Source organism: Pseudophryne corroboree, chromosome 3 (assembly GCF_028390025.1).
Source record: "Pseudophryne corroboree isolate aPseCor3 chromosome 3, aPseCor3.hap2, whole genome shotgun sequence".
In the NCBI taxonomy this organism is placed as follows: Eukaryota; Metazoa; Chordata; class Amphibia; order Anura; family Myobatrachidae; genus Pseudophryne; species Pseudophryne corroboree.
In genome coordinates this window covers 13,755,597-14,018,617 of record NC_086446.1, presented here as the reverse complement: position 1 = coordinate 14,018,617, position 263,021 = coordinate 13,755,597, and the positions used below count along the sequence as shown (strand labels likewise).

Here is a 263,021-nt window from a genome sequence, read left to right as displayed (position 1 = left end):
TCTAGACGATACAGGTGTTGTTCTGCTTTGGCTGTGTCAAAGTCAAAAATATTACATAAAGAGAACATACAAACTACACACATTTAAGTCGCTATACTTGCAAATATGCGCAGCGAGCACAGCAATATATGGTAACTCACGCATTTACACGGACATGCCACAGAGATGGATTCGACACTTATTTCATACAGTACATAATTATAATAATATCAAGCACCAGACATCATGGTGATTTAAAATTACCTAATGAATTAATGTCATGAATGTGTATTATTTGAACGGAACCAAGGCCCTCATTCCGAGTTGTTCGCTCGGTATTTTTCATCGCATCGCAGTGAAAATCCGCTTAGTACGCATGCGCAATGTTCGCACTGCGACTGCGCCAAGTAACTTTACTATGAAGAAAGTAATTTTACTCACGGCTTTTTCTTCGCTCCGGCGATCGTAATGTGATTGACAGGAAATGGGTGTTACTGGGCGGAAACACGGCGTTTCAGGGGCGTGTGGCTGAAAACGCTACCGTTTCCGGGAAAAACGCAGGAGTGGCCGGGGAAACGGTGGGAGTGCCTGGGCGAACGCTGGGTGTGTTTGTGACGTCAACCAGGAACGACAAGCACTGAACTGATCGCACAGGCAGAGTAAGTCTGGAGCTACTCTGAAACTGCTAAGTAGTTAGTAATCGCAATATTGCGAATACATCGGTCGCAATTTTAAGAAGCTAAGATTCACTCCCAGTAGGCGGCGGCTTAGCGTGTGTAACTCTGCTAAATTCGCCTTGCGACCGATCAACTCGGAATGAGGGCCCAGATACACATGTCATGTTTACTATTAAAACAAGCAGATTGGTGTGTAGATTAATTTGATACTTGTTGTGAAGTTGTGGGACATTGCAGCAGATAGTTATGATTATATGTATAAAAGCTAAAATCACTTTGTTAGAACAATGAATGATACAGTGAACAGGGAACTCAAGCCAACCCTTTTGGCAGTTTACATAGACAACCTGATCAGCATATACAAAGAAAATAGTGACTCAATCATAGAAGGAGAGAGAGACCCCTCCACCAGGAACTAGTCACACAGGAAAGTAGTTCCTGGCTGGGGGGGGGGGTCAGAGTCAGTTGCTTGTAGTCTCAGAGGGAGATGGAGGTCTTGCATGATTTTACAGAGGAAAGAGAGAAAGACAGAGTCATATGGAGGGACAAACTAATAATGAGAAAGATCTGGTAATTGTATCGCTGGCATTTAACTGTAACTATATGTAACTGTGTTTTAACTATGTTCTAACTGTTTTCTGTGTGAGTGTAACCATGTAACTATAGGTATACTGTACTTTGTAATATATACTGTATCCATATCCTTTTAACAAGAAATATATACTTAATTGAGCTTTGGAACTCAGATAATGTGTGGGTGTATCGTTTTCTCTTATGGGATGCTGTGGTATGCTTATGAGATGTTGTGCGATGTAGGCGCACATTTATGCGATTTGGTAATAAGATGTGCAGGCATTTACAATATATATATATTAGGGCGGGCATCTTAAATATTTGTGAGAAATCTAAAAATGGCATTCATAGCTGTGGCTACTGTTTCTGTTCCATTTTGGATGATGCACACTTTATCTTTGAATTTAATGATGAGTCCTTTATCTGTCAATCACTTTGCAGATATTAATCCCCCTTCCAATCTGGGAACATATAATACGTCTTTAAATGGTATTGTTCTGTCACTTCCATTAGCACTGGAGCATATGAGCATGCCATGCCCTCTACCTTCCGCAGTGATATTGGCACCATCTGCCAGATAGATTGCTTCTCTATGATGTGTCAATTTCGGTGAAGAAATCTCTGTCGCTTGTCATGTGACTTGTCGCTCCTGAATCTATGTACCAACTAAAGTCCTATGTGTTACTGGCGCTTGTCATGTGACTTGTCGCTCCTGAATCTATGTACCAACTAAAGTCCTATGTGTTACTGGCGCTTGTCATGTGACTTGTCGCTCCTGAATCTATGTACCAACTAAAGTTCGTATGTGTTACTGGCGCTTTTAAAGTTCCACTCCACTTATTTGTGCATATGTCTGTAAGTGCAGTCTTGTCTTTCTGCTTGGACCCTTATTAAAGTAGTTTCTGCTATTCTCCTTTCCATATAGAGCAGTCCTTTTTTAAATGTCCTATCTCCTCGCATCTACAGCATGCTCTTGTTTCTTTGTTATGCACCCTAGCATCTGTAACTTTGAGAGATTATTCTGTGTCACTGTCCATGTAATCCTGGTGATTTCTTTCCTGCGCTGATATTCATCTATAAGCCTGTTTTTCACAAAGTCTAGTGTGAGTTCTGTTTCAGGTCTTGTTTCCAAAGCATTTATCAGTGCACTGTATGTGTCTGGTAGACTGCTCAGGAGTATGGCTACTGTGTGGCTGCACTTTAGCTCTTCTCCTATAGATCTGAGCTGTGCTACTATCTCCAGCAAGTTACTTATATGCTCTTTCATAGTCTGTCCTTTGCTAAGTCTCATTTGGTACAGTTTTCTTAACAGGAATAATTTGCTGTTTAAACTGGTTCTTTCATGTAGCCATTGCAGTGTATCCCACATGCCCTTTGCAGTGTATCCCACATGCCCTTTGCAGTGTATCCCACATGCCCTTTGCAGTGTATCCCACATGCCCTTTGCAGTGTATCCCACATGCCCATTACAGTGTATCCCACATGCCCTTTGCAGTGTATGCCACATGCCCTTTGCAGTGTATCCCACATGCCCTTTGCAGTGTATCCCACATGCCCTTTGCAGTGTATCCCACATGCCCTTTGCAGTGTATCCCACATGCCCTTTGCAGTGTGCCCTTTGCAGTGTATCCCACATGCCCTTTGCAGTGTATCCCACATGCCCTTTGCAGTGTATGCCACATGCCCTTTGCAGTGTATCCCACATGCCCTTTGCAGTGTATCCCACATGCCCTTTGCAGTGTATCCCACATGCCCTTTGCAGTGTATCCCACATGCCCTTTGCAGTGTATCCCACATGCCCTTTGCAGTGTGCCCTTTGCAGTGTATCCCACATGCCCTTTGCAGTGTATCCCACATGCCCTTTGCAGTGTATCCCACATGCCCTTTGCAGTGTATCCCACATGCCCTTTGCAGTGTATCCCACATGCCCTTTGCAGTGTATCCCACATGCCCTTTGCAGTGTATCCCACATGCCCTTTGCAGTGTATCCCACATGCCCATTGCAGTGTATCCCACATGCCCTTTGCAGTGTATCCCACATGCCCATTGCAGTGTATCCCACATGCCCATTGCAGTGTATCCCACATGCCCTTTGCAGTGTATCCCACATGCCCATTGCAGTGTATCCCACATGCCCTTTGCAGTGTATCCCACATGCCCTTTGCAGTGTATCCCACATGCCCTTTGCAGTGTATGCCACATGTATCCCACATGCCCTTTGCAGTGTATCCCACATGCCCTTTGCAGTGTATCCCACATGCCCTTTGCAGTGTATCCCACATGCCCTTTGCAGTGTATCCCACATGCCCTTTGCAGTGTATCCCACATGCCCTTTGCAGTGTATCCCACATGCCCTTTGCAGTGTATCCCACATGCCCTTTGCAGTGTATCCCACATGCCCATTGCAGTGTATCCCACATGCCCTTTGCAGTGTATCCCACATGCCCATTGCAGTGTATCCCACATGCCCATTGCAGTGTATCCCACATGCCCTTTGCAGTGTATCCCACATGCCCATTGCAGTGTATCCCACATGCCCTTTGCAGTGTATCCCACATGCCCTTTGCAGTGTGCCCTTTGCAGTGTATCCCACATGCCCTTTGCAGTGTATCCCACATGCCCTTTGCAGTGTATCCCACATGCCCTTTGCAGTGTATGCCACATGCCCTTTGCAGTGTATCCCACATGCCCTTTGCAGTGTATCCCACATGCCCTTTGCAGTGTATCCCACATGCCCTTTGCAGTGTATCCCACATGCCCTTTGCAGTGTATCCCACATGCCCTTTGCAGTGTATCCCACATGCCCTTTGCAGTGTACCCCACATGCCCTTTGCAGTGTATCCCACATGCCCTTTGCAGTGTTTTCTTGATTTATATGGAGTAACTGATCATCTTCATCTAATAAGCCTATAGTTGCACGTGCCTGTCTGTTCTTCTTGTCCCATTCCGGGTTATTGTCATTTGGTCTGTAGTTATAACTTCCCACAAATCATCTTTAGTCAGCAGCATTTCAACTTTACATTTCCACAGTTGGTATTTATCATTAGACATATTGGTTATTGCCAGTCTAAGATCTGTGCTGCTTGCCATCCCTTTCTGTTTGTCTGCTATTCCCCTTTTATTATAATACTGGGATTACTCACAGTTGCTGTGCAGATCTCTTAGAGATGTTTCTTGTGTCTTGTAATCTTGACTCCTGGTAACTGGGATCCTCTTGTCTGTGTATGGGCCAATAACATGTTGGCATTTGAGTGCTTTACCCATGCACTCAGGATCACCTCATGAGTTATGTTTCTATCAGTAGGCACACACCGGAAAGCTCTTTGTGGTATAACTTGTTTATATAATAAAGTTGGAACCAATCATAATACAAACTGATAATCAGAACAGGATAACTGTGTATGAGCAGCAATCACTGCATGCTCCATCTCTCTCCTTTATGTCACCTTTAGAACACAGGAAAAAACAAGTGTAAGACATACATCACAGACTGTAACACACATAACACATATATGACATCTCCACCTGCTGTCCCTCCTGTGCAATTACACATCAAAGTCTCACTCTATTGCAGTTTCTCAACACTCAGGACCCAATTTACAGTTCTTTCGAACTGCAAAGTTTCGGGTCAAAGCCAGACGCTCTTCTACTGTCGCCAGAGGTGCCAGAAGTGCTGGTTCACAGTAACAGAGCTCAGGCTCTGCCTCCTCAAAGCCAGGAGACAGGCAGCTGGGAGCCCAGCTAAAATTCTACAGTCACACCTGGACAAGATCTTGCCAGGATCCCTGGGTCATAGACCTTATATCCTAGGGCTACAGGCTGGAGTTCCAGGATCTCCCACCTCACAGATTCTTCAAATCAGGTTTACCAGTTTCACAAGAGGCAAGAATAACCTTACAAGACACCATTCAAACACTGTACAGACCCAGGTCATTGTTCCAGTTCCTCCTCATCTACAATACAAGGATTACTATTCCAGCTTGTTTGTAGTAACGAAAATGGATGGTTCGGGAAGACCGATTTTGAACCTTAAGTCACTGAACTCATATTTACGAGTGTTCAAGTTCAAGATGGAGTCTCTGAGAGCGGTGATCTCAGGTCTGGAAGAGGGGGAATGCCTAGTGTCTCTGGATATCAAGAATGCGTACCTTCACATTCCGATCAGGCCGCCTCATCAGGCTCATCTATGGTTTGCACTGCAGGACTGTCACTAGCAGTTCCAGGCCCTGCCATTTGGTCTCTGCATGGCACCAGAGGGGTTCACCAAAGTGATGGCAGAGAGGATGCTACCACTCCACAAACAAGGAATGGATGTAATTCCTTACCTGGACGATCTTCTGATAAAGGCTGCATCCAGGGAGCAGTTGTTGGAGAACATTGGCCTCTCAACCAGATTACTCCTGGATCATGGGTGGATTCTGAACCTACCAAAATCTCACCTAGAACCAACGCAGAATCTTCATTTCCTGGGAATGATACTGGACACAGAGTCTCAGAGTGTGTTCCTTCCCTTGGAAAAGGCAATGGTAATTCAGTCGATGGTTCGGGCCATCTTGAAGCCAACCTTAATCTCAGTACATCTGTGCATCCACCTTCTGGGGGAAATGGTTGCTTCTTACAAAGCAAATCAGCACGGAAGGTTTCATGCATGGACCTTCCAGCTGGATCTATTGGACAAATGGTCCGGATCACATTTTTACATGCGTCAAAGGATTCGTCTGTCACCAAAAGCCAGAATCTCCCTCCTGTGGTGGCTACAACCTTCTCAACTAGTGATGGGTCAAAGGTTTGGGATTCAGAATTTGATCCTTCTAATCACAGATGCAAGCCTCAGAGGTTGGGGTGAACTCACCCAGGGGGTGCAGTTTCAAGGAAGATGGTCAAGTCAGGAAGTCGTCCTTCCAATAAACATCCTGGAACTCATAGCTATCTACAATGTCCTTCTGCAGGCCTCATCTCTTCTTCAGAATTGGGTCATTCAAGTTCAGTCGGACAATGCGACCGCAGTCACGTACATAAACTGACAGGGAGGAATGAAAAGCAGCGCCGCAATGTCATGAATTCTCCTCTGGGCGGAAAACACGCCGTGGCATTGTTGGCAATCTTCATTCCGGGAGTAGACAACTGGGAAGCAGATTTCCTCAGCAGACATGACCTGCACCCGGGGGAATGATGCCTCCACCCGGAGGTGTTCCAGTGGCTAACACATTGGTGGGGTTATCCACAAATTGACGTGATGGCCTCTCAACTCAACAAGAAGCTCAAGCAGTATAGTTACAGGTCGAGGGACTCACAAGTTGCAGCAGTCGACACCCTGACAACTCTGTGAGTCTACCAGCTGGTGTACTTGTTTCATCTCATTTCTCTGATCCCAAGAATTCTCAAAAGAATAAAAAGGGAACGAGTTCAAGCAATTATCATTGCTCCAGACTGGCCGCGAAGGGCCTGGTATGCGGATCTTCTTGAGATCAAAGATCAATGACCTATGCCTCTGCAAGAGGATCTTCTGCAACAGCTGATTCTAGCCAGGAGAGGGATTCCTGACAAGGTAATCCCGACTATGATCCATGCCAGGAAGGGGGTAACGTCTAAACATAACCATCGTATCTGGAAGAAATATGTCTCGGTGTGAGAGCAGACAATATTCTTTGGTGGAATTTCATCTGGGACATTTCCTGCTTTTTCTGCAGTCGGGAGTTGATGTGGGCCTATGCCTAGGCTCCATAAAAGTTTAGATTCCGGCCTTGTTTATTTTCTTTCAGAAACAATTGGCTTCTCTCCCTGAGGTCCACACATTCTTGAAAGGTGTTCTTCATAACCAACCTCCCTTTGTGCCTCTCACGGCGCCTTGGGATCTCAATTTGGTTCTGCAATTCCTCCAATCAGACTGGTTTTAACTGTTACCGGAGGTAGACATAAAGTATTTTATGTGAAAGACCATCACGCTGTTGGCCTTGGCTTCGGCAAGGCGCATGTCGGAACTGGGGGCGTTGTCTCACAAGAGCCCTTACTTGATTTTCCATGAGAACAGAGCTGAACTCAGGACTTGTCAGCAATTCCTTCCTAAGTTGGTGTCGGGGTTTCACATCAACCAGTCAATTGTGGTTTTGGTTGTTACTGACACTTCTGCTACTTCAAAGTCTTTGTACGTTGTGCGGGCTTTGAAGGTATATGTAAAGCGAACTGCTCATCACAGAAAATTGGACTCGCTGTTCATTCTTTATGATGTCAATAAGATTGGGTGTCCTGCTTCAGTGCAGTCAATTGCACGCTGGTTCAGGCTCACTATCCAGCATGCTTATTCCACGGCAGGTTTGCCGATTCTGAAATCTGTACAGGCCCAATCTACTAGGTCAGTGGGTTCCTCTTGGGCGGCTGCCCGGGGTGTCTCGGCATTACAGCTCTGCCAAGCAGCTACTTGGTCGGTTTCGCACATGTTTGCAAAGTTTTACAAGTTTGATACCTTGGCCTCTGTATACCTTTGGTTTTGTCAATCAGTTCTGCAGGAACCTCAGCACTCTCCCACCTGGTTTGGGAGCTTTGGTACTTCCCCGTGGTACTAAATGTATTCCCAGTATACCCTAGGACATAAGAGAAAATAAGGTTTTAATTACCTACCGGTAAATTCTTTTCTCATAGTCCATAGGGAATACTGGGCGCCCGCCCGGTGCTTCGTTTTTCCTGCACGGTTACTTGTTTATGTACTGTTGTTTGGTTCAGCTGTTGCTGTCCCTGTTTTCAAGTTTGGTTAGCATGGCTTTCCTCTAGTTCTGGTTGTGCTGGTTTGAAATCTCACCAATATCCTTATCTATTTCCTTCTCTCAAAGTATGTCTATCTCATTGGGCACAGTTTCCTACACTGAGTCTGGTAGTGCCCATGGCTCCAAGTGGACCCATCTATACCCCATGGTACTAAATGGATTCCCAGTGTCCCCTAGGATGTAAAATAAAATAAAAGTACACTGGCACTGTATGCTATATAAATTCTGTGGTGCAGTTGTTAAAATTAAGGCACACTGGTCCTGTATGTTGTAAAATATAGGGGTGTTGCTGTTCAAATAACATTACACTGGCCCTGTATGCTGTAGGAATACAGGGGTGCAGTGAAGATAAAGGGGCACTGTTCTGTGTGCTGTAAGAATACAGGGGCCCTGTGAAAGTTAAGGGGTGCTGTTCTGTATGCTGTAATAATAAAGGGGTGCTGCCCTGTGCAATGGAGAACAATTTGGAGAAAAAATAGTGGAAGATCAGGAACCACTTCCAGTTCCCAGGGCTAGTGCTGAAGCTGCTGCTGCCACCAGTCATGACATTGACAATGCAATTTCATCAATGTTGTCTGCTAAATCCGATGCCCAATGTCATAGAGGGCATGTAGAATCCAAGAAGCAAAAATAAATAATCAGAAAAAAAAAGAAATGATCTGATGAGAAACGTAAAATTGGCAATATGCCATTCACGACATGAAGTGGCAAGGAAAGGCTAAGGCCTTGGCCTATGTTCATGACTGGTGGCTCAGCTTCTCATGAGGATGGAAGCCCTCCTCCCTCTTGAAAAATATAAAAAAAATTAAGCTTGTTAAAGCACAGGAAAAAACAACTGTGCATTCAGAGATATCACAAATCCCCAAGGAGAGTCCAAGTCTATCCGCGGTTGTGATGTCTAGGCCTGACCTTCCCAAGACTGTATGAAAAGAGGAGGCTCCTAACACCATTTGCCCACCCCCTGCAAGTGCTGGGAGGAGCACCGCCAGTCCAGTTGCTGATATTGAGATTGAGGATATCACTGTAGACGTACACCGGGATGAGCAGGATATTGGTGTTGCTTTGAGGAGGAAGTTGGTGATAAGGATTGTGATGGAGATGTGGTTGGTTTGAATAAGGCACCAGTGGAGACAATTGTTGTCCATGGGATGAGAAAGCCCATTAACATGCCTGGGCTAAATACCAAAAAAGCCACGTCTTCGGTGTGGAATTATTTCTCCACAAATCCGGACAACAGGTGTCAAGCCATGTGTTGCCTTTGTCAATCTGTAATAAGTAGGGGTAAGGACGTAAACCACCTAGGAACATCCTCCCTTATGTCACCTGCAGTGCATTCATCAGAAGTCATGATCAAGTTCAGAAACTGTGGGTAAGAGCGTAAGCAGTCCACTGACACCTAAATCACTTCTTCCTGTTGAACCCAAGCTCCTGCAAGCCACACCACCAACTCCCCCAGCGTCAATTTCCTCCTCAGTCAGGAACATAAGTAGTCCTGCAGGCCTTGTCACTGGCATAACTGATGAGTCCTCTCCTAACTGGGATTCCTCCAGAGGATTCTTGAGTGGTACACCTACTGCTGCTGCCACTGCTGTTGGGAGTCGATCGTCATACCAGAGGGGAAGTCAGAAGACCACTTGTACTACTTCAACTAAGCAATTGACTGTCCAACAGTCCTTTGCGAGGAAGATGAAATATGACAGCAGTCATCCTGTTTCAAAGCGGATAACTGAGGCCATAAGAACTATGCTGGTGTTAGATGTGCATCCGGTATCCGCCATTAGTGCAGTGGGATTTAGACAGTTTATGGACGTACTGTGTCCCCAGTACCAAATCCCATCTAGATTCCACTTCACTAGGCAAGTGATTCCCAGACGGTACAGGGACATTAAGAAAAGTGTCCTCAGTGCCCTGAAAAATGCAGTTGTATCCAGTGTCCACTTAACCATGGACATGTGAACAAGTGGAGCAGGGCAGACTAAGGACTATATGGGTGTGATAACCCATTGGGTAGATGTGTTGCCTCCCGCATCAACAACAGCAGAGGCACCAGTAGCAGCATCTCACAAACACCAACTTGTTCCTAAGCAGGGGTGGTCTTCAGTTTGCCGAATTTTGGGATCCCGGCGAACAGTATACCGGCGCCGGAATCCTGACAGCCGGCATACCAACATTTTTTCTCCCTCTTGGGGTATGTTGTGTATCACCGGTTTCCATAAAAGGCACACAGCTGACAACCTCTTACAGAACCTGAGGGACATCCTTGTACAATGGCTTACCCCACTTAGACTTTCCTGTGGATTTGTGATATATGACGCCACCAATATTGTGCATGCATTAATCTTGGCAAATTCCAGCACGTCCCATGTTTTGCACATGCAATTAATTTGGTGGTGCAGAATGTTTTGAAAAATGACAGGGGCATTGCAGGAGATGCTGTCGTTGGCCTGAAAAATTGCAGACCACTTTCGACATTCAGCGACTGTGTGCCGAAGACTGTAGCACCAGCAAACACTCCTGAACCTGCACTGCCATCCCCTCGAGCAAGAAGTGGTGATGAGGTGGAATTCAACACTCTATATGCTTCATAGGATGGAGGACCAGCAAAAGGCCATTCAAGCCTACACATCCACCTACGATATAGGCAAAGGAGTGGAAATGCACCTAACTCAAGCGCAATGGAGAATGATTTCAGTATTTTGCAAGGTTCTCAAACCCTACGAACTTGCCACACGTGAAGTCAGTTCAGACACTGCCAGCTGGAGTGAGGTCATTCCCCTCATCAGGCTTTTGCAGAAGCAGCTGGAGAAATTGAAGGAGGCGCTTGTGGTTGGAGCCCTTTATTCACTTTGCCAGGATTCAAGGGTGGTCAATCTGTTGAAATCAGAGCACTACATTTTGGCCACCGTGCTCGATCCTAGGTTTAAAGCATACGTTGTATCTTTCTTTCTGGCAGACACAAGTCTGCAGATGTTAAATGACCTGCTGTTCAGAAAATTGTCAACTCAAGCAGAATGTGACCAGTCAACAGCTCCTCCTTCATTTTTCCCCGCAACTGGGGCTGCAAGGGAAAGGATAAAATGTCTAAGCCCACTCACTGCGGTGATGCAAGGCAGTCAGGAGCAAGTGCTGACATTTGGTCCGTACTGAAGGAGCTGCCAACAATTACTGACATGTCTACTGTCACTGCATATGATGCTGTGATCGTTGAAAGAATGGTGGAGGATTATATCGGTGACAGCATCACTGTAGCCATGTCAGACAGTCTGTATACTGGCAGGAAAAAGAGGCAATTTGGAGGCCCTTTCACAAACTGGCTTTATTTTACCTACGTTGCTCCCCCCCTCCAGTGTGTACTCCGATAAAGTGTTTACTGCAGCCGGTAACCTTGTCAGCGATTGGCGTAGGAGGTTAATTCCACAAAATGTGGAGAAGATGATGTTCATCATAATGAATTATAAATTCCTCCAGGAAGACCTTTGTCTTCAGAAAGTACACAGGGACATGTGATGGTGGATTCAAGTGAGGATGAATTAATACTGTGAGGATGAGAATGTACACACTAAAAGGGTTGAGGAATCGGAGGATGAGGACGACATCTTGCCTCTGTAGAGCCAGTTTGTGCAAGTAGAGATTAATTGCTTCTTTTTTGTGGGGGCCTAAACAAACCAATCATTTCAGTCACAGTCGTGTGGCAGACCCTGTTGCTGAAATGATTGGTTTGTTAAAGTGTGCATGTCCTGTTTATACAACATAAGGATGGGTGGGAGGGCCCAAGGACAATTCCATCTTGCACCTCTTTTTTTGTCTTTGCATTACATGCTCTTTGGGGCCTAGTTTTTAAAACTGCCATCCTGTCTGTCACTGCAACGCCACTCCTAGATGGGCCAGGTGTTTGTGCCGCACACTTGTGTGGCTTAACCTTAGTCATAAAGCGACCTTGGTGCCACCTTTTGGCCTAAAAATAGTATTGTGAGGTGTGAGGTGTTCAGAATAGACTGGAAATTAGTGGAAATGAATGTTATTGAGGTTAATAATATTATAGGATCAAAATTACCCCAAAATTCTGTGATTTAAGCTAGTTTTATATTTTTAAAAAATAATCATCGAGATCCAAAACCCGAAAGGGTGGTTTTGGCAAAACCAATCCAGATCCAAAACACGAGTGGGGATCCAGATCCAAAACCAAAACACAAAACCTGAAAAGTGTCCACCGCACATCTCTACTAATGACGAGTAACAAGTCGCTTTATAACCCACTAGGAATTGTCCAAACATATATGAATAGCCACTAATAGTAACAGGAATACACAACAGATTGCTTAGTGTTTACCGACATTCCTACCATCTAGAGATCACACTAAAGGCCCATCCACACTAAACGAGCCCCCACCGACGCCGATATTAGCAGATAACATGCCGGCTGTCAGGATCCTGGCATTCAAGATACCGTCGCCAAAATCCCACCAGCCGACAATGCCGCCAGCCGGAATCCCGGAGCACCAGGGCTGTTCCCACTTGTGATTGTCCACCCATAGAGTGGGAATAGATCCTGTGGTGAGCGCCCTTACCCACCGAGCCTACAGCGACTCTGCAAGGGGACTCTTAGTGCTCGCCCCACTGCCGGCATTCTGGTGGGTGGGATGCCGCTGTCAGGATAATGTATGTAACCCGCTATAAAAGCTCACGTAACGATCAGCCATAGTAGCATCATTGGTGACCCCATATTGTATTCATCAACGCCCACATCTATAATGTCAGTGGCATGCCTGAGGAGTCCCAGTAATATACATAACACTCTGCACAGAAACAATATAACCCACCCAAATCTAACTCTCTCTGCACGTGTTACATCTGCCCCACCTGCAGTACATGTTACATCTGCCCCACCTGCAGTGCACATGTTACATCTGCCCCACTTGCAGTGGACATGTTACATCTGCCCCACCTGCAGTGGACATGTTACATCTGTCTCCCCTTTGCATTGCACATGTTACATCTATCCCACCTGCACTGCACATGTAACATCTGCCCCACTTGCAGTGCACATGTAACATCTGCCCCACCTGCAGTGCACAAGTTACATCTGCCCCACCTGCAGTGCACGATTCATCTGCCCCACCTGCAGTGCACATGTTACATCTGCTCAACAGCACTGCACGTTACATCTGTCCCACCTGCATTGGACATGTTACATCTGACCCACCTGCATTGGACATGTTACATCTGACCCACCTGCATTGCACATGTTACATCTGCCCCACCTGCACTGCACGTTATATCTGTCCCACCTGCATTGCACGTTACATCTGCCTCCCCTTTGCATTACACATGCTACATCTACCCCACCTGCACATGTAACATCTGCCCCACCTGCATTGCACATGTAATATGTACCCCACCTGCATTGCACATGTAACATCTGCCCCACCTGCATTGCACATGTAATATGTACTCCACCTGCATTGCACATGTAACATCTGCCCCACCTGCATTGCGCATGTAACATCTGCCCCACCTGCATTGCACATGTAACATCTGCCCCACCTGCATTGCACATGTAATATGTACCCCACCTGCATTGCACATGTAACATCTGCCCCACCTGCATTGCACATGTAACATCTGCCCCACCTGCATTGCACATGTAATATGTGCCCCACCTGCATTGCACATGTAACATCTGCCCCACCTGCATTGCACATGTAACATCTGCCCCACCTGCATTGCGCATGTAACATCTGCCCCACCTGCAGTGCACATGTTACATCTGCCCCACCTGCATTGCACATGGTTTTGCCCAATTGCTAGCTTTTTTGGTTTGCTACCAACTCTGAATTACCCCCATAGGCAGATATTCTATACAACCTTTCTTTCCCTCTTCGTGTAGAAGGAATAAAGCTGTACACACACGTTGCGATGATTATATAGTCACAATGGTAAGAAAAGTTATCACATATCGCACTGTGTGTACACAGCTTGTGATACTGATGCGCGGTCCAGTGGGGTCAGAATCTCAAGAAAAATAGACTGTGCAGGAATGGCAATGTTCACTATAATGTGTACTATCTAGTGCATATCGCACGTGTTTCCAGTAGTGACCGATGTACACGTGTGATACCGATCTACGTCATCACAGCCGCTCCCCACCACCCATATTGTTTATTCTCTGAGGCTGAGAAACAGCACGCATGGGCAGTGTGCAGGAGGGGGCAGTACACAAAGCGGTGAGTACACTGCCACTGTACACCACCAACGGGAGGCACATGGGAGCAAACACTGGGTATTGTGATAACGTTTAATGGGCATAATGCTGCGTAATCATGTGTAATGGGCATTACGGTATGTAATAATGTGTAATGGGCATTATGTGTGTAATTATTTGTAATGGTCATAATGGTGTGTAATAATGTGTAATGGGCATTATGGATGTGTAATAATGAATAATGGGCATTACGGTGTGTAATAATGTGTAATGGGCATAACGGTGTGTAATAATGTGTAATGGCATTACGGTGTGTAATAATGTGTAATGGGCATTACGGTGTGTAATAATGTGTAATGGTCATAATGGTGTGTAATAATGTGTAATGGGCATAACGGTGTGTAATGGTCATAATGGTGTGTAATAATGTGTAATGGGCATTATGGATGTGTAATAATGAATAATGGGCATTACGGTGTGTAATAATGTGTAATGGTCATAACGGTGTGCAGCATAATGTGTAATGGGCATAACGGTGTGTAATAATGTGTAATGGGCATAACGGTGTGTAATAATGTGTAATGGGCATAACGGTGTGTAATAATGTGTAATGGCATTACGGTGTGTAATAATGTGTAATGGGCATTATGTGTGTAATAATGTGTAATGGTCATAATGTTGTGCAATGTGTAATGCACATTACAATGTGTAATGGGCATAACGGTGTGTAATAATGTATAATGTGCATTATGGATGTGTAATAATGTGTAATGGGCATTATGGATGTGTAATAATGTGTAATGGGCATTATGGATGTGTAATAATGTGTAATTTGCATTATGGATGTGTAATAATGTGTAATGGGCTTTATGGTGTGTAATAATGTGAAATGGTCATAATGGTATGCAGTATAACGTGTACAGGCATTATGGTGTGTAATAATGTATAATGGGCATTATGGTGTGTAGTAATGTGTAATTGGTATATCGGTGTGTAATGGGCATTACGGATGTGTAATGGGCATTATGTATGTAATAATGTGTAAGGGGCATTACAGTGTGTGGAATAAAGTGTAATGGGCATTATGATGTGTAATAATGTGTAATGGTCATAATGGTATGCAGCATGTGTGATGGGCATTATGGTGTGTGGAATAAAGTGTAATGGGCATTATGATGTGTAATAATGTGTAATGGTCATAACGGTATGCAGCATGTGTGATGGGCATTATGGTGTGCAGTATTATGTGTAATGGGCATTACGGATGTGTAATGGGCATTATGTATGTAATAATGTGTAAGGGGCATTACAGTGTGTGGAATAAAGTGTAATGGGCATTATGATGGGTAATAATGTGTAATGGTCATAACGGTATGCAGCATGTGTGATGGGCATTATGGTGTGCAGTATTATGTGTAATGGGCATTACGGATCTGTAATAATGTGTAATGGGCATTACGGATCTGTAATAATGTGTAATGGGCATTACGGTGTGTAGTAATGTGTAATGGGCATAACGGATGTGTAATAATTAGAGATGAGCGGGTTCGATTCCCCCCCCTCAAACTTCACTGCCCGAATCCGAGTCTGGCTCGGGTTTTCCCGCCTAACTCTGAAACCAGAACGAGGCAAAACATCATCAACCCGCTGTCGGGTTCTCACGGGGTTTGGATTCCATATAAGGAGCCGTGCGTCGTTGCCATTTTCACTCCGGCATTGAAGAATGTAGCAAGAGGATGAGTCTCCATCCTCAGTGTCTGTGCAGGAGGGAAATTGGGGTGGCCATTCCAGTGCTGTCTTGTGTTCATCGTGCCAGTGTAGTGTCTTATACTTCATCAGTCCAGTCATACTGGTGGTGTCCTCTGCTGCCATATGTCCAGTGTAGCTGTATAAGTCCAGTGCAGTGGTGCTGTGTTGTCCTGCATCTGTACAGTGGTAGTGTCTTGTGCTGCATCGGTTCAGTCACAGTGGTGATGTCCTCTGCTGCCATATGTCCAGTGCTGCTGTACAAGTCCAGTCCATTGCAGTGGTACTGTGTTGTCCTGCATCAGTCCAGTGGTTGTGTCTCTGTGCTGCCGTATATGTCCAGTGGTACTACCGTATATATGTCCAGTGATAATGCTGTATATGTCCAGCGGTACTGCCATATAAATCCAGTGATACTGCTATATATGTCCAGTGGTACTGCCATATAAATCCAGCCCAGTGATACTGCCGTATATGTCAAGTGGTACTGCCATATATGTCCAGTGATACTGCCGTATATGTCCAGTGGTACTGCCATATAATTCCAGTGATACTGCCGTATAAGTCCAGTGGTACTGTCGTATAAATCCAGTACAGTGGTGCTGCCTTATAATTCCAGTGACACTGCCTTATAATTCCAGTGGTACTGGCATATATGTACAGTGGTACTGCCGTATAAAACCAGTGATACTGCCGTATATGTCCAGTGGTACTGCCACATAATTCCAGTGATACTACCGTATATGTCCAGTGGTACTTGCAAATACATCCAGTCCAGTGATACTGCCATATATGTCCAGTGGTACTGCCGTATAAATACAGTCCAGTGATACTGCCGTATAAGTCCAGTGGTACTGCCATACATTTCCAGTGATACTGCCGTAAATGTCCAGTGATACTGCTGTATATGTCCAGTGGTACTGCCATATAATTCCAGTGATACTGCCGTATATGTCTGCCACTGCAGTGCAACTCCTAGATGGGCCAGGTGTTTGTGCCGCACACGTGTGTCGCTTAGCTTAGTCATACAGCCACCTCGGTGCAACCTTTTGGCCTAAAACAATATTGTGAGGTGTTCAGAATAGACTGGAAATAAATGGAAATTAATGTTAATGAGTTTAATTATACAGTAGGATCAAAATTACCCCCAAATTCTGTGATTTTTGCTATTTTTATGTTTTTAAAAAAATCATCCAGATCCAAAAACAAAACCCGAAAGGGTGGTTTTGGCAAAACCAATCCAGAACCAAAACATGAGCATGGAACCAGAACCAAAACACGAAAAGTGCCCATCGCACATCATAATGTGTAATGGGCATTATGTGTGTAATAATGTGTAATGGGCATAATGTGTGTAATAATGTGTAATGGGCATTAAGATGTGTAATAATGTGTAATGGGCATTACGGTTGTGTAATAGTGTGTAAGGGGCATTATGGTGTGTAATAATGTGTAATGGTCATTATGTGTGTAATAATGTGTAATGGGTATAACGCTGTGTAATAATGTGTAATGGGCATTACGGTGTGTAATAATGTGTAATGGACATAACGGTGTGTAATAATGTGTAATGGGCATTATGGTGTGTAATAATGTGTAATGGGCATAACGGTGTGTAATAATGTGTAACGGGTATAATGGTGGGTTTCAATTTTCAGCTGGGTGCTCATAAATGAAGTTGCTGTTTGTGCTATACTATACAGGTTGTATGACATAGGTATCTACATTACACTTATACTTTGTAGTTAAATTGTGTTTAATATTTTTCCCACAGATGTGTCAGCAGTGGCAAATCGCAAATTTTGGTCTGGATTAATTGAATTGTATCCTTAAAACGAGTGCCTGTGGCACGTAAAAATCGCGGACTATGCCAACAGAAGAAAGAGGAATCGGGCATAAGAACAGATCATCAGATACAGTAGAGCCAGGAACAGCGCTGCAGACCTAAATTGGGTAAAGAAGAAGATCGCTAATTTCCGAACAGTGTTTTTGTAGGAGCACAAGAAGTACATGGAATCGCAAAGTTCAGGAGCCGGGACGGATGAGGTTTACAAGCCAACACTGTGGTATTATGACCTCATGAAATTCACTTTGGAGCAAGAGCCAAGGATAAGGTCATGGTGTAATCTGGTTTTGTATTCTCCCACTCTTGTGGAAGAGGAGGCATCGGAGAGTCTGGATCTGGTAAGTACACACACATTTGTATTGTATTGTACCCACACATTAATACATGGAGTTCATTTTTGTTTCATATTGCAGGATATTACACCCAATCTGGAATTGGAGCCTTCCATGAGTGAGGCAACTGAAGTGGATGACCCAGTTCCACAGCCATGACCCACAAAACAGCGGAGGTGATCCAGAAACCCACTTCTGCCCCACCCTGTACACAACAGTTTTTTTACTCATGCCGTGGAGGTTCTTTATAGGCCCCTGGACTTGGAGTAAACATTTGGCAATTACATTGTGGTAGAAATGAAACTGATAAAGGAGGATCAAAAGATCTACAAGCGTCTGGTTCTTGATGCTACCTCATGCACAAACGACGAATCTCTTGTTGAGGCGTGTGAGATACCACCACCTGCCTGGTGCTGTCTCCCAAATGTGCCCCCACCCACTTACCCACATCCCCAACCAATGCATCATGTGCCGGGAAACCCTCCTCAACAGATGAACTGTTTTCCACCAGTACCATACAGCCCACCCCCCACCTCCAATTCCAGCGCGTCCTCCAGTGGTGCGTACTTAGACATGCTTAGTACATAGTCCTCTGTACTGGCCGATCCTAATTTTTAAAATTTACAAATAGATTTTTGTCAAACCGTTTTTGTTGTTGTTAAAAATAGGATTTTAATACCTACCGGTAAATCCTTTTCTCTTAGTCCGTAGAGGATGCTGGGGACACCAAAAGAACCATGGGGTATAGACTGGATCTGCAGGAGACATGGGCACTTTAAGACTTTCAAAGGGGCGTGACCTGGCTCCTCCCTCTATATCCCTCCCGAGACTAAGTTTGGAACTGTGCCCGGAGAGACGGACATTTCGAGGAAAGGAATTAACAATCAAGGTGAGCATTATACCAGCTCATGCCATAAGCATGCCGTATAACATGGCATTCAACTGAACACATGTCAACGGACATGAACAAAATTCAGCAACAAGCTGAAGAAACTGTAACACAACCTGTGTGTAACCTCAACTAAACTGCAGAAACAGTACGCACTGGGACAGGCGCCCAACATCCTCTACGGACTAAGAGAAAAAGATTTACCGGTAGGTATTAAAATCCTATTTTCTCATACATCCTAGAGGATGCTGGGGACACCAAAAGAACCATGGGGTTTATACCAAAGCTCTATAGCGGGCGGGAGAGTGCGAATGACTCTGCAGCACCGATTGACCAAACTTAAGGTCATCATCGTCCAAGGTATCAAACTTGTAAAACTTAGCAAACGTGTTTGACCCCGACCAAGTAGCAGCTCGCAAAGTTGCAATGCCGAGACACCCCGGGCAGCCGCCCAGGACAAGCCCACCTTCCTAGTGGAATGGGCCTTCACCGATTTCGGTAACGGCAAACCTGCCGTTGAATGAGCCTGCGGAATCGTTTGACATATCCAGCGGGCGAAGGTCTGCTTGGAAGCAGGACAACCAATCTTATTGGGAGCATAGAGGACAAACAGAGACTCTGTTTTCCTAATCTGAGCCGTTCTGGCGACATACATTATCAAAGCTCTGACCACATCCAGAGACTTTGACTCAGCCAAAGAGCCAGTAGCCACTGGCACCACAATAGGTTGGTTGATATGAAAAGAGGAAAACACCTTTGGCAGAAATTGTTGCCGAGTCCTCCACTCTGCCCTATCTTCATGGAAGACCAAATAAGGGCTCTTGTGAGACAAGGCCGCCAACTCGGACACCCGCCTTATGGATGCCAATGCCAACAAAATGACAACCTTCCAAGTGAGGAATTTCAACTCCACCTTACGTAAAGGTTCAAACCAATGTGATTGAAGGAACGTTAACACCACATTAAGGTCCCAAGATGCCACAGGGGGCACAAATGGAGGTTGGATGTGCAACACCCCTTTTACAAACGTCTGCACCTCAGGAAGTGAGGCCAATTGTTTCTGAAAGAAAATGGACAAAGCAGAAATCAGCACATTTATGGAGCCTAATTTAAGGCCCACATCCACTCCATTTTGTAGAAAATGGAGAAAACATCCAAGGTCCAATTTCTCCACCGGAGCCTTCTTGGACTCGCACCAGGAAATATATTTCCTCCAAATACGGTGATAGTGCTTCAACGTCACACCCTTACTAGCAAGAATAAGGGTAGGGATAACTTCACTGGGAGTACCCTTTCGGGCTAAAATCTGGCGTTCAACCACCATGCCGTCAAATGTAGCCGCTATAAGTTGTGATAGACGAATGGCCCCTGCCGTAGCAGGTCCTCGTGAAGAGGAAGAGGCCAGGGATCTTCGACTAGTAATGCCCGAAGATCCGGGTACCAAATTCTCTTTGGCCAGTCTGGCACCACAAGGAGTGCTGGAATCTTTGTTCTTCTCAAAATCCTCAGAACCTTTGGAATGAGGGGAAGCGGCGGGAATATGTACACCGACTGAAACACTCATGGCGTCGCCAGTGCATCCACTGCTGCAGCCTGAGGGTCCCTGGACCTGGAACAAAGGAGTTTCTTGTTGAGGCGAGATGCCATCATGTCTATATGGGGAACCCCCCCAAAGACTTGTCACCAGTGTGAAGACCTCTTGATGGAGGCCCCACTCTCCTGGATGGAGATCGTGTCTGCTGAGGAGGTCTGCTTCCCAGTTGTCCACTCCTGGAATGAATATTGCCGACAGAGCGCTTGCATGTTTCTCTACCCAGCGGAGAATCATCGTGGCTTCAGCCATTGCTGCCCTGCTTTTTGTACCGCCTTGGCGGTTTATGTACGCTACTGCTGTGACATTGTCTGATTGGATCAGGACTGGCAGATTTCTAAGAAGATGTTCCGCTTGTAGAAGGCTGTTGTAAATGTCCCTCAACTCCAGAACGTTTATGTGAAGATGAGTTTATTGACTTGACCATCTTCCTTGGAAGTTTACTCCCTGTGTGACTGCCCCCCAACCTCGGAGACTTGCAGCCATGGTCACTAGGATCCAGTCCTGGATCCCGAACCTGCGTCCTTCTAAGAGGTGAGAGCTGTGGAGCCACCACAGGAGTGAGATTCTGGTGTTTGGAGATAGAACTATTCTCTGGTGCATTTGGAGGTGGGATCCGGACCACTTGTCCAACAGGTCCCACTGAAACACTCTAGCATGGAACCTCCCAAACTGGAGGGCCTAGTATGCCGCTACCATTTTCCCCAGCAACCGAATGCATTGATGGATAGAGACTGTTGTTGGTTTCAGTATGAGTTTTACCAAACTCTGAATTTCTAGAGCCTTCTCCATGGGAAGGAACACTCGCTGCTGGTCTGTGTCCAGTATCATACGCAAAAACGCCAAACGCGTTGTCGGGACTAACTGCGATTTTGGCAAGTTTAGGAGCCAACCATGCTGTTGAAGAATCGACAGGGACAGTGCAATGTCCTGTACCAACCGGTCCCTGGATCTCGCTTTTATCAGGAGATCGTCCAAGTACGGGATAATTGTGACTCCTTGCTTGCGGAGGAGAACCATCATTTCCAACAAAACCATGGTGACAATCCTCGGAGCCGTGGACAGGCCAAACGACAACGTCTGAAATTGGTAATGAGAATTCTGGATTGCAAACCTCAGGTAACTTTGATGAGGGGGATAGATGGGGATATGTAGGTATGCATCCTTTATGTCCAAGGATACCATACATTCTCCCTCCGCCAGACTGGAGATCACCGCTCTGAGAGACTCCATCTTGAATTTGAATTTCTTCAGGCAGAAATTGAGAGATTTTAGGTTTAGGATTGGTCTGACCGAGCCATCCGGCTTCGGTACCACAAACAGGCTTGAATAAAAGCCCTCTCCCTGCTGTGCCAGGGGCACCGGGACCACATTCTGATTTTGACACAATTTTTGTATCGCTCCGCAGACTAGAACCCTGTCTGGAAGCGAAGCTGGTAAGGTTGATTTGAAAAAACGGTGAGGGGGAACGTCTTGAAACTCCAGTTTGTACCCTTGGGACACAATTTGCAACAACCAAGGGTCTAGGCCTGAGCGATCCCAGACCTGACTGAAAAGCTTGAGAGGTGCCCCCACTGGTGCGGTCTCCTGTAGGGGAGTCCCAGCGTCATGCGGTGGATTTGGCAGAAGCCGGGGAGGACTCTGCTACTGGGAACCCGAGGAGGCGGGTGCTCTCTTGCCTCTTCCCCTACCTCTGGTAGCAAGGAAGGAATTACCTCGGCCTCTCCTATATTTATTGGGCCGAAAGGACTGCATTTGATAGTTGTGTGGCTTCTTTTGTTGCGCAGGAACATAAGGTAAAAAGGACGACATACCCGCGGTAGCCGTAGACACCAAATCAGTTAGGCCGTCACCAAATAGCACACCACCTTTATATGGAAGAGACTTCATATTTCTCTTGGAATCAGCATCAGCATTCCACTGGTGAGTCCAAAGTGCTCGCCTAGCTGCAACTGACATAGCATTGGCTTTAGCACACAGGCCAGAATCTCTTGCAGCCTCTTTCAAGTACGCAGCCGCATCTCTGATATAACCGAGCGTCACTAGGATGCTATCCCTATTGAGTTTCCAATTCAGAAGACAAACTGTCTGCCCACTTCTCAATGGCGCTACTTACCCACGCTGACGCAATGATAGGCCTGAGCTGCGTACCCGTGGTAGTATAAATAGCTTTTAAGGTAGCCTCCTGCTTACGATCAGCCGGATCCTTAAGGGCTGTCGACTGAGCTGCCGGGAGAGCTACCTGTTTAGATAAGCACGAGAGGGCTTTGTCTACCGTGGGGGCTATCAGCAGAGGAAAAGGGGTACGCCACCGTGATCCATTTAGGAATCTGAAATTTCTCATCAGGGCTGTCCCAGATTTTATCAAAGAAAGCGTTCAGTTCAAAGGAAGGAGGAAACGTAACCGAGCGCTTCTTTTCCTTATATATAAGGACCCTTGTTTCAGGAGTAATAGGCTCCTCTCTGATATGTAAGATGTCCTTAACTGCTACAATCATATACTGAATAGTCTTTGCTAATATTGGATCTAATCTGGAATCGGCATAGTTGACATCGGCATTAGAGTCCGTGTGGGTATCTGTGTCAACTAACTGGTCAATACTACGTTTGTGTGACCCTGAGGGGTCCTGGACCTGCAATAAAGCATCCTCCATTGACCTCTTCCACACCTGGGTTTGAGATTCAGACTGATCAAACTTCTGACTTAGAAGAGTGACATTTGCATTCAAAGTAGTCAACCAATCAGCAGTCGGCGGTGCCGACAGGGCCTCCCCCAAAATACCTGGTGTCCCCAATACATTATCCCCCTGAGAGGAATAATCGGCCTCAGACATGTCGAGCCTACAGGGGACAGCACCCAAATAAAGCCTGTCAGGGAACACAGAGGGAAATAGCCAGCTCACATGCCAGCGCCAAAACACAGGTCTAAAAACACCCTGAAGTGCCCCAGAGCTGCAGCGCTTATGTATATTTATCAATAAATGCCCCCCCTGGTACTTGCTGTGTTGAGAAAGGACAAACGTGTCTGTGGCTTGATGAGGAAGGAAATTGCGCCGACTTATAGTGAGCAGTGAGGACGAAGCCCCGCCCCCGTAATGGCACGCTTTGGTCCCGCTTTTTTAAAATTAATTATTTATACTGGCGGGGGTTAGGACGGCGCCTAGGCACCTATGTCCCCTCTGGCCAGTGATTTATGAGGTAAATGCTGTCCTGCGGATCCCATCTATACCCCATGGTTCTTTTGGTGTCCCCAGCATCCTCTAGGATGAAATAGAAACAGTCCATCCTGAAGAACCGCAAATAATTTATAGAAAAGCCGGAATTGAAACAAGAATTAACAAGCAGCTATATTCCAGTGGAAAATAATAAAAAAAAAAGACGATACAAAAGGTTTTTTTAAATGTCCAGACTGCAACTGCTGTAAAACAACCAAAGGAAGATCAACACAAGCAGTGACATCTTTTCAGTCAAATCAAACAAATAAAAAATACTTCATAAAACAGAGACTGACTTGTAACTCAGAAGGGGTAATATACCTCCTTGAGTGTCCGTGCGGACTTCAGTATGTGGGGCAGACAAAAAGAAAATGAAGGACCCGCATTGCCGAACATTTATACAATATTAGAAGAGGATTGCAGACCCATAGTGTTCCCGAACATTTTAAAGAAAAACACTCCATGAACCCAACAGATTTAAAATTCACAGCCATTCAACAAGTCAAAGCACATTGGAGAGGAGGAGATTAATACCCCTTTTCCACTAGCTGTTTTTACCCGTGTTTTTGCACGGGGGCGCGCATCAACACGGATTTTTAGTAGGTGGAAACGGGTCAACACGGGTTGAGTGACCCGGGAATCCAACCCGGCTATTTACCTGGGTAGAACACGGTAATGACACGGATAGCTGTGCAGTGGAAACGGTCATTACACGTGTTTTCAGACCCGAGTAACGCTCTGAGACGCTGATTGGTGCTTCTGGGGCACTGGAAGATGATGTCATCCCTGGGAGACACGCTGGGCACATGCAGGCATTGAGGCAGCAAACAAAACACTCTGAAGTCGCGCTGGGTACATACAGATCTTTTTATTGCAGCAGCTTCCAAACAAACAGACAATATACAGCAGCAGAAGCTCCAGCACAGCAACATGGCTAGCCATATCTGGTCAGACACAGAGATCAAGGAGCTGCTTAATATTCGGGGAGAGGAAGAAATAAGAAGGCAGGTGACTGGAACAGTTAAGGATGCTATCGTCTACAAGAACATATCCCTTATGCTGGTAGAAAGGGGCATCCAAAAAACCCAGCAACAAGTCGTTAACAAATTGAAGGCACTACGCAGACAATTCACCAAAGTACACGACCATAACCGCAAGAAAAGTGGTGCTGGGCGTATGGAATGGCCATATTATGACCTATGCTATAGTGTCTTCGGCAAAACTGCGATAACAAATCCCATAGCACTATCGTCATCCAGCTCTGCCAGTCGCCAGATGTCAGTCGACGAGGACTGTGACGAAACACAGCACAGCCTTCCCAGCTCACAATGCAGCCCATCATCCCCGCTGCTTATATCGGACAGCAGTTTTGAAGACTCGACCGTCAATGATGATTCCATCAGTGCCACTATTGAGGACGTACCACAGTCTCAGGCGGAGACGTCGCAACCCCCCAAGACCACGACTTTGCGCTCAAATAGTAAGTATTACCATTACAAATACAGTTGCAGCAGTCCCTATATGTAAAGGCATGGTAATGTTGCAGAGTATAGCTAGTGTGCAGGTGGGAGAAGGCCACAAACACGTATATGCTACCACTGCTATTTTTTAATAGAATCATGGTAATGTTGCAGAGTATAGCTAGTGTGCAGGTGGGAGAAGGCCACAAACACGTATATGCTACCACTGCTATTTTTAAATTGTTGCTTACATTCTGTTTCATCTCCTTCACAGTCTACAACGTTCCACAGCGGAAAAAGAAACTGAACAAAACAGAACAAACGGTCAAAGCAATGAAGTCCATTATCTTGGATCACCTGCGTGAGGCAGATAGTGAGCTCAATGCCCAGGAAGATGCACGGCTTGAGAGATTCCTTGCGTCAGAAAAAGAAATGCATCAAACTTTTATGAGTCAGTTAATGACCATGCATGATAGGCAGATGACATTTTTTGAACGCACGTTTGCACGTACCATAGGGAATACCACACAAACACAACAGCAAGACACAGCCTACCCACAGCACCCATATGGTCCATACAACTATGAGCCTCCCTCAAATCCCCCAACACAAATCCCGCAGTCCTCAGAATTTCGGGTATATAGACAACTGCCCTAGAGCAGCGGGTTATAAAACAATGTTTGTGTTTTAAGGTTATGTTTGCACTGTATCCTCAACCCTGATACCTACAAATGCAAACATTATTTTGATTTTACAGAGTGCCCTGTTGGCACTTTAAAGTTTTATAGTGTTACCTCAGAAAATGGGCAGTGGGATCCAGATATTTGGGCTACCTTTTTATATTGTTACCTCAGAAAATGTGCGGCAGTGCGATCCAAATATTGGGGGTGACCCGATATCTGCCAAACCAAACATTAGGGTTTTTTTTATACAGAGTGCCCTGTTTGCACTTTACTCTTTTACCTCAGGGCAGGTGTCTTCACCATGTGGCCCTCTAGCTGTTGTGGAAACACATAGCAACACATGCTGGTACATGTTGTTCCACAACAGCTGGAGGGACACATGTTGAAGACCCCTTGCGTTATGTGGAATTTTACATGTTTGCACTTAAATATTTTATAATGTTACCTCAGAAAATGTGCGGCAGTGCGATCCAAATATTGGGGGTGACCCGATATCTGCCAAACCAAACATTAGGGTTTTTTTTATACAGAGTGCCCTGTTTGCACTTTACTCTTTTACCTCAGGGCAGGTGTCTTCACCATGTGGCCCTCTAGCTGTTGTGGAAACACATAGCAACACATGCTGGTACATGTTGTTCCACAACAGCTGGAGGGACACATGTTGAAGACCCCTTGCGTTATGTGGAATTTTACAGTGACATGTTTGCACTTAAATATTTTATATTGTTACCTCAGAAAATGTGTGCCAACTGTTTAAAAGGAAAAATATAATAACTTTTGAACCAAATTTTTATAACTGAAAAAACGAAATAAACAAAAATTGTTTGCACACAAAAACTTGTCTGTTTTCTCTACTGCAACATTGTTTGAAGATTAGCTGCAATGGTGGCCCTTATGCACTCGCTGGCAGCGTCATGCCCCCCCACCAAGCCTGGTGCATCATGTACAGTGACCCCCGCCCCATGATCATGTACATTCCACTCGGGGAGAAAGTTTTCCTTTTGTATCTCACATATGTTATGGAGAATGCAGCAGGCTGCTACTATATCTGGCATTATTTTCAAGTCCACATCATTCCTCTTCATGAGGCAGCGCCAGCGTCCTTTTAAACGCCCAAACGCATTCTCCACTGCCATACGGGCCGAACTTAGGGCATGGGTATATGATGTCTGTTCGGGGGATAAGTGAACATGCTGGGTGTAGCCCTTCATTAGCCAGCGCTGTAATGGGTATGCTGCATCACCAATGAGATGGACCGGGATGTCCACACCATGTACGATCACCGATTTCTGTTAATAAAACATTAATATTATTACAGGGGTAAAACTTGACTATTGGTTTATGGGCGAACATTAGTTTAAGTAGTAAATAATCTTACCTCTCGAGGGAAAAGCCATCCACCAAGCTTGTCCTCAGCAATACTGTAAAGATCGGAGTTGGCGAGAACCCTTGCATCATGTGACCGTCCGGGCCACCCTATGAAGACATCTGTGAAACTAAAAATAAAGGTTTATGCATTATCATAAAACAGGCCAAGCCTATTTCAAACACATTAGTGAAACAGTGCTTACCAGTATTTGTGGTCCACTACAGCTTGCAGAACAATGGAATGCCAACCCTTACGATTGTAATAGTCTGCTGGGTTGTCATGGGGGGCGATGATGGGGATGTGGGTCCCATCTATGGCACCAGCACACTGTGGGTAGCCACGCTTCTTAAACCCTTTTATAGTCTCATCTAGCCGCTGTCCTTGTGGCAAGGAAATAAAGCGATGGTACATGGTATCCAGCAATGCCCGCGTGACCTGGTAGACAATCTTGCAGACCGTGCCAATCCCTACTCCAAATAAACTGGAAACTGTGCGATACTCTCCAGGGGTAGCATACCACCAGAGAGCAATCGCTAATCTCCTGGCTGGCTCAATGGGCTTACGGAACCTGGTGGTCTGCATGGTTATTGCGGGGGACAGTAGTTCCAAAACATACTCGAATGTAGCGCGAGACATCCTGAAGTTTGACATCCACTGCTCCTCCTGATATGCTAGAATAGTCTGCATGAATGCTTCCCCATGTCTGCGATCTCTCATCCACATTCTTCGGCTTGGTGTACAGTTCATTGTTATTAAAGAAATAACAACAGTGGATGATATACGCGCTCTCCTCCTTTTCAAATATTTGCGTCGATAGGTAGCCCTCTCTGCAAAGAATTGAGCTCTCCTTCTCCAGCTCTGCAGTAGGTAGCACAAGGTGAAAAGCTGCATCAAGCTGTCTGTAGCAGAAAGCAGCAGTAAACTGCAAACAGTCTGCGACTCCATGCTAGACACAGCTACTGCACCGGCGTCCATTGCTGCAATGCTGTGAGCAGGCCCCACCCCTCCCTTTTGGTCCTTTTGATGACATCATCTTGATGAGACAGTAAAAAGTCCATTTGTAATGACAGCAATAGGCTTTTACAGAGCTTACCCGGGTTAAGTGGAAACAGATCAGACACGGGAATAACCCGTGTCGAAGTGTAGTGGAAACGGGGGAGCCGACACGGGTTGTAGCCGTGTTAAACATCCCGGATCGGACACGGTACGTAGGTGGAAAAGGGGTAATAGTAACGGAACTTAAAAAAACAGAGACAAAATGGATATATGAGCTTCAAGCAATGATGCCACAGGGGCTCAATACAGACATAGAACGAAAGTTTTTTTTATAAACAAACATTTTTAGATTCGGAATGTCAAACAAAGAAAAAGCAAGAACTCAGGTAACATTCTTTATAAAGAATTGTTTTTAATGAAATTAATTTTTAAATGATTTCAATTCATATAGATACACTGCAAAGTCATAAACATGTGCTACCCGCTCTTTTTGTGAAGTCACTTCTTTAAGGACTTGCATTTTTAACAATTTTTACTAATAAAGTTATTGAAGATTTCAGTCTATAAAGACTCAATCCAACAACATCAGCCTTCTTCCTTGACAAAGTGCAACGTTACGAAACGCGTTGGATGCTGGGAACCGGATACACGTCACACTAGAAGTCACGGAACGAGCACTTCCGGTATCGTGCAGCATGCCAGGAAAGGAGAGACTGTGAGGACGAGTGACCAGCGCCACGGGAGAGGAAGGTAGGATAGGGACAGACAGCTAGGGAACCCACCTACTGCCCACAAGGATATGGAACTCGGACACTTACACATCTCCATACCGGCAACCCGGTTTCCAATACATATACTCTAAAAAGAGTGTAAACATTCTGCAGTGCAGTAGTCAAATAAATTGTTCATTATTTTTAACACACATTTTAGCTGATATTAGCGCTCCTATCCCCCCCTTTTTTTTACATAATTCCAACCCGTTCGCACGCTGCACTTTTTCACAGCTGTGCGAACGGGTTGGCTCTGTGCATGCGCGTCGTTGTCCAGCGACAGCAGTCGCTGGGCAACGACCGAAACAGCAAAGAAAGGGATTGCAGCAGCGATCGCTAGAAGATTGCAGAAGGAAAACGTTCCGGGGCGACAACTGAACATTTTCTGGGAGTGGAGAACGAAGGCGTGTACAGGCATTTGCAGGGCAGGTGTCTGACATCAATTCCGGGACCTGACAGGCTGAAGACATCGCAGCGGGTAAGTCTGAAGCTACTTAGAAACTGCAAAAAATGTTTTTGCATAGCACGGTTGCACAAGCGTTCGCAGCCTTGCTATGCAAAAAAACCCTCCCACATAAGCGGTGTCTAGTTGATCGCACAGGCAGCAAAAAGTTGCACCGTGCGATCAACTCTGAATGACCCTCATGGTTTGATGACTTTGTTGTAGAAGAAGTTGACTGGCCAACACAGAGTCTTAGAAAATATACAGAGGAAATTACTAAAAGTTCCACCGGAGTGATCTAGTCATCTTATATTAATGACACACATTCCAATATGTGGAAGGATAACATAAAGTGTTAAAATACTGTGTGACAGGAGTGTTGCTTCAAACCTGTTTTGTATCAACTCATAGTAATGCTTCTCCTGTGTGAAATCTGATGCGTAACAAGATGTGATTTACCTGTAAAACATTTCCCACACTCAGAGCATCGAAATGGCTTCTTACCTGTGTGACTTCTCTGATGTCTAACAAGATCTGATTTCTGTGTAAAATATTTCCCACACTCAGAACATGGAAATGGCCTCTCACCTGTGTGACTTTTCTGATGTTTAATAAGATCTGATTTCTGTGTAAAATATTTCCCACACTCAGAGCATCGAAATGGCTTCTCACCTGTGTGACTTCTCTGATGTCTAACAAGATCTGATTTCTGTGTAAAATAATTCCCACACTCAGAACATGAAAACAGCTTCTCACCTGTGTGACTTCTCTGATGTATAACAAGATGTGATTTGCGTTTAAAACATTTCCCACACTCAGAACATGGAAATGGCCTCTCACCTGTGTGACTTCTGTGATGTGTAACAAGACTTGATTTCTCTGTAAAACATTTCCCACACCCAGAACATGGAAATGGCCTCACACCTGTGTGACTTCTCTGATGCTTAACAAGATGTGGTTTGTGTTTAAAACATTTCCCACACTCAGAACATGGAAATGGCCTCTCACCTGTGTGACTTCTCTGATGTGTAACAAGATGTGATTTGTGTTTAAAACATTTCCCACACTCAGAGCATGGAAATGGCCTCTCACCTGTGTGACTTTTCAGATGTTTAATAAGATCTGATTTCTGTGCAAAATATTTCCCACAGTCAGAGCAAGAAAATGGCTTCTCACCTGTGTGACTTCTCTGATGTTTAACAAGACTTGATTTTTGTGTGAAACATTTCCCACACTCAGAGCATGAAAATGGCTTCTCACCTGTGTGACTTCTCTGATGTTTAATAAGACTTGATTTTTGTATGAAACATTTCCCACAATCAGAGCATGGAAATGGCCTCTCACCTGTGTGACTTCTCTGATGTTTAACAAGACTTGATTTTTGTGTAAAACATTTCCCACACTTAGAACATGAAAATGGCTTCTCACCTGTGTGACTTCTCTGATGTGTAACAAGATGTGATTTCCGTATAAAACATTTCCCACACCCAGAACATGGAAATGGCCTCTCACTTGTGTGACTTCTCTGATGTATAACAAGTTGTGATTTACAGGTAAAACATTTCCCACACTCAGAACATGGAAATGGCCTCTCACCTGTGTGATTTCTCTGATGTATAACAAGATGTGATTTCTGTGTAAAACATTTCCCACACTTAGAGCATGGAAATGGCTTCTCACCTGTGTGAATTCTCTGATGTGTAACAAGATGTGATTTCCGTGTAAAACATTTCCCACACTCAGAACAGGGAAATATATTATCAGGTGTATGAGCTGCACTATGTGTAACAGAATCTGAGGTATCAGGAGAACAGTCCTCGCAGTTAGGGGGATCAGATGATATATCTGTGCTGTGCGGTACTGGATGTATATTTAGCATAACAGCGCTGTCTCCTGGAGAATCCTGTGTGATGTTATCTTCTGTTTTAGTATCTGCAGACAAGATGAGATCTCCCTCCAAGGCATTCCGGTTTGTGCCGCCATCTACTGGAGATAAAATAGCTGTATTATTATTATTATTTACAGATCTTTATATAGCACCTACATATTACATTGTACAGAGAATATTTAGACATTCACATCAGTCCCACCAGGGGAGCTTACACTCTATATTCCCTACCACATGTACACACTAGGGTCAATTTGTTATCAGAAGCCAATTAACCTACCAGTATGATTTTTGGAGTGATTGAGGAAACACAAACAAACTCCACACAGAATGCACATTGTTCGGGAATTGAACTCATGACTTCTGTGCTGTGAGACAGCAATACTAACCACTACACCACCATCTTACTATTACTAACAAAGAGGTCTAGATGATTCATTTCAACTTGCAAACTTTGGGGGGCATTCAATTAATCGTGGTACTTTACAGCATAAATAATCCCCCGGGGAATTACGTAGCCAGATACACAGTGCTTATCAGGGATTATGCTTCGGATAATCACCGATATAGCCCACAGAGCCGCGACAACACATAGGATCGGGGAATTATCCCTGAATCCATGGGTGATCGCCCGGTACCGCAACATTTTTCTCCTTAAAAAAAGGGCTCTAATTGAAGAGCACGATAATGACCATCAGTTATTAATTAGTTATTAATCGCGCTATCATCCCATTTTTCTTTGACAGAAAAAATAGCGCAGCCATTCTAAAAAACCCTTTGACCACATTACAAATGCACAAACAACAAATAAATACACTCATGGAACAGATACAACACTGGCTTATAATGCCACAACCACATTATCAGCACGTCATAGCCCCGGCCACAGGGACATGCAGATAGCACATCACCAATGGATATCCCCCCATAATGCAGACTTTGCTGGGTAACATTCCCTAGCCAGCATTACAGAGCAGGAAGCCTCATCAGCCAGTGACGTTGCTGAACCACAATATCCATCCAGACCGCCTCACACATAAACATGGGACACTTGTGGCCTAATTACCAACAACTGCATCCACACTACACAAAGTGCTCCAAGTGGTTATATAAGGAGATTTATGGTAGACTTACAATAGTTAAATCTCTTTCTGCGAGGTACAAGGCGCTACACAGGGAATACATCAGGGTGGATCTTGATCCGAGCCACAAACAAGCTAATGCTTTGACTGTTCCCACGATGCACTGCACCGCCTCCTCTAAAACCCCACCTCCAGGCACTGGAGCTCAGTTTCATTAACCAGTCCAATGCAGTAGCAGGTAAAAGAGACGGTAGATGTTACCTACAACCCCAAAGAAGCTAAGTGCGTCAGGGTGGGTGCCCTGTGGAACCCAGTGTACCTCGCTGAAAGAGATTTAACCATGGTAAGTCTACCATAAATCTTCTTTTCTGCAGCAGGGTACACCGTGTTCCACAGGGAATACATTTGGGATGTCCTAAAGCAGTTCCTCAGTGGAGGGGACGCACTGTAGCGGGCACAAGAACCCTGCGTCCAGAGGAAGCATCCTGGGAGTTGGAAGTATCAAAGGCATAAAACCTAATGAACGTGTTCACTGAGGACCACGTAGCCGCCTTGCACAATTGTTCTGCGGACACACCATGGAGGGCCAACCAAGAAGGTCCAACAGACGAGTAGAATGGGCGTTTTTGTAGCAGCAGTAGTTGGGAGTCCAGTCTGCGCATAGGCTTGTGCAATCACCATTCTAATCCATCTGGCCAAGGTTTGCTTATTTGCAGACCAGAAAAAAACAATTTGTGTTCCCTAATGCACACTGAGTGAAAAATAATACTACATAATAATCAGATAATACGGAGATCTTAGTTACGTATATATCTGCAGATATAGGGTTAAGCCCCCAGGCCGTTCGGCAAGGTGTCTCCGTCACTGGGGGTCACTAATACTAGGTATGGGTCCGTGGTGCAGGACCCCATCACGTCGGCACAGGTCGGCTACCCCAGGTCAGCACACAGGTGAAAGTTAATAAGGGTTAATAAGAAGCACATAAGTGCTATATAAGTGAAGTGTAATTAAAATAATACAAAAATATATACAAAGTGATAGGGAAAATCATTAGTGTTAATAAGGTGTTAGGATGTGCCGACCTGTAGCCACCCAGCCACGCCGACACAGGGGCCACCGCACCCCACACCCACCCCATAAATAATTACATATATGTCTGGGTCTGAATGCCCAGTGTAAGGCCACATGATAATGGCTTCTTATTAGCCCTTATTAACTTTCACCTGTGTGCTGACCTGGGGTAGCCGACCTGTGCCGACGTGATGGGGTCCTGCACCCCGGACCCACACCTAGTTTTAGGGACCCCGTATTATCTGATTCTAATGTAGTATTATTTCTCACTCCGTGTGCATTAGGAAACACAAATAGTTTTTTTTTACACAGAATTACCCCTCCCTTTTAGCACCTGAGTGGCATCACAATCTAATTGAGCAGCTTGCCATTTTGTGCATTATTTGCAGGCCAGCCACGTTTGTGAAAACCAAAAAGTACAAACAAGGTATCTGACCTCCTGATAGAGGCAGACCTATCCACGTAGATACGGAGAGCCCGTACCACATCTAAAGACCTTTCTTTGGAGGACAATCCAGAAAAGTTGAAGGCCGGAACCACAATCTCTTGGTTAAGGTGAAAAGATGTCACCACCTTAGGCAAATAACCTGGGCGAGTTCTAAGAACTGCCCGGTCACAATGAAATATCAGTAAGGGTGGACGACAGGACAACGCTCCTAAGTCCGATACCCTTCTAGCAGAGGCAATAGCCAGTAAAAACAGTACCTTGGCGGTGAGCCATTTAAGGTCCACTGTCTCAAGAGGTTGAAATGGAGACTCTTGTAGGGACTTCAGGACAACAGATAGATCCCGTGGAGCCACAGGCGGAACATAGGGAAGCTGAATCCGTAACATACCCTGAGTGAATGTATGAACGTCAGGTATAGACATTTTTCTCTGAAACCACACCGACAAGGCAGATATGTGAACCTTGAGGGACGCCAGATGAAGTCCGAAATCCAGGACTTGTTGCAAAAATGCCAGAAGTTTGGAAGTACTAAACTTGTAAGCATCGTAATTCTTAGCAGCACACCCGGTGAAGTAAGAATTCCAGACTCTATAATAAATCCATGCAGAAGCCAGTGTGCGAGCCTTTAGCATAGTTTGGATAACCGCCTCAGAGAATCCTTTGCCCCTCAGGAGTGAAGCTTCAAGAGCTACGCCATCAAAGCCAGTCTGGCAAGGTCTGGGTAGACACAAGGGCCATGAACGAGGAGGTATGGGTGTTGAGGAAGTAGAAGACACTCTATCGAGAGACCCTGTAGGTCTGAGAGCCAATGCCATCTCGGCCACTCCGGAGCGACTAGAAGTAGTATTCCACTTTCTTGCTTGAACTTCCGAAGTACCCTGGGCAGGAGTGACACTGGCGGGAACATGTAGGGCAGCCGAAAGTTCCATGGAATTGCCAGTGCATCCACGAACTCTGCTTGAGGATCCCTTGTCCTTGATCCGAAGACCGGAACTTTGTGATTGTGTCGAGCCGCCATCAGGTATACATCTGTTAGGCCCCACTTGTCCACTAGGAGTTGAAAGGCTTCCGGATGAAGACTCCACTCTCCGGCGTGAATGTCCTGATGACTGAGGAAATCTGCTTCCCAGTTGAGAACTCCGGGAATGAACACTACCGATATTGCTGGCAGATGGCGTTCCGCCCAATGGAGGATTTCTGATACTTCCAGCATTGCCATGCAGCTCGAGTGCCGACTTGATGATTTATGTATGCCACCGTGGTGGCGTTGTCTGATTGTACTTGAACAGGCCTGCTCCGTACTAGAGGCAGGGCAAGTGTCAAAGCATTGAGCACTGCCCGCAATTCCAGAATGTTTATTGGGCAATGAGATTCCTCCCTGGTCCACCAACCCTGGAGAGAGTGTTGCTCCAACTCAGACTGGCGTTCGTTGTCAGAAGGACCCAGTTGGAGATCCAGAAAGAACAGCCCCTGCTCAACTGTTGGTCCTGTAGCCACCAGTTCAGTGACAGAAGGACCTCCAGAGTCAAGGAAATCATTTGAGACCTGATCCGCTGAGACCGGCTGTCCCACTTGGAGAGGATTAACGTCTGCAGAGGGCGGGAATGAAATTGAGCGTACTCCACCATGTAGAAAGCCGACACCATGAGGCCTAGTACTTGCATCTCTGAGTGTATTGACACTCCTGGGCGAGAGAGGAAGTATCTGATCCTGTCCTGAAGATTCAGGACTTTCTCTGGAGACAGAAAATAAGATTTTACTTACCGATAAATCTATTTCTCGTAGTCCGTAGTGGATGCTGGGGACTCCGTCAGGACCATGGGGACTAGCGGCTCCGCAGGAGACAGGGCACAAAAATAAAGCTTTAGGATCAGGTGGTGTGCACTGGCTCCTCCCCCCATGACCCTCCTCCAAGCCTCAGTTAGGATACCGTGCCCGGACGAGCGTACACAATAAGGAAGGATTTTGAATCCCGGGTAAGACTCATACCAGCCACACCAATCACACCGTACAACTTGTGATCTGAACCCAGTTAACAGTATGACAACGTAGGAGCCTCTGAACAGACGGCTCACAACAAGAACAACCCGATTTTTTTGTAACAATAACTATGTACAAGTATTGCAGACAATCCGCACTTGGGATGGGCGCCCAGCATCCACTACGGACTACGAGAAATAGATTTATCGGTAAGTAAAATCTTATTTTCTCGAACGTCCTAGTGGATGCTGGGGACTCCGTCAGGACCATGGGGATTATACCAAAGCTCCCAAACGGGCGGGAGAGTGCGGATGACTCTGCAGCACCGAATGAGAGAACTCCAGGTCCTCTTTAGCCAGGGTATCAAATTTGTAGAATTTTACAAACGTGTTCTCCCCCGACCACGTAGCTGCTCGGCAGAGTTGTAATGCCGAGACCCCTTGGGCAGCCGCCCAGGATGAGCCCACCTTACTTGTGGAATGGGCCTTGACAGATTTAGGCTGTGGCAGGCCTGCCACAGAATGTGCAAGTTGAATTGTGCTACAAATCCAACGAGCAATCGTCTGCTTAGAAGCAGGAGCACCCAGCTTGTTGGGTGCATACAGTATAAACAGCGAGTCAGATTTTCTGACTCCAGCCGTCCTTGAAATATATATATTTTCAATGCCCTGACAACGTCCAGCAACTTGGAATCCTCCAAATCGCTAGTAGCCGCAGGCACCACAATAGGCTGGTTCAGGTGAAACGCTGACACCACCTTAGGCAGAAAATGAGGACGCGTCCGCAGTTCTGCCCTGTCCGAATGGAAAATCAGATATGGGCTTTTATACGATAAAGCCGCCAATTCTGACACTCTCCTGGCTGAAGCCAGGGCCAGTAGCATGGTTACTTTCCATGTAAGATATTTCAAATCCGCCGATTTGAGTGGCTCAAACCAATGGGATTTGAGAAAATCCAAAACTACATTAAGGTCCCACGGAGCCACTGGGGGCACAACCGGGGGCTGTATATGTAGTACTCCTTTTACAAAAGTCTGGACTTCAGAAACTGAAGCCAATTCTTTCTGGAAGAAAATCGACAGGCCCGAAATTTGAACCTTAATGGACCCCAACTTGAGGCCCATAGACAATCCTGTTTGCAGGAAATGTAGGAATCGACCCAATTGAAATTCCTCCGTGGGGGCCTTCCTGGCCTCACACCACGCAACATATTTTCTCCAAATGCGGTGATAATGTTGTGCAGTCACCTCCTTCCTGGCTTTAACCAGTGTAGGAATGACCTCTTCTGGAATGCCTTTTTCCCTTAGAATTCGGCGTTCAACCGCCACGCCGTCAAACGCAGCCGCGGTAAGTCTTGGAATAGACACGGTCCCTGCTGAATTAGGTCCCGTCTTAGAGGTAGAGGCCACGGATTTTCCGTGAGCATCTCCTGAAGTTCCGGGTACCAAGTTCTTCTAGGCCAATCCGGAGCCACGAGTATCGTTCTTACTCCCCTTTGCCGTATAATTCTCAGTACTTTGGGTATGAGAGGCAGAGGAGGAAACACATACACTGACTGGAACACCCACGGTGTTACCAGAGCGTCCACAACTATTGCCTGAGGGTCTCTTGACCTGGCGCAATACCTGTCCAGTTTTTTGTTGAGGCGAGACGCCATCATATCCACCTTTGGTTTTTCCCAACGGTTCACAATCATGTGGAAGACTTCTGGATGAAGTCCCCACTCTCCCGGGTGTAGATCGTGTCTGCTGAGGAAGTCTGCTTCCCAGTTGTCCACTCCCGGAATGAACACTGCTGACAGTGCTATCACATGATCTTCCGCCCAGCGAAGAATCCTTGCAGCTTCTGCCATTGCTCTCCTGCTTCTTGTGCCGCCCTGTCTGTTTACGTGGGCGACTGCCGTGATGTTGTCCGACTGGATCAACACCGGCTGACCCTGAAGCAGGGGTTTTGCCAGGCTTAGAGCATTGTAAATCGCTCTTAGCTCCAGTATATTTATGTGAAGAAACATCTCCAGGCTTGACCATACTCCCTGGAAGTTTCTTCCCTGTGTGACCGCTCCCCAGCCTCTCAGACTGGCATCCGTGGTCACCAGGACCCAGTCCTGTATGCCGAATCTGCGGCCTTCTAACAGATGAGCACTCTGCAACCACCACAGAAGAGACACCCTTGTCCGTGGCGATAAGGTTATCCGCTGATGCATCTGCAGATGCGATCCGGACCATTTGTCCAGCAGATCCCACTGAAAAGTTCGTGCGTGGAATCTGCCGAATGGGATTGCTTCGTAAGAAGCCACCATCTTTCCCAGGACTCTTGTGCATTGATGCACAGACACTTTTCCTGGTTTTAGGAGGTTCCTGACAAGTTCGGATAACTCCTTGGCTTTCTCCTCCGGAAGAAACACCTTTTTCTGAACCGTGTCCAGAATCATTCCCAGGAACAGCAGACGTGTTGTCGGGGTCAACTGAGATTTTGGAAAATTCAGAATCCACCCGTGTTGTTGCAGCACTACTTGGGTTAGTGCTACTCCGTCCTCCAGCTGTTCTCTGGACCTTGCCCTTATCAGGAGATCGTCCAAGTAAGGGATAATTAATACGCCTCTTCTTCGCAGAAGAATCATCATTTCGGCCATTACCTTGGTAAAGACCCGAGGTGCCGTGGACAATCCAAACGGCAGCGTCTGAAACTGATAATGACAGTTTTGCACCACGAACCTGAGGTACCCTTGATGTGAAGGGCAAATTGGGACATGCAGATAAGCATCTTTTATGTCCAGGGACACCATAAAGTCCCCTTCTTCCAGATTCGCTATCACTGCTCTGAGTGATTCCATCTTGAACTTGAATTTTTGTATGTACAGGTTCAAAGATTTCAGATTTAGAATAGGTCTTACCGAGCCGTCCGGCTTCGGTACCACAAATAGCGTGGAGTAATACCCCTTTTCCTGTTGTAGGAGGGGTACCTTGACTATCACCTGCTGAGAAAACAGCTTGTGAATGGCTTCCAATACCGTCGCCCTGTCTGAGGGAGACGTTGGCAAAGCAGACTTTAGGAACCGGCGAGGGGGAGACTTCTCGAATTCCAACCTGTAACCCTGAGATACTACCTGCAGGATCCAGGGGTCCACCTGTGAGCAAGCCCACTGCGCGCTGAAATTCTTGAGTCGACCCCCCACCGTTCCTGAGTCCGCTTGTAAAGCCCCAGCGTCATGCTGAGGGCTTTGCAGAACCCGTGGAGGGCTTCTGTTCCTGGGAAGGAGCTGCTTGCTGCCCTCTCTTACCCTTTCCTCTGCCTCTGGGCAGATATGACTGTCCTTTTGCCCGCTTCTTATAGGACCGAAAGGACTGCGGCTGAAAAGACGGTGTCTTTTTCTGTTGGGAGGGGGTCTGAGGTAAAAAGGTGGATTTCCCGGCAGTTGCCGTGGCCACCAAATCCGATAGACCGACGCCAAATAATTCCTCCCCTTTATACGGCAATACTTCCATATGCCGTTTGGAATCCGCATCACCTGACCACTGTCGTGTCCATAAACTTCTTCTGGCAGATATGGACATCGCACTTACTCTCGATGCCAGAGTGCAAATATCCCTCTGAGCATCTCGCATATAAAGAAAAGCATCCTTTAATTGCTCTAAAGTCTGTAAAATACTGTCCCTATCCAGGGTATCAATATTTTCAGTCAGGGAATCCGACCAGACCACCCCAGCACTGCACATCCAGGCTGAGGCGATGGCTGGTCGCAGTATAACACCAGTATGTGTGTATATACTTTTTAGGGTAGTTTCCAGCCTCCTATCAGCTGGATCCTTGAGGGCGGCCGTATCAGGAGACGGTAACGCCACTTGTTTTGATAAGCGTGTGAGCGCCTTATCCACCTTAGGGGGTGTTTCCCAGCGCGCCCTAACCTCTGGCGGGAAAGGGTATAATGCCAATAACTTTTTTGAAATTAGCACTTTTCTATCTGGGTTAACCCACGCTTCATCACATACATCATTCAATTCCTCTGATTCAGGAAAAACTACAGGTAGTTTTTTCACCCCCCACATAATACCCTTTTTTGTGGTACTTGTAGTATCAGAGATATGCAAAGCCTCCTTCATTGCCGTGATCATATAACGTGTGGCCCTACTGGAAAATACGTTTGTTTCTTCACCGTCGACACTAGATTCAGTGTCCGTGTCTGGGTCTGTGTCGACCGACTGAGGTAAAGGGCGTTTTACAGCCCCTGACGGTGTCTGAGACGCCTGGGCAGGTACTAACTGGTTTTCCGGCCGTCTCATGTCGTCAACTGATTTTTGTAATGTGCTGACATTATCACGTAATTCCATAAACAAAGCCATCCATTCCGGTGTCGACTCCCTGGGGGTGACATCAACATTACCGGCAATTGCTCTGCCTCCACACCAACATCGTCCTCATACATGTCGACACACACGTACCGACACACAGCAGACACACAGGGAATGCTCTATTGAAGACAGGACCCCACTAGCCCTTTGGGGAGACAGAGGGAGAGTTTGCCAGCACACACCCAAGCGCTATAATATATATGGGAACAACCCTATATAAGTGTTGTATCCTTATAGCAGCTTAAATATAGTAATATCGCCAAAAAAAGTGCCCCCCCTCTCTGTTTTACCCTGTTTCTGTAGTGCAGTGCAGGGGAGAGTCCTGGGAGCCTTCCTCACAGCGGAGCTGAGCAGGAAAATGGCGCTGTGTGCTGAGGAGAATAAGCCCCGCCCCCTATTTCGGCGGGCTCTTCTCCGGAGTTTGTGAGATCTGGCAGGGGTTAAATACATCCATATAGCCTCAAGGGCTATATGTGATGTATTTTTTAGCCATAAAAAGGTATTATACATTGCTGCCCAGGGCGCCCCCCCAGCGCCCTGCACCCTCCGTGACCGCTGTGTGAAGTGTGCTGACAACAATGGCGCACAGCTGCAGTGCTGTGCGCTACCTCAGGAAGACTGAAAAGTCTTCTGCCGCCTGCTTCTGGACCTCTTCCATCTTCGGCATCTGCAAGGGGGGTCGGCGGCGCGGCTCCGGGACCGGACTCCATGGCTGGGCCTGTGTTCGATCCCTCTGGAGCTAATGGTGTCCAGTAGCCTAAGAAGCCAATCCATCCTGCACGCAGGTGAGTTGACTTCTCTCCCCTAAGTCCCTCGATGCAGTGAGCCTGTTGCCAGCAGGACTCACTGAAAATAAAAAACCTAAAAACTTTTTCTAAGCAGCTCTTTAGGAGAGCCACCTAGATTGCACCCTGCTCGGACGGGCACAAAAACCTAACTGAGGCTTGGAGGAGGGTTATGGGGGGAGGAGCCAGTGCACACCACCTGATCCTAAAGCTTCATTTTTGTGCCCTGTCTCCTGCGGAGCCGCTAGTCTCCATGGTCCTGACGGAGTCCCCAGCATCCACTAGGACGTTAGAGAAACAATCTTTGACTGTGTGTGTCCAGCAGTGCCCCCAGGTGCACCATGCTCCGAGCAGGGACCAGTGAGGACTTTCTCCAGTTGATGAGCCACGTGTGGACTTGTAGGAATTGTACCATCAGTACCAGATGACTGAGGAGAACATCTTGGGAGTTAGCCAGGATCTGCAAGTCGTCCAGATACGGCAGGATCCTGATTCCCTGACGATGGAAGTGGGCCGTCATCACGGCCATTACCTTGGTGAGGATCCGAGGAGCCATGGCCAGTCCAAATGGCAGAGCCTGGAATTAGTAATGTAGGTTGCCAATAGCAAACCGTAGATATTGCTGAAGCGAAATGGCAATAGGTATGTGCAGATAAGCAGCCTGAATGTACAGGGATACCATATAGTCTTTGGGTTCCATAGCCAGTACAATAGAGCACAGTTTCCATATGGAATTTGGCCACTCTCACAATGTTGTTCAATGATTTGAGGTTGAGAATAGGCTGGAAGGACCCATTTGGCTTCGGAACTAGAAACAGGGTTGAATAGTATCCCCTGCCTCCCTGGGACAGAGGTACCGGCACTACCACTCCTGTGTCCAGGAGGGATTGCACAACCAAGTGTAGAGCTTGCACTTTTAACGGATCTAAAGGCGAGGGGGACGTCTCTGGAAAGAGATTGTGTACCCGTGAGAGACAACTTCCTGCACCCAAGCGTCCAAAGTGGTCTTTAACCAGGCCTGGGCGAACTGCAGAAGTCGGCCTCCCACCCTGGGGTAACCCCTAGGGGGAGACCCGCCCAGTCATGCAGCAGGCTTATCTTGCTTGGAAGCAGGCTGACGGGCGGCCCAGGATTGTTTAGGTTTAGGCTTAGTGGTTTTGGAAGCACGAGCCTGCCTCAGGTATGCCTGACCTTTCGCTTTTCGTGTAAGTCAAAAGGAACGAAAAGTGGTACTCTTAGCCTTCGGAGCAGAAGGATTAGTACTTGGAAGAAACTCAGTCTTGGCAGACGCCAAGTCGGTGACAATCTTGTTCCGATCCTCCCCAAACAGGATGTCTCCCTTAAAAGGGAGTACTACCAAGGTCTTTTTGGAGTCCAGGTCCACCTTCCAAGACCTCAACCACAAAATGCGGCGAATGAGTATAGAAGTAGTAGAGGCTTTGGCGGCCATTACGCCTGCCTCAGAGGCCGCCTCCTGAATATAGTAGGAGGCTGTGGTAATGTAAGACAGGTATTGTCTGGTGGTGTCTGAAAAATCCTGAGGTAGGTAGCTCATCCTCAATTGCCTCAACCCATGCTTCAATTCCTTTCACAGCCCAGGAGGCTGCTATAGTGGGTCTATCTATAGCACCGGCAAAAGTGTAAATAGACTTCAGGCATTCCTCCACATGCTTATTCGTTGCTTCAGTGAGGTGACAGTGGTGACCGGCGGAGTAGATGACACCACAAGACGGGCGACATAGGAGTCCACCGGCGGTGGAGTTTCCCACTTGTTACTCAGCTCCGCAGGGATAGGATAACGAGCTAGCATCTTCTCAGACAGGGAGAATTTCATACCTGGAGATGACCAGGATTCCTGACGTATGTCAACTAAATGGTCAGAATGTGGTAAAACTACTTTAGTAACCTTCTGACATTTGAACTTATCAGGTTTCTTAGACGCAGTAGTGGGCTCGATCTCATCATCTATTTGGAGAATCAGATTAATAGCCTCCACTAGGTCAGAAACATCAAGCTGGGTTGTAGATTACTCATCAGAAGCGACTGTATCAGTGTCTGATAGATCAGTATAGTCCCCATCATTATCGGAAGAATAATCCGAAATTTTAGTGGATTGTGAGGAAGAAATGGCCCACTTAGATGACCCCTTGACCCCCACAGAGCATGGGTTAGACTTCTGTCTAACCAAAGATTGATTTAATTGCTGTAACTGGGTAGGCAGGTTGTCCGCCCAAGGCGGATTACCTACAGGGACATTATGTGGCTGCAATGGCACAGGAGGTTCCACAGATGGCGTAAGACGTGTCACAAGCGTATTCAGCATTCTTAAGAAAGCTGCCCAAGGTGGGTCCTGATTGGCCACAGTTGCTGCGGGTTGACTGGAGGGTGTATGGCACTCAGCGCCTGAACCATCAGCTACACCTTCCCCCTCAGGTAAATGCTTGGTGCAAGCACTGCATGATGCAGGAGCGTCCGCGGATTTCCCGTCCTGTGCGGCAGACATTATAGGGAATGTAGCCTTAGATCGTAACAGTACAATATAGCCAGACAAACACAATACCTGAAAATAACCCCCTGAATTATGTCAGAGGAATTAAGTGGTATGAGGTGACTGAAATACACAGTGAAAAATACTAAATAGTATATGCTGTGTAGCACTATATGTTATATGAAAACCCTGACGCACTTAGCCCCCTAGGGTATAGAATATAGTGATAGCAATAGGTGTGATACACGAGAATGAAATCCACATGGCAGCTACAGGCACACTCAGTCAAAGGTACAATGCAGAAGTTATTACAGATAAACAATAAACTGCACTGGACTAGTAATACTACATATATAGATATATGACTATAGATATAACAATGCACAGTAGATACTGGATGTATATCACAGAATACTTGTACTAAATACTCAGATTGCAGTACACTTGTTCTTAACTAACACTGTCTAAAATGACATGTATAATACTTAAGTGTCTGTAAATGCACAGCGCTGATGAGAATGGCGGCTTTACAGAGGAGACAGTGCCCTGCAGTTCCAAAGATCAGCGCAGCTAGTGAAAATGGCATCCAAACGCTGGCAGGGAGTGAGGGAGAGAGATGCAGCTCCAGGGCGGGAACACCAGCAGTAGATGGCGCCCGGAGCTGGGGGAGGGGCTACAGGTCAGCGCCTTATTCCCTATGCTGGTCCTCACCATCGGGTACTATGGAGCATATAGCTAATGGATTTGAGTAAATCCGACCTGTGCTCCTTGCCCTGGTGGATATAGTGGGGGTCCCTGCATGGCCACAGTGTCCACGCAAGCATCGTGGTCCATCTCCTAAGACCGCGACCGGTTCGCAATTTACCAGCGGGACCCTCTTACCTCCTCCCTGATGTGCAGCCAGGTGATCCAGAAGAGCGTTCAGCAGTGTGTGCGCCTGAAGACCGGAGCGCCTCTGCTGCAAGTACCCGGGAACCAGGCCACGGGAGTATGCAGCGCTGTGTGGGGAGGTGATGGAGCCACAGCACAGAATGTCAGAATGACTTTACAGTGCTGTGACCCTTGAAGTCTTCATCAAAAAGCTCTTGTCAGGGCTGCGTTACCTGCACTGCAGGTACCAACTTAAAAACAGCTCCAGTGCCTGGAGGCGGGGTTATAGAGGAGACGGTGCAGTGCATCCTGGGAACAGTCAAAGCTTCAAGATCAAACTCTACACCCCATCTATTCCCTGTGGAATCCTAGTGTACCCCGCAGTAGAAATACAGTATATGCGTGCAGGGCACAGAGCGGCGGAGGCAGCAGGACAGGGTAGGGGAATGGTGCAGGGCACAGATTGTGGGGGAGGCAGCAGGACAGGGTAGGGGAATGGTGCAGGGCACAGAGCGGGGAGGCAGCAGGACAGGGTAGGGGAATGGTGCAGGACACAGACAAGCAACATGAGAAATAGGAAGACATCAGAAGGTTAGAGCAGGATACAGAGACAGATGAGCAGATAAAGAGCATTAGTACGGAGCCTCCAAGAACAGAGCCTGGAGGCAGCCATTGTATAATGACGGGAGTGTGGTTATAGCTCTGTGTGAGTGAGAAAAATAGGATTTTAATTACCTACTGGTAAATCCTTTTCTCGTAATCTGTAGAGGATACTGGGAACCCTTTAGTACCATGAGTATAGATGGGTCTACTAGGTGTCAAAGTCAGAAAAATATCACGATGCACACTGCCATATTTGCACCTCATACAGGTCCCTGCTGCGCATGCGTGTGCTCTCCCGTGCGTGCGCATACTCGCTGTTGCGGGCACCCGCAGGCGCACGGTATGCGCATTTACGGTAGAGATTGTATGCGTCTAGCGGGCGACTCTTTCGTTACATATTTTCACTATATAATGAATTTTGTAGATTATGGTCCCTTTGATAGAATCTGAAAGTTTAGTTAATGTAGCATGTTCATGGACAGAGAAATCCCTCTTTGTTTGATACGAAGGGTCAGACAGGAGTAATACAGTGGTGTTTAGTATCCATCGGAAGAATATTTAATTAGCAATATTCCGGTGTTGGTTTGAAGCGAATTAATCGCTCGTGCGAATAGTTATGGACATAAGAAGTTTATGTCCATTTACTATTATTTGCACTTACTTATCCATGCGGCGGGAAACCTAGTTTCCCACCCACCTGAGCAGTTGGAAATCGTCACAGCCCACCTGTATGAATCAACCTATGACCTTTTGTTATAATGCGAGGAGGAATTCCTGTGTCCAATGAACAATGAGATTGTAGGGACCATTGAATTGTATTGTGTGTGGGGCATAAATAGACAAGCCGATCACATCCAGCTCACTCTTCAACGGTTCTCATTGCTGAAAATCGGGAGCTGGATGTCCAGAGGCGCATGCGATCGTTCCCCTTGTGCGTAAGTTTTCTCCGCAATCATATTGTCTTTCTTGTTATTATGGGCCATATCTCTCTCTCTCTTCTCCTCTTTCTCTCGTATTCTCTTAAAACGTAATAGTATTGTATTGTATTTCCTGTGTAGTTACCTGGTTAGTTAGTCTATGTTATATTGTAGTGTATGACTTGTATTGTATTATTCTTTTTGCAAGTATAATATTCATATAAGGCGTTAGACCCTAAGCCCGGTAGTTGTGTATTTATTATAGTGTTAAGTATTCACAGAGCGTCGGTGACGCTCAAACAGCTTTTAAGTTAATAAGGTTACACTGTGTTGCATCTACACCCTATCTCTACACTAAGGTTTTACAGCATATTACATTGTTTATGGTTTAGATTTAAAGGTTTAACATTGTGAGCGTCTGCGCCGCTCGTGATCTCCTCGTGGTCTCGAGCGTCCGCTACGCTGATAGCGTAGCATTACGGTAGTCGCTCACCTATAAGTGTGCCCGATACCAACAGCGTATTCTCGCGAGCGTTTGTGTCGCTCGAGCGGCCCGCTCCCGATACAGCGTCCGCTACGCTATAGCGAACCATTATGTTAGTCGGCAGCCAATAGCGTGCCTGCCTGTGATCTCTTGGCGGTGAGCGAACGTGACGCTCGAGCGTCTCGACCTCGGCTAAGCGATTGCTACGCAACGTGCGTACCCTTACGGTACTCCATACGTCAATAGCGTACAGTGTTCTTAGGCCTCTTAAAGGGTTTTAAATAAGATAAATATTTAGCTTTATCAATTGGCGGCTCGTCCTGTCCTTCACATATCTCTGCTAGGTAATTTCAGCAGACATTATCCATCAGCAAAGGGCGGGAGATCATATTCTTCGCAGTGCTGACGGGATAAGCGTCTGCTTCGCTTAGTAAAGGGTGCTGAAGGAATCCGGAACCGGAGGTAAGAACAAAACGCTAGTGTCTTTTAAAACTGTTTTATTTCTGTCGTGCGTACGCACGCACATATCTGCATTTCTTTTTCATTCGTGCATTCATATATCACTCTCCTGTTTGCCATTTTATAATTGATAAACGTGCTAAGAGAGATTTGTCGCTATTTCATAGTTAAAGTGTAAAAATAATGCGTTAAGGGATAAAGTGAAAAGCACACACGCAGCTCTACCTAAAGGTACAAGGAGAGATTGGTGTGGGGTTCAGTAGAGGATCGAGGATCATCTACATTGATAAACGTGTACATTGTGTTACGGTGGACATTGGTTTTGTGTACACGTGTCTCTAACAAAGGGCTGAGACTCGCGTACGCAAAGGCCGACGCACGTAGCGTAAATTACGCAACGGAGCGTCTGGGTACGCCCACGTAACTCAAGTCACACGATAGTGTTGATTTTCAACAGGCGATAAATAGCGCAACAGGCGATAAATAGCGCAACAGGCGATAAATAGCGCAAATCTATTTTAATATCCGAAATTTAAATTAATAGATCCTTCTCCAAATTTACAACACATCTGGTCTAAAGAAAAATTTCTGCGCAGAAATAGAAACAAAAGTGTACATGTGGTGAGTGAGTGTTTGCAATTATATAAGTTTTTACAATTTTGGGGATTGAACCACAGAAATCATCGAGTTCTCGTGAAGTACATACGTGTAAGTGACATACATGGTGGCTAGGGAGGCATCCCTGGTTAAACATAAAATTTGAGCATTAGAGTGTAGCAGACCAGGAGGTCATACTGTAACAGACCAGGAGGTCAGACCAGGAGGTCGCATAACAGACCAGGAGGTCCAGGTACAGCAGACAAGGAAGTCCGCTATAGAGTCAAGTAGCCCAACACCAAGAAGGGTTGGAGCGTAACCCATATAGGCCATAAAGCTCAGGCTGAAGGAATTCGCAGCTGCTGAATGTCGATTCCACTGGTCGCTCCGTACATAAGATTAGTTGCTTATGTACTGAACGATTGTACCGCACGTAATTGTGTGCATTAGTTAGTCTGACCAGTACCATTTGTGTACAAACCCGGTCATAAACACTATTTGTACATTCTGACGTGATTTGTGTAATTTTTTATTTTTAAAAGGGAAGTTCGCTGGTCACTCAGGAATGGTCCAACAACCCCACAGTTACTGGAAAGGGTTAATGCTCTGCGGATCACACCCACATGTTCCAGTAAACGAAGGTTCATAGGGGCCCTGGGTCGAGTACGCCAGCACTATATCAGTGTGTGGTCGTATTGGTCGGCGTGGGCGAGTGAGTGGGGTACTCGGTAAACCACCACCGTCAGCCTATCGTGAACATTTTGGTTTTTTGTAAGGGTTCGCTGAAGACCCTGATATAAAGGTCAGAGGTAGAGCAAGCAACACCTGCAAATTATGGGGGCCAGTTGTTCAGGAAGGGGGCGATCAACCTCGGTTCGGGTTGATTTAGTGAACCGACCAATTGGGTCGGCAAGGTACATAATGTGTGAAAAATACGGCTCACACACAGAAGTTTTATGTGATGAATGGGAAAGAATGACAATGCATGACGGGGAGAAATTCCCAAGAGTAGGTAGCTTCAGCCCAGAAGTGTTAATGAATTTAAGGAGGAGGATATGTCTCATTAAATCAACAAAGAGACGAATCCAACATTATGATTATTTGCAGTTATGGCAACAGGAGGGTGAAATACAGAGAGGATTGGCTCAGGCGGCGGGATCGAATCCTATCAGGAAACTGGTAGCCACGGCCCCGCCGCCACCATACATATCAGGAGAGAAATTGGTTGCGGAGAATGACGCATTAGGGGGTAACAAACAGGCACTTAGCAACTGTATAAATGTTAAGGATAATGTTAATAAGTTAACCAATGCAAGTATTAACCCGTGCAAGTTGTACCCTGTTTTGAACTTTCCCCAGGAGTGTGATCAAGAGGACGAATCGGCAACAATATCGGCTCTCTCTCTAGCAGCCACCATATCAGAAACAACAGTAGGCACGGCCCAACCCATAAGATTAGTAACAAAGCCCCCTAGCGGAGGGACAGGTGAGGTCGTATCAACGGGTAAGTACGGCACCATACACTATGCTGATACCATTTCACCACAGACTGTAGAATCTACACAGAATGATGTTGTTAAACTTGCTCCCGTGAGGGTAATAGCTGTTCCAAATGGGAAAACGGACACTACAGGAGTCACTCCTATCAGGAACATTGCCATGTACAGCCCGTTTTCCCGAATGGAATTAAGAACCATAGTGTCTGAATTCCCTGATCCTAGAAAAGACTTAGTTGCTAGCCAGAAATACATCAGAGACCTTGGGAACACTTTAGAGCCCAATAACAAAGACTGGCAGATATTGCTGAGGGCATGTTTACCCTCCAATGTCGACGCAGCTCAATTTTTAGCTGACTGTGGATTGGATCAGGATGTACCTCTTACAGATGTGTACAACAAAAACAATGTAAAAAGAATAAATTTACAGTTAAAGGAGTATTTCCCAGCTGTAGCCAAATGGAATAGAATTTTTTCCATTAAACAAAAAGAGTCAGAAACAGCTGCTGATTATTTCCACCGGGCATTATTAGAAATGGCAAAATACACTGGCATAGAGGACATTAGGACCAATGCAAATCATCAAGAAGTAGCAGTATCTGTGCTAATGGATGGTTTAAAAGAAGCATTAAAGACAAGGGTACAGACCACGCAACCATGTTGGCGAGGTCTGTCGGTGGCTACTTTGAGAGAGGCTGCTATTGATCACGACCGGAATATCACCAGACACAGGGAGTCACAAGGTGATAAGTTAATGGCCGTAAGTATACAGGCCCTGACCACAAAGCAGCCTTTGTATAGATCACCAAACCCTGTGGGTAAGTCAAATGTGGTAACATGTTATTTTTGTCATAAACAGGGACACATAGCACGAGACTGTAGAGCGAAAAATTCACAAAGATCATACCAACCCCCTAGACAACGACATGACACACGAGATTGGGATCAGGGTCCACAGAGACGGAGTTATGAGCCACATACAGGGGAAACAAAAAGATATCCCCCAAAAGGAGACTGGCAAACTCCTGGCAGTTTCCATTTAACCCCCTTCACAAGTAGTTGCTGCCAGCGGGATTCAGGGAGGTCACCATACCCAATAGGGGTGTGGCCATACCTGTAATCTGCAGCCAGTAAAATTGATTGCAAATCTTGGAAGTGAACCCGAGATTGCAATAAATGTAGCTGGTAAAACATTAAACTTTCTTGTAGATACGGGGGCGGCCAAATCAGTGATAAATTCGACAGTGGGCATGAGAACCACTGGTAAGACAATTCCAGCCATAGGGGTAACGGGAGTAGTCCAGCACTACCCTGTTAGCAAACCAGCCGAGATTACAGTAGGGCCTTTACATACCAAGCATTCCTTTTTGCTGGCTGCATCGGCACCGACTAATCTCCTGGGAAGAGACTTATTGTGTAAAATGGGGTGCATCATTTATTGTACTCCTGAAGGTGTATTCTTGGACATACCTGAGAATCACGCTCAGGAAGTGCGAGACATGTTAGACTCCCCATCAAAATTAATGTCACATACCATTATGACAAATAGGACTCCATCCCAAGTAGAAGAAATGACATCCCAGATACCAGAGTCACTTTGGACTAAAGACGGACAAGACACTGGATTGATGGCAAACGTAGCTCCGGTAGTTGTACAAGTAAAAGATGGTAGGATAGCTCCAAAAATCCCACAATACCCTCTGAAGCCAGAGGTGGAGTTAGGAGTGTATCCCGTAATAGAGCGCTTGCTACAACAGGGCATTCTGGTAAGAACGTCCAGCACTGCCAATAGTCCCATCTTCCCTGTAAAAAAGAGTGGGGGGAGGGGTTACCGGCTAGTGCAGGATCTAAGGGGGATTAACAAAATAGTTGAGAGTCAGTTCCCCGTAGTGCCAAATCCAGCTGTCATCCTTATGCAAATCCCTCCCACTGCGAAATTTTTCACTGTTATTGACCTCTGCTCCGCTTTCTTTTCGGTACCTCTACACCCTGACAGCCAATATTTGTTTGCATTCACATACAGAGGAGTCCAATACACATGGACTCGATTACCACAAGGTTTCATAGACAGTCCAAGTATATTTTCCCAGGCTTTGCATGATTGTTTACAGTCTTTCCAACCAGAGAGTGGATCAGTATTAATACAGTACGTGGATGATCTACTACTGTGTTCTGATTCAGTGGAAGCATCCCTGAAGGATACGAAACAGCTCCTGTTTCATCTTTCAGACACAGGACACAAGGTTTCCAAAGACAAGTTGCAATTATGCCAAACTAAGGTAAAATATTTGGGACACTGTCTAACACAAGGACTGAGACACCTGACCGCTGATAGAATTCAAGCAATTAGAGACATGACTCTGCCACAAACCCAGCAACAGATCAGAACATTTTTAGGAATGTGTGGGTATTGCCGTAACTGGATCCCAGGATTTTCCATTCTAGCATTACCTTTGCAGGAGATGGTCTCCTCAAACAAACCTGATCGGATTTCGCATACAGACGAGTCCGAGATGGCGTTTGAGAGACTTAAACAGTGCCTAACGCAGGCACCAGCATTAGGTATGCCAGACTATGGGAAACCCTTTGAGCTGTACGGAACAGAAAGTGCTGGTTGCGCGGCAGGCGTCTTAACCCAAAAGCACGGTGATGCCAGCAGGCCAGTAGCATACTATAGCGCTCAGCTAGATACGGTAGCGCGATCCCTCCCCACATGCTTGCGAAGCGTTGCTGCGATAGCATTGCTAGTAACGAAAAGCGAAGATGTAGTGCTAGGTCACAACCTCACAATTCATACACCACATGCAGTGTCAGCCTTGCTAAATTCTGCCCAAACCAGGCACGTCTCATCAGCACGGTTTACAAGATGGGAATTGGCACTAATGGCCCCCGTAAACATCACCATAAGGAGATGCAGTGCATTAAATCCTGCAACATATCTCCCAGGTGTGCCTGGACAGGCACAAAGGGTGGAGGATGAGAGTGGTGGGGAAGGAGGATTTAATACAAAGGAGGACACACATGATTGTATGGAATATTTGACCCAAAATTTTACCGCAAGGCCTGACATCAGTGACAACCCACTGGAAGATGTAGATCTAACTTTCTACACGGACGGTAGTTGTCACAGACAGTCAGACTCGGGAGACTTGTGTACTGGATACGCAGTCGTAGATGACCAAGGCACCATAGAAGCGGAACCGCTAGGCCCACCTCACTCAGCCCAGGTTGCTGAACTGGTCGCCCTAACCAGAGCATGTGAATTGGCTAAGGGCAAATCAGCCAATATCTACACCGACTCTAGATACGCATTCGGGGTAGTCCATGATTTCGGAGCCCTATGGCGCCTCAGAAATTTCATGACGGCAGCTGGTACACCGGTAGCGCATGCAGCTCACATCAAAAGGCTTCTAACAGCGATACAGGAACCCGACAGAGTGGCTGTTATCAAGTGTAAAGCACACACATATAGCCAAGACCCAGTATCACTTGGTAACAGCCGAGCAGACGAAGCAGCTAAGTTAGCAGCTGGTACCCCCAGACAGACAGACACCACACAACTGATGGTATTTAATACCATCAACACACAGAAGTTGTGTGAAATGCAAAATTTGTGTTCCTCACAGGAAAAGGCAGTCTGGAAGGCGAAGGGATATGGCCAGGAGTCCTCAGGACTCTGGACGGATGGACAAGGTAAACCAGTGGCCCCCAGAGCATATCTCCCATGTTTAGCTGAGGCAGCTCACGGGCTGACTCATCTGGGCAAGGAAGGAATGTGCAAGTTGGTAAGAGCATATTGGTGCGCCCCAGGATTTTCATCTCATGCAAGTAAGAGAGCAATGTCATGCCTTACATGCTTGAGAAAGAATATCGGAAAGGCAATACCAACAGAACCATCTCATATCCCACCTACAGGCGGTCCTTTTCAGGTAATACAGATTGACTTTATTCAATTACCCCCTTGTCGAAATTTGAAATATGTACTTGTTTGTATAGATGTATTCTCAAATTGGGTCGAAGCATTTCCTGCGGCCACAAATACCGCTAATTTGTATGTAGATATGGTATCCCTAGAATAATTGAAAGTGATAGGGGTACCCATTTTACAGGTGATGTCTTTCAAGGAATGTGTAAGTTGATGGGAATTGATAGCAAGCTGCACACTCCATACCGTCCACAGGCGAGTGCGAAGGTGGAAAGAGTGAACAGCACTATTAAAAATAAACTGAGCAAAGTTATGGCAGAGACAGGATTGACATGGCCAGAAGCTTTACCCATTGTACTGTACAGCATCAGAACCACTCCCAGGTCCCCTCTTAATCTGTCTCCCTTTGAAATCTTGTTTGGTCGACAACCGCATGTTATGATTAACCCTCAGGATGATTTGAAGTGTAACAATGAAGTGACTGTAAAATACTTGATTAACATGAGTAAACAGCTAAGGAATCAAAATGATAATTTGAAGTTGGTGATTCCTGATTTACCAGATAGTAATTGTCATGACATTGAACCTGGGGATTATGTAATGATACGGAATTTTCTACGCTCAGGTTGCCTTATTGACAGATGGGAAGGACCATACCAAGTCTTATTGACTAGCACTACAGCATTGAAAGTTGCCGAGAGAGAGACTTGGGTTCATTCGTCCCATTGTAAGAAGGTTGCTGATCCAGAGAGGTCCCGTGATAAGGAACAGACGGTAGAGGAAGTTGTATCACTGGAGTGTCTGTTCCAGGAGGACTGAGGCGGCACCTGAGCATTGAGAATCACAAGATCAAAAGCAGTTGTCGATTCCCTGTTCCCTTTTATTGTTTTTCTCCACTTCCCATCCCCTCTCCCTCAAATTATTTTTCCCCCTTCTCATTCTTCTTCGTTTCCTCCTAAGATGGACTTGCCTCAAGAGACTGTGATCCGGATTTTCCTGTTGACCATGATGTTGACCAGAGCAGTCTGTTCCGGCGAGAGTACCATGGAGGTCGAGAGAGGTTCTGGAATGGGTTCTGATGACAGAGATGGAGGCGTAGTTTCCCAAGAACAACATAACCAACAAGCAAAGGCGAGTATCAGAAAACGATCCGATAGCATTGACCATAGAAGGAATTGTGAAGGATTGTTAGCTGAAGAAAACTGTATCTGTAGGCTCTGTGACAATGTAGTTGAGGATGGGTGCATCAAGAAATGCCAATCCAGTTTTAATATCCACATGGACCGGCATCCCTTGAGTGACTATCACTCCTTAGTGGGTAGTGTGTTAAATCAAACAGATTGTTGGGTATGCTCTCAAGTACCTCAAGGTCATAGCAAATCAGGACTAGTACCATTTCCTTTAACGATAGGTGAGGTACTTGAGCTAAGTGGTGGGAGGCCGGTGGACAGGAGGTTTAATATCTCCAGTCCTCCTAGTTTGAAGCTCCACCAATATCATGTGGATAGATCCCTAATATGTTTTAACATTTCCAATCCCCGAAAGCCGGGAAATTGGGAAGTGTCATGGAGCAACCAAACCATGACCTTTTCATATAGAGCAGATAGAATGCCGACAGATACAGAACTTATACGCCACATAGCTGGTAGTGGAAAATATTTCCGATATAGGTATACCCTAGGAAGTAGGATTACGAGAGTTGGAGAGGTATTACCAGGATACTGTGCACATATCGTACAAGCTGATACGTGTACTAGACAGATGGGAAAATTAGGGTTAGGAGATTTCACATGGAAGATGTGTAATATGGTTATGTCCTACTCCGTCGCATATGTTCTCCCCGATGATGCATATTTCATATGCGGGAGGAAGGCGTATAAGTGGCTTGCCCCAAACTCTGAAGGATTGTGTTATATTGGAAAAGTACTGCCTGAAGTAATGACTGTATCACATGCCAAAATGAAAGATATACACCGTGTTGCCCAAGCTCCTTATACTCATACCCATTACGAGCACGTAGTTAAACGGCACCTGATAGAAAGAACAGAGCATCCGGCCTCTGACATGATCCATGAATCCACCGGGATTCAGTTTCTAATCGCGTTAGACATCACTCGCACCGCCAGAGGAGTGCTGAATTATAAATACATATCTGCGCTCGCAAATTTGTTAGACAATATCACAGAAATGTATGATGACACGTTTAGGTATACTGGAAGAGAACTTCAAGCTTATAAAACAGAACTAGTTCAGCATAGAATGATTCTCAATTATCTCACGGCAGTGACAGGTGGATATTGTGTCACACTGGCAACGCAGTACGGCGTGAAATGTTGCACATATATTACAAATAGTACCGAGGACCCGGTCGAGGTCATAGACCAAAAGATGGACGATATTCTCCAATTGAAGTGGGAATTTCGCAGGAGACACAATCTCACTCTTGCTGCTGTAGGTAATGAGCTGACTGGTTGGGTGTCATGGTTGAACCCGCGAAATTGGTTCTCTGGTTTAGGAGAATGGGCTCAAGGAGTCATAATGGATGTTGGGAAGTTTCTTCTATGTATCTTAGGTGTTATCATAACGATTGGCTTGATATTTAGATGCGGTCAGGCTTTAATGAAGTGCAAACGTAGTACCAGGGTAATGAGTTTAAGGAGTGAGGAAATTGTAATTCCAATGGATTTGATTTATGACCCAAATGTAGAAACAATGATGTGATGAAAAAGCGATTTCTACGGTCCGTTTCTTTCACCTGTTTTTCCGTTTTCTCCAAGGTAAAAAGACCCACTTGGACGAGGAATTTGATGATCCTGTATACAGACAACTGATGGATTAAAGAAGAAGTTTTGACAACCTTATACACAGATATTTGATGAACTTTGCCATAGACCCCCAGTTTCCCTAGAAATTTTAAAATTACGCTAACCCAACACTTTTGTAAGTCTATGGACATTGACAAAGCTTTTTGCCCACACGCCTTTTGGCAAAAGCACAAAGAAGACTGCATTCAACAGACACCGAACAAGACTTCAACCGACAAATGTTCATTTACCTGACATAGAATACCACTGCATTTACCGTAATTATGTCTTTTCTTCATCTCTACAACCTTCAGGTAATTACACACATAGTCGATAGGGAATACAGGCACAGATATCAGCAATCACATATTCCCCCATTCATGTATCATCAACTAAAATGTGCTCCCCATTTTGTTACAACCACAGCCGAAAAGAGCTCGGTAAAGTTTGACAGCCCATCCACAGACCCGTACCACGGGATAAGAAGGAATTCAAATGTATACTTCGCAATGCCTCGAAGCTTGATTTAAAACACGTACGGCACGATGATACATGACCCCCCAAAACACGGATTCATACACACATGCTTCTGCTATCTCACTAGGTCATACCCTTTTCCTACCTTCTCCTCTCCTCCCCTACCCAACCATGTAAATGTATTAACCCCTGACATATATTTTTCTCGTTTTGAAATGTTTTAGGAAGTGGCAGTTATTGTTGACTGCCAAAGGGTGGACTGTCAAAGTCAGAAAAATATCACGATGCACACTGCCATATTTGCACCTCATACAGGTCCCTGCTGCGCATGCGTGCGCTCTCCCGTGCGTGCGCATACTCGCTGTTGCGGGCACCCGCAGGCGCACGGTATGCGCATTTACGGTAGAGATTGTATGCGTCTAGCGGGCGACTCTTTCGTTACATATTTTCACTATATAATGTATTTTGTAGATTATGGTCCCTTTGATAGAATCTGAAAGTTTAGTTAATGTAGCATGTTCATGGACAGAGAAATCCCTCTTTGTTTGATACGAAGGGTCAGACAGGAGTAATACAGTGGTGTTTAGTATCCATCGGAAGAATATTTAATTAGCAATATTCCGGTGTTGGTTTGAAGCGAATTAATCGCTCGTGCGAATAGTTATGGACATAAGAAGTTTATGTCCATTTACTATTATTTGCACTTACTTATCCATGCGGCGGGAAACCTAGTTTCCCACCCACCTGAGCAGTTGGAAATCGTCACAGCCCACCTGTATGAATCAACCTATGACCTTTTGTTATAATGCGAGGAGGAATTCCTGTGTCCAATGAACAATGAGATTGTAGGGACCATTGAATTGTATTGTGTGTGGGGCATAAATAGACAAGCCGATCACATCCAGCTCACACTTCAACGGTTCTCATTGCTGAAAATCGGGAGCTGGATGTCCAGAGGCGCATGCGATCGTTCCCCTTGTGCGTAAGTTTTCTCCGCAATCATATTGTCTTTCTTGTTATTATGGGCCATATCTCTCTCTCTCTCTCTTCTCCTCTTTCTCTCGTATTCTCTTAAAACGTAATAGTATTGTATTGTATTTCCTGTGTAGTTACCTGGTTAGTTAGTCTATGTTATATTGTAGTGTATGACTTGTATTGTATTATTCTTTTTGCAAGTATAATATTCATATAAGGCGTTAGACCCTAAGCCCGGTAGTTGTGTATTTATTATAGTGTTAAGTATTCACAGAGCGTCGGTGACGCTCAAACAGCTTTTAAGTTAATAAGGTTACACTGTGTTGCATCTACACCCTATCTCTACACTAAGGTTTTACAGCATATTACATTGTTTATGGTTTAGATTTAAAGGTTTAACATTGTGAGCGTCTGCGCCGCTCGTGATCTCCTCATGGTCTCGAGCGTCCGCTACGCTGATAGCGTAGCATTACGGTAGTCGCTCACCTATAAGTGTGCCCGATACCAACAGCGTATTCTCGTGAGCGTTTGTGTCGCTCGAGCGGCCCGCTCCCGATACAGCGTCCGCTACGCTATAGCGAACCATTATGTTAGTCGGCAGCCAATAGCATGCCTGCCTGTGATCTCTTGGCCGTGAGCGAACGTGACGCTCGAGCGTCTCGACCTCGGCTAAGCGATTGCTACGCAACGTGCGTACCCTTACGGTACTCCATACGTCAATAGCGTACAGTGTTCTTAGGCCTCTTAAAGGGTTTTAAATAAGATAAATATTTAGCTTTATCATAGGAGCCATGGGCAGTTTAAGAATTTGATAGTGTGGGCTAGCTCCTCACTCTATGCCCCTCCTACCAGACTCAGTCTAGGAAACTGTGCCCGAGGAGACAGACATACTTTGAGAGGATACAAAAAGGACAGTGGTGAGATTCCGAACCAGCACACACGAACAAGAGGAAAGCCATGCAAACCAAACTTTAAAAGAGGAACAGCAATGGCTGAACAAATCAACAATACTTAATGAAATAACAGTGCAGGAAGTACGAAGCACTGGGCAGGTGCCCAGTATACTCTACGGACCACGAGAAAAGGATTTACCAGTAGGTAATTAAAATCCTATTTTCTCTTACGTCCTAAAGGATACTGGGAACCATTTTACCATGGGGAAGGACCAAAGCTCCCAAATCGGGTGGGAGAGTGCTGAGGTTCCTGCAGAACTGAATGACCAAACTTAAGGTCCTTAAGAGTCCAAAGTATCGAACTAGTAGAACTTAGCAAACGTGTTCGAACCTCACCAAGTAGCTGCTTGGCAGAGCTGTAAAGCCGAGACACCCCAGGCAGCCGCCCAAGAAGAACCCACTGACCTAGTCGAGTGGGCCTTTACAGATCTTGGAACCGGTAATCCTGCCGTGGAATAAGCATGCTAGATAGTGAACCTGATCCAGCATGCAATGGACTACTTTGAAGCAGGACACCCAATTTTAATGGGATCATAAAGAACAAACAGCAAGTCCGAAATTCTGTGATGAGCCGTTCGCATTACATACACCTTCAAAGCCCTCACAACATCCAAAGACTTTGAAGTAGCAGAGGTTTCGGTAACAACCGCAATCACAATAGTTTGGTTGATGTGAAAAGAAGACACCACTTTTGGAAGAAATTGCTGGTGAGTTTTGAGTTTAGCTCTATCTTGTTGGAAAATTAAATAGGGGCTCTTGTGAGACAACGCCCCCAGCTCCGACACACGTCTTGCTGAAGCCAAGGCCAACAGTGTGACGGTCTTCCACGTAAGATATTTTACGTCAACCTTCAGTAACGGTTCAAACCAGTCCGAATGGAGGAACTACAGCACTAAATTGAGATTCCAAGGTGCCGTGGGAGGCACGAAGGGAGGTTGGATGTGCAGAACACCTTTCAAGAATGTCTGGACCTCAGGGAGAGAAGCCAATTGTTTCTAAAAGAAAATGGATAAGGCTAAAATCTGGACTTTTATGGAGCCTAGACATAGGCCCACATCCACACCTGACTATAGAAAAAGCAGTAAATGTCCCAGATGAAATTCCACCGCAGAAAATTTCCTGTTCTCACACCAAGAGATGTATTTCTTCCAAATACGGTGGTAATGATTAGACGTTACCCCCTTTCTGGCTTGGATCATAGTCGGGATGATCTTGTACGGCATCCCCTTCCGGGCTAGAATTAGCTATTCAACTTCCATGCCGTCAAACGTAGCTGCGGTAAGTCTTGGAAGACAAACGGGCCCTGTTGCAGGAGATCCTCGCAAAACGGTAGAGGCCACAGATCTTTTAGTAGCATCTCCAGAAGGTCCGCGTACCAGGCCCTTCTTGGCCAGTCCAGAGCAATGAGGATTGTCTGAACCTTTTCCCTTTTTATTATTTTGAGAATTCTTGGGATCAGAGGAAGTGGAGGAAACACATACACCATCTGATAGATCCATGGAGTCACCAGAGCGTCCACCACCACTGCCTGTGGGTCTCTCGACCTGGAACAATACCGCTTGAGCTTCTTGAGACGAGAGGCTATCATGTCGATTTGTGGATATCCCCACCGACGTATGAAGTACCTGAACACCTCCGGGTGTAGGCCCCACTCACCCGAGTGCAGGTTGTGTCTGCTGAGGAAGTCTGCTTCCCAGTTGTCTACTCCCGGAATGAAGACCACTGACAACGCCACAGCGTGTTTTTCTGTCCAGAGGAGAATGCCGGTCACCTCTGACATTGCAGCTCTGCTTTTTGTTCCGCCTTGTCGGTATATGTACGTTACCACTGTCACATTGTCTGACCGGACCCGAATGGCCTGATCTTGAAAAAGATATGAGCCTTGCAGAAAAGCGTTGTATATAGCCCTGAGTTCCAGAATGTTGATTGGAAGGACAACTTCCTGACTTGACCATCTTCGCTGAAATTGAACCCTCTAGGTGACTGCTCCTCAACCTCTAAGATTTGCGTCTGTGGCTAGCAGAATCCAATTCTGAATCCAGAACCGACGACCCTCGATTAGGTGAGAAGTCGGAAGCCACTATACAGTAGAAGAGAAATCCTGGCTCTTTGCGACAGACTAATCCTCTGGTGCATGTGCAGATGCGATCCAGACCACTTGTCCAACAGATCAAGCTGGAAAGGTCTTGCGTGAAACCTTCTGTACTGAAGTATTTTTCCCAGTTTTCCCAGAAGACGAATGCATAGATGCACCGATATCCGGGTTGGCTTCAGGACATCCCGAACCATCGACTGGATTACCAATGCCTTTTCCAACAGAAGGAACACCTTCTGCGACTGTGTCCAGTGTCATCCCCAGGAATGGAAGCCTCCGTGTTGGCTCTAGGTGAGATTTCGGAAGGTTCAGAATCCACCCATGATCCCGGAGTAATGTGGTTGAGAGGGCAATGCTGTCCAACAACCTCTCTCTGGACGACACCTTTATCAGAAGATCATCCAGGTACGGAATAATGCTCACTCCCTGTTTTTGGAGGAGAAAACAGGATTTTAATACCTACCGGTAAATCCTTTTCTATAAGTCCGTAGAGGATGTTGGGGACATCAAAAGAACCAAGGGATATAGACGGATCCGCAGGAGACATGGGCACTTTAAGACTTTAAAAGGGGCGTGATCTGGCTCCTCCCTCTATATCCCTCCCCAGACTCAGTTTGGAACTGTGCCCGGAGAGACGGACATTTCGAGGAAAGGAATTAATAACAAGGTGAGCCTATTACCAGCTCACGCCATAAACATGCCGAATAACATGGTATTCAACTGAACACATGTCAACGGACATGAACAAAATTCAGCAACAAGCTGAAGAAACCATAACACAACCTGTGTGTAACCAGAACTAAACTGCAGATACAGTACGCACTGGGACGGGCGCCCAACATCCTCCACGGACTTATAGAAAAGTATTTACCGGTAGGTATTAAAATCCTGTTTTCTATTACGTCCTTGAGGATGTTGGGGACACCAAAAGAACCAAGGGATCATACCAAAGCTCTATAACGGGCGGGAGAGTGCGGATGACTCTGCAGCACCGATTGACCAAACTTCAGGTCTTCATCGGCCAAGGTATCAAACTTGTAAAACTTAGCAAACCTGTTTGACCCTGACGAGACACCCCGGGCAGCCGCCCAGGACGAGCCCACCTTCCTAGTGGAATGGGCCTTAACCAATTTCGGTAACGGCAGGCCTGCCGTGGAATGAGCCTGCTGAATCGTTTGACATATCCAGCGGGCGATGGTCTGCTTGGAAGCAGGACACCCAATCTTAGTGGGAGCATAGAGGACAAACAGAGACTCTGTTTTCCTAACTGCAGCCGTTCTGGCGACATAAATTTTCAAAGCTCTGACCACATCCAGAGCCTTTTCCTCAGCCAAAGCACCAGTAGCCACTGGTACCACAATAGGCTGATTTATATGAAACCACCTTTGGAAGAAACTGTTGTCTAGTCCTCAATTCTGCTCTATCTTCATGAAAAATCAAATAAGGGCTCTTGTGAGACAAGGCCGCCAACTCAGACATCCGCCTTGCGGATGCTAAAGCTAACAATATGACAACCTTCCACGTGAGGAATTTCAACTCCGCTTTACGTAAAGGTTCAAACCAATGTGATTTAAGGAATGCTAAAACCACATTAAGGTCCCAAGGTGCCACAGGGGGCACAAAGGGAGGTTGGATGTGCAGGACCCCTTTCACAAAGGTCTGCACCTCAGGAAGTGAGGACAATTGTTCCTGAAAGAAAATTGACAACGCAGAAATCTGCACCTTTATGGAGCCTAATTTAAGGACCACATCCACTCCATTCTGTAGAAAATGGAGAAAACGTCCAAGGTCAAATTTGTCCACTGGAGCTTTCTTGGACTCGCACCAGGAAATATATTTCCTCCAGATACGGTGATAGTGTTATGACGTCACACCCTTCCTTGCAAGGATAAGGGTAGGGATGACTTTATTGGGAATACCCTTTTGGGCTAAAATCTGGCGTTCAACCGCCATGCCATCAAACGTAGCCGCTTTAAGTCTTGATAAACGAACGGCCCCTGTCGAAGAGGAAGAGGCCAGGGATCTTCTATCAGTAATGTCTGAAGATCTGGGTACCAAATTCTCCTTGGCAAGTCTGGAACTACAAGGAGCGCTGGAACCTTTGTTCTTCTCAAAATTCTCAGAACCCTTGGAATAGAGGAAGCGGAGGGAATATGTATACCGACGGAAACACCCAAGGTGTCGTCAGTGCGTCCACTGCCGCCGCCTGAGGGTCCCTGGGTCTATATGGGGAACCCCCCAGAGACTTGTCACCAGTGTGAAGACCTCCTGGTGGAGACTCTACTCTCTTGGATTTAGGTCGTGTCTGCTGAGGAAGTCTGCTTCCCAGTTGTCCACTCCTGGAATGAACATTGCTTACATGCTTCTCCGCCCAGCAAAGAATCTTTGTGGCTTCCGCCATTGCTGCTCTGCTTTTTGTACCGCCTTGGCGGTTTATGTATGCTACTGCCGTGACATTCTCCGACTTGATCAGGACTGGCAGGTTTTGAAGAAGATGATCTGCTCGTCGAAGGCCGTTGTAAATGGCTCTCAGTTCCAGAACGTTTATGTTAAGATGATTTTCTGGACCTGACCATCTTCCTTGGAAGGTCACCCCCTTAGTGACTGCCCCCCAACCTCGGAGACTTGCATCCGTGGTCACTAGGATCCAGTCCTGGATCCCGAACCTGCATCCCGCTAAGAGGTGAGAGCTGTGGAGCCACCACAGGAGTGAGATTCTGGTGTTGGGAGATAGAACTATTCTCCTGTGCATATGAAGGTGGGACCCCGACCACTTGTCCAACAGGTCCCACTGAAACACCCTGGCATGGAACCTTCCGAACTGGAGGGCCTCGTATGCTGCAACCATTTTCACCAGCAACCGAATGCATTGATGAATGGAGACTGTTTTTGGTTTCAGTATGAGTTTTACCAAACTCTGAAGTTCCAGAGTCTTCTCCAAAGGGAGAAACACTCTCTGCTGGACCGTGTCCAGAATCATGCCCAAAAACACCAACCCTGTTGTCGGGATTAACTGTGACTTCGGCAAGTTTAAAAGCCAGCCGTGTCACTGCAGAATGGACAGGGACAGTGCAATGTCCTGTATCAATTTGTCCTTGGACCTCGCCTTTATCAGGAGATCGTCCAAGTACTGGATAACTGTAACTCCTTGCTTGCGGAGGAGAACCATCATTTCCACCATTACCTTGGCCGGGGAGGACTTCTGCTCCTGGGAACATGAGGAGGCGGGTGCCCTTTTCCCCCTTCCTCTGCCTCTGTGGGCAAGAAAGGAATTTCCTCGGCCTTTTTTATATTTGTTGGGCCGAAAGGACTGCATGTTATAATGGTGGTTTCTTTTGTTGTGCAGGAACATAAGGTAAATATGTCGACTTACCCGCGGTAGCTGCCGACACTAAATCAGTAAGACCGTCACCAAAGAGTTTGCCACCTTTAAAGGGGAGAGACTCCATATTTTTCTTGGAATCTGCATCAGCATTCCACTGGTGAGTCCAGAGCACTCGCCTAGCTGCAATTGACATAGCATTTGCCTTAGCACCCAGCAGGGTAGCGTCTCTAGCAGCCTCTTTCAAGTACGCGGCTGCATCTCTGATATAACCCAGCGTCATATGGATGGTATCCTTATCAAGAGTATCCAAACCCGAAGACAACCCGTCTGCCCACTTTTCAATAACGCTACTCACCCACGCAGACAGAGGTCTGAGCTGCGTCCCCATGGTAGCAAAAATTGCTTTTAAAGTAGCCTCCTGCTTACGGTCAGCCGGCTGACTGAGCCACATGGAGGGCCACCTGTTTAGACAAGCGCGCCAGGGCTTTGTCAACCGTGGGTGGTGTCTCTCATTTTTCCCTATCAGCAGCGGGAAAAGGGTACGCCACAGGAATTCTTTTAGGGATCAAGAATTTCTTATCAGGGGTATTCCATATGCCCTCACATAGATTATTCAGTTCAAAACAGGGGGGAAATGTTACCGAGCGTTTCTTCTCCCCGTAAATGAGGACCCTGGTTTCAGGTGTAAAAGGGTCCTCAATGTGCAAAACATCTTTAACTGCCACAATCATATACTGAACACTCTTTGCCAATTTAGGATCTAACCTAGAATCTGCATAGCCGACATCGGTTTCAGAGTCCGTGTCAGTGTCAGCTAACTGGTCAAAATTATGTTTGAGAGAACCCATAGGGTACTGGTGCAATATAGCATCCTCCATAGATCTCTGCCATACCTGGATCTTGGATTCAGACTGAGCAAATTGTTGACTTAAAAGCGTGACATTTGCATTCAAAGCATTAAACGTAGAAAACCAGTCAGCAGTCGGCTGTGCCGACAAAGGGACCCCCAACACGGGAGGTGTCCCCAATAAGTTATCCCCTGGTCAGGAGAACTCTGCCTCAGACATGTCGTCCTCTAGAAAAACAGCCCACAAACACAAAGCCTGTCAGGAACACAAAGGGAGATAGCCAGCTCACACCCCAGCGCCAAATTGTGCAGGTCTGAAAATACCCTGAAGTGTCACAGAGCTGCAGCGCTATATTATATTATAATAATAATAACTGTGCCCCCCCCCCCCCGTTTTGCAATAAATCCCCTGGTACTTGCTGATTTGAGGAAGGACCAGCGGTGCTGTTTGGAGGAGGAAATGGCGCCAAGTGAGCTGTGGTGACGAAGCGCCGCCCCCTGTAATGGCGCGCTTCGGTCCCGCTATTTCATTAATTATTTATCCTGGCGGGGGTTTGTCAAAGTCGAAAAATATTGAACCATACACACCAAGTACAAACCACACACCAATGGCCCCTACGTGCGCACTCGTTCTGCCGTGCGTGCACATATCCGCAATTTGCGTAAAGTAGCTCCCCACGGCCATGCGCCTTAGTGCGTGGTATGCGCATTTACGGTAGAGTTTGTGTGCGCATGGAGGGCTATCCACACATTACAGATTTAATCCAAATAGCGCATATTGTACACATAGTCTCCTTACAATACATCAGAAAGTTAGAACTGTTTAAATGATTCCAGAACGAAGGTATTCGTCTTTACATGATAGGAAGGGACAGACTAAGGTTATAAGGTGATGTCTGGTATCCAGCTGTAGGGTATTTTAAGGGTAACATTCCGGTGTTGGTTAGAGAAAGATCGCATGTTCCTGCGTATAGTTATGTGCAGAAGTAGAATATAGATATAAACTGTATTTACTGTATATTATGTATGCGGCGGGAATCCAGAGGATACCACCCCCAAGAGCAGTTGAAAAAGACATCGCCCACCTTTTTAAATCAACCTATGACCTCTCCTGTAATGTAAAGATGCATCTCTGTGTCCAATGGACAATGCGATTACAGTAACCATTGTATTGTGTATGGAAGTTGTGTATAAAAAGCCTATTGCTGCCTGGCCGGTCAGAAGACTCTGAACGCTTTCTACCTGATAAGCGGAGGACTGGTCCAGGTTGCGCAAGCGAACATTCTCACGTATGTACATTGACTGTAGCCATTATTCTGTTGTAGATTTATCTCGTTAGCCTGTAGTGTATGATTTGTACTGTTAATCCTCTTTCAAATAATCCACTGTGGCCTTAGAATCCAGCGGTTGACTACATGTCTGTGTTGTATCCTCATTTCCCTGCTAGGGTTTAAAGCATATTACATTACCAAACTGTATAAGGTTTTAAAGTGTATTGATAAAGTGTACGCACTGCGGGTACTTTATACCGTCAGCGCTACGTAAGGTTTAAGTTATAACATCATTGCAGTGCTTTGCTGCATAAAGGTTTAAGGTGTAATCATATCATTGCATTATATTACTAATACGGTTTAAAGTATATAAATTTGTGTGCGTACGCGCAGCGTGTACTTTGTACCCACAGCGCGGCGTGTGTACGCTAAGTGCATAAATGATACAGGACTCTGTGCGCAAATAGCGTACACAGTACGTAGCGTGTGTATTAAGTCTAGCGGCCGCAGCGGCTCCATGGTAAAACTGTGTTTAAAGGTATAGCTTAATGGTTTAAGATAATATTGACATTATCAGGTTATATACAGTGCCTGGGCACTGTATCTATACATGCCAGCCTTATTTGAGGTCCAAATTGCTCCCCAGGGCGCCCCCCCCCCCAGCGCCCTGCACCCAGCGGTGTGTACTGTCCGGGAGCCTGGCGCGTACTGAGCGAATCAATGTCTTTTCCTCACATACTCACCTGTCTTCTGACTTCTGGCTTGAAGAGGGGGGACGGCAGGCTGTGGGAGGGAGCATCCAGGAGCGCCCGGCGTTCTTCTCCCCTCAGCAGCTGTCAGCAGCAGGAGAGCCCTGAAACTCATTAGAAGTGGGTCTAGACTGCTCTCCCCTCTTGCCCATGAAGCAGGGAGTCTGTAGCCAGCAGATCTCTCCAAAATAAAAAACCTAACATTAAGTCTTTTCAGAGAAACTCTAAGAGCTCCCCCGTGTGCCTGTGTACTCTCCGGGCACATTTCTAAAACTGAGTCTGGGGAGGGATATAGAGGGAGGAGCCAGGTCACGCCCCTTTGAAAGTCTTAAAGTGTCCATTTCTCCTGCGGATCCGTCTATATCCCTTGGTTCTTTTGGTGTCCCCAACATCCTCAAGGACGTAATAGAAACATCTCTGCCATCACCTTGGTGAACACCCTCGGTGCCGTGGAGAGACCAAATGGCAGGGCCTGGAACTGGAAGTGACAGTCCTGCAGTGCAAACCATAGATAAGCCTGATGAGGCGGCCAGATTGGAATGTGAAGGTACGTATCCTTGATATCCAGAGACACTAGGAATTCCCCCTCCTCCAGACCTGAGATCACCGCTCTCAGAGACTCCATCTAGAATTGATCACCCGTAAGTACTGGTTCAATGACTTGAGGTTCAAAAATGGCCTTACTGAACCGTCCGGTTTCTGTACTACAGACAGGTTGGAATAATATCCCTTGTTTTGCAGATGAGGTGGAACTGGAACAATGACCTGAGTCTGTACCAATTTCTGAATGGCGTCCTGTAAGGTTATACTTGCTTCCTGAGAAACTGGTAAGCCTGATTTGAAGAATCTGTAAGGTGGGAGCTCCTGAAACTCCAGTCTGTAGCCCTGGGAGATAAATCCTATGTCACAGGGATCCTGGCATGATGACGTCCAGATGTGACTGAAAAATGTATGTCTGGCTCCCACCTGCTGGTCTTCCAGGCATCGCAGTCCACCGTCATGCTAAAGGCTTTGAGGAAGCAGAACGCGAGATCTGTTCCTGTGAACCTGCAGTTGCTGGTTTTCGTGGTTTACCTTTAGCACCTCTGGTGGCTATAGAAGAACCTCTGGTTTTTCCCTTAAACTTGGCTGTCCGAAAGGACTGCAAATTGGAAGCTGAGTAGGCCTTCCTGAGTGGGGAGCTGTGGAAGGAAGATATGCGGGCTTACCCGCAGTAGCTTTGGAGATCCATTTATCCAGTTCATCTCCAAATAAGGCCTCACCTGTAAATGGTAGGCCTTCCATGCCTTTCCTGGAATCCGCATCAGCAGTCCACTGGCGTAGCGGACACTGCCATAGCAGTGGTGCATGCATTAAGCAAACCTATTTCTTTTATGGCTTCCACCATAAAGTTTGCAGAGTCCTGTATATGTTGCAAGAGTAAAACAACCTCCCCCCTAGATAAGGAATCTGACCCCTCAATTAGGTTACCTGACCATTAAGCAATGGCTTTTGTGATCCAAGCACATGCTATAATGCAGGGGTGGCCAACCAGTAAGAGACAAAAAGCCAAAAAATCTAGTTAGGTACATAAAAGAGCCGACCTCACGCCGAAGGCGCACGTGCAAAAATGGGGTGTGGCCTTGTGCCTGCTAGACCACGCCCTTGGTATAAAATACATTAAAAAAGCCACTTCCACATAAAATAATTGAAAAGGTCAGATTCACACAATACACTTCAGCTCCCCCCTGTATCACTCCAGCCAGCTCCCCCATGTTACTCCTGCTATCATCCTCCTATGTCACTCCAGCCAGCTCCCCCATGTTACTCCTACAAGCACCCTCTTGTGTCATTCCAGCCAGCTCTCCCATGTGTAACTACTGCCAGCACCCCACAATGTCACTCCAGCCAGCTCCCCATGAGTCACTCCTACAAGCACCCTCCTGTGTTACGCCAGCCAGCTCTCACGTGTCACTACTGCCAGCACCCCACAATGTCACTCCAGCCAGCTCCCCATGAGTCACTCCTACAAGCACCCTCCTGTGTTACGCCAGCCAGCTCTCCCATGTGTCACTACTGCCAGCACCCTCCTGTGTCACTCCAGCCAGATCCCCCATGTGTCACACCTGTTACCACCCTCTTATGTCACTCCAGCCAGCTCCCCATGAGTCACTCCTGCCAACAGCCTCCTGTGCCATTCCAGCCAGCTCTTCCATGTGTCACTACTGCCAGGACCCTTCTGTGTCACTCCAGCCAGCTCCCCCTTGTGTCACTCCAGCCCACCCTCATGTGTCACTACAGCCCCCACAACTCATGCCATTGCTGCAGCCCCTTATGTGTCCTCTGTTTGCCGGTGGGTGTCTTACCTCATGTATCTGGCTCCCTCAGTTCTCAGTGCCCGTAGTGCTGCTGCGTGTCTGGCTGGAGTGCAGCAGTTTCCGGATCTGTTGTGATCATGTGATTTTGAGTGTTGGGAGCCACATTTGAATAAAGAAAGAGCCGCATGTGGCTCAAGAGCCACTGGTTGGCCACCGCTGCTATAGTGGGTCTCTGGGTGTGTCTAGTCAGCGTCCAATGCAGAGGAAAAATGGCGCTGGTGAGCTGCTGGATCCGCTCATAGTGAAGCCCCGCCCCCGCAATGGCGAGCGGTCTTCCCGCTTTTTTTATATACTGGCTGAGGTAATTTAGTGCTTAAAATGGAGTCAGAGCCGTTTTAAGTCTGTGTTTGCCAGTGTAGGTACTGTGTACAGTTTACTGAGTCTCAGTTCGCTCCCTCATAAGTCTGCGCCGGTTAGAAACCATGCATCTTCAAACCCTCATGCCGCCATAATGGCCGTCGACCCGCTAACCAAGACGCTGGATTAGTACTCCCCACTGTTCACTCTTCTGGCTCTGTTAGGGGTGGCGGCGTGCTGCGGGAATGTACACTCGCCGTAGTGGGACTTGCAAATATTTCCCTCAGAAGCCAGTGTCCTAACAGCGGGGAACGGGACCATTAATCCTTCAAGAGGTTGGGCCATTATCCCCCCTAAGTCCCATGAAGCAGACAGCCTGGTGCCACCTAGTCCTGCCTGAAAATAACATAAAATAAATGCAGAAAACTCTTCAGGAGCTTCCATAAGCGTGACCGGCTCCTCTGTGCACATTTTCTAAACTGAGTCTGTTAGGCGGGGCCTAGAGGGAGGAGCCAGCGCACACTATCAAATAAAGTGCCCATGGCTCCTAGTGGACCGGTCTATACCCCACGGTACTAAATGGTTCCCAGTATCCTCTAGGACATAAGAGAAATACAGTTTATGTGAAGTGTGTATTGTGATGTGTATATTACTCACCTATGCTGATATCTGTAGGGATTTCCTCCTCCTTACACTGCTGATCACCCATCATATACGTCTCTTCTTCTCCCTCTATATCTTCTGCCTTCATATCAGTCACATACGTCTCTTCTTCTCCCTCTGCATCTTCTGCCTTCATATCAGTCACATACATCTCTTTTTCTCCTTCTGTATCTTCTGCCTTCATATCAGTCACATATGTCTCTTCTTCTCCCTCTATATCTTCTGCCTTCATATCAGTCACATACGTCTCTTCTTCTCCCTCTATATCTTCTGCCTTCATATCAGTCACATACGTCTCTTCTTCTCCCTCTATATCTTCTGCCTTCATAACAGTCACATACGTCTCTTCTTCTCTGTCTATATCTTCTGCCTTCATATCAGTCACATACGTCTCTTCTTCTCTGTCTATATCTTCTGCCTTCATATCAGTCACATACGTCTCTTCTTCTCCCTCTGCATCTTCTGCCTTCATATCAGTCACATACATCTCTTTTTCTCCTTCTGTATCTTCTGCCTTCATATCAGTCACATATGTCTCTTCTTCTCCCTCTATATCTTCTGCCTTCATATCAGTCACATACGTCTCTTCTTCTCCCTCTATATCTTCTGCCTTCATATCAGTCACATACGTCTCTTCTTCTCTGTCTATATCTTCTGCCTTCATATCAGTCACATACGTCTCTTCTTCTCTGTCTATATCTTCTGCCTTCATATCAGTCACATACGTCTCTTCTTCTCTGTCTATATCATTTATCTTCATATCAGTCAGCTGTTCCCCCTAAATAGATCAGAGAATATAAAGTGTAATGCCTGATGTTATTACTTGAGAGGAAACAGTATATCAGTGTATGAGACACACACAGCTGCTCTGCACATTATATAACTTTGCATCTGGACAAACCTTGTGATTGCATGCAGGGTAAATACTGGCTGCTTTTACATGAAGCCCAACAAGAACTGGGTAGTTTTATTCTTACAGAGTAATTCAGATTTGACATTGGACACGCTCCTCCCAGATCTGCCCCCTGCACTGCAGCACGGTGTCACCTACTTGCTCTTATTTGCTTCACTCCCACCTCAGTATCAGCCCAGTGACAGTCACTTTGGTATATTGGCGAGACCCTAAATCCCACCTACCTGATCCTACTGTGGGATCCTGTGATTCTCCTCAGAGATCTATGGATACATTCCTGATGTTTTTAATATGCTCCATGATGCGTATGCTTAATTGCCTGCTTTACAGTTGATATAAGCATGTATCTTTCTTTGTTTTCCATAACGGTCTTTAATCTTCTTTGTCCGTTGAATATACTGGCAGGTGTTGTATACTCCACAAGGAAAGCACCTCGTGATGTTTTTGTCTTTATGATGTTTTCCATCTCGCAGGAAATGGCCGTGTACTAAAGTATCTTTTATGTTTGGTGACTTTCTCCAACTTGTGTGCACCTTTTCTCCCAAGGTTACTTTTATATCTGCATCCATGATTACCACATGGCAATGTTTCTGTAAGATGTCTCGTATCTCTGTGTTCATTACAGAATGTTCCCATGAATCTAATTTCCTGTTGTTGTTCTCCTGTAGCTATTGCTTTTTTGGGGAGAATGAGAGATTTTCTATCTGTATTTGCAGCTATTTTGGAGCTGGTTTTGATGCTTTTATTACTGTATCCCCCTCAGTTTAAGCCTTTCCTTCAGTTCTTTTGCCCTCTTTTCACGTTTTTCTTTACTTGAGCAGTTACGACGTATCCTTATAAATTCTCCCTTAGGGACTCCTCGTATTGTTGCTGGAAGACGGGAACTGTTTGTGGCAGTTGCTTTTCTGTACAAATCAGTAGTAATTGCCCCATCTTCTTCAATTTAATAGCTAAATCCAAGAAAAGAAAATAATAGATGTTTGACTCATTTCTGAAGTTAACTTTAAATTTAACTCATTTTGATTCAAGATGTTGATGAATTCTATTAGGAGCTCCTTCTCTCCTTCCCACAGTATCAGGATGTCATCTATATATCAAAACCACCCCGTTATGTGGTTCGTATAGATGTCATTATTATCCAAAATGACGAATTCACGCTCCCACCACCCGAGGTACAGATTGGCGTACGTAGGCGCACATGTACTACCCATCGCTGTACCCTGGGTCTGGAGATAAAATCTCTCATTGAAAACAAAATAATTTTTTGTTAGAATGAATTCCAAAAGTTTAATTGTAAATTCGTCAAGTTTGCTTATATTCCTCATACTGAGAAAATGTTTAACAGCTCAAAGTCCTCTCTCATGATTAATACTTGTATATAGCGACTCAACGTCGCATGTACAGAGCCATGTGTCTGATGTTACTGTCAGATTTTCTATTTTGGCCAATATGTCCAAGGTGTCCCTTGTATAAGATGGTAATTCAGTAACAAACTTTCTGACTTGTTTAGCCACAAACACACTTACCTTTTCAGCAAGGCCTCCCATACCCGACACCATAAGTCTTCCGGGTTGTTTGTCAGGATTTTTATGTATTTTGAGCAGGATATAGAAGGTTGGTACCTTGGGGTTCTCCACCCATAAAAATTATTTTTCCCTCTTAGTAATAATTCCTTCGGCATAACTCTTTTCGATCAGCTGTAAATAACACTTCAAGAAGTTTGCTGTGGGATTGAAAATTAATTTTTGATAGCATGATGTACCATTCAATTGCCTCATTTTTTACTCAAGGTAGTAATCTTTCCTCCAAATTACAACATCACCACCCTTATCAGATGATTTGATTTCTACATCGTCCCATTTTTCAATATCCTGCAGAGCTTTCCGTTCATATTTCGTTAGGTTGGGATACAGTATTTTCTTCCCTTCACTATAAAGATTGTCCAAATCCTTGGATACTAAATCCATGTAAATTTTAACTTGTGGACAAATATTAATGTTCAGGAAGAAAGTTGATTTCTTTCTTAGACTCATATCACGATAGTTCTCGGAACATGTTCCTTGATATTCATCATTTTCCTGTAGCAGATCTCCCAATGCTCTAATGGCATCTACTTCCATCTCTCCTATATCAGTAGTTGTGGCATCATTTTCCCTATTGTGGTAAAATTTCCTCAACATAATCTTCCTTGCAAAGAGGTTCAGGTCCTTTTCCACTATAAATCTATCCATATTTTTAGTGGGGGGAAATGACAGTCCTTTGGAAAGCACACTTTTATGATGCTCATTTAAAATTCTGTCACTGATATTGATGATTTTCATAGTGTCCTCTGGAGTTATCTCCTGAAGGCGTTGTACTTCCGCTGTGGGTTTCCTCCCCAGTCTCCTCTCTCTCTCTCTCTGATTTTTTATTATTGAGTCCCCTTCTTGTTCTCTTTGGGGTCCTGTATCTGGTTATCCACTCGGACCTGCCCCTAAAAAATGTTGTGAACATCTCTGATTACTTACTGTTGACTGATCTGACATTTCACTTTCAGATGTCTCTACCTCTGATGTAGAGAAACCTTTTCCCTCATTGTATTCCTGTATGTCTTATTTATGCTCCATCTGAAGATGGTACCGTTGAGATAGTCATTCTTGTCTCTTAAGAATTTCTGTTGTTTTCGTTCAATTATATTTTTTTCTGCTACCTCAACCTCATGTTTATATTTCAGATATGTATTTTGGAATTGCTCCAAACCATCATGTTGTTTCAATTTCTCTCCATTAGTGGAGATTTCCTCCGTATACTGTTTTATTTTACTATCATGATGTTTAATCAGTATCTTAATAAGGATCTCAGAACATTCCAGTAAAACAGTTTCCCATCCTTTCTTCACGGTCAAAGGTTGGAAAAACATTAGGTCTTAGCCCTCTAGGAGTCAGTTTATTACTCTGATATCTATCAAACATGGTTCTATTCCAAAATACTTTGCTTAGTTTCATCAGTACATTTTTCAGCAGTAGTAAATCAATGGACCATTCCAGGAGACTACCTCATGAAGCTGATTGAGAGAATGCCAAGAGTGTGCAAAGCTGTCATCAAAGCAAAAAGGGGGCTTCTTTGAGGAATCTAAAATATAAAACATAATTGGATTTGTTTAACACTTTTTTGTTTACAACATAATTTCATATGTGTTCTCTCATAGTTTTGATGTCTTCAGAATTATTCTACAATGTAGAAAATAATTTAAATACACAAAAGCCATTGAATGAGAAGGTGTGTCCAAACTTTTGACTGGTACTGTAGAACCTGCCCACTGCACAGTTGGTGGAGTCAGTAAAAGATGGTTACTGACAGTAAGCTGGAATCCCCTTATAGGCCAGGTCCCGTGTGACCCATACCTGTTCTGTGACTGCGGAAGCGAGTCGGTGAGGGCGTCGGAAGCATCCAGTCACAGAGGCTATCGGCTCCCTGGTTACAGCTGTAACTACAGATATGTCATGTCCCTCTATTATTACAATTGATATGACACTCCCAGATACCCTCACCTACCCAGTTATGTCCCTGTATTATTACTATAGCTATAAGCGACATCACTGTGACACTCCCAGATCCCCTCACCTCCCCAGTCATGTCCCTGTATTATTACTATAGATATTAGAGATATCACTGTGACGCTCCCTGATCCCCCCAGCCATGTCACTGTATTATTATTACTATAGATATAAGCAATGTCACTGTGATACTCCCAGATCCCCTCACCTCCCCAGTCATGTCCCTGTATTATTACTATATATTAGAGATGAGCGGTTTCGGGTGTAAAGCCAGAATTAACGCCAGTTCGGTTGTATACGTAGATTTCTTATTGGCTATCCAAAATACGTGACGTCCGTGAGCCAATAAGATGCCGTTTTGAGAACCGAGTAAAACCGAACCCACTCATCTCTACTATATATATGTATATGTCACTGTGACGCTCCCAGATCCCATCACCTCCCCCAGTCATGTCCCTGTATTATTACTATAGATATATGATGTCACTGTGACACTCGCAGAAATCTTCACCTCCCCAGTCATGTTCCTGTATTATTACTGTAGATAAGTGATGTCACTGTGACGCACCCAGACCCCCTCACCCATGTCCCTGTATTATTACTATAGATATGTGATGTCACTGTAACGCTCCCAGATCCCCACACCTCCCCAGTCATGTCTCTGTATTATTACTATATACATATATTTTTTATATGTGTGATGTCAGTGTTGCTCCCAGATCCCCTCACATCCCCCAGTCATGTCCCTGTATTATTACTATAGATATATGATGTCACTGTGATGCAACCAGATCCCCTCTCCTCCCCCAGTGATGTCGCTGTATTATTACTATAGATATAAGTGACGTCACTGTGACCCTCCCAGATCCCCTCACCTCCCCAGTCAGTAGGTAGATGATCTCCAGGGTGATATTAATTATCTTCTCAGTCTTGTGACTCTTGTCCGTGTCCATCCTGAGTGAATCTCAGAGCCCTGGCCGGCATCTCTCAGAGGTTCCTGTGACCCAGCTCCATATGGCTGTACTGTATAATGTTACACCAATGCTACTCTCCTTGCCGGGGTCTTATTCCTCCCAGATACACTTCTGGTGCAAGTTGCTCCACATGAATCATTTACAAAACACGAGAATTAGGGATGTTGGACTATTCTATTAAATTTATTCCAGAAAATCATAGTAGACTTGTGATTATGGGATGTAGTCATGTGACCGCCGGTCACAATACCTCCTCCTGCATCCTGAAAATCCCAACAGTCGGCATGCCGACTAAAAAGGAACTATTCCCACAAGTAATACAGTAAAAAAAAAGTTGACACTGGACATGTCGACACATGATTGGGAATACTTACCTGGCAAGCAAAGCGAGCCACGCAATGGGACGCAATCCACTAATTGGGGTTCCTGGTCATGTTACGGCAAAAACGTCACCAAAAACATAAAAAAAATGTAATGTCAACTTATTCATCTGTCGACCTGTCATGCGTTGGACTTTTCACTGTCGACTTTCTTACCATGTTGACCACGTCCACAACAACCAATAATCATCAGCCTATTGGCTGGTGACCTTATCCAGGGCGACCAGGATAACCAGGGGAGAGTACACAGGAGAGTACGGAGTGTAGATGTGGGGAGAGAGGAACTAAAGTAGGAAATCTGGGTGTACAGCGGAGGGTGACCACTCATTACTGTTATTATTACTCTGCTGCTATAGTAACCAGACACCACAGGCCGCGCCCCTTGTATAATACTACTAACAGGACACCACAGGCTGCTCACCCTGTATAATAATAATAATAATAGGATTTTAATACCTACCGGTAAATCCTTTTCTCTTAGTCCGTAGAGGATGCTGGGGTTCACTTTAGTACCATGGGGTATAGACGGTGCCGCAGGAGCCATGGGCACTTTAAGGCTTTTCAAGGGTGTGAACTGGCTCCTTCCTCTATGCCCCTCCTCCAGACCTCAGTATAGGAACTGTGCCCAGGGAGACGGACATTTCGAGGAAAGGATTTACATTTAATTTAAGGTGAGAGACATACCAGCTCACACCTCAACCATGCCGCACAACATGGCATTCAACATAACACATGCCAACAGGCATGAACAATTGCAGCAACAAGCTGAAAAGAAACGTAACACAACATGTGTGTAACCACAAACTAATAACTGCAGATACAGTATGCACTGGGTCGGGCGCCCAGCATCCTCTACAGACTAAGAGAAAAGGATTTACCGGTAGGTATTAAAATCATATTTTCTCATACGTCCTAGAGGATGCTGGGGTCCACTTCTGTACCATGGGGTTATACCAAAGCTCCAGTACGGGCAGGAGAGTGCGGATGACTCTGCAGCACCGATTGACCAAACTTGAGGTTTTTATCGGCCAAGGTATCAAACTTGTAAACTTAGCAAAAGTGTTTGACCCTGACCAAGTAGCTGCTAGGCAAAGTTGTAACGCCGAGACCCCCCGGGCAGCCGCCCAGAACGAGCCCACCTTTCTAGTAGAATGGGCATTCACCGATTCCGCTATCGGTAGTCCAGCCGTGGAATGAGCATGCTGAATCGTACCACAGATCCAGAGTGCAATGGTCTGCTTAGAAGCAGGACACCCAAACTTATTGGGCGCATATAGGACAAACAGAGCCACTGTTTTCCTAATCCGAGCCGATCTGGTGACATAAACCTTCAAAGCTCTGACCACATCCAGAGACATTGACTCAGCTAAGGTGTCAGTAGCCACTGGCATCACAATAGATTGGTTCATGTGGAAGGAGGAAACCACCTTCGGCAGAAATTTGCTGATGAGTCCTCAACTCTGCTCTATCTTCATGGAAGAGCAAATAAAATCTCTTGTGAGACCAGGCCGCTAACTCAGACACCCGCCCTGCGGATGCCAAGGCCAACAGAATGGCCACTTTACAAGTGAGGAATTTCAACTCCACCTTCTGTGAAGGTTCAAACCAATGTGATTGAAGGAACCACAACACCACGTTAAGGTCCCTTGGTGCCACTGGAGGCACAAATGGAGGTTGGATGTGCAAAACTCCTTTCACGAAGGACTGAACTTCTGGAAAGGAAGCCAATTGTTTCTGAAAGAAAACTGATAAGGCTGAAATCTGTACCTTAATTGAGCCAAATTTTAGGCCCGCATCCACACCTGCCTGTAGAAAATTTCCTAGCTGAAACTCTTCCATTGGAGCCGTCTTGGATTCACACCAAAAAACATATTTTCTCCAAATACGGTGGTAATGTTTTGACGTTACTCCTTTCCTGGCCTGAATAAGTGTGGGAAGGACTTCTCTGGGAATACCCTTTCGGGCTAGGATCCGGCGTTCAACAGCCATGCCATCAAACGTAGCAGCGGCAAGTCTTCATACACGCACGGCCCCTGCGCAAAGGAAGAGGCCAGGGATCTCCTATGAGTAATTCCTGAAGATCTGGATACCAAGCCCTCCTTGGCCAGTCTGGGATAATGAGGATTGCTCGAATCTTTGTTCTTCTTATGATCTTTAGAACTGTTGGAATGAGAGAAAGTGGAGGGAATACATACACCGACTGAAACACCCACGGTGTCACCAGTGCATCCACTGCTATTGCTTGAGGGTCCCTCGACCTGGAACAATATCTCTGAAGCTTCTTGTTGAGACGAGATGCCATCACGTCTACTTGAGGAAACTCCCCAACGACTTGTCACCTCTGCGAAGACTTCTTGGTGGAGGCCCCACTCTCCTGGATGGAGATCTGGTCTGCTGAGGAAGTCTGCTTCCCAGTTGCCTGACTGTTTACGTACGCTACTGCTGTTACATTGTCCAACTGGATCCGTATAGGTAGATCTTGAAGAAGATGTTCCGCTTGTAGAAGGCCGTTGTAAATGGCTCTTAACTCCAGAACGTCTATGTGAAGACAAGTGTCAAAGTCAGAAAAATATCATGCTACACGTTGCCATATATTCACCCCATGCGCTTGCCCGCTGCACATTCTCTCCCGTGCGTGCGCATATTCGCAGTTGCGTGCCGGCGCCTCCACGGCCGTGCGCTCGGGCGCGTGGTATGTGCATTTACGGTAGAGTTTGTGTGCGTCTAGCGGGCGACTCAATCGTTACATAACAAATCCAAATAGTATGTTTTATAGGTAATGTTCCCCTTAATAATAACTGTAAGTTTGTTTAATATGACTGGTTCATGGACTTGGGAATCCCTCTTTTCATGATACAAAGGGTCTGACAAAGGTTGAACAGTGGTGTCTGGTACCTAACCGAAGAGTATTTTATTAGTAACAATCCGGTGTTGGTTAGGTAAAGATTAATCGCTCCTGCGTATAGTTATGTCTATTAGTAGTTTCTGGACATTTACTATATTTGCGTTTCATTATCCATGCGGCGGGAATCCTGAGATTCCCTTCCACCTGAGCAGTTTGTAATAGTCACAGCCCACCTGTTCAAATCCACCTATGACCTTTTGTTACAGTGCAGAGAGACATTCCTGTGTCCAATGAACAATAAGATTGTAGGGCCCTTTGTAGTGTACTGTATGTTGTGTATATAAAGGCCACTATCCCCAGACCGGCCAGTACTCTCTCTCATCAACATTTATCTCTGATAATTGGAGGACTGGATCCGGTTGCGCTGGCGAGTGTTCCCCGTATGGTATGTTTCTCTGTGGCCACTTTGTTACCCGTTCAATGTTAGCCATTCATTCTTAGTCTATGTATTTGTGTTTGCGATTGTGCCGCTATTGTATATTCATGTGTAGTTATTCTGTTAGATATTAATGTTAGCCTGTAGTGTATGAAATGTTAACTGTGTTTCCCCTTTTGATATAACTAATCTCGTTAGTAAAGGTTTTGGAGCCTTAGCAAGGTATTGTGTGTTTATTACATTGCTGAGGGTATTCGGAGCGTCTCAATCGCTCAAGCAGCTTTTGAAATAACAAGGTTAAGCAGCGTTATATCTTTACAGTATCTCAACACTAAGAATTATAGTATAATCATACTCTGTGTAAGGTTTAAAAGGTTATCATCTGTGTGTACGCTCGCTGTGTGTATTCCGTACACCCAGCGCAGCGTGTGTACGTAACTTGCGTACCACGTGCGAGGTCTTCATACGCAAATAGCGTACGGAGTGCGTAGCACGTGCACGAGGTTCAGCGGCCATTACGGCTTCACGATATACAGTAAATAGCTTGTGTTATAAGGTATAGAATCAGCTTTATCACAAGACTCCTGACTTGACCACCTTCCTTGGAAGCTTACTCCCTGTGTGATTGCTCCCCAGCCTCGGAGTCTTGCATCCGTGGTCACTAGGACCCAGTCCTGAATCCCGAACCTGCGTCCCTCTAGTAGGTGAGAGCTGTGCAGCCACCACAGAAGTGAAATTCTGGCTTTGGATGACAGGATTATCCTCTGGTGCATGTGTAAGTGGGATCCGGACCATTTGTCCAACAGGTCCCACTGGAATACTCTGGCATCGAATCTGCCAAACTATATGGCCTCGTAGGCCGCTACCATCTTTCCCAACAACCGAATGCATTGATGAATCGACACTCTTGCTGGTTTCAAAATTTGTTTGACCAGTCTCTGGGTCTCCAGAGCTTTTTCCACTGGAAGAAAAACTCTGTAGTTCTGTGTCCAGTATCATTCCCAGAAATGACAATCTTGCTGTCGGTATCAACTGTGACTTTGGAAAGTTTATGATCCAACCGTGTTGTTGAAGTACTGTCAGGTAGAGTGCAATGTTCTGCACCAATCTGTCCTTGGATCTTGACTATATTAGGAGATCGTCCAGGTAAGGAATTATATTGACTCCCTTCTGTCGAAGGAGGACCATCATCTCCGCCATCACCTTGGTGAAAAACTCTTGGTGCCGTGGAGAGACCAAACGGCAACGTCTGAAATGGTAATGACAATCCTGTATCGCGAATCTCAGATAAGCCTGATGCGGAGGATAAATGGGAACATGTAAGTAGGCATCTTTTATGTCCACTGACACCATGAAATCTCCTTTCCCCAGGCTGGAGATCACTGCCCTGAGAGATTCCAACTTGAATTTGAATCCCTTCAGGTAGAAATTTAGGGATTTCAGGTTTAGGATCGGCCTAACTGAGCCGACCGGCTTTGGAACAACAAAGAGGCTTGAATAAGACCTCTCTCCCTGTTGTGACAGAGGAACTAGGATAATGACCTGATCCTGACATAATTTTTGAGTTGCTGTGCTGACTACATCCCTGTCTGGGAGAGAAACTCGTAAGGCCAATTTGAAAAATCGGCATGGGGGAATGTCTAGAAACTCCAGTTTGTACCCGTGGGACACGATTTGTAAAAACCACGGGTCCAGGGCAGAATGAACCCAGTACTGACTGAAAAGTTTCAGACGTGCCCCCACCGGGGCGGACTCCCGTAAGGGAGCTCCAGCGTCATGCAGTAGATTTGGCAGAAGCAGGTGATGATTTCTGCTCCTGTGATCCTGAAGAAGCTGCGGATCCGTTTCCTCTTCCCCTTCCTCTACTCGCCAAGAAAGGGGAACCTTTACCTCTTTTGTACCTATTGGGCCGAAAGGAGTGCATCTGAGAGTGATGCGTCTTTTTGGATTGTGCAGGAGCATAGGGCAAGAAATTCGACTTACCTGCTGTAGCCGCAGAAACCAAAGCATCTAGGCCGTCACCAAATAAGGCTCTCTTTTATAGGGGAGAGACTCCATATTCTTTTTTGAATCTGCATCAGCATTCCATTGGTGAATCCACAGTGACCTCCTAGCCGAGACCGCCATGGTAGCGGCCCTTGATCCCAAGAGCCCAATATCTCTCATGGCGTCACGCATGTATGCTGCAGCTTCTTTTATATGACCCAACGTTAGGAGAATCTCATCCTTATCTAGGGTGTCTATCGGATGACAAGTTATCCGACCACTTTTCAATAGCACTACTTACCCATGCTCAGGCAATGGTAGGTCTGAGCAGTGTACCATTGGTCACATAAATAGATTTTCAATGTGTTTTCCATTTTGTGATCCGCCTGCTCCTTAAGGGCCGCTGTCCCAGGTGCGGGGAGAGCCACCTTTTTAGTTAATCGTGACAGGGCTCTGTCCAGAACGGGGGGCGACTCCCACCTTCTCCTGTCCTCTGCCGGGAAGGGATAAGCAACCTGAATTCTTTTGGGAATTTGACATTTCTTTTCAGGGTTTTTCCAGACCCTCTCAAAGACGGTGTTTAGTTCATGAGAAGGAGGAAAATCTACCTCAACCTTCCTTTCTTTATAAAGGTACACCTTCTTTTCAGGTAAAGAAGGGGTCTCCTCAACGTTTAAGGCATCCTTTATAGCTACAATCATGTACTGAATGCTCTTAGCTAATTTTGGATCTATTCTGGAAACACTAGGGTCGACACAGGAATTAGAGTCCGTGTCGGTATGAGTGTGAATTATCTGGGCAAATGATCTTTTATGCGACCCCGAGGGGTCTCCTGTGGAGCAAAAAGCAGAGCTTTGTAACATTACATCCTCCACAGATTTACTCCAGGTCTGTTTCCCGATATGATTCACACTATCACGCAAATCTTTCACCCATTCAGGTTCAGGTGGTGCCGACAGGGTCACCACATTACAATACTGTGTCCCTAGTACAGCTTCCTCCGGGGAAGAGCACTCTGCCTCAGACATGTCACACACGTGTACCAAACACACCACAGACACCCAGGCTTATAGGGGACAGACCCACAGTAAAATCTGTCAGAGGGACACAGAGAGGATTTGCCAGCTCACAACCCAGCACCAGTAACACAGAGCCTGTGAAAACAATAGTGCCCACAGACCTGCAGCGCTTTTACCATATAATAATAATAATAAATACAAAGCAACAATTTGCACTGTGCCCCCCCTCCCCCCGTTTTGCACCCTGATACTTTCAGTAGTGAAGGAAGGACCAGCGTTCTCTGAGAGAAAAACGGCGCTGAGTAATGTGCTGGCTGACTGAGGAAGAAGCCCCGCCCCGGGAATGGCGCTCTTCTCTCCAGTCCGTTTTACAGAATATTTATACTGGCGGGGGTAGGACTGTGCCACCGCACTATATGTCCCCTAGCTGCCAGTTATTTAAGAGGATTTCATGCTGCTCAGAGTGCCCCCCCCCCTGCGCCCTGCCGTGCCTGTGTGTAGTGGGAGCATGGCGCGCAGCGTTCCCGCTTGCTGCGCGGTACCTCTATCAGCCGTCACACTGGAAAAGAGTCTTCTTTTCTTCTAACACTCACCTGTCTTCTGGCTCTGTAAGGGGGGGTGATGGCAGGCTGTGGGAGTGAGCATCTAGGCGCACCCAGCGTTCAGTACCCTTCAGGAGCTAATGTTGTCCTGTCAGCCAGAAGCAGAGCCATTAAACTCTCAAGAAGTTGGTTCCTACTTCTCCCTCCTAAGTCCCACGAAGCAGTGAGACTGTTGCCAGCAGGTCTCCCTGAAAATAAAAATAAGATTTTACTTGCCGATAAATCTATTTCTCATAGTCCGTAGTGGATGCTGGGGACTCCGTCAGGACCATGGGGAATAGCGGCTCCGCAGGAGACAGGGCACAAAAGCAAGCTTTTAGGATCACATGGTGTGTACTGGCTCCTCCCCCCATGACCCTCCTCCAAGCCTCAGTTAGGTACTGCGCCCGGACGAGCGTACACAATAAGGAAGGATCTTGAATCCCGGGTAAGACTCATACCAGCCACACCAATCACACCGTACAACTTGTGATTTGAACCCAGTTAACAGTATGATAACAATGAAGTAGCCTCTAAAAAAGATGGCTCACAACAATAATAACCCGATTTTTTTTTTTTTTTTTTGGTAACAATAACTATGTACAAGTAATGCAGACAATCCGCACTTGGGATGGGCGCCCAGCATCCACTACGGACTATGAGAAATAGATTTATCGGCAAGTAAAATCTTATTTTCTCTAACGTCCTAGTGGATGCTGGGGACTCCGTCAGGACCATGGGGATTATACCAAAGCTCCCAAACGGGCGGGAGAGTGCGGATGACTCTGCAGCACCGAATGAGAGAACTCCAGGTCCTCCTCAGCCAGGGTATCAAATTTGTAGAATTTAGCAAACGTGTTTGCCCCTGACCAAGTAGCTGCTCGGCAAAGTTGTAAAGCCGAGACCCCTCGGGCAGCCGCCCAAGATGAGCCCACCTTCCTTGTGGAATGGGCATTTACATATTTTTGGCTGTGGCAAGCCTGCCACAGAATGTGCAAGCTGAATTGTACTACAAATCCAACGAGCAATAGTCTGCTTAGAAGCAGGAGCACCCAGCTTTTTGGGTGCCTACAATATAAACAGCAAGTCAGACTTTCTGACTCCAGCCGTCCTGGAATTATATATATATATATATATATATATATATATATATTTTCAGGGCCCTGACAACGTCTAGCAACTTGGAGTCCTCCAAGTCCCTAGTAGCCGCAGGCACCACAATAGGTTGTTTCAGGTGAAACGCTGACACCACCTTAGGAAGAAACTGGGGACGAGTCCGCAGTTCTGCCCTGTCCGAATGGAAAATCAAATATGGGCTTTTGTAAGACAAAGCCGCCAATTTTGACAATCGCCTGGCCGAGGCCAGGGCCAACAGCATGGTCACTTTCCATGTGAGATATTTCAAATCCACAGATTTGAGTGGTTCAAACCAATATGATTTTAGGAATCCCAACACTACGTTGAGATCCCACGGTGCCACTGGAGGCACACAAGGGCTGTATATGCAATACTCCCTTGACAAACGTCTGGACTTCAGGAACTGAAGCCAATTCTTTTTGGAAGAAAATCTATAGGGCCGAAACTTGAACCTTAATGGACCCCAATTTGAGGCTCATAGACACTCCTGTTTGCAGGAAGTGCAGAAATCGACCTAGTTGAAATTTTTTCGTGGGGCCTTCCTGGCCTCACCCACGCAACATATTTTTACCACATGTGGTGATAACGTTGTGCGGTCACCTCCTTCCTGGCTTTGACCAGGGTAGGTATGACCTCTTCCGGAATGCCTTTTCCCTTAGGATCCGGCGTTCAAACCGCCATGCCGTCAAACGCAGTCGCGGTAAGTCTTGGAACAGACAAGGTCCCTGCTGGAGCAGGTCCTTTCTTAAAGGCCGATGCCACGGTTCCTCTTGGAACAGACATGGTACTTGCTGAAAGCAAATCCCTTCTTAGCTCCCGAGGCCATTAGTCCTCTGTGAGCATCTCTTGAAGTTCCGGTTACCAAGTCCCTCTTGGCCAATCCGGAGCCACGAGTATAGTTCTTACTCCTCTATGTCTTTTAATTCTCAATACCTTGGTTATGAGAAGCAGAGGAGGGAACACATACACCGACTGTTACACCCACGGTGTTACCAGGACGTCCACAGCTATCGCCTGAAGGTCTCGTGACCTGGCGCAATACCTGTCCCATTTTTTGTTCGGGCGGGACGCCATCATGTCCACCTTTGGTCTTTCCCAACGGTTCCCAATCATGCGGAAAACTTCCCGATGAAGTTCCCACTCTCCCGGGTGGAGGTCGTGCCTGCTGAGGAAGTCTGCTTCCCAGTCGTCCACTCCCGGAATGAACACTGCTGACAGTGCTATCACATGATTTTCCGCCTAGCGAAAAATCCTTGCAGTTTTGCCACTGCCCTCCTGCTTCTTGTGCCGCCCTTTCTGTTTACGTGGGCGACTGCCGTGATGTTATCCCACTGGATCAATACCGGCTGACCTTGAAGCAGAGGTCTTGCTAAGCTTAGAGCATTATAAATTTTGCTCTTAGCTCCAGTATATTTATGTGGAGAGAATTCTCCAGACTTGATCACACTCCTTGTGTGACTGCTCCCCAGCCTCTCAGGCTGGCCTCCGTGGTCACGAGCATCCAATCCTGAATGCCGAATCTGCGGCCCTCTAGAAGATGAGCACTCTGTAATCACCACAGGAGAGACACCCTTGTCCTTGGATATAGGGTTATCCGCTGATGCATCTGAAGATGCGATCCGGACCATTTGTCCAGCAGATCCCACTGAAGAGTTCTTGCGTGAAATCTGCCGAATGGAAGCGCTTCGTAATAAGCCACCTTTTTTTTTTTTTACCAGGACTCTTGTGCAATGATGCACTGACACTTTTCCTGGTTTTAGGAGGATCCCGATTAGCTCGGATAACTCCCTGGCTTTCTCCTCTGGGAGAAACACCTTTTCCTGGACTGTGTCCAAAATCATCCCTAGGACCAGCAGACGTGTCGTCGGAACAACTGCGGTTTTGGAATATTTAGAATCCACCCGTGCTGTCGTAGAACTACTTGAGATAGTGCTACTCCGACCTCCAACTGTTCTCTGGACCTTGTTCTTATCAGGAGGTCGTCCATTTTCTTTGAAGACGAATCCTCCTTTCGGTCATTACCTTGGTAAGGACCCCGGGGTGCCTTGGACAATCCAACGGCATCGTCTTGAAACTGATAGTGACAGTTCTGTACCACGAACTTGAGGTACCCTTGGTGAGAAAAGGCAAATTTTGGGACATGGAGGTAAGCATCCCTGATGTCCCGGGACACCATATAGTCCCCTTGTTCTTTGCTATCACTGCTCTGAGTGACTCTATCTGGATTTGAACCCTTGTAAGTGTTCAAATTTTTCAGATTTAGAATAGGTCTCACCTAGCCTTCAGTACCACCATATAGTGTGGAGTAATACCCCTTTCCTTGTTGTCGGAGGGGTAATTTTATTATCACCTGCTGGGAATACAGCTTGTGAATTGTTTTCAATACTGCCTCCCTGTCGGAGGGAGACATTGGTACAGCAGACTACAGGAACCTGCGAGGGGGGAAACCTCTCGACATTCCAATCTGTACCCCTTGGATACTACTTGTAGGATCCAGGGGTCCTGTACGGTCCCAGCGTCATGCTGAGAACTTGGTAGAAGCGGTGGAGGGCTTCTGTTCCTGGGAATGGGCTGCCTGCTGCAGTCTTCTTCCCTTTCCTCTATCCCTGGGCAGATATGACTCTTATAGGGACGAAAGGACTGAGGCTGAAAAGACGGTGTCTTTTTCTGCAGAGATGTGACTTAGGGTAAAAAACGGTGGATTTTCCAGCAGTTGCCCTGGCCACCAGGTCCCATGGACCGACCCCAAATAACTCCTCCCCTTTATACGGCCATACATCTTTGTGCCGTTTGGAATCTGCATCACCTGACCACTGTCGTGTCCATAAACATCTTCTTGCAGATATGGACATCGCATTTACTCTTGATGCCAGAGTGCAAATATCCCTCTGCGCATCTCGCATATATAGAAATGCATCCTTTAAATGCTCTATAGTCAATAAAATACTGTCCCTGTCAAAGGTATCAATATTTTTAGTCAGGGAATCCGACCAAGCCACCTCAGCTCTGCACATCCAGGCTGAGGCGATCGCTGGTCGCAGTATAACACCAGCATGTGTGTGTATACTTTTTAGGATATTTTTCAGCCTCCTATCAGCTGGCTCCTTAAGTACGGCCCTATCCGTAGATGGTACCGCCACTTGTTCTGATAAGCGTGTGAGCGCCTTATCCACCCTGAGGGGTGTTTCCCACCGCGCCTTAACTTCTGGCGGGAAAGGGTATACCGCCAATAATTTTCTATCGGGGGAAACCCACGCATTTAATTTATCTGATTCAGGAAAAACTACAGGTAGTTTTTTCACCTCACACATAATACCCTTTTTTGTGGTACTTGGAGTATCAGAAATATGTAACACCTCCTTCATTGCCCTTAACGTGTGGCCCTAAAAGAAAATACGTTTGTTTCTTCACCGTCGACACTGAAATCAGTGTCCGTGTCTGGGTCTGTGTCGACCGACTGAGGTAAATGGGCATTTTACAGCCCCTGACGGTGTTTGAGACGCCTGGACAGATACTAATTTGTTCGCCGGCCCTCTCATGTCGTCAACCGGCTTGCAGCGTGTTGACATTGTCACGTAATTTCCATAAATAAGCCATCCATTCCGGTGTCGACTCCCTAGAGAGTGACATCACCATTACAGGCAATTTGCTCCGCCTCCTCACCAATATTTTCCTCATACATGTCGACACACACGTACCGACATACAGCACACACATAGGGGATGCTCTGATAGAGGACAGGACCCACTAGCCCTTTGGGGAGACAGAGGGAGAGTTTGCCAGCACACACCAAAAGCGCTATAAATGTATATAAACAACCCTAGAAGGTGTTGTTTACTATATATGCGCTCTTAATATATAAATATCGCCAATTTATGCCCCCCTTCTCTTTGTTACCCTGTTTCTGTAGTGCAGTGCAGGGGAGAGTCCTGGGAGCCTTCCTCACCAGCGGAGCTGAGCAGGAAAATGGCGCTGAGTGCTGAGGAGAATAAGCTCCGCCCCTTTTCCGGCGGGCTTCTTCTCCCGGTTTTTAATAAACTGGCCTGGGTTAAAATACATACATATAGCCTTAATGGCTATATGTGATGTATTTATTTTGCCACTAAAGGTAATTATATTGCTGCCCAGGGCGCCCCCAGCAGCGCCCTGCACCCTCCGTGACTGAGTCAGTGAGCCGTGTGACAACAATGGCGCACAGCTGCAGTGCTGTGCGCTACCTTCATGAAGACTGTGGAGTCTTCTGCCGCCTGTTTTCCGGACCTCCGTTCTGCCGTCTCTTCAGCGTCTGTAAGGGGGATCGGCGGCGCGGCTCCGGGACGAACCCCAGGCTGACCTGTGTTCCGACTCCCTCTGGAGCTAAGTGTCCAGTAGCCTAAGACTCCAATCCATCCTGCACGCAGGTGAGTTGGAAATCTCTCCCCTAAGTCCCTCGATGCAGTGATCCTGTTGCCAGCAGGAATCACTGAGATTGAAACCTAAAAAAAAACTTTTCTAAACAGCTCTTTAGGAGAGCCACCTAGATTGCACCCTCTCGGACGGGCACAAAAACCTAACTGAGGCTTGGAGGAGGGTCATGGGGGGGAGGAGCCAGTACACACCATGTGATCCTAAAAGCTTGCTTTTGTGCCCTGTCTCCTGCGGAGCCGCTATTCCCCATGGTCCTGACGGAGTCCCCAGCATCCACTAGGACGTTAGAGAAAAACCTAATAAAGTCTTTCAGAGAAACTCTAGTAGTACATCCAGTCTGCCTGGGCAAATTTTTTAAACTGAGGTCTGGAGGAGGGGCATAGAGGGAGGAGCCAGTTCACACCCTTGAAAAGTCTTAAAGTGCCCATGGCTCCTGCGGAACCGTCTATACCCCATGGTACTGAAGTGGACCCCAGCATCCTCTAGGACGTATGAGAAAACAACAACAGGACACCACAGGCCGCTCTTCTTGTACAATGATACTAACAGGACACCAACAGGCTGCTCACCCTGTATAATAATAATAATAATAATAATAATAATAACAGGACACCACAGGCTGCTCTCCCTGTATAATAATAATAACAGGACACCACAGGCTGCTCTCCCTGTATAATAATAATAACAACAGGACTCCACAGGCCGATCCACCTATATTATAATAACAACAACAACATGACACCACAGTCTGCTCCCCCTGTATAATACTACGAACAGGACACCACAGGCTGCTCCCCCTGTATAATACTACTAACAGGACACCATAGGCTGCTCCCCTTGTATAATAATACTAACAGGACACCACAGGCTGCTACCCCTGTATAATAATAAGGAGATTTATGGTAAGAACTTACCTTTGTTAAATCTCTTTCTGCGAGATACACTGGATTCCACAGGGAATAACATCGGGGTGTAGAGTTGGATCTTGATCCAAGGCACCAACAGGCTAAAAGCTTTGACTGTTCCCAAGATGCATAGCGCCGCCTCCTATATAACCCCACCTCCATGTACAGGAGCTCAGTTTTGTTAACCAGTCCAATGCAGTAGCAGGTAAAAGTGACAATAGTTAGTAGCCACAAACATCACATTCTCACAACAGGAGAAGGTATCAGCGGCTAATGCAATACCAACCTAAAGAAGCTAAGTGCGTCAGGGTGGGCGCCCTGTGGAATTTAGTGTACCTCGCAGAAAGAGATTTAACAAAGGTAAGTTCTTACCATAAATCTCCTTTTCTGCAGTAGGGGTACACTGGTATTCCACAGGGAATAACATCGGGGATGTCCTAAAGCAGTTCCTTATGGGAGGGGATGCACTGTAGCGGGCACAAGAAATCGGCGTCCAAAGGAAGCATCCTAGGAGGCGGAAGTATCGAAGGCATAGAACCTTATGAACGTGTTCACCGAGGACCACGTAGCCGCCTTGCACAATTGTTCAAGGGTCGCACCACGGCGGGCCGCCCAAGAAGGTCCTACAGACCGAATAGAATGGGCTTTGATGGTAGCAGGAGCTGGAAGGCCAGCCTGTACATAAGCATGTGCAATCACCATTCTAATCCATCTGGCCAGGGTCTTCTTGCTAGCAGGCCAGCCACGTTTGTGAAAACCAAACAGTACAAAGAGAGAATCAGACTTCCTAACTGAGGCTGTCCTTTTCACATAGATACGAAGAGTCCGTACCACATCCAATGACCCTTCTTTGGAGGACATCTCAGGAGAACTAAAGGCCGGAACCACAATCTCCTGGTTAAGGTGGAAGGAAGACACCACCTTAAGTAAATAACCAGGGCGCCTTCTAAGAACTGCCGGTCACAATGAAAAATCAGATAAGGGGACTTACAGGATAAGGCACCCAAGTCCGAGACCCTTCTAGCAGAGGCAATAGCCAGCAAAAGAGAAGACCTTAAGGGAAAGCCACTTAAGGTCAGCAGATGCAAGAGGTTCAAACGGAGACTCTTGCAAGGCCTCCAGAACCACCGACAAATCTCAAGGGCGGCACAGGTCGTACATAAGGAGGTTGAATCCGTAAAACACCCTGAGTGAAAGTATGATCAGGCAGGGTAGCAATCTTTCTCTGAAACCATACCGACAAGGCAGAAATGTGAACTTTGAGGGAGGCCAGACGAAGGCCCAAGTCCAGGCCCTGTTGCAGGAAGGCCAAAAGTTTGGCCGTACTAAACTTGTAAATGTTGTGGTTATTAGACGCGCACCAAGCAAAGTAAGAATTCCAGACCCTATGATAAATCCAAGCAGAAGCCGGCTTACGGGCCTTCAACTAAGTTTGAACGACCGCCTCAGGGAATCCCTTGGCCCTCAGTACGGAAGCTTCAAGAGCCACGCCGTCAAAGCCAGTCCGGCCAAATCCTGGTAAACACAAGGGCCCTGCACGAGGAGGTCTGGTCGTTGTTGAAGTAGAAGGGGACGCTCTAGCGAGAGACACTGTAGGTCTGAGAACCAGTGCCGTCTGGGCCAACCTGGAGCTATGAGAATCAGGATTCCTCCTTCCTGCTTGAACTTCCGTATTACTCTTGGCAGGAGTGACACATGAGGGAACACATACGGCAGCCGAAAGTTCCATGGAATCGCCAGTGCATCCACGAACGCTGCTTGAGGACCCCTTGTTCTTGCTCCGAAGACCGGAACCCTCGTGATTGTGTCGAGGCGCCATCAGGTTTACGTCTGGTAGGCCCCACTTGTCCACTAGGGGTTGAAATTCTTCTGGATGGAGGCTCCACTCTCCGGTGTGAACGTCCTGACGACTGAGGAAGTCCACTTCCCAGTTGAGGACCCCCGGAATGAATATTGTCGATATGGCTGGCAGATGGCGTTCCGCCCATTGAAGAATCTTTGACACTTCCATCATTGCCATGCGGCATCGAGTGCTGCCTTGATGAATTATGTACTTGAACAGGCCTGTTCTGTACCAGATGCTGGGCCAGTTTCAGAGCATTGAACACCCGCAACTCCAGAATGTTTATTGGGAGGAGAGACTCCTTCCTGGTCCACCAACCCTGGAGAGAGTGTTGCTCCAACACCGCGCCCCAACCCTTCAGACTGGCATCAGTCGTCAGAAGTACCCAGTTGGAGATCCAGAAGGGACAATCCCTGCTCAACCGTTGGTCCTGTAGCCACCAGATCAGGGACAGACGGACCTCCGGAGACAAGGATATCATTTGAGACCTGATTCGGTGAGGCAGGCCGTCCCATTTGGCAAGAACCAGTTTCTGTAGAGGGCGGGAAAGAAATTGAGCGTACTCCACCATGTCGAAAGCCGACACCATGAGGCCTAGTACTTGCATTGCCGAGTTTATCGACACACGTGGGCGAGAGAGGAAGTAATGTATCTTGTCTTGAAGTTTCAGGACTTTTTCCTGTGACAAAAACAACCTCTGGATTTATGTGTCCAACAACGCTCCCAGGTGTACCCTGCTCTGGGCAGGGACCAGGGAGGATTTCTTCCAGTTGATGAGCCAGGATCAGCAAGTTGTCCAGATACGGTAGAATCCTGATGCCCCGACGGTGGAGCGAAGCTATCATAACCGCCATGACTTTGGTGAAAAATCGAGAGGCCGTAGTCAGACCAAACGGTAAGGCCCAGAATTGGTAATGGAGATTGCCAATAGCAAACCGTAGGTATTGCTGATGTGACATGGCAACAGGGATATGCAGGTAAGCATCCTGAATATTCAGGGATACCATATAGTCCCCTAGTTCCAGAGCCAGGACAATAGAGCGAAGGGTTTCCATATGAAACTTGAACTCCTTCACAAATTTGTTCAATGATTTGAGGTTGAGAATGGGCCGAGAGGAACCATTCGGTTTGGGGACTAGGAACAGCGTTGAATAGTACCCCCTGCCCATCTGAGCCAGAGGCACAGATACCACCACTCCGGTGTCCAGGAGGGATTGTACCACCAAGCGTAGAGTAGTTGCCTTCTTCTGAACCAAGGTGATGTCTGTCAGGCAACAGCGAGGAGGGGGACTATTCTTGAAGGAAATAGCGTATCCGCGATAGACGACTTTCCGCACCCAAGCGTCTGAAGTGGTTTCCAACCACACTTGGGTAAACTGTAGAAGTCGGCCTCCCACCCTAGGATTCCCCAGGAGGAGGCCCGCCCGTCATGCCGCAGGCTTATCAGATTTGGAAGCGGGCTGACGGGCCACCCAGGCACGTTTAGGCTTGGGCTTGGAAGTGAGAGACTGTTTCTGGTACGCCTGACCTTTTGCTTTATCTGGAGGTCGAAAGGAACGAAAGGAAGTACTCTTAGCCTTCGGTGCAGAAGGAGTAGTACTTGGAAGAAATGCAGTTTTAGCAGACACTAATGGGCCCTACACACTGGCCGATCCGCCGCCGAGCTGCCCGATGGCGGATACGGCCGACGAGCGACCCGGCGGCAGGGGGGTAGAGACGGGGGGAGTGAAGTTTCTTCACTCCCCCCGTCACGCGGCTCCATTGAAGTGCAGGCATTAATGGACGAGATCGTCCATATTGGCCTGCATGCACAGCCGACGGGGGACCAGCAATTCAAGTAACTTCAAATAATAAAGCAGCACAGTTCGTGGAAGCGCAGTGGTAATGAATGCTGTGAGTGCAGGATGAGATGTACAAAGTCCTTGCAATACCCGGAGTTGGAAAGTCCGTGGGACACAATTAACCACTGTATAAAGAAACAAGCAGGTACTGCCCAGCAGATAACACTTGGAAGCTGGGATTGGAACAAGTGCACAAAGGTTGGAGGGTACTTGGAAGAATTGCCAGAGATGCCGGGTGGAACCGGTGCAGACAACAGGTGTATTGAACTCACCGCTGTAGATAGAGTCCGATGGTATCGATGGTGAACTAGAGATCAATGCGGAACACCGATGGAGCTAGTGATCGATGGCGGAACACTGATGTAGCTAGAGAATGATGACGGAACACCGATGGAGATGAGTATCGATGGCAGAACACCGATGTAGCTGGAGATCGATGGCGGAACACCGATGTAGCTGGAGATCGATGGCGGAACTCCGATGTAGCTGGAGATCGATGGCGGAACACCGATGGTGCCAGGCAGGGCTGCAAGCAAGATGGAACTCAGGTCTCAGGGCAGAATGGAATCTCCTGGAGCAAGGTAACCTGGAAGCAGCTGTGAGCTATATCGGAGCACCGCTGGAAGCAAAGCTGGAAGCCAGTGACGGATCACTGCAGATCGCAGGATGCAATGCTAGAACACTGCGGAGTCAGGCTGCACCGCAGGATGGTAACTGGTGCGGGTCTCTTAGTCGAGCTGGATCACAGGAGCTGGAATACCTTGAAGAACAAGCTGGAGAAACCACAGACAAGAGAGACATGTATCACTGGGTTAGACAACCAAAGCACTGATAATTAGGCAGCTTTAATGCAGGATATTTATACCAGCTGGGAAGCAGGTATTGGCTGGGTAATCAGGCAGAGTCCAGAGTGCAGCTGCTGGGTAATTAGGCACAGACCAGAGTGCAGCTGCTGGGTAATTAGGCAGAGACCAGAGTGCAGCTGCTGGGTAATTAGGCACAGACCAGAGTGCAGCTGATAGGCTGAAAAGAAACATGTGATGTAAACAAACATTGCTGCGCCCATGTTTGAATTTGGAGGGAAAGACTGTTTGTAACTTGCATGTGGGTTTTAACCGGGTGGAACCGGTGCAGACAACAGGTGTATTGAACTCACCGTTGTAGATAGAGTCCGATGGTATCGATGGTAAACTAGAGATCAATGCGGAACACCGATGGAGCTAGTGATCGATGACGGAACACTGATGGAGCTAGAGAATGATGACGGAACACCGATGGAGATGAGTATCGATTGCGGAACACCGATGAAGCATGGGATCGATGGCAGAACACCGATGTAGCTGGAGATCGATGGCGGAACACCGATGTAGCTGGAGATCGATGGCGGAACACCGATGGTGCCAGGCAGGGCTGCAAGCAAGATGGAACTCAGGTCTCAGGGCAGAACGGAATCTCCTGGAGCAAGGTAACCTGGAAGCAGCTGTGAGCTATATCGGAGCACCGCTGGAAGCAAAGCTGGAAGCCAGTGACGGATCACTGCAGATCGCAGGATGCAATGCTAGAACACTGCGGAGTCAGGCTGCACCGCAGGATGGTAACTGGTGCGGGTCTCTTAGTCGAGCTGGATCACAGGAGCTGGAATACCTTGAAGAACAAGCTGGAGAAACCACAGACAAGAGAGACATGTATCACTGGGTTAGACAACCAAAGCACTGATAATTAGGCAGCTTTAATGCAGGATATTTATACCAGCTGGGAAGCAGGTATTGGCTGGGTAATCAGGCAGAGTCCAGAGTGCAGCTGCTGGGTAATTAGGCACAGACCAGAGTGCAGCTGCTGGGTAATTAGGCAGAGACCAGAGTGCAGCTGCTGGGTAATTAGGCACAGACCAGAGTGCAGCTGATAGGCTGAAAAGAAACATGTGATGTAAACAAACATTGCTGCGCCCATGTTTGAATTTGGAGGGAAAGACTGTTTGTAACTTGCATGTGGGTTTTAACAGTGATGCTGCCTGAATCACAGTGAAGAGACTTGAGGCAATGGAATGCAGAGTGCCGCACGCAGACAGCGCAGATAGAATCCAGGCTTGGAACGCTGGGCCAGTCTCAGGAGGCATTTGGAAGGTAAACACTGATGAGAAATGACCCGGATGGTGACAGGCAGTAGTGGGCTCTGGTTCATCATCAATTTGAAAAATGAGCTTGATAGCCTCAATGAGCTCAGGAACATCCACCTGTGAAACAGACTCCCCATCAGAAACATCACAATGAGAATCTGAGGAGTCCGTATACACGCCATCCTCTTCAGAAGAGGTATCTGAAGCTGGCGTGGACTGAGAGGAAGTAACAGCCCGCTTAAAGGACTTCTTAGGCTTAATCTTAGGCGGGCGAGGGACAGGACTTTGTATAACCAAAGATTTATTCAAGTGCTGTAACTGAGTGGACAGGACATCTGTCCATGGCGGATGAACCGCAGGGACCATATAAGGCTGATAAGGCACAGGAGGTCCCACAGGGGGCGTAAGTTTAGTTACCAGCGTAGTCAGTATATCGGAAAAGGCTGACCAGGACGGACCCTGATGTGCCCCCGGTGCTACAAACTGACTGGGGGGTACAGCTCCCCCAAAACCTGAACCCTCAGCAGCCATGTTATCCTCAAACGCATCTGGTACGCCATAACCGCGTGCCGCGGAATCAGACCCAGACCCATCGTCCTGTGTAGCCGACATAGTATGAAAGCTTAAACTACAGGCGACACAGTACAATAATAGGAGGTAAATACCAGCACAAACCCCCCGTGTAGAGTGACAGCACAAACTGAGGATTTCTGAGGTAAAATGTGACTGAAAAACACAGAGAAAAATACAAAATATGTATATCCTGTGAAAACACCTATATATCTAATAACCCTGACGTACTGAGCTCCCTCAGGTTACAGAATATTGGGATAGCAGTAGGAGTGAGGTACACGAAGTAGAAATCACCCAGCAGCTATATGCACACACAGATACAGAAAATAGGATTTTAATACCTACCGGTAAATCCTTTTCTCTGAGTCCGTAGAGGATGCTGGGGTCATCAATAGAACCATGGGGTATAGACAGGATCCGCAAGGAGACATGGGCACTTTAAGACTTTCAAAGGGCTTGAACTGGCTCCTCCCTCTATGCCCCTCCTCCAGACCTCAGTTATAGGAACTTTGCCCAGGGAGACGGACATTTCGAGGAAAGTAATTAAGATTTTAATTTAAGGTGAGATATATACCAGCTCACACCACAAACGTGCCGTACAACATGGCATTCCATAGAACACAAGCTAACGGCACCAACTATGTCAGCAATAGGCTGAACAAAACCGGAACACAACATGTGTGTAACCAAATTAACGTCAGCAACAGGCTGACAACAACAACAACACAACAAGTGTGTAACCAGAACGAACAACTGCAGATACAGTACGCACTGGGACGGGCGCCCAGCATCCTCTATGGACTCAAAGAAAAGGATTTACCGGTAGGTAAAATCCTATTTTCTCTTTCGTCCTAGAGGATGCTGGGGTCATCAATAGAACCATGGGGTTATACCAAAGCTCTAGAACGGGCGGGAGAATGCGGATGACTCTGCAGCACCGATTGACCAAACTTGAGTTCATCATCGGCCAAGGCATCAAACTTATAAAACTTATCAAAAGTGTTTGACCCCGACCAAGTAGCAGCTCGGCAAAGTTGCAATGCCGAGACACCCCGGGCAGCCTCCCAGGACGAGCCCACTTTCCTAGTGGAATGGGCCTTCACCGATTTCGGTAACGGCAATCCAGCCGTGGAATGAGCCTCCTGAATCGTCTGACAGATCCAGCGGGCAATGGTCTGCTTGGAAGCTGGTGTCCTGCTTCCAAGCAGACCATTGCCCGCTGGATCTGTCAGACGATTCAGGAGGCTCATTTCGGCCAAAGCGTCAGTAGCCACTGGCACCACAATAGGTTGGTTAATGTGAAAAGATGAAACCACCTTTGGCAGAAACTGTTGACGAGTTCTCAACTCTGCTCTATCTTCATGGAAGATCAAATAAGGGCTCTTGTGAGACAAGGCCGCCAATTCGGACACCTGCCTTGCGGATGCCAAGGCCAACAAAATGACCACTTTCCAAATGAGGAATTTCAATTGCACCTTTCGTAAAGGTTCAAACCAATGGGATTGAAGGAACTGTAACACAACGTTAAGGTCCCATGGTGCCACAGGAGGCACAAAAGGAGGTTGGATGTGCAACACCCCTTTTACAAACGTCTGCACCTCAGGAAGTGAGGCCAAGTGTTTCTGAAAGAAAACAGACAAAGCAGAAATCTGTACTTTAATGGAGCCTAATTTTAGGCCCGCATCCACTCCAGCTTGGAGAAAACGTCCAAGGTTAAATTTCTCCGCAGGAGTCTTCTTGGACTCACCCCAGGAAATAGATTTCCTCCAAATACGGTGATAGTGCTTCGACGTCACACCCTTTCGAGCCTGAATAAGAGGGGGAATTACTTCACTGGGAATACCCTTTTCGGCTAAAATCTGGCATTCAACCGCCATGCCATCAAACGTAGCCGCGGCAAATCTTGATACAGACACGGCCACTGTTGTAACAGGTCCTCCCGTAGAGGAAGCGGCCAGGGATTTTCCAAGAGTAAATCCTGAAGATCTGCATACCAAGCCCTCCTTGGCCAGTCCGGAACAATCAGGATCGTCGGAACCTTTGTTCTTCTTATGACCTTTAACACCCTCGGAATGAAAGGAAGTGGAGGGAAAACATACACCGACTGAAACACCCACGGTGTCACCAGAGCGTCTACCGCTATGGCTTGAGGGTCCCTTGACCTGGCACAATAGCTCTGGAGCTTCTTGTTGAGACGAGACGCCATCATGTCCACTTGAAGAACTCCCCAATGACTTGTCACTTCTGTGAAGACCTCTGGATGAAGGCCCCACTCTCCTGGATGGAGATCGTGTCTGCTGAGGAAGTCCGCTTCCCGGTTGTCTACTCCTGGAATGAAGACCGCTGACAGAGCGCTGACATGTTTCTGCGCCCAATGTAGAATCTTTGTGGCTTCTGCCATTGCTGCTCTGTTTTTTGATCTGCCCTGGCGGTTTATGTAAGCTACTGCTGTGACATTGTCCGACTGGATGAGGACGGGTAGACTTCGAAGAAGGTGATCCACTTGGAGGAGGCCGTTGTAAATGGGCCTTAACTCCAGCACATTTATGTGGAGACAGGATTCTTGACTCGACCACCTTCTCTGGGAGTTTTCACCTCGTGTGACTGCACCCGAACCCCCGGAGACTTGCGTCCGTGGTTACTAGAATCCAATCCTGGATCCCGAACCTGCATCCCTCGAGGAGGTGAGAACCGTGCCGCCACCACAGGAGTGATATCCTTGTCATGGGAGACAGGATTATATTCCGTTGCATGTGTAGGTGGAAACCGGACCATTTGTCCAACAGGTCCCACTGGAACACTCTGGCATTGAATCTGCCAAACTGAATGGCCTCGTAGGCCGCCTACATCTTTCCCAGCAATCGAGTGCATTGATGGATCGACACTCTGGTTGGTTTCAGGATTTGTTTTACCAGAGTCTGAAGTTCCCGAGCCTTTTCCTCCGGGAGAAAAACTCTCTATAGTTCTGTGTCCAGAATCACTCCCAGAAACGACAGCCGGGTCGTTGGGATCAGCTGAGATTTTGGCAAGTTGATGAGCAAACCATGTTGGTGTAGAACTGTCAGGAACAGTGCAATGTGTCGCACCAAGTTGTCCCTGCATCTCTCTTTTATCAGGAGATCGTCCAAGTACGGGATAATCATGACTCCTTGCTTCCGTAGAAGGAGCATCATCTCCGCCATCACTTTGGTGAAAATCCTCAGAGCCATGGACAGACTAAACGGCAACGTCTGAAAATGGTAATGACATCCTAAACTGCAAACCGCAGGAAAGCCTGATGTGGAGGATAAATGGGAACATGTAGGTAGGCATCCTTTATGTCCAAGGAGATCATGAAGTCCCCTTTTTCCAGACTGGAGATCACTGCTCGGAGTGACTCCATCTTGAATTTGAATTTCTGCAGAAAGAAAGTTAGGTCTTTTAGGTTTAGGATCGGTCTGACCGAGCCGTCTGGCTTCGGGACCACGAATAGGCTGGAATAAAAGCCTTGTCCCTGTTGCACAGGGGGAACCATGATAATGACCAGGTTTTGGCACAATTTTTGTATTGCGTCGCACACTAGCTCTCTGTTGGGCAGAGAAGCTGATAAGGCTGATTTGAAAAAACGGCGAGGGGAATGTCTTGAAACTCTAGCTTGTACCCTTGTAACACAATTTTTAAAATCCAAGGGTCCAGGCCCGAGCGAATCCAGACCTGACTGAAGAGCTTTAGACGTGCCCCCACAGGCGAGCCCCAGCGTCATGCGGTGGACTTGGCAGAAACCGGGGAGGACTTCTGCTCTCGGGAGGCAGGGGGGCCTGGGTGTCTTTTACCCCGCCCCCTGCCTCTAGTAGCAAGGAAGGCAGAGCCTCGACCCTTTCGGTATCTATTGGGCGGAAAGGACTGCATTTGATAATGATGCGTTTTCTTATGTTTAGGGGGGACATAAGGCAAAAAGGACGATTTACCAGCGGTAGCTGTAGATACTAGGTCTGTAAGACCGTCCCCAAACAACGCACCTCCTTTATATGGCAGAGATTCCATGTTTCTTTTGGAATCAGAATCCGCATTCCACTGGTGAATCCACAATGCTCGCCTAGCGGCTACCGCCATAGCATTGGCTTTTGCTACCAAAAGACCAATATCCCTTTGCGATTCCTTAAGGTACACCGCGGCGTCCTTGATGTAACTCAGCGTCAGCATTATGCTGTCTCTGTCTAGGGTATCTATATCAGATAACAAGGAATCTGCCCATTTCTCAATAGCACTACTGACCCACGCAGAAGCAATGACCGGTCTGAGTTGAGTACCCATGGTCGCATAAATGGATTTCAGAGTAGCTTCTTGCTTACGATCCGCAGGGTCTTTAAGGGCTGCCGTACCGGAGGACGGTAAAGCCACCTGTTTTGACAAACGTGACAGGGCCTTATCCACTACGGGGACTAACTCCCATTTTTCTCTATCAGCAGTGGGGAATGGATACGCCACCGGAATTCTTTTGGGAATTTGGAACTTCTTGTCAGGAGTGTCCCACATCTTTTCAAGCAGAGCGTTCAGTTCATGAGAAGGGGGAAACGTTACCTCAGGTTTCTTCCCCTTATACATACAGACCCTAGAATCAGGAACAGCAGGGTCGTCTTTTACGTGTAAAATGTCTCTAACAGCAAAAATCATGTACTGAATGCTCTTAGCTAATTTTGGATCCAATCTAGAATCAGCATAATCGACACTGGAATCAGTATCCGTGTCGGTATTGGTGTCTGCTAACTGGTCAAATGTACGCTTATGTGACCCCGAAGAGTCCTGGACCTGAAACAATACATCATCCACCGATTTCTTATATGCTTGGGTCTGAGCCTCAGCCCTATCCAACCTCTTATTGATAAGAGCCATATTGACATTTAAAGCATTCAACACATTAGCCCAGTCAGGAGTCGGCTGCACTGACGGGGCCACCCCCAATGTTTTTTGGGACCGATTACAGGCTCTTCCTGGGAAGAGCATTCAGCCTCAGACATGTTGACACACGTATACCATCACCCACAGACACACTGGGCCTATAGGGGACAGACCTATGGAAAGTCAGTCAGAGAGACACAGAGTATAATAATAATAATAACAACAGGACACCACAGGCTGCTCACCCCATAGAACAACAGGACACCACAGGCTGCTCCTCCTGAATAATAATAATAACAGGACACCACAGGCTGCTCCTCCTGTATAATAATAATAACAGGACACCAGAGGACGCTCCCCCTTTATAATAATAATAACAGGACACCACAGGCTGCTCCCCTTGTATAAAAGAAGAAGAAGAAGAAGCCATAGGACGCGCCACCTGAATAAGAATAATAACAACTGGACACTACACGCCGCTACCCCTGTATAATAATAATAATAATAACAGGACACCACAGGCCGCTGCCCCTGTATAATAATAGGACACCACAGGCTGCTTCCCCTGTATAATGATAACAACAGGACACTACAGGATGCTCCCCCTGTATAATAATAACAACAGGACACTACAGGCTGCTCCCTCTGTATAATAATAATAATAATAATAATAACAACAATAATAACAGGGCATTACAGGCCCCTGCCTCTGTATAATAATAACAATAGGACACCACTGGCTGCTCCTTCTGTATAATAATAGCCTTACACCACAGGCCGCTCCTCCCATATAATAATAATAACAGAACACCACAGGCCGCTGCCCCTGTATAATAATAATAATAATAATAATAACAGGACACCACAGGCCGCTCCTTCTGTATAATAATAATAATAATAACAACAGGACACCACAGGCCGCTCCTCCTGTATAATAATAATAACAGAACACCACTGGCCACTACCCCTGTATAATAATAATAATAATAATAACAGGACACCACAGCCTGCTCCCCCTGTATAATAATAATAATAATAATAATAATAATAATTACAGGACACCACTGGCTGCTCCCACTGTAAAACAATAATTACAGGACACCACAGGCTGCTCCTCCTGTAAAATAATAATAACAGGATATCACAGATTGTTCACCCTGTATAGTAAGACAACATTACCTGATCTTGACGGAGACTGGCCGGGTAGATGCTAGAACCAAGTGGCCTAAGGGACCTGAAAAAACTCACTTCCTGTGTGTGGAACGCACAGGCCGACAGTTGGAACGCACAAGCCGGAAGTAATATGGAACGCTTATACAGTGAAACGCACTGTCCGGAAATAGGGCGTGATTGGCACAGGCTGCTTCCTGGTGACTGGCCCCTCCCGTCCAACACCTCGGCCACAACAAACTCTGTAATTAGTTTAGCCATAGATGTCCTCAGTGGAGGAGGCCGGCGGCCATTTTCTTGTAGACCAATCCGGCAGCAGCAATAGGTTCACGGGCCGTGTAGTGACGTCAGGAGCGGCGCCCATTTTCCCCTGGTCTGAGCTCCGCCTTCCTTCTATCTTTCCCACAAAGCAGCAGGAGCAGAGAGCAGCCATTGCTGTGTCTGGCAGCAGGTAATGATATTATTACATTTATTACTATTCTATAGGCTGAGCAGCTCTGGTGTCAGGTTGTTGTACTACAGGGGGAGCAGCCTCTGGTGCCTTGTTATAGTGCAGCTGGAGCAGCCTGTGGTGCAGCATTATGGGCTGTGTAGCAGGGGTGAGGATATAGGGCAGCACACCCCTCTGTGAGTATATATGTATGTATGTATGAATGGGAGCTATGTGTGTAATATGTATGTGTATAGGGAGGAGAGTGATGGTGACATTTATACTCTGTGTAATAGGGGCAAAGGACGCCAAAATGGCGACTGAAGCCGATTAAGGGAGAGGGCCGCAAGGGGGCGCGTGGCTGGCGGCGGGAAAGACAGGGTGGCGGGCAAGTGAGCTCGTCCCTGTTTTGGCACCTGGGGTAGCCAGCGGGCCAGTGGGGCAGCGCGGTCGCGGGCAGGGGGGCAATACTGGTGCAGCGTTCTTAAGGAGCAGCAGGAGGGAGAGGAGGCACTTCTTACCGGTAAGGTTGCCCACCTACCCAGCCGGAGGCTATACCAAGCCTTTCTTGTGCGTAGAACCATATTGCGGTGTAAGCAGGTGAGGGGTAATTTATTGTGATGTGTGTTTAAAATGTTGTGGTTGAGGTCACGTTTAAAAAAAAACCAAAACATTAAATAAGAGGTAAATGCAAGAGCTGTTATTGGGTAACGCGTTATTACTGGAATGTTATGTGGTCACAATCAGTGCGGTAATCGAAAAATTGTCACAGTCTTTGTGAGCGGCGTGGGGAAAGTGGTGAGCAAGGCATGGTATGGAATGTTACGTAAGGGGATGGCAGACGGCCAGTCATATTCACCAGGCCGCACGCCTGGCTCCGACTTGGGATGGTTGGGTCGCACGGGCTGCGTGCCAGTTCAAGGTGGTATGCACATGGGGTCGGGGTCCCCAGGTGGGGCAGATGTTGTGTGCCTACTAGGTTGGTCCCAACGCACCCACATACACTGGTAGGCGGGAGGAGGGGGGGCGGGATGCGGCGTGCCCACAAACTTGAGCTGAGCACGCCTCCACCCATAGGTTTCCGGGGGGGGGGGGGGGGGGAGACGGGATGTGGCGCGCCTTGTGCCCTGCATTCTGTATTGGTGTGTTTTCAATAAAGCTGTGACCAAGTTTGCCCAAGATCGTTGTGGTTTCAAGTTATTGGGGAATCTCGCCGGGGGCCAGGGGTCACCGGATAGTCGGCCTCTCACCCTTATAATGGGGAATGAAAGTCTCAGTATCTAGTGTGTATTATACACAGAAAGTCACTTATCCGGAAACAGCGCGCTCTGTCCTCTGTCGCTTATTACACTTATTAATACTTATAACGTGTATCTGGCACTACTAGAGGAGTTATGTGTACCTGGCACTACTAGGCAAATTATGTGTAGATGGCACTACTAGGCGAATTATGTGTACCTGGCACTACTAGGGGAATTATGTGTACCTGGCACTACTAGGCGAATTATGTGTACATGGCACTACTAGGCGAATTATGTGTACCTGGCACTACTAGGGGAATTATGTGTACCTGGCACTACTAGGCGAATTATGTGTACATGGCACTACTAGGCGAATTATGTGTACCTGGCACTACTAGGGGAATTATGTGTACCTGGCACTACTAGGCGAATTATGTGTACATGGCACTACTAGGGGAATTGTGTACATGGCACTACGATGGGAATTATGTGTACCTGGCACTACTAGGGGAATTATGTGTACCTGGCACTACTAGGGGAATTATGTGTACCTGGCACTACTAGGGGAATTATGTGTACCTGGCACTACTAGGGAAATTGTGTACCTGGCACTACGAGGGGAATTATGTGTATGTGGCACTGACCCCATGGCAGCATTGGCCTCTTAAAAAGCTGGTGATTATAAGACATTTATGTCCCCTTAACCCCCGCCAGTATAAGGAATTTCTTAAAGTGCGGGAAGAAGCGCGCCATTCAGGGGACGGAGCTTCTTCTCCTCAGCTCACAATCGGCCCGGCGCCATTTCCTCTCCTCTGGCTGCCGGACGCTGCTCCTCCTCACCGCGGCATACAAGTATCAGGGTGCAAAACGGGGGGGGGGGGCACTGTGATTGATAATATATATATTTATATCTTGTGTACAAACGCTGCAGTCTGGGGCAATTTCTAGCTGTCCCAGACCTGTACAGCAGCGTTGGGCTGTGAGCTGGCATACTCCTTCTGTGTCTCTCTCTGATTCTATAGGTCTGTCCCCTATAGTCCGGTGTGTTTGTCCACATGTGGTGGACAATGTCTAAGGTGGAAGAGCCTGTAATGGGAGCACAGCATGCAGTAGGGTGGCCCCGTCGGTGCAGCCGACTCCGGACTGGCCTAATGTGTTAAATGCTTTAAATATTAATATGGCTCGTATTAATAAAAGGCTGGAGAGAGATGAGGCTCAGACCCAGGCTTATAAGAGATCAGTGGATGATGTGTTGTCCCAGGTCCAGGACTCTGCAGGGTCACAAAAGCGTACTTTTGACCAGTTAGCTGACACTAATATCGACACGGATACGGATTCCAGTGTCGATTTATGCTGGTTCTAGATTAGATCCTAAATTAGCCAAGAGCATTCAGTACATGATTATTGCTGTTAGGGACGTTTTGCACGTCCAGGATGACCCTACCGTTCCTGACACTAGGGTCTGTATGTACAAGGGGAAGAAACCTGAGGTAACGTTTCCCCCTTCTCATGAACTGAACGCTCTGTTTGAAAAGATGTGGGACACTCCTGACAAGAAGTTCCAAATTCCCCAAAGAATTCCGGTGGCGTATCCATTCCCCACTGCTGATAGGGAAAAATGGGAGTTAGTCCCCGTAGTGGATAAGGCCCTGTCACGTTTGTCAAAACAGGTGGCTTTACCGTCCTCCGGTACGGCAGCCCTTAAAGACCCTGCGGATCGTAAGCAAGAAGCTACTCTGAAATCCATTTATGCGACCATGGGTTCACAACTCAGACCGGTCATTGCTTCGGCGTGGGTCAGTAGTGCTATTGAGAAATGGGCAGATTCTTTGTTATCAGATTTAGATACGCTAGACAGAATAATGCTGGGTTACATCAAGGACGCTGCGGCGTACCTTAAAGAATCTGCCAGGGATATTGGTCTTTTGGGATCAAAAGCCAATGCTATGGCGGTAGCTGCTAGGCGAGCAATATGGATTCACCAGTGGAATGCGGATTCTGATTCTAAAAGAAACATGGAATCTCTGCCATATAAAGGAGGTGCGTTGTTTGGGGACGGTCTTACAGACCTAGTATCTACAGCTACCGCTGGTAAATCGTCCTTTTTGCCTTATGTCCCCCCTAAACATAAGAAAACGCATTATTAACAAATGCATTCCTTTCACCCAATAGATACCGAAAGGGTCGAGGCTCTGCCTTCCTTGCTACTAGAGGCAGGAAGCGGGGTAAAAGAAACCCAGGCCCCCCTGCTTCCCAGGAGCAGAAGTCCTCCCCGGCTTCTGCCAAGTCCACCGCATGACGCCGGGACTCCTCTGCGGGAGTCCGCGCCTGTGGGGGCACTTCTAAAGCTCTTCAGTCAGGTCTGGGTTCGCTCAGGTCTGGACCCTTAGATTTTAAAAATTGTGTCGCAAGGGTACAAGCCGGAGTTTCAAGACGTTCCCCCTCGCCGTTTTTTCAAATCAGCCTTGCCAGCTTCTCTGCACAAAAGTTGTCTCAAAACCAGGTCATTATCAAGGTTCCTCCTGCGCAGCAGGGAGTAGGCTTTTATTCCAGCCTATTCGTGGTCCCGAAGCCGGACGGCTCGGCAGACCGATCCTAAACCTAAAAGACCTAAATTTCTTTCTACAGAAATTCAAGTTCAAGATGGAGTCTCTCCGAGCAGTGATCTCCAGTCTGGAGAAAGGGGACTTTATGGTCTCTTTGGACATAAAGGATGCTTACCTGCATGTTCCCATTTATCCTCCACATCAGGCTTTCCTGCGCTTTGCAGTTCAAGATTGTCATTACCAATTTCAGACGTTGCCGTTTGGTCTGTCCGTGGCTCCGAGGATTTTCACCAAAGTGATGGCGGAGATGATGCTTCTTCTGCGGAAGCAAGGAGTCATGATTATCCCGTACTTGGACGATCTCCTGATAAAAGCGAGATGCAGGGACAGATTGATGCAACACATTGCACTGTCCCTGACAGTGTTGCGGCAACATGGTTGGCTCCTCAACCTGCCAAAATCTCAGTTGATCCCGACGACCCAGCTGTCATTTCTGGGAATGGTTCTGGATACAGAACTACAGAGAGTTTTTCTCCCGGTGGAAAAGGCCCGGGAAATTCAGGCTGTGGTCAAGTTAATTTTAAAACCAACCAGAGTGTCGATCCATCAATGCACTCGATTGCTGGGAAAGATGGTGGCGGCCTACAAGGCCATTCAGTTTGGCAGTGTCACGATCCGGGTATCTGGACGCCATTACCTGCCGTTTAGATGTCTTCTGAGGCTGGCTCTGCGTTCCAAGTCCGGATCTCATCTGTGTCAACACTCTGAGACGCTGTCACAGCGGAGCCATGTTTGAATCCTGCATGGCGTCTCCCGTCCTCTGCGGCCGGCGCCGCCATTACTACTATGTTTCCACATGGTTTCCAAACCAGCTTTCCCTCCAAATTCTAACATGGGCGCAGTCATGTTGGATCTAATCACATGCTCCAGTTTCACCAATCCACTGCCTCTGGAAATCTGCATAATTGCCCAGCCAATGCCTGCATAGCTGCAGGTATAAGTATCCTGTGCCTGGGCCAGGAAGTCGTCAGTGCTTGCTTTGTCATACCTTGTTCCAGTCTCTCTCTACTGTGGTTTGTTTCTCCAGGTTCCAGCTCCTGTTTCCAGCATCCACTAAGAGACCCGCACCAGCCTTCCATCCTGCGGGGCAGCCTGACTCAGCAGTCCTCCGTGGCTGTTCCAGCTTCCAGCCATTAACCCATCTGCTTCCAGCAGCCAGCTTTCAGCAGATTCCAGCTTCTGTAGAGTACCGGTGTCGATCCAGCGGATCCCTACTTACCAGCAGTATCCACCAACCACTGGTAACCTTTCTACAACTCTCCTGTTTCCACGCTCCCTAGCATCTTACAGTATCCACTCCGTGTTTCATCACCTGGCTGGTTCCATCCAGCATTCACTCTGTGACTTTATTACCTGGCTGATCCCATTCAGCATCCACTCTGTGTCTTACCACCTGGCTGGTTCCATCCAGTAATACAACAGCTTCATCTATTACATCTACTGGCATGTTCCTCGGCTATCTTCACTACTGCAGCCAGGCCTGGTAAGGTTATTCCATCAAAGGACTTTAACAACTGTTCTTTAACCTACCAGTGCTCTGTGATACCTTCTATGGTCAAAGTGTTCCAGGAACTATATAATTTGCCATTGCCATTATTTGCTGTCTGTTATTACACGGAGTCTGTCAATAAACTTTTATTTTTGCTTTTACCTGGTTGTCATGGTCACACCTTCGGGTTTCCTTTAACACTTACATGTCCAGGGGTCTGATTAAACCTCCCCGGTTTAAGTTCCTTTCAACACCTACAACTGAGGCTTCCTCCTGTCAGCCAAAACCCTCAGTTGTGACAGGCAGATTCCATGCCAGAGTGTTCCAGTGGGAAATGGTCCGGTTCCCATCTACACATGCAACGGAAAATAATCCTGCCTCCCCAGACGAGGATATCACTCCTGTGATGGCTGCACATTTCTCACCTCCTCGAAGGATGCAGGTTCGGGATCCAGGATTGGATTCTAGTGACCACGGACGCAAGTCTCCGGGGTTGGGGTGCAGTCACACGGGGGGAAAACTTCCGGGGAAGGTGGTCGAGTCAGGAATCCTGTCTCCACATAAATGTGCTGGAGTTGAGGGCCATTTACAATGGCCTCCTCCAGGCGGAGCAACTCCTTCGAAGTCTCCCCGTCCTCATCCAGGCGTACAATGTAACAGCAGTAGCTTACATAAAACGCCAGGGTGGAACAAGAAGCAGAGCAGCAATGGCAAAAGCCACAAAGATTCTCTGTTGGGCGGAGAAACGGGTAAGCGCTCTGTCAGCACTCTTCATTCCAGGAGTAGACAACTGGGAAGCAGATTTCCTCAGCAGACACGATTTCCATCCAGGAGAGTGGAGGCTTCATCCAGAGGTCTTCAAAGAAGTAACAAATCATTGGGAAGTTCCCCAAGTGGACATGATGGCATCTCGTCTCAACAAGAAGCTCCAGAGCTATTGTGCCAGGTCAAGGGACCCTCAAGCCATAGCGGTGGACGCTCTGGTGACACCTTGGGTGTTTCAGTCGTTGTATGTTTTCCCTCCACTTTCCCTGATTCTGAGGGTGTTAAAGATCAAAAGAAGAACAAAGGTTCCGACGATCCTCATTGTTCCAGACTGGCCAAGAAGGGCTTGGTATCCGGATCTTCAGGATTTACTAGTGGAAAATCCCTGGCCGTGTCTGTATCGGGATTTACTGCGGCTGTGTTTGACGGCATGGCGGTTGAACGCCTAATCTTAGCCCGAAAGGTATTCCCAGTGAAGTCATCCCCACTCTTATTCGGGCTAGAAAGGGAGTGACGTCAAAGCACTATCACCGTATTTGGAGGAAATATCTTTCCTGGTGCGAATCCAAGAAGGGTCCTGCGGAGAAGTTTTTAACCTTGGACGCTTTCTCCACTTTCTACAAGCTGGAGTGGATGCGGGCCTTAAATTGGGCTCCATTAAAGTACAGATTTCTGCTTTGTCGGGTTTTCTTTCAGAAACAATTGGCCTCACTTCCTGAGGTGCAGACGTTTGTAAAAGGGGTGTTGCACATCCAACCTCCTTTTGTGCCCCCTGTGGCACCTTGGGACCTTAACGTGGTGTTACAGTTCCTTCAATCCCATTGGTTTGAACCTTTACGTAAGGTAGAATTGAAATTCCTCACTTGGAAAGTGGTCATTTTGTTGGCCTTGGCATCCGCAAGGTGATTGTCCGAGTTGGCGGCCTTGTCTCACAAGAGCCCTTATTTGATCTTCCATGAGAACTCAGCAACAGTTTCTGCGGAAGGTGGTTTCCTCTTTTCATATTAACCAACCTATTGTGGTGCCAGTGGCTACTGGCGCTTTGGCTGAATCAAAGTCTCTGGATGTGGTCAGAGCTTTGATAATTTATGTCACCAGAACGACTCAGATTAGGAAAACAGAGTCTCTGTTTGTCCTGTATGCTCCCAACAAGATTGGGTGTCCTGCTTCCAAGCAGACCATTGCCCGCTGGATCTGTCAGACGGATCAGCAGGCTCATTCCACGGCTGGATTGCCGTTACCGAAATTGGTGAAGGCCCATTCCACTAGGAAGGTGGGCTCATCCTGGGCGGCTGCCCAGGTGTCTTGGCATTGCAACTTTGCCGAGCTGCTACTTGGTCGGGGTCAAACACTTTTGCTAAGTTTTATATGTTTGATACCTTGGCCTATGATGACCTCCAATTTGGTCAATCGGTGCTGCCAGGGCCATCTTTACGTATGGGCTCAATGGGCTCTTGCCCAATGGCCCCAGGAGTATAAGGGCCTTAGGCTGGTAGCTGAGGGTCCCCTCTTTCCAGGGGTACCAGATCAATTGTGCAAGGCGGCTACGTGATCCTTAGTGAACACGTTCATAAGGTTCTATGCCTTCGATAGTGCCACTTCCCAGGATGCTTCCTTTGGACGCCGGGTTCTTGTGCCCGCTACAGTTTTTCCCCTCCCATAAGGAACTGCTTTAGGACATCCCCATTGTCCATTCCTTGTGGAGCCCAGTGTACCGCGCAGCAGAAAATTAGATTTATGGTAAGAACTTACCTTAGTTAAATCTTTTTCTGCGAGGTACACTGGGCTCCACAAGGCGCCCACCCTGACGCACTTAGCTTCTTTGGGTTGGTATGGCATTAGCCGCTGACACTTCTCCTGTCATGAGAGTGTGATTTATGTGGCTACTAACTGATGTCGTCTCTTATCATGCTACTGCATTGGGCTGGTTAACTGAAAACTGAGCTCCTGTGCGGAGGGGCGGGGTTATAGAGGAGGCAGCGCTGTGCTTCTTGGGAACAGTCAAAGCTTTTGAGCCTGTTGGTGCCTCGGATCAAGAGCCTACTCTACACCCCATTGTCCATTCCTTGTGGAGCCCAGTGTACCTCTCAGAAAGAGATTTAACAACGGTAAGTTCTTACCATAAATCTCGTTATCGCAGCAGAATTACCCCTGTGTCTCTAGGCTTAGAGCCCCCACCCCCCTTCACTGTGTCTCTCATGTCCGCCTTCTCCCTAGCAGCCAGCCACTCTCATCTCTGTGCCACATATGTATATACTGCACAGCGATAGCATGCGCCTCTTCGGGGATGGCAGCTGCAGAACAGGGAGAATCATCACAGCTCCCAGCAGCCCTCGCTCTGTTGTAACTTCAACATTACAGAGTACAGCACTCGGTGGAGCAGTACTAATAGTGGGCAACTGCAAAGTGGTTGGGTTGTATGGTGTACCAGCTGCCAGTCTTATAACAATACACCGTACCTGCCCTTACCGCTATACTTGCACCACTGATTATGAGAATCTGGCACTATACTGGGTACATTACGTGAATCTGGCACTATACTGGGGATATTATGTGTATCTGGCATTATACTGGGTGCATTATGTGTATCTTGCATACTGGGTGCATTATGTGTATCTGGCACTATACTGGGAATATTATATATAACTGTCACTATACTAATGTGCATTATGTGTAACTGACATTATACTGGGTGCATTATGTGTAACTGACATTATACTGGGTGCATTATGTGTAACTGACATTATACTGGGTGCATTATGTGTATCTGGCATTATACTGGGTGCATTATGTGTATCTGGCGCAATACAGGGAGTATATGAAAATGGTACTATACTATGTGCATTATGTGTAACTGGCATTATACTGTGGGCATTATGTGTATCTGGCATTACACTGGGTGCATTATGTGTATCTGGCATTATACTAGGTGCATTATGTGTATTTGGCACTATACAGGAAATATTAAATATAACTTTCACTATACTAATGTGCATTATGTGTATCTGGCGTTATACTGGGTGCATTATGTGTATCTGGCACTATACTGGGTGCATTATGTGTATCTGGCATTATACTGGGTGCATTATGTGTGTCTGGCATTATACTGAATGCATTATGTGTATCTGGCATTGTACTGGGTGCATTATGTGTATCTGGCACTATACTGGGTGAATTATGTATATCTGGCACTATACTGGGTGCATTATGTGTATCTGGCGTTATACTGGGTGCATTATGTGTATCTGGCACTATACTAATGTGCATTATGTGTAACGCACTATACTGGATGCATTATGTGTAACTGACATTATACTGGGTGCATTATGTGTATCTGGCACTATACTGGGTGCATTATGTGTATCTGGCACAATACTGGGTGAATTATGTGTGTCTGGCATTATACTGGGTGCATTATGTGTGTCTGGCATTATTCTGGGTGCATTATGTGTATCTGGCATTATACTGGGTGCATTATGTGTGTCTGGCACTATACTTGGTGCATTATGTGTATCTGGCATTATACTGGGGGCATTATGTGTATCTGGCACTATACTAGGTGAATTATGTGTAACTGGCACTTATGTCGGCATAATGTATAAGGGACATTATGGTGTGTGGCATTATGTGTGATAGGCATTACGTTGTGTGGCATAATGTGTAATGGGTATTACTGTAAGGAGCAAACATGACAAATAATGTAAGGGGAATGAATAAGGATTTTTTTCCCCTGTGGTGGCCAATGTCTGGGCGTGCAGGTTGCAAAACTAGGGTCATCTTCACCACGCCCCCTTTTTGGGTAGGTGGGCGCAAATTCTTAATTATTACAAAGGAAAATTCTCTATTCTTACCAAGGTCCTCCACTGTAGCTCCTCCCACATGACCTCACAGCTCCTCCCACACTGTGGGCACTGCATACTTGATTTAGTGGTGAGTTCTGACTTTAAAAGTAATTAGAATAACACAAAGATGATATTTATAAGTTACTGGCTGTTCTACCCGTTCTTCACACGGGAGTTTCTGATCTTCATGGTTGTACATATAAATGAGTGTTGATAATTTGGTAAATCTATATTTGAGATGTCTTAATGTAAGTAAATATTATTCCATGGTTCTTGGCGTTACTTGAGGAGCACCCATAGCAGATACGGTAAAAGGTGAGTAGCCTGTAGTGTGTTGTTGTTGTTGTTGTTGTTATACAGGGGGAGCAGCCTGTGGTGTGTTGTTGTTGTTGTTGTTACTACTATACATGAGGAGTGGCCTTTGGTGTCCTGTTGTTGTTGTTATTGTTATTATTATTATTATTATACAGGGGGAGCAGCCTGTGGTGTCCTGTTATTAGTATTATACAGGGGGGGGGGCGGCCTGTGGTGTCTTGTTGTTGTTGTTGTTGTTGTTGTTGTTGTTATTATTATACATGAGGAGTGGCCTTTGGTGTCCTGTTGTTGTTGTTGTTATTATTATTATTCAGGGGGAGCAGCCTGTGGTGTCCTGTTAGTATTACTATACAGGGGGAGCAGCCTGTGGTGTCCTGTTATTAGTATTATACAGGGGGGGTGGCCTGTGGTGTCCTGTTACTATAGCAGCAGAGTAATAATAACAGTAATGAGTGGTCACCCTCCGCTGTACACCCAGATTTCCTACTTTAGTTCCCCTCTCCCCACATCTACACCCCTTCTGCTCTCCTGTATACTCTCCCCTGGTTATGAATGAAAGGGTCGACCTGTTTAAGGTCGACAGTCAATAGGTTGACAGCTATTGGTCGACATGCGGAAAAAGCCGACACAGTGAAGAAGGCCAACACGGGACAGGTCAACACATGAAACATTGAAAAAAACAACTTGGTGTCATTTTCTCTGTAACATCACCAGGAACCCCAATTATTGCACCGTGTCCGCTTGTATGGCTCGCTGCGCTTCCCAAGTTACTATTCCCAATCACAGTCCATGTGGATCGTAAAGTTTTTAAAAAATACCAAAATGTCAAGTCGACCTTTTCCTGTGTCAATCTTTTTTCCCATGTCGACCAATCGTGGTGGACTTATTAACTGTCGATCTACCATCCGGATCCCCTCTCCCCTCACCTGCCCCCTATCTGTGTGACCTGGGTACAGTCACAAATCCTCTCAGGTTCTGGAATAAATATAATACAAAATCCCAACATCCCTAATTCATGTGTCTGTAACTGATTCCTGTGCAGCAACTGGCACCAAGTACGTGTCTGGGAGGAATAAGACCCCGACAATGGGAGGAGCATTGGGGTAACATTATACAGTACAGCACTGTGTGACTCTGAGGAGCCTTATGGGGCACAGGAACCTCTGACAGATGCTGACCAGGAATCTGTGGCTGTGGGGGGGGGGGGTCTTTCTGGTCACAGAGTGTCATGTGTCTGTGTTACATGTGTTTTCTGTGATGTGTGTTATATGTATTATATTTATTTCTAGACATTCCAGCAGTGAGGAACCAGAGTCTTTATTACACGTCACATGTTCTGTATTCTCATCCATCACTAAGCATGGACACGGACAGGAGTCACAGGACTGAGAGGATAATAAATATCACCATGGAGATCATCTACCTGCTGACTGGAGAGGTGATGGGATCTGGGAGTGTCACAGTGACATCACTTATATCTATAGTAATAATACAGGGACATGACTGGGGAGGTGAGGGGATCTGGGAGCATCACAGTGACATCACTTATATCTATACTAATGATACAGGGACATGACAGGGGAGGTGAGGGGATCTGGGAGTGTCACAGTGACATCAGTTATATCTATACTAATAATACAGGGACATGACTGGGGAGGTAAGGGGATCTGGGAGTGTCACAGTGACATCAGTTATATCTATACTAATAATACAGGGACATGACTGGGAAGGTGAGGGGATCTGGGAGTGTCACAGTGACATCACTCATATCTTTAGTAATAATACAAGGACATGACTGGGGAGTTGAGGGGATTGGGAGTGTCACAGTGACATCACTTATATCTATAGTAATATTACAGGGACATGACTGGGGATGTGAGGGGATCTGGGAGTGTCATAGGGACATCACATATCTATAGTAATAATACAGACACATGACTGGGGAAGTGAGGAGATCTTGGAGTGTCACACTGACATCACTTATATCTATAGTAATATTACAGGGACATGACTGGGGAGGTGAGGGGATCTGGGAGTGTCATAGGGACATCACATATCTACAGTAATAATACAGACACATGACTGGGGAAGTAAGGAGATCTTGGAGTATATGTATTCATAGTTGGTGTCTTCCCCAATTCACAGGATTACACAGTAGTGAAGAAGACATCCAGTGATTTTGAGACATGCAGCAGCCGTCCCCGTGTGTCAGGAGGACTGAACAGGAACCGGAGCCCCATCACGGTTCCTCAACCTTACTCACTGATACATGAGAGGCCCAATGACCAGAAGATCCTGGAACTCGCCAACAAGATCATTCAGCTGCTGACTGGAGAGGTGACTGCTGGGAATGGGGCATTATACAGTAACACCAGGAGATGTGTCTGGGTGAATACTGGAGAGGTGACTGCTGGGAATGGGACATTATACAGTAACACCAGGGGATGTGTCTGGGTGATGACTGGAGAGGTGACTGCTGGGAATGGGACATTATACAGTAACACCAGGGGATGTGTCTGGGTGATGAATGTATCACTGTGTGTGTCAGGTGCCTATAAGGTGTCAGGATGTCACTGTATATGTCTCCATGCAGGAGGAGGAGTATATAGAGGAACACAGGGGTCTGTACAAGGACGTGATGATGGAGAATCACCGGCCCCTCACATCACTGGGTAAGAGGAGACTGTCATGTATTGTACAGGGGAGAGTAAGTATGGGGGCCCCTATATACACACATCATCTGATAATCACATATATACGCTGTACTCAGTCACTGTGTGTCTCCTACAGATGGGCCCAGTAACAGAGATACCCCAGAGAGATGTCCCCGTTCTCTGTATTCCCAGGATTGTACAGAGGAGAATCACAGGATCCCACAGAAGGATCAGGTAAGTGGGTGGAATACGTACGATTTAAATGCGGCCTGGACGCTGGCCGTCAGTATACTGACAGCTGCATCCTTGCCACCAGTATGCCAGCAGCGGTGAGGGCGCTAGAAAGCCCCATTCGGGCTCGCCACAAGTTATTTTCTCCCTCTATGGGTGTTGTGAACTGTCAATATATGATGATTAGAGTTGCTGTGTCTTATACACTGATATTATACTGTTTCACCAAACTTTAATCTGACTATGCAAATGTCAGAGTGTTTTTTGTGTGTTTGTTTTTTAGGAAGAAAGTCTGTCTGATATTAAAACAGAAGATATAGAGGGAGAACAAGAGACGTATGTGACAGATATAACGACAGAAGATATAGAGGGAGCAGAAGAGACGTATGTGGCTGATATGAAGGCAGAAGATATAGAAGAAGAGACGTATGTGACTGATATGAAGGCAGAAGATACAGAGGGAGAAGAAGAGACGTATGTGACTGATATGAAGGCAGAAGATATAGAGGGAGAAGAAGAGATGTATGTGACTGATATGAAGGCAGAAGATATAGATGGAGAAGAAGAGACGTATGTTACTGATATGAAGGCAGAAGATACAGAGAGAGAAGAGACATATGTGACTGATATGAAGGCAGAAGCTATAGAGGGAGAAGAAGAGACGTATATGAGGGGTGATCAGCAGTGTAAGGAGGAGGAAATCCCTACAGATATCAGCACAGGTGAGTAATAATCACTTATTACAGAAAAGAGTCACATATTCTCCTTCCTCAGTCACTACAGTAATCTCTTATCCTACACCCTCCTCTGTCACTACAAACTATTGAGGGAAATATATTTCTCTTGCGTCCTAGAGGATCCTGGGGTCCACTTCAGAACCATTGGGTATAGACCAGAGGTTCTCAAACTTGGTCCTCGTGGGCCCACACAGTGCATGTTTTGCAGGAAACCCAGCAGGTGCACAGGTATATTAATTACTCACTGACACATTTTAAAAGGTCCACAGGTGGAGCTAATTATTTCACTTGTGATTCTGTGAGGAGACCTGCAAAACATGCACTGTGTGGGCCCACGAGGACCAAGTTTGAGAACCTCTGGTATAGACGGATCCGCAGGAGACATGGGCACTTTAAGACTTTTCAAGGGTGTGAACTGGCTCCTCCCTCTCTTCCCCTCCTCCAGACCTCAGTTTAGAAATTGTGCCCAGGCAGACTGGATGCACTCTGAGGAGCTCTACTGAGTTTCCCTGAAAAGACTTAGGTTTTTTTATTTTCAGGGAGCACTGCTGGCAACTCTCTCCCTGCTTCGTGGGTCAAGGGGGCAGAAGTAGGAACCAACTTCCTGAGAGTTTTATGGCTCTGCTTCTGGCTGACAGAGTCCTGAACGCTAGCTGCGCCTAGATGCTCACTCCCACAGCCTGCCGTCACCCCCCCCCTTACAAAGCCAGAAGTCAGAAGACGGGTGAGTATAAGAAGAAAGAAGATCTTTGTTGCAGTGACGGCTGAAAGGTACCGCGCAGCGGGCGGGAATGCTGCGCGCCATGCTCCCATATCACACATGCACAATAGGGTGCAGTTCGCGGGGGGCACCCTGGGCAGCATGATACCTCATAAAAAACTGGCATAGAGGGGACATATGGTGCGGTGGCACAGTCCTACCCCCATCAGTATAAATATTACAGTGGAAGAATCTGAAGAGAAGCGCGCCATTGCGGGGGCGGGGCTTCTTCCTCAGTTAGCCAGCACACTACTCAGCGCCATTTTCTCCCCTTCCAGGCTTCAGAGGAGATCGCTGGTCCTTCACTGCTGAACAAGTATCAGGGTGCAAAACAGGGGGCACAGTGCAATTTGGTGCTTTGTATGTAATATATTTATAATTGTAAAAGTGCTGCAGTTCTGTAGGCAATTTTGTTTTACAGGCATTGTGTTACTGGCGCTGGGGTGTGAGCTGGCAAATCCTCTCAGTATCCCTCTGACAGATTTTACTGTGGGTTTGTCTCCTATAAGCCCGGAGTGTCTGTGGAGTGTTTGGTACACGTGTGTGACATGTCTGAGGCAGAGTGCTCTTCTCCGGAGGAAGCTATATTAGGGACACAGAATTGTAATGTGGTGACCGTGTCGGCACCACCCGAACCTGATTGGGTGAAAGATTTGCGTGATAGTGTGAATCATATCAGAAAAAGATTGGATAAATCTGAGTCTGAGGCACAGACCTGGAGAAAGTCTGTGGAGGATGTGATGTTACAAAGCTCTGCTTTTTCTCCCACAGAAGACCCCTCGGGGTCACATAAGAGATCATTTGCCCAACTAATTCATACTGATACCGACACGGACTCTAATTCCTGTGTCGACCCTAGTGGTTCCAGAATAGATCTGAAGTTAGCTAAGAGCATTCAGTACACGATTGTAGCTATAAAGGACGTCTTAAACGTTGAGGAGACCCCTTCTTTGCCTGACAAGAAGGTGTACCTTTATAAAGAAAGGAAAGTGGAGGTAACTTTTCCTTCTTCCCATGAACTAAACACCCTCTTTGAGGGGGTCTGGGGAAATCCTGATAAGAAATTTCAAATTCCTAAAAGAATTCAGGTTGTTTATCCTTTCCCGGCAGAGGACAGGAGAAGATGGGAGTCACCCCCCGTTCTGGACAGGGCACTGACACGATTAACTAAAAAGGTAGCTCTCCCTGCACCTGGCACGGCGGCCCTTAAGGAGCCGGCGGATCGCAAATTGGAAAACACATTAAAATCTATTTATGTGACCAATGGTACGCTGCTCAGACCTACCATTGCCTGTGCGTGGGTGAGTAGTGCTACAGAAAAGTGGTCGGATAACTTGTCATCCGATATAGACACGCTAGATAAAGACGAGATTCTCTTGACGTTGGGTCATATAAAAGACGCTGCATCATACATGCGTGAGGCCATGAGAGATGTTGGGCTCTTGGGATGGCGGTCTCGGCTAGGAGGGCGTTGTGGATTCAGACCGATCCTAAACCTAAAATCTCTCAATTTCTGCCTGAAACATAAAGGATGCCTACTTACATGTTCCCATTTATCCTCCGCATCAGGCTTATCTGAGATTCGTGGTACAGGATTGTCATTACCAATTTCAGATGTTTGGTCTCTTCACGGCTCCGAGGGTTTTCACCAAGGTGATGGCGGAGATGATGGTCCTCCTTCGACGGAAGGGAGTCAATATAATTTCTTACCTGGACGATCTCATAAAAGCAAGGTCCAGGGACAGGTTGGTGCAGAACCTTGCACTCTCCCTGACTGTACTTCAACAACACGGTTGGATCATGAACTTCCCAAAGTCTCAGTTGATACCGGCGACAAGATTGCCATTTCCGGGAATGATACTGGACACAGAACTACAAAGAGTTTTTCTTCCAGTGGAAAAGGCTCTGGAGAGCCAGAGGATGGTCAAACAACTTCTGAAACCAGCAAGAGTTTCGATCAAAGCATTCGGCTGTTGGCAAAGATGGTAGCAGCCTACGAGGCCATACTGTTTGGCAGATTCCATGCCAGAGTATTCCAATGGGACCTGTTGGACAAGTGGTCCGGATCCCATCTCCACATGCACCAGAGGATAATCCTGTCATCAAAGACCAGAATTTCACTCCTGTGGTGGCTGCACAGCTCTCTCCTACTAGAGGGTCGCAGGTTCGGGATTCAGGACTGGGTCCTGGTAACCACGGATGCAAGTCTCCGAGGCTGGGGAGCAGTCACGCAGGGTGTCAGCTTCCAAGGAAGGTGGTCAAGTCAGGAAGCTTGTCTTCACATAAACGTTCTGGAGTTAAGAGCCATTTACAATGGCCTTCTACAAGTGGAGCATCTTCTTCAAGATCTACCCATACAGATCCAGCCGGACAATGTAACAGCAGTGGCGTACATAAACCGTCAGGTCGGAACGAAAAGCAGAGTGGCGATGTCAGATGCGACAAAGATCCTCCTTTGGGTGGAAAGGCATGCAAGCGCTCTGTCGGCAATTTTCATTCCGGGAGTGGACAACTGGGAAGCAGACTTCCTCAGCAGACACGATCTCCATCCAGGAGAATGGGGCCTCCACCAAGAAGTCTTCGCAGAGGTGACAAGTATTTAGGGAGTTCCTCATGTAGACATGATGGCATCTCGTCTCAACAAGAAGCTTCAGTGATATTGTTCCAGGTTGAGAGACCATCAAGCAATAGCAGTGGATGCACTGGTGACCCAGTGGGTGTTTCAGTCGGTGTATATCTTCCCTCCACTTCCACTAATACCAAAAGTTCTCAAAATCTTAAGAAGAACAAAGGTTCGAGCGATCCTCATTGTCCCAGACTGGCCAAGGAGGGCTTGGTATCCAGATCTTCAAGAATTACAGATAGAAGATCCTTGGCCTCTTCCTCTTCGCGAGGACCTACTTCAGCAGTGGCCATGTGTGTATCAAGACTTACCTCAGCTACGTTTGACGGCATGGCTGTTGAGCTCCGGATCCTAGCCCGAAAAGGTATTCCCAAACAAGTCATTCCCACACTTATTCAGGCCAGGAAAGGAGTAACGTCTAAACATTACCACCGTATTTGGAGAAAATATGTGTCTTGGTGTGAATCCAAGAAGGCTCCAACAGAAGAGTTTCAGCTGGGACGTTTTCTCAATTTTCTACAAGCAGGTGTGGATGCGGGCCTCAAATTGGGCTCGATTAAGGTACAGATTTCAGCCTTACTGGTTTTCTTTCAGAAACAATTGGCCTCCCTTCCAGAAGTTCAGACCTTCGTGAAAGGCGTTCTGTACATCCAACCGCCATTTGTGCCTCCAGTGGCACCATGGGATCTTAACGTGGTGTTGCAGTTCCTTCAATCACATTGGTTTGAACCTTTGCAGAAGGTTAAGTTGAAATTCCTCACTTGGAAAGTGGTCATACTGTTGGCCTTGGCATCTGCAAGGCGGGTGTCTGAGTTGGCGGCCTTGTCTTACAAGAGCCCTTACTTGATCTTCCATGAAGATAGGGCGGAGTTGAGAACTCGGCAGCAATTTCTTTCTAAGGTGGTTTCCTCTTTCCATATAAACCAACCTATTGTAGTGCCAGTGGCTACTGACACCTTCACGGATTCAAAGTTTCTGGATGTGGTCAGAGCTTTGAAAATTTATGTAGCTAGAACAGCTCAGATTCGGAAAACAGAGGCTCTGTTTGTCCTGTATGCTCCCAATAAAATTGGGTGTCCTGCTTCCAAGCAGACAATTGCGCGCTGGATCAGAGGTATGATTCAGCAAGCTCATTCCACGACTGGATTGCCGTTACCGAAGTCGGTAAATGCCCATTCTACTAGAAAGGTGGGCTTGTACTGGGCGGCTGCCCGGAGGGTCTCAGCGTTACAGCTTTGCCAAGCAGCTACTTGGTCAGGGGCAAACACGTTTGCAAAGTTTTACAAGTTTGACACCTTGTCCGATGAGGACCTCAAGTTTGGTCAATCGGTGCTGCAGGGTCATCCGCACTCTCCAGCCCGAAATAGAGCTTTGGTATAACCCCATGGTTCTGAAGTGGACCCCAGCATCCTCTAGGACGTATGAGAAAATAGGATTTTAATACCTACCGGTAAATCCTTTTCTCCTAGTCCGTAGAGGATGCTGGGCACCCGACCCGGTGCGTACTTTACCTGCAGTTGCTTGTTTGTAGTTACACAGATGTTGTGTATTGGTTATTTTCAGCATGTTGCTGCTATTGTTCATGCCCGTTGGCATGTGTTGTGTTGAATGCCATGTTGTGCAGCATGGTTGAGGTGTGAGCTGGTATGAATCTAACCGTCACCTTAACAGTAAATCTTTTCCTCGAAATGTTCGTCTCCCTGGGCACAGTTCCTATACTGAGGTCTGGAGGACGGGCATAGAGGGAGGAGCCAGTTCACACCCTTGAAAAGTCTTAAAGTGCCCATGTCTCCTGCGAATCCATCTATACCCCATGGTTCTGAAGTGGACCCCAGCATCCTCTACGGACTAGGAGAAAAGGATTTACCGGTAGGTATTAAAATCCTATTTTTCCCAGTGTGGGAGTCAGGAGCCATCAGCCCCTATTATACTTCTGCTCTCCCACTCACATCATGTCACTGTGTGTTACCAGCCCAGAGATCTGACCAGTCTCCTCCCCACACTCTCTGGTGTATCTCATACATCAGGAGACATCAGCCCCTATTATACTCCTGCTCTCCCCCTCACATCATGTCACTGTGTGTTACCAGCCCAGAGATCTGACCAGTCTCCTCCCCACACTCTCTGGTGTATCTCATACATCAGGAGCCATCATCCCCTATTATACTCCTGCTCTCCCCCTCACATCATGTCACTGTGTGTTACCAGCCCAGAGATCTGACCAGTCTCCTCCCCACACTCTCTGGTGTATCTCATACATCAGGAGACATCAGCCCCTATTATACTCCTGCTCTCCCCCTCGCATCATGTCACTGTGTGTTACCAGCCCAGAGATCTGACCAGTCTCCTCTGTTAAATCCTAATTTTAACCATTTGTTTCCATGTTGCATCTAAGTAATGTCTGTATAAAGGTCACCTATGTAACAAAATGGATAGAGGGTTTAGGGTTTATAATATGATAGGTATAACTGGTATACCTATGAAATATGCGAGTATATTGAATTAATAAAATAAATGATATTCCTTATGCACTTAGATATTTAACACCTCCCCCCACTCTCTGGTGTATCTCATACATCAGAAGCCATCAGCCCCTATTATTCTCCTGCTCCCCCACCCTGTCCTGCTGCCTCCCCCGCTCTGTGCCCTGCACCATTCCCCTACCCTGTCCTGCTGCTTCCCCCGCTCTGTGCCCTGCACCATTCCCCTACTCTGTCCTGCTGCTTCCCCCGCTCTGTGTCCTGCACCATTCCCCTACCCTGTCCTGCTGCCTCCCCGCTCTGTGCTCTGCACCATTCCCCTACCCTGTCCTGCTGCCTCCCGGCTCTGTGCTCTGCACCATTCCCCTACCCTGTCCTGCTGCCTCCCCCGCTCTGTGCTCTGCACCATTCCCCTACCCTGTCCTGCTGCCTCCCCTGCTCTGTGCCCTGCACCATTCCTCTCCCCTGTCCTGCTGCCTCCCTGCACCATTCCCCTACTCTGTCCTGCTGTCTCCCCCGCTCTGTGCCCTGTATCATTCCCCTTCCCTGTCCTGCTGCTTCCCCGCTCTGTGCCCTGCACCATTCCCCTACCCTATCCTGCTGCCTCCCCCGCTCTGTGCCCTGCACCATTCCCCTACACTATCCTGCTGCCTCCCCCCCTCTGTACCCTGCACCATTCCAGTAGAGAAAGACCACCTTTCTGTCAAAGTGACAGTTACCACACCCCCTTTCTCCTAGGCTCCACCCCCTTTAATATTAAATGATAGTGTTTGATATCGCTTTATATAAAATTTTATATAAAATTTATAGTGTTCAATATTAAACCGTATTAAAAGATAATGACTTTGAAAAGAGTGTCACGTAACACCAGTCACAGAATACGCAATAAAACTGTATCACAAACCAGCTTGTGATGAAAAAATTGACTTTAACAGGCTGTACAATTTCAAAACATTACAGTGTTATAGTTCACATGTTATGGTTCACACATTCCAACAATTTAAATGTCACGCTTGGTACACATGGTACAGCTTTAAAAAGCATAATGACTAATGACCGTGTCCATTTTCTTAGATGCACGGAAGCATCACACATGGCACTGATTTAAAAAAACATATTGATTTTAATGACCACGCATGATTAATGATGACAGCACAATTTAAAAATCCATAGATCTACGGACTACCGTGACAAAACAAATTCAAAAGTCTTAGAACTACAGAGTACCAAACTTGTAACAAAAACATCTGGTTATTAAATCAGCGTGTTATCTCTGTAGAAGAACATTAGCGCCACCTAGAGGACTATGTGTTGACTCAAAATGACAGGGCTTTTAAATAAATATATATATATCCCTTATCCAAAATGCTTGGGACCAGAGGTATTTTGGATATCGGATTTTTCCGTATTTTGGAATAATTAGATACCATAATGAGATATCATGGTGATGGGACCTAAATCTAAGCACAGAATGCATTTATGTTACATGTACACCTTATACACACAGCCTGAAAGTAATTTTAGCCAATATTTTTATAACTTTGTGCATTAAACAAAGTGTGTCTACATTCACACAATTCATTTGTTTCATATACACCTTATATACACAGCCTGAAGGTCATTTGATACAATATTAGTCGCAGAATGTCACGCAACGCAGCGCGTCAAATCAAGCAGATGAAAGATGCATATTACACAGTGTTAAAACCAGGTAGTTTTAGCGGCATTGATAAATATTATGGGTCGGTTAAAAATAAATTTAAAAGATCCGACGTAAGAAAGTGATTACATGAACAAGACGCATACACATTGCACAAGTCAGCAAAAAAAAACTATAAAAGGAACATGATTTGTGTATCTGGTATAAACCAACAGTGGCAATGCGATTTGGTCTCGCTGATAGATCTGTCAAAATACAACGATGGTGTTAAATACATATTAACAATCATCAATATATTCAGTAAGAGGGTGTGGGGTGAAAGTCTGACCGCTAAGAACGCCGCAACAGTCGCTAATGCTTTTGAAAAAATATTCCAGCGGGGTGCTGTGCCGATGAAGCTACAAACTGATAATGGTAAAGAGTTTCTAAACAGAAACCTAAAAAAGGTGTTAGAAAAATACGGTATAAATCATTTCACGACCAATAATGATGTGAAAGCGGCTGTTATAGAGCGCTTCAATAGGACTTTAAAAACACGCATGTGGCGCTATTTCACGGCCAAGAATACCTACAGATATATAGATGTTTTACAAGACTTCATACGCAGCTATAATAACACATACCATAGAACGATTAAGTGCGCTCCAAACGATGTGAATGACTCTAACGCATTGAGTGTCTTCAAAACGACCTACGGTGATTTCTTTAGAAGTAAGAAAGCCCCCGTTTGTTTAGGAATCGGTGACCACGTCCGTATTTCTAAATATAAGGACATATTTCAGAAAGGTTACGAACAGAGCTTTTCTGAGGAGATTTTTGTTGTACTTAGTGTGAACACTAAAGGGCTTAAACCGCTTTATAAGTTGGCAGATCTGTACGGTGAAGTTATAACAGGTAGTTTTTACCCCGAAGAGCTTCAAAGCATACCAAAAAACTATAACAGAGTTTACAAAGTGGAAAATATTTTAAAAAATAAGACGGTCAGAGGCCATAAATACGCGTTAGTCAAGTGGCGCGGGTACCCCGCAAAATGTAACAGTTGGGTTGCGGCCTCGGTGATAAAAGACATATAAATCTCATCCCTATCTAAACAAGACGAGCGATGGATGACAAGGCGTTCTACATAACCTTACCCAGCAACGCATCGGCTGTTACTTTCCCGCAAAATAAGATTTCTAACTATACGACAAAGTTGGCTAAACCGATAGACTTACATGGCGAGTGGGATGTAGCACTTACTGAGATACAATATCCGCATACGTGGAATACATTGGATTTACAAGATTGTAGACTGCAATTATCATGGGATGGAACGGCAGACCAGCCGGTGGCGAGAGTCGCGAGTTTGTGCATTAAACCGGGTTTTTATGAAACAATCGAAGCGTTACTGAACGTAATCAACGCTGAAATTGTACAACTGAAACTGGATGTTGGATTAAGACTAACGTACGATCCGTTTGCATGCGTTGTAACATGCGACAGTAAACTGTTGTATCAAATCCACGCCGGTTCTAAGCTGACATGGATACTGGGTTTACAACCTAAAACTAATATTTCTAAACCATGCGCCGACATCAAAGGCGGCCAATATACGATGTACGTGTACACAGACATTATCGAACACCAACGGGTCGGAGATCGTTATGTACCGCTACTTCGCACTGTTGAAATGAAGGGTTATAACAATGAGGTTGTCACAATACGATACGAGAAGCCCGATTACGTACCATTGTGCAAAACACATTTTGACACGATAGCCATAGAGATAAAGAACGACCAAAACGAGAACATGGCATTTAAGTTTGGGAAAGCGATCATGAAGCTACACTTCAGACGCCGCAAAACTGAATTTTATTAACTAAGCAGAATGGTCGCTGTTAAAAATTATGGCGATCCGGGCCTCTACGTGCAATATTATAAATCTCAAGCCGGTAATGGATTACCAGGTTTTCACGGCAGCGCATACATGTGCGGCTGCGGTTTAGGCGGTATTTTTCGAAGTCTTTTTAGAAAAGCTGTTCCTCTTTTCCGGAGAGGTTTAGAGTTGGCTAAACCGCATATGAAGACAGCGGCTCGTAATATAGCGAAAGATGTTATCGGGCAAGCCACAACGGCCATGGTGAATAAGATACACGAGGCGAACCAAGCAAAGCAAGACGGTTCAGGACCTAATATATACAAGAAAAGGCGTGTCTAAAAGAAAACGGAAGCGTATGATAGCGCTTCCGCCTTGGGACATACCATTTTTAAATAAAAAACAGAGACAACACAACTCAAAGAAGAAGAGAAAGCCGAAGAGCGCCGTTGGTGATATTTTTTAAACATGTCTTTCATACACCACGAATCCGTTGAATGTGCAAAAACAGAGCTGGATCTTTTTGACGTGCCCCCGACACAAACTAGCATAGAGAAAAGTCTATACATCGAAGTTCAACCTTTAGCGGCGTTATCCGACACAGCTCCGCTTGAATTTTATATAGCAGCCAGCGGTGAACACTACTACGATCTGAACAACACACTGTTGTACGTGACATGCAAGATCGTACGAACCGATAACACGCCGATACCGCAAGGTGCGCGGGTCGCACTTATTAATTACCCAATAGCGACTTTATTCAACCAAGTGGATGTAACTTTGGGCGACAGGCTCATATCACAATCCAACAATCTTTATGCATACCGCGCGTACATTGAGACTATATTGAATTACAGCTCGGATGCATTGTCAACAAAACACACAACAGGATTATTTTACAAAGATGCGGCTGGTGAATTTAACAACACGGCGCTGGACGGGCCGAATACGGGGTTCAAAAAACGAGCCGGAGCAACCGAGCAGAGTCGCACGGTTGAACTGCTAGGACCGCTTCACTGCGACCTTTTCCATCAATATAAACTAATTTTAAACGCCGTTGATCTGAAGATTAAACTAACCAGAAACAAAGACGCATTCTGCTTAATGTCGTCTGAAGCGGATGCCTTTAAAATACAGATCACAGCGGCATCCCTGTTCGTGAAAAGAGTTCAGGTCTCACCGGCCGTGCGGATTGGGCACGCGCAGGCCCTGTTAAACGGTAACGCGAAATACGCGATTGACCGCGTTGGGATGAAAATCTACAGCGTACCAACAGGAGTAGAGTATTTAATCTAGAAAATCTATTTTTAGGACAAGTGCCGAAAACAGTTATAGCAGGTTTTGTGGATAACGAATCATTTTCAGGAATACATAACCGGAACCCCCTTTGCTTTGAACATAAAAATGTAAGTTTTGCGTCCCTTTATCTGGATGGAACACCGCACCCCGCCAAGCCATTTCAACCCGACTTTGAACGCGGTAATGCTGTAAGAGAAAATATGTCACTCATACAGATCACAAATAAGCAGAAATCTGACAATGGTATACTGATTGACCGCGAAGAGTACCTCAGAGGCTACACGCTATGTGCTGTTGACCTTTCACCAGAACAGGAGTGTGGAGAACACCTTTCCCTGATAAGAACAGGCAATCTACGTGCCGAATTCCGCTTTGCAGAAGCGTTGGACCGGACAGTCAATGTGATAATATACGCTCTATTTGATAACCTCATCGAGATTAATCAAAGGCGCGATGTGCTGTACGATTATCTATAAATGAAATAAACTAACACTACGCTGCTGAAAAAATGAACACATTACAGATAAACTGTATTCTGTATGCCGTGCAAAGCACAAGGCATATTTTTAAAGGAACGTATCCGTGCAATATGTTACCGGTCAGTAAACTGGCGCAATACCCCTGCGCGTTTGTAATCAATACGCATAGCAGCGGGCAGCCGGGTGAGCACTGGTTGGCCGCTTATTTTAACGAACAGCGTGAATGTTACTTTTTTGATTCTTACGGGTTAGCCCCTGACAGCCCCCTTTTCCCAAAAGCAATAATACATTTTTTAAACTTGAATTCAAAAAGTGTTTATCACCAAAATAAGCAGTTGCAAAATTTTAACAGCACCGTTTGCGGTCAATATTGCATATACTTTATATTTTACATGTGTAAAAAATACAAATATGTGGATGTACTGGCCCGTTTTAGTGATGACACAAAACGTAATGATTGTTTTGTTTCAAATTTTGTAAGACGGCTCCCAAGAAGCCATTGTCTGAGTCATTATGCATATAGATATATACAGAATTGTGTAACTTGTAACCAACGCTGTGTGTGAAGCGTTTTATGTACAACGCGGCATAACTATGGCACGTTGTACATAAAACGTTTCACACACAACGTTGTGTGTGAAGCGTGTTACGTACAACGTTGTATTGTTTGTGTAACTTGTAATCAACATTCTGTTTGATACGTTTTATGTACAACGCATCATATCTATAATGTTTTTCTAATAAACAACGTTGTTTATTAAACTTTGTATCGCGTGCTTGAAATTTCTTCCGTTTACAGCAATAGAAACAAAGAACAAAATGTTGTTTTATAAATCATAAGCATATTTTATTGATGTGTGTGTGTATATATATATATATATATATATATATATATAGAAAAAATGTATAGACTCGTGCGCTTTAGGGATCGACCGTAAAGAGAAATTCTTATCTGAACAATTTCTAAATTTGCTAATAGAGTAGCCACAACTGGCTGATATCACAGTTTTGTAGGCTTAAATAAGTCTTTGTCAGCACCTTCCACTCTTCAGGGTGGCAGCTCAGTTCCTCAGTGTACCAAAAGTATATGGCATAAATTCTGTAGCGAAAAGAGGATGGAGAAGAACAAGCGCCTATGGTGCAGTAAGTTCTTAAAAGTGTAAAATGACACTTGAGATAATATAATTGCGTACCGGATGAAATCTTTAAACCACGCCTAATAGTAAGATGTCAGTCAGGATATTTCTTCACCAACAACACCATCTATAAATCAGAGAAGGCAGAATCGCTGCATAGCGTAATACTGCAGGATTAACAACGATATCCCCGTAATCACCCAGTTAAGCGTACCAGATTTAGATGAATAGTCAGCATGAACATCTAATGGTCTTGTATCCAGAACCTCTCATCAAATCCAGTACACAGGGCAGTTGTAGTATCAGTCAAATGACTAGAAAATTTATTCAAAATGTAGGCTATAAAACAACATCCAAATGAACAATAAAATAAGTAAAAAGAGTAATCAATATAGCTTAGCTTAGTAGCCGGGTAAGATTCTGCTCAGGTCTCAACGCGTTTTGCCAATCAAGGCTTCCTCAGGAGATCAGAGTACAGTCCAAATCAAAGTCTATTTAAAGCTGAACTGAGTCAATTTGACCCTCTACTTCCGGTTCACGGAACTCCCGGAACCGGAAGTGATGTAATAATCATCCAAAACGAAAATAAAAACTATTACAAATAAAATAACTGTCATATCATTAGTGATATTAGAGGTTTGGTGGGACATTAAACGATTTTATAAAGAACAAAAGGCATCACTAAAACATGTGCTTTTCGTACATATGTTTACTAAAACCCGGAAGTGACGTCACTTCCTGTCTCCGTGTATTTTTAATATGTTCAGAGGTAGTGTTAATTATACATTGGTGGCATCAGCAGGTGCCCTGAGAAGATGATTGATCTGTGTTGCACAGGCGGCATACAAAAAATGCCGTCTGTGCATGAGATTCCATGTGTGGCATCACTCCGAGACCGGAAGTGATGTCACTTCCTATCTCCGTGTGTTATGATTATAGTAGGGGTTAGTGTTATTTCAACATTGGTGGCATCGTGGATGCCCTGAGATACTAATTAATCTATGTTGCACAGACGGCTTGCCATAAACGCCGTCTGTGCGTGAAAATCGTACGGGCTGTCGTAGCAGGACCGGAAGTGACGACTTTCAGCTCATACGCGTCACTTCCGGTTTCTTCCCACGTCGGACGCCGGGGATAATTTGCGAAATACTCAGTCAGGCTAATGAGTATAGAATAATAATTCTCATATATAATAATAAATACACATATGAGAAGATATAAGAAAGATGATTAGAATAATAATATAGTCATAACTGAATTAGCAAACGTCACCAGGAAGTGACGTAGACAAAGGGAATTAGCATATGTAAACAATAAAAATGTTTTGACAGATAACTTACACATAGTTTAAAAAACCTTATATATTGATTTGAGGAATATTTAGAATCAAAGGGCAAGACAATTGAAAGAAGTGTGGATAAAAACCTTAATGAGAACCATTTTTTACCGCACTTGTTTTAAGACGTACAGACAAGTAAGATGATGATAATGAACGGGAGGACAGATCAGGGCACTGGTTCTAAAATGCTCAACAAATTAATATTGGAGGCACATGACAATAAAAAGATGTAATAAATAACATAAAATGCAATGTGGTACATATAAGACGGGGTGTAAAATATAATACAATAGGTGAGTGAAAAAAGGGGGGGGGATGTTCAGGGGGAGCTTATTAAAAGGGTGCAATCTCATAACCCTCGTTATGTCCATGTGGGGATAAGGTGTTCAACGTGAAAATCCAGTACATCTCGCGTTGAGATAGTTTCCTTAATAAATCTCCACCTCTAGTACCCAGCTTTACATGTTCGATCGCTTTGAAAGTCAGTGTATCTGGTTTTGAGTTGTGGAACTTCGTGAAATGTCTAGAGAGAGGGTGGCTTTCAACATTGTTTTTTATGTTGCGCACATGTTCTTGAATACGTAATTTAAGGGCTCTCTTTGTTTTCCCAACGTATTTCTGCTGACATCCACATTCGATCATATACACTACTGATGTAGTGTTACAATTTATAAAATCCTTTATCTTGAATTCCTTCTTACCATTTGTGTCCGAAAAGACTCTTCTGCTAGGGTGTACATACTTGCACATAATACAATGTCCGCACTTATACATCCCTTTGCATTTGGGAAATCCGGTAGCTTCACTTTGTGGTTCTTTAAGCAAACTTGGCGCGAGTATTTCCTTTAGATTGTTACATTTCCTGAATATAATCTCTGGTTTTTCTGGTAGTAGCTCCTTCAGTATGGGATCCATCTTAAGGATATGCCAATGTTTAGAAAAAAAATTCTTAATTTTGTGCTCCTCACAGTTGAATTTAGTTATAAATGGTGCTATTAGCTTTTTATTCTGATCTTTCGGTTTCGGTTGTAAGAGGGATTCTCTATCCAGTTTTTCACCTCGATCCATTGCTTCCTTTATGATGTATTCAGGATAACCTCTTTCCCTAAACCTGTCCGCATAGATGTTAGATTGGTCAAGAAATGTTTCAACATTGGTGCAATTTCTTCTAATTCTGTACATCTGAGAATAAGGGATATTGTTTTTCCACTGCAAAGTATGACCACTATCGTAATGCAGGTAGCTGTTGGTGTCTACTGTTTTGATGAAATTTTTTGTGATAACCGTTTCATTCTTGTTACTGAGTATTAGGTCTAGGAATTCCACTTGTTCCTTGTTTGCTGTGCTGGTGAAAGTGAGATTGAAATCATTCTTTTGGATCTCTTCCATAAATTGATTAAAACTTTCTAGATTTCCATCCCAGATTAAAATGATGTCGTCTATGTATCTCTTATAAAACCGGATATTGTTGATGAACCAAGGGCTATCATAAATGTTGATTTGTTCCCACATTCCCATTAAGATATTTGCGTAACTAGGCGCGAAGACTGTACCCATTGCGGTTCCGCATATCTGTAGGTAAAATGTATCTCTGAATTTAAAATAATTGTGCGTTAAAATGAAATCAATTAGTGTACATAGAAAGTCACAATGTTGCTGCGAATTGTTCGGGTCCGATACTAATTTCGCACGACAAGCCTCTATTCCCTTCTCATGGGTAATACTTGTATAGAGGGACTGTACGTCAATAGTTGTCCACATATATGTGTCTTTCCACTTGAAGTCTTTTAACAGACTCAGGACACTGGTGGTGTCCTTGAGGTAAGAGGGTAGATTTTGTACATACGGTTTTAGAAAGAGGTCTACGTATTCAGAAAGGTGTGCCGTTAGGGAATCTATGCCCGCGATAATGGGTCTTCCTGGAGGAGCGTCTAGTCTCTTGTGTATTTTTGGTAAGTGGTACATGATTGGTATAACCGGATTACTATTCATGAGGTATTGATACTCATCCTTAGTGATTATATTCTTGTGTAGGGCTGGTACCAATGTAGATCTTAATTCATTAATGAATCCCTCCGTTGGATCTTTGGGTTGTGGTTTATAAGATGCCGTGTCTCCAAGCAGTCTTAGTGCTTCCAAGATGTAATCCTCTCTATTTTGAATCACTAGACCACAACCTTATCCGCTGGTCTAAGGATGATTGTATCATTAGTTCTCAATTCCTTTAATGCATGTTTTTCTGAGTTTGTCAGGTTACATTTCTTTACTTTAAAATCACCAGTTTCGATTAAGTCCTTTTTGACCAGATCATAAAAGATGTTAATATGCGATCCCTTTGATTCTAATGGAAAGAATTTTGAAGGGGGTCTTAACCCTGATTTTGAAGCGTTATAGTTGGTCAAGATGGCTGTATCTTTCCTTGCAAAATGTCTTTTCAATGTCAGATTCCTCACATATTTATTAAGATCAATAAACATGGAAAATTTGTCCGGTTTCTGGGTGGGTGCAAAAGTAATCCCCTTACTTAGTAGTGAGATTTGAGGTTGTGTCAAGGTATGATTAGATAAGTTGAATATGCCTTTGTCCTTTGGATTGTCTAATGATTGTATCTTTTTTTGGGGTTTTCTTCTTCGTCCTCCTCGTTTTCCCCTTCTTGTAATCTTCTTTTTAATGGCAAGGCTGTTTTGGTAACTTCTTTTATTCTTGTATGTAGATCCTTGTCTCTGTAGGGTCTCTGGGGTCTTTGTTCTAAAAAACGTTCCACTGTGTCAGCTTGTGTACTTGTAGATGGTTGTTCCAGTGTGGAATAACGATTTTCTGTCCTTATTACATCAATCCTTTGCCTGGATGGCTGTTTGTGGGAGGAAGGTGAACCAGTTCTAGATTTTGGTCGGCTTTGTGAGTGATCTCTTGCTTTAAATGGTATTCTTCCTCTACTTCTATCCTGGGGCCGAGTTCTAGACCAGTTTTTAATGTTATTAGTATCATAATCTTTTTTGTCTCTCTGGAATTTGTTCTTTATTTTTGATGACTTCTTCTTCCACTCTCTCTAGTTTTTTGTTAAGGACTTTTTCGTTTATTTTGAATTCCTCACTATCTTTGAATTTAGTGAGTGCCAGGTCTTTATTTTTGAGGTCATCTTCTATGGAAGAGAGTTCGTTTTTCTTTTCTTTCACGATTAATTTCATGAGATTAATGGATTTTATAAATTGTAACACTACATCAGTAGTGTATATGATCGAATGTGGATGTCAGCAGAAATACGTTGGGAAAACAAAGAGAGCCCTTAAATTACGTATTCAAGAACATGTGCGCAACATAAAAAACAATGTTGAAAGCCACCCTCTCTCTCTAGACATTTCACAAAGTTCCACAACTCAAAACCAGATACACTGACTTTCAAAGCGATCGAACATGTAAAGCTGGGTACTAGAGGTGGAGATTTATTAAGGAAACTATCTCAACGCGAGATGTACTGGATTTTCACGTTGAACACCTTATCCCCACATGGACATAACGAGGGTTATGAGATTGCACCCTTTTTATAAGCTCCCCCTGAACATTCCCCCCCTTTTTTCACTCACCTATTGTATTATATTTTACACCCCGTCTTATATGTACCACATTGCATTTTATGTTATTTATTACATCTTTTTATTGTCATGTGCCTCCAATATTAATTTGTTGAGCATTTTAGAACCAGTGCCCTGATCTGTCCTCCTGTTCATTAACATCATCTTACTTGTCTGTACGTCTTAAAACAAGTGCGGTAAAAAATGGTTCTCATTAAGGTTTTTATCCACACTTCTTTCAATTGTCTTGCCCTTTGATTCTAAATATTCCTCAAATCAATATATATGGTTTTTTAAACTATGTGTAAGTTATCTGTCAAAACATTTTTATTGTTTACATATGCTAATTCCCTTTGTCTACGTCACTTCCTGGTGACGTTTGCTAATTCAGTTATGACTATATTATTATTCTAATCATCTTTCTTATATCTTCTCATATGTGTATTTATTATTATATATGAGAATTATTATTCTATACTCATTAGCCTGACTATCAGTATTTCGCAAATTATCCCCGGCGTCCGACGTGGGAAGAAACCGGAAGTGACGCGTATGAGCTGAAAGTCGTCACTTCCGGTCCCGCTACGACAGCCCGTACGATTTTCACGCACAGACGGCGTTTATGGCAAGCCGTCTGTGCAACATAGATTAATTAGTATCTCAGGGCATCCACGATGCCACCAATGTTGAAATAACACTAACCCCTACTATAATCATAACACACGGAGATAGGAAGTGACATCACTTCCGGTCTCGGAGTGATGCCACACATGGAATCTCATGCACAGACGGCATTTTTGGTATGCCGCCTGTGCAACACAGATCAATCATCTTCTCAGGGCACCCACTGATGCCACCAATGTATAATTAACACTACCTCTGAACATATTAAAAATACACGGAGACAGGAAGTGACGTCACTTCCGGGTTTTAGTAAACATATGTACGAAAAGCACATGTTTTAGTGATGCCTTTTGTTCTTTATAAAATCGTTTAATGTCCCACCAAACCTCTAATATCACTAATGATATGACAGTTATTTTATTTGTAATAGTTTTTATTTTCGTTTTGGATGATTATTACATCACTTCCGGTTCCGGGAGTTCCGTGAACCGGAAGTAGAGGGTCAAATTGACTCAGTTCAGCTTTAAATAGACTTTGATTTGGACTGTACTCTGATCTCCTGAGGAAGCCTTGATTGGCGAAATGCGTTGAGACCTGAGCAGAATCTTACCCGGCTACTAAGCTAAGCTATATTGATTACTCTTTTTACTTATTTTATTGTTCATTTGGATGTTGTTTTATAGCCTACATTTTGAATACATTTTCTAGTCATTTGACTGATACTACAACTGCCCTGTGTACTGGATTTGATGAGAGGTTCTGGATACAAGACCATTAGATGTTCATGCTGACTATTCATCTAAATCTGGTACGCTTAACTGGGTGATTACGGGGATATCGTTGTTAATCCTGCAGTATTACGCTATGCGGCGATTCTGCCTTCTCTGATTTATAGATGGTGTTGTTGGTGAAGAAATATCCTGACTGACATCTTACTATTAGGCGTGGTTTAAAGATTTCATCCGGTACGCAATTATATTATCTCAAGTGTCATTTTACACTTTTAAGAACTTACTGCACCATAGGCGCTTGTTCTTCTCCATCCTCTTTTCGCTATATATATATATATATATATATATATATATATATATATATATATAAAACACGGTAAAGACGTATTTAAAACATTACATAAAATATTATTGACATAAGTTAAACATTGTGGCGCAAAAAATGCCAACACAAAATACAGTGTATAAAAATATTATAAATTAGTTATATGTTATAGTTTCAGCCACTGTGAATCCTGAAATAGATTTACGGATCTTTTCCTAGGCAGTAAGTAACCGTGCGGTGTTGTTAACCCTGGGGGACTTAAAGCATTTATTCGACCTTTGTTAAGGGTTTGTAACGACATGGGCGATGTCACAGCACTATCAGAGGCCTCCTGCTTCTCAGCTTTTAAGCATTCTAAGCACATTCTATTTGCAGCATTGGCTATGACGGTTGAGGGAATATTTAATTCGGACATTGCCCGCATAAATTCAGGCCACCCGTTCGGTATATTACGGATCGACACACCGTGGCTTTGCGTGATGCTTCTTATTAAATCTAACATGTTGGAACCTGGCACAGCGATGCCTTTGTACAGAAACTCCCCTTTACTGTTCCAGTCTGTGATGTGTTTAGAGCGTGTCATTTTACTCAATAGTATTTCACAGTTTCTCTATCGTCCTAAGTGGATGCTGGGGTTCCTGAAAGGACCATGGGGAATAGCGGCTCCGCAGGAGACAGGGCACAAAAAAGTAAAGCTTTACTAGGTCAGGTGGTGTGCACTGGCTCCTCCCCCTATGACCCTCCTCCAGACTCCAGTTAGATTTTGTGCCCGAACGAGAAGGGTGCAATCTAGGTGGCTCTCCTAAAGAGCTGCTTAGAGAAAGTTTAGTTTAGGTTTTTTTTCTTTACAGTGAGTCCTGCTGGCAACAGGATCACTGCAACGTGGGACTTAGGGGGAAAGTAGTAAACTCACCTGCATGCAGAGTGGATTTGCTGCTTGGCTACTGGACACCATTAGCTCCAGAGGGATCGAACACAGGCCCAGCCGTGGAGTCCGGTCCCGGAGCCGCGCCGCCGACCCCCTTGCAGATGCTGAAGCGTGAAGAGGTCCGGAAACCGGCGGCTGAAGACTCCTCAGTCTTCATAAGGTAGCGCACAGCACTGCAGCTGTGCGCCATTTTCCTCTCAGCACACTTCACTGGGCAGTCACTGAGGGTGCAGAGCGCTGGGGGGGGCGCTCTGAGAGGCAAATATAAACCTTATACAAGGCTAAAAATACCTCACATATAGCCCATAGGGGCTATATGGAGATATTTAACCCCTGCCTGACTGGAAAAATAGCGGGAGAAGAACCCGCCGAAAAAGGGGCGGGGCCTATCTCCTCAGCACACGGCGCCATTTTCTGTCACAGCTCCGCTGGTCAGAACGGCTCCCAGGTCTCTCCCCTGCACTGCACTACAGAAACAGGGTAAAACAGAGAGGGGGGGCACATTAATGGCTATATATATATATATTAAAGCAGCTATAAGGGAGCACTTAATATAAGGATATCCCTTGTATATATAGCGCTTTGTGGTGTGTGCTGGCAGACTCTCCCTCTGTCTCCCCAAAAGGGCTAGTGGGTCCTGTCTTCATTAGAGCATTCCCTGTGAGTTTGCGGTGTGTGTCGGTACGTGGTGTCGACATGTATGAGGACGATATTGGTGTGGAGGCGGAGCAATTGCCAAATATGCAGATGTCACCCCCCAGGGGGTCGACACCAGAATGGATGCCTTTATTTGTGGAATTACGTGATGGTTTATCTTCCCTTAAACAGTCAGTTGAGGACATGAGGCGGCCGGACAATCAATTAATGCCTGTCCAGGCGCCTCAAACACCGTCAGGGGCTGTAAAACGCCCTTTGCCTCAGTCGGTCGACACAGACCCAGACACGGGCACTGATTCCAGTGACGACGGTAGAAATTCAAACGTATTTTCCAGTAGGGCCACACGTTATATGATTTTGGCAATGAAGGAGACGTTACATTTAGCTGATACTACAGATACCGTAAAACAGGGTATTATGTATGGTGTGAAAAAACTACAAACAGTTTTTCCTGAATCAGAAGAATTAAATGACGTGTGTGATGAAGCGTGGGTTGCTCCTGATAAAAAGTTGATAATTTCAAAAAAGTTATTGGCATTATACCCTTTCCCGCCAGAGGTTAGGGCGCGCTGGGAAACACCCCCTAAGGTGGACAAGGCGCTCACACGCTTATCCAAACAAGTGGCGTTACCCTCTCCTGAGACGGCCGCACTTAAGGATCCATCAGATAGAAAGATGGAAGTTATTCAAAAGAATATATACACACATGCAGGTGTTATACTACGACCAGCTATAGCAACTGCCTGGATGTGCAGTGCTGGAGTAGTTTGGTCAGAATCCCTGATTGAAAATATTGATACCCTAGATAGGGACAATGTTTTACTGTCGTTAGAACAAATAAAGGATGCATTTATCTATATGCGTGATGCACAGAGGGATATTTGCACACTGGCATCTCGGGTGAGTGCTATGTCCATTTCAGCCAGAAGAGCCTTATGGACACGACAGTGGACAGGCGATGCGGATTCAAAACGTCACATGGAGGTTTTGCCGTATAAAGGGGAGGAGTTATTTGGAGTTGGTCTATCAGACTTGGTGGCCACGGCTACTGCCGGGAAATCCACTTTTTTACCTCAAGTCACTCCCCAACAGAGAAAGGCACCGACCTTTCAACCGCAGCCTTTTCGCTCCTACAAAAATAAGAGAGCAAAGGGCTTGTCGTACCTGCCACGAGGCAGAGGAAGAGGGAAGAGACACCAACAGGCAGCTCCTTCCCAGGAACAGAAGCCCTCCCCGGCTCCTGCAAAAACCTCAGCATGACGCTGGGGCCTCTCAAGCGGACTCGGGGACAGTGGGGGGCCGTCTCAAAAATTACAGCGCGCAGTGGGCTCACTCGCAGGTAGACCCCTGGATCCTGCAGATAATATCTCAGGGGTACAGGTTGGAATTAGAGACGGATCCTCCTCATCGTTTCCTGAAGTCTGCCTTACCAACCGTCTCTTCCGAAAGGGAGAGGGTGTTGGAAGCCATTCACAAGCTGTACGCTCAGCAGGTGATAGTCAAAGTACCCCTATTACAACAAGGAAAGGGGTATTATTCCACTCTATTTGTGGTACCGAAGCCGGATGGCTCGGTAAGGCCTATTCTAAATCTGAAGTCCTTGAACCTCTACATAAAAAAGTTCAAGTTCAAGATGGAGTCACTCAGAGCAGTGATAGCGAACCTGGAAGAAGGGGACTTTATGGTATCCTTGGACATCAAGGATGCGTATCTACACGTTCCGATTTACCCCGCACACCAGGGGTACCTCAGGTTCATTGTTCAAAACTGTCACTATCAGTTTCAGACGCTGCCGTTCGGATTGTCCACGGCGCCTCGGGTCTTTACCAAGGTAATGGCCGAGATGATGATTCTTCTTCGAAGAAAAGGCGTATTAGTTATCCCATACTTGGACGATCTCCTAATAAGGGCAAGGTCCAGAGAACAGCTGGAGACAGCTTTAGCACTATCTCAAGAGGTGCTAAGACAACACGGGTGGATTCTGAATATTCCAAAATCCCATTTAATCCCGACAACTCGTCTGCTGTTCCTAGGAATGATTCTGGACACGGTTCAGAAAAAGGTTTTCCTTCCAGAGGAAAAAGCCAAGGAGTTATCCGATCTGGTCAGGAACCTCCTAAAACCAGGAAAAGTGTCAGTACATCAATGCACAAGAGTCCTGGGAAAAATGGTGGCTTCTTACGAAGCAATTCCATTCGGCAGATTCCATGCAAGAATATTCCAAAGGGATCTGTTGGACAAATGGTCAGGGTCGCATCTGCAGATGCACCTGCGAATAACCCTGTCACCAAAGACAAGGGTGTCACTTCTGTGGTGGTTGCAGAAGGCTCACCTATTAGAAGGCCGCAGATTCGGCATTCAGGATTGGATCCTGGTGACCACGGACGCCAGCCTGAGAGGCTGGGGAGCAGTCACACAAGGAAGAAACTTCCAGGGAGTATGGACGAGTCTGGAAAAGTCTCTTCACATAAACATTCTGGAACTAAGAGCAATCTACAATGCTCTAAGCCAGGCGGAACTTCTCCTGCAAGGAAAGCCGGTGTTGATTCAGTCGGACAACATCACGGCGGTCGCCCATGTAAACAGGCAGGGCGGCACAAGAAGCAGGAGTGCAATGGCAGAAGCTGCCAAGATTCTTCGCTGGGCGGAGAATCACGTGATAGCACTGTCAGCAGTGTTCATCCCGGGCGTGGACAACTGGGAAGCAGACTTCCTCAGCAGACACGATCTTCATCCGGGAGAGTGGGGTCTACATCCAGAAGTCTTCAACATGTTAATAGACCGTTGGGAAAGACCAATTGTAGACATGATGGCGTCTCGCCTCAACAAGAAACTGGACAAATATTGCGCCAGGTCAAGAGATCCACAGGCAATAGCTGTGGACGCACTGGTAACTCCTTGGGTGTACCAGTCAGTGTATGTGTTTCCTCCTCTGCCGCTCATACCAAAGGTATTGAAGATCATACGGCAAAGAAGAGTAAGAACAATACTAGTGGTTCCGGATTGGCCGAGAAGGACTTGGTATCCGGAACTTCAAGAGATGCTCACGGACGAACCGTGGCCTCTACCTCTGAGAAGGGACCTGCTACAGCAGGGTCCCTGTCTTTTTCAAGACTTACCGCGGCTGCGTTTGACGGCATGGCGGTTGAACGCCAGATCCTAAAAGGGAAAGGCGTTCCAGAAGAAGTCATTCCTACCTTGATTAAGGCACGGAAGGAAGTCACCGTGAAACATTATCACCGCATTTGGCGAAAATATGTAGCGTGGTGCGAGGATCGGAGGGTTCCGACGGAGGAATTCCAACTGGGTCGTTTCCTACATTTCCTGCAATCAGGATTATCTATGGGTCTCAAATTGGGATCCATTAAGGTTCAAATTTCGGCCCTGTCAATATTCTTCCAAAAAGAATTGGCCTCTGTCCCTGAGGTCCAGACTTTTGTCAAGGGAGTACTGCATATACAGCCTCCTGTGGTGCCTCCGGTGGCACCGTGGGATCTAAATGTAGTTTTAGATTTCCTCAAATCCCATTGGTTTGAACCATTGAAAAAGGTGGATTTGAAATATCTCACATTGAAAGTGACTATGTTACTAGCCCTGGCCTCTGCCAGGAGAGTATCTGAATTGGCGGCTTTATCTTATAAAAGTCCTTATCTAATCTTCCATTCGGATAGGGCAGAACTGCGGACTCGTCCGCATTTTCTCCCTAAAGTGGTATCAGCATTTCATCTGAACCAACCTATTGTGGTGCCTGCGGCCACTAGCGACTTGGAGGACTCCAAGTTGTTGGACGTTGTCAGAGCCTTAAAAATATACATTGCAAGGACGGCTGGAGTCAGAAAATCTGACTCGCTGTTTATATTGTATGCACCCAACAAGTTGGGCGCACCTGCTTCTAAGCAGTCGATTGCTCGTTGGATTTGTAACACAATTCAACTTGCACATTCTGTGGCAGGCCTGCCACAGCCTAAAACTGTAAAAGCCCACTCCACAAGGAAGGTGGGCTCATCTTGGGCGGCTGCCCGAGGGGTCTCGGCATTACAACTCTGCCGAGCAGCTACGTGGTCGGGGGAGAACACGTTTGTAAAATTTTACAAATTTGATACCCTGGCAAAGGAGGACCTGGAGTTCTCTCATTCGGTGCTGCAGAGTCATCCGCACTCTCCCGCCCGTTTGGGAGCTTTGGTATAATCCCCATGGTCCTTTCAGGAACCCCAGCATCCACTTAGGACGATAGAGAAAATAAGAATTTACTTACCGATAATTCTATTTCTCGGAGTCCGTAGTGGATGCTGGGCGCCCATCCCAAGTGCGGATTATCTGCAATACTTGTACATAGTTATTGTTAACTAATTCGGGTTATTGTTAAGGAGCCATCTTTAAGAGGCCCTTTCTGTTGTCATACTGTTAACTGGGTTTAGATCACAAGTTGTACGGTGTGATTGGTGTGGCTGGTATGAGTCTTACCCGGGATTCAAAATGCCTCCCTTATTGTGTATGCTCGTCCGGGCACAGTACCTAACTGGAGTCTGGAGGAGGGTCATAGGGGGAGGAGCCAGTGCACACCACCTGACCTAGTAAAGCTTTACTTTTTTGTGCCCTGTCTCCTGCGGAGCCGCTATTCCCCATGGTCCTTTCAGGAACCCCAGCATCCACTACGGACTCCGAGAAATAGAATTATCGGTAAGTAAATTCTTATTTTTTCTTATACCGGGCATTAACACCGCTCAAAAGCTCATGATAAACAGCATCGGGCGCAACAGGTTGTCTCGTGTTATTTGATTCATCAACAGATTTTGCAACGGGGGATAAAAGAGCTAAAGTTGACATTTCACTATCAGCCTGTTTACTCAACACCAGATATCTCTGCAACAACATTGTATATCGCTTTGCTTTTTCATATTCTGATAAATCATTGGCCCTCATTCCGAGTTGATCGGTCGCAAGGCGAATTTAGCAGAGTTACACACGCTAAGCCGCCGCCTACTGGGAGTGAATCTTAGCTTCTTAAAATTGCGACCGATGTATTCGCAATATTGCGATTACTAACTACTTAGCAGTTTCAGAGTAGCTTCAGACTTACTCTGCCTGTGCGATCAGTTCAGTGCTTGTCGTTCCTGGTTGACGTCACAAACACACCCAGCGTTCGCCCAGGCACTCCCACCGTTTCTCCGGCCACTCCTGCGTTTTTTCCGGAAACGGTAGCGTTTTCAGCCACACGCCCCTGAAACGCCGTGTTTCCGCCCAGTAACACCCATTTCCTGTCAATCACATTACGATCGCCGGAGCGATGAAAAAGCCGTGAGTAAAATTACTTTCTACATAGCAAAGTTACTTGGCGCAGTCGCAGTGCGAACATTGCGCATGCGTACTAAGCGGATTTTCATTGCGATGCGATGAAAAATACCGAGCGAACAACTCGGAATGAGGGCCATTATTCTGTAGTATTTTCACGATCTCTACATCTAGACCGTGTGTTGCTGTTTTACGTATGTCGTCGCTGTTCGGCTTGTTATGTAAACGGTCTATCTGATTCTGAGGCACCAGATACATTTTCTCAGCGTACTCCATCAGCGATTAGCCAATAGTCCTGTAATTAGCGGTATAGCAAAACCAAGCAGCGAGCCGATAAAACCACCCGACTGTTTAACCAACCTCTTCTTTTTTCCAATGGCACATTTCTTATTACAAAGTGATTTTATAAGCTCTCGCTTCTTTTTAAGGTAGTTCAACTGCCGTTGAGACAGCGGTATTTTACCTTTAAGCGTGTTGAGCGCTATCTCACAAATAGCCGTGACTAAATCGTTTCAAGCGTTGGATAAAATAGCGTTTCTTTGGATTGGTGTTGCTTTAATTAACGTTTTTAAAAGCACCCAATTACGTCTTATACGTCCCGACATGTTCACCGTTGTTAGAATGACAACAAATGACTAAAGGGTGTACGGTTATAGCTTTATAGAACCGCGCTTCTTAATGACAAAAGCAACAGGCGTGTCTGGTGGGAATAAGCCGTTCGTAAACGATAATCGTCAAGAGCGTTGTTTCTTAAATCAACCAGTAAATACCCATAAGGGGCAGCTGTCACGGATTCATAGGATTCGAGAAAAAAACGATGTTTCGATGGGTACATTTGTCTAGCCAGAATGCCCACCTGCATTTTATCCCTGGGATTTTTGAACAGGACCATATATTTTGTGTTTAAATGTATAGTTCTGCTCTTTTTACCTTGACAAAATATGTTTTGGACAAGGTACAGGATGCTGAGATTACGATGGTGTACATACTTTGTGAAAGCTTTCTCAACCTCAGAATTATTACTTGCTGCGTCCATCAGATCATCAATCACTGTTAAATTAATTTTATCAGGGGGAAAAAGTTGATCATCGCTAAAAGACTCTGGTAAACCCTCTATAAAACGCGTACCGGGGTAATCACACAGAAGTTGGTCATATATAGGCTGCCAACAGGTGTAAAACCAAACAACATTATCAGGTACATGAGTCATATGTGTTGCAGCGTGTTGCAACAGCGTTTTCACAAAATAACTTTTACCCGAATTGGACGGGCCTGCTAAAATACATTGAGAAAGGGTGCTGAAATCTGGTGTCCATCTTAATAGCCGAACGGCAGTGTTGTGAAGTTGTCTGTAAGAGACCGTTTAGTATAAACACACCTTTGCGTCTTCTGCAAAGTACGCATCTCTATCTGCCAGCACTTTTTCACACGTACTATACCGGGTTGACGGATCACAACCTTTTTCTGGTCGTCGCCTTCGGGGTTTAAAGGATAATCTAAGACCAGTTCTTTCAGGCTGTCAAAGTTAACATGCTGCGCATTATCAACATTGAGCGTTATACCTTTAACTTTTAAACAGGTCCGTTTTTCCGTTGTTTAGTCGATAGCCGTATGACTTGGGCCTGGCTGAGACAAATTCTGTTATATGGGTGCCTGTGGGTAGTTCGCTGGTCAACTCGCCTAAATAATCACCCAATGGCGGGCTCCAGTCACCGGGTCTACTGACAAAAATTACAGAATCTGTGTCGTGATAAAGACATCTATCTTGTAATCTATACAGTAGTTTGTACAGTTCAACACGTGCATAAGCAGTTGTAAAGATGGCTATAGTTACATTTGAAATTGCGCCCCTGGTGTAATCGTCTTTGGCATACTTCCAATTTACCATAACTGTATCATCGTCAACAAAGTCCAAAGCGGACACGTCATAGTACGGTAAGAACGCGTATTCAAAAAGACACGTATTGGGCATGTTGCTACGTTGACCAAATTTACCCCATAAGGAATTTAAAAACAATTTTGAAATTTGTTTTTTAGCGGGGTTGATTTCTATGTGATCGGGTCGTAAAGACATGCCTTCATTTTTTTTGATAGGCGTCTATATACTCTTGGCATTTCCCGGCATCTGTACACCATTCGGGATAACCAGAGGCCTCTTGTTTATCCCTGAGGTGCGTTTTAATGTAACCTGAAAACAATTTGTCAGATTTCTCATCAAAATGCCACACCTCATAGATTTTACACACCATGTACCCCATTTCTACAGCCAAGTTTAGTTCCACGCTACACCATGTACCGATGAGTGCACGTTTTTCTGAATCATGAACGCACGGCTCAGTCTGTCCAGACTCGGCGCATGTGCGACATAATGGAAACATTAACTTGCCGCCCACTTTAACCGGCAGAACCGGAAAGAATAGACCACGAAGCGGGTAAACTTTAACCCTGGCAAAACCGAAATACTTTGTGACATCACCAAAATCCTTATAAATAATGCGTGGGTGCTGTATAGGATACGTTTTGGTTTTGTTAACAAACGGGTACAGACTGGTGAAATCAAAATAGTGAATTTTTTCATCACAACCTGTTTTGTGATACAACTTTATGGCGTTTGTGCGCCCGCCATAAAGAGCATCACGTGGCTCCAAGGGTTCGGTTAATTCTTTACCCTTCAGAAAAGCCTGTAGATCTGCATCAGAATCTAGCATAGACTTCCATTCACAACCCCAGATTTCACGTATCTGAAATCCACAACGTTTAAGGTAGTGCAACTTTACCTGCGTCTTGTGGTGTAATTGACCGTAGGTCGTTTTAGTCAGTTTGTTTTTATCATCGGCGTTGTAACAAGCACCACAGCCGTGATAAAAACAACCTTGGAATTCAAAAGCAGTGGGTGTATTTACCAACTTTCTTCTCACCCCCTTGTAAAGCGTGTCTTATACTCACACCTTCTTTGTGCTCTATGTACATTAACCACTGTATGGCTGGCGTTGAGTAACGCTTCTGAGTCTTGTGATAGTTATCACCCGGTACAAGGGCCAGTATCTTTTCCTGTAAAAATTTACAACGGTACATGGCCATGCATACGGAAGCCAACGTGACTAATTGAAAAGCCTCAATGTGATGTTTAACCACAACCTTTTTTTTCCCTTTGTTATTAGAAAATCCTGTTCTGTCATGGCTATAACAGCCGAACTGAAAGCATCACAAGCTTTTTGTAATATTTTCACATCTTCTTTACAATATCGTACGAGCTCTTTTTGAAAGTTAAACGGTTTGTGTACATACTGTTTATACCAGGCTGTAAACTCAGATAATTCATCAGGCATCATGTATTGTGGACCAAAATACTCTATTGACGGCATAGCGCCTATGTAATTTTGGTTATCAGCTGTGTTAAAAAAATGTGGGAAAAAACCTTTGGTACCGTCAAACCCCATCGCCTTTGGTAACTTGCTAAGCCGCATGGGTAAAAAATTTAAAGAGTCGATAAATCTTATCTTCAAATCTTTTACCGTGATGCACATTATGTTGCCGCCTCTAGATAATAATTCCATCTTTAATTTCTCCTTAATCAGCTGGCGCAGCACAAAATACGCATCATAGCGACCTGCATTATGGGCTATGAATGTGTAATGCGCAAATTTTGGTTTCATGAACGTCTTTACAAAGTTTTCGATACACGCAACACCCTTAAACTCCCAGTCTTTCTCCCCCGTTAATGTTAAAGCGTAACAGTAGTTTGGTATGTGTACACCCGTCTCCTGCATACACTCAAAATCATAAAAGATGTATTTCTTTCGGTTTAATGCAAAAACTCACGACTCTCGCCACCGGCTGGTCCGCCGTTCCATCCCATGATAATTGCAGTCTACAATCTTGTAAATCCAATGTATTCCACGTATGCGGATATTGTATCTCAGTAAGTGCTACATCCCATTCGCCATTTAAGTCTATCGGTTTAGCCAACTTTGTCGTATAGTTAGAAATCTTATTTTGCGGGAAAGTAACAGCCGATGCGTTGCTGGGTAAGGTTCTGTAGAACGCCTTGTCATCCATCGCTCGTCTTGTTTAGATACTGATGAGATTTATATGTCTTTTATCACCAAGGCCGCGACCCAACTGTTAAATTTTGCGGGGTACCCGCGCCACTTGACTAACGCATATTTACGGCCTCTGACCGTCTTATTTTTTAAAATCTTTTCCACTTTGTAAACTCTGTTATAGTTTTTTGGTATGCTTTGAAGCTCTTCGGGGTAAAAACTACCTGTTATAACTTCACCGTACAGATCTGCCAACTTATAAAGCGGTTTAAGCCCTTTAGTGTTCACACTATGTACAATAAAAATCTCCTCAGAAAAGCTCTGTTCGTAACCTTTCTGAAATATGTCCTTATATTTAGAAATACGGACATGGTCACCGATTCCTAAACAAACGGGGGCTTTCTTACTTCTAAAGTAATCATCGTAAGTCGATTTGAAGACACTCAATGCGTTAGAGTCATTCACATCGTTTGGAGCGCACTTAATCGTTCTATGGTATGTGTTATTATAGCTGCGTATGAAGTCTTGTAAAACGTCTATATATCTGTAGGTATTCTTTGCCGTGAAATAGCGCCACATGCGTGTTTTTAAAGTCCTATTGAAGCGCTCTATAACAGCCGCTTTCACATCATTATTGGTCATGAAATGATTTATACCGTATTTTTCTAACACCTTTTTTAGGTTTCTGTTTAGAAACTCTTTACCAATATCGGTTTGTAGCTTCATCGGCACAGCACCCCGCTGGAATATTTTTTCAAAAGCATTAGCGACTGTTGCGGCATTCTTAGCGGTCAGACCTTCACCCCACACCCTCTTACTGAATATATCGATGATTGTTAATATGTATTTAACACCATCGTTGTATTTTGACAGATCTATCAGCGAGACCAAATCGCATTGCCACTGTTGGTTTATACCCGATACACAAATCATGTTCCTTTTATAGTTTTTTCTTGCTGACTTGTGCAATGTGTATGCGTCTTGTTCATGTAACCACTTTCTTACGTCGGATCTTTTAAATTTATTTTTAACCAACCCATAATATTTATTAATGCCGCTTAAACTACCTGGTTTTAACACTGTGTAATATGCATCTTTCATCCGCTTGATTTGACGCGCTGCGTTGCGTGACATTCTGCGACTAATATTGTATCAAATGACCTTCAGGCTGTGTATATAATGTGTATATGAAACAAATGAATTGTGTGAATGTAGACACACTTTGTTTAATGCACAAAGTTATAAAAAATATTGGCTAAAATTACTTTCAGGCTGTGTGTATAAGGTGTACATGTAACATAAATGTATTCTGTGCTTAGATTTAGGTCCCATCACCATGATATCTCATTATGGTATCTAATTATTCCAAAATACGGAAAAATCCGATATCCAAAATAGCTCTGGTCCCAAGCATTTTGGATAAGGGATATATATATATTTATTTAAAAGCCCTGTCATTTTGAGTCAACACATAGTCCTGTAGGTGGCGCTAATGTTCTTCTACAGAGATAACACGCTGATTAAAATAACCAGATGTTTTTGTTACAAGTTTGGTGTTCTGTAGTTCTAAGACTTTTGAATTTGTTTTGTCACGGTAGTCCGTAGATCTGTGGATTTTTAAATTGTGCTGTCATCATTAATCATGTGTGGTCATTAAAATCAATATGTTTTTTAAATCAGTGCCATGTGTGATGCTTCCGTGCATCTAAGAAAATGGACAAGGTCATTAGTCATTATGCTTTTTAAAGCTGTACCATGTGTACCAAGCATGACGTTTAAATTGTTGGAATGTGTGAACCATAACATGTGAACTATAACACTGTAATGTTTTGAAATTGTACAGCCTGTTAAAGTCAATTTTTTCATCACAAGCTGGTTTGTGATAGTTTTATTGCGTATTCTGTGACTGGTGTTACGTGACACTCTTTTCAAAGTCATTATCTTTTAATACGGTTTAATATCGAACACTATAAATTTTATATAAAATTTTATATAAAGCGATATCAAACACTATCATTTAATATTAAAGGGGGTGGAGTCTAGGAAAAAGGGGATGTGGTAACTGTCACTTTGACAGAAAGGTGGTCTTTCCCCTACCCTGTCCTGCTGCCTCCCCCACTCTTTGCCCTGCACCACTCCCCTACCCTGTCCTGCTGCCTCCCCGCTCTGTGCCCTGCACCATTCCCCTACCCTATCCTTTTGCGACCCCGATCTGTGCCCTGCACCATTCCCCTAGCCTGTCCTGCTGCCTCCCCCGCTCTGTACCCTGCACCATTCCCCTTCCCTGTCCTGCTGCCTCCCCGCTCTGTGCCCTGCACCATTCCCCTACCCTGTCCTGCTGCCTCCCCCGCTCTGTGTCCTGCACCATTCCCCTACCCTGTCCTGCCTCCCCGCCCTGCACCATTCCCCTACCCTGTCCTGCTGCCTCCCCGCTCTGTGTCCTGCACCATTCCCCTACCCTCTCCTGCTGCCTCCCCGCTCTGTGCCCTGCACCATTTCCCTACCCTGTCCTGCCGCCTCCCCCACTCTGTGCCCTGCACCATTCCCCTACCCTGTCCTGCTTCCTCCCCCGCTCTGTGCCCTGCACCATTCCTCTACCCTCTCCTGCTGCCTCCCCCGCTCTGTGCCCTGCACCATTCCCCTACCCTATCCTGCTGCCTCCCCCGCTCTCTGCCCTGCACCATTCCCCTACCCTATCCTGCTGCCTCCCCCGCTCTCTGCCCTGCACCATTCCCCTGTCCTGCACCATTCCCCTACCCTGTCCTGCTGCCTCCCCCGCTCTGTGCCCTGCACCATTCCCTACCCTATCCTGCTGCCTCCCCCGCTCTGTGCCCTGCACCATTCCCCTACCCACCACTATTATTATTATTATCCTTTATTTATATGGCGCCACAAGGGTTCCGCAGCGCCCAATTACAGAATACATAAACAAATAATCAAACAGGAAAACAGCAACTTACAGTTGATGACAGTATAGGACAAGTACAGGGTAAATAAACATAGTTACATCAGCAGATGACACTGGAATAAGTATCAGGTGGCAGAAGACTGCTGGATGTGGTGCAGTTGAAGATTATTAAATTAAGAAAGAATAAGCACATGAGGGAAGAGGGCCCTGCTCGTGAGAGCTTACATTCTAAAGGGGAGGGGTAGACAGACAGGGGTGACACAGATGGGGTACATAGAGAGTGTAGAACAGAGGGTTAGGATGAGATTTGGCTGGGTTTGGTGAAGAAGTGGGTCTTGAGAGATCGTTTGAAGTTTTGTATAGAGGTGGAGAGTCTTAGGGGGAGAGGTAGGGAATTCCAAAGAAGTGGTGCAGCACGTGAAAAATCTTGGAGGTAGGAGTGGGAGGAAGTAATCCATAGGCAGGAGAGTCGGCGTGCATTAGCAGAGCGAAGAGGACGGGTGGGAGTGTAAAGGGAGATAAGGTCAGAGATGTAGATGGGAGAGGAGTGGGTGAGGGCTTTGTAAGCAAGTGTGAGAAGTTTGAAATGGATTCTGAAAGGGAAGGGAAGCCAGTGAAGGTCTAGTAAGAGAGGAGAGGTGGACGTAGTGCGTTTGGTGAGGAAGATGAGCCGGGCAGCAGCATTGAGGATAGATTGGAGTGGAGAGAGGTATTTGTCAGGAATGCCAGTCAGGAGCAGATTACAGTAGTCCAGTCTGGAGATGACCAGTGAGTGGATAAGAGTCTTAGTAGCATCCTGGGTCAGAAAGGGTCTGATCCTGGAAATATTTTTTAGATGAAAATGGCAGGTTTGTGAGAGGTGCTGAATGTGTGGTTTGAAGGAGAGGGAGGAGTCAAGGATTACTCCAAGACAGCGCACTTGTGGGCTAGAGGAGATAGTAGTGCCATCAATAGATAATGAGATTGTAGGAGGCGAGGTAATGCGGGAGGGAGGAAAGATGATCAGCTCTGTCTTAGACATGTTAAGTTTAAGAAAGCGCTGGGACATCCAGGAAGAGGTAGCAGAGAGACAGCTGGAGATGCGAGTGAGGAGAGCAGGGGAGAGGTCTGGAGAGGAAAGATAGATTTGGGTGTCATCAGCATAGAGATGATATTGGAAACCAAAAGAACTAATGAGCTTACCTAGTGAGGACGTATAGAGAGAGAAGAGAAGAGGACCAAGGACAGAACCTTGGGGTACCCCTACAGTTAGTGGAAGTGAGGGGGAGGTGGAGTCATGAGAAGAGACAGAGAATGAACGGTCAGAGAGGTAGGAAGACAGCCAAGAGAGGGCAGTGTCACGCAGACCAATGGAGTGAAGAATTTGCAGTAGCCGGATACATCCTCTGAGGAGGATGGGGCATACACTGACCCCACAGACTCTGACTCTGTTGCCTCTGATGGGGAAGGGAAATCACTGGTGGACGTACCTGATTTGATTGAGGCTGTCAGGATATTTCTTCAGGTTTCTGATGACCCTGAGCCTGAGGTGGCCTCTAAGACGCCTGATAGGTTTAAACGTATGAAGGTGGTTAAACAGGTTTTCCCTCCTCAACATTTAGCTGACAAACGTCAGGACTCCTGGGAAAATCCGGGAACAAAATTCACACCACATAAGAGACTGTTGGCTCAATATCCTCTATCTGCGGAGCTCACTAAAAATTGGGAAACTCCCCCGCCTGTGGATTCTCAGGTGGCGAGACTGGTAGTTTCTTCCACTCTGCCTGTAACTACCATCACCTCTCTGAAGTAACCGACGGATAGACGTGTGGAGGGTTGTTTAAAGGCGATTTACACCCTAACGGGGGCTGTGCATAGGCCAACCATTGCAGCAACATGGGTGGCTGAAGCTATTGAGGCATGGGCTCAGGAGCTGGAGGCGGAGCTGCCGTCTAATGCTTCTGATCATGCTATACAATGTCTCATATATTGCCACGGCCTCTCTTTACCATAAGGAGGCAGCTTCTGATGCCGGGGTGCTTGCAGCCATGGCTGCTACTACGTCCATCCTGGCTCGCCGTATCCTGTGGTTGAGGTCCTGGTCGGTGGATATGGATTCTATGAAAACACTGGAGGTGCTTCCTTTTAAGGGAGACATTCTTTTTGGAGAAGATCTCAACAAGACTGTGGCTGACCTGGCTTCCGCTAAAACAGCTTGCCTACCAAGTACGGCTCCTTCTGCTCCGAAGGCTAAAAGTACTTTCCCTCTGCCCTTTCATCCTCCAGGAAAAGCAAAAGGTCAGGCGTACCCGAAACAAGCTCGTGCTACCAGACCAAAGCTGGCCTGGGCTGCCCGCCAGTCTGCTTCCAAATCTGACAAGCCGGCCGCATGATGGGGTGGGCCTCCCCCTGGGGGATCCCAGGGTGTGGGGCCAGCTTCTAGGTTTTGACCAGGAATGGTTAAAGACCACTTTGGATGCCTGGGTACGGGAAGTCAGCACTTGAGGTTACGCCATATCCTTCAAGAAACGTCCCCCTCAACGATTTTGCCTGACAGACGTCCCTCTGGACCTGGTAAAGGCAAACACTCTTTATTCAGTAGTACATTCCCTCCTGACTACAGGAGTGGTGGTACAGGTGCCTCTGTTCCTAGTCCCAAAACCGAATGGGTCCTCGCGGCCCATTCTCAATCTCAAGGAATTGAACAAGTATGTGAGGTCTCCAAGTTTCGTATGGAAACTCTCCAGTCTATTGTTCTGGCATTGGAGCCTGGGTACTATATGATCTCCCTGGACATACAGGATGCCTAACTGCATATTCCTATTGCACATCAGCAGTACCTGCGGTTTGCAGTGGGCAACCTTCATTGCCAATTTCGGGTGTTGCCTTTTGGTTTGACAACGGCTCCGCATGTTTTCACCAAAGTTATGACGGTGATGACGGCTGCACTCCGCCGTCAAGGGGTCAGGATCCTGCCGTACCTGGATGATTTGTTGATCCCAGAAATTCTCCTGTGTCATCTAGATCTGACGGTCCAGTTTGTGACGACCCACGGGTGGTTGGTCAACTGGAAGAAATCTTCCCTGGTTCCTGCTCAACGCATGGTGCACCTGGGAGCGTTAGTGGACACTCACAGCCAGCGGTTGTTCTTGTCTCAGGAGAAAGTCCCAAAGCTTCAGGACAAGAGTCGATGCTTCCTATCTCGTCCGCAAGTGTTGATACATTCGGCAATGCAAGTACTAGGTCTCATGGTGTTGGCATTCGACATGGTGGAGTATGCTCAATTCCATTCTCGCCCTCTACAGAAGCTGATTCTTACCAAGTGGGATGGCCTGCCTCACCGGATCAGATCGCAAATGATCTCCTTGTCTCCGGGGGTCCGCCTGTCACTGAGCTGGTGGCTTCAGGACCAACGATTGAGCAGGGGTCGTCCCTTCTGGATATCCAACTGGGTCCTACTGACAACGGAAGCCAGTCTGAGAGGTTGGGGTGTGGTGTTGGAGCAACACCCCCTTCAGGGTTGGTGGACCACGGAGGAGTCTCTCCTCCCGATAAACATTCTGGAACTGCGGGCAGTGTTCAATGCTCTGAACCTGGCTCAGCATCTGGTACAGAACAGGCCTGTTCAGGTACAGTTGGACAACGCCACCACGGTGGCCTACATTAATCATCAATGCGGCACTCGAAGCCGCATGGCAATGAGGGAATTATCACGGATTCTTCATTGGGCAGAATGTCATCTGCCGGCCATATCCACAGTGTTCATTCTGGGAGTCCTCAACTAGGAAGCAGACTATCTCAGTCGTCAGGACGTACACGCCGGGGAGTGGAGCCTTCATCAGGAAGTATTTCAACTCCTAGTGGACAAGTGGTGCCTACCAGATGTAGACTTGATGGGGTCTCGATACAATCACAAGGTTCCGGTCTTCGGAGCAAGAACAAGGGATCCTCAGGCAGCATTCATGGACGCTCTGGTAATTCCATGGAACTTTCGGCTGCTGTATGTGTAGTAATACAGAAGTTCAAAGAAGAAGGAGGAAACCTACTTCTGATCGCTCCAGCGTGGCCCAGACGGCACTGGTTCTCCGATCTACAGGGCCTCTCGCTGGTTCGTCCCTTTCTACTTCCACAATGACCAGACCTCCTTGTTCAGGGCCCTTGTGTTTACCAGGGCTTGTCCTGTCTGGCTTTGATGGCGTGGCTCTTGAAGCTTCCATCTTGAGGGCCAAGGGTTTTTCTGAGGCGGTCATTCAAACTATGTTGAAGGACCGTAAGCCGGCTTCGGCTCGAATTTACCATAGGGTCAGGAATTCTTTACTTGGTGTGCGTCTCATAATTATGACGTTTTCAGGTTCAGTACGGCCAAGCTGTTGGCCTTCCTTCAACAGGGCCTGGACTTAGGCCTTCGTCTGGCCTCCCTCAAGGTTCACATTTCTGCCTTGTCGGTGTGGTTTTAGAGAAAGATTGCTACCCTGCCTGATGTTCATTCTTTCACCCAGGGAGTGTTACAGATTCAACCTCCTTATGTGCCACCTGTTGTCCCTTGGGATTTGTCAGCGGTTTTGGAGGCCTTGCAAGAGTCCCCATTTGAACCTCTTGCGTCTGCTGATCTTAAGTGGCTTTCCCTTAATGTTTTGTTTTTGCTGGCTATTGCCTCTGCAAGACGGGGCTCAGACTTAGGTGCCTTGTCCTGTAAGTCATCCTATCTGATTTTTCACGGTGACAGGGAGGTTCTTCGAACACACACTGGTCATTTGCCTAAGGTGGTGTCTTCCTTCCACCTTAACCAGGAGATTGTGGTTCCGGCCTTCAATTCTCCGGAGTTGTCTGCCAAAGAGCGGTCTTTGGATGTGGTACGGGCTCTCCGTATCTATGTGAAGAGAACTGCTTCCATTAGGAAGTCTTATTCTCTTTTCGTTCTGTTTGGTTTTCACAAACGTGGCTAGCCTGCTGAAAAGCAGACCTTGGCCAGATGGATTAGAATGGTAATTGCGCATGCTTATATACAGGCTGGTCTTCCAGCTCCTGCTACCATCAAAGCCCATTCTACTCAGTCCGTCAGACCTTCTTGGGCGGCCTGCCATGGTGCGACCCTTGAACAATTGTGCAAGGTGGCTACGTGGTCCTCGGGGAACACGTTCATTAGGTTCTATGCCTTCGATACTTTTGCCTCCCAGGATGCCTCCTTTAGATGCCGGGTTCTTGTGCCCACTTCAGTGCGTCCCCTCCCATAAGGAACTGCTTTAGGACATCCCCAATGTTATTCCTTGTGGAGCCCAGTGTACCCCGCAGCAGAAAACAAAATTTATGGTGAGAACTTACCATTGTTAAATCTCTTTCTACGAGATACACTGAGCTCCACAAGGCGCCCACCCTGACGCACTTTGCTTCTTTGGATTGGTATGGCATTAGCCGCTGACACCCTCTCGTGTAGTGAGTGTGTGGTGTATGTGGCTACTAACTGTTGTCGTCTCTGATACCTGCTATTGCATTGGACTGGTTAACGAAACTGAGCTCCTGTGCACGGAGGCATGGTTATAGAGGAGGCGGTGCTGTGCATCTTGGGAACAGTCAAAGCTTTGAGCCTGTTGGTGCCTTGGATCAAGATCCTACTCTACACCCTGATGTTATTCCTTGTGGAGCCCAGTGTACCTCGCTGAAAGAGATTTAACAATGGTAAGTTCTTAGCATAAATCTCATTTTCTCCTAAGTCCACAGTATCCACAGGGATCCTACTCTGACGCACCTGATTTGAGGATCCTTTTAATCACTAACCTCTTTCTTCTTGTATGGAAGGGTGTGTATGTGTGTTCTTCTCGCCTGATTAGGGCTCTCTATGATGCTCCTGCCTTGAGCTTTGGAAAAACAACTGATTGCCTGAGCCAGGCGGGGATATATGGACGGGCTCATTGCATGCTGGGAGGCCGAAAAGCTTTGACCATTTGGTGCAAATCTGCTGTCTTGTCATCATCTCCCAATGTTATCCTGTGGATACTGTGGACTTAGGAGAAATACCGTTATCAGCGGTAAGTTCTTACCATAACATATATTTTCGAATGGATGTGCTAATTTTTCTGCAAAAAAAAAACAAGGGGTTGATAGCGCGATTAATAACTAATTAATAACTGATGGTCATTATCGTGCTCTTCAATTAGAGCCCGTTTTTTTCAGGGTTAAGTTCCCGATCGTATGTGTTGTTGTGGCTCTGTGGGCTATATCGATAATTATCCAAAGCATAATCCCCGATAAGCGCTGTATATCTGGCTACGTGAATAGTCCCCGGGGGATTATTTATGCTGTAAAGTACCACGGCTAATTGAATACCCCCCAAAGTTTGCACATTGAAATGAATCATCTAAACCACATTGTTAGTAATAGTAAGATAGCGGTCTAGTGGTTAGCATTGCTGTCTCACAGCACTGAGTTTAATTCCCGAACAAGGTGATATCTGTGTGGAGTTTGTATGTGTTTACAAAATTGCTCCAAAAATCATACTTGTAGGTTAATTGGCTTCTGATAATTAATTATCCCGAGTGTGTGCGTTGGGAATAGAGTGTAAGCTCTCCTGGTGGGACTGATGTGAATGACTAAATATTCTCTGTACTGTGTAATATGTGTGCACTATATAAAGATCTGTGAATAATAATAATACAGCTATTTTATCTCCAGCAGATGGCAGCACAAGCAGGAATGCCTTGAGGGGACATCTCATCTTATATGCAGATACTAAAACAGAAGATAACATCACACAGGATTCTCCAGGAGACAGCGCTGTTATGCTAAATATACATCCAGTACCTCTCAGTGCAGATATATCATCCAATCCCTGTAATCACGAGGGCTGTTCTCCTGATAACTCAGCTTTTGTTACACATAGTGCAGCTCATACACCTGATAATATATTTCCCTGTTCCGAGTGTGGGAAATGTTTCACACAGAAATCTCATCTTGTTATACATCAGAGAAATCACACAAGTGAGAGGCCATTTCCATGTTCTGAGTGTGGGAAATATTTTACACTGAAATCAGACCTTGTTAGACATCAGAGAAGTCACACAGGTGAGAGGCCATTTCCATGTTCTGAGTGTGGGAAATGTTTTACAAGGAAATCACATCTTGTGACACATCAGAGAAATCACACAGGTGAGAAACCATTTCCATGTTCTGAGTGTGGGAAATGTTTCACACAGAAATCACATCTTGTTATACATCAGAGAAGTCACACTGGTGAGAAACCATTTCCATGCTCTCAGTGTGGGAAATGTTTCAAACAGAAATCACATCTTGTTATACATCAGAGAAATCACACAGGTGAGAGGCCATTTCCATGTTCTGAGTGTGGGAAATGTTTTACACAGAAATCAGATCTTGTTACACATCAGAGAAGTCACACAGGTGAGAGGCCATTTCCATGTTCTGAGTGTGGGAAATATTTTACACTGAAATCAGATCTTGTTAGACATCAGAGAAGTCACACAGGTGAGAGGCCATTTCCATGTTCTGAGTGTGGGAAATGTTTTACAAGGAAATCACATCTTGTTACACATCAGAGAAGTCACACAGGTGAGAGGCCATTTCCATGTTCTGAGTGTGGCAATTGTTTTACATGTAAATCACGTCTTGTTATGCATCAGATTTCACACAGGAGAAGCATTACTATGAGTTGATACAAAACAGGTTTTAAGCAACACTCCTGTCACAGTATTTTAACACTTTATGTTATCCTTCCACAGATAATTGGAATGTGTGTCATTAATATAAGATAATTGGATCACTCCAGTGAAACTTTTACTAATTTCTTTATGGTATAAATTCTTCAATTTATTACTTGCTTTCTTTTTTTTTTTTATACAACTATTTTTTATTGAAGAATAGGCATAGAAGATCATATAAACATCATTGGTCAGCTGTTTTTGAAAGGCTCTACATAATATGGAAATACAACAAAATGCGTTATAGAGTGAGCACAAAGGAAATAATTCAAAACATGTCAAGCAGAAAGAGGATATGGCTGCAGTACCCAGTGAGCGTATCTTACATAAGAAGGCACAGCAATGGTCTCCATAAGAGTATATATAGGTCTGAGAAAAAATGAAGGTTAGACGTGAACCAATATATCTAAAAGGGCCGCAGAATACCATTAATCCAACCAACAACTGAAAACTATCGATATGCAGCCCGTCCTTCAATAGTAAATTTTCTGTTTTTTATAGAAAGAAAATACAAAGCAGAGTATTTAGGAACAAAAATACAAAATGTAGAAAAACATGGGGGGATGAAAAAAGAGATCGAGAAGGGGAAGATGGGAAGAGAAGAGGGTGGGGTGACAAACATATACTAGACAAAGACAGTACATATCCTAAGTCCCAAGAGGAGCAATAATTCTAGGGGATGGTGTTAAGTACCCAGAATCAATGGACAAGGTAATACATTTATAAATATAAGAGAACACTGCATATATATCATAGTAGACTCGGGATCATGGGATCTGTCTAAGCAAGAACTGTCTGGCAAGAACCAATAGTGGTCTCAAAGATCTTTTGGATCCTGAGTTGAGTAGACTCGTCATAGCTTTGCAACACTACCTCCCATTTCCCATAAAATCGAGGAGCTCGCGATTCCACATCGGGCACCAGAGCCTGTCTCTCGTAGAAAATATTATTTAGTAAAGATGCTCTTAATTCAGCAATAGAAGGAGAATGCCTGTGCAGCCAGTGACTAAGAAACAATGTCTTAGCTATGGTTAGCATAACAGTTAAAGCAGGGACAATCTTCGTTTTCTGAGGGCCTAAATCCCAGTCTGAGAAGCAATAGTAAAGGCAGGCAGCTGGGAGTTTGCAAAAGTGGAGTGAGAACACATCATTAATATTATAATTCATTAACCTGTTCCAAAAAGTTCTAATCTTTCTACAGCCCCAAAAGATATGGAGGTATGTGGCGTCAGCCACCCCGCACTTAAAACAGCGACCAGAAGAGGCCACGGTAAAATAGGAGTGTTGTTTCGGGGAGATATAAGCCCTATTTAAAAACTTAAGGTGTGTTTCCTGTAAGGCTGCCGATTTCAAGTACTTGAGTGTGTATGATAGCGTGGACATAATGGTCGAGATAGGTGGGAGATCAGGGACGTCTTGCAACCAGCGACAGTGGAGCTTAGATTGTAAAGTCCGCCTCCCAGAGTCTATGAGAATGGAATATAAATTACGTATCCTATAACCAAGGGTTAAACTTGAGTGTAAGAAGGGAGTTAGGGGATCAGTATCACTATCAAGAGGCATTGCAGTTGGTAGCGACTGTGCAAAATGGCGAGATTGTAGATACATAAAGAAATGGCTATTTGGTAACTCATATTTATTAATTAGAGTAGAGAAGGGGTATATGACACCGCCCGGGTCAAAGATGTCTCGTATAGATGAAATGCCCCTTTCCGTCCATGTAAGGTAAGTTTGGTTTTCAAGGCCAGGTGTGAATTAGGGGTTACCCCAGAAAGTAGTGTATGTGGAGTTAGCAAAATTCATGTGTAAGCGCTTATTAATAGATTTCCATGCTTTATAAGTGTTGCAGAAGAGTATATTAGACTTCAAATGTGGGGGGATCAGTGAGGCGCGGGCATGAAGTAAGGCAGCTGGAGAAAATAGATGGAAAAGGGGGCCCTCAACATCAAGAGGGTATATACTGATCCACCAGAAAATCAGTCTACAATATAGCGAAACAGTGCCGCATTTGAGAAAGCAGAGATATCCGGCAGCCCAAAGCCTCCCCCCACCCTTGGCAATCGCAACGTGTGACGAGATACTCTAGATTTTTTCCCTGACCAAATACATTTTGTGAAGAGAGAGTCGAACCGTTGGGTATCAGACTTGGACAGCTGCAGTGGGAGCATTTGGAGGACGTAAGACAATTTGGGAAAAACAAAGTTCTTGATAACCACCACTCTACCGGACAGGGATAAAGGTAATTCCATCCACCCTTTCAATATTCTCTCTGAAGAAGTGTAGACATGATGGAAATTTGCAGAATAAAGGGCGCTTAAAGTAGGGGGGATCATAATGCCTAGATATTTAAGCGAGGAGCGACAAATGGTAAATTATGTCATGGAGGGGTGTGGGGGAGTTGAGGAGTGGGGAGAGCTCAGAGGGAGGTGTCGGGATTTATCGTAGTTGACTCGAAAGCTTGAAAAGGAACCAAAACATTCTATAATAAATTTTATGGCAGGGATAGAAGATTGAGGTTTTGAAATAAACAATAGCATGTCGTCAGCAAACAAACTGAGTGCGTAGGCAATGGCTAGTGGCTCAACGGTCATAGCAAATAAAAGAGGTGAGAGAGGGCATCCCTGTCTTGTTCCCCTATGAAGAGGAATCTGGGAAGAAAGATAACTGTTAGAGAGTTTTTGGGAAGAGGAGTTAGAATACAGAAGCTGAACTGCACGGATGGAAGCATCCGGGAGCCCAAACCTGTGCATGGTATCAAATAGGTGGTCCCAGGTGACTAGGTCAAAAGCCTTTTCAGCGTCCAGAGATAGAAGGGCAAAAGGCTCTTGACTTTCCGAGGCCTCCAACCATTGCATGACAGCCAACAACTTGCGCACATTTACAGCAGAATGGCGACCCCAGATAAACCCTGTTTGGTCCTCTTGAATTAGGGGAGGCAGTAAGGGTTTGACCCAATCCGCCATAGTTTTTGTGTAGAGTTTGTAATCCGTATTTAATAGGGAAATAGGTCTATAGGAAGTAGGGGGTCCCTTCCTGGTTTGTGTAGAGTTTTCAGAATCGCGAAATTAAAATAAAGAGGGGGGGTTCCTGTTAAGAGGAGGTTGAAGAGGGCGCAGAGGGGCTTGACCAGTTGGGGGCTAAAATTTTGTAATATTCATTGGTCATGCCATTGGGCCCAGGGGTCTTGCCTGTTTTCAGGTTTTTAATTGCGTGCAGCACTTCCTCTTCAGAAATGGGGGCTACCAAGGACTGGGAGGAAGGAGAAGACAGCGAGTGGAGTGTGATTGAGGACCAGAAAGAGTGTTGTTGTTGCCTATCAACAGTGGGGGCAGAATATAACGAGGAGTAGAAGGAGTGGAGTACTTCAGAGACTTGGCTACTATTATGAACCACCGTGCCATCTGCTTTTTTCAGAGCACGGATGAGCGTTGGTGGGTGTTGGCCTTTTAAAAGATTAGAAAGCAATCTACTAGATCGATTGCCAAACGTATGGAATCTACTTTGAGACATGAATGTTAGATTAGATTCGATTTGGGTCAAAAGTTCATCAAACAGAGACTTTTGCTCATAATATTTTTTTTTAGTGGCTGGGGAGGGATTTTGTGTAAATGCCTGGTGAGCGTCCGTAAGTTTCGACTGGGAATCCAGGTATAAAGCTTGGGTGTCCTTATGTTTGGAAGTGTATGAGATACAGGCTTAGAGGCCTGCCAATACAGAAGAAGTGAGTCCTCCTCGGTTGTAGCATTGCTATGTTTAAAGTCCGTCCCATGAAGCCTCCAGCATATTACGGAAATGGATGGAGTTAGCAAGGTGGGACGGGAAACGCCACTGTCTGATAGGGCCCCTGTCAGGAAAGGTAGTGAGAGTCATCCAGCAGACAGCATGGTCAGATAGAGATACAGGTTCAATTCTGGAATCCTGAACTCTATTAAACATGGAGGTAGATATAAATAAATAGTCAATCCTTGACAGTGTGCCATGAGATGCCGAGAGACAGGTGTAATCACGGTCCACTGGATGACAAGCCCTCCAAACATCCACAAGATGCAGCTGTGACATCAGATAAGGTAGACCATATTTAGGGATTGGGCATCTAGATCTGGAATTAGTGTTTCTATCAAGTGCATTGGAGACAGTAGAATTAAAATCACCTGCGAGTACTAGCTGCTTGTGGGAGTGTGGGTGTAATTTAGCGGCAATAGATATAAAAGAAGGATTGGGGATCAACATTAGGGGCATATACATTACATAGAAGGAAGCGAGTGTTTTCAATGAGAAATCTACCATTGGGGTCTGATTGGGAGGAGTGAAGTTTAACATGGACAGCGCGTTTAACTAAGATAATTACCCCATGAACTTTAGCAGTGAATGGGGCTGACGCCAACACCCTCCAGCCTAAGGCATTGAGTTTTAATATCTCTGGTGGGAGGAGATGGGATTCTTGGAGGAAAGCTACATCTATTTGCAGCTTGGACAAGTAGAGCAGAATTTTCTTCTGCTTCACAGGGGAATGGAATCCGCCAACATTATATGTGCAAAATTTTAGACTAACCATTCAAAAACAGAGAAGGATATGACTCACGGTAATGTGCAGCAAACCCAGAGCATAATACAGCATGTTGTCCCAGTACCGGAAATACGCCTTCCACAATATACAGTACTGTAACGAGGAAAAGAGACAGACAAACCAAGACACAAAAGGGGAAAAACATTGGGGAAAAGAAGGGGGAGAACAGCAGGACAGATCCAGAGAGAAGAGGATCTGTAAATTAAACATTGAGAATGCACTTCTGGTACAAACAGACATTAACAAATGGGTGGTCTGTATGCCGAATGTCGGGATCCCGGCGCACAGTATACTTGCGCCGGAATCCCGACACCCTGCATACCAATAACTATTCTCCTTCGTGGGGGTCCACAACTCCCCTGGAGGGAGATTAAAATAGTGTGGCGCGCGTAGCAAGCGCAGCGAGCCCGCAAGGAACTACTTTGCGCTCGCCACGCTGTTGGTATGCCGGCGGTCAGGCTCCCGGTGCCGGTATGCTGGTCGCTGGGAGCCCGAGCGCCGGCATACCGTACTACACCCTAACAGTCAGTTCACCAGAGCGTGAACTAGGAGAAAACTCCAGGCTTTCCCCAGCCCGGTAACTTGCTGGAATAATAGGCATGGCTTATGCATAGAGAAACATCTGGGATCCAGCACTGCTTATGTAAGGGAACACCTTAAAGATACATTGAGCAAAAATCACAGGCAGTATGGTGCCCATATGGCGCACATAGAAATATGTAAAGGTGCATCTTCTCAAAAGTGATCCCAGAGAACTCCAGCAATAAAGGCCATATCAGCCACAGGTATAATAAAACATAACAATGAATCAGGGAAGTAACTAGGAACAGAACTATGAAATGATTGAGTGTCACAGTGCTATCTAGCACCCAGAGGCGGAGTCAGAAGGGTGCAGATGTGGCAAAGAGCGGTTACACTCCTCCTCTTTTAACTATGATTCGGCATCGGCCACAGTGGAGAAGTCAGTAAGTGATGATCCCCTGAATAAGCGCAGCCGCGCAGGGTAAATGAGAGCGAACTTCCTGTTTGATTTAGCAAGACTAGAGCAAAAGTGGGGTAAACACACGCCTCGCCCCAGCCACCGCTGCAGAATAATCTTGAAAGATATAGATTCGGAAATCATTCCATTGTAGAACCCGTTTGCGTCTAGAGGCAGACCAAATATTATCCTTATGGATGTAGTTAAGACAGCGGAAGATCACGGCTCGAGGTCTGCTTTCCGGTGTCGTTCTCGGAGGGCCTATGCGATGAGCTCTCTCAATGATCATTCCCGTGCAGGAATCTCGGATATCTAACAAGTCCGGCAGTGTGTCTTGAATAAACGTAAAGAGTGCCGGCCCTTTAAGAGACTCTAGCAGAACTACAATTCTTAAGTTATTTCGATCTATTTTCAAGATCGTCAATTTTATTAATCAATTGATAATGAGATTCCTGTAAAAAGGTAGACTGCTCCTTTAAAGCTGCGACATCTTGAAACGACTCCCCAAGGCGTTGCTTATTATCCTGGACCCGTTTGAAGAGCTGCTTGAATAGTGACTTAATGTCATGTACAGCTTGTGTGACTTTGGCATCATGTGATTCCATGATAGGGTTCATGGAATCCTGAATGGCTTTCACCATATCCGAGTAGGTAATCAGGACCTCAGCTTGTGAGGCATGTGTGTGAGGCCTCTGGGCAGAAGGAGCAGCATGTAGAGTGAGGGCAGTGTCTGCAGGGGAGGCAGTAGTGGAGGATAAGTCACAATCTAAAGGCATGAGGTGCTGCGGCTGCTGTGTCTATGTCTGCTGCCCGGCGGCCATCTTGGAATCCCCTTTGATTTTAAAGCACGCTGTTTCAGCTGCATCGGGCGCCGCTAGAAAGCGCTCCATCAGCTGCCAGGGGGTCTCCCACAGGTATCCCAACGGTCCGGGAGCGCCTCTGTGCGGTACGACCAGCGTGCGGGGGCTGGGGCTGCCACGGAGCTCACATGGCTGCTGCAGCTCTCATCAGCATCGGAACCGGAAGTCACTTGCTTTCTTTTCACTTTCTTACAATGTATTGAAAAATTATTATATTGTCAAAAAGAAAGCTAATTGTATTTTCTGAGGAAAAAAATAGTGTGTGGATCACAAGATAATCTAGCTAATTAGCTTCTATAAAAATTATTCCCCTTTGACACCTCCTAACTCAGTGCTGAAGGAGCAGGTCACACAGGAGTCTCTTTTTTATATCTATCTGTATACTGTTCTTCCCTTTCCCTCCTTCTCTATGGGCTGGTTATCCCCCTGTTCTCCATAGATGTCCAGGTTGCGTATGTGTGTCAGTGCTGTGTTATCCAGGATGTAGTCACTATCTTGCCAGTTGGGATTCCGGGTGTCAGCATACCGGCAGGGGACCAAGGGCTATTCCCACTCGTGGGTGTCCACGACACCCATAGAGTGGGAATAGAACCTGTGGCGAGCCTGCAGTGTGGCGCTCACAGCGATCCTGCTAGCATGGTGGCAGCCAGGATCCCATAGCCAATGCATCTCTCCTTACTGGTTACAGGCTTTCTAAAGAGCTGATGCTGGTGGCTGAGAATTTCACACAGTTCTGGCCGGATTGTGGGGTTTCAGAAGCAGGGACCCAGGCACGGGGAAGGCGGGAGGAGATGCGGTACAATCCCCATGAGTAGTTGGTAGGGGCAGACATGGTCAATGCCTAACCTTAGTAGAGAGGGTAACACACTAAGAGATAGGTGATCCAGCCAGATGGAACAACAATGCCAGAGCCGCATTCACCTACAGCCACCCCACACTTGGGATATGCCCAATCTCATCTGATCTTGGAAACTATGCAGTGTTGGGCCTGGTTAGTACTTGGATGGGAGAGCACCTGGGAATACAATGGAGATTATCGGCAGCAAAGCCACTCTTTCACCCTATGTGAAAGAGTTTGACAGGAGGTAACTTTTACATCAGTGTTTATACTGGGCCTAATTCAGATCTGATCGCAGCAGCAAATGTGTTAGCTAATGGGCAAAACCATGTGCACTGCAGGGGGGTCAGATATAACGAGCAGAGAGATTTCCATTTGAGTGGGGTATATTGTTTCTGTGCAGGGTAAATCCTGGATGCTTTATTTTTACACTGCAATTTAGATTTCAGTTTGAACACACCCCACCCAAATCTAGATCTGTCTGCACATGTTGTATTTGCCCCCCCTCTGCACTGCATCTGGTTTTGACCATTAGCTAACAAATTTTCTGCTGCGATCAGATCTGAATTAGGCCCATGATTCTCAATACACACATTTTCCAAATTTATGACTCGACATCCAGGGAATCTAACCTAGGACGTAAAGTATTACGTCCAGATAAGTCTGGATGAGCTCTCCCCTAGGGACAGATTTTGTACATCCCCAAGTGTATTGAAGTGTCCTCCAGATGAAGAAAAGAGATCCCTCCCTCATTTGTTGGATATATGAGTAAGATGGTTATAGTTGTTCTTCAACCTATCCTTCAGGCTTTTTAAGTTCAAACTTAAGGGGAGTGAAGAAATAGTAATTAGGTGGCTCATTAATGGCGATGCCTCCATTCCACTCTAACTCGAAGTGTCATAAAGTGTCCCCCAGATGAAGCTAGAAAGAGAGAAAGTACCATAAGTCCAGTAAGTAAAATAAATCTTATTTTTTATTAAACCATGTAAGCTTGCAGCCCAATGTGCAGAGTTCCTCTTACGTTCCTACTCTATGAAATATGCTTCATACCCCATTACATTGCAGGTGGAATGTACTCGCCTCCTAGATAGAGAGAGTGACATCTAGACAAGGGCTGGAGTGTGAGCCCTTTGTATTCATGAACCACTTGCCTGGCGTGGTCACCTCTGATGTGACTAATCAGAAATGCCAACCTCAGAGGGACCTACTTGCCTCTCAGCATCTATGTACCCTCCCCCAATGCCTGCTGTACATCCAAGCACTGCTGATCAAGCAGTCCAGCTGCACCCCTCACCCAACAGCTGCTGAAAGGAGCATCTGCTGGGGAAATGTAAATGATGCAGCCCCCAGTGTATTTTGGTGGCTGTTTCTCTTTGGAAAGGTGCAATATCACCATGTTCCAGTCACTGGTAGATAGATATATCGGTCACCGATGATCTAAAAACATGTTTTAAAAGTAAAAAATAATATAAAATATTGTGGAATAAGTATAAAGGAGAAGTTCTTATCCTTATTTAATCATTAAAAAAATGAGAATTTCTGAGTGGTTGTTGGAAAAATATGAACCAGATAAGTGATTAGCAATATTAATATTATCACACCTCTGGTACCATGTATAATACGGGTGAGACCATCCATAGGCATGTTTCTCCTCTGTTACTGCATAAATCATAACTGACATTGAAATCTTACGAGCCCAAAAGGTGTCAAAATGGCAGCATAATGGGGTAAAGGATGGAGTATGTGTGGTAGTACAAGAACCAGTCTGGTTTAGTGGGTGGCTGCAGGGACTATATTCCCACCTGCAAGAGGACTAGACTATTGTGCATGCTTAGAGGTGGTGGAGGTCACGCATCAGCCTATATTGTAATTGGGATTTATTTTCTACCTTCCAGGATAGCTCCCTGCGGAGAGCGGATGTACAGGGATATGAATACACATAAAATACATAATGACTATAGTCCTGGGGTCTCCTCACCCATGATATAACACACAAATGTGACACATAATGACTATAGTCCTGGGGTCTCATCACCCATGATATAACACACAAATGTGGCACATACTGGCTATAGTCCTGGGGTCTCCTCACCCATGATATAACACACAAATGTGGCACATAATGACTATAGTCCTGGGGTCTCCTCACCCATGATATAACATACAAACATGGCACATAATGACTATAGTCCTGGGGTCTCCTCACCCATGATATAACACACAAATGTGCCACATAATGACTATAGTCCTGGGGTCTCCTCACCCATGATATAACATACAAACATGGCACATAATGACTATAGTCCTGGGATCTCTTCACCCATGATATAACACACAAATGTGGCACATAATGACTATGGTCCTGGGGTCTCCTCACCCATGATATAACACAAATGTGACACATAATGACTATAGTCCTGGGATCTCTTCACCCATGATATAACACACAAACATGGCACATAATGACTATAGTCCTGGGGTCTCCTCACCCATGATATAACACAAATGTGACACATAGTGACTATAGTCCTGGGATCTCTTCACCCATGATATAACACACAAACATGGCACATAATGACTATAGTCCTGGGGTCTCCTCACCAATGGTATAACACACAAATGTGACACATAATGACTATAGTCCTGGGGTCTCCTCACCCATGGTAAAACACACAAATGTGACACATAATGACTATAGTCCTGGGGTCTCCTCACCCATGATATAACACACAAACATGGCACATAATGACTATAGTCCTGGGGTCTCCTCACCCATGATATAACACACAAATGTGGCACATAATGACTATAGTCCTGGGATCTCTTCACCCATGATATAACACACAAATGTGCGACATAATGACTATAGTCCCGGGGTCTCCTCACCCATGATATAAAACACAAATGTGCCACATAATGACTATAGTCCTGGGGTCTCCTCACCCATGATATAACATACAAACATGGCACATAATGACTATAGTCCTGGGATCTCTTCACCCATGATATAACACACAAATGTGCCACATAATGACTATAGTCCTGGGGTCTCCTCACCCATGATATAAAACACATATGTGGCACATAATGACTATAGTCCTGGGGTCTCCTCACCCATGACATAACATACAAACATGGCACATAATGACTATAGTCCTGGGGTCTCCTCACCCATGATATAAAACACATATGTGGCACATAATGACTATAGTCCTGGGGTCTCCTCACCCATGATATAACACAAATGTGACACATAATGACTATAGTCCTGGGGTCTCCTCACCCATGATATAACACACAAATGTGGAACATAATGACTATAGTCCTGGGGTCTCCTCACCCATGATATAACACACATACGTGGCACATAATGACTATAGTCCTGGGGTCTCCTCACCCATGATATAAAACACATATGTGGCACATAATGACTATAGTCCTGGGGTCTCCTCACCCATGATATAACACAAATGTGACACATAATGACTATAGTCCTGGGGTCTCCTCACCCATGACATAACACACAAATGTGGAACATAATGACTATAGTCCTGGGGTCTCCTCACCCATGATATAACATATAAACATGGCACATAATGACTATAGTCCTGGGGTCTCATCACCCATGATATAACACACAAACATGGCACATAATGACTATAGTCCTGGGGTCTCCTCACCCATGACATAACATACAAACATGGCACATAATGACTATAGTCCTGGGGTCTCCTCACCCATGATATAACACACAAATGTGGCACATAATGACTATAGTCCTGGGGTCTCCTCACCCATGATATAACAGAAACGTGTCACATAATGACTATAGTCCTGGGGTCTCCTCACCCATGATATAACACACATACGTGGCACATAATGACTATAGTCCTGGGGTCTCCTCACCCATGATATAAAACACACATGTGGCACATAATGACTATAGTCCTGGGGTCTCCTCACCCATGATATAACACAAATGTGACACATAATGACTATAGTCCTGGGGTCTCATCACCCATGATATAACATACAAACATGGCACATAATGACTATAGTCCTGGGGTCTCATCACCCATGATATAACATACAAACATGGCACATAATGACTATAGTCCTGGGGTCTCCTCACCCATGATATAACACACAAACATGACACATAATGACTATAGTCCTGGGGTCTCCTCACCCATGATATAACAGAAACGTGTCACATAATGACTATAGTCCTGGGGTCTCCTCACCCATGACATAACATACAAACATGGCACATAATGACTATAGTCCTGGGGTCTCCTCACCCATGATATAACACACAAATGTGCGACATAATGACTATAGTCCTGGGGTCTCCTCACCCATGATATAACACACAAATGTGGAACATAATGACTATAGTCCTGGGGTCTCCTCACCCATGATATAACATACAAACATGGCACATAATGACTATAGTCCTGGGGTCTCCTCACCCATGATATAAAACACAAATGTGCGACATAATAACTATAGTCCTGGGGTCTCCTCACCCATGATATAACACACAAATGTGGAACATAATGACTATAGTCCTGGGGTCTCCTCACCCATGATATAACATACAAACATGGCACATAATGACTATAGTCCTGGGGTCTCCTCACCCATAATATAACATACAAACATGGCACATAATGACTATAGTCCTGGGGTCTCCACTCCCATGATATAACACACAAACATGGCACATAATGACTATAGTCCTGGGGTCTCCTCACCCATGATATAACACACAAATGTGACACATAATGACTATAGTCCTGGGGTCTCCTCACCCATGACATAACATACAAACATGGCACATAATGACTATAGTCCTGGGGTCTCCTCACCCATGATATAACAGAAATGTCACATAATGACTATAGTCCTGGGGTCTCCTCACCCATGATATAACTGTAACCCTTATTCACTAGTGGCGTGCCTCCACCCAAGCAGATGTACCCAGGCTTGCTTGGGAAAGCCTTCCTTTATTAGGATATTAGGTTAGCTGGTGATAATAACTCAGGTCACAATAACACTATTAAATGTTGAAAGATAGGGACATTAATTTTCCTCACCTTTTGTTTTCTTTTGTCTTCAGCAGATTTCTTAATTTATTGTAATCTTCTCTTCTCTTACAGATTTCGCAATTACACCCAATCAAATAAATAGGTAAGTAAGTTTATTGGTACTAAATTGCTAAAACATTCAGGGCTATATTATATATTATCATAGAAACCTATATTCCCAAATATTACACTCTTTTAAACATATGTCACACCATATATGCATGCAGCACAAAAAAAATATATATATATATATCCCACAGAATATAAGTCTGTGGACCCGGGGTTTTATATAATTTTCATTATTACTATCTGCGCAGATTTAACCTATATAATATCCACTCTATAAGGTGTCAGTATCTGGATGACCTCCAGAAAGGAAAAAGGGGGTTCCGTATGGGGAATTACTCTCCAGTAAGGTAATTGGTTCAGTTGCAGAGCGGATATACGATGGGCAATCTTCTTCCCTCTCTGTGTATAATTTCTGGTGACTTGGTCAATAAAGTCCCACTACCCTTGTGAATCCACCGATGGTAATTTCCTCATTAAGATAGTTAATATCATCCCTGGGTAAAAGCTTCACCTTAGGGTAATCTGTGCACATATGCTCCCCTGGTTGGGTTTTAATTTTTTTTTTCAGTTAATATTCTTAGGGCTCTCCCCCGACTCCTCCTTTACTTTCAATAAAAGTTTATACTGAGGGGCAGGCTATCCTCCAGTTGATATAATGGTATTCAGGTAAAGCAGTGATGCGCAGCAAGAAAAAGGTTAGGGTTCAAAGCCAGGGGATTAGTGAGAGTAAAAATTAAGCCAGGAAATGCAGAGATAGTTGACAGGAATCCAGGGGCAAGCAGGTAATAGGAGTTAGTTCGAGTGCACACAATAAATTCTCATAGGCTAATGTCTTTTGCACCACAAGCAGATAGAAATTGGATGAGGAAAGAAGAAATACAGCTCCTCTTATTGCCTGCTACACTGAGGTAATTAGCTTCCACAGTTCCAATATCTATTACGTTATAGCAAAAGTGATAGGGTTTGTGGTGAATAGATGAAGCACCTCACAGGATGACCTTGCTTAATGCTACAGTCTATACAGTGACGGGGGGCTGACCCATATGACCGTACTCTACTGTGAATAAGATAGGTGGTTTTGGTCATATAGGGTATACAGTATATATATATATATATATGGGCTGTATACTAATGCCAACTGCTTCCCCGCTTGTAATTAGGAGTCCCAGCCTAATTCTGCTCTAAGTCTCTCTCTCACCTCACGATTGCAATTTTACCCTCCTGGTACTTAACAGCTCCCTGCAGCTCGTCCCTGCATCTATTAGTAGTACCTGACCTCAGACGGCAGTGTTGTGTGCAGGCGGCAGCCCAGTACGGTGGGGCGGTTCTCCGGCAGTAGGAACCAGTGATGTCTCCCTTTCAGCTGCGGTATTCTGTCAGGGGTGTGTAGCGCCGGCTCCTTTCTCCTCAGCGGAGGCTGTCGGCAGCTGTCATAAGAGGAAAGATTTTATTTTTTTTTCTCTCAGCCACCATTCCGTCTCCTTAGTGGCAGCTGGCAGGACCCTTCAGCGGTATCCCTTCTATCTCTCCCCGCAACGGCTCCGTCTCATTCCCGGCAGCTGGCAGGACCCTTCAGCGGTAGCCCTGCTTTCACCACCAGACATCCGTCGTTCCTCTCGCGCTCTCTCCTCAGGTGCTTCTCTCCCCCATGCCGAGCGGCTTGTCCTCCCCCCTGCTGAGCGGCTCGTGCCGCCGCCTCCCCAGGTGTCCGTTCCCTTCATCCCCCAGCGGCGCGAGGGCTTCCAGCAAAATCTCTTAAGTACCCTCGTGCCACTCAATTCAACACAACACCTTCTATAATTTACTATAATACAGTATATATATTCTATACAGTTTATTAACATAGGGTTACATTCTCCCCCTGGTGATTGGCACTTATGAAAGGAGTGAAAATCACCATATAATTAATAACCATGCTGATGCAGCTATTATTTATACACACTATAACCAAAATATGGCCATGACCTTATCAAACTAGGATGTATTAACAAAGGAACTTCAGTGGGAGTGCCTAACTGTTCATAAGTTAAAATTCTTGGGGGTTTCCGAACTCTTTGTGGTCTGGGTGACATATGTAGTCCCTCTGACACTACATCTATTCCCCCTGGGGGGTCGGGTAACAATTCAGAGTTGTCTCTTACTTCCAAACTTTCATTGGTAACTTCCCCGGTAAGGTTTTTATCAATAGATTCGAAGTATTGATAATTCAGCTCTGGAGCACTCTCTTCCTGTAAACAGTCTTTGTCTTGATAAAAACATCCTGATGCATATTCATCAGTAGAGTCACTATTTTCAGATTGCATTTGAATCCCAGTACCCTTGTCGATGTTCATCCCGGTGGAACCACCCCTCTGATTCATAGGACTGTTACATTCAATATCTTCCCCCCACTGTATATCTTGGCAAATGGGGAGCAAATGCTGCCGATGATATGTTACATGGGGCCCTTGTCCATTTTCAGGGGCCAGTTGATACACAGGGAGATCGGCAAGTTGGTTTACAATAATATAGGGTTGGGATCTCCACCGATTTGCCATTTTCTGTCTTCGTGGGGCCCCTAACATTCGGATTAGCACTTTATCTCCAGGGAACAGTCTATTTTCTTTTACATGACTATCATATCTGTTTTTATTCCTTTCCCCAATATGTTCAGCTGAAGACTGAGCCATATGATAAGCCTCTCTTAACTGCTGTTGTAAGCGATTTACATATTGATGATGTGATACCTTAGGCGAATTTATTTGCGTTCCCAAACATACATCGATGGGTAGTATAGCCATTTGACCGAACATAAGGAAATAGGGAGTATACCCAGTAGAATCATTTTGAGTACAATTGTAGGCATGAACCAACGAAGAGACACACTGTTTCCATCGCCTTTTCATCTTATCATTTAATGTTCCCAACATATTTAAGAGTGTACGATTGAACCGTTCAGGTTGGGGGTCGCCTTGAGGGTGATATGGAGTTGTTCTCGATTTCTTTATCCCACAACATCTACATAATTCCTGAATGAGATCACTTTCGAAACATCGACCTTGATCAGAGTGTATCCGAGCAGGCAACCCATAATGTTGGAAAAATCTCTCCCAAAGGGTTTTGGCGACAGTAACGGCCCTCTGATTAGGAGTCACATAGGCTTGCGCATAGCGCGTGAAATGATCTGTGATTACCAGTATGTTCCCTTCCTGTCCTCCTGGCCCTTCCAGTGAAAGAAAGTCAATACAAATTAAATCCATGAGCCCGGAGCTGTGAATATTTACTAGAGGGGCAACCTTCATAGGTAAAGTCTTTCGAAGAATACACTTCCCACAGGTCCTACAGTACTGGTCGATATCCCTACTCATAAAGGGCCAAAAGAATCTTTCAGATATCAAACCGAGAGTCTTCTCATATCCAAGATGACCATGCCTGTCATGCAGCTCCATCATCACCAAAGACTGATATTTATAGGGTAGTACTATCTGCCATTTATCCCGACCATCTCTCCTTTGGCTGTGTCGGTAGATTATACCTTCCCTGATGCACAATCTTTTTGATTGTTGAAGAAGTACTCGAGATTTTGGGGACACGGTCCTATAATTTATAGAATTTTGAGGGTTTTCCAAACATTGAATGATAGGTAGGATATCAGGGTCGGCCCTCTGATCCTGCTCCATTTGCTGGGTAGTAATAGTTTCCAATCCATCCATTTGGGACCTTGTTACCCTCTGGTACTGGGGTGGTATGGCCTTATCGGAGGCCCCAATCGTCCGGATAGCGGCCACATGTAGATATCCAGTACTACTGACCTGATGGCATAGTCCTTGGATGCCTGCAGCTGGTACTTCGATCCACTCATTGCTGTCAGTTTTTTCTGTTGAATGGGGCATTCTGGACAACGCATCTGCATCCTGGTTGGTGATTCCGGGTCTATATTTGATGGTAAATTTGTAGTTATTTAACGCTGCCAGCCACCTATGACCAGTTGCATCTAATTTTGCTGTGGACTGAATATATGTCAAAGGGTTATTGTCAGTCTGCACTAAAAATTCCACTCCATATAGATAGTCGTGAAACTTCTCCGTGACTGCCCATTTGAGAGCTAGAAACTCTAATTTATGTACCGGATAATTTTTTTCACTATGAGATAGTCCACGACTTACATATGCAATAGGTCTTAGGTGATTATCATCAAGTTGATATAGTACTCCCCCAAGTCCCTCAAAGGAGGCATCAATGTGGACCTCATAAGGGAGTTCTGGATTTGCATATGCCAGCACTGGAGATTTTGTTAGACTCTCTTTTAGTTGACGAAAAGCATCTTCACATTTTTCATCCCATCTTACTCCAAAGGACTCTTTAGGCTTTAAATACTTTGTCTCATAGTTAATAGAAGAACCTGTCATTTTCCTCGTTGGTGGATAGCCTCGGGTCAGATCCGTTAAAGGACGGGCACTCTTAGAATATTGTGGCACAAATTTTCTGTAATAGCCGCAAAATCCCAGAAATGATCTCAGATCTCGGAGATTATCAGGTCTGGGCCAGTTCTTTACAGTTTCCACCTTAGCTGGATCAGTAGCCACTCCTTGCCTACTGACTATGTGACCAAGATACTTTACTGATGACCGACAAAGTTGGCATTTTTCAAGAGATAGCTTTAATCCCCTGGTAATTAATCGATCCACTACTTTGAGTAGGCGCTGGTTGTGTTCATCCAGGGTTCTTCCAAACACTATGATGTCATCCAGGTATACGAGTACTTCCCGGTAACACATATCCCCTATTGTTTTTTCCATGGTCCTCTGGAATGTAGCAGGAGCACCAGTTATCCCCTGAGGCATCTTGAGAAATTCAAAGAATCCTATGGGGCAAATGAAAGCAGTTTTAGATCTATCATTAGCGCTCATCGGTATCTGATAATAACCACTCCTCAGATCTAATACAGAGAACCACCGACTACCTTGAAGACAATCAAGTGCTTCATCAACTTTCGGGACAGTATATTGGTCTGGCACGGTGCGATTGTTAAGGGTGCGATAGTCAATGCATAATCTAATTTCACCGTTCTTTTTCCGAGCGACCACTATGGGAGAAGCGTATTGGCTCTCAGAGTCAGCTATCACATTATTTTCAAGCAGTCCCCTGAGATGCTTCCTCACGTCCTCGAAGTCAGCTGGTGCCAAACGTCTAGATCTTTCTCTGAAAGGGGTCTCATTGTTTAATTTAATGTGATGTTCAACCCCGGTAGCAGTGCCTAAATCCCATTCACTTCTGGAGAATGCCGACTCTCTAAGTAGTAATTGTTCTATAAGAATTTGTTTATTATCATCGTCAATATCACTTCCCGTAAAACAAGCTTCTAGCTCCAACTTTGAAAAAGGGCGTACTCCCTCCTTGAATACGATGTCATCCTTTTCTCCAGTCGCCATCTTTCCATCCACCCGATGACTCCTTAATTGGGGGTGGGTACCTACCGACTCTGGCTTCACACCTTCCAATATTTCCTTCTCTTGCTTCTCACACCATTGTATAAGGTTCTGAAACATATTTGTATTGGTGCCCACAATTACGGGCAACTTCCCATTGTCCCCAGGGGAATCCGGACATACCAAGGCTACTAAGGGAACAGTTTGGTTAGTAGAACTCAATCCGGGATCAAACGTGATCTGGGTAACCACATACCCCAGATATGGGTAACGTTGTTCACTCAATCCCCATATAGTCAGTCCACTAAGGGGTTGAATGGGAACATCAGACAGATGGTGGTTGTACCAAGATTCGAATATTATGGACACTTGTGATCCACTGTCCATTAATATAGTACAATCATGACCATTGATCATAGCCTTAGTTATAGGTGCATGTCCCAATAAACTCTCGGGAACAGAGTGGGACCATTGTGCACTCCCCATAGCTCTAACTTGTATTATTGGGGAGTCTGTGAGGGGTCCACAGCACTCCCGTTGGAGTTTCCCCCTTCGCATGACCTTCTTCTCTCATTGTTGTTACTTCCCCTCCTCTCAGACCCCCTTAGGGGGCATTCAAACGACCGATGTCCAAACTGCCCACAACTATAGCACTCGTAGGCATTTCTAAAGTCACTTCTTCTATCTCCTCTTCCTACACCCAACAGCCTATTGGGGGCTCGTTGTTGGCTAGTCTGCAGAGCTATAAGGTGGTCAATTTTCTTGTTCTGTTCTTCTATCATTCTCAATAATCTGTCATCCACAGGAGGGGGATCAGCAGTAGGTAATACAACTTTCACCTTTTTTATAGACTTTTCCCGATTTTCCATTTGGACTTCCTCCAATTTGACATCTCTGACTAATTCATTCAAGGTGGGGGGTCGAGCTGGAGTCATAGTACAACGAAGTTTCTGAGCTATCGGACTGTTGGTAAGAGCCCCTTTCAATATTTGTCTTAATCGCCTCTCATCCACAACGTCTGATGTAAGTCCTCCTTTGTCCACAATCTTATATATTAACCGGTCCACTCTATATATAAATTGGGTTAACGTCTCTCCGTAATTTTGATAAGTGCCGTTCAGCCTGGCTAACATATCTCCAACATCTTCCAAGGTTCCAAAGGAGAAATCTAAAGCCTCAATATATTCCCGTAAAGTGGCAATGGGGTTGCTCCTCCTGGTTGCTTGTATCACCCTCATAGCAGGCCCACGCAGACTCTCCACTACTCTCTGCTTTCTTATATGCTCAGGGCATTGCCATTCCTCAGAATGTTGGATGGCAGCCTCCCTCCACATATCGTATGTTTCTTCTCCTGCAGGTACAGGAGTAATTCCCGAGAATATCCTCAATCTACGATATCCTCCTTCAAAGTGCCATCTTTCCAAATGGCTAACCACTTTGTCGACTACAGCTTCCACCTGGGGTTCTGAGCTGCTGGTACGTTGTCTAGATGCAGCATTGGTTTCATCACGAATCATATAGGATCCAGCAGAATTAACCCCAGTGATAGGTTCTCCTGCTCCTTGATCATCTCCTTGGGTAGCCTCTTCCTCTTCTGACCTTTGTCCTTCAGGCCAGATTATTTAAATTTTCCTCCCAGATCCTCGTTCCAATATGATCATACCAGGAAATAAAGTCCTGTCCAATACATCCTTACCACTGAGGAGCATAGCCGACACTTCTCCATTCTGCTCCTTCCGTTTATCCACTATACAGGGATAACTTAGTCCATATACTTGCTCCATAAATTTCAATACCTCTTCTTCCTTGACGGTGGAAAGATTCCCAACCAAACTCAGACTATAGTTAACATGCACTCCCTTCTCTTGGCACCAACGACTGATATCTTCCTCCATAACCTTCTCCATCACGACACTATATTCCAACAGATAGTTAGTCAACAGAAGACGCTGGTATAATAGGATCTCAGCAGTGCCTCCACAATGTAACCCTTATTCACTAGTGGCGTGCCTCCACCCAAGCAGATGTACCCAGGCTTGCTTGGGAAAGCCTTCCTTTATTAGGATATTAGGTTAGCTGGTGATAATAACTCAGGTCACAATAACACTATTAAATGTTGAAAGATAGGGACATTAATTTTCCTCACCTTTTGTTTTCTTTTGTCTTCAGCAGATTTCTTAATTTATTGTAATCTTCTCTTCTCTTACAGATTTCGCAATTACACCCAATCAAATAAATAGGTAAGTAAGTTTATTGGTACTAAATTGCTAAAACATTCAGGGCTATATTATATATTATCATAGAAACTTATATTCCCAAATATTACACTCTTTTAAACATATGTCACACCATATATGCATGCAGCACAAAAAAAATATATATATATATCCCACAGAATATAAGTCTGTGGACCCGGGATTTATATAATTTTCATTATTACTATCTGCGCAGATTTAACCTATATAATATCCACTCTATAAGGTGTCAGTATCTGGATGACCTCCAGAAAGGAAAAAGGGGGTTCCGTATGGGGAATTACTCTCCAGTAAGGTAATTGGTTCAGTTGCAGAGGGGATATACGATGGGCAATCTTCTTCCCTCTCTGTGTATAATTTCTGGTGACTTGGTCAATAAAGTCCCACTACCCTTGTGAATCCACCGATGGTAATTTCCTCATTAAGATAGTTAATATCATCCCTGGGTAAAAGCTTCACCTTAGGGTAATCTGTGCACATATGCTCCCCTGGTTGGGTTTTAATTTTTTTTTTCAGTTAATATTCTTAGGGCTCTCCCCCGACTCCTCCTTTACTTTCAATAAAAGTTTATACTGAGGGGCAGGCTATCCTCCAGTTGATATAATGGTATTCAGGTAAAGCAGTGATGCGCAGCAAGAAAAAGGTTAGGGTTCAAAGCCAGGGGATTAGTGAGAGTAAAAATTAAGCCAGGAAATGCAGAGATAGTTGACAGGAATCCAGGGGCAAGCAGGTAATAGGAGTTAGTTCGAGTGCACACAATAAATTCTCATAGGCTAATGTCTTTTGCACCACAAGCAGATAGAAATTGGATGAGGAAAGAAGAAATACAGCTCCTCTTATTGCCTGCTACACTGAGGTAATTAGCTTCCACAGTTCCAATATCTATTACGTTATAGCAAAAGTGATAGGGTTTGTGGTGAATAGATGAAGCACCTCACAGGATGACCTTGCTTAATGCTACAGTCTATACAGTGACGGGGGGCTGACCCATATGACCGTACTCTACTGTGAATAAGATAGGTGGTTTTGGTCATATAGGGTATACAGTATATATATATATATGGGCTGTATACTAATGCCAACTGCTTCCCCGCTTGTAATTAGGAGTCCCAGCCTAATTCTGCTCTAAGTCTCTCTCTCACCTCACGATTGCAATTTTACCCTCCTGGTACTTAACAGCTCCCTGCAGCTCGTCCCTGCATCTATTAGTAGTACCTGACCTCAGACGGCAGTGTTGTGTGCAGGCGGCAGCCCAGTACGGTGGGACGGTTCTCCGGCAGTAGGAACCAGTGATGTCTCCCTTTCAGCTGCGGTATTCTGTCAGGGGTGTGTAGCGCCGGCTCCTTTCTCCTCAGCGGAGGCTGTCGGCAGCTGTCATAAGAGGAAAGATTTTTTTTTTTCTCTCAGCCACCATTCCGTCTCCTTAGTGGCAGCTGGCAGGACCCCTCAGCGGTATCCCTTCTATCTCTCCCCGCAACGGCTCCGTCTCATTCCCGGCAGCTGGCAGGACCCTTCAGCGGTAGCCCTGCTTTCACCACCAGACATCCGTCGTTCCTCTCGCGCTCTCTCCTCAGGTGCTTCTCTCCCCCCTGCCGAGCGGCTTGTCCTCCCCCCTGCTGAGCGGCTCGTGCCGCCGCCTCCCCAGGTGTCCGTTCCCTTCATCCCCCAGCGGCGCGAGGGCTTCCAGCAAAATCTCTTAAGTACCCTCGTGCCACTCAATTCAACACAACACCTTCTATAATTTACTATAATACAGTATATATATTCTATACAGTTTATTAACATAGGGTTACATTCTCCCCCTGGTGATTGGCACTTATGAAAGGAGTGAAAATCACCATATAATTAATAACCATGCTGATGCAGCTATTATTTATACACACTATAACCAAAATATGGCCATGACCTTATCAAACTAGGATGTATTAACAAAGGAACTTCAGTGGGAGTGCCTAACTGTTCATAAGTTAAAATTCTTGGGGGTTTCCGAACTCTTTGTGGTCTGGGTGACATATGTAGTCCCTCTGACACTACATCTATTCCCCCTGGGGGGTCGGGTAACAATTCAGAGTTGTCTCTTACTTCCAAACTTTCATTGGTAACTTCCCCGGTAAGGTTTTTATCAATAGATTCGAAGTATTGATAATTCAGCTCTGGAGCACTCTCTTCCTGTAAACAGTCTTTGTCTTGATAAAAACATCCTGATGCATATTCATCAGTAGAGTCACTATTTTCAGATTGCATTTGAATCCCAGTACCCTTGTCGATGTTCATCCCGGTGGAACCACCCCTCTGATTCATAGGACTGTTACATTCAATATCTTCCCCCCACCGTATATCTTGGCAAATGGGGAGCAAATGCTGCCGATGATATGTTACATGGGGCCCTTGTCCATTTTCAGGGGCCAGTTGATACACAGGGAGATCGGCAAGTTGGTTTACAATAATATAGGGTTGGGATCTCCACCGATTTGCCATTTTCTGTCTTCGTGGGGCCCCTAACATTCGGATTAGCACTTTATCTCCAGGGAACAGTCTATTTTCTTTTACATGACTATCATATCTGTTTTTATTCCTTTCCCCAATATGTTCAGCTGAAGACTGAGCCATATGATAAGCCTCTCTTAACTGCTGTTGTAAGCGATTTACATATTGATGATGTGATGATACCTTAGGCGAATTTATTTGCGTTCCCAAACATACATCGATGGGTAGTATAGCCTCTCGACCGAACATAAGGAAATAGGGAGTATACCCAGTAGAATCATTTTGAGTACAATTGTAGGCATGAACCAACGAAGAGACACACTGTTTCCATCGCCTTTTCATCTTATCATTTAATGTTCCCAACATATTTAAGAGTGTACGATTGAACCGTTCAGGTTGGGGGTCGCCTTGAGGGTGATATGGAGTTGTTCTCGATTTCTTTATCCCACAACATCTACATAATTCCTGAATGAGATCACTTTCGAAACATCGACCTTGATCAGAGTGTATCCGAGCAGGCAACCCATAATGTTGGAAAAATCTCTCCCAAAGGGTTTTGGCGACAGTAACGGCCCTCTGATTAGGAGTCGCATAGGCTTGCGCATAGCGCGTGAAATGATCTGTGATTACCAGTATGTTCCCTTCCTGTCCTCCTGGCCCTTCCAGTGAAAGAAAGTCAATACAAATTAAATCCATGGGCCCGGAGCTGTGAATATTTACTAGAGGGGCAACCTTCATAGGTAAAGTCTTTCGAAGAATACACTTCCCACAGGTCCTACAGTACTGGTCGATATCCCTACTCATAAAGGGCCAAAAGAATCTTTCAGATATCAAACCGAGAGTCTTCTCATATCCAAGATGACCATGCCTGTCATGCAGCTCCATCATCACCAAAGACTGATATTTATAGGGTAGTACTATCTGTCATTTATCCCGACCATCTCTCCTTTGGCTGTGTCGGTAGATTATACCTTCCCTGATGCACAATCTTTTTGATTGTTGAAGAAGTACTCGAGATTTTGGGGACACGGTCCTATAATTTATAGAATTTTGAGGGTTTTCCAAACATTGAATGATAGGTAGGATATCAGGGTCGGCCCTCTGATCCTGCTCCATTTGCTGGGTAGTAATAGTTTCCAATCCATCCATTTGGGACCTTGTTACCCTCTGGTACTGGGGTGGTATGGCCTTATCGGAGGCCCCAATCGTCCGGATAGCGGCCACATGTAGATATCCAGTACTACTGACCTGATGGCATAGTCCTTGGATGCCTGCAGCTTGTACTTCGATCCACTCATTGCTGTCAGTTTTTTCTGTTGAATGGGGCATTCTGGACAACGCATCTGCATCCTGGTTGGTGATTCCGGGTCTATATTTGATGGTAAATTTGTAGTTATTTAACGCTGCCAGCCACCTATGACCAGTTGCATCTAATTTTGCTGTGGACTGAATATATGTCAAAGGGTTATTGTCAGTCTGCACTAAAAATTCCACTCCATATAGATAGTCGTGAAACTTCTCCGTGACTGCCCATTTGAGAGCTAGAAACTCTAATTTATGTACCGGATAATGTTTTTCACTATGAGATAGTCCACGACTTACATATGCAATAGGTCTTAGGTGATTATCATCAAGTTGATATAGTACTCCCCCAAGTCCCTCAAAGGAGGCATCAATGTGGACCTCATAAGGGAGTTCTGGATTTGCATATGCCAGCACTGGAGATTTTGTTAGACTCTCTTTTAGTTGACGAAAAGCATCTTCACATTTTTCATCCCATCTTACTCCAAAGGACTCTTTAGGCTTTAAATACTTTGTCTCATAGTTAATAGAAGAACCTGTCATTTTCCTCGTTGGTGGATAGCCTCGGGTCAGATCCGTTAAAGGACGGGCACTCTTAGAATATTGTGGCACAAATTTTCTGTAATAGCCGCAAAATCCCAGAAATGATCTCAGATCTCGGAGATTATCAGGTCTGGGCCAGTTCTTTACAGTTTCCACCTTAGCTGGATCAGTAGCCACTCCTTGCCTACTGACTATGTGACCAAGATACTTTACTGATGACCGACAAAGTTGGCATTTTTCAAGAGATAGCTTTAATCCCCTGGTAATTAATCGATCCACTACTTTGAGTAGGCGCTGGTTGTGTTCATCCAGGGTTCTTCCAAACACTATGATGTCATCCAGGTATACGAGTACTTCCCGGTAACACATATCCCCTATTGTTTTTTCCATGGTCCTCTGGAATGTAGCAGGAGCACCAGTTATCCCCTGAGGCATCTTGAGAAATTCAAAGAATCCTATGGGGCAAATGAAAGCAGTTTTAGATCTATCATTAGCGCTCATCGGTATCTGATAATAACCACTCCTCAGATCTAATACAGAGAACCACCGACTACCTTGAAGACAATCAAGTGCTTCATCAACTTTCGGGACAGTATATTGGTCTGGCACGGTGCGATTGTTAAGGGTGCGATAGTCAATGCATAATCTAATTTCACCGTTCTTTTTCCGAGCGACCACTATGGGAGAAGCGTATTGGCTCTCAGAGTCAGCTATCACATTATTTTCAAGCAGTCCCCTGAGATGCTTCCTCACGTCCTCGAAGTCAGCTGGTGCCAAACGTCTAGATCTTTCTCTGAAAGGGGTCTCATTGTTTAATTTAATGTGATGTTCAACCCCGGTAGCAGTGCCTAAATCCCATTCACTTCTGGAGAATGCCGACTCTCTAAGTAGTAATTGTTCTATAAGAATTTGTTTATTATCATCGTCAATATCACTTCCCGTAAAACAAGCTTCTAGCTCCAACTTTGAAAAAGGGCGTACTCCCTCCTTGAATACGATGTCATCCTTTTCTCCAGTCGCCATCTTTCCATCCACCCGATGACTCCTTAATTGGGGGTGGGTACCTACCGACTCTGGCTTCACACCTTCCAATATTTCCTTCTCTTGCTTCTCACACCATTGTATAAGGTTCTGAAACATATTTGTATTGGTGCCCACAATTACGGGCAACTTCCCATTGTCCCCAGGGGAATCCGGACATACCAAGGCTACTAAGGGAACAGTTTGGTTAGTAGAACTCAATCCGGGATCAAACGTGATCTGGGTAACCACATACCCCAGATATGGGTAACGTTGTTCACTCAATCCCCATATAGTCAGTCCACTAAGGGGTTGAATGGGAACATCAGACAGATGGTGGTTGTACCAAGATTCGAATATTATGGACACTTGTGATCCACTGTCCATTAATATAGTACAATCATGACCATTGATCATAGCCTTAGTTATAGGTGCATGTCCCAATAAACTCTCGGGAACAGAGTAAGACCATTGTGCACTCCCCATAGCTCTAACTTGTATTATTGGGGAGTCTGTGAGGGGTCCACAGCACTCCCGTTGGAGTTTCCCCCTTCGCATGACCTTCTTCTCTCATTGTTGTTACTTCCCCTCCTCTCAGACCCCCTTAGGGGGCATTCAAACGACCGATGTCCAAACTGCCCACAACTATAGCACTCGTAGGCATTTCTAAAGTCACTTCTTCTATCTCCTCTTCCTACACCCAACAGCCTATTGGGGGCTCGTTGTTGGCTAGTCTGCAGAGCTATAAGCTGGTCGATTTTCTTGTTCTGTTCTTCTATCATTCTCAATAATCTGTCATCCACAGGAGGGGGATCAGCAGTAGGTAATACAACTTTCACCTTTTTTATAGACTTTTCCCGATTTTCCATTTGGACTTCCTCCAATTTGACATCTCTGACTAATTCATTCAAGGTGGGGGGTCGAGCTGGAGTCATAGTACAACGAAGTTTCTGAGCTATCGGACTGTTGGTAAGAGCCCCTTTCAATATTTGTCTTAATCGCCTCTCATCCACAACGTCTGATGTAAGTCCTCCTTTGTCCACAATCTTATATATTAACCGGTCCACTCTATATATAAATTGGGTTAACGTCTCTCCGTAATTTTGATAAGTGCCGTTCAGCCTGGCTAACATATCTCCAACATCTTCCAAGGTTCCAAAGGAGAAATCTAAAGCCTCAATATATTCCCGTAAAGTGGCAATGGGGTTGCTCCTCCTGGTTGCTTGTATCACCCTCATAGCAGGCCCATGCAGACTCTCCACTACTCTCTGCTTTCTTATATGCTCAGGGCATTGCCATTCCTCAGAATGTTGGATGGCAGCCTCCCTCCACATATCGTATGTTTCTTCTCCTGCAGGTACAGGAGTAATTCCCGAGAATATCCTCAATCTACGATATCCTCCTTCAAAGTGCCATCTTTCCAAATGGCTAACCACTTTGTCGACTACAGCTTCCACCTGGGGTTCTGAGCTGCTGGTACGTTGTCTAGATGCAGCATTGGTTTCATCACGAATCATATAGGATCCAGCAGAATTAACCCCAGTGATAGGTTCTCCTGCTCCTTGATCATCTCCTTGGGTAGCCTCTTCCTCTTCTGACCTTTGTCCTTCAGGCCAGATTATTTGAATTTTCCTCCCAGATCCTCGTTCCAATATGATCATACCAGGAAATAAAGTCCTGTCCAATACATCCTTACCACTGAGGAGCATAGCCGACACTTCTCCATTCTGCTCCTTCCGTTTATCCACTATACAGGGATAACTTAGTCCATATACTTGCTCCATAAATTTCAATACCTCTTCTTCCTTGACGGTGGAAAGATTCCCAACCAAACTCAGACTATAGTTAACATGCACTCCCTTCTCTTGGCACCAACGACTGATATCTTCCTCCATAACCTTCTCCATCACGACACTATATTCCAACAGATAGTTAGTCAACAGAAGACGCTGGTATAATAGGATCTCAGCAGTGCCTCCACAATGTAACCCTTATTCACTAGTGGCGTGCCTCCACCCAAGCAGATGTACCCAGGCTTGCTTGGGAAAGCCTTCCTTTATTAGGATATTAGGTTAGCTGGTGATAATAACTCAGGTCACAATAACACTATTAAATGTTGAAAGATAGGGACATTAATTTTCCTCACCTTTTGTTTTCTTTTGTCTTCAGCAGATTTCTTAATTTATTGTAATCTTCTCTTCTCTTACAGATTTCGCAATTACACCCAATCAAATAAATAGGTAAGTAAGTTTATTGGTACTAAATTGCTAAAACATTCACGGCTATATTATATATTATCATAGAAACCTATATTCCCAAATATTACACTCTTTTAAACATATGTCACACCATATATGCATGCAGCACAAAAAAAAAATATATATATATCCCACAGAATATAAGTCTGTGGACCCGGGATTTATATAATTTTCATTATTACTATCTGCGCAGATTTAACCTATATAATATCCACTCTATAAGGTGTCAGTATCTGGATGACCTCCAGAAAGGAAAAAGGGGGTTCCGTATGGGGAATTACTCTCCAGTAAGGTAATTGGTTCAGTTGCAGAGGGGATATACGATGGGCAATCTTCTTCCCTCTCTGTGTATAATTTCTGGTGACTTGGTCAATAAAGTCCCACTACCCTTGTGAATCCACCGATGGTAATTTCCTCATTAAGATAGTTAATATCATCCCTGGGTAAAAGCTTCACCTTAGGGTAATCTGTGCACATATGCTCCCCTGGTTGGGTTTTAATTTTTTTTTTCAGTTAATATTCTTAGGGCTCTCCCCCGACTCCTCCTTTACTTTCAATAAAAGTTTATACTGAGGGGCAGGCTATCCTCCAGTTGATATAATGGTATTCAGGTAAAGCAGTGATGCGCAGCAAGAAAAAGGTTAGGGTTCAAAGCCAGGGGATTAGTGAGAGTAAAAATTAAGCCAGGAAATGCAGAGATAGTTGACAGGAATCCAGGGGCAAGCAGGTAATAGGAGTTAGTTCGAGTGCACACAATAAATTCTCATAGGCTAATGTCTTTTGCACCACAAGCAGATAGAAATTGGATGAGGAAAGAAGAAATACAGCTCCTCTTATTGCCTGCTACACTGAGGTAATTAGCTTCCACAGTTCCAATATCTATTACGTTATAGCAAAAGTGATAGGGTTTGTGGTGAATAGATGAAGCACCTCACAGGATGACCTTGCTTAATGCTACAGTCTATACAGTGACGGGGGGCTGACCCATATGACCGTACTCTACTGTGAATAAGATAGGTGGTTTTGGTCATATAGGGTATACAGTATATATATATATATGGGCTGTATACTAATGCCAACTGCTTCCCCGCTTGTAATTAGGAGTCCCAGCCTAATTCTGCTCTAAGTCTCTCTCTCACCTCACGATTGCAATTTTACCCTCCTGGTACTTAACAGCTCCCTGCAGCTCGTCCCTGCATCTATTAGTAGTACCTGACCTCAGATGGCAGTGTTGTGTGCAGGCGGCAGCCCAGTACGGTGGGACGGTTCTCCGGCAGTAGGAACCAGTGATGTCTCCCTTTCAGCTGCGGTATTCTGTCAGGGGTGTGTAGCGCCGGCTCCTTTCTCCTCAGCGGAGGCTGTCGGCAGCTGTCATAAGAGGAAAGATTTTTTTTTTTTCTCTCAGCCACCATTCCGTCTCCTTAGTGGCAGCTGGCAGGACCCTTCAGCGGTATCCCTTCCATCTCTCCCCGCAACGGCTCCGTCTCATTCCCGGCAGCTGGCAGGACCCTTCAGCGGTAGCCCTGCTTTCACCACCAGACATCCGTCGTTCCTCTCGCGCTCTCTCCTCAGGTGCTTCTCTCCCCCCTGCCGAGCGGCTTGTCCTCCCCCCTGCTGAGCGGCTCGTGCCGCCGCCTCCCCAGGTGTCCGTTCCCTTCATCCCCCAGCGGCGCGAGGGCTTCCAGCAAAATCTCTTAAGTACCCTCGTGCCACTCAATTCAACACAACACCTTCTATAATTTACTATAATACAGTATATGTATTCTATACAGTTTATTAACATAGGGTTACATTCTCCCCCTGGTGATTGGCACTTATGAAAGGAGTGAAAATCACCATATAATTAATAACCATGCTGATGCAGCTATTATTTATACACACTATAACCAAAATATGGCCATGACCTTATCAAACTAGGATGTATTAACAAAGGAACTTCAGTGGGAGTGCCTAACTGTTCATAAGTTAAAATTCTTGGGGGTTTCCGAACTCTTTGTGGTCTGGGTGACATATGTAGTCCCTCTGACACTACATCTATTCCCCCTGGGGGGTCGGGTAACAATTCAGAGTTGTCTCTTACTTCCAAACTTTCATTGGTAACTTCCCCGGTAAGGTTTTTATCAATAGATTCGAAGTATTGATAATTCAGCTCTGGAGCACTCTCTTCCTGTAAACAGTCTTTGTCTTGATAAAAACATCCTGATGCATATTCATCAGTAGAGTCACTATTTTCAGATTGCATTTGAATCCCAGTACCCTTGTCGATGTTCATCCCGGTGGAACCACCCCTCTGATTCATAGGACTGTTACATTCAATATCTTCCCCCCACCGTATATCTTGGCAAATGGGGAGCAAATGCTGCCGATGATATGTTACATGGGGCCCTTGTCCATTTTCAGGGGCCAGTTGATACACAGGGAGATCGGCAAGTTGGTTTACAATAATATAGGGTTGGGATCTCCACCGATTTGCCATTTTCTGTCTTCGTGGGGCCCCTAACATTCGGATTAGCACTTTATCTCCAGGGAACAGTCTATTTTCTTTTACATGACTATCATATCTGTTTTTATTCCTTTCCCCAATATGTTCAGCTGAAGACTGAGCCATATGATAAGCCTCTCTTAACTGCTGTTGTAAGCGATTTACATATTGATGATGTGATGATACCTTAGGCGAATTTATTTGCGTTCCCAAACATACATCGATGGGTAGTATAGCCTCTCGACCGAACATAAGGAAATAGGGAGTATACCCAGTAGAATCATTTTGAGTACAATTGTAGGCATGAACCAACGAAGAGACACACTGTTTCCATCGCCTTTTCATCTTATCATTTAATGTTCCCAACATATTTAAGAGTGTACGATTGAACCGTTCAGGTTGGGGGTCGCCTTGAGGGTGATATGGAGTTGTTCTCGATTTCTTTATCCCACAACATCTACATAATTCCTGAATGAGATCACTTTCGAAACATCGACCTTGATCAGAGTGTATCCGAGCAGGCAACCCATAATGTTGGAAAAATCTCTCCCAAAGGGTTTTGGCGACAGTAACGGCCCTCTGATTAGGAGTCGCATAGGCTTGCGCATAGCGCGTGAAATGATCTGTGATTACCAGTATGTTCCCTTCCTGTCCTCCTGGCCCTTCCAGTGAAAGAAAGTCAATACAAATTAAATCCATGGGCCCGGAGCTGTGAATATTTACTAGAGGGGCAACCTTCATAGGTAAAGTCTTTCGAAGAATACACTTCCCACAGGTCCTACAGTACTGGTCGATATCCCTACTCATAAAGGGCCAAAAGAATCTTTCAGATATCAAACCGAGAGTCTTCTCATATCCAAGATGACCATGCCTGTCATGCAGCTCCATCATCACCAAAGACTGATATTTATAGGGTAGTACTATCTGCCATTTATCCCGACCATCTCTCCTTTGGCTGTGTCGGTAGATTATACCTTCCCTGATGCACAATCTTTTTGATTGTTGAAGAAGTACTCGAGATTTTGGGGACACGGTCCTATAATTTATAGAATTTTGAGGGTTTTCCAAACATTGAATGATAGGTAGGATATCAGGGTCGGCCCTCTGATCCTGCTCCATTTGCTGGGTAGTAATAGTTTCCAATCCATCCATTTGGGACCTTGTTACCCTCTGGTACTGGGGTGGTATGGCCTTATCGGAGGCCCCAATCATCCGGATAGTGGCCACATGTAGATATCCAGTACTACTGACCTGATGGCATAGTCCTTGGATGCCTGCAGCTGGTACTTCGATCCACTCATTGCTGTCAGTTTTTTCTGTTGAATGGGGCATTCTGGACAACGCATCTGCATCCTGGTTGGTGATTCCGGGTCTATATTTGATGGTAAATTTGTAGTTATTTAACGCTGCCAGCCACCTATGACCAGTTGCATCTAATTTTGCTGTGGACTGAATATATGTCAAAGGGTTATTGTCAGTCTGCACTAAAAATTCCACTCCATATAGATAGTCGTGAAACTTCTCCGTGACTGCCCATTTGAGAGCTAGAAACTCTAATTTATGTACCGGATAATTTTTTTCACTATGAGATAGTCCACGACTTACATATGCAATAGGTCTTAGGTGATTATCATCAAGTTGATATAGTACTCCCCCAAGTCCCTCAAAGGAGGCATCAATGTGGACCTCATAAGGGAGTTTTGGATTTGCATATGCCAGCACTGGAGATTTTGTTAGACTCTCTTTTAGTTGACGAAAAGCATCTTCACATTTTTCATCCCATCTTACTCCAAAGGACTCTTTAGGCTTTAAATACTTTGTCTCATAGTTAATAGAAGAACCTGTCATTTTCCTCGTTGGTGGATAGCCTCAGGTCAGATCCGTTAAAGGACGGGCACTCTTAGAATATTGTGGCACAAATTTTCTGTAATAGCCGCAAAATCCCAGAAATGATCTCAGATCTCGGAGATTATCAGGTCTGGGCCAGTTCTTTACAGTTTCCACCTTAGCTGGATCAGTAGCCACTCCTTGCCTACTGACTATGTGACCAAGATACTTTACTGATGACCGACAAAGTTGGCATTTTTCAAGAGATAGCTTTAATCCCCTGGTAATTAATCGATCCACTACTTTGAGTAGGCGCTGGTTGTGTTCATCCAGGGTTCTTCCAAACACTATGATGTCATCCAGGTATACGAGTACTTCCCGGTAACACATATCCCCTATTGTTTTTTCCATGGTCCTCTGGAATGTAGCAGGAGCACCAGTTATCCCCTGAGGCATCTTGAGAAATTCAAAGAATCCTATGGGGCAAATGAAAGCAGTTTTAGATCTATCATTAGCGCTCATCGGTATCTGATAATAACCACTCCTCAGATCTAATACAGAGAACCACCGACTACCTTGAAGACAATCAAGTGCTTCATCAACTTTCGGGACAGTATATTGGTCTGGCACGGTGCGATTGTTAAGGGTGCAATAGTCAATGCATAATCTAATTTCACCGTTCTTTTTCCGAGCGACCACTATGGGAGAAGCGTATTGGCTCTCAGAGTCAGCTATCACATTATTTTCAAGCAGTCCCCTGAGATGCTTCCTCACGTCCTCGAAGTCAGCTGGTGCCAAACGTCTAGATCTTTCTCTGAAAGGGGTCTCATTGTTTAATTTAATGTGATGTTCAACCCCGGTAGCAGTGCCTAAATCCCATTCACTTCTGGAGAATGCCGACTCTCTAAGTAGTAATTGTTCTATAAGAATTTGTTTATTATCATCGTCAATATCACTTCCCGTAAAACAAGCTTCTAGCTCCAACTTTGAAAAAGGGCGTACTCCCTCCTTGAATACGATGTCATCCTTTTCTCCAGTCGCCATCTTTCCATCCACCCGATGACTCCTTAATTGGGGGTGGGTACCTACCGACTCTGGCTTCACACCTTCCAATATTTCCTTCTCTTGCTTCTCACACCATTGTATAAGGTTCTGAAACATATTTGTATTGGTGCCCACAATTACGGGCAACTTCCCATTGTCCCCAGGGGAATCCGGACATACCAAGGCTACTAAGGGAACAGTTTGGTTAGTAGAACTCAATCCGGGATCAAACGTGATCTGGGTAACCACATACCCCAGATATGGGTAACGTTGTTCACTCAATCCCCATATAGTCAGTCCACTAAGGGGTTGAATGGGAACATCAGACAGATGGTGGTTGTACCAAGATTCGAATATTATGGACACTTGTGATCCACTGTCCATTAATATAGTACAATCATGACCATTGATCATAGCCTTAGTTATAGGTGCATGTCCCAATAAACTCTCGGGAACAGAGTAAGACCATTGTGCACTCCCCATAGCTCTAACTTGTATTATTGGGGAGTCTGTGAGGGGTCCACAGCACTCCCGTTGGAGTTTCCCCCTTCGCATGACCTTCTTCTCTCATTGTTGTTACTTCCCCTCCTCTCAGACCCCCTTAGGGGGCATTCAAACGACCGATGTCCAAACTGCCCACAACTATAGCACTCGTAGGCATTTCTAAAGTCACTTCTTCTATCTCCTCTTCCTACACCCAACAGCCTATTGGGGGCTCGTTGTTGGCTAATCTGCAGAGCTATAAGCTGGTCGATTTTCTTGTTCTGTTCTTCTATCATTCTCAATAATCTGTCATCCACAGGAGGGGGATCAGCAGTAGGTAATACAACTTTCACCTTTTTTATAGACTTTTCCCGATTTTCCATTTGGACTTCCTCCAATTTGACATCTCTGACTAATTCATTCAAGGTGGGGGGTCGAGCTGGAGTCATAGTACAACGAAGTTTCTGAGCTATCGGACTGTTGGTAAGAGCCCCTTTCAATATTTGTCTTAATCGCCTCTCATCCACAACGTCTGATGTAAGTCCTCCTTTGTCCACAATCTTATATATTAACCGGTCCACTCTATATATAAATTGGGTTAACGTCTCTCCGTAATTTTGATAAGTGCCGTTCAGCCTGGCTAACATATCTCCAACATCTTCCAAGGTTCCAAAGGAGAAATCTAAAGCCTCAATATATTCCCGTAAAGTGGCAATGGGGTTGCTCCTCCTGGTTGCTTGTATCACCCTCATAGCAGGCCCATGCAGACTCTCCACTACTCTCTGCTTTCTTATATGCTCAGGGCATTGCCATTCCTCAGAATGTTGGATGGCAGCCTCCCTCCACATATCGTATGTTTCTTCTCCTGCAGGTACAGGAGTAATTCCCGAGAATATCCTCAATCTACGATATCCTCCTTCAAAGTGCCATCTTTCCAAATGGCTAACCACTTTGTCGACTACAGCTTCCACCTGGGGTTCTGAGCTGCTGGTACGTTGTCTAGATGCAGCATTGGTTTCATCACGAATCATATAGGATCCAGCAGAATTAACCCCAGTGATAGGTTCTCCTGCTCCTTGATCATCTCCTTGGGTAGCCTCTTCCTCTTCTGACCTTTGTCCTTCAGGCCAGATTATTTGAATTTTCCTCCCAGATCCTCGTTCCAATATGATCATACCAGGAAATAAAGTCCTGTCCAATACATCCTTACCACTGAGGAGCATAGCCGACACTTCTCCATTCTGCTCCTTCCGTTTATCCACTATACAGGGATAACTTAGTCCATATACTTGCTCCATAAATTTCAATACCTCTTCTTCCTTGACGGTGGAAAGATTCCCAACCAAACTCAGACTATAGTTAACATGCACTCCCTTCTCTTGGCACCAACGACTGATATCTTCCTCCATAACCTTCTCCATCACGACACTATATTCCAACAGATAGTTAGTCAACAGAAGACGCTGGTATAATAGGATCTCAGCAGTGCCTCCACAATGTAACCCTTATTCACTAGTGGCGTGCCTCCACCCAAGCAGATGTACCCAGGCTTGCTTGGGAAAGCCTTCCTTTATTAGGATATTAGGTTAGCTGGTGATAATAACTCAGGTCACAATAACACTATTAAATGTTGAAAGATAGGGACATTAATTTTCCTCACCTTTTGTTTTCTTTTGTCTTCAGCAGATTTCTTAATTTATTGTAATCTTCTCTTCTCTTACAGATTTCGCAATTACACCCAATCAAATAAATAGGTAAGTAAGTTTATTGGTACTAAATTGCTAAAACATTCACGGCTATATTATATATTATCATAGAAACCTATATTCCCAAATATTACACTCTTTTAAACATATGTCACACCATATATGCATGCAGCACAAAAAAAAAATATATATATATCCCACAGAATATAAGTCTGTGGACCCGGGGTTTTATATAATTTTCATTATTACTATCTGCGCAGATTTAACCTATATAATATCCACTCTATAAGGTGTCAGTATCTGGATGACCTCCAGAAAGGAAAAAGGGGGTTCCGTATGGGGAATTACTCTCCAGTAAGGTAATTGGTTCAGTTGCAGAGGGGATATACGATGGGCAATCTTCTTCCCTCTCTGTGTATAATTTCTGGTGACTTGGTCAATAAAGTCCCACTACCCTTGTGAATCCACCGATGGTAATTTCCTCATTAAGATAGTTAATATCATCCCTGGGTAAAAGCTTCACCTTAGGGTAATCTGTGCACATATGCTCCCCTGGTTGGGTTTTAATTTTTTTTTTCAGTTAATATTCTTAGGGCTCTCCCCCGACTCCTCCTTTACTTTCAATAAAAGTTTATACTGAGGGGCAGGCTATCCTCCAGTTGATATAATGGTATTCAGGTAAAGCAGTGATGCGCAGCAAGAAAAAGGTTAGGGTTCAAAGCCAGGGGATTAGTGAGAGTAAAAATTAAGCCAGGAAATGCAGAGATAGTTGACAGGAATCCAGGGGCAAGCAGGTAATAGGAGTTAGTTCGAGTGCACACAATAAATTCTCATAGGCTAATGTCTTTTGCACCACAAGCAGATAGAAATTGGATGAGGAAAGAAGAAATACAGCTCCTCTTATTGCCTGCTACACTGAGGTAATTAGCTTCCACAGTTCCAATATCTATTACGTTATAGCAAAAGTGATAGGGTTTGTGGTGAATAGATGAAGCACCTCACAGGATGACCTTGCTTAATGCTACAGTCTATACAGTGACGGGGGGCTGACCCATATGACCGTACTCTACTGTGAATAAGATAGGTGGTTTTGGTCATATAGGGTATACAGTATATATATATATATGGGCTGTATACTAATGCCAACTGCTTCCCCGCTTGTAATTAGGAGTCCCAGCCTAATTCTGCTCTAAGTCTCTCTCTCACCTCACGATTGCAATTTTACCCTCCTGGTACTTAACAGCTCCCTGCGGCTCGTCCCTGCATCTATTAGTAGTACCTGACCTCAGACGGCAGTGTTGTGTGCAGGCGGCAGCCCAGTACGGTGGGACGGTTCTCCGGCAGTAGGAACCAGTGATGTCTCCCTTTCAGCTGTGGTATTCTGTCAGGGGTGTGTAGCGCCGGCTCCTTTCTCCTCAGCGGAGGCTGTCGGCAGCTGTCATAAGAGGAAAGATTATTATTTTTTTTCTCTCAGCCACCATTCCGTCTCCTTAGTGGCAGCTGGCAGGACCCTTCAGCGGTATCCCTTCTATCTCTCCCCGCAACGGCTCCGTCTCATTCCCGGCAGCTGGCAGGACCCTTCAGCGGTAGCCCTGCTTTCACCACCAGACATCCGTCGTTCCTCTCGCGCTCTCTCCTCAGGTGCTTCTCTCCCCCCTGCCAAGCGGCTTGTCCTCCCCCCTGCTGAGCGGCTCGTGCCGCCGCCTCCCCAGGTGTCCGTTCCCTTCATCCCCCAGCGGCGCGAGGGCTTCCAGCAAAATCTCTTAAGTACCCTCGTGCCACTCAATTCAACACAACACCTTCTATAATTTACTATAATACAGTATATATATTCTATACAGTTTATTAACATAGGGTTACATAACATACAAACATGACACATACTGACTATAGTCCTGGGGTCTCCTCACCCAATATATAACACAAATGTGGCACATAATGACTATAGTCCTGGGGTCTCCTCACCCATGATATAAAACACAAACATGGCACATAATGGCTATAGTCCTGTGGTCTCCTCACCCATGGTATAACACAAATTTGGCACTGATAGGGATAAGCTTAGCTACTATGTTTAATTATAATAATGCAATTGCTTTTTATATAAGAAAGAGAATTAAATGAGCTAGCCTTGAACATATAATCTGTATTTGAACTATGCAAAGTACTGTAAACTGCACACACCCTGGTTACATAAGGGAAGCATCTGGTAGTTCTCAGGAAGTTGAGACAAACAGATAAGCAAAAGTAGGGCAAGGGGTGGTAAAGTTATATGATAATTATGTTAAACATTTACTTGAAAATCACCTATTAAAAGAACTTATGTTTACCCTGTAACCCCTCCTTTGGGGAGGATCTGTGGGCGGCAACTATGGCTGAATTTTGAAATGTATGCGTATAAATATACAAGCTGACCAAAGTAAAGCATAATACTTTTGAGAGACATAACCAGTGTGTGGTGTCTTATTCATTATTTTCTCCCAATGCATTGGTAAAGCTATCCAGAGGTGACCTGATAATTGAAGGACATTTTTAAGTGATTAGACTGTGCTATCTGCATATAATGACTATAGTCCTGGGGTCTTCTCACCCATATTGTAACAGAGAAACGTGGCACATAATGACTATAGTCCTGGGGTCTCCTCACCCGTGATATAACACACAAATGTGACACATAATGACTATAGTCCTGGGGTCTCCTCACCCATGATATAACACACAAATGTGGCACATAATGACTGTAGTCCTGGGGTCTCCTCACCCATGATATAACACACAAATGTGGCACATAATGACTATAGTCCTGGGGTCTCATCACCCATGATATAACACACAAATGTGGCACATAATGACTATAGTCCTGGGGTCTCCTCACCCATGATATAACACACAAACATGGCACATAATGACTATAGTCCTGGGGTCTCCTCACCCATGATATAACACACAAATGTGATACATAATGACTATAGTCCTGGGGTCTCCTCACCCATGATATAACACACAAATGTGATACATAATGACTATAGTCCTGGGGTCTCCTCACCCATGATATAACACACAAATGTGATACATAATGAATAAAGTCCTGGAGTCTCCTAACCCATGATATAACACACATATGTGACACATCATGACTATAGTCCTATGGTCTACTCACCCATGATATTACATACAAATGTGGCACATAATGACTATAGTCCTGGGGTCTCCTCACCCATGATATAACACACATATGTGATACATAATGACTATAGTCCTGGGGTCTCCTCACCCATGATATAACACACAAATGTGATACATAATGAATAAAGTCCTGGAGTCTCCTAACCCATGATATAACACACATATGTGACACATCATGACTATAGTCCTATGGTCTACTCACCCATGATATTACATACAAATGTGGCACATAATGACTATAGTCCTGGGGTCTCCTCACCCATGATATAACACACAAACATGGCACATAATGACTATAGTCCTGGGGTCTCCTCACCCATGATATAACACACAAATGTGATACATAATGACTATAGTCCTGGGGTCTCCTCACCCATGATATAACACACAAATGTGATACATAATGACTATAGTCCTGGGGTCTCCTCACCCATGATATAACACACAAATGTGATACATAATGAATAAAGTCCTGGAGACTCCTAACCCATGATATAACACACATATGTGACACATCATGACTATAGTCCTATGGTCTACTCACCCATGATATTACATACAAATGTGGCACATAATGACTATAGTCCTGGGGTCTCCTCACCCATGATATAACACACATATGTGATACATAATGACTATAGTCCTGGGGTCTCCTCACCCATGATATAACACACAAATGTGATACATAATGAATAAAGTCCTGGAGTCTCCTAACCCATGATATAACACACATATGTGACACATCATGACTATAGTCCTATGGTCTACTCACCCATGATATTACATACAAATGTGGCACATAATGACTATAGTCCTGGGGTCTCCTCACCCATGATATAACACACAAACATGGCACATAATGACTATAGTCCTGGGGTCTCCTCACCCATGATATAACACACAAATGTGATACATAATGACTATAGTCCTGGGGTCTCCTCACCCATGATATAACACACAAATGTGATACATAATGACTATAGTCCTGGGGTCTCCTCACCCATGATATAACACACAAATGTGATACATAATGAATAAAGTCCTGGAGTCTCCTAACCCATGATATAACACACATATGTGACACATCATGACTATAGTCCTATGGTCTACTCACCCATGATATTACATACAAATGTGGCACATAATGACTATAGTCCTGGGGTCTCCTCACCCATGATATAACACACATATGTGATACATAATGACTATAGTCCTGGGGTCTCCTCACCCATGATATCACACACAAATGTGATACATAATGAATAAAGTCCTGGAGTCTCCTAACCCTTGATATAACACACATATGTGACACATCATGACTATAGTCCTATGGTCTACTCACCCATGGTATTACATACAAATGTGGCACATAATGACTATAGTCCTGGGGTCTCCTCACCCATGATATAACACACAAATGTGGCACATAATGACTATAGTCCTGGGGTCTCCTCACCCATGATATAACACACAAACATGGCACATAATGACTATAGTCCTGGGGTCTCCTCACCCATGATATAACACACAAATGTGATACATAATGACTATAGTCCTGGGGTCTCCTCACCCATGATATAACACACAAATGTGATACATAATGACTATAGTCCTGGGGTCTCCTCACCCATGATATAACACACAAATGTGATACATAATGAATAAAGTCCTGGAGTCTCCTAACCCATGATATAACACACATATGTGACACATCATGACTATAGTCCTATGGTCTACTCACCCATGATATTACATACAAATGTGGCACATTATGACTATAGTCCTGGGGTCTCCTCACCCATGATATAACACACATATGTGATACATAATGACTATAGTCCTGGGGTCTCCTCACCCATGATATAACACACAAATGTGATACATAATGAATAAAGTCCTGGAGTCTCCTAACCCTTGATATAACACACATATGTGACACATCATGACTATAGTCCTATGGTCTACTCACCCATGATATTACATACAAATGTGGCACATAATGACTATAGTCCTGGGGTCTCCTCACCCATGATATAACACACAAATGTGGCACATAATGACTATAGTCCTGGGGTCTCCTCACCCATGATATAACACACAAACATGGCACATAATGACTATAGTCCTGGGGTCTCCTCACCCATGGTATAACATAAACATGGCACATAATGACTATAGTCCTGGGGTCTCCTCACCCATGATATAACACACAAATGTGATACATAATGAATAAAGTCCTGGAGTCTCCTAACCCATGATATAACACACATATGTGACACATCATGACTATAGTCCTAAGGTCTACGCACCCATGATATAACATACAAATGTGGCACATAATGACTATAGTCCTGGGGTCTCCTCACCCATGGTATAACACACAAACATGGCACATAATGACTATAGTCCTGGGGTCTCCTCACCCATGATATAACACAAATGTGGCACATAATGACTATAGTCCTGGGGTCTCCTCACCCATGATATAACACACAAATGTGACACATAATGACTGTAGTCCTGGGGTCTCCTCACCCATGATATAACACACAAATGTGACACATAATGACTATAGTCCTGGGGTCTCCTCACCCATGATATAACACAAATGTGACACATAATGACTATAGTCCTGGGGTCTCCTCACCCATGATATAACACAAATGTGACACATAATGACTATAGTCCTGGGGTCTCCTCACCCATGATATAACATACAAACATGGCACATAATGACTATAGTCCTGGGGTCTCCTCACCAATGATATAACACATAAATGTGGCACATAATGAATATAGTCCTGGGGTCTCCTCACCCATGATATAAAGCACATATGTGATACATAATGACTATAGTCCTGGGGTCTCCTCACCCATGATATAACACACATATGTGATACATAATGACTATAGTCCTGGGGCTCCTCACCCATGATATAACACACAAATGTGATACATAATGAATAAAGTCCTGGAGTCTCCTAACCCTTGATATAACACACATATGTGACACATCATGACTATAGTCCTATGGTCTACTCACCCATGATATTACATACAAATGTGGCACATAATGACTATAGTCCTGGGGTCTCCTCATCCATGATATAACACACAAATGTGGCACATAATGACTATAGTCCTGGGGTCTCCTCACCCATGATATAACACACAAACATGGCACATAATGACTATAGTCCTGGGGTCTCCTCACCCATGGTATAACATAAACATGGCACATAATGACTATAGTCCTGGGGTCTCCTCACCCATGATATAACACACAAATGTGATACATAATGAATAAAGTCCTGGAGTCTCCTAACCCATGATATAACACACATATGTGACACATCATGACTATAGTCCTAAGGTCTACGCACCCATGATATAACATACAAATGTGGCACATAATGACTATAGTCCTGGCATCTCATCACCCATGATATAACACACAAATGTGGCACATAATGACTATTGTCCTGGGGTCTCCTCACCCATGATATAACAATCAACATAGCACATAATGACTATAGTCCTGGGGTCTCCTCACCGATGATATAACACACAAACATGGCACATAATGACTATAGTCCTGGGGTCTCCTCACCCATGATATACTGTAACACAAAAATGTGACACATAATGACTATATTCCTGGGGTCTCCTCACCCATGATATAACACACAAATGTGACACATAATGACTATAGTCCTGGGGTCTCCTCACCCATGATATAACACACAAATGTGGCACATAATGACTATAGTCCTGGGGTCTCCTCACCCGTGATATAACACACAAATGTGACACATAATGACTATAGTCCTGGCATCTCATCACCCATGATATTTCACACAAATGTGGCACATAATGACTATAGTCCTGGGGTCTCCTCACCCATGATATAACACACAAATGTGATACATAATGACTATAGTCCTGGGGTCTCCTCACCCATGGTATAACACACAAATGTGATACATAATGACTATAGTCCTGGGGTCTCCTCACCCATGATATAACACACAAATGTGATACATAATGAATAAAGTCCTGGAGTCTCCTAACCCATGATATAACACACATATGTGACACATCATGACTATAGTCCTATGGTCTACTCACCCATGATATTACATACAAATGTGGCACATAATGACTATAGTCCTGGGGTCTCCTCACCCATGATATAACACACAAATGTGATACATAATGACTATAGTCCTGGTGTCTCCTCACCCATGATATAACACACATATGTGATACATAATGACTATAGTCCTGGGGTCTCCTCACCCATGATATAACACACAAATGTGATACATAATGAATAAAGTCCTGGAGTCTCCTAACCCTTGATATAACACACATATGTGACACATCATGACTATAGTCCTATGGTCTACTCACCCATGATATTACATACAAATGTGGCACATAATGACTATAGTCCTGGGGTCTCCTCACCCATGATATAACACACAAACATGGCACATAATGACTATAGTCCTGGGGTCTCCTCACCCATGGTATAACATAAACATGGCACATAATGACTATAGTCCTGGGGTCTCCTCACCCATGATATAACACACAAATGTGATACATAATGAATAAAGTCCTGGAGTCTCCTAACCCATGATATAACACACATATGTGACACATCATGACTATAGTCCTAAGGTCTACGCACCCATGATATAACATACAAATGTGGCACATAATGACTATAGTCCTGGGGTCTCCTCACCCATGGTATAACACACAAACATGGCACATAATGACTATAGTCCTGGGGTCTCCTCACCCATGATATAACACAAATGTGACACATAATGACTATAGTCCTGGGATCTCCTCACCCATGATATAACACACAAATGTGGCACATAATGACTATAGTCCTGGGGTCTCCTCACCCATGATATAACACACAAATGTGACACATAATGACTGTAGTCCTGGGGTCTCCTCACCCATGATATAACACACAAATGTGACACATAATGACTATAGTCCTGGGGTCTCCTCACCCATGATATAACACAAATGTGACACATAATGACTATAGTCCTGGGGTCTCCTCACCCATGATATAACACAAATGTGACACATAATGACTATAGTCCTGGGGTCTCCTCACCCATGATATAACATACAAACATGGCACATAATGACTATAGTCCTGGGGTCTCCTCACCAATGATATAACACATAAATGTGGCACATAATGAATATAGTCCTGGGGTCTCCTCACCCATGATATAACACACAAATGTGACACATAATGACTATAGTCCTGGGGTCTCCTCACCCATGGTATAATACACAAATAAATGTGCCACATAATGGGGGAGATTCAAATATTTGAAAAGTCAGTTGGGAGTCTGGTTTTTCCTATCTAATAAAGAGGAAAAAAACGAAACCCGACGACTTTTCAAACATTTGAATCTCCCCCAATGACTATAGTCCTTGGGTCTCCTCACCCATGATATAATACATAAATGTGGCACATAATGTGTATAGGTCTGGGGTCTCCTCACCCATGATATAAAACACACACATGGCACATAATGACTATAGTCCTGAGGTCTCATAACCCTTGATATAACACATTTTTGGCACATAATGACTATTGTCCTGGGGTCTCCTCACCCATGATATAACAATCAACATAGCACATAATGACTATAGTCCTGGGGTCTCCTCACCGATGATATAACACACAAACATGGCACATAATGACTATAGTCCTGGGGTCTCCTCACCCATGATATACTGTAACACAAAAATGTGACACATAATGACTATATTCCTGGGGTCTCCTCACCCATGATATAACACACAAATATGGCACATAATGACTATAGTCCTGGGGTCTCCTCACCCATGATATAATGTAACACACAAATGTGACACATAATGACTATATTCCTGGGGTCTCCTCACCCATGATAAACTGTAACACACAAATGTGTCACATAATGACTATAGTCTTGGGGTCTCCTTATCCATGATATAACACACATATGTGGCACATAATGACTATTGTCCTGGGGTCTCCTCACCCATGATATACTGTAACACACAAATGTGTCACATAATAACTATAGTCCTGGGGTCTCAGGACCCATGATATAAAACACATATGTGGCACATAATGACTATAGTTCTGGTGTCTCCTCACCCATGATATAATAAACAAACATTTCACATAATGACTATAGTCCTGGGGTCTCCTCACCCATGATATAACATACAAACATGACACATAATGACTATAGTCCTGGGTTCTCCTCACCCATGATATAACGCACAAACGTGGCACATAATATCTATAATCTTGGGGTCTCCTCATCCATGATATAACACACAAACATGGCTCATAATGACGATAGTCCTGGGGTCTCATCACCCATGATATAACACACATATGTGGCACATTATGACTATAGTCCTGGGTTGTCCTCTCCCATGATATAACACACTTATGTGGCACATAATGACTATAGTCCTGGGGTTTCCTCACCCATGATATATCACACAAATGTAACATAGTAACTAAGGTTGAAAAAAGACAATTATCCATCGAGTTCAACCTATTTGTGGTCTCCTATACAGTCTTATTATAGGACTAGTTATATTTATGTTAGGACTAGTTATATTAACTATAATGCGTGCCTACGCACCATAGCCCTGAATATTTTTATCCAATAGGAATTTATCTAACCCATTCTAAAAGGTGTTGACTGATTCCGCCATTACTACTCTCTCAGGCAGGGAATTCCAAACACATATTGTCCTTACTGTGAAAAAACCTTTTCGCCTCAATGTGCAGAAACTCCTCTCCTCTAACCTAAGCGAGTGACCACGTGTCCTCTGTGCTGGTCTTATAGAAAACTGGTCCCTCCCAAGCTCTGTGTATTGACCCCTTATATATTTGTAGATGTTGATCATGTCCCCTCTAAGTCTCCTCTTTTCCAATGTAAACATGCCTAGCCATGCAAGCCTTTCCTCGTATTCCAGCGTCTCCATGCCCTTGATTAGTTTGGTCACCCGCGTCTGAACCTTTTCTAGCTCCAGGATATCCTTTTTGTAATATGGTGCCCAAAATTGCACACAGTGGTGGTCATTCCGAGTTGTTCGCTCGCAAGCTGCTTTTATCAGCTTTGCACACGCTAAGCCGCCGCCTAATTGGAGTGAATCTTAGCATCTTAAAATTGCGAACGAAACATTCGCAATATTGCGAAAAGACATCTCTGTGCAGTTTCTGATTAGCTCCACACTTACTCGGCATCTGCGATCAGTTTAGTGCTTGTCGTTCCTGGTTTGACGTCATAAACACACCCAGCGTTCGCCCAGACACTCCTCCGTTTCTCCAGCCACTCCCGCGTTTTTCCCAGAAACGGTAGCGTTTTCTCCCACACGCCCATAAAACGGCCTGTTTCCGCCCAGAAACACCCACTTCCTGTCAATCACACTACGATCGCCTGAACGAAGAAAAAGCCGTGAGTAAAATACCAAAGTTCTTAGCAAATTTACTTGGCGCAGTCGCAGTGCGAACATTGCGCATGCGCACTAAGCGGAAAACCGCTGCGATGCGATGAAATTTACCGAGCGAACAACTCAGAATGACCACCAGTATTCAAGATGTGGCCTCACTAGTGATTTATATAATGGGAGTACAATACTCTCGTCCCTTGCATCAATTCCCCGTTTTATGCATGCTAATATCTTATTAGCCTTCTTTGCTGCAATCCTACTTTGGGTACTGCTGCTTAATTTGTTATCTATGTGAACCCCTAGGTCTTTTCCAGTACAGAATCCCCTAATATTACCCCATTTAGGGGTATATGCAATTGCAGTCGAATTCCGGCGTGAATTCGACCGTTTTTGGATTCAACACAATTCAACAGGCGAATCCCTCCTGCCGGGACCCGAATTCGACATATTCAATAAAAAATGGATTCAACAGTCCCGCTGCCGAAAAACGGACCAATTGACGAATAGTGGGCGGCCTGGATTTGGCTTCATGGACACCACAAAAGTGTTGTTAAAAAGCTGGAAAAAAAACGGGCCTACTGGTACCTGTAGTTCTACTACAAAAAAAATACCCCGCAAAAAAATAAAATAAAAAAATGACATACCCGGTCCACGACTGGCGGGACCCCCCGTGACTGCTGTCAAAGAGGGTCCCTTCAGCCAATCAGGGAGCGCCACATCGTGGCACTCTCCTGATTGGCAGTGCGCGCCTGAACTGTCAGTTAGGCGGCGCACTCGAGATACAATGTAGCGGATAGGCTCGCCATTGTATCCAATGGTGGGAACTTTGCGGTCTGTGGTAGACCGCAAAGTTAAGTGGGGGCAACCACAAAAGTGACCCCACTTAACCTTGCGGTCTACCGCAGACCGCAAAGTTCCCACCATTGGATACAATGGAGCGCCTATCCGCTACATTGTATCTACAGTGCAGTGCGCAGCCTGACTGACAGCTCAGGAGCGCACAGCCAATCAGAAGAGTGCCACAACGTGGCACTCCCTGATTGGCTGAAGGGACCCTCTTTGACAGCAGTCACGGGGGGGTCCCGCCAGTCGGTGAAAGGGGTCCCATGTGTAAACGTGGGACCCCTTACAGTCCGTGGATCGGGTTTTTTGGGGTTTTTATTTTGCAAAGTACGTGGATTACAAACAGAAGAAGAGGACCGACACTGGATTTTTGTGAGTATAATTTTATGTACAGGTACCCCGTGGATTCTACTGGTGAAGAGGGCCGATGCTTCGTGTCAACATAGGTAAGTATGTATGTATGTAGGTGTGCATGTATGTAATAAAGTTTTACTGTCACGGTGTCTGTGTTGTGTTTTTCTTGGGTATTTGTTTGTAGTAGAACTACAGGTAACAGCGGGCCCGTTTCCCCCCCGCATGCTGGTACTTGTGGTTCTCCAAGTACCAGCTTGTGGGGGAGGATTGCTGGGACTTGTAGTTCTTCTACAAAAAACAATATTCTTTATTTTCTCTAACGTCCTAGTGGATGCTGGGGACTCCGTCAGGACCATGGGGAATAGCGGCTCCGCAGGAGACAGGGCACAAAAGCAAGCTTTTAGGATCACATGGTGTGTACTGGCTCCTCCCCCTATGACCCTCCTCCAAGCCTCAGTTAGGTTTTTGTGCCCGTCCGAGAAGGGTGCAATCTAGGTGGCTCTCTTAAAGAGTTGCTTAGAAAAAGTTTTTAGGTTCTTTATTTTCAGTGAGTCCTGCTGGCAACAGGCTCACTGCATCGAGGGACTTAGGGGAGAGAATTTCAACTCACCTGCGTGCAGGATGGATTGGATTCTTAGGCTACTGGACACCATTACCTTCAGAGGGAGTCGGAACACAGGTCTCGCCCTGGGGTTCGTCCCGGAGCCGCGCCGCCGACCCCCTTGCAGATGCTGAAGATTGAAGAGGTCCGGAACCAGGCGGCAGAAGACTTTTCAGTCTTCCTCAGGTAGCGCACAGCACTGCAGCTGTGCGCCATTGTCTGTCAGCACACTTCCCACAGCGATCACGGAGGGTGCAGGGCGCGGGGGGGGGCGCCCTGGCAGCAATGTAGAATACCTGTATGGCGAAAAATACATCACATATAGCCCTTGAGGCTATATGGATGTATTTAACCCCTGCCAGACTTCACAATCTCCGGAGAAGAAGCCCGCCGAAAAGGGGGCGGGGCCTATTCTCCTCAGCACACAGCGCAATTTTCCCTCACAGAAAGGCTGAGGGGAAGGCTCCCAGGCTCTCCCCTGCACTGCACTACAGAAACAGGGTTAAAACAGAGAGGGGGGGCACTGATTTGGCGATATACATATATATTAAATGCTATATGGGAGGAACACTTATATAAGGGTTGTCCCTGTATAATTATAGCATTTTGGTGTGTGCTGGCAAACTCTCCCTCTGTCTCCCCAAAGGGCTAGTGGGTCCTGTCCTCTATCAGAGCATTCCCTATGTGTGTGCTGTATGTCGGTACGTGTGTGTCGACATGTATGAGGAAAATGTTGGTGAGGAGGCGGAGCAAATTGCCTGTAATGGTGATGTCACTCTCTAGGGAGTCGACACCGGAATGGATGGCTTACTTATGGAATTACGTGATAATGTCAACACGCTGCAAGTGGGTTGACGACATGAGACGGCCGGCGAACAAATTAGTACCGGTCCAGGCGTCTCAGACACCGTCAGGGGCTTGTAAAAACGCCCATTTACCTCAGTCGGTCGACATAGACCCAGACACGGACACTGATTTCAGTGTCGACGGTGAAGAAACAAACGTATTTTCCTTTAGGGCCACACGTTAAGGGCAATGAAGGAGGTGTTACATATTTCTGATACTCCAAGTACCACAAAGAAGGGTATTATGTGTGAGGTGAAAAAACTACCTGTAGTTTTTCCTGAATCAGATAAATTAAATGAAGTGTGTGATGATGCGGGGGTTTCCCCCGATAGAAAATTATTGGCGGTATACCCTTTCCCGCCAGAAGTTAAGGCGCATTGGGAAACACCCCTCAGGGTGGATAAGGCGCTCACATACTTATCAGAAAAATATCCTAAAAAGTATACACACACATGCTGGTGTTATACTGTGACCAGCGATCGCCTCAGCCTGGATGTGCAGAGCTGAGGTGGCTTGGTCGGATTCCCTGACTAAAAATATTGATACCCTTGACAGGGACAGTATTTTATTGACTATAGAGCATTTAAAGGATGCATTTCTATATATACGAGATGCGCAGAGGGATATTTGCACTCTGGCATCAAGAGTAAATGCGATGTCCATATCTGCAAGAAGATGTTTATGGACACGACAGTGGTCAGGGGATGCAGATTCCAAACGGCACAAAGATGTATTGCCGTATAAAAGGGGAGGAGTTATTTGGGGTCGGTCCATGGGACCTGGTGGCCACGGCAACTGCTGGAAGATCCACCGTTTTTTACCCTAAGTCACATCTCTGCAGAAAAAGACACCGTCTTTTCAGCCTCAGTCTTTTCGTCCCTATAAGATATCTGCCCAGGGATAGAGGAAAGGGAAGAAGACTGCAGCAGGCAGTCCATTCCCAGTAACAGAAGCCCTCCACCGCTTCTACTAAGTTCTCAGCATGACGCTGGGACCGTACAGGACCCCTGGATCCTACAAGTAGTATCAAAGGGGCACAGATTGGAATGTCGAGGCGTTTCCCCCCTCGCAGGTTCCTGTAGTCTGCTGTACCAATGTCCCCCTCCGACAGGGAGGCAGTATTGAAAACAATTCACAAGCTGTATTCCCAGCAGGTGATAATAAAATTACCCCTCCTACAACAAGGAAAGGGGTATTGTTCCACACTATAGGGTGGTACTGAAGCCAGAAGGCTAGGTGAGACCGATTCTAAATCGGAAAAATTTGAACACTTACAAGGGTTCAAATCCAGATGGAGTCACTCAGAGCAGTGATAGCGAACTGGGAACAAGGGGACTATATGGTGTCCCGGGACATCAGGGATGCTTACCTCCATGTCCCAAAATTTGCTTTTCTCACCAAGGGTACCTCAGGTTCGTGGTACAGAAATGTCACTATCAGTTTCAGACGATGCCGTTGGAGTGTCCAAGGCACCCCGGGTCTTTACCAAGGTAATGACCGAAATGAGGATTCGTCTTCAAAGAAAATGGACGACCTCCTGATAAGAACAAGGTCCAGAGAACAGTTGGAGGTCGGAGTAGCACTATCTCAAGTAGTTCTACGACAGCACGGGTGGATTCTAAATATTCCAAAACCGCAGTTGTTCCGACGACACGTCTGCTGGTCCTAGGGATGATTCTGGACACAGTCCAGGAAAAGGGTGTTTCTCCCAGAGGAGAAAGCCAGGGAGTTATCCGAGCTAATCGGGATCCTCCTAAAACCAGGAAAAGTGTCAGTGCATCATTGCACAAGAGTCCTGGTAAAAAATGGTGGCTTATTACGAAGCGCTTCCATCCGGCAGATTTCACGCAAGAACTCTTCAGTGGGATCTGCTGGACAAATGGTCCGGATCGCATCTTCAGATGCATCAGCGGATAACCCTATATCCAAGGACAAGGGTGTCTCTCCTGTGGTGATTACAGAGTGCTCATCATCTAGAGGGCCGCAGATTCGGCATTCAGGATTGGATGCTGGTAACCACGGAGGCCAGCCTGAGAGGCTGGGGAGCAGTCACACAGGGAAAAAATTTCCAAGGAGTGTGATCAAGTCTGGAGAATTCTCTCCACATAAATATACTGGAGCTAAGAGCAAATTTGTAATGCTATAAGCTTAGCAAGGCCTCTGCTTCAAGGTCAGCCGGTATTGATCCAGTGGGATAACATCACGGCAGTCGCCCACGTAAACAGATAGGGCGGCACAAGAAGCAGGAGGGCAGTGGTCAAAACTGCAAGGATTTTTCGCTAGACGGAAAATCATGTGATAGCACTGTCAGCAGTGTTCATTCCGGGAGTGGACGACTGGGAAGCAGACTTCCTCAGCAGGCACGACCTCCACCCGGGAGAGTGGGAACTTCATCGGGAAGTTTTCCGCATGATTGTGAACCGTTGGGAAAGACCAAAGGTGGAAATGATGGCGTCCCGCCCGAACAAAAAACGGGACAGGTATTGCGCCAGGTCACGAGACCTTCAGGCGATAGCTGTGGACGTCCTGGTAACACCGTGGGTGTAACAGTCGGTGTATGTGTTCCCTCTTCTGCTTCTCATAACCAAGGTATTGAGAATTATAAGACGTAGAGGAGTAAGAACTATACTCGTGGCTCCGGATTGGCCAAGAGGGACTTGGTACCCGGAACTTCAAGAGATGCTCACAGAGGACTAATGGCCTCGGGAGCTAAGATGGGATTTGCTTTCAGCAAGAACCATGTCTGTTCCAAGAGGAACCGTGGCATCTGCCTCTAAGAAAGGACCTGCTCCAGCAGGGACCTTGTCTGTTCCAAGACTTACCGCGACTGCGTTTGACGGCATGGCGGTTGAACACCGGATCCTAAGGGAAAAGGCATTCCGGAAGAGGTCATACCTACCCTGGTCAAAGCCAGGAAGGAGGTGACCGCACAACGTTATCACCACATGTGGTGAAAATATGTTGCGTGGGTGAGGCCAGGAAGGCCCCACGAAAAAATTTCAACTAGGTCGATTTCTGCACTTCCTGAAAACAGGAGTGTCTATGAGCCTCAAATTGGGGTCCATTAAGGTTCAAGTTTCGGCCCTGTAGATTTTCTTCCAGAAAAAATTGGCTTCAATTCCTGAAGTCCAGACGTTTGTCAAGGGAGTATTGCATATACAGCCCCTTGTGTGCCTCCAGTGGCACCGTGGGATCTCAACGTAGTGTTGGGATTCCTCAAATCATATTGGTTTGAACCGATCAAATCTGTGGATTTGAAATATCTCACATGGAAAGGGACCATGTTGTGGCCCTGGCCTCGGCCAGGCGATTGTCAGAATTGGGGGCTTTGTCTTAAAAAAAGCTCATATTTGTTTTTCCATTTGGACAGGGCAGAACTGCGGACTCGTCCCCAGTTTCTTCCTAAGGTGGTGTCAGCGTTTCGCCTGAAACAACATATTGTGGTGCCTGCGGCTACTAGGGACTTGGAGGACTCCAAGTTGCTAGACGTTGTCGGGGCCCTAAAAATATATATATATATATATATATATATATATATATATATATTTCCAGGACGGCTGGAGTCAGAAAGTCTGACTTGCTGTTTATATTGTATGCACTGCTTCTAAGCAGACTATTGCTCGTTGGATTTGTAGTACAATTCAGCTTGCACAGTCTGTGGCAGGCCTGCCACAGCCAAAATCTGTCAATGCCCATTCCACAAGGAAGGTGGGCTCATCTTGGGCGGATGCCCGAGGGGGTCTCGGCTTTAAAATTTTGCCGAGCAGCTACGTGGTCAGGGGGGAACACGTTTGTAAAATTCTACAAATTTGATACCCTGGCTGAGGAGGACCTGGAGTTCTCTCATTCGGTGCTGCAGAGTCACCCGCACTCTCCCGCCCGTTTGGGAGCTTTGGTATAATCCCCATGGTCCTGACGGAGTCTCCAGCATCCACTAGGACGTTAGAGAAAATAAGATTTTACTTACCGATAAATCTATTTCTCGTAGTCCGTAGTGGATGCTGGGCGCCCATCCCAAGTGCGGATTGTCTGCATTACTTGTACATAGTTATTGTTACAAAAATCGGGTTATTATTGTTGTGAGCCATCTTTTTTAGAGGCTACTTCATTGTTATCATACTGTTAACTGGGTTCAGATCACAAGTTGTACGGTGTGATTGGTGTGGCTGGTTTGGGTCTTACCCGGGATTCAAGATCCTTCCTTATTGTGTACGCTCGTCCGGGCACAGTACCTAACTGAGGCTTGGAGGAGGGTCATAGGGGGAGGAGCCAGTACACACCATGTGATCCTAAAAGCTTGCTTTTGTGCCCTGTCTCCTGCGGAGCCGCTATTCCCCATGGTCCTGACGGAGTCCCCAGCATCCACTACGGACTACGAGAAATAGATTTATCGGTAAGTAAAATCTTATTTTTACACAAAAGGCTAACAGCCTCCCATCCACCACCTTGGGATGGGGGGACAGCCTCGGGCTTCACCCCTGTCCCTTGGGTAACTGGAGGCGGGATCCCTTGATTTAAGGGGTCCCCACTCCTCCAGGGTACCCCGGCCCGGGGTGACTAGTTGGGGGGGTAATGCCACGGGCACAGGGGCCGACATAAAAGTGCCCCCTGGCTGTGGCATTATCTCTCTGACTAGTGGAGACCGGTGCTGGTGTTAAAAATATGGGGGACCCCTACGTCTTTTGTCCCCTGTATTTTTTGCACCAGGACCAGGCGCAGAGCCCGATGCTGGTTGTTAAAATATGGGGGAACCCCTGTCATTTCCCACCCCCCCTGTATTTTTACAACCAGGACAGGCTCAAAGAGCCCGACACTGGTCATGCTTAGGAGGGGGGACCCCACGCCATTGTTTTTCAGGATTTTTAACCATTTCACACCCCTTCTAATGGATCCCTCCATATTATTGTAGTCAGTAAAAAAAAATATTCTGTAAAAAAATCTATTAAATAATACTTGTGGCTCATAAATAGACAAACCAAGTACTGTAGATAATCCCTTCAAATATAAATAGATATGCTATTAGCAATCACAAAAGCGCAAAAAAAACATGTTTTAAAATTTTTTTATTAGATCACAACAGAAAAATGAGGCGGACTGAAATTGACGAAAAGACTGACGAAAAGCACTGTTGTCGAATCGACATTCTTCAATTGAATATACTTTTGACGAAAAGCCGCATTTTGACCATTGCAGACATGCAAATTGAAAAAATGTCGAACTGCAAAAAGTCGAAAATTAAACGGCAGTTTTTTTGACGAAAAGTACTGTATTGCATTGTCGATTCCAATTCGACATGTTTTTTTTGTCGAAAATGCCCCATTTTTCGACATTTTCGGCAATTCGACCGCAATTGCATATACCCCTTAGTATGAAGGTGCTATTTTTGGTCTTGCCCCCACAGTGCATTACCTTACACTTGTCTGTGTTGAACCTCATTCTCCATTTTGCTGCCCATGCTTCCAGTTTAGTACAGTTGTTCTGAAGAGACTCAGCATCCCCATCCGTGTTTATAACCTTACACAATTTGGTATCATCTGTGAAAATTGATACCATGCTCTCTAGACCTACTGTTAGGTCGTTGATGAAAATGTTGAAGAAAAGTGGTCCAAGTACAGACCCTTGTGGCACACCACTTAGTACTTTAGTCCAATTTGAAAATGATCCATTGACCACAATGTGCTGCTCCCTATTATCTAACCAATTACTGACCCAAGTGCATATTGTACTCCCTAGCCCCATTTCTTGTAGCTTATAGATAAGACGCATGTGTGGTACAGTGTCGAAAGCTTTGACAAAGTCTAAATAGATTATATCCACCTCCTTACCCTGATCCAGGTTCGCACTTACTGTTTCATATAAGCCAAGTAAGTTGGTCTGATGTGATCTGTCCTTCACAAATCCATGTTGGTTCCTTTTAATGACCGTCTATGCTTCAAGGAACTTTTGAATACTGTCCCTTAGAATACCTTCCAATACTTTCCCCACTATAGATGTAAGACTAACTGGTCTATAATTACCTGGTTCAGCTTTGCTCCCATTTTTGAATATCGGCACTACCTCCACTATACGCCACTCTTTGGGAATCATACCCGACTTAACCGAATCCACAAAGATCAAAAATAGAGGTCTTGCTAGTTCAGCGTGCAGCTCCATAAGAACCCTCGGGTGAATTCCATCGGGACCCGGTGACTTATTAATCTTTAACTTTTTTAATCGGTCACAGACTACCTCCTCACATTCATAAGCATTTAGCAGTGGGACATTATCTTTGTTGAGATTTTGTGTTAGACCCAGTAAATACCGTTGAAAAAATCTTGTTTAGTTTGTTTGTATGTCATTATCATTTTTGATTAAGACTCCCATCTTGTCCTTTAAAGGGACTATACTCTCCTTCTTTAGTCTCTTGCTGTTCATGTAATTAAACATTTTTTGGGGATTCGCTTTGCTTTCTTTTGCTACTAGTTTTTCACTTTCTACTTTAGCCGCTCTTATTCCTTTTTTGCATATTTTGTTACAGTCCTTATAGTGCTGAAATGACTCTGCATCCCCCTCAGATTTGTATTTTTTAAATGCTCATCTTTTTTTGTCCATTAATTCCTTTATATTTTTGTTAAACCACATTGGTTTGGGATTTTTATGTTCTTTTTTTTTGCTGCTGGTGGGAATAAATTTATGGGTATCATTAATTAGCAGTGATTTTAATACATCCCATTTCTCTGTAGTATTTTTTCCATGAAACTGAATTTCCCATTCAATGTCCCTTAACGCTTTCTTCATCATGTCAAAGTTGGCTTTGCTAAAGTTTAGAGTCCTAGTTAAGCCAGTATAGGACTGCTTATGAAAACTGATATTGAATGTGACCATATTGTGGTTGCTGTTACCTATGGGCTCTCCTACTTCAATATTTGATACCAATTCCCCATTGTTAGTTAATACCAGGTCCAAGATTGCATTGTACCTAGTTGGTTCCTCGATTAATTGAACTAAGTAATTATCATTTAGCGTGTTTAAAAAATATTACCCCTAGCAGTATCACATGAATTGATTTTCCAGTGTATCTCAGGATAGTTAAAGTCTCCCATCACTACTATGTCTCCTACTCCTGCTGCTCTTTCAATTTGAATCAGTAACAGTTTCTCGTCAGACACATTAATACCGGGCGGCCTGTAGCATAATCCCAATAATTTCTTTATTCCTTTACCCCCACATGTAATTTCTACCCATAACATCTCAATAGTATTTACAGTCCCTTCTTGAATATCATCCCGTATAACAGGTTTTAGAAATGGCTTTACGTAAACACATACCCCTCCACCCCATTTATTTAGTCTGTATCTCCTGTACAGCATGTAGCCCTCTAGATTGACTGTCCAATCGTGAGATTCGTCCCACCACGTTTCAGTAATGCCTATAATGTGGCATATAATGACTATAGTCCATGGGTCTCATCACCCATGATATAATACACAATTGTGGCACATAATGACTATAGTCTTGTGATCTCACCCATGATATAACACACAAACGTTGCACATAATGACTATAGTCCTGGGGTCTCCTCACACATAACACACAAATGTGGCACTTAATGTCTATAGTCCTGGGGTCTCATCACCCATGATATAACATACAAATGTGGCACATAATGACTATAGTCCTGGGGTCTCCTCACCCATGATATAACATACAAACATGGCACATAATGACTCTAGTCCTGGAGTCTCCCCACCCATGATATAACACACAAATGTGGTACATAATGACTATAGTCCTGGGGTCTCCTCACCCATGATATAACACGCAAACGTGGCACATAATGACTATAGTTCTGGTGTCTCCTTACCCATGATATAACACACATATGTGACACATAATGACTATAGTCCTGGGGTCTCCTCACCCATGATATAACACACAAACGTGGCACATAATGACTATAGTCCTGGGGTCTCCTCACCCATGATATAACACACAAACGTGGCACATAATGACTATAGTCCTGGGGTCTCATCACCCATGGTATAACACACAAATGTGGCATATAATGACTATAGTCCTGGGGTCTCCTCACCCATTTCTACCATCTCTGGCAGAGAAATTCAAATCCTAACTGCTCTTACTGTGAAAAGCCCTTTTCTCCATTGTGTATGTTTTTTTTTTCTTCTAACCTCAGGGGGTGTCCTCATTTCCTAAGTAGTGTTTTTTTTTTATAAACAGATCGTTTGATAAATCCTTTTATTATCCCTTTATGTATTTATAATTATTAATAATGTCCCCTCTCAATCGCCTCTTTTCCAGTGTAAACAAATCCAACCTTTTAAGTCTTTCCTCATAATCCAGTGCCTCCAACCCCTTAACTATTTTGGTGGCTCGCATCTGAACCCTTTCAATTTCCAAGATATTGTTAGGCGCCGGGGTCCGCTCGTCGGTGCGGCCCGGCGCCTAGCAACCAGGGACGCCGTACGCGTACAGCCGCCGGCTCCCTGGCAACGCTAGACGCCGGGCGCACGGAGCCGCACGGACCCTAGCAACGGGGACGCCACTGGCGGACCGCGTTCCCCGTTGCTGGGTCCATTTAAATTAAGTAGGGCACCTGTTTCCTGGCCGTGCAGCAAGGCAGCTGCACGGCATTCACACAATTAGCCCTGCCAGCAGTTGATTGGAGGGCTTCAGTTTATATGCTCTTGCAGTGCCTCACACAGACGCCGGTAATAGCTTCCTGCATGCTGTCTCTGTCTGCTGAGAGTGTTTCCAGTCTTGCTGTATCCGGTCGTTCTAGTCCTCAGTTGTCCTGCACTCGGAAGTCGTCATCTTGTTCCTGGAGGCCAGACTGAGCACCGTTTAAACATCCAGAGGTGTTCGTGAGTCGCGGCGTTGCCGTGTGTTGCGGCTTGGCCACTTTATTATTTATTACTTATTTGTGTTTCGGAGCTTTTGCGGAGGATTCCGCTCCCACAGATCCACTCTGGTATCCAGCGGTGCTGGGTAGGAGTATTGAACTAGTGGATTTTGGTTGTCCTTTAACCTGGCGGTTTTTCCGCACATACTTCAGGTTTGGTTAGTTAGCTTGTTGCCCTTGGCCTGTTGTTAGTCAGAGGTCCTCTTGTCATCATCCTGCCTCGGATTTCCCTTTGTCTCTCACTAAGACCGGGGGGCACCGGAGTTGGGCAGACATAATCCGCCTTTCAAACGTGGCTGCCAGCGGCTCAAGAAACCATAGTCTCGCAAGGGATTTCCGATAGCACGGGTGAGACAACAGAGTTAGGGCGCCAGGGGCAACTAGTCTTTCTTGCTCCCGTAACCAGCATTCCCTTCCAGTACTCTGGCCATTGTCATAAGATCTCCTCCGGTCAGGAGTACTGGAATCATAACAGATATCATTTTTATAGTGAGGTGCCCAGAACTGTACACAATATTCCAGGTGTGGCCGTAGCAATGATTTATACAGTGGCAGAATTACACTCTCATCCCTTGTCTCCATACCCCGTTTTATGCATGCTAACACCTTATTTGCTTTTGTTGCTGAATTTTGACACTGCGTACTGCTACTAAGTCTATTATCGATGAGCACCCCCAAATCCTTTTCAACTATGGTTACCCCTATATTTTCCCCATTTAATCTATAGGCTGCCCGATTATTTTTAGTCTGAAAATGCATAACTTTACTTTTTTTTATATTAAAACTCATTCTCCGTTTGTCTGCCCAGACCTCCAGTCTGGATAAATCATTCTTTAGAGACTCAACATCCTTGTCTGAATCAATTACTCTACACAGTTAAGTATCATCTGTGAAAATTGACTCTGTACTTTCTATGCAAACTCCTAGTTTATTAATGAATATGTTAAACAGCAATGGCCCGAGTACTGAACCCTGCGGAATTCCACTGAGCACTGATGCCCATTCAGAGAACATCCTATTAATCACCTCTCACTGTTCCATGTTGTACAGCCAATTACTCACCCAAGTACAAATACTGTTTCCTACCCCAAGCTTTCTTAAACTGATAATTAGTCTCTTATGTGGAACTTTGTCAAAGGCCTTAGCAAAGTCCAGAAAAACCACATCCACTGCTTTACCCTGATCAATATTATTACTCACTTTCTCGTAAAAGCTTATTAAGTTAGTTTGACATGACCTGTCCTTCACAAAACCACGCTGATTCCTAGTAATTACCTTGGAGGTATCTAAGTACTCTACTATACTATCCCTTAATATACCTTCCAGTATTTCCCCACTATAAATGTCAAACTTACCAGTCTATAGTTACCAGGATGAGTTTTAATTCCCTTTTTAAATATTGGGACTACCTCTGCTATACACCAGGCCTTCGGCATCATTCCTGACTCACTGAAAATCAAATATAGCGGCCTCGATAGCTCTGAGTTAAGTTCCATAAGAACCCTGGGGTGTAGTCCATCTGGCCCAGGAGATTTAATTATCTTAATTTTACTTAGTCTCTCCCGAACTACTTTCTCATTTAACCAAGTATTTAGCAACAGTTCGCTTTTATTGCTGATGTTGTGCAGTACTCCCGTCAACTGGTCCTCTCTTGTGAATACTGATGAAAAGAATGTATTCAATAAATCTGCTTTATACCTATCATCATTAATCAAGACATCCAACTCGCCCTTTAGTGGTCCAATATTTTCCATTTTTAACCTTTTACCGTTTTTATACTTAAGGAACTATTTTGGGTTTGTTTTACTCTCTTTGCGATTTGTTTTTCGTTTTCTAATTTGGCTGCTCTGATTTCTTTTTTTGCATTTTTTGTTACATTCCCTGTAGCACTGGAATGCGCTGGTGTGCAGTCCTCCGGAGGTCACGGCCCCAGTCTGCGGCTGTATGAGCATCCTGTTTGTGGAGCGCAGTACCCACTATTGTGGTGAACCCCTAAAGTCCATTCTGTGGGTGCCCTCCTGTGTACCGACCATCTGCACAGCATGGGCGCCGCCATGACACTTGTGGTCAGCTGACCGGACAGCACCTAATCCTGAGCTGTGATTGCTTACATGATCCAAGTATCCAATGACTGACGACCAGGGGGTATAAGTCCAGAGCATCGGCTCAGTCTCATCACCTTGGACAATGCGTCACATTGCTGCAGAGCATCTCCTGGTTCCAGTTTCCAATCTCCAGTTTCCAATCTCCTGTTTCCAGCGATCTCCTTTTTCTGGCATCTTCAGTGATCTCCCGGTTCCAGTATTCTCATGGAACTACAGGTCCCAGCTATTACTTCAGCTTCAACTCCTGCTACAGTCAGCTTCCACCTTTTGCAGTAAGAGACTTTCTTCTGGTGCTATTCATCACCTTCACCTGTGTATGGTTAACTTGCATTCAGCATTGTGCTATGGCAACTGGCACTTAATACAACCACTCTGTATGTGTTTCAAGTTGTCTCCTGCTTAACCATGCTTGGTTGTGGACTTTGCATAACAAACTGGCTGTGTAAAGTATTGTTGCTGGTTCCCAGACCAACTGTGGGAGTGATCACCATCTGATTGCTATACTGGTTTCCAGACTAGTTCATTGCCTGTATTTCACTGCCTAATTACTGCACTGGTTTCCAGACCAGTTAAATACCTGTGACTGTTTATTCATCAATGTCAGCATTTCTTGTACCATCTATCTCAAGTTATCATCTGCTTCAATTAATGTACATATAAGTGAGCACTTAATAAACATCATTGCGCACATGCGCAGGAATCTCTTACAGCCTCCTCGGTTTCTCCATTGCACCACCACTGACCCACTAGTGCCCCCTCCGGGGACAGACAAAACCACAGATCTGACAGTTTGTCCAAGGTCCATGGACCCAGATGGTGGTCAGGGTGTGGGAGCAGGGGCACTACAGAACTTACTGTCACGACTCGATGGTACAGAGGCTGCACAACAGTAGATCATACAGTTTTTACAAGAGATGTCTTCTCGGTTGGATACCTTACAATAATCTCTGCCAAGTTCTATTGTTCCAGCTGCACCATCGACTCCAGTTCCAGTTTTCAGTGCCACAGTTTCAGGTTCTCCAGCTACTACTGGTATAGGATCCCGTCTCCATCTTCCTACACCAAGTAAATTTGATGGCAATCTTAAAACCTGTTGTGGTTTCCTGAACCAATGTGAAGTTCACTTTGAATTGCTGCCGCACAATTTCGCGCCACCCAGAACCAAAGTTGCATACATTGTGTCTCTCCTGACTGGCCCTGCCCTGAATTGGGTTTCCCCATTATGGGAGCGAGCATATTCACTGCTAAACAACTACACAGACTTTGTTGCTGCATTCAAATGTATCTTTGATGAGCCTGGGCGTACAACATCAGCTTCCTCTGATATCCTCCAGATTCGCCAGGGAACATGCACCGTGGGACAGTATTTCATCCAGTTCCAGAAATTGGCGTCAGAAGTTGAGTGGAACAATAAAGCGCTGGTTGTGGCATTCTGGCACGGTCTCTCTGATCGTATAAAAGATGGACTGGCTACCTGAGATCTCCCAGAGCAATTAGAATCGTTACTTTCCTTGTGTGTAAAGTTGGATCTGCGTTTACGCGAAAGTGCAAGATAACAATCTCATGGTGATCCTTGCAAGCACCGAGTTATGCCTCAAGTACAACCTCCTCCCTTCACTTCAGATGAGCCTATGCAAGTAAATAGGTCCCGCTTAACTCCTGACGAGCGGTCAAGAAGATTACGGGAAAGACTGTGTCTGTACTTTGCTGCTGCTGGTCACATGATTGGTTCCTGTCCATCATGTTCGGGAAACGCCAGGTCCTAATTTGCAAGGGAGGAGTCAAGTTAGGAACCTTATCCAAAGCTCCTTCTTCTCGAGAACTTATTCTACCGGTAACTTTGGAAACACAGAGTGGATTACATGCCTTTTCAGCTTTATTTGACTGTGGTGCTGCTGGGAACTTTATTACACAGCTGCAGTTGATAAGATCTGTCTTCCTGTCTCAAGGTTGTCTCGCCCAGTCTATCTTACTGCTATGGACGGTAGTCGTATTGCTGAGGGGTCCATCAGTCAGTAAACTAAACCCGTGGTCCTAGGGGTGGACTTTCTTCATTATAAGCTCATTTAACTTTTGGTCATTCCTAAAGCCACCTATGAGATCGTGTTGGGTATGCCTTGGCTTCAACTTCACAACCCTCAAATTGACTGGTTTACACTACAACTCACAGCATGGGAGTTCTTCCTGTTTCCATTCCTGTTTAACTCAAGTTCGTCCCGTGAGATCTTCGGGGTTGAAACCCCAGTGTAAAATTCCTGAGGCCTACAAAGAATTTACTGACGTCTTCAGTGAAAAGGCCGCTGATGTTCTGCCTCTCCATTGGAAGTTGGATTGTCCCATCGATCTGATCCCAGGGAGAATGCCTACTAGAGGATGAACATGTCCTCTTTCCATTCCAGAAACTCAAGCCATGAGTGAATATATAAAAGAGAATCTACAAAAAGGATTCATTCGTCCTTCTTCATCTCCAGCAGGGGCAGGGTTTTTCTTTGTGAAAAAGAAAGACGGAGGACTACGTCCCTGCATTGATTATAGAGCATTAAATGAAATTACCATAAAAAACAGCTACCCCTTACCGAAAATCACGGAACTGTTTGACAGAATTAAAGGATCCAGTATCGTTACCAAATTAGATCTTCATGAGGCATATAATCTCATTACAATCCTGGAAGACAGGCAGGTGGGAGCCCAATTAAAATATTTCAGTCACACATAGGCAACATCATGCCAGGATCCCTGGGTCAAAGATCTTATCACCCAGGGCTACAGACTGGAGTTTCAGGAACTCCCACCTCACAGATTCTTCAAATCAGGCATACCAGCTTCTCAAGAAGCAAGTATGACTTACAGGAAGCAATTCAAAGACTGGTACAGACTCAGGTCATTGTTCCAGTTCCACCTCAGCTGCAAAACAAGGGTTATTATTCCAACCTGTTTGTGGTACCGAAACCGGACAGTATGGTATGGCCCATTTTAAACCTCAAGTGACTGAACCCATACTTACGGGTGTTCAAATTACAGATGGAGTCTCTGAGAGCGGTGATCTCAGGTCTGGAGGAGGGGGAATTCCTGGTGTCTCTGGATATCAAGGATGCGTACCTTCATATTCCAATCTGGCCGCCTCCATCAGGCTTATCTAAGGTTTGTATTACAGGACTGCCACTACCAGTCCCAGGCCCTGCCATTTGGCCTCTCCACGGCACCGAGGGTGTTCACCAAGGTAATGGCAGAGATGATGTTTCTCCTCAGCAAACAAGAAGTGAAAATAATACTGTACCTGGATGATCTGCTGATAAAAGCACCGTCCAGGAAGAGGTTGTTGGACAACATTGCCCTCTCAAACCGACTACTCCAGGATCACGGGTGGATTCTGAACCTACCAAAATCTCACCTGGAACAAACATGGAGGCTTCCATTCCTGGGGATGGCACTGGATATGGAGTCCCAGAAGGTATTCCTTCCATTGGAAAAGGCATTGGTAATCCAGTCGATGCTACAGGATGTTCTGAAACCAGCCTGGATATCGGTGCATCTGTGCATTCGCCTTCTGGGGAAGATGGTAGCCTCTTACGAGTGTTAGGGTCTCCTGCCCTGTGCTGCCACGTCGTCATGGCAACCGGGAGACAAGTGCTAGCGGAGTAACCTGAGCGCTGCTGATACTCTGGTTCGGATCTTTTGCTGTGCAGTGGTTACAGGCTCTGTGCACGGCAGGGGATCCGGTGCTGGTTTTTGTGCTCACAGTCTGTGAGGTCTGAGTGGGGCGTGGACACCACCTGCTTTATAAACCCTCTTCTCAGGTTAAGCAGATGCTGCTGAATCTTTGTTGGTTAGTTAGTTCCTGAAAGTTAGCCAGTATTGTGTAGCTTTGTATTTGTTGTTGCTTACTGCAAATAGGCCTGGGGATTTGGTACTACACTCTGCCAATCCAGACCTAGCAGTAAGACTGGAGTCAGTCGTTTAACTTGCTGGGGTTCTTTTGCTACTCTGTGAACTTAGCAAGTTTGTGGCTGTATTCTCAGACTTGCCTGCCTAAATCCTTTCTCACTGTGCAAGGTGTTCAGGGTTAGTTTAGTGGCAGTAAGCTGAACCTGTGCACTGCAAGTGAGGATTAGGATTGTGGAGACTCTCCTTGTGTCTATAATTCCATCTCTGACCAAGGAGTTTACTGCCACACCCGTTGGTAACCCTTTAGGGTTTTGCTGTTGCCCTTAGCAACAGCATTTCGGGTTCTCTACGTATTAAAACACAACATCTTGGGGGCGTGGCTTGGCAAGCTGAGGAGGAAGATGTGCATCTGCTGAGCTCCCACTGTACTAGGTCTGAAATAGACCAGTTTTATGTTATTTCAGGGCATATTCCCTGTGCCCCTATTGCTCCTGCCTGTGCTGAGACGCTGACTGAGCAGCCTGCGACTCAGGACCGTTCCCTGCCCTCCCTGCAGACCCCGGCCTACGTGCTCCTCTGAAGCCGGGAGCTAGATTTTGTGGTGTAGCCAGGACAGGCTTCCAGGAGCTGCAGACTGGAAGAGGAGACCCAGCGGCAGGTGCGGTGACTCAGACACAGCACTCACCTGCAGTGGAGACCTGCACTGTCCTGCTCCTGATCCCTGGCCAGGGGAAAGAGGTGTCCAGTGGTGCTGTGTGAAGCTGTAGCCCCCTGGAAGAGTTCTCTTGTCAGCAGCAGCAGATCTCAGCGGCCATGTTGGAGGAGGAATCCCTGCTAGCCACCACAGGGAGAGAACTTGCTTGGTGCCAAGTGCAGAGCTAGATAAGGTAACTGACCGGTCAGTGGCTTCTGTGTGCTGTCCCCACAACTCCTGTTACCTCTCAGTACATTTTTTCAGCTGATGCCCACATAGGAGAGTGACTTCCTTCCACTGCATACAGCAGCTGCACCCTCTATGCCACATTGAGTGACCTCACCTGAAGGAGCTATATTGCACTGTTGTACACTCCTACTAAGAAGTATTTAGACTCTCTTTGCTATATATATATATGCAGATTATCCTCACCTACATAATTTCTACGTTACATATATTCACTCTGTTATCAGTCTACTCTGTAAAATCTATAACAGATAGCTGGAGGGGAATGGATGAGCCTGGCTCTCCCTCTGTGGACCACTGAGAGAACTGCATGATCACAACCTTCATTGATTGGGATCTTACCAGAGCTGTGATCTCTGTGGCTCCTGACCCCCCTCACATAGCGGATCACTGGCCACCCTATTGGATACCTTGAATACTAGATGTTTCGTTCTCAGACGCGGCTGCGTCACCTCCGCTTTATGACATTGCTTCCACCATGAATGTAATTTAGCCATGCCACGCAGAGGGGAATGTGCAGTGTGACCCTACCTTGACTACGTTCAGCCATTTCTCTCATATCATAAATGCACACCTGATACCAGTCCTGATTGACCCAACACATGACGAAACAACGTACCTCAAGGAAACATAACGGACCCTTACCCAAACCCTCACGAATCTCAGCGTTCCACTCTTTATTCAAAACTCCTGTCGGTAGTAATTCACCTATACCAGTGACCCCTACGGCAGCGGTTGCCCAGACGGTCGGTGACGTTGCCAAGGAACAACACCAAACCGCTCAAATGACGACATCCGGAGCTGATGCCACCGACATGGCCGCTATACTGGCACAATTGCGTTCTCTCCCGACTCGCCAGGACTTTCAGCAAGATTTGCAGTCGATGGAGAAACGAATTCAAGAAACTATTCAGACCAGAATTTCGGCTGTACAAGCTGATTTAACACAGGTGGGAGATAGAGTGGAGACACTGGAGATACGCACAGACGATATGGAATCCAAAATCGCTGATCTGCATGACCTGATATCGCGTCAATCCCGCTCGCTTGCAGACGCTACACGCAGACTTACGGATATTGATGACAGGGGTCGTAGAAACAATCTCAGAGTTAAGGGTATCCCTGAAGACGTTCTACCTCAAGACATCATAGCTGCTTTAACAAAGATATTCAATGAGATACTGGGTGCCTCAACAGACTCGCAAATTCTATTCGACAGGGCACATCGATCTCTTCGCCCAGAGGGGGGCTCTGAGAGGCCTCGCGATGTCATTTGTCGGTTGCATTATTTTCATGAAAAAGAAGAAATACTACGAAGATCTAGACAGGTGTCAAACATTGACTTTAAGGGCCACCAGGTTCAAGTTTTCCAAGACCTATCATGGCACACTTTACAACAGAGACGCCTACTGAAGCCTCTCACAGACGCTCTCCGAAAGCGGGAGATTAAATTTCGGTGGGGCTTCCCACTAAATATCCAGGTGACACACGAAGGTACCCGCCTCATCTTACAGGAATATGAAGATGTTCCTCAATTCTGTAGGACTCTTGGTCTACCGGTGCTTAGTCTACCTAATTGGCTGGACCCCCTTACACCCCCCTCCTCAGCCCACCCACAGAGAGAGGTCTGGAAGAAAGCAGGTCGCTCCCGAAGACGTTCCAGAACCAACCAGACTGGGGTGTCACGTGAGGATACTTGACTTGTCTCATTTCTCCTTTGACTTTATATTCATACCCATATGTGCCTTGTAGATTGCTACCTGTTTTCTAATATGTTTTTACCTTTTTTTTTCTTTCTCTAAATGGTTTGACTACCACGTCTGAATCTGGAGGCCATACTGAAGGCTATTGTAAACCAGTTCTATTCTTATAGTTGATTACTTTGAGAACTGGTTGGGTTGCATTACCCTCACTGCCATCGTACCCCTTTTTTTTTGTCTGTTGAGATGGCTGTTCGAATATAGTCCCTTTTTATTTTTCCAAGTTTTTTCAGATGCTACGTAGGAGTGTCACACTCACTACTCCCCTCTTGCCCCGGCTCTGCTGTAAATTTTTGTGACTGTGGGCCATTTTTTGATGCCCATGGCTCTAAATGCAGAGTGTTCTTGTTTTATAATGACAATGTTGATATTTTTGCTATGCTGCTACTTGCTTGCTGACTGTAACAGGTCGGAATATCTGATTACTCTGTTTACATTGCATGCTTACACATGTCCAGACCTATGTTTGCTTGTTTTTGTTTCCCCTATGTGTTTTCCTTGTCCTTCACATCCCCACCTTTTCCATTCAGGTACTGTCGACAGTATTAGTTTTGGGCCCACCTTGGGACAGGAGATAAATCCATATTGTGGTGTCACTCACATTATACAACAATGGCGAAGTTAAAAATCTGGTCAAATAATGTTAAAGGATTAAACATCCCAGAGAAGAGATCGCGCTTATTGCACACATTACACACAGAGGGGTAAATTTACTAACATTCGTAATTTCCGAAAAAAGGTCAAAGTTCAATTACGAATGACATCGAAAGTGTAAAACTGCAACTTTTTGAATTTATTACGACTAATTTACTAAGCTGTCGTATTCGGGTTTTTCTTTTCTTCCGATGTCGATGTCATTCGTGTTTTTTTTTTTTTTTTTTACGGCAGTGATTAGCAAAACACTGCCGACTTTTTTACAATTAATCTCGGCCGGATCTGTGTGATCCGTGCTGGGGTTCATTTTTTTTTATTTTTTTATTAAACACTGTAAAATCTTTAAAAAAAATTGCGTGGGGTCCCCCCTCCTAAGCATAACCAGCCTCGGGCTCTTTGAGCCGATCCTGGTTGCAGAAATATGGGGAAAAAAATGACAGGGGTTCCCCCATATTTAAGCAACCAGCATCGGGCTCTGCGCCTGGTCCTGGTTCCAAAAATACGGGGGACAAAAAGAGTAGGGGTCCCCCGTATTTTTAAAACCAGCACCGGGCTCCACTAGCTGGACAGATAATGCCACAGCCGGGGGTCACTTTTATATAGTGCCCTGCGGCCGTGGCATCAAAAATCCAACTAGTCACCCCTGGCCGGGGTACCCTGGGGGAGTGGGGACCCCTTCAATCAAGGGGTCCCCCCCCAGCCACCCAAGGGCCAGGGGTGAAGCCCGAGGCTGTCCCCCCCCATCCAATGGGCTGCGGATGGGGGGGCTGATAGCCTTTGTTGTAAAAGAAAAGATATTGTTTTTAGTAGCAGTACTACAAGTCCCAGCAAGCCTCCCCCGCATGCTGGTACTTGGAGAACCACAAGTACCAGCATGCGGCGGAAAAACGGGCCCGCTGGTACCTGTAGTACTACTACTAAAAAAATACCCAAAAAAACACAAGACACACACACCGTGAAAGTATAATTTTATTACATACATACACACATACATACATACATACTTACCTTATGTTCCCACGCAGGTCGGTCCTCTTCTCCAGTAGAATCCAAGGGTACCTGTTGAATAAATTATACTCACGAGATCCAGGGGCCCAGGGTCCTCGTCGCATCCATTTATAATCCAGGTACTTGAATAAAAAAACAAAACGCAGAGCCGAGCCATGAACTGAAAGGGGACCCATGTTTTCACATGGGTCACCTTTCCCCGAATGCCAGAAACCCACTCTGACTTCTGGCTAAGTGGGTTTCTTCAGCCAATCAGGGAGCGCCACGTTGTAGCACTCTCCTGATCGGCTGTGTGCTCCTGTCCTAACTGACAGGCAGCACACGGCAGTGTTACAATGTAGCGCCTATGCGCTACATTGTAACCAATGCTGGGAACTTTCTGCCCTGCGGTTGACCTAAAGTGACGTCACCGCTGAGCAGAAAGTTCCCAGCATTGGTTACAATGGAGCGCATAGGCGCTACATTGTAACACTGCCGTGTGCCGCCTGTCACTCAGTACAGGAGCACACAGCCGATCTGGAGAGTGCTACAACGTGGCACTCCCTGATTGGCTGAAGAAACCCACTTAGCCAGAAGTCAGAGTGGGTTTCTGGCATTCGGGGAAAGGTGACCCATGTGAAAACATGGGTCCCCTTTCAGTTCGTGGCTCGGCTCTGCGTTTTGTTTTTTTATTTAAGTACCTGGATTATAAATGGATGCGACGAGGACCCTGGGCCCCTGGATCTCGTGAGTATAATTTATTCAACAGGTACCCTTGGATTCTACTGGAGAAGAGGACCGACCTGCGTGGGAACATAAGGTAAGTATGTATGTATGTGTGTATGTATGTAATAAAATTATACTTTCACGGTGTGTGTGTCTTGTGTTTTTTTGGGTATTTTTTTAGTAGTAGTACTACAGGTACCAGCGGGCCCGTTTTTCCGCCGCATGCTGGTACTTGTGGTTCTCCAAGTACCAGCATGCGGGGGAGGCTTGCTGGGACTTGTAGTACTGCTACTAAAAACAATATCTTTTCTTTTACAACAAAGGCTATCAGCCCCCCCATCCGCAGCCCATTGGATGGGGGGGGGGACAGCCTCGGGCTTCACCCCTGGCCCTTGGGTGGCTGGGGGGGGGGGACCCCTTGATTGAAGGGGTCCCCACTCCCCCAGGGTACCCCGGCCAGGGGTGACTAGTTGGATTTTTGATGCCACGGCCGCAGGGCACTATATAAAAGTGACCCCCGGCTGTGGCATTATCTGTCCAGCTAGTGGAGCCCGGTGCTGGTTTTAAAAATACGGGGGACCCCTACTCTTTTTGTCCCCCGTATTTTTGGAACCAGGACCAGGCGCAGAGCCCGATGCTGGTTGCTTAAATATGGGGGAACCCCTGTCATTTTTTTCCCCATATTTCTGCAACCAGGATCGGCTCAAAGAGCCCGAGGCTGGTTATGCTTAGGAGGGGGGACCCCACGCAATTTTTTTTGAAAAAATAAACACTTTCCCACCCCTTCCCACTGATATACATGCACGGATCTCATGGATCCGTGCATGCCTATCCAATCACGAATAAAAAAAAAAGGTCTGGTTTTTTTTAGCACTTTTTTACGAGTTGTAATTTTTCACGGCAGTGTTTTTTTTTTTTTTTGCTTTGCACTTCTTAGTAAATGACCGAGATTCATACTTAAACAGCCGCGTTTTGACCGATGGTGTATTCATTCGTGATTTTTTTCCTAGGACTTCAAAATATTACGAATGCCCTCATCACTGCCGTGATTTGAGTTTAGTAAATTACCGAGATGACACTTTGATGAAAAAACGGCATCTCGGTCAAAATCGGGAGCTTAGTAAATTTCCCCCAGAGAGAGCAGAAGTGGTGTTTCTACAAGAAACACATTTTAAGAAAGGGACAGCGCCAAGTCTCCGCTCCCGTCATTTCCCTGTAGGTTTTTTTAATGACTATTCAGGTGCAAAATCGAGAGGGACAGCTATCTTATTCGCTAAACACCTTAGGATTAGTGATATGACGGAAAAAGCGATAGGAGATGGTAGAGGACTGATGATTAAAGCCACCATAGACCAACAGGTATTTACGTTTGTTAATCTTTACTTCCCTAATCAAAACCAGATACAGTTTTTCAGGCAGAGTCTAGAATCCATCGAGGATTGTATAGAGGGTGTCTTGATAGTGGGAGGGGATTTTAATTGGACACTAGAGCCAGCGATTGATTCCTCAACTGGTACTTCTAGGACATCGCAGAAACAGGCTAGACATTTTCGGTCGATCTTACACGATTTCCAATTAGTGGATTCATGGCGTCTCCTTCACCCAGCCGACAGAGACTTCACCTTCTATTCGAACCCCCACAACTCATATTCTCGTATTGACTATCTCTGCGTGAGCCATAGGCATCTGGATATGTTGTTGGACGCTACCATTGGCCAAATTGTGGGGTCAGATCATTCCCCTATTTCGCTTACCCTTTCTTTACAGAATTCGCCACTGACACAATGGCAGTGGTGGTTTAATGAGCAGCTACTCCAAGACCCCGACAGCCGCGCCCAACTAGAAACAGCTATAGATGAGTATATTACGCTGAACACTACTGATGATTGTTCACCGGTAACCATCTGGGAGGCCCATAAGTGTGTTTTAAGGGGTAAATGCATTCAGATGGGTACATATTTAAAAAAGAAAAAAAACGAGTGCCGATTAGCTCTGCTGTCCAAAATACAGACATTGGAACAGTCACATAAAGCTTCTCTCACACACGATACACTTGTAGAACTTCAGAAGGCACGTGCTTCATTAAATAAATTACTTGATGATGGTACCCGCCGAGCATTTCGATGGTGCCGCCATAAATATTATAGATGGGGGAATAAGCCAGGGAAGTTACTGGCTAGGGCACTCAGAGCACAGAGATCCCTTACATTTATAACAAAGTTGAAGGACTCTAGTGGGAGCCTCCATGCCAGGAACAAAGACATAGCTGCCATATTTCAAGACTATTACACGGACTTATATAACCTTACGAAACGTTCACCTGCAGAACTTGCAGCTCATAAACTGGAACTAGAGAAATTCCTGCACTCAGTCTCTTTTCCTAGTCTTCCCTTAGAGGTGACCCGGGCACTAGAAGCCTCTTTTACAGAATCGGAGCTGATTACGGCCATGGGGACCTCCCCCTCTGGTAGGAGCCCGGGACCAGACGGTTTTCGGATAACTTACTATAAGGCATTTAAAGAGAAATTGGTACCACTCCTTTTGCGAGCCTGCAATGCAGTCTCAGTGGAGAATCCTTTCTCTAGCCAATCTCTCGGTGCCCACATTACGGTGATACCAAAGGAAGGTAAGGACCCCTCGCTCCCGTCTAGCTACAGACCCATCTCATTACTAAACGTAGACGTTAAGCTCTACGCCAAACTTCTGGCCAACCGTCTGGGCCCACTCCTGCCAGACATTGTTCACCCTGACCAGGTCGGCTTTGTAGTGGGAAGAGAAGCAAGAGACAACACCATCAGGGTATTTGACTTAATAGCACATGCTCAAGCTAACAATTCCCCAATGATGCTTCTCTCTACTGATGCCGAAAAAGCATTTGACCGCGTAGACTGGGCCTTTATGGAGGCAGTATTGATGAAACTGGGTTTCGGTGACACATTCCTTCAAAAAGTGCTTGCACTTTATCGGGCTCCGACAGCACAAGTCAGGGTTAATGGGACCCTATCTGATCCAATAACAATATCCAACGGAACCAGGCAGGGATGTCCGCTCTTGCCTCTGCTATTTGTGTTGGGAATGGAGGCTCTAGCACGGTCGATTAGACAGAATCCAACTATTTCGGGCCTACAGGTCGGACATGTTGACCATCGCTTAGCTCTATTTTCAGATGACCTACTCGCAATCCTGACAAACCCGACAACCTCCCTCCCAAATCTTATGAAAGAATTCGACCAATTTAGTAAGCTTTCCAATTTCAAAATCAATTTTACCAAATCCACAGCCCTAAACATATCCCTCTCGACAGGTATCACATCGGCACTAAAAGCTTCCTTCCCCTTTGAGTGGCACCCATCACATGTTAAATATTTAGGAATACTAATTCCCTCTTCCCTTCAACGAACAACTACCCTCAACCATGAACCCTTATTGCGAAAGATCAAACAAGAGATGACACGGTGGCTCACGCAGAGATTTTCATGGCTCGGCCGTATGAATGTAATTAAAATGAATGTATTACCCAGACTGCTGTATATCTTCCAGACAATTCCCCTTAAACTTCCCTATCGTTTCCTACTGGACACTCATAAGGCAATCAGTCACTTTGTCTGGGGGGGAAGGAGACCCAGATTCAAACACAACCATCTCTCTAGAAGTAAATCGCAAGGGGGCCAACAATTACCCTTGATATCAGCCTACTACCAGGCCTCTATACTTTATAGAATTCTAGACTGGACACGCCCAGAATCAAATAGGAAACAATGGGTAACGCTAGAATCTTGTACGACACAAAAGAACCTCAGATACATTCCGTGGTTCCCCAAAATTGAGAAAATTGTGCATCCCACAGTAGGCCCCACCCTGGATGTCTGGAAATCGATTAGGACTAAATATGCCCTCTCAACCAGTAAGTCCCCCCTCATGCCCATCCTAGGTAACCTCACATTTACTCCAGGACTGTCGGGGGAGATCGCTGCCAGATGGAAAACTCTTGGACTAGAACGGGCACATCAGATGTATAGTCTAGGTACAATCAGATCTTTTTCAGATTTGTGCGGTTCGGAAAGTGTACCCCCCAAGGACTTTTGGTTCTATTTACAACTCCGCCATTTTGTCCAATCACAGGGAAAGGACCTGACTCTCAACAGGGAATTTACCCCTTTTGAGAAACTATGCATACAGACTTCGGCTCCTACACACGTAATCTCTAAGGTCTACCGGATTGTTCTGGATGGTACATTTCCTGATATCCCCTCTTTCTGCACAGCTTGGGATTCTGACCTTGCCCATAGAGGGATACACAAAAACTGGAAGAAACAATGTACTATAATGGCGCAGTGTTCCACTAGCCTGGGGGTCAGTGAAACTCAGTACAAGCTATTAACGAGATGGTATAGGTGCCCCACTTTACTCCATAAATGTTATCCGTCTGTATGGCCCCTGTGTTGGAGGTGTGGGGGAGACAGGGGCACACTAATACATATCTGGTGGGATTGCTCCCTCATAACCCCGTTCTGGCGCGAGATTATAAAACTGACATCCAGGGTGGTGGGTTATGAAGTACCAAAGGGTCCTGACTTCTGGCTGCTGTCACACTCCGATATTCCTATGTCCAGATATAAACATTCCTTAATAAAACACTTAAGTAACGCAGCGAGAGCAGTGATCCCAGTCCACTGGCGTTCATCGGCAGCACCTACGATTTGGGAATGGTGTCAAAGAGTGGACTTTTATATGCGTATGGAGGACATCTACTACACTGCTCTAGAAAAACGTCCCACATATACTTCAACCTGGTTTACGTGGCTTGAATTTAAGACCACGCGAGAATATACTGCACTGACCCCAACGAACCACGCTTCATGACAACCCCCCTGAGTACCACACACTTGGATAAATGCTCCAGATTATAAACTGACTTACCTGTACCCCAACCCTTGTCTTACCCATCCTTCCCTCCCACCTCTTACTATTTGATTTAGTGTTATTGTTATTTTTCTTATTTGCTGTTTCCGGAAATTACATGGAAACCTAATTGTTAATTATTTGTTATACATGAGACAAACTGTCACATGGTTGACTGCCCTGTACTTGAGATGTCCAAACTATTTGTGTCTCTGTTTTTTCTTTTGTTACTTGAAAAATGTAAAATAAAGAATCTATAAAAAAAAACAACACAACATCTTGCTTTTTCCATCTGAGCATTCCTAATTCTAGGGAGACACACAGTTTCTTAGCCTCTGGGCTTCTCTGTTCACTTTGTGTTTATTTTGTTATCCTATCACCTTCTGTGTATGTAATGTCATATTCCCCAGTCTGTCTGTGAGTTCATTTGTTTTGCATCCCTATCCATTCAGACACCAGTACATTCCTGCAGGCACTGGTCTGCATAACAGTTCAGACACCAGTACTTTCCTGCAGGCACTGGTGTGCATAACAACGAGGCACTGCAGTACGGAAGGTTTCACGTAAGGCCCTTCCAGCTGGATCTGTTGGACAAATGGTCTAGGTCACATCTTCACATGCACCAGAGGATCCGTCTGTCGCCAAAAGCCAGGATTTCTCCTCTATGGTGACTTCAGACTTCTCACCTGACCGAGGGCCGAAGGCTCGGGGTGCAAATTTGGATTCTGCTAACCACATACGCAAGCCTCAGAGGTTGGGGAGCAGTCACCCAGGTGGAACAGTTTTCAGGAAAATGGTCAAGTTAGGAAGCTATGTTTCCAATCAACATTCTGGAACTATGGTCCATATACAATGCCCTTCTGCAGGCATCACATCTTCTTCAAGATCAAGCCATTCAGGTTCAGTCGGACAACGTGACGGCGGTAACATACATAAACCGACAGGGTGTAACGAAGACCAGAGCAGCAATGTCAGAGGTAACAAGGATTCTCCTCTGGGGCAGAAAAACACCATGTTGCGTTGTTGGCAATCTTAATTCCGGGAGTAGACAACTGGGAAGCAGGCTTCCTCAGCAGACACAACCTCCACCCAGGAGAGTGGGGCCTTCACCCGGAGGTGTTCGGGTGCTTGACACGTCAGTGGGGAATTCCACATATCGATATGATGGCCTCTTGTCTCAACAAGAAGCTCAGGCGGTATTGTTCCAGGTCGAGAGACCCACAGGCAGTGGTGGTGGGCACCTCTGGTGACTCCATGGGTCTACCAGATGGTGTACATTTTTCCACCACTTCCATTGATACCAAGAATTCTCAAAAGAATAAAAAGGGAAAGGGTTCAAGCAATTCTCATTGCTCCGTACTGACCAAGAAGGGCCTGGTACGCGGATCTATTGGAGATGCTCTTAGAGGATCCGTGGCCTCTACCTCTTTGCAAGGATCTTCTACTACAGGGGCCGTTCATCTATCAAGACTTACCATGGCTAGGTTTGATGGCATGGAAGTTGAGGGTCAAATTCTAGCCCGGAAAGGGATCCCGGACAGGGTTATTCCAACCTTGATTCAAACCAGAAAGGGAGTGACGTCTAAACATTACCAACGTATTTGGAAAAAATACGTCTCTTGGTGTGAGAACAGGAAATTTCCTGCGGTGGAATTTCAACTGGGACGTTTTCTTCTTTTTCTTCAGTCTGGTGTGGATGTGGGCCTACGTTTGGGCTCCATAAAAGTCCAGATTTCAGACTTATCCATTTTCTTCCAGAAACAATTGGCTTCTCTCCTTGAGGTTCAGATGTTCTTGAAGGGTATTCTGCACATCCAACCACCCTTTGTGCCTCCTACGGCACCTTGGGATCTCAACGTGGTGTTGCAGTTCCTACAGTGAGAATGGATTGAGCCTTTACTGGAGGTTGACGTCAAGTTTCTTACATGGAAGACTGTCACACTGTTGGCCTTGGCTTCAGCATGGAGTGTGTCGGAACTGGGAACGTTGTCTCACAAAAGCCCCTATTTGATATTTTCATGAAGATAGAGCTTAACTCAGAACTCGTCAGCAATTCTTCCTAAGGTGGTGTCACCATTTCATATCAACCAACCTATTGTGGTTCCGGTGGTTACCGACACCTGCTACTTCAAAGTCCTTGGATGTTGTGAGGGCTTTGAGGAGCTATGTGATGCAGACAGCTCGTCACAGACTCGCTGTTTGTGCTTTATGATCCCAATAAAATTGGGTGTCCTGCTTCAAAGCAGTCTATTGCTTGCTGGATCAGGCTTACTATCCAGCATGCTTATACTACGGCAGGTTTGCTGGTTCCAAAATCTGTACATGCCCACTTTAGTAGGTCGGTGGCTTCTTCGTGGGTGGCTGCCTGGGTGTCTTGGCTTTACAGCTCTGCCGAGCAGCTACTTGGTCTGGTTCGAACACGTTTGCTAAGTTCTACAAGTTTGATACTTTGGCCTCTGAGGACCTTTAGTTTGGTCATTCAGTTCTGCAGGAACCTCAGCACTCTCCCATCTGGTTTGGGAGCTTCAGGAGAAGATACACACTCTGCAGCACAAGATACAGAGTCCCTAGACATGTTAATGTGAGATATACAGCCACACACACACACACACACAAACACACACACAGGAAAATGTCAGATACAGTCTCCCCCAGAGTACCTTCAGAGAGTCACAGAGTATAAGGAGCCAGCCACACAGTGCCCCAGTAGGCAGTTAATATAACAAATGGCCGGCACTGACTGAGTAACCTTAATAGGGTAAACAGTACTTATAAACTAAATGGACCCCAGTATCCTCTAGGATGGAAGAGAAAATAAGATTTTACTCACCGGTAAATCTATTTCTCGTAGTCCGTAGTGGATGCTGGGGACTCCGTAAGGACCATGGGTAATAGCGGCTCCGCAGGAGACTGGGCACATCTAAGAAAGATTTAGGACTACCTGGTGTGCACTGGCTCCTCCCACTATGACCCTCCTCCAGACCTCAGTTAGGATACTGTGCCCGGAAGAGCTGACACAATAGGGAAGGATTTTGAATCCCGGGTAAGACTCATACCAGCCACACCAATCACACCGTATAACTCGTGATATTATACCCAGTTAACAGTATGAACATAACAGAGCCTCTCAACAGATGGCTCAACAATAACCCTTTTAGTTAACAATAACTATGTACAAGTATTGCAGACAATCCGCACTTGGGATGGGCGCCCAGCATCCACTACGGACTACGAGAAATAGAATTATCGGTGAGTAAATTCTTATTTTCTCTGACGTCCTAGTGGATGCTGGCGACTCCGTAAGGACCATGGGGATTATACCAAAGCTCCCAAACGGGCGGGAGAGTGCGGATGACTCTGCAGCACCGAATGAGAGAACTCCAGGTCCACCTCAGCCAGGGTATCAAATTCATAGAATTTTGCAAACGTGTTTGCCCCTGACCAAGTAGCTGCTCGGCAAAGTTGTAAAGCCGAGACCCCTCGGGCAGCCGCCCAAGATGAGCCCACCTTCCTTGTGGAATGGGCTTTTATTGATTTAGGCTGCGGTAATCCTACCCCAGAATGCGCCAGCTGAATAGTGCTACAAATCAAGCGCGCAATAGACTGCTTAGAAGCAGGAGCACCCAGCTTGTTGGGCGCCATCAGGATAAACAGCGAGTCAGTTTTCCTGACTCCAGGCACCACAATAGGTTGGTTCAAGTGAAAACCTGAGACCACCTTCGGGAGAAACTGAGGACGAGTCCTCAACTCTGCCCTATCCATATAGAAAATCAGATAAGGGCTTTTACATGACAAAGCCACCAATTCTGACACTCGCCTGGCCAAGGCCAAGGCCAACATCATGACCACTTTCCACGCGAGATACTTTAGCTCCATGGTTTTAAGTGGCTCAACCAATGCGACTTTAGGAAATCCAACACCACGTTGAGATCCAAAAAGTGCCACCGGAGGCACAAAAGGAGGCTGAAAATGTAGTACTTCAGGCAGTGAAGCCAGTTCTTTCTGGAAGAAAATCGACAGAGCCGAAATCTGGACCTTGATGGACCCCAATTTGAGGCCCAAACGTCACCCCTGCTTGCAGGAAGTGCAGGAATCGACATAGTTGAAATTCCTCCGTCGGGGCCTTCATGGCCTCCCACCAAGCAACAAATTTTCGCCAAACGCAGCGATAATGTCTTGCGGTGACATCCTTCCTGGCTATGATCAGGGTAGGGATGACTTCCTTCGGAATACCCTTTTCCTTTAGGATCCGGTGTATAACCGCCATGCCGTCAAACGCAGCCGCGGTAAGTCTTGGAACAGACAGGGTCCCTGCTGCAGCAGGTCTTGTCTGAGCAGCAGAGGCCAAGGGTCCTCTGCCAGCATCTCTTGAAGTTCCGGGTACCAAGCTCTTCATGGCCAATCCGGAACCACGAGTATGGTTTTCACTCCTCGCCTTCTTATTATTCTCAGTACCTTGGGTATGAGAGGTAGAGGAGGAGACACATAAACCGACTGGTACACCCACGGTGTCACTAGAGCGTCCCCAGCGATCGCCTGAGGGTCCCTTGACCTGGCGCAATATCTTTTAAACTTCTTGTTGAGGCGGGACGCCATCATGTCCAACCGTGGTCATTCCCAACGGTTTACCCGCATTTGGAAAACTTCTGGATGAAGTCCCCATTCTCCTGGGTGTAGGTCGCCCATCGGAGAATCCTTGTGGCTTCTGCCATCGCCATCCTGCTTCTTGTGCCGCCCTATCTGTTTACATGGGCGACCGCCGTAATGTCGTCTGATTGGATCAGTACCGGCTGGTTCTGAAGCAGGGGCCTTGCTTGGCTTAGGGCATTGTAAATGGCCCTTAGCTGCAGAATATTTATATTGAAGCGAAATCTCCTTGGAAATTTCTTCCCTGTGTGACTGCACCCCAGCCCCGAAGGCTGGCATCCGTGGTCACCAGGACCCAGTCCTGTATTCCGAATCTGCGGCCCTCTAGTAGATGAGCCCTCTGCAGCCACCACAGCAGCGACACCCTGTTTCTTGCTGACAGGGTTATCCGCTGTTGTATCTGTAGATGGGACCCGGACCATTAGTCCCACAGGTCCCACTGGAACGTCCTTGCGTGGAGCCTTCCGAATGGAATTATGCTTCGTACGAAGCTACCATTTTTCCCAGGACTCGTGTGCATTGATGTACCGACACCTGTCCTGGTTTTAGGATGTCTCTGACTAGAGATGACAACTCCTCGGCTTTTTCCACTGGAAGAAACACTCTTTTCTGGTCTGGTTTAAAAAAAATTCCCAGGAACAGAAGACGTGTCGTCGGGACCAGTTGTGACTTTGGAATATTGAGAATCCAGTCGTGCTGTTGTAGCACTTCCCGAGAGAGTGCTACCCGCACTACCAACTGTTCTTTGGACCTCGCCTTTATCAGGAGATCGTCCAAGTCCGGGATAATAAAAACTTCCTTCTTGCGAAGGAGTATCATCACTTCGGCCATTACCTAGGTAAAGACCTTCGGTGCCGTGGACAACTCCAACGGCCGCGTCTGCAACTGATAGTGACAGTCCTGTACCACATATCTGAGGTACTCCTGGTGAGGAGGGTAAATGGGGACATGCAGGTACGCATCCTTGATGTCCAGGGAGACCCTGTAATCCCCCTCGTCCAGGCTCGTAATAACCGCCCTGAGCGATTCCATCTTGAACTTGAATCTTCTGATATAAAAGTTCAAGTATTTTAATTTCAAGATGGGTCTCACCGAACCGTTTCGGTACCACAACCACTGTGGAATAGTAACCCCTTCCTTGCTGAAGGAGGGGCACCTTGACAATCACTTGTTGTGATTATAGTGTTGTATATCCACCAACACCGTCTCCCTGGCAGAGGGAGGTGCCGGTAAGGCAGATTTTAGGAAACGGCGGGGGGAAGAACGTCTCGAACTCCAGCCTGTACCCCTGAGATACTACTTGAAGGACCCAGGGATCCATGTGAGAGAGCCCACTGGGCGCCGAAATTTCTGAGACGGGCCCCCACCGTACCCGGGTCCGCCTGAGCAGCCCCAGCACCATGCTGTGGACCTACCGGACGCAGGGAGGACTTCTGCTCTTGGGAACTAGCTGTGTGTTGCAGCTTTTTCCTCTACCTTTGCCTCTCGGCAGAAAGGATGAGCCTCTAGCCCTCTTGCTTTTCTGGGGCCGAAAGGACTGTACTTGATGATACGGTGCTTTCTTTTGTTGTGGGGTAGCCTGTGGCAAAAAAATCGATTTCCCAGCAGTAGCTGTGGAAACAAGGTCTGAAAGACCATCCCCAAACTGTTTTACCCCCTTATAGGGCAACTTCCATGTGCCGATTCGAGTCGGCATCGCCTGACCATTGCCAAGTCCATAACCCCCGTCTGGCGGCAATGGACCTAGCGCTTATTTTTGATGCCAGCCGGCAAATTTCCCTCTGTGCATCACGCATGTATAAGACCACGTCTTTTATATGCTCTATTTTCAGCAAAATATTGTCCCTATCCATAGTTATTTTCCGACAGGGAATCTGACCACGCAGCGGGAGCACTGCACATCCATGCCGAAGCAATGGCTGGTCGCAATATAATGCCCTAGTGTGTGACTATATCTTATAGGGTAACCTCCTGCTTTCTATCAGCAGGTTCCTTCAGGGCGGCCGTATCCGGAGACGGCAGTGCCACCTTTTCTGATAAGCGTGTAAGCGATGTATCTACCCTATGGGGTGTTTCCCCACGTGACCTATCTTCTGGCGGGAAAGGGTACGCTGCCAATAACCGTTTAGAAATTATCAATTTCTTACCGGGGGAAGACCACGCTTCCTCACACACCTCATTTAATTTCTCAGATGCAGGAAAAACTACTAATAGTTTTCTCTCACCAAACACAATACCCTTTTATGTGGTACCTGGGGTATAATCATAAATGTGTAATACATTTTTCATTGCCTCAATCCTGTAACGGGTGGACCTATTTGGAGGGTACACCAGTCTCATCGTCGTCGACACTGGAGTCAGTATCCGTGTCGACATCTGTGTCTGCTATCTGAGGTAGCGGGCGATTTTAGAGCCCCCCATGACATTTGAGACGCTGGAACAGGCACAAGCTAAGTAGCCGGCTGTTCTGTGTCGTCGACCTTTATGTAAGGAGTTGACACTTTCACGTAATCCTTCCATAAGTTCAACCACACCGGTGTCAACCCCGCAGGGGGTGACAACATATTTACAGGCATTCGCTCCGCCTCCACTTCATTATCCTCCACATACCTGTCGACACAGCCGTACCGACACACAGCACACACACAGGGAATGCTCTGATAGAGGACAGGACCCCACAAAGCCCTTTGGGGAGACAGAGGGAGAGTATGCCAGCACACACCAGGGCGCTATATATCACAGGGATAGCACCTATAAAAAAGTGTTTTCCCTTATAGCTGCATATATATTGTATACTGCGCCTAAATTGTGCCCCCCCTCTCTTTTTAACCCTTTCTGTAGTGTATTAACTGCAGGGGAGAGCCAGGGAGCTTCCCTCCAACGGAGCTGTGAGGGAAAAATGGCGCCAGTGTGCTGAAGGAGATAGCTCCGCCCCTTTTTCGCTGACTTTTCTCCCGCATTTTTATGGATTCTGGCAGGGGTTAATGTACATCTATATAGCCCTGGGGGTTATATGTGATGTATTTTTGCCAGCCAAGGTGTTATTATTGCTGCTCAGGGCGCCCCCCCCAGCGCCCTGCACCCATCAGTGACCGCAGTGTGAGGTGTGCATGAGGAGCAATGGCGCACAGCTGCAGTGCTGTGCGCTACCTTGATGAAGACTGATGTCTTCTGCCGCCGATTTTCCGGACCTCTTCTTGCTTCTGGCTCTGTAAGGGGGCCGGCGGCGCGGCTCTGGGACCGGACTCCGAGGCTGGGCCTGTGTTCGATCCCTCTGGAGCTAATGGTGTCCAGTAGCCTAAGAAGCCCAAGCTGGCTGCAAGCAGGCAGGTTCGCTTCTTCTCCCCTTAGTCCCTCGATGCAGTGAGCCTGTTGCCAGCAGGTCTCACTGAAAATAAAAAACCTAAAACTAACTTTCTTCTAAGAAGCTCAGGAGAGCCCCCTAGATTGCACCCAGCTCGGCCGGGCACAAAAATCTAACTGAGGTCTGGAGGAGGGTCATAGGGGGAGGAGCCAGTGCACACCAGGTAGTCCTAAAGCTTTCTTTTTGTGCCCAGTCTCCTGCGGAGCCGCTATTCCCCATGGTCCTTACGGAGTCCCCAGCATCCACTAGGACGTCAGAGAAATACTGGGATGATGATGTTAAAATAATATTACACTGGCCCTGTATGCTGTAAAATTACAGGGGTGCTGCTGTTAAAATAATATTACACTGGCCCTGTATGCTGTAAAAATTCAGGGGTGCAGTTGTTAAAATAAAAGCACACTGGTCCTGTGTGAGGTAAAAATTCAGGGGTACTGCCGCTGTTAAAATAAAAGATCACTGGTCCTTTATGCTGTAAGAATACAGGGGTGTGTTGAAAATAAAGAAACACTGTTCTGTGTGCTGTAATAATAAAGGGGTGCTGTCCTGTGAAATGGAGAATAACAATTTGGAGAAAAAAATAGTGGAAGATCAGGAACCACTTCCAGTTCCTAGTGCTAGTGCTGAAGCTGCTGCTGCCACTAGTCATGACTGTCGAAGTAAAAAATATTACATAAAAAGAACATACAAACTACACACATATAAGTCGCTATACTTGCAAATACGCGCAGCGAGCACAGCCATATATGGTAACACACGCATTAACACGGACATGCCACAGAGATGGATTCGACACTTATTTCATACAGTACATAACTATAGTAATATCAAGCGCCAGACATCATGATGATTTAAAATTATATATAATGACGTAATGTCATGTATGTGTATTATTTGAACGAAACAAGATAGACCAGTCATATTTACTATTAAAGCAACCAGATTAATGTGTAGATTCATTTGATACTTGTTATAAAGTTGTAGGACATTGCAACAAATAATTATGATTATATATATGTAAGCTAAAATCACTTTTATTAGAACAATAGATATTCCAAACAGGAAGTGGACAGGAAGCTCAGGCCAGCCCCTTTGGACGTCCCCAAGGTTGAACCTGTTCAGCATATACAAAGAGACTAGTGACTCATCATGAATGAGTGAGTCCCCTCCCCCAGAAACTAGATAACACATTGCTGACCACACAGTAGGGCAGTTGCTTTTTTGGTACCAGAGGATGAAGGAGTTGCTGGCAGACCAATTCCTGCATTTATTTACAGAGAGAGAGAGTGATATGGAAAGACAAATTTATATAACTTAAGGATAATGGTATTGTATGCTGGCCTGTAACTGTATGTAACTATGTTTTAACTGCTTACTGTGTGAGTGTAACCATGTAACTATAGGTCTACTGTACTTTGTAATATATCAAATCCATATCTTTTTAATAACAAATATATACATCAATGAGCTTTGGAACTCAGATAATGTGTGGGTGTATTGTTTTCTCTTATGGGATGCAGTGTTTTGTGATATATAGCGCACATTCATGGGATATGGTAATAAGAGGTGCAGGCGTTTACAATATATATTAGAGCGGGCATTTTAAATATTTGTGAGAAAGCAATTTGGCATTCACAGATGAGGGCTCTTACGGGATATCAGGGTCTTAATGATGCACTGTACATTACAAATGCGGCTGTAATTGACCGGCTCCAAAGGACGCATTGCGACGCTGATGAAAATAACATCCACGTGTATTGTTTTGGTATCAGTAAGCCAATGATATGAAATTTCAAGGGACAATGCGTTTCTCATAATATTTAAGATGCTAAAATGTATTTTTATTGTTGCAAAACAAAGTTCAAATAAGTCAAATTGTGTTTGATTCAGATTGGATTGTTTATCTGTTAAGTAGGGTTAAAAGTACATTTAAAAGTTGCTGCATAGCCTTGATATAGTTTTTTTTTAACTCAGGCCTAAAATAACTTCTGGTGCTTGTATGGTGCGTGATTTCTTTGTGACAAAGGATACCGCATGGTCTGTCCTCCATTTTGGACTAACCACATGGCCTGTCCACCATTTTGTGTAACCCTCATGGATGTGGAAGGGGGAGGAGCAGTGGCCATTTTCTAAATAGCTGATTTTCAGTCTGCTCAGAACAATCAGCTTTCCTTGGTCACATCAAACACCATTTATGAGTTACCAATGCATTTATTTAACCCATGCCATAGTCAATTACAAATAGTTTCAATTGGGCCTAGTGAGAGTAAATGGTAAGATAAATGCTTGGCTTGGGGTAAGAAATTGCACAGATAGAAAAAGAAAAGAAAGGGTTGTTTTTTTTTCTCTCTTTTTCCTTCCAAGACTTGCAGAATCTGATTGCTATAAGATAGCCATTGAAATGCAAATTAACCTGTGTAACTGCTTTTTTTTAGCAGTGGAAAAGCAAATAGCTTTGATATGCAAATAATAGGTAAGGTGTCTCATAGGAGACCAGTGAATGGTACATGTATATAATAATATTATAATTATGTGTATATTTATATCAGTGCATGTTCTGCAAGATAGCTATCCAATCTGAATCATATCATTTAAATTATTGATTATTGCTAGATTCATTTAGATCTGTGTGAAACCGGATACATTTGTTGCTATATAGTTAAAACTAAAATAAGTGTTTAAGGAAATAAGTGTAAAGACACAAACGCAGTCTGGCCTGGTTGTAAAGATGTATACAGAAAACAAACTGGGTGTTGTGTTAAGTGAGCGATTAAAGCTAGTATTGCTCACATTTATAGAAGTTGTGGGATTGTGGACGCAGGGTTGTTTTATTGTGGACGCAGGGTTTTGTACGTGTCTCGGACAAAGTACAGGACTGTGCAAGCAGCGTAAAAAGACTTGCACAGTCGCGTGTTTATGCAAAGTGCGTAAGAATGCGGGCGCTGAGTACAAATTATACAATAATGTCGTTTAGTTCAAAGGTGGGATAGTAGACATTTAATACAATAGCACATAACTATCAGATTTCAAAAGCAGGTTACTCTAAATTTAGTTTAAACTGTATTGCCTCTGGGGTAAAGCTGCCTATCTGAATAAATTAACATTTTCTGTACAGAAAAACCAAAGTGTATTTGAGTGAGTGAACGTAGGAGTGAGTGGATTTGAACTCCGGAAATCGGGTCCTGTGGTACACCAAGTAAGTGCAGGCTTGGCATGAGGCGGCTTACTCACGTTAATATAGATTGAAATACGCAAATCGTGAGGAGATTCGCAGAGGAGCGTAATAGGGAATTGTGCATTGTGTAGTACTGAAGTATAAAGGTTTTTTGTTACGCTGAGCTGAGGGTCGCAGTTTGTACATTGACCTGTGGTTGTACGGCAGATAGGTAACAAGTACCTATACGCTGTGCGATTGGACCGCGCGTTTGTGGTTGTGATATAAAGCTCAACTTGATACCCCTTTTACAAGCTTTTTGCGTAAAAGCGCGGTATCATTTTCGCTGTATAGAGCATACGCAAGCGTGATTTGTGTATAAGTGTATAAGGAGTTTTCAATGGTCTCTCTAAGGAAAATGTCCAGCGGCAGATATTTACTGGAAAAGGTAAGTCACTCCTAACACTTCCAGTAAATAGAAACTAGATAGGGCCTCACTGGGTATGCGGTGTTCACTCTTGGAGTGAGTCGTGGTACTCAGCGGAGAAGGAGTGAGTGAAAGCGCTAGGTGTCTTTCACCGTCTATTTGCGGTGTGCATTGGGGATTGCGTTTATTGGCAAAAAGTCCGCGATGGGATCCAATTGTACAAGCAATGGGCGTTCAGTAGCTAGGATACAGGCTGAAGAGTTGGGACTGAGAAGGTCATACTCGGGCCGAGAAGGTCATAATTGCGACCGAGAAGGTCAGCAAGGTTTATTATGTGTGAAAAGTATGGTTCACACATGGAGGCTTTTTGCAATGAATGGTTATGTATGACTGACAAAGATAGGGTACCATTCCCTAAGGTGAGCAGCTTTGAACCAGAGGTATTGCAGAACTTAAGGATAAGAATATGTCTGATAAAATCCCGAAAACAAAGGGTCAGACATACAAATTGTTTAAACCTGTGACAGCAAGAGGGGTTGGTGAGTTTGATCCTAAGGTATTGCAGGTGGTATGTTTAACCAAAGTCATATAAGACAAGAATGGAAATTTAAGAACTGTTTGAACTTGTAGCAACAATAAACAAGTAGGAAAAAAAAAAAAAAGAATGCAAGTACACCGCCTTATGTAGATGTGGATACAGTTACGGCCAGCATACAAACTATAGAAAATAATAAAAATATGAAAAATATGACTGTAACCTATATATGTACTAATGAATGTTGAAGTTTTATTTAGGAGAAGGTGACCTGATCGTTTTCAGCCATTTCTCATGTACCCAGAGGAGTATCCAACCGGTAAAAGAAGAGCAGTAGCCTGTGGGGGGAGTGGCTGAGACCAGTGGAACAGGTAAGTATGGTATCATTCGTGTACATATATAGTAAAAACCAAAAATAAAGCAAAAAAATCAAGAAAGTAACATCAGAAATGGAGAAAAACCTGTCCGCACAGTAGTATTTGCCAGTAGGAAAGCGGACAGAGACAAGGTAACCCCCGGTATTTATTTCAGTTACCATATAAGAAGTATTCATTCCTAGTAATGCCCCTAGTCAAGATGAGCTCGGAAATGTTTGTTGGACCATGTACAGACCCCTAATACGGGATGAGAAGGATTGAATGAATACTTCGCATGACCTAGAAGCTTGTTAAACTTTTTTTTCCGTTTTTGTCTCTTGCAGAAATAGAAAACTCTCCACCTGGATAAAACTAGAGATGTGCACTTGAAATTTTTCGGGTTTTGTGTTTTGGGTTCGGTTCCGCGGCCGTGTTTTGGGTTCGACCGCGTTTTGGCAAAACCTCACCGAATTTTTTTTGTCGGATTCGGGTGTGTTTTGGATTCGGGTGTTTTTTTTAAAAAACACTAAAAAACAGCTTAAATCATAGAATTTGGGGGTCATTTTGATCCCAAAGTATTATTAACCTCAAAAACCATAATTTCCACTCATTTTCAGTCTATTCTGAATACCTCACACCTCACAATATTATTTTTAGTCCTAAAATTTGCACCTAGGTCGCTGGATGACTAAGCTAAGCGACCCTAGTGGCCGACACAAACACCGGGCCCATCTAGGAGTGGCACTGCAGTGTCACGCAGGATGTCCCTTCCAAAAAACCCTCCCCAAACAGCACATGACGCAAAGAAAAAAAGAGGCGCAATGAGGTAGCTGTGTGAGTAAGATAAGCGACCCTAGTGGCCGACACAAACACCGGGCCCATCTAGGAGTGGCACTGCAGTGTCACGCAGGATGGCCCTTCCAAAAAACCCTCCCCAAACAGCACATGACGCAAAGAAAAAAAGAGGCGCAATGAGGTAGCTGTGTGAGTAAGATAAGCGACCCTAGTGGCCGACACAAACACCGGGCCCATCTAGGAGTGGCACTGCAGTGTCACGCAGGATGTCCCTTCCAAAAAACCCTCCCCAAACAGCACATGACGCAAAGAAAAAAAGAGGCGCAATGAGGTAGCTGTGTAAGATAAGCGACCCTAGTGGCCGACACAAACACCGGGCCCATCTAGGAGTGGCACTGCAGTGTCACGCAGGATGGCCCTTCCAAAAAACCCTCCCCAAACAGCACATGACGCAAAGAAAAAAAGAGGCGCAATGAGGTAGCTGTGTGAGTAAGATAAGCGACCCTAGTGGCCGACACAAACACCGGGCCCATCTAGGAGTGGCACTGCAGTGTCACGCAGGATGGCCCTTCCAAAAAACCCTCCCCAAACAGCACATGACGCAAAGAAAAAAAGAGGCGCAATGAGGTAGCTGTGTGAGTAAGATAAGCGACCCTAGTGGCCGACACAAACACCGGGCCCATCTAGGAGTGGCACTGCAGTGTCACGCAGGATGGCCCTTCCAAAAAACCCTCCCCAAACAGCACATGACGCAAAGAAAAAAAGAGGCGCAATGAGGTAGCTGTGTGAGTAAGATAAGCGACCCTAGTGGCCGACACAAACACCGGGCCCATCTAGGAGTGGCACTGCAGTGTCACGCAGGATGGCCCTTCCAAAAAACATTCCACAAACAGCACATGACGCAAAGAAAAATTAAAGAAAAAAGAGGTGCAAGATGGAATTGTCCTTGGGCCCTCCCACCCACCCTTATGTTGTATAAACAGGACATGCACACTTTAACCAACCCATCATTTCAGTGACAGGGTCTGCCACACGACTGTGACTGAAATGACGGGTTGGTTTGGACCCCCACCAAAAAAGAAGCAATTAATCTCTCCTTGCACAAACTGGCTCTACAGAGGCAAGATGTCCACCTCATCATCATCCTCCGATATATCACCGTGTACATCCCCCTCCTCACAGATTATCAATTCGTCCCCACTGGAATCCACCATCTCAGCTCCCTGTGTACTTTGTGGAGGCAATTGCTGCTGGTCAATGTCTCCACGGAGGAATTGATTATAATTCATTTTAATGAACATCATCTTCTCCACATTTTCTGAATGTAACCTCGTACGCCGATTGCTGACAAGGTGAGCGGCGGCACTAAACACTCTTTCGGAGTACACACTTGTGGGAGGGCAACTTAGGTAGAATAAAGCCAGTTTGTGCAAGGGCCTCCAAATTGCCTCTTTTTCCTGCCAGTATAAGTACGGACTGTGTGACGTGCCTACTTGGATGCGGTCACTCATATAATCCTCCACCATTCTTTCAATGTTGAGAGAATCATATGCAGTGACAGTAGACGACATGTCCGTAATCGTTGTCAGGTCCTTCAGTCCGGACCAGCGGGTGGGCTCGGAATTCTGAGCCTTTTCCTCGCGCCCCCAGTTGCGGGAGAATGTGAAGGAGGAGATGTTGACAGGTCGCGTTCCGCTTGACTTGACAATTTTCTCACCAGCAGGTCTTTCAACCCCAGCAGACTTGTGTCTGCCGGAAAGAGAGATCCAAGGTAGGCTTTAAATCTAGGATCGAGCACGGTGGCCAAAATGTAGTGCTCTGATTTCAACAGATTGACCACCCGTGAATCCTTGTTAAGCGAATTAAGGGCTCCATCCACAAGTCCCACATGCCTAGCGGAATCGCTCCGTGTTAGCTCCTCCTTCAATGTCTCCAGCTTCTTCTGCAAAAGCCTGATGAGGGGAATGACCTGACTCAGGCTGGCAGTGTCTGAACTGACTTCACGTGTGGCAAGTTCAAAGGGCATCAGAACCTTGCACAACGTTGAAATCATTCTCCACTGCGCTTGAGACAGGTGCATTCCACCTCCTATATCGTGCTCAATTGTATAGGCTTGAATGGCCTTTTGCTGCTCCTCCAACCTCTGAAGCATATAGAGGGTTGAATTCCACCTCGTTACCACTTCTTGCTTCAGATGATGGCAGGGCAGGTTCAGTAGTTTTTGGTGGTGCTCCAGTCTTCTGTACGTGGTGCCTGTACGCCGAAAGTGTCCCGCAATTCTTCTGGCCACCGACAGCATCTCTTGCACGCCCCTGTCGTTTTTTAAAAAATCCTGCACCACCAAATTCAAGGTATGTGCAAAACATGGGACGTGCTGGAATTTGCCCATATTTAATGCACACACAATATTGCTGGCGTTGTCCGATGCCACAAATCCACAGGAGAGTCCAATTGGGGTAAGCCATTCCGCGATGATCTTCCTCAGTTGCCGTAAGAGGTTTTCAGCTGTGTGCGTATTCTGGAAAGCGGTGATACAAAGCGTAGCCTGCCTAGGAAAGAGTTGGCGTTTGCGAGATGCTGCTACTGGTGCCGCCGCTGCTGTTCTTGCGGCGGGAGTCCATACATCTACCCAGTGGGCTGTCACAGTCATATAGTCCTGACCCTGCCCTGCTCCACTTGTCCACATGTCCGTGGTTAAGTGGACATTGGGTACAACTGCATTTTTTAGGACACTGGTGAGTCTTTTTCTGACGTCCGTGTACATTATCGGTATCGCCTGCCTAGAGAAGTGGAACCTAGATGGTATTTGGTAACGGGGGCACACTACCTCAAGAAATTGTCTAGTTCCCTGTGAACTAACGGCGGATACCGGACGCACGTCTAACACCAACATAGTTGTCAAGGCCTCAGTTATCCGCTTTGCAGCAGGATGACTGCTGTGATATTTCATCTTCCTCGCAAAGGACTGTTGGACAGTCAATTGCTTACTGGAAGTAGTACAAGTGGGCTTACGACTTCCCCTCTGGGATGACCATCGACTCCCAGCAGCAACAACAGCAGCGCCAGCAGCAGTAGGCATTACACTCAAGGATGCATCGGAGGAATCCCAGGCAGGAGAGGACTCGTCAGAATTGCCAGTGACATGGCCTGCAGGACTATTGGCATTCCTGGGGAAGGAGGAAATTGACACTGAGGGAGTTGGTGGGGTGGTTTGCGTGAGCTTGGTTACAAGAGGAAGGGATTTACTGGTCAGTGGACTGCTTCCGCTGTCACCCAAAGTTTTTGAACTTGTCACTGACTTATTATGAATGCGCTGCAGGTGACGTATAAGGGAGGATGTTCCGAGGTGGTTAACGTCCTTACCCCTACTTATTACAGCTTGACAAAGGCAACACACGGCTTGACACCTGTTGTCCGCATTTCTGTTGAAATACTTCCACACCGAAGAGCTGATTTTTTTGGTATTTTCACCAGGCATGTCAATGGCCATATTCCTCCCACGGACAACAGGTGTCTCCCCGGGTGCCTGACTTAAACAAACCACCTCACCATCAGAATCCTCCTGGTCAATTTCCTCCCCAGCGCCAGCAACACCCATATCCTCCTCATCCTGGTGTACTTCAACACTGACATCTTCAATCTGACTATCAGGAACTGGACTGCGGGTGCTCCTTCCAGCACTTGCAGGGGGCGTGCAAATGGTGGAAGGCGCATGCTCTTCACGTCCAGTGTTGGGAAGGTCAGGCATCGCAACCGACACAATTGGAGTCGGACTCTCCTTGTGGATTTGGGATTTCGAAGAACGCACAGTTCTTTGCGGTGCTACTGCTTTTGCCAGCTTGAGTCTTTTCATTTTTCTAGCGAGAGGCTGAGTGCTTCCATCCTCATGTGAAGCTGAACCACTAGCCATGAACATAGACCAGGGCCTCAGCCGTTCCTTGCCACTCCGTGTGGTAAATGGCATATTGGCAAGTTTACGCTTCTCCTCCGACAATTTTATTTTAGGTTTTGGAGTCCTTTTTTTACTGATATTTGGTGTTTTGGATTTGACATGCTCTGTACTATGACATTGGGCATCGGCCTTGGCAGACGACGTTGCTGGCATTTCATCGTCTCGGCCATGACTAGTGGCAGCAGCTTCAGCACGAGGTGGAAGTGGATCTTGATCTTTCCCTAATTTTGGAACCTCAACATTTTTGTTCTCCATATTTTAATAGGCACAACTAAAAGGCACCTCAGGTAAACAATGGAGATGGATGGATACTAGTATACTTATGGATGGACTGCCGAGTGCCGACACAGAGGTAGCTACAGCCGTGGACTACCGTACTGTGTCTGCTGCTAATATAGACTGGATGATAATGAGATGAAATCAATATATATATGTATGTATATATAATATCACTAGTACTGCAGCCGGACAGGTAGATAATATATTTATTAGGTAATGATGACTGATGACGGACCTGCTGGACACTGTCAGCTCAGCAGCACCGCAGACTGCTACAGTAAGCTACTATACTATAGTAGTATGTACAAAGAAGAAAGAAAAAAAAACCACGGGTAGGTGGTATACAATTATGGATGGACTGCCGAGTGCCGACACAGAGGTAGCTACAGCCGTGGACTAACGTACTGTGTCTGCTGCTAATATAGACTGGATGATAATGAGATGAAATCAATATATATATGTATGTATATATAATATCACTAGTACTGCAGCCGGACAGGTAGATAATATATTTATTAGGTAATGATGACTGATGACGGACCTGCTGGACACGGTCAGCTCAGCAGCACCGCAGACTGCTACAGTAAGCTACTATACTATAGTAGTATGTACAAAGAAGAAAGAAAAAAAAAACCACGGGTAGGTGGTATACAATTATGGATGGACTGCCGAGTGCCGACACAGAGGTAGCTACAGCCGTGGACTAACGTACTGTGTCTGCTGCTAATATAGACTGGATGATAATGAGATGAAATCAATATATATATGTATGTATATATAATATCACTAATACTGCAGCCGGACAGGTAGATAATATATTTATTAGGTAATGATGACTGATGACGGACCTGCTGGACACTGTCAGCTCAGCAGCACCGCAGACTGCTACAGTAAGCTACTATACTATAGTAGTATGTACAAAGAAGAAAGAAAAAAAAAAAACCACGGGTAGGTGGTATACAATTATGGATGGACTGCCGAGTGCCGACACAGAGGTAGCTACAGCCGTGGACTAATGTACTGTGTCTGCTGCTAATATAGTGTCACAACTGAGGGCCTGAGCTGACGGAAGGCAGCCTCAGTTGTAGGGGCTGAGATGTACCGGAACCTGGGAGGTTGTATCAGACCCCTGGACATGTAAGTAACATGAAGAGAAACCGCCCGAAGGCGTGACCACGACAACTTGAGTAAAAGTCAATGATATTTATTTATGACAAACTCCATGCATCACAGTAGCAGTAAAAAGAAACATAAAAATCAGCAGGGAAATAATAATACAGTTCCTGGGTACTACAGGGTGGCAGGGGCCACAGAGCTCTGGTGGTATGAGACAGTTCTTATTATCTGCAAGTTGGAAAGTCCTTACCAGGCTCAACTGTAGCAATGAGGAAAGCCCAGGGTCGTACCAGCTGGTGTTCCAGGGAAAGCTGGACTGCTGAAGATAAAATGCTGCTGTGGGTACTGGTTAGAACCAGACAGGTGTTGGCACGGAGTGGGTACTGGCTGGAACCAGTGAAATAATAAATAAAGCTTGAGAGCGATGCAATATAGATGAAATGTAGAATTTGAGAGCGGAGAAATAATAATACCGGTGGAGAGTGGTAAACTGCAGAAAGGACACCGGCCCTTTAAGAGAAGCTGTACACTGCTGGAAGCTGAGCTGGAAGCAGGTGATGTTGTAGCTGGAAACAGGTGAGTCCAGAATGGATCGGAGAGTCAGGCTACACCGCAGGTGGAATGCTGGTGCGGGTCTCTATAGCAGAAGTCTGGAGACAGGAGCTGGAACCTGGAAGACATTCACAGGAGAAAGACAAACTGGAACAAGGTTTGACAACCAAAGCACTGACGCCTTCCTTGCTCAGGCACAACCTATTTATACCCGCAGCAAGGAAGGCATTGGCTAGGCAATTATGCAAATTAATAATACTGACAACGGATTGGTAGGAATGATCAGCTGACAGAATCCAAGATGGCTGCGCCCATGCAGACACTTGGAGGGAAGTTTGGATTGTAATCCATGTGGTCTGGAAAACAGTAATTGCGGCGCCGGCCACCGGAGACAGGAGACGCCAGGCTGACAGATGCACATCCGACCATGCGGACACAGCGGAGGCCGCGGCTGACGTAATCGCCACTCTGAATGCAGAAGCTCAGGGACGGCGGCGAAGGCCGCGGGAGACGCCATGCCAGATGTATAAGGCGTTACTGTGACTGCGTCCAGAGAGACAGGAGAGGATGCGGGAATGTGCACATCAGGATAACAGATGGGATCCGGTCCTGGAGCGCTGAGCCAGCCTTAGGAGGCATCTGATAGGTAAGAAATGGCGTCCAGATACCCGGATCGTGACATATAGACTGGATGATAATGAGATGAAATCAATATATATATGTATGTATATATAATATCACTAGTACTGCAGCCGGACAGGTAGATAATATATTTATTAGGTAATGATGACTGATGACGGACCTGCTGGACACTGTCAGCTCAGCAGCACCGCAGACTGCTACAGTAAGCTACTATACTATAGTAGTATGTACAAAGAAGAAAGAAAAAAAAAAACCACGGGTAGGTGGTATACAATTATGGATGGACTGCCGAGTGCCGACACAGAGGTAGCTACAGCCGTGGACTAACGTACTGTGTCTGCTGCTAATATAGAGTCTAGACTGGATGATAAATTATTGATAATGAGATGAAATCAATATAATATCACTAGTACTGCAGCCGGACAGGTACTATATATATTTATTATGTAATGACTGATGACGGACCTGCTGGACACTGTCAGGTCAGCAGCACCGCAGACTGCTACAGTAAGCTACTATAGTAGTATGTATAAAGAAGAATGAAAAAAAAAAAAAAAACCACGGGTAGGTGGTATACAATATTATATATATATATATATATATTATATACAATTATATATATATATATATATATATTAAACTGGTGGTGATTGATTATTAAACTGGTGGTCAGGTCACGTTGCAACTTGCAACTAGTACTCCGAGTCCTAAGCAGACAATCACAAAATATATTATTATACTGGTGGTCAGTGTGGTCACAACAATGGCAGTGTGGCACTGACTCTGGCAGCAAAAGTGTGCACTGTACGTTATATGTACTCCTGAGTCCTGCTCTCAGACTCTAACTGCTCCCCACTGTCAGTGTCTCCCCCACAAGTCAGATAATTAATACAATACACTTACAGTCACACTATCTAATCTATATCACTTCAGCAAGTAGTATAGTAGTACTCCTCCTAATAATGCTCCCCAAAATTACTACTACTGTGTCTCTCTCGTCTCTACTGTGTCTCTCTTTTATCTAAACGGAGAGGACGCCAGCCACGTCCTCTCCCTATGACTCTCAATGCACGTGTGAAAATGGCGGCGACGCGCGGCTCCTTATATAGAATCCGAGTCTCGCGATAGAATCCGAGCCTCGCGAGAATCCGACAGCGGGATGATGACGTTCGGGCGCGCTCGGGTTAACCGAGCAAGGCGGGAAGATCCGAGTCGCTCGGACCCGTGAAGAAAAAACTGAAGTTCGGGCGGGTTCGGATTCAGAGGAACCGAACCCGCTCATCTCTAGATAAAACGACTGGTAAACACTAATTCGGCAAATGGGAGGTGGCTGTCTCTGTGCAAATGGACGGGCTCAATAAGGCATTGAGTGTCAGGGTGCAGACTTCTTTGCCAAATTGGAAAGGGGTCACAGATAGGGTCTGAGATAGTGTGCTATTGAACATCACAAGAATAGTGCTAGGCGCAGAGAACAACAGGTGGAGAGGTTGAGGACGGTAAGTATACTGGCACATACAGGAAAGACCCATCAGTCCAAACCCCAGATCCCTAATGGTCAATAATATGTTACACTTGTAGGAAGGAAGGGCATTTTGCCAGAGATTGTAGGAGTAGTAGTCAATATAGATCCCCTAGACAGAAAACACAAGCCACATTATTAAACACATAGACGGGACATATAGTAAGGAATCATAAGCCATATAGAAAACACAATGGGAAGAACAAAATAAATGCAACATTACCCTTTGACAAAACTTGCTGGGTTAGGATGGGGCCTCTAAACTTTTGCTTCTTTTTACTAGCAGAAATGGCCCCTGATTAACTTAATTTTGTTAGATATGATATACATATAATATGCTCCCGCTCAGGAAGTATAAAGTATGTTAGACACCCATGAAGACTAATGTCGCATGCTACTGCTCTAGATGCATGTCCATCACAGGTAGAGGAAATTATCTCACAGATACCGGGTTCCCTATGAACTTAGGATGGATAGGACACTGGATTGATGGCTGGGATAGTCCCAATAGCGATATGATAAACAGAATTTTTTTAAGGGGAGTAGACCAAGTAGAGAATCACTTCCCCGTAGTACCCAATCCAGTTGTCAAATTTTTATAGAATCTTCACCTCTACAAACTCATCTGTCACCAACCTCTATTCTATTTCTTTACAGTTTCCTCTTGATAATTTCGATATTATCTTAGACCGAAAAGCTATACCTCTAGATACACTATTACCGTGGAGCCGCTATGGCCGCTAGACTGAATACACGTACTACGCACTTTGTACGCTATTTGCGTACAGAGTCCTGCACGTGGTACGTACTTGGAGTACACACGCCGCGCTGAGTGTACAGAGTACACACAGCGTGCGCACACATAATTGATAAACTTTAAACCTTGTTAATGATGTAATGATATGATTACACTTTAAACCCTTAACAGCAAAGTACTGCAACGATGTTATACCTTAAACCTTAAGTAGCGCTGACGGTATAAAGTACCCGCAGTGCGTACACCTTATCAAAACTTATACACTTTACACAGATAAATACACTTTAAAACCCTTGCAGGAAAGTGAAGACACCACAATGATTTGTAGTTGAAACCACAGGGTTCTAAGGCCACAGCGGATTATTCCAAAAGGTAAAACAGTACAATTTATACACTACAGGCTAACAAGATAAGTCTAAACAGAATAATGGCTAAAGAGAATGTACATATGTGAGAATGTTCGCAAGTGCAACCCGGCCGGTCCTCTGCTGGTCATACAGATAGCGTTCAGAGTCTTCTGACCGGCCAGGCAACAATGGGCTTTTTATACACAATATGCATACACAATACAATGGTCACTGTAATCTCATTGTCCATTGGACACAGGGATTTGCTTTACATTACAGAAGAGGTCATAGGTTGATTTGAATAGATGGGCGATGTCTTTCCCCAACTGCTCTTGTGGGTGGTATCCTCAGGATTCCCTCCGCATACATAATATACAGTAAATACAGTTAATATCTATATTCTACTTCTGTACATAACTATATGCAGGAACATGCGATCTTTCTCTAACTAACACCAGAATGTTACCCTTAAAATACCCTACAGCTGGACACTAGACATCACCTTCTAACCTGAGTCTGACCCTTCCTATCATGCAAAGGCGAATCCCTTAGTCCTGGAACTGTTTAAACTGTTGATACTCGCTGTTGTGGTGCAAGGGAGTTCTATCTAAAATGTACACTATTTGGGTTAAATATGTAATGTTCTAATAACCCTCTATGCATTCACAAACTCTATCGTAAATACGCATACCACGCGCTAAGGCGCATGGCTGTGGAAAGCTCCTTTACGCAAATTGCGGATATGTGCACGCACAGCAGACTGATTGCACGCGCAGCGGGGGCATGTGCATGGGGTTAGTATATGGGGCATGCATTACAATATTTTTCGACTTTGACAGTCCACCATTTGGCAGTCAACAATAACTGCCACTATCTAATCATTAAACATAAAAATATACCATACAATATCTACAGATGATTGGATGGTAGGAGGAGAGGTGTAGGCGGGAAATGGATGACCTAGTGGGATAGTAAAAGCATGTATGTATGAAATCTGTCTGAGGGGCATGTATCATTATGCCGTACATGTTCTAGATAAGCTTTGAGGTATTGCGAAGTATACATTAAATCCTTCTTATCCCCTTTAAGGGTCTGCAAGTGGGCCAACAAACACTACCGAGCTCTTTTCGGCTTCTTGTTCCAACAAATGGGGTGCACATTTAGTTGATGATACATGGAGGGGGAACATATGTGAATGCTAATATATGGGTATCACCTGTCGACTATGTGTGACACTACCTGAAGGTTGCAGAGATGAAGATAAGACACGTATCACAAATACATTCACATAACATTTGTGCAATCATTCTTGGATATTGATTGAAGTCTTGTCCGGATGGGTGTATCTTTGCTGAAAATGTTAATCAAAGTCTTTTCTGGATGGATGTATTGTTCATAAAAAGTATTTTCCGAATGGATGTATTGTTCATCAAAGTCTTTTCCGAATGGATGTATTGTTCATCAAATTCTTTTCCGAATGGATGTATTGTTCATCAAATTCTTTTCCGAATGGATGTATTGTTCATCAAAGTCTTTTCCGAATGGATGTATTTTTGCTTGAGGGAAAACAAAGGAGAAACGGGTGAAAGAAACGGACCGTGGAATCACGTCTTATCACAACATTGTCTCTATTGATGGGTCATAAATTAAAATATTGTAACAATGCCCCCGCTCCTCAAACTCATCACTTTGGTACTGCGCTTGCGCCGCGTTAAAACTCGAACACACCTAAATATCAAGCCAATCATTATGACAACTCCCAGGATACAAAGGAGAAACTTTCCTACACTCACGATAACATTTTGAGCCCATTCTCCTAAACCTGAGAACCAATTGCGTGGGTTCAACCATGAGACCCAGCCGGTCAGTTCATTACTCACAGCAGTAAGGGTAAGGTTGTGTCTCCTTCGGAACTCCCATTTTAATTGCAAGATATCATCCATCTTTTGATCTATGACCTCGGTTGGGTCATCAGTGCTGTTTGTGATGTACGTGCAGCACTTCACACCATACTGTGTTGCCAAGGTGACACAGTACCCGCCTGTCACCGCTGTGATATAATTTAGAACCATCCTGTGCTGGATCAGTTCCGTTTTGTAAGCTTGCAACTTCCTCCCTGTATACCTGAAGGTGTCATCATACATCTCGCTGATATTATCTATTAGATTCGCTAGTGCGTGGATATACCTATTATTTATAATTCCTCTGGCGGTACGGGTGATATCTAACGCGAGTAGAATTGAATCCCGGTGCATTCGTGGATCAAATCAGAGGCTGCTTGGTCTGTCCTATCCATAAGGTTTCTCTTAACGATGTGTTCATAGTGAGTATGAGTGTAAGGAGCTTGAGCATTGCGGTGAACGTCTTTCATCTTATTATGGGTTATGGTCATAACTTCTGGCAACACTCTTCCAATGTAACACAATCCCTCTGAGTTTGGGGCAAGCCACTTATACGCCTTCCTCCCCCATATGAAATATGCATCATCGGGGAGAACATGTGGGACAGAATATGACATTACCATATTGCAAACCTTCCAAGTGAAAAATCCTATCCCTAACTCTCTCATCTGTTCAGTACACGTATCAGGCTGTATGATATGCGCACAGTACCCTGGTGATACTTCTCCATCCCGCATGGTCCTACTTCCTAGAGTATACCTGTACCGAAAATACCTTCCACCGTTGGCTATTTGGCGTATAAATTCAGTGTCTACGGGTATTCTGTCGGCTCTGTGTGAAAATGCCATGGTTTGGTTATTCCATGTCACTTCCCAATTTCCCGGCTTTCGGGAATTGGAAATGTTGAAACATACTAAGGATCTATCCACATGATATTGGTAGAGCTTCAAACTAGGGGGCTTAGAAATATTACATTTCTTGTCAACCGGTCTCCCACCCCGTAATTCAAGTACCTCATCTATTGTTAACGAATACGGTACTAGTCCTGACTTGCTCTGACCTTGAGGTACTTGTGAGCACACCCAGCATTCTGTTTGGTTTAAAACCTTACCCACTAATGAGTGATAGTCACTCAATGGATGATGGTCCATGTTGATATTAAGGCTGGACTGACATCTCTGGATGCACCCGTCCTCAACTATGTTTTCACAGTTTCTACAGAAACAATTTTCCTCAGCCAATAACCCTTCACAGTGCCTTCTAGTTTCTTGACTACCAGATCATTTTCTGATACTTGCCTTTGCTCGGTGGATGTGTTGCTCTTGGAATTCTACAAATCCGTCCTTGCCATCAGAACCCATTCCAGATCCTTTCTCGACCTCTCTGGTACTCTCACCGAAACAGACTGCTCTGGTCAACAACAGGAAAACCCGGAATGCAGTCTCTTGGGGTAAGTCCATCTTGTTAAGGAGAGAGAAAAAGGAGCAAGGAAGGTGGGGAAAAGAGGGTAATGGGAGATGGAGAAAACAATAAAAAGGAAAAAGAAATTTGGTGCGACAACCACCTCTGGTCTTGTAGTTCTCTGTGCTCAGGTGCCGTGACAACAGTCCTGCCTCTCAACCTTCCCGGAACAGACACTCCAGACACTCCAGTGATACGATTTCCTCTACACTCTGCTCTTTGTCACGGGCTCTCTCTGGGTCAGCAACCTTCTTACAGTGGGACGAGTGGACCCAAGTCTCTCTCTCAGCAACCTTTAATGCTGTCGTGCTGGTCAGTAAGACTTGGTACGGTCCTTCCCACCGGTCAATAAGGCAACCTGAGCGTAGAAAATTTAGAATCATTACATAATCCCCAGGTTCAATGTCATGACAATTACTGTTTGGTAGGTCAGGAATCACCAGCTTTAGATTTCTGTTTTGATTCCTCAGCTGCTGGCTCATCTTAACCAAATATTTTACAGTCACCTCATTATTGCATTTCAAATCATCCTGGGGTTCAATCATTACATGGGGTTGTCGTCCAAAAAGAATCTTAAAGGGTGATAGGTTAAGGGGGGACCTGGGAGTGGTTCTGATGCTGTACAATACAAGTGGGAAAGCTTATGGCCACAAAAATCCTGTTTCAGCCATCACTTTGCTCAACTTGTTCTTAATAGTGCTGTTTACTCTTTCCACCATCGCACTCGCCTGTGGGCGGTACGGAGTATGCAGCTTACTATTAATTCCCATCAGTTTGCACATTACCTGAAAGACTTCACCTGTAAAATGGGTACCCCTATTGCTTTCAATTATCCAAGGGATACCATATCTGCACACAAATTCCTGCACAATTTTCTTTGCAGTGAACGTAGCAGTATTTGTGGCAGCCGGGAATGCTTCTACACAATTTGAAAACACGTCAATACAAACTAACACATATTTTAAATTTCTGCAGGGTGGTAACTGTATGAAATCAATTTGTATTACCTGAAAAGGGCCGTTTGTCGGCGGGATATGGGATGGTTCTGTTGGTATTGACTTTCCAATATTCTTCCTCAAGCAGATAAGGCATGTCATTGCTCTCTTACCCACATGAGAAGAGAATCCTGGCGCACACCAGTAGGCTCTCGCCAGCTTACACATACCCTCTTTGCCCAGATGAGTCAGACCATGTGCCGCCTCAGCTAAACTTGGAAGATATGCTCTGGGGGCTACTGGCTTACCCTGTCCATCTGTCCAGAGTCCTGAGGACTCCTGGCCATATCCTTTTGACCTCCAAACTGCCTTTTCCTGTGGAGAACACAAATTTTGCATTTCACTTAATTTTTGTGTGTTGACGGTATTGAATACCATCAGTTGTGTGATATCTGTCTGTATGGGGGTGCTGGCTGCTGATTTAGCAGCTTCGTCTGCCCGGCTGTTACCAAGTGACACTGGGTCTTGGCTGTACGTGTGGGCTTTACACTTGATAACAGCCACTTTGTCAGGTTCCTGTATCGCTGTTAGAAGCCTTTTTATATGGGATGCATGCGCTACGGGTGTGCCAGCTGCCGTCATGAAATTTCTGAGGCGCCATAGGACCTCGAAATCATGCACTACTCCAAAGGCATACCTAGAATCTGTATATATATTGGCTGACTTACCCTTAGCCAATTCACACACTCTGGTTAGGGCAACCAGCTCAGCAACTTGTGCTGAGTGCGGTGGGCCCAGGGGTTCAGCTTCTATGATACCTCTGTCATCTACGATTGCGTATCCAGTACACAAGTCTCCCGAGTCCGTCTGTCTGTGGCAATTACCGTCAGTGTAAATAGTAAAATCTACGCCTTCCAGTGGATTGTCACTAATGTCGGGTCTTGCAGTGAAAGTTTGGTTCAGATATTCCATACAATCATGTGTGTCAGTGTCTGTACTAAATCCTCCTTCACCATCATTCTCATCCTCCACCCTTTGTGCCTGTCCAGGCACACCTGGGAGATACGTTGCTGGATTTAGTGCACTGCATCTCTTTATGGTGATGTTTACAGGGGCCATTAGTGCTAATTCCCACCTTGTAAACCGTGCTGATGAGACATGTCTGGTTTGGGCAGAGTTCAGTAAGGCTGACACTGCATGAGGTGTATGGATGGTCAGGTTGTGTCCTAACACTACGTCTTCACTTTTACTCACTAGCAAGGCTATCGCTGCAACACTTCGCAAGCATGTGGGGAGAGACCGTGCTACGGTGTCCAACTGTGCACTGTAGTAAGCTACCGGCCTGCTGGCATCGCCATGTCTCTGGGTTAGGACACCTGCCGCACACCCAGCACTTTCCGTACCGTACAACTCAAAAGGTTTCCCATAATCTGGCATACCTAATGCAGGTGCCTGTGATAGGCATTGTTTAAGTCTCTCAAATGCCAGTTCGGACTCATCTGTGTGAGAGATCCGATCTGGTTTGTTCGAGGAGACCATTTCCTGCAAACGTAAAGCCAGTATGGAGAACCCTGGGATCCAGTTTCGGCAGTACCCACATAATCCAAGGAAAGTGCGGATCTGCTGCTGGGTTTGTGGCAGAGTCATGTCGTGAATCGCCTGTATTCTATCAGCGGTGAGATGTCTAAGTCCTTTGAGTCAAGCAGTGTCCCAAATATTTTACCCTGGTCTGGCACAGCTGCAACTTATCCTTTGAAACGTTGTGGCCCATATTAGAAAGGTGAAACAGAAGCTGTTTCGTGTCTTTCAAGGACGATTCAAGTGAATCAGAACACAGCAATAAGTCATCGACATACTGTATTAATACTGATCCGCTCTCAGGTTGAAAGGATTGTAAACAGTCATGCAAAGCCTGGGAGAAAATACTTGGGCTGTCAATGAAACCTTGGGGGAGATGAGTCCACGTGTACTGTACTCCCCTGTATGTAAACACAAAGAGGTATTGGCTGTCAGGGTGCAGAGGGACAGAAAAGAAGGCAGAACAGAGGTCAATGACAGTGAAAAATTTAGCAGTAGGGGGAATTTGCATGAGGATGACAGCTGGATTGGGCACTACGGGGAATTGGCTCTCAACTATCTTGTTTATCCCCCTTAGATCCTGCACTAGCCTGTAACCCCTCCCCCCACTCTTTTTCACAGGGAAGATGGGACTATTGGCAGTGCTGGATGTCCTGACTAGTATGCCCTGTTGTAGCAATCGCTCTATGACGGATGGTACACTCCTAATTCTACCTCTGGCTTCAGAGTGTACTGAGGGATTTTTGGAGCTATCCTACCGTATTTTACTTGCACTACTACCGGAGCTACATTCGCCATCAATCCAGTGTCTTGTCCATCTTTGGTCCAAAGGGAACCCGGAATTTGTGATATCATTTCCTCTACCTTTGATGGACACTTGTCTATAACAGCAGAATGCGACATTAGCCTTTGAGGGGTGTCTAATATATCTTGCACTTCCTGAACGTGATTCTCAGGTATATCCAAGACACCCTCAGGAGTACAGTATATGACACACCGCATTTTACGCAATAAATCGCTTCCAAGTAGGTTAGTCGGAGCCGCTGCAGCCAGCAAAAAAGAATGCTTGGTTTGCAAGGGCCCTATCGTAATCTCTGCAGGTCTACTCAAAGGGTAGTGCTGCACTATTCCTGTTACTCCCATTGCCGAAATTGTTTTACCCGTGGTTTTCATACCTACAGTTGAATTTAACACTGACCTGGCCGCCCCTGTATCTACAAGAAAAGGTAATGGTACACCAACTACATCAACCGTGACCTCAGGTTCACTACCAAGGCTAGCAATTAACTTCACTGGCTGCAGACTACAGGTGTGGCCCAACCCCTATGGTGTGATGATACCTTCCCGCAGTGCGTTGGCAGCTACGATATGTGGGGGAGGTAGCTGAGAATTTCCGGAGGTCTGCCCATCTCTCCTTGGGGGGGTACCTCCTTGTTTCCCCTGCATGTGGCTCGTAACTTCTCCTATGTGGTCCCTGATCCCAATTATGTGAGTAGTAGTGTGGTTCGTATTCTTTGTCTAGGGTTCTATCTTGGCTATGCGCTCTACTACTCCTACAGTCTTTGGCAAAATGCCCTTCCTTCATACAAATGTAGTATATTCTAGGTCTGTCCCAAACAGCAGGGGTCCGGGTTTTTGGCTGATGGTGTTTTGCCATAAGGGCCTGTATACTTACAGTCATCAGTTTTTCCCCCTGTGGCTCCCTGTGTTTAATGATGTTCCTATCATGATCGACAGCGAACTCTCTCAATGCAGCCACTGAGATACCTCTCCAGTTTGGTAGAGAGGTCTGTACCCTTGTTCTGAGTGTCTCCTTCAACCCATCCATTAATACTGAAACAGCAACCTCCCTATGATGTGCATTGTCCTTAATATCCTCAACCCCAGTGTATCTAGTCATTTCCTGCAGTGCTCAATGGAAATATTCGGATGCCGTTTCACCTTCCTTTTGTCTTATGGAAAAGATTTTATTCCATTTGACAACAGTAGTGAAATATATTCCTAATTGCAGATTGATTTGTCGTACCTTCTCCTGAGTGTACTCATCAGTGATCGGTACTTCTTCGTCTAAATTGCAATCAGTTATGAACTTCACAGGGTCAATATTAGAGGGTAAACATACCCGTAGCACTGTTCGCCAATCTTTGTTTGTGGGTTCGGTGGTGTTACCTAACTCTTTAATGAACCTCTGGCATGCGACTAGATCCTTTCTGGGATCGGGAAGCTCTGACATAATTGACCTCAATTCTGTCCGGGACCAGGGACAATGCATGGCAATGTTCCTGATGGGAGTGAATCCCTGAGCCTCAGTCTTCCCATTGGGGACTGCAATCACCCTGACAAGATTTAATTCAATTACATCCTTCTGGTTTGATTCTACAATGTGGGGTGCTATGGTTTCTGCATAATGTACGGTACCATACTTACCTGTGGACACGACTTCACTTATCCCTCCGCTAGGGGGCCTGACTACTGCTCTTGTTGGTTGGGCCGTACCCACCTGAGTGTCTTGTATGGTGGCTGCTAGAGAAAGTGCCGATATCGTGCTGGGCTCATCCTCTTGTTCGCAGTCCTGGGGAAAATTTAAAACAGGATACAACTGGCAAGGGTTAGTACATTTTGCAATTACACTCTTATCCTGTACCAATGTATCATTGCCTGTAGCCATTTTCTCCCCAACCATATATGGCGGTGGTGCCGTCGCCATTGTTTTCCCGCTAGGTTTGGAACCTGCTGCGCGAGCTAATTCCTGTTGCCATAAATTGAAACAGTCTGTATGTTTAATCCTTTGTTTCTTGGATTTTATCAGACATATCCTTAACCTTAAGTTCTGTAATACCTCTGGTTCAAAGCTGCCCACTCTAGGGAATGGTACCATATTCATTGTTAGTCATACATACCCACTCACTGCATAAAACTTCTGTGTGTGAACCATATTTTTCACACATGATAAACCTTGCTGAGCCTTTTGGCCACAATTCTGCCTGAACCCTGTCTAAATGTCTCTTACTTGAGCAACTGGCTCCCATATTTGTGGGTCTCTTCTAATATCTTTAAAATATTCCCACAAACACCAAATTACTCAATATAAGTAGACGGTGGAAGTATACCTGAGCGCCTTCCACTCGCTCGCGCCCACGCTGGCCAATACAACGATACACTGTTGATAGCGGATCACAATGTACCCAACTTAGGGCTCCTATCAGACCTTACACCGTTATTTCTTTCGGTGGAAGTTCTGTTTGGAATATTTTCCTGAGAGAGGCAGTGAAAATTTCCTTTTCGGTATCTTTCAACTGGAATTGTTTGTAGAGTGAAAAACAGAGAAATTAGATAACTATCCTTTACCCTTTCCAGTGAATCCCACCAGGGAGATTTCCCGAAGTTATCAAAGAAAAACCCATTTGCCTATACAATCACGTCTGCGTATGCTCTTCCACAGCGCATATGACACAATAATATCACGTTGCGCTGTGCAGAACAAACGGACATGTGATGCAATAGCACAGCCTATAGATACTAGTTATCTATATGCCCTACGATTGCTGTAGACCACCTAGCAAACCACCTAGAGTTGCATGGGATACCACTCAGTCCACCAAGACCACCTAGTTAATAACGCAGGGTTGCGAACCCTACGCCACCGGGCCTCTACTAACCCAGTGTGTCCACCTAGACCACCTAGTTCTTGGGTTCAGTATCCACTCACTCCTGCATTCGCTCACTCAAATACACTTTATTTTTCTGTACAGAAAATTAGGATTCATTCAAGTTGGCAGCTTTACCCTCAGAGGCAATTTTAAAAAAAATATTTATACTAAATTTTGTTTTTATACTAATTTTCTTTAGAAACCGGGTAGTTTGGTGCTATTGTAGCGTGGCTACTGTCCCACCTTTAAACTAAATTAACTATTGTCTAATTTGTACAAAGCGAGCGTACTTCTTACGCAATTTGCGTAAGCACGCGATTGTGCCCATCTCTTACGCTGCATACGCAGTCCTGTACTTTGTCCGAGACACGTGTACAAAACAGTACGTCCGCAATAGCACAAATCACACAAGTCTATCAATGTGAACAATATTAACTATAATCGCTCACTTAACACAACACACAGTTTCTTTTCTGTACAAACCTTTACAACAAGGCCAGGCTATGTGTGTGTCTTACACTTACTTCCTTAACATTTATTTTTAGTTTTAACTATATAGCAACAAAAATATCTCCGGTTTCACATAGGTTTAAATGAATCTAGCAATCTGAATGTTATGGCAACAATGTGAGAGAGTATGCAAAGAGTATGGGTGCTGTGTACGGTTTTGGCGCCAAAAAACTTTCACAGATTTTAAATAGCTTTTTTTCTGTTTACCTTACGAGTTCTACCAGCATCTCTACAAACCATACAGAGCAGACACCATCTAATCAGCAATTAAGTAGGGTTTTCAGTGCATCCACCGACCAAGAAAAGGATACGTAGGATACTTTCTGTCCACCCTTATGCTGATAGATTAAGTCTGCTGTGACCTGTTAGGCAGTAGGAATGTGGAAAACCAGAGAGCCCCCAATTGATAATGCTGATTATCTTACAGGAATGAAAGCTATACCTTATACACACTTAGAATACACTTTACCATGGGACCGCTGCGGCCGCTAAACTTAGTACACACGCTACGTACTTTATACACTGTTTGCGTATGGAGTCCTGTATCACTGTACGGACTTTGCGTATAAACGCCGCGCTGGGGGTACAAAGTACACACAGCGCGCACACACCCAGAGATGCACTTTAAACCTTTACAGTAATGCAATGCAATGATATAACACTTCAAACCTTAGCAGGGCAATGAAGACACGACACCAATTGTGATTTTACTGCTGGGTTCCGACACCACAGTGGATTATTGCTGAAAGGGGGTTACAATACAAATAATACAATACAATATAACAGAGTAAATGGCTACATTCAATGGTACATAAGCTTCCTGGTCCAGTCCTCCGTCATCTAATAGATAACGTTGTGAGTCTTGTGCCAGACCAGGCTGCAGCAGGCTTTATACAATTGTTCCAAAAGCAATACAATGGATACTGTAATCCCTTTGTCCATTGGACACAGGAATGCACTTTTACAGTACAGGAGAGGTCATAGGTCGATTTGAATAGGTAGGCGATGTCTTTCCCAACTGCTCTTGTGGGTGGTCTCCTCTGGATTCCCGCCGCATACATAATGTACAGTAAATACAGTTTATATCTATATTCT

At 45.4% G+C, this 263,021-nt stretch overlaps 4 protein-coding genes across 10 annotated transcripts; 1 reads left to right on the top strand and 3 right to left on the bottom strand.

The window, feature by feature from the left end:
• Nucleotides 1–28,422: 28,422 nt before the first annotated feature.
• Nucleotides 28,423–101,414, bottom strand: LOC135056972 (oocyte zinc finger protein XlCOF6-like). Of its 3 annotated transcripts, none has more exons than XM_063962776.1 (4): nucleotides 101,335–101,414; nucleotides 73,733–73,809; nucleotides 69,780–70,563; nucleotides 28,423–31,517 (listed from the first exon to the last, which is right to left on the bottom strand). In XM_063962776.1, exons 3-4 carry the CDS (start codon nucleotides 70,543–70,545, stop codon nucleotides 29,932–29,934), a joined length of 2,352 nt encoding a protein of 783 aa, XP_063818846.1. In that variant the 5' UTR covers nucleotides 70,546–70,563; nucleotides 73,733–73,809; nucleotides 101,335–101,414; the 3' UTR covers nucleotides 28,423–29,931. The 3 variants fall into 3 exon arrangements, with proteins under 3 accessions (XP_063818846.1, XP_063818848.1, XP_063818847.1); XM_063962778.1 differs by having other exon boundaries at nucleotides 28,423–31,514; XM_063962777.1 differs by lacking the exon at nucleotides 73,733–73,809 and having other exon boundaries at nucleotides 101,335–101,380.
• LOC135056996 (zinc finger protein ZFP2-like) lies at nucleotides 94,653–156,149 on the top strand. 5 transcript variants are annotated; one of them, XM_063962845.1, is made up of 7 exons: nucleotides 94,653–94,711; nucleotides 113,303–113,451; nucleotides 114,159–114,350; nucleotides 114,607–114,685; nucleotides 114,804–114,901; nucleotides 115,182–115,620; nucleotides 154,995–156,149. In XM_063962845.1, the coding sequence occupies exons 2-7, from the start codon at nucleotides 113,374–113,376 to the stop codon at nucleotides 155,990–155,992; spliced, it is 1,884 nt and encodes a 627-aa protein (XP_063818915.1). In that variant the 5' UTR covers nucleotides 94,653–94,711; nucleotides 113,303–113,373; the 3' UTR covers nucleotides 155,993–156,149. The 5 variants fall into 5 exon arrangements, with proteins under 5 accessions (XP_063818915.1, XP_063818916.1, XP_063818912.1 ...); XM_063962846.1 differs by lacking the exon at nucleotides 94,653–94,711 and adding an exon at nucleotides 101,668–101,776 and having other exon boundaries at nucleotides 154,998–156,149; XM_063962842.1 differs by lacking the exon at nucleotides 94,653–94,711 and adding an exon at nucleotides 101,668–101,776.
• Nucleotides 156,150–181,955: 25,806 nt separating this feature from the next.
• Nucleotides 181,956–183,362, bottom strand: LOC135056949 (paraneoplastic antigen Ma2 homolog). The gene has a single exon (XM_063962729.1). The coding sequence runs from the start codon at nucleotides 183,360–183,362 to the stop codon at nucleotides 181,956–181,958; it is 1,407 nt and encodes a 468-aa protein (XP_063818799.1).
• Nucleotides 183,363–189,563: 6,201 nt separating this feature from the next.
• Nucleotides 189,564–190,970, bottom strand: LOC135056948 (paraneoplastic antigen Ma2 homolog). The gene has a single exon (XM_063962728.1). It carries the CDS (start codon nucleotides 190,968–190,970, stop codon nucleotides 189,564–189,566), a length of 1,407 nt encoding a protein of 468 aa, XP_063818798.1.
• Nucleotides 190,971–263,021: the final 72,051 nt, after the last annotated feature.

What these genes read in the sequence shown, in the direction of transcription:
- LOC135056972 (XM_063962776.1), bottom strand. Translation starts at nt 70,545, where the DNA reads ATGAAGATAAATGATATAGACAGAGAAGAAGAGACGTATGTGACTGAT. An exon ending in CCCTACAGATATCAGCATAG is followed by an intron (nt 31,518 to 69,779) that starts GTGAGTAATATA and finishes TTTTATCTCCAG; the next exon opens with TAGATGGCGGCACAAACCGG.
- LOC135056949 (XM_063962729.1), bottom strand. Translation starts at nt 183,362, where the DNA reads ATGGAGAAGGTTATGGAGGAAGATATCAGTCGTTGGTGCCAAGAGAAG.
- LOC135056996 (XM_063962845.1), top strand. Translation starts at nt 113,374, where the DNA reads ATGGACACGGACAGGAGTCACAGGACTGAGAGGATAATAAATATCACC. An exon ending in TTCAGCTGCTGACTGGAGAG is followed by an intron (nt 114,351 to 114,606) that starts GTGACTGCTGGG and finishes GTCTCCATGCAG; the next exon opens with GAGGAGGAGTATATAGAGGA. An exon ending in CCCTACAGATATCAGCACAG is followed by an intron (nt 115,621 to 154,994) that starts GTGAGTAATAAT and finishes TTTTATCTCCAG; the next exon opens with CAGATGGCAGCACAAGCAGG.
- LOC135056948 (XM_063962728.1), bottom strand. Translation starts at nt 190,970, where the DNA reads ATGGAGAAGGTTATGGAGGAAGATATCAGTCGTTGGTGCCAAGAGAAG.